The following is a 262,196-nucleotide window of genomic DNA, read 5'->3' as shown; positions in this document are numbered from 1 at the left end:
TTGGGCCCGGGGCGCGCGGGGCCCGCTAACTCCTCTTTTCTGCTTGTCGATCGAGGGAGGGGCTTAAATCTTGTGACTGCAGAAAATAAAACAGCCTGCTGTTGTGCATCTGCGTTTCTTTCACTTGCTGCGTCTGCAACTTTTCTTGCCTTTACCCTCCCTCGGGTTGCAGGGGCCCGAGGGATTCAGATGTTCAAGTAGTCAGGTAATTGAAGACAACTTAGGAAATATAAGAAACCAAAAATCAAGCGGGTCTGGACATTCAGGATTAACTGCTGTCAACATGTTGGAATATTTCCTTGGTGTTATCTTGAATTTATATATTAAACGTGTATCAATAATAAACAATGCATAATATTCACAAGTTTAGCATTAACTTTTTTACCTGAAAACTTTTTATTGAACATAGGAACTTTTCTCCTTTCTAAAAGTTCTTCAAAAATGTGATAGTGGGCGGATGCATAAAAATGCATTATAGGAGGCGGGGCAAGATGGCAGACTGGTGAGCTGTATGTTTTAGTTACTCCTCCAGGAAAGTAGGTAGAAAGCCAGGAACTGTGTGGACTGGACACCACAGAGCAATCTGACTTTGGGCATACTTCATACAACACTCATGAAAATGAGGAACTGCTGAGATCAGTGAAATCTGTAAGTTTTTGCGGCCAGGGGACCCGCGCCCCTCCCTGCCAGGCTCAGTCCCAGTGGGAGGAGGGGCTGTCAGCTCCGGGAAGGAGAAGGGAGAACTGCAGTGGCAGCCCTTATTGGAAACTCATTCTACTGATCCAAACTCCAACCATAGACAGACTGAGACCAGACACCAGAGAATCTGAGAGGCAGCCAGCCCAGCAGAGAGGAGACAGGCATAGAGAAAAAAAACAACACGAAAAACTCCAAAATAAAGCGGAGGATTTTTGGAGTTCTGGTGAACATAGAAAGGGGAAGGGCCCTGAGGCGCATATGCAAATCCCGAAGAAAAGCTGATCTCTCTGCCCTGTGGACCTTTCCTTAATGGCCCTGGTTGCTTTGTCTCTTAGCATTTCAATAACCCATTAGATCTCTGAGGAGGGCCCTTTTTTTTTTTTTTAAAATCCTTTTTCTTTTTCTAAAACAATTACTCTAAGAAGCCCAATACAGAAAGCGTCAAAGACTTGCAATTTGGGCAGGTCAAGTCAAGAGCAGAACTAGAAGAGCTCTGAGACAAAAAACGCAATAATCCAGTGGCTGAGAAAATTCACTAAACACCACAACTTCCAAGAAAAGGGGGGTGTCCGCTCACAGCCATCATCCTGGTGGACAGGAAACACTCCTGCCCACCGCCAGCCCCATAGCCCAGAACTGCCCCCAGACAACCCAGTGTGACGGAAGTGCTTCAAATAACAGGCACACACCACAAAACTGGCGTGGACATTAGCCTTCCCTGCAACCTCAGCTGATTGTCCCAGAGCTGGGAAGGTAGAGCAGTGGTGAATTAACAAAGCCCCATTCAGCCATCATTTCAGCAGACTGGGAGCCCTCCCTACACAGCCCAGCAGCCCAGAACTGCCATGGGGGGACGGCACTCACCTGTGACATAGCACAGTCCCTCCCTCAACAGAGGACCCCGGGGTGCACAACCTGGAAGAGGGGCCCACTTGCAAGTCTCAGGAGCCATACGCCAATACCAAAGACTTGTGGGTCAGTGGCAGAGATAAACTGTGGCAGGACTGAACTGAAGGATAGACTATTGGCAGCAGCTTTAAAACTCTAGGATCACCAGGGAGATTTGATTGTTAGAGCCACCCCCCCCCGACTGCCCAGAAACACGACCCATATACAGGGCAGGCAACACCAACTACACACGCAAGCTTGGTAACAACCAATTGGGCCCCACAAGACTCACTCCCCCACTCACCAAAAAGGCTAAGCAGGGGAGAACTGGCTTGTGGAGAACAGGTGGCTCGTGGACGCCACCTGCTGGTTAGTTAGAGAAAGTGTACTCCACGAAGCTGTAGATCTGATAATTAGAGATAAGGACTTCAATTGGTCTACAAATCCTAAAAGAACCCTATCAAGTTCAGCAAATGCCACGAGGCCAAAAACAACAGAAATTCTAAAGCATATGAAAAAACCAGACGATATGGATAACCCAAGCCCAAGCACCCAAATCAAAAGACCAGAAGAGACACAGCACCTAGAGCAGCTACTCAAAGAACTAAAGATGAACAATGAGACCATAGTACGGGAGACAAAGGAAATCAAGAAGACCCTAGAAGAGCATAAAGAAGACATTGCAAGACTAAATAAAAAAATGGATGATCTTATGGAAATTAAAGAAACTGTTGACCAAATTAAAAAGATTCTGGACACTCATAGTACAAGACTAGAGGAAGTTGAACAACGAATCAGTGACCTGGAAGATGACAGAATGGAAAATGAAAGCATAAAAGAAAGAATGGGGAAAAAAATTGAAAAATCGAAATGGACCTCAGGGATATGATAGATAATATGAAACGTCCAAATATAAGACTCATTGGTGTCCCAGAAGGGGAAGAAAAGGGTAAAGGTCTAGGAAGAGTATTCAAAGAAATTGTTGGGGAAAACTTCCCAAATCTTCTAAACAACATAAATACACAAATCATAAATGCTCAGCGAACCCCAAATAGAATAAATCCAAATAAACCCACTCCGAGACATATACTGATCACACTGTCAAACACAGAAGAGAAGGAGCAAGTTCTGAAAGCAGCAAGAGAAAAAGCAATTCACCACATACAAAGGAAACAGCATAAGACTAAGTAGTGACTACTCAGCAGCCACCATGGAGGCGAGAAGGCAGTGGCACGATATATTTAAAATTCTCAGTGAGAAAAATTTCCAGCCAAGAATACTTTATCCAGCAAAGCTCTCCTTCAAATTTGAGGGAGAGCTTAAATTTTTCACAGACAAAAAAATGCTGAGAGAATTTGCTAACAAGAGACCTGCCCTACTGGAGATACTAAAGGGAGCCCTACAGACAGAGAAACAAAGAAGGACAGAGAGACTTGGAGAAAGGCTCAGTACTAAAGAGATTCAGTATGGGTACAATAAAGGATATTAATAGACAGAGGGGAAAAATATGACAAACATAAACCAAAGGATAAGATGGCTGATTCAAGAAATGCCTTCACGGTTATAACGTTGAATGTAAATGGATTAAACTCCCCAATTAAAAGATATAGATTCGCAGAATGGATCAAAAAAAAAATGAACCATCAATATGTTGCATACAAGAGACTCATCTTAGACACAGGGACACAAAGAAACTGAAAGTGAAAGGATGGAAAAAAATATTTCATGCAAGCTACAGCCAAAAGAAAGCAGGTGTAGCAATATTAATCTCAGATAAAGTAGACTTCAAATGCAGGGATGTTTTGAGAGACAAAGAAGGCCACTACATACTAATAAAAGGGGCAATTCAGCAAGAAGAAATAACAATCGTAAATGTCTATGCACCCAACCAAGGTGCCACAAAATACATGAGAGAAACACTGGCAAAACTAAAGGAAGCAATTGATGTTTCCACAATAATTGTGGGAGACTTCAACACATCACTCTCTCCTATAGATAGATCAACCAGACAGAAGACCAATAAGGAAATTGAAAACCTAAACAATCTGATAAATGAATTAGATTTAACAGACATATACAGGACATTACATCCCAAATCACCAGGATACACATACTTTTCTAGTGCTCATGGAACTTTCTCCAGAATAGATCATATGCTGGGACATAAAACAAGCCTCAATAAATTTAAAAAGATTGAAATTATTCAAAGCACATTCTCTGACCACAATGGAATACAATTAGAAGTCAATAACCATCAGAGACTTAGAAAATTCACAAATACCTGGAGGTTAAACAACACACTCCTAAACAATCAGTGGGTTAAAGAAGAAATAGCAAGAGAAATTGCTAAATATATAGAGACGAATGAAAATGAGAACACAACATACCAAAACCTATGGGATGCAGCAAAAAGCAGTGCTAAGGGGGGAAATTTATAGCACTAAATGCATATATTAAAAAGGAAGAAAGAGCCAAAATCAAAGAACTAATGGATCAACTGAAGAAGCTAGAAAATGAACAGCAAACCAATCCTAAACCAAGTAGAAGAAAAGAAATAACAAGGATTAAAGCAGAAATAAATGACATAGAGAACAAAAAAAACAATAGAGAGGATAAATATCACCAAAGTTGGTTCTTTGAGAAGATCAACAAGATTGACAAGCCCCTAGCTAGACTGACAAAATCAAAAAGAGAGAAGACCCATATAAACAAAATAATGAAATGAAAAAGGTGACATAACTGCAGATCCTGAAGAAATTAAAAAAAAAATTATAGAGGATACTATGAACAACTGTATGGCAACAAACTGGATAATGTAGAGGAAATGGACAATTTCCTGGAAACATATGAACAACCTAGACTGACCAGAGAAGAAATAGAAGACCTCAACCAACCCATCACAAGCAAAGAGATCCAATCAGTCATCAAAAATCTTCCCACAAATAAATGCCCAGGGCCAGATGGCTTCACAGGGGAATTCTACCAAACTTTCCAGAAAGAACTGACACCAATCTTACTCAAACTCTTTCAAAACATTGAAGAAAATGGAACGCTACCTAACTCATTTTATGAAGCTAACATCAATCTAATACCAAAACCAGGCAAAGATGCTACAAAAAAGGAAAACTACAGGCCAATCTCCCTAATGAATATAGATGCAAAAATCCTCAACAAAATACTTGCAAATCGAATCCAAAGACACATTAAAAAAATCATACACCATGACCAAGTGGGGTTTATTCCAGGCATGCAAGGATGGTTCAACATAAGAAAATCAATCAATGTATTACAACACATTAACAAGTCAAAAGGGAAAAATCAATTGATCATCTCAATAGATGCTGAAAAAGCATTTGACAAAATCCAACATCCGTTTTTGATAAAACACTTCAAAAGGTAGGAATTGAAGGAAACTTCCTCAGCATGATAAAGAGCATATATGAAAAAACCCACAGCCAGCATAGGACTCAATGGTGAGAGACTGAAAGCCTTCCCTCTAAGATCAGGAACAAGACAAGGATGCCCGCTGTCACCACTGTTATTCAACATTGTGCTGGAAGTGCTAGCCAGGGCAATCCGGCAAGACAAAGAAATAAAAGGCATCCAAATTGGAAAAGAAGAAGTAAAACTGTCATTGTTTGCAGATGATATGATCTTATATCTAGAAAACCCTGAGAAATCGACGATACAGCTACTAGAGCTAATAAACAAATTTAGCAAAGTAGCGGGATACAAGGTTAATGCACATAAGTCAGTAATGTTTCTATATGCTAGAAATGAACAAACTGAAGAGACACTCAAGAAAAAGATACCATTTTCAATAGCAACTAAAAAAATCAAGTACCTAGGAATAAACTTAACCAAAGATGTAAAAGACCTATACAAAGAAAACTACATAACTCTACTAAAAGAAATAGAAGGGGACCTTAAAAGATGGAAAAATATTCCATGTTCATGGATAGGAAGACTAAATGTCATTAAGATGTCAATTCTACCCAAACTCATCTACAGATTCAATGCAATCCCAATCAAAATTCCAACAACCTACTTTGCAGACTTGGAAAAGCTAGTTATCAAATTTATTTGGAAAGGGAAGATGCCTCGAATTGCTAAAGACACTCTAAAAAAGAAAAACGAAGTGGGAGGACTTACACTCCCTGACTTTGAAGCTTATTATAAAGCCACAGTTGCCAAAACAGCATGGTACTGGCACAAAGATAGACATATAGATCAATGGAATTGAATTGAGAATTCGGAGATAGACCCTCAGATCTATGGCCGACTGATCTTTGATGAGGCCCCCAAAGTCACTGAACTGAGTCATAATGGTCTTTTCAACAAATTGGGCTGGGAGAGTTGGATATCCATATCCAAATGAATGAAAGAGGACCCCTACCTCACCCCCTACACAAAAATTAACTCAAAATGAACCAAAGATCTCAATATAAAAGAAAGTACCATAAAACTCCTAGAAGATAATGTAGGAAAACATCTTCAAGACCTTGTATTAGGCTGCCACTTCCTAGACTTTACACCCAAAGCACAAGCAACAAAAGAGAAAATAGATAAATGGGAACTCCTCAAGCTTAGAAGTTTCTGCACCTCAAAGGAATTTCTCAAAAAGGTAAAGAGGCAGCCAACTCAATGGGAAAAAATTTTTGGAAACCATGTATCTGACAAAAGACTGATATCTTGCATATATAAAGAAATCCTACAACTCAGTGACAATAGTACAGTCGGCCCAATTATAAAATGGGCAAAAGATATGAAAAGACAGTTCTCTGAAGAGGAAATACAAATGGCCAAGTAACACATGAAAAAATGTTCAGCTTCCCTAGCTATTAGAGAGATGCAAATTCAGACCACAATGAGATACCATCTAACACCGGTTAGAATGGCTGCCATTAACAAACAGGAAACTACAAATGCTGGAGGGGATGTGGAGAAATTGGAACTCTTATTCACTGTTGGTGGGACTGTATAATGGTTCAGCCACTCTGGAAGTCAGTCTGGCAGTTCCTTAGAAAACTAGATATAGAGTTACCATTCGATCCAGCGATTGCACTTCTCGGTATATACCCGGAAGATCGGAAAGCAGTGACACGAACAGATATCTGCACGCCAATGTTCATAGCAGCATTATTCACAATTGCCAAGAGATGGAAACAACCCAAATGTCTTTCAACAGATGAGTGGATAAATAAAATGTGGTATATACACACGATGGAATACTACGCGGCAGTAAGAAGGAACGATCTCGTGAAACATATGACAACATGGATGAACCTTGAAGACATAATGCTGAGCAAAATAAGCCAGGCACAAAAAGAGAAATATTATATGCTACCACTAATATGAACTTTCAAAAATGTAAAACAAATGGCTTATAATGTAGAATGTAGGGGAACTAGCAATAGAGAGCAATTAAGGAAGGGGGAAGAATAATCCAAGAAGAACAGATAAGCTATTTAACGTTCTGGGGATGCCCAGGAATGACTATGGTCTGTTAATTTCTGATGGATATAGTAGGAGCAAGTTCACAGAAATGTTGCTATATTAGGTAACTTTCTTGGGGTAAAGTAGGAACATGTTGGAAGTTAAGCAGTTATCTTAGGTTAGTTGTCTTTTTCTTACTCCCTTGTTATGGTCTCTTTGAAATGTTCTTTTATTGTATGTTTGTTTTCTTTTTAACTTTTTTTTCATACAGTTGATTTTAAAAAGAAGGGAAAGTTAAAAAAAAAAAAAAGAAAAAGAAAAACAGGGAAAAAAAAAAAAGATTTAGTGCCCCCTTGAGGAGCCTGTGGAGAATGCAGGGGTATTGGCCTACCCCACCTCCATGGTTGCTAACATGACCACAGACATAGGGGACTGGTGGTTTGATGGGTTGAGCCCTCTACTACAGGTTTTACCCTTGGGAAGACAGTTGCTGCAAAGGAGAGGCTAGGCCTCCCTGTGGTTGTGCCTAAGAGCCTCCTCCCGAATGCCTCTTTGTTGCTCAGATGTGGCCCTGTCTCTCTGGCTAAGCCAACTTGAAAGGTGAAATCACTGCCCTCCCCTCCCCCCTACGTGGGATCAGACACCCAGGGGAGTGAATCTCCCTGGCAACGTGGAATATGACTCCCGGGGAGGAATGTAGACCTGGCATCGTGGGACGGAGAACATCTTCTTGACCAAAAGGGGGATGTGAAAGGAAATGAAATAAGCTTCAGTGGCAGAGAGATTCCAAAAGGAGCCGAGAGGTCACTCTGGTGGGCACTCTTATGCACACTTTAGACAACCCTTTTTAGGTTCTAAAGAATTGGGGTAGCTGGTGGTGGATACCTGAAACTATCAAACTACAACCCAGAACCCATGAATCTCGAAGACAGTTGTATAAAAATGTAGCTTATGAGGGGTGACATTGGGATTGGGAAAGCCATAAGGACCACACTCCACTTTGTCTAGTTTATGGATGGATGAGTAGAAAAATAGGGGAAGGAAACAAACAGACAAAGGTACCCAGTGTTCTTTTTTACTTCAATTGCTCTTTTTCACTTTAATTATTATTCTTGTTATTTTTGTGTGTGTGCTAATGAAGGTGTCAGGGATTGATTTGGGTGATGAATGTACCACTATGTAATGGTACTGTAAACAATCGAAAGTACGATTTGTTTTGTATGACTGCGTGGTATGTGAATATATCTGAATAAAATGAAGATTAAAAAAAATGCATTATAATGTCAGTGCTGAACATTCAAATGTTTCCACTTTTTCCCCTATTACACATAATGATCCAATGGGATTCTTCTGTATAAGTGTTTGCACTGGTGGTTATTCCCTTAAGACAGATTCCAAAAAGTAAAATTACTGAATTAAATATTTACTTTTTTACATATTATTTAAGTTCTGGGGTCATTTTCCTTTTCCCTGCGTTAGAATCCCTATACTGGATCACATGTCTTTCTGTTTACTGTTTTACTCCTTCTTTCTATTTATTTGCTGTTTAAGTCAGCTTCACTGAGGTATGGTTTAGATACTATAAAATTCATCCTCTTTAGGTATACAGTTCTATAAAATTTTGGCCAATGCATGTGGTCATGTAACCACCACCACAGTTGAGATGTAGAACATTTCCATCACCCTAAAAGTTTCTGCATGCTTTGTAGTCAACCCCACCCCAGTCCCTGGCAACTACTGGTCTGATTTCTGTCCCTATAGTTTTGCCTTTTCCAGAATGTCATATAAATGGACTCCTACAGTATGTATCCTTTTGTGTCTGGTGTCTTTCACTCACCTTAATGAGTCTGAGATTCATCCACATCTGTTGTGTGTATCACTAGTTCAGTCCACTTTGTTGCTGAGTAGTCTCCACCTATTGGTGGACGTTTGTTTCCATACAAGTTTCCATGACTATGAATAGAGCAACCAAATGCAAAAACTGGCAGAGGATATTAGCAACTAATTAATAGAGCAAATACTGATGGCCAGTTTTACAAATAACAAAGTTAAATTAAAATGATATTTTTTCCCAACTTTCAGCTTGGCAAAGGTTTTAAAAATTGGTAATCTCAAACGTTTGGCAAGGCTGTAGTTGGAAACCAGGATGCAACACTTGGAGTGTTGGTGAAATCTTTCTGGATGTTAATTTAGTATTATCTACTAAAATTGAAGATGTGCATACCCTTTCACTGACTGACTTTTGAGAATCTGCTATAGAGAAACTCTTGTACTTGCAAAGAAGGCAGAATGAATAAGGATGCTAATTACAGCATTCTTTGTTATTCTGAACTTTAAAACTTGGAAACAAGGTAAATGTACATCAGCTGGGAGGAAGGTTCAATAAATCACTCACGGTACATCCATCCTGGTGGAAAGGTATGCAGTAATAAAAAGAAAAGGCAAAGTAGAAAACTGTGTACTAATTTAGAAAGAGATTAAAACAAGTGTGAAACTGCATATGGCACGTTCTTGTTTTTTCAGTGTGCTCCCACCATGTGAACATAAGGAAAGACCATAGTAAAGTACCTGGAATGAGCCGCCTTTGCTGTCAAGGATGGTTATCTCTGGAGAAGAGCATTACAACAGAATGAAACTCACTTTTTACATTGCCAGCCTCCATGTAGTTTAAGTATTTTCGTCAAGTATGCATTACTTTTGAAATAAATATTTTCACCTTGGAAAATAATAGTCTGATATGTTAGGTTAAGGAATAATCCTTTCTAATTTTATTCTTTTAAAACATTGGAAATGGATTTTAATTTGATGAAATGTTGTGTTCTACTGTAGAGGACGCCTGTTGGTTTTGTCACCCAGCATCTGTTCCCCTTCTCCTTATTTCCCCCTAGAAAACCACTCCTTCCCTTCCTCTCAGCAGTTATGATTCTGGTGGGCTTGACTTCACCCCTGATTCCAGGGGTAAGCATGAGGCTCAGGCCCGGCCAATCAGAGTGCCGCTTTTCCCTGGCCATGGTGATTCCATCCAAGTGACTTTCACTTTCTAGGGCTGCAGGGCAGCAGGCTGGCACTGGACTGAAGGGGAGCAGGAGCAGGATGGCAAATCTCAGAGAAACCAAGCCTGGATCCAGCTGTGCCTGAAGCCAGGAGCTGCCCCCAAACCTTTCGGTTCCACAGACCAATAAAGTCTCCCTCTGGCTTACGTCCTTGTGGATATTTTCCTTTGATAATTTATTTTCACTTGCAATAGAATAGTCTGCAAAATTATTGGAATCATGAGCCATAGGTTTATTTCTTGTTGAACCTACTAATATGGTCTGAGGACTTGGCCCCCTTTCCTTGAAGGGAGAAAGAGGCATTTCTTCTTGCTAAGGGATTGGCATCCTGCTGATAAACCATCAAGCCCTAATATGAAAGAAAGGGAGACAAATGAAACTTTTGTATTTGAGAACCAAAGAGGGAGGGGAAGGGCTGTATAGGGGTAGCTGGAGGAAAGGGCAAAGAAGAAGGTGCACTGGGACTCAAATAGAGCTCCCCAAACTGGCTCAGAATTGTGAGGTCGGGTCACTGGGGGCTGAACTTCAGTCTGTTGCTCCTTCCCATGCCCAGCAAAGCCCAGAGTCAGTCTTCCACCTTGGCCCCAGAGATGAAGTGCTAGAGCTGCTGGGCTCCTTTAAAACCTAAATCAGGAACTGTCAGTCCTCTGTTCAAACCCCTCCGTGGTCCCACCATCTCACTCAGAGTCAAAAGCCAAAGCCCTCACAGTGACCTGTGAAACCCGACAAGATCCAGGCACTTGGTCCCTGGCTCATCTGCCCACACGCTCTGATCCAGCCACACTGGCCTCCTCAAGCTTTCTGGAGCACACCGGGTCCACTCGCACCTCAGGGCCTTTGCACCAGCTTTTCCTGGTCTGGAACTCTTCCCCCAGGTTTCCACCTGGTTCACTCCATGACTTCCTCCAGGAAGTCACCCTCTCAAGGAGACTTTCCTGGCCATCCTATTTAAAGTTGCACCAACAGAGCTCGCCCCACCCCACCCCTCCCTGCGGCCGCCCGCTGGGTATTCTGATTAGCTGGGTATTCTCATTAGCTGGGCATTATGATTAGCTGGATATTATGATTAGCTGGGTATTCTGAGTAGCTGGGTATCCTGATTAGCTGGGTATTCTGATTAGGTCGGTATTGTGATTAGCTGGGTATCCTGATTAGCTGGGTATCCTGATTAGTTCAGTATGGTGATTAGCTCGGTATTGTGATTAGCTGGGTATCATGATTAGCTGGGTATCATGATTACCTGGGTATCCTGATTAGCTGGGTATCCTGATTAGCTGGGTATCATGATTACCTGGGTATCCTGATTAGCTGGGTATCCTGATTAGCTGGATATTATGATTAGCTGGGTATTCTGATTAGGTCGGTATTGTGATTAGCTGGGTATTATGATTACCTGGATATCCTGATTAGCTGGGTATCCTGATTAGCTGGGTATTCTGATTAGTTCGGTATGGTGATGAGCTCGGTATCCTGATTAGCTGGGTATTCTGATTAGCGCTTGGTGTCAGGACTCAGTCGCTGCGCGCGGTCGCCCCCTGCCGGCGGCGGAAAGAGAAGCAGCCAACAACCAGTGATAAGGTTGATTCACTACGCAGTTGTCAGTGGTGACATTGAAAATGAGCTCCTTACTTAGACAAGATTCTCTTATATGAGAAACTCCATTTCACACAGTCTAAATACGTTTGCAGGATGTCGTGGTGACATTAAAAATGAACTTCTTGCTTAGACAAGATTCTCTTATATGAGAAACTCCATTTCACACAGTCTAAATACTTTTTCTTCTTTGGACCAGCGTGGCAGGATTCAAGAGAGGGTGAAAAGGTGACAGCAAAAGTTATTAGATGAAACTGGACCCTCTAGGCCGCCAGTCATCTTTTCCAGGAAGTGAGATGTATGAAACTAGTGCAGCATCCTAACATTGTACGCCTTTACCAAGTTATTGACACCCAGGTCTTTTTCTAGAAGTGGGAGATGGAGGAGACGTTGGATTACATAATGAAACACGAGGAGGGTCTTAATGAAGACTAGACCAAGAAGTACTTTGCCCAGATAAGTCTTGCCATCTCTTATTGCCATAAACACCATGTAGTTCACAGAGACTTAAAACCAGAGAAGGTAGTCTTCTCTGAAATCCAAGGTCTTGTAAAGATGACAGACTTTGGTTTCAGCAACAAGTTTCAACCAGGGGAGAAGCTCCCGACAAGCATCTCTTGCATATTTTGCTCCAGAAATTCTTGTTTGGTGATGCAAATGGAGCACTTGCAGTAGGTAGGTAACTTTCTGTCCATTATTTGTCCACTTGAATTCTACCGGCTGGAGTTTAGTTGGTCAACCCAGTTGTTGTTTATTTAAAAATAATTCCTAAGAGAATTTCTATTAAAACTGTCTTAATTAACAAACTGGGTTTCATGACTACCACAAAATCCCTAAAGTTGGCAGTTAGTTTATTTCACTCTTTAGATGGAAAATGCCTAAAGTATATTTGCCACCACAAAAGGAAAAAGAGTAGTTTATATTTAAGGTATCCTCTGATCTGCATGTTGTAATTTGTTAAGGTCTGAGTACTTTTCATATCTGATTAGATTCTTCTGGTAGTGGCCCTAGCCATCTTCTTCCTGCGAATTCCCTTTCACAGTGCAGTCTGAAGAGTTTGGACATTGGAATAGTTTATTAACAGTGACCTTGAATAAAGTACTTAACTTGTCTCTCCTTCAGTTTTTTCATCCATAAAATAGAATTAAATCAGCTAAGGGTATAGGATTGTCATATTATCTTGTTTACTTTTCACAGTGATCTGTGTGGTTGTTATTACTAATCTCATTGTATAGAATAGGAAAACTGATGTACAGACTTCCTGCTACACGGCATTCCCAACCTACACTCTCTCCCTCCACTCTCGACACACTTTTGTGCTCTCACTCACTTGTCATGAATTAATATACTTGTGGTATACTGCTTTTCATATTTGTGCTGGCTTTGTCCCCTTGGGATTGTATCTGTCCTGAAAGTCGTGAATGAGTTTAGTTTTAATTTTTACGGAGTTGTTCATCTGAGGGTGTGGTCAGCCTTTTCATTTTCAGTTTATTCTTAGAAACATATTCCCCAATATTACATGCACTTGATGTCAGACTTCATGGACGAGGATCTTCCATTTGCATTCTGATCATTTGAAATGCAGATTATTGAAGATTAATGGCAAAGGTGCACTTAAGTGCTGATGTCAGACTGAATGCTCTGTACCCCACGGCACTGCTTTTCACTACTGATTAGTGTGTTCTAGAGAAAAAGGGTTAACCACTGGTTTTTGTCCACTACGGATAACCAGGCTTCAATGGCGTCTTTCATTAAAATAGGCGAGCCAGATATTATTTTTGATTAGTGGAGCAGCTTTAATCAGAAAATGAAGCGAGGTATTTACAGAAGAGGAAACACAGGTGCTTGACTGTGAAAAGGTGTCCCACCTCTTTGGTGATCAGGGAAAGGCAAATTAAAACTGCCAGATACCGTTTCATACTTTTCCCATTAGCAAAAACTAAAGTCAGACAAAACTATGTGTTGGCAAGATTATAGGACATCAGGAAGTCATACTCTTTAGGGGACATAAAGTTAAAGATGTAAACATCCTGTGATCCAGCAGTTCTACTCCTGGGTCTGTACCCTGAAGAAGCACCCACTCATGTACAACCACAGATTTTTAAAGAATATTTTGGATAGCATTGTTAATATTCCTCAGCAGGAGAATAAATTGTTTGGTATTCATATTATGGAATTCTCTGTGTTAGTGGGAATGAATGAACTTGAACTCTGAACTTCAGCATGGCCGAATTTCACAAATGTAATGTTTAAAGGGAAGAAACAAGTTCATTAAGAGTACATATAGTATTATATCATTTATGTAAACGTTTAAAACTGCGAACAACATTATATTTTGTCTAGGAAAACATGCATATATGAAAAATGCATGAGATCACAATAGGTGACCTCTGAGGGGCAGGCATATAACCAGAGCGTTTCAGCTGTACTGGTGATGTTTGTTAAGTTGGGGGGTGGGTGCACAGGTGTTCTTTGTAATCTTTTTAATCTTTTTGTATGCATTTAATACTGCATAATAAAACTTAAAAAGTCAAGGAAGAGGAAAAAAATTGCACCCAACAACCGTGCATCCCCCCAGTGCATTACTTATTTCCCCTGCGGTGCCCCCAGAGCCTGGAACAGTGCCTGCCTGCTACAGAGGAGCACAGATCCTCTTGTTCCTTAACTAATCCCTGACTCTCCACCGTAACACCCTTTAATAAGTGTGGGTGTGAGAGGCAGGTAGGTAGGTGCCTTGTGATGGGATATACAAGTGGGACACAAAGGAGTTCCCAGATTTTAAGAGGTTTGGGTGCAGTTGTAGCCACTGGAGCATTTTGAACAGAGCAGCAAGATGATCTGCCTCACATTTCTACAGGATCCCTCTGCCTCCCACATTGAGACAAGGTTGATGGGGACCATGGCAGAAGTGGGGAGACCAGCCATCCAGGCAAGAGAAAATGGCAGCTGGGACCAGAATTGGGGCGGTGGAGGTGGGGAGAAGTGAAGAGATTCAGAATGGATTTTGAACGTAGAGCCAATGGGATTTGTTGGTGGATTGGACATGGCCCTGGACCTCCCTAAAGCCCTCGGGAACCCTAGAATGAGTTGTCCTATCGCCCAAAAAGACAGTCCAGCTCCTCTGGAGTCCCATGGGGCTGTCCATCCAGTTCCATGCTAACCTACCAGACACTTGTCTTAAGGTACAAACCCACAGGTGGATTTCATTTTCCCAACATTTAATTAGAAAAGAAAAACATTACAAGAAGAAAGGGAAACTCTTTGGGGTTTGGGACCACAAGATGGGGCCAGATTCCTACTTGTCATTTCTACTTAGTTGTATAATTGTATGGCCTCAACGTCCCCAGTCTTCCTTTGTGGCATTCCTCCTGCCCATCCTGGGAGGGCTCTGAGCTTCCCCAAGTGCTTTCTCACTTTCCAAGGAAGGAATAGCTCCTGATCTCTGCCCCTCACAAGACTGCCCTACCCACAGTCTTGTCAGTCTCCGTTAATGGCAACTCCATCCTTCCAGTTGCTTTGATGACAAACCCTGCAGTCATTCTTGACTCCTCACTTCCAATCCTGGCCCATCAGCAAGTTCTATAGTCCTACCTAAACCATGCAGAATCCGAGCACATCTCATCACTTCTACCGCTACTACTACAGCAGTAGTAGTAACAGTCTCCTACTGGTCTCCCTAATTCGACTCTTAACCCTCTTATAGTCTATTCTCAAAACAGAAACTAGGGTGACGCGTCAGATCATGTCTCTGCCCTGTTCAGCACCCTCCCATGGCTCCCATCTCCCTCAGAACATAAGCCAAAAAGTCCTTAAAATTATAATCTGTGAACCCCCCATTACCTCTCTACTTCCTCTGCTACCCTCCCTCTTGCTTACTTTTTTCCAACCACACTAGCCTCTTGGCCGTGCCCTCAACATTCCAGGTTTTCTGCTGAAATGTGGCTTTTGCACAGTCTGTCCCCTGTCTCGAATACTCTCTCAAATATGTCTTTGTGGCTGACTCCCTCAACTTCCTCAACTCTGTTAAAATCTCATCTCACTTTAATAAGGCCACTGTCTGCCCCACCAGACCAACACACAACCAATTCCCTCAATGCTGCTTTTTTTCCCATTCCATTTACCACCTTCTAAAATTCAATATAATTTACAATTCATTTTTATTTTTTTATTTGCTGCCTCACCTATGTCTTAGCTTGGCAGCCTAGTAACTATTGTTATTTAACCAACCACCCCAAAAGTTAGTGGCTTAAAAATCGCAGCTGTCACTTATTTTGCTCATGCATCTCCAGTTTGGACAGGTATTGTGAGGAAGGCTCATGTCTGCCCCCTGTCGCATCAGCTGGGGTGATGTGCAGTGAAGAATTTAGTCTCACCCAAAGAGAGGTCTGACCCCCCACCCCAAACACACACACATACTCCTTGGAGGTAACCTCTAAACCCTTTGAATTGCCTGAGTGATGGGAGTGTCTTGGTGGGCCCTTTGGGCCACAGCTGATAGTTTACACTAGAGAGGTGATGCATAGTGAGCCCCTAGGCTATGTGATATCAGCCTATGTGATGTCTAGGAAGAGGGGCTGGACACTGAGTTCCACCATGTGGGCAATCAATGCATCAATCATGCCTATGTCATTAAGCCCCAATAAAACTATGGATACCGAGCTCGCCTGAGCTTCCTGGGTTGGCAATACTCTGCATTTTGTCACACGTTGATTCCAGGAGGGTGAGGCATCATGAGGACAATAGGGAACTTCATGTATGGAACCCTCCCAGACCCCACCCTACGCATCTCTTCTTTTGGATGAATTTCTTTATCCTCTCCATGCAATAAACCACAAACATGAGTCTATTAGGTTTCAGTGGGTTTTGTGAGTCTTACTAACAAACTATCAAACATGAGCTGGTTTTGAGAAGTTGCTGAACTTGCAGTTGGTGTCACAAGTGAGAGCAGTCTTGTGTGGACTCTTCCGTCTGACCCTGTAGTTGGACCCTACCTTTGCAATTGGGGGTCAGGACTGTGCCCTCACCTCGCAGTTCTGCTAACTCTGGATAGGTGGCTAAACTGAGGGCTGGAGGGATCTGCGTCCAAGGGGTCTTATTCACACAGCTGGCAATTTTGTGCTGGCTGCCAGCTGGGAACTCACCTGGGTCTGAGGGCAAGGTCCTTGGTTCCTTTCCATGTGACCTCTGCTTCTTCACAGCTTAAAAATGGCCAAGAGAGTGTGTATCCCAAGAGAGTGCCAAGTGGAAGATGTCTCACCTTGTATGACTCAGCCTCAGAAGTCACAGTGAGTTCTGTTGGACAAGGCCGTCACTACCCAGTCCTACCCAGGTGCAAGAAGAGGGGGCATATCCCTGCTATGTGGAACGTGACTGCCAGGGGTGTAACTCTCCCTGGCAATGTGGGACATGACTCCCGGGGATGAGCCTGGCCTTGGCATTGTGGGATTGAGAAAGCCTTCTTGACCAAAAGGGGGGAAAGAGATGAAACAATATAAAGTTTCAGTGGCTGAGAGATTTCAAACAGAGTTGAGAGGTCACTCTGGAGGGCACTCTTATGTGCTATATAGATATCCCTCTTTAGTTTTTAGTGTACTAGAATAGCTAGGAGGAAATACCTGAAACTGCTGAACTGCAACCCAGTAGCTTTGATTCTTGAAGATGATTGTATAGCTATGTAGATACACGGTGTGACTGTGTGATTGTGAAAACCTTGTGGCTCACACTCCCTTTATCCAGTGTATGGACAGATGAGTGGAAAAACGGGGACAAAACTAAATGAATAATAGGGAGGGATGGAGGTTTGGGGTGTTTTAAGTGTTCTTTTTTACTTTTATTTTTATTTCTTTTGGAATAAGGAAAATGTTCAAAAATTGATTGTGGTGATGAAAGCACAACTATATCACGGTACTGTGAACAATTGATTGTACCCTGTGAATGACTGTATGGTATGTGAATACATCTCAATACAATTGAATTAAAAAAAGAAAAGGGGCATAGACTCCACCTCATGATGGGGCAGTGGTAAGATTCTGGACTAGCAAGTGGGCTAGGAAATACTGTTGTGGCCACTTTTTGAAAATACAAGATGGTACAATCGGGTCCCCCAAGGACAGACACCACAGTCAGTCTAGTGGGGGAAGCAAGACAGGGAAGGGGTAGAAACAAGCCACAGCGCACTCTCGGGCACAGCCCTGCAGAAGGAGGAAAGATTCCGCCGTATCCATGGGCAACCATGGACTGCAAGTTTCTACTTAGGGTTTGTCCCAGCTTGAGGTAAAGGAGCTGGGATTTCATAATTCTGCAGCCGTTGGTCATTGACTAAGGGAGGGCAGGGAAAGTACATTCCAGGCACTTGCAGCTCTCTGCTCTTGCACACAGAGGCTCCAGTAGCCTGAGGGGCATCCCTCTGAAAAAAGAGTCTGTTGGAGGCACAAGTACACTGAAGCTGGAAAGGGACATGCAAAACAGTAAAAGGGATCCTACAGGATTTGGGCCAAACACCAACACCTCCTTGAGGAAAGCGATCTTTGTTCCGCTTGCTAATGTTTGTTGAATTGAATTAAGTTGAATTATCAAAGGAAATAACCATTCCTCTATTACTTCTGTCTTTTGTGCTTTGTTTCTGAAGGTCTTCCCCATCCAGATGATAAAAAGTTTTCCTGTGGTTTCTTTTAATACTTTTCATAATTGTGTTTCTTACATTAATGTGTTAATGTCCCTGGAGCTAATTTGTTGAGGTATAATTTACAGGTAGTAAAATGCATAAATATTAACTTTACAGATTGATAAATTTTTACATATGTTTATGCCCATGTAACCACTACCACCCAGATTAAGATACAGAACACTACCCCTCATTCCAGAAAGTTCTGTCATGTCCCTTTCCAGTGGATAATAATCACTCCAACAAAGGTAACCACTATTCTGACTTCTGTTACCATAGAATATGTAAATGAATTTAAAGTCCCAAATTCAAGAGCAACAAGTTGAAATAATTTAGACATTTAAGACAAACATAAAGCATTAGGTTTTGTTCTTTTATATAAAGGCAAACAAAGGCTAAAACTAATAAAATTAAAGGTTTTCACCACGAAACAAACACAACAACAACAGCGAATGGAAGCAAAATGGACACGACAAAGCAGAGGGAACAACATTTATTGTTCCGCCTTTCCCATTTAGAGCCACCTGGAATAGAAGTTTGTGGAGGGGAGGAGGGAGGGTTTAAGGTTCATTTTTGCCCATGTGGATAGCCAATGAGCGGCACCCTTTATTGAAAAGGCCACCATGATCCCAAGGCTCTCCAGTGCGACCTGTGTCAAGAATTAAGGGCCCGTATACGTGAGGGTCTGCATCCGGGCTCTGCTTTCTATTCCATTGGGGTCACTAGTCCAGCTTGTACCAATCCCACTCACTCTCAGTTACAGAAAATAAAAACAACATTTGTAAAACAAATGGAACTATCAAAATAAGGAAATGATAAAATAAATACAATTTAATGATCAAGGGAAATCAAATGGCAGCAGGAAGCTCAAAACTTAGGAAGGTGTCTGGTAAGATAAAGGAACCAGAGAGAAGAGGTCTGGGGTTAAAGGACTCTATGGTTTCATGGTCCCTGATTCTCAGTTCAGCCCTGGGGGTAAACTTGATGTTCTTTAGGTGGGTGGCTTGGTGTGGGTAGTGTGTGTCAGAAAAAGAGAGTTCATAGTCAGCCTAATACGTCTTCATGGGTAAGGAATTTAATGTGGCTTCTCCCTTCTCTCGGCCCCAGAGAGCCTATCCTTTCTGTGCCTTTGGCCCGTTGCCCCAAACCCGAGCTCACACCACTTTGCTTTGTGGCCTAGAGATGTCACTGACCCAGCCTCCAGGCAGCGGGGACCTCACCTCAGCCTTGGAGAAAAAGCGAGGGGAGGCGGCAGCAGAAGAAATCCTCGCTGGGGAGAGATAGGCCTAGGGCTTTTGTTTTTTAATGGAAGCCACAAGGAAGTTCCTATTGTATGTGGTGTCAGGGAGAGCAGTTGATTTTACTGCCCGTTACAGAGGCTGGTGTCTGATGAAAAAAGGAGTAGATCAAAATGTGGCTTGGTTGAGCAAAAGCAGTGCTAATTACAACCACCTGCTCAATGGTGCGCGACAAGATAACTCGCATGTAGGTCATTCCACAGGAGTCAGGTGAAGTTTGTTGTGCACTGTGTTTGACAAGAGCAGTGAACCCTGTTTTCATATACTCAGCTTTCAGAACATGTTCCTTATGTATATCTGATGTCATAGCTTAAAACAAATGAAGGGAATGTAAGTCATTCCTCTTTATAAAACTTTTATTAACGCCAAAAATGCAAACAGTGAATACAAAATGGATTTTTAAAATCAGGGTGATTGTGGGAGCAGAGACGATATACACCGCGCCTGGGAGGTCTTTAAGAGGAGAAAGGCAGGCCTAAGAGGAGCATTTGGTTTCGAGTTGGATGTCAAAGGCCATGATTCAACCGGTCTGTGTGCTGCAGTAAGTGGCTTGTCCAGTGGCTCCCACCCACCGGGTCACCGTGTCTTCACAGCTAAGCCGTGTGCTGGACTTTGGGGCTCCTCCTTCCCCAAGGACAGCTGATCTCCCGGCGCTCTCTGCCTTACGGCCTTCGGGTCTTCCCAGCTTGACACCTTCACTCCCTCCTCCCGCACTGCACAACCCCTGACCTGGAGGAATTTCCTAGCAAAATGAAACGAAGTGAAAGAAAGTGAAAGAAAAATGAACTGCAGAAAACAAGATGCGATTCATTTACTGCATGGCCCTGGATTTCGAATTCCAAATTTTTAAGGAAGGTGTACACCTTACAGTGTAAAGACATACGATTTGTGCTTGACTTGAAATGGTATCTGAAGTCATTTCTATAGAAACGTCAGGCTCTTGGTCAGAGAGAGCCCTCTATTACATACCGATAGCTTCTGGAAGACGAGATTTGACTTGTGGTGCTGTTCTCTGGAACACAGGCTGCTCTAAGTTCAAAAGCTACGTGCCCGTTATTTCTCTGAATTGTTGCACTTTTGCATAGCCATCTGTTAGCAGTTTTATCAAAGCAGGACATAATTACATACACCCTGGATGTAATTAATCCTTATCTCTCATCACTGTCACTTTCTATACCTTTAAATTGGAGTGCCCGTATTAATTAGTTACTTCTAAACAGGTCACACTACTCAAGTGTGTGTTGCTTCATGCACTAAATACGTTCTGGAAAGGGGTGTGTCAATCAAATGACATTTCACTACTGATGTTATTTCAGCTGTATTTTCTTTTCTGGGCTAGCTCCATCCCAGTGTGGTTCTTGATACTTGGGTATACAATTTTTCTGCACCAGCCTCTGTCAGGTAATTAATGATCTATAAATAAGCGCCCCACACATGGGGGAGTTAAGATTTATGGGAACTTGCAGTCTAGAGCCCTGGATTCTTGTGACCCTTTGTGTCCTGACCTGCAGCTGAGCACGGGGCAGGGAGCCCTTTGGGGTCTCTGTCCGGGATCACCAGGACTCGAAACTCATTTCATGCACTTGGCAAGCTTTCTGCTCTCTGCCTAAGGAAAACAATGGTGTCACCAGAACCTGCTACTTTGAAAATCAAAGTTCCTTCTTTTCTGGCCTGATGTACCAAGACTTTGGCATTTCGTTCCCTTTGCAGCAGTTTGAAACCCTGAAGCCTTGCAGCACAGCCTCCGAGTGCACCAACTGCCCTGACCGTCGAGGGCCTGCCTGCCTACTCCATCCGTCCTCGCGTGTAAGACCCAGAAGGGAACGGCAGGCTGGGATCTGCTTAACTCCAAGCTGTTCAGACCTGTCTTCTTCTGGTTGCCGGTGCTCAAAACGACCTGGATAAAACCCCGTGCCCAAGTGAAACTGTGAAGGAAGGAGCAACGTGCTGCCGTCATTGAGGGCTCTCCCTCTTGGAACCCGGAGAGATCGCTGAAGCAGAAGTGAAAATGGCCCCATTCACCAGATAGTTTACGATTCTGATCTAAGCACAGGAGAGAGTTCAGAATTTTAGCTGTTGCAGTAAAACGATGACATTCTGTGGGGAGCAAGACCGGCTCCACTTTCATCTCCAAATGTCCCATTTGAGAGATGTTTTTAACCAAACTCTAGGGAAAAAGTTCCCCCAAATCTTGGTTTTGTTGTTTCTCCCCTGTCTGAATGAATGTGGAGTTTTCTACATCCTAGTTCGTGGCTCTGGAATCCTTAATCCCTCCTCCCTTCTTCTGACTGCTGAGACAACTCCAAGCATCCTGTGTCTGGGCACGGACAGTGGGGCTGGAGAAGGAGACGGCGGCCACGGGCTCAGGCTGGGGAGTTGGGTACCCACAAACCACTGTCCGAGAGGAAGCTTTGTATGAGCAGCACTCTTTCCTAAGGGTTCTTGACCAGACCACTGAAATCACACATTCTCTTCTGGTTTTGACCTGCATTGACCATTGGTATGCTTCTAACACAAACACTCAAACTAAGCCCCCAACTTCCCCATCGCACATATGCCCCAAGCCCATATCTCTCATACTTTTGATTGCCTCTCATCAGTCCACATCTGCTTTGTGCTCTGGAGAGCTTGAGTCTTCTGTTCATCCACTTGGACATAGTCTACTCTTTGCTCTTCTGAAAGAAAAAGTTTCTGCAGAAGGAGAACAAAAAGGTTCTCATTACATTAATAAGAAAATTCAGGAAAATGTCTGCCCTTCTGTGGCAGGTTATGTTACTTGGTTAAACATTTGCTGCCCCTTCCTATTGGGTCCGTCCACGTGGAAGAACTCTACTTTGTGCATTTGCATATAAATATCTATCACTCTACTCCCTTCCACTTTGCGAGAGCCATTTGACTGGCTTTGTCCAGTACAATGTGAGTGGAAGTGACATGTGCCAACCCTAAGGGGACAAAAGGCATCATGCAGTTTTGCAGTCCTTCTCTTCCCTCTGCTACAAGACCAGTGTGCCTTGGATGGGAGCCGCTACTTCTTCGTGGGTCCCGCACTGAAGATGAGCTGTAGCAGAAGCCGCCCCGGCCTGCAGTGTAACACGAACAAAAACTGAAAGCGCCTTAGTTGTTGTAAGCCTCTGTGATTGGGTTGTTTGTTTTGACTCATAGCACAACTGACTACTGCACCTTTTGTACTTGCTCATCCCACCCTTCTGACCAGGTTTTCTGGAGTTGCAGTTCAGGTTTTTAGAATGAAATTGAGGCTGAAGGAGAAGTAGGAGTTAATTCAGCAAAAGGGGAGGAAAGTGTTCTAGATGTAGATTTTTTTTTTTTAATGGAACCATGCTGTACATTCCCTTCTGTGATTTGTTTTCACCAAACGATGCATTGTTAGGCACAATTTTTATTATGACCACCCCTGGCTCAAAACTACTTTGTTGCTGCCCAGTGCTTACCATCTGTCCATTCAGTGGCTTACACTGTGCGGTGGATGATACTAGATAACAGTTACACTCGCTGACGCTGACGTGTATTAACTCATTTAATCCTCACAGCAACGCTCCGGGGTAGGTTTATCATTTCTTATCCTCAGGGAGATGAGAACACTGCCCAGAGGAGGAGAAGCCACCCAGCCCGGCATTCGAGGCCCTTGCTCCAAACGTGCAGCCCCTTTCACCGTCCCCTTGGCTGTAACCAAACTAGGCTGAGCTAGGTGGCTCCCTAAACAGGCTCTTCCTCTGCCCAGGGTGCCCTTTACCCCACCTGAACTGGGCCTAAGAAAATTTCCCATGAGTGTTTTGGTTCGAATCTTGAAGAAAAGGATACACCATACATTCATACACAGACACACAAAGAAAATACCCTAGAAAGGAATACGGCAGAATTTCATTCCCTCTGGGTGGCTGGATTATGGCTGATTTAAATAGTCTTCCTGATTTGTGTCTGTAACTTAACGACTTTCTAAAGTAAACACGTATGACTTTAATAAGCAGAAAAGTCTAAACAGAAGTAGTATCACCCGGGAATTCTCAGACACAAAGTCATACCTTCTGTACGGGGGCTGGTGATGCTGAATTATTAAAGTCCAGGGCTAAATAATCCAGGCTGATTCTCTTTGTCCAAGTGAAAGCAGCGCTGCTCAGGGAGCTGGCTTGTCTGTGCTCCTGCTAGAGACCAACATCACAGGACTCAGGTTAGGGACGGCCTGGGCTGCACGAGGGAAGGGGCGCTCAGGGCTGCCTCCACTTACACAGCTGCCACCAGACCACAGTGGAGGGGCTGGTGCCAGCCGAGGGGTCAGACTGCACATCTGAGCGAGAGCTAGAATTTACAGTACGATACAGCCGATTCAGCCCTCGCTGCAAAATTAGATCATTAGTCACCACGGAAACAGTTTGCCAAAATTTCCTCGGAAGAGCACTATTCGATTTTTGGGTCAGATAGGCCCAATGATATGTTCGAGATGAAATCCTGAAAATGTCAACTACTCATATTGAAATTCTAGTAAAGGCTTCCCAAATGCATTTAGAGAGTAATGACATATGTGCAACACACCCCCGTGTACACACCACCCAGCTTAAGGAATGAAGCCCCTGTTTCTCCTCTATTTTATGACAATGTCAGTATCCTCAGATAATACATTGTTTAGTTTTGCCTGCTTTCGAACTTTAAACAATCATATTTTATGTATTTTGGTGACTTAAATTTTTGCTCAGTATTATGGGTCTAGCATTCACCCATGTTGATGCAATAGCTTTTTTCATTGCTTGATTATTACTCCTTGTGTGATTTATTTAACCATTCTCCTTTCAATGGACACTTGAGTTGTTTATAGTTTGTGGGCTGTTATACACAGTGCTATTCTGAACATACCTGCACCTGTGTAAGATTTTCTAGGCTGTTTACCTGGGGATAGAATTGCTGGCTTATAGGATGTGTGCAACCAACAACTTTACTAAATAATGCCTGTCTGTTTTCCAAAGAGGTTGTACTGATCTACACACATACGAGAAGTATACAAGAGCTCTTATTGCCCCAGACCTCCACTTGGTATTGTCAGACTTTTTAATGTTTTGCACACTTGATAGGTGTAAAATGATATCTCGTTGTGGCTTTATGTTCCATTTCCCTGATTATTAAGTAGCATCTCTTCATTTATTAAAGGGTCATTTACTTTTTCTCTTCTATGAAATACCTGCTCATTATTTTGCCAACTTTTATATCAGATCATTTGTATCTTTTATTTATCCCTAGCAGTTCTTCATAAATGTTTGACAGCAATCTTTTCTTTGTTATGTGCATTGCAAATAGCCCATCCCAGTCTGTGGCTTGTCTTTTCATTCCCGTAACTGTATTTTTTCTCAAAGAAGAGAAGTTCTTACGTTTAATGTATTCTAATATGCCAATCTTTTCCTGTGTGGTTTGCACTGTGTGCTTTGCCTAAGGACTTCACTGTTCTGCGATTATAATTTGTTTTCCTATATTTTCTCATAAAAAGTATAAAGGTTTGCCTCTCACATTTAAGTAAGAATCTAGCTTGCACTGATTGTAATATGTGGTGGTGACACGGGGGTGTTATTCCTTTCTTTTGCCCATATGGATAACCGTTCTTTCCCCTGTAATTGCAATCTCTATTCCTACAGCGAGTTTCCGTACGTGTTTGGGTCGGTTCCGGGGCCTTCCCTTCTATTCTATATTGGTCTCTGCTTGTACCGTTACTACTCTGCATGGATTACTGCAATTGTGAGTGAACCCTGACCTCTGCTAGGACAAACACCCTCCACTTTCTTCTCCCAGTGGGTCTTGGGAATTGTTGACCACTGTTCTTGCGTATCCGTTTTGGAATCAGCTGAGTTCCACAAAACCTTCTTTTGGGTATTTGGTAAGAATTGACACCTGTAATATCTGTGTCTCCCTCTACAGGAACCTGAGGAACATAATCTATCTTTCCGTTTATTTAGGTCTTAATTTTTTTCAACAAAGTTTTAAAATTTTTCTTCAGAAGGTTCTTACTGATCATTTGTTAGATTTATCTCCAGATTAAATCTAGAGTTTGCTTGCTATTGTAAATGATACGTTTTGTTTAAACTACCATTTTCTGTTGGTTTCCACTGACTTTTGTATATTGATTTTATGTCCATTAAAGTTGCTAAAATCTCTTCTGAGTTCTGATGATTTGTAGGTAAATTGTTTGCAGTCTTCTGTGAAGACAAACACTTCATCTATGAATATCACGGTTGATTTTCTTTCTTCCTTTCAATTCTTATACCTTTTACTTCTTTGATTTGTCTTCTGTCACTAGCTGGGAGCTCAGGTACAATATTGAGTAGGAGGAGTGTAAGATGGAATCTTTTTTTTATAACTGATTTTAAAGGAAGTAATTGTAATGTTTCACCACTGAGTAAGGTGACTATGATAGGTTTCATGTAGATTCTTTTTTTATGAGGGTAAGGAAAATTCCTTCAATTCCTTGTTTGCTAATAGGTTTTTTTTTATGAACAGATGTTGAATTTTGTCAAATACTTTTCCTGCATCTATTGGGATAATTATATCATTTTTCTCCTTTAATCTGTTAATGTGGTTGATGGCATTAATAAATTTCCTTGCTTTATGGCTGTAATATCTCATCTCTCTGAAAATATTAATAATACATATTTAAAAAGTTTTGTCCTCCCTACACAGGTTTTATCTCCTCTAAGTCTGTTTGCTTTGGTCTCTATCTTTGATGTTAGAGCTTTCCTAAAATGTCTGATAATCTTGTCTGTCTGCTCATATTTGAGAGTGAAAGAGCAAAAAGATGATCCAACGCTTTGAGTACATGGGTGGCACTTAGCAATGTGGGCTTTACCTGCAGTAAAGGGTTTGTGGGGCGGTTCTCCCATCCGTTATGCATATTCACTTTATCCCTTGGTTTTTAGTATCGTGTTCTTGGTAACTGTGTCTGGTAGACCCCAGTCCAGAGAGAACTTGATTACTCTCTCTAGAGATTACACTTCAAGTTTTCTGTGGGAGTGGGGCGTGGGAGGTCACAATAGTGCAGCTTCATGGAATGGGAGAAGGGATACTGGAATTTATATGCCTCTTTAAACAGGCCACTCATTACTCCTTATTTTACTTCCCCTTCACACCTGCTTTCAGAATTACCTGCACTGGGAAGTTCCCGAACCCTTTGGTTATTTCAAAGCATAAATTAAGTTGCTTCTTGCCTCCCCACCCCGATTATTTAGGATTTAGCTTCCTTCCTGCTAAGTCATTTACAACTCATCCATCTGCAATCCCATTTCCAATATGTTATTGCTACTTTTCTTCCGCAATTCTTCTCATGCTTGTGGGTTTATGCCTTTTAAAAAAATGCCTTTACTGGTATTTTAGAGGTTGTTTCTAAAAGGTAGTCAGTCTGCTTGTGGTCAATCTGACATCTTTATCAAGATGTTCATTAACAGATTTTCTAATGCTAAACCAGTCTTGCATGCCTGGAATAAATTCAACTTCTTCATGATATGTTATTTATTTAATATATTGCTGGATTCATTTTGCTAAAATCTTCTTTAGGATTTTTTTTTTTTTTTTGGTAACAGCTATATTGGGTTATGAGTCACATACCATACAACTTACCCATTTAAATTGTATAATTCAGTGAATGCACATTTGTGCAATCATCACCACAATTTTAGAACATTTTCATCACCCTAAAAAGAAAGCTTGCACCCCTTAGCCAAAACTCCTCAATCCTTCCATCCCCCCTTCTGCCCTCTGCCCAGCCTGAGGCAGCCACCGCCAATCTACTGTCTCTATAGATTTGCCTATTCTGGATATTTCATTTAAATGGAACCACACAGCCTGTGGTCCTTTGTGGCTGGCTTCTTTCACCTAGCATAATGTGTTCAAGGTTCAATCATGTTGTTGCATCAGTACTGCGTTCCTTTTGATGCCAGAATAATATTCCATTGTATCCTATACCACATTCAGTTGATCCATCAGTTGGCGAACATTTGGGTTGTTTCCACTTTTTGGCTATTATGAAAAACACTGCTGTGAATATTCATGTAGAAGTATTTGGGTGGATATATTCTTCTTTAGGTATTTTTAGGCAGAATTCTTAAGGGAGAGTTACCTATAGTTTTTTATACTATCACTATTTGTTTTGGTATCAACTTATGCTAGCCTCATAAAATCAGCTGGGGAAGAGTCACTCTTTCGCCATTCCCTGGAGGTATTTATATCAGGTTGTGATCATCTGTTCCTGTCTAAAATTTTCTAGGCTAGTGATTTTTTGTAGTAACATTTTCCCTACTGATTCAATTTCTTTAATGGTTATATAACCATTCGTGTTTTCTATTTCTTCTTGTCTGTTTTTGATAACATTTTTCTGAGAATTTATCCATTTTCACCAAAGTTTTCTAATTCATTGGTATGACGTTGTTTATCCTCTCTAGTTTTATTATTTTGTTAACTTCTGTTCTTGCCTTTATTTGTTTTATTTTCTTAGGGTTTATTTTTTTCAACTTATTATGAACATTTCAAACAAACAGACAAATTGAAGAAAATATACAGTGAACACCTATATACCCACCCCATCTATATTCATTCACTAACATTTTGCTATACTTGCCTTATCACATATCTACCCATCTCTCTATATGTCCTTTAATCCATCTTATTTTTTATGTACTTTAAATTGTTTGTACACACCCACCTAAATATTTCAGCCTGCATACCCTTAACTGGAGTTCACTATTTATTTACATTTTATGTAAAATTTACTTACAATTAAATGTACAAATCATATGTGTACCCTCACTAAGTTTTGACAAGTGCATAAAACTACATAACCCACACCCTTATCGAGATTTAAACATTTACATTACTGTACAGAATTCTCTTGAGAATGGCTCCTATTTTCCTGGTTCTTTGTATGTTAAGAAATTTTGGATTTTATTCTAGATATTGTAAATGTTATGCTCTAGAGACTGCATTCTCTCATGTTCTTTTGAAGAATGCTGCTTTTGTTTAGTTTTAGTAGGCAATTAACTTGGTTTACTCAAGCTACAAATTCTGTCTCTTAGATAAGCAGCTCAAATTTCAGCTAAATTTTTCATTCTTAGCTGGATTCTGTCCTGTACATGCATTGTTCAGAGGTCAGAGATTTGGGCAGAACTTATACACAAAATTTGTTTGTTCCCCTTCTCTGGCTCATCTTTGTAGAATTCTCCACTCAGTTTCCAGCAACTGGGATTGCCCAAACTCTCTCTTCTGGTTCTTCAGGCCAGATTTTCTATCAGATTTAGCCACCCCATGCTATGATCTGCCCTCAGGTTGAAAACTGAAAGGAAAAAAGAAAAACACACACACAAAGGATAACTCATCCTGAACCATTCCTTTCTTCCAACTATCAACTGCTTTTGTTCATTCTCCAGTGCCTTAAGGCCTCTTTATTATTTTCTGTGTGTCTATTTTGTCCAGAGTTTATAGCTGTTATCTATGGGAGGGTCATATCCAGTAGGAGGTTCCTCAGCAATGTAGGAAGCAGAATTCCTTAGCTATTCTCTTGGGGTTTATTTTTTGTTCTTTTTATAACATAAGTCGGTGGCTTAGATCATTCATTTTAAGCTTTTCTTGTTTTCTAATATAAGCATATAATTTTCTCTGAGTACCACTTTACCTGAAGCCTCCATGTATCAATAAGAACTATTTTTTGTTATTATGCACTTCTAAGTATTTTCTAATTTCCAGAATTTATTTTTTGACTGATAAGTTAATTAGAATTTCCCAACATACAGGAGGTTGGGAGGTTGTCGTTTTGTTATTCATTTCTAATTTAATTATACTATTGTTAGATAATGTTATCTATACGATACCAACAATTTAAAACTTAACGCTTAATTTATGACCCAAGGTCTATTATGTCTAATACTAACAAAGCTAATATACCAACTTTCTTTTATGACTATTTTCCTGATATATTTTTTCTATCCATTTACCTTCAACTTTCTGTGCCCTTATGTTTTAGGCATGTCTTCTGTAAAAAGCATAGAGGCAGAATTTTTTAAAAAGAAATCATTCTACAAATCTTTGTCTTTTAACTGGAGAGGTTAGTCTTCTGACTAATAATTATTACTGATATATATGGGTAGTTTTAAAAATGTCTGTGCATCCTATTTGTCCTGCCTTTTCTGCTTCTTTTTTTCTTTTTCTTGTATTGATTAAACTTTTTTCTGATCACATTTATCCCTCTACTAGCTTATTAGTTATATATTTCAGTCCTGTTCTTTTAACGGTTACCCTACAAATCAGGGGTCAGCAAACTTTTCCTGTACAGGGCCAGTCAGATAGCAAATACTGCATGCTTTGTAGATCATAAGGTCTCTGTTGCAAAAGCAGCCACGGACAATATGTAAACAAATGGGTAATGCTGTGTTCCAATAAAATTTTATTCATAAAAATAGGTGGCAGGCTAGCTTTGCCCCGTGGGCCATGGTTTGCTGACCCCAGATACAAATTATAATACACATATTTAATTTAACAGTGTCTAAAGTTAATATGCCCCTCTATACAATACAAGTATCTTAAATACTTTAATTCTGATCACCTCCTCCTCACATAAAAGCAATTGTTCAGTATTTTAATTCTGTCTTGTTTTCTTTGCACCACATATTGAATGTTATTTTTGTTATTCCGTGCTATCAATGTTTGTTTAGATTCACCCACATTTACCATTTTAGTTGCTGATCGTTCTTCTTACATCATGCTTAAAGTACATCCTTTATAAATTCCTATTACAGCTCCACACAGTTCTATAAGTTTAAAACTCTCCAGGGTTTTTTGGTCTCAAAATATTATTTCATTATTGTTCCTGAAATACAGGTTTGCTAGGTATGCAATTTAAAAAAAAAAAAAAATTGTTCTTTTCTTCCAGTACTTTGGAAATACTATTCCACTCTATTCTTGCTTCCATTGTTGCTTTTCAGAATTTGGTTGTCAGTCTAACCGGCCATTTCTCTTCTGGTTACTTTTAAGAACTTTTCTTTGTCTTTGCTGTTCTTTTGGGTTTCTACAGTGGTTCTAAGTAACAATTTCTTTTATTTAACCTGCTTGCTTTTCATTGGATTTTCTGAGGATTGGTGTCTTTCATGAATTCTGGAAGACTCTGTTACAACCCTTTACATATTGATTCTCTCCTATTTTTTCTATCATCTGCTTCTGCAACTCTGACTAAACATGTTCGACTTTTTCATCCTGTCTTCTGTGTCTCAACTTTTCTTTCATATATGCTCCATGTTTTTCTTTCCTTCTTTTGATTTATTAGTAACGTCTTCTTATCTATCTGCCAGCTAGCTAAATCTTTCTTTGTATTTAATCTCTTTAACTCCTCCATTGGGTTTCTAATTTCATTCATATTTTTATGTCTAGAAGTTCTAATTGATTCTTTCCTAAGTCTACCTGATCACCTTAATAGTATCTTGTTACTGAGTCCAACTTTCAATTTTTCATTTTATTTCTTTAAATCTATCAAACATACTTATTTTGTATAAAAATCCAATATTTTCAATATCTGCCTACTTCCAAAATACCTTTAGAAGAAAACACAGGAGAAAATCCTTATGATCTGGGGTTAGGCAAAGAGTTCTTAGACATGATAATAATCCACGAAAGAAAAGAAATTAGTTAAATGGCCTTCATCGAAATTAAAAATGTGTGTCCCTCAAAAGACAGCAGCAAATGAAACTACAAGCTACAGACACAGAGAAAATATTTGCAGATGACAAATCTATCAGAGGACTTGTATGCAGAATATAGAAAGGACTCTCAAAACTCAACAGTAAGAAAACAAACAACCCAATCAAAACTTGGGCAAAAGCCTTGAATAGATACTCCACCAAAGAGGGTATATGGATGGATGGCAAGCAAGCACATGAAAATATATTTAACATCATTCACCATTAGGGAAATACAAATTAAAACCACAAAGAGATGTTACTACACCCCTATTAAAATGTTTAAAATTTAATAAACTGACAATCCCAAGCCTGCTGGTGAGAATGTGGAACAACAAGAACTCTCATACATTACGGGAAGTAATGCAGCAAAACGGTGCAGCCACTGTGGAGAACGGTTTGGCAGTTACTTGCGAAGTAAAACTGCAGTTACCATAGGTACCTCCCGGCAACACCGCATCTGCGTAATTACCCTAGAGCAGGGTTGCTCAACGGCAGAACTATTGACATGTGGGTACAGACAATTATTTGTGGTGGAGGGTTGTCCTGAGAATGACAGAACGTTTAGCAACAGTCTTGACCTCTACCCACTAGATGCCCATAGCACCAGCACCACTAAAGGCCCATAGCTCCACCACTACTAGATGCCCATAACACCACCACTAGAGGCCCATAGCACCACCACTAGATGCCCATAGCACCACCATTAGAGGCCCATAGCACCACCACTAGATGCCCATAGCACCACCATTAGAGGCCCATAGCACCACCACCACTAGAGGCCCATAGCACCACTACTAGATGCCCATAGTTCCACCACTAGATGCTCATAGCACCACCACTAGATGCCTATAGCACCACCACTAGAGGCTCATAGCACCACCACCACTAGAGGCCCATAGCACCATCATTAGAGGCTCATAGCACCACCACCACTAGATGCTCATAGCACCAGCACTAGATGCTCATAGCACCACCACTAGGTGCCCATAGCACCACCACTAGATGCCCATATCTCCACCACTAGATGCCCATAGCACCACCACTAGAGGCCCATAGCACCACCACCACTAGAGGCCCATAGCACTATCACTAGAGGCTCAGCACCACCACCACTAGATGCCCATAGCACCACCACTAGAGGCTCATAGCACCATCACTAGAGGCTCATAGCTCCACCACCACTAGAGGCCCATAGCACCATCACTAGAGGCTCATAGCACCATCACTAGAGGCTCATAGCTCCACCACCACTAGAGGCCCATAGCACCACCACTAGATGCCCATAGCACCACCACTAGAGGCTCATAGCACCACCACCACTAGAGGGTCATAGCACCACCACTAGAGGGTCATAGCTCCACCACCACTAGAGGCCCACAGCTCCAACACCACTAGATGCCCATAGCTCCACCACCACTAGAGGCCCATAGCACCACAACTAGAGGCCCATAGCACCACCACTAGAGGGTCATAGCACCACCACCACTAGAGGCCCATAGCACCACCACTAGAGGGTCATAGCTCCACCACCACTAGAGGCCCATAGCACCACCACTAGAGGGTCATAGCTCCACCACCACTAGAGGCCCACAGCTCCAACACCACTAGATGCCCATAGCTCCACCACCACTAGAGGCCCATAGCACCACAACTAGAGGCTCATAGCACCACCACCACTAGAGGCCCATAGCACCGTCACTAGAGGCCCATAGCACCACCACTAGAGGGTCATAGCACCACCACCACTAGAGGCCCATAGCACCACCACTAGAGGGTCATAGCACCACCACCACTAGAGGCCCATAGCACCACCACTAGAGGGTCATAGCACCACCACCACTAGAGGCCCATAGCACCACCAAATATCCCTTGGGAGGCAAAACCAACCCTCGTTGGGAACTACTGCCCTAGGAAAATTAAAACATACGTCCATGTTAAAAAAATCTTGTGAGAGTTCTGTTCATAATTTCCAAACCCTTGAAACAAATATCCTTCAGTGGATGGGTGAATAAACAAATAGGGTACATCCATACCCTTGAATACTGCTTAGTAATAAAACAGAGCGAATTACATGTAAGAATTTGGATGAATCACAAAGATACTATGTTGAGTAGAAGAAGCATCTCAAAGTCATTTACCTTATGATTCCATTTATACAACATTGTTGAAAAGACAAAACTATAGTGCTGAAGAATAGATGACAGGTTGCCTGGAGTTAGGGTAGGGTGAGGTGGTGATGATAGTGCCAGCACAAGGGAGGATTCAGGGCTGATGGGAATGTTTTGTTTTCTGATTTTGGTTACATAAATCTACACATATGTTAAAACTCATAGGTCTGTATACCAAGAGAAAACCAATTTTACTGTATTTTTAAAAAAGTATTATAATACCAGAAAAAAAGTTTAATGTGAGATTTAAGAGAGTCTAGAATTCTACTAGTTCACAGGGAAGAATCACATAAATTAACGTGATGTTCATTTGTTTAAATTTACTCTAACGTCACAAATATTTTAAGTAATTAAAGAAGGGTATATAACTTTAATTTTAGAAAACTTGTATTGCAGTCCTTGGCTTAAATTTTTTTTCAGTTCATATCAGAACTTGTCTTCAAAGAGAAAAAAATTAACACATATGATCATGTGCAAAATCTAAAGCATATTTTTCAATCTACTGTATAGGGCTTGGGTGGAGCAAGTGAAATAAGGTAATTCAAAATCATTTGAAAAGATCATATTGTCAAAGTTAAAAAATGAATGAAATGAGAGTGCTTTTAAACAGATTTATATGTTGGCTCGCTCACAGGTACCTTCCTTCAGCCAGCACTCTGGGTTCTTGATCTACTTTATCATGTTTCCTAGTGATTAACAGAGATGGTCACTGGCCAATGATTACAAATTTAGGCAAGCAATCAATCCTTAACCATGTCGTTGTCGACAAAATACTCGTCATCCTCACAACCTCAAAGATCAGAAATGAAATGCTGGTTCTGGAAGGACTCTGCACTCAGCTCCGTTAGCCTTTAGATTCACTCCCCTTTTCTGTTCTCTGGAGACAGAGCACAGCTGTTCAGCAGCCTTTATAAAAGTGTTTTCTTCTAGAAGTTTCCCAGGGGCCATTACTAAGTGTGAGAAACTTTGGGAAGGCCACAGCAGATTTGTATATGAGTCACTTCCCATCTGCATATGGTTAAACACACTTACAGAACAATTTTTAGCGATTAAAAAGGCAAAATGAAGCAATGAATGATTGCTTTACTGGAGATTACTCTTTTGGGATTTTCAATTGCCTACTATCCACTGTATAAGAGGGCGGAATTCTCTTCTCAATGGTATATAGTCACAGTGCCTTGAATGTTGTCCTGAGATCTCTTCAAAATTTCATCATTCAAGGGCAAGCTCTCTCTAGAGTTCCCTGCAGTTCTAAATGGGCACAGTTCTAGCTAAAGTGCCTGATAATTGCCAAAGGTGCTATAAAATCCCCTCTCCCTCCTCACAATCCCATGCTCTCAATATAATCCTAGGTGAAGAGGACGGAAAGGACAACAAAGGGCAGAAAGGAGAAACTACGGTTCTTGAACTGTAAATGGCTAATGAAAGGATAGAGGTGTCGGGTCTCTGTCCACTCAGGTGTACAGAAAGAGCCTGTGCCAGGAGTGCCCAGGGGCTGACACACCCACACAGTCACAGCCTGGGGCACTGAGGTCTCTCCCCGCCCCTATCCCCTTCCTTCAGGAGGGTTCAGTAAAATGGGGATCTGGTGGAAGGGAGGCATCCAACGTGTGAGTTCTGACAGCCTAGACTCAGGACATCCAGGCAACTGCAGACCTATTGGGGTCAAACAGGACATCACGGCCCTGGTGAAAAGAACTACCTCCACTTCCGTTTTCCCATCACACATGCTTCTGCTCTAGGTTCTCTTGAAACACTCTGGCCTCAAAATGGTGCAAGTTACTGAATGCTGCAGGGAAGGAAACTAGCTTCAAATCAGTTTGTTCCCAGACTAGAAAACCTTGTGGCCTGGTTTTACAATCAAGTGACTGTTTTAAGATTGCACAGGGTCTTCTGAAGGCTACGTTTCCTTCAAAATGAAGTCATAAGGGTATATGTTGGTATGAAGAATAGAATAAGTGTACAAAATAGAGGATTACCATTTGGAAGTAGCTTTCTTCCTCTTCTCTGGAAACAGGATTGGCAAAAAGTCTTGCAGAATTAATACCATTTCTTTCTGGAGAGAGAAAGCTGGTTCGATTGCTATGAGCAAAAACATAGATGAGGTTACAGCAATGTCTTACAGCTGCTCTGAAAGCCAGCCAGGAACTGACGTGGCCCCCATGGGGTTTCAGCCCTCCTCTCTCAGACACAACTTCCTTCTGGCTAAAGCAATTCCTGAAGCAACAGAGCCTGCCCAGAAGCATCTCTCCCATTCTGGGGCAAATGGCTGTCACCCCAAAAGGCTGTTCTTGCCCAGGAAATCTGACTTGGGACCTTAAAAGAGCCCGCCTCTGTTGGTACTGGAATTGTAGCATGTAAGTAAGTTCAGGAACTACGATACGGCTATCTTTGGCCATGAGGATTGTGGAACAGAGTTCTGCAGGGGTGGGGGAGAGAGGGAGAGGGAGAGGGGAGAGGGAGAGGGGAAGGGGGGAGGGAGAGGGAGGGGGAGAGGGGGAGGGGAGGGGGAGGGGGGAGAGGGGGTGGACAGAGAAGGATGGATGAAGAGACAGAGAGAAGGATGGATGAAGGGAGATGCAGATGTGTGAGAGAGAGAGGTGGGAGAAGAGGGGGAAGGAGGATTCCTTGGGCTCCCAACAGTCCTCTAGTTCCTTGTTCCAATATCCTAGGATATCCAGTTACATTTCTTCCTTTTGTGATCTATACAATACCTCTGGCTCTTGCTAATAAATCCCAGCCATCCTTTGACTTACACTAGATCAAGTGGGCTCTGACTACACGTAATCAAAGAAGCCTGACTAAGACTGGGCTGTCTGTGCTGATGAGGCCCCTGTGAAGAAGCAAAGACTTACCAAGGCACAGTGAGGGTCCTGGTTAGAGATGCATGCTCCCTGATGGTGGAAAGGTTCCTCAGGTCCAGTGGAGGTGGCCGTGCTACAAGATAACACATCACATCCAGTATTGTAAGTTCTTCGGAGCGCAAGGCCAGAAAATCTAAAACTCTAGAATGATGACATTCCGTTTCCCTAGCACACCAAATCCAAATTTACTAACGAGCAGCACTGATTATGAGTGTGAATTGCCCCATCCTCCTCTTCCCTTCCTCACTGTGAGCAGAGATGAAACTACCTAACAGACACGCTACCGGCTGGACGTAAAACTGAGGAAATAAGATTCATTCAACACACCCTTACTGAGGACTCTGTGTGTCAGATACTGTTGTCAGTGAACAAAACAAACGGAAGTCCCCACCCTTGTGGAACCCTAATGCCTCTCGCACACTTTGAAATTTTACCTTTCTTATCCCAGGCAGAGGTATTCACCCAGGTTCTGTCTTCCCTACTTCCAGCCCATTCTCCACCTGCTGTCCCTTCTGCCTCAAGCATTCTTCCCCATCTCTGTGCCCAGTTATCACCTTCAGATCTCAGCTCAAAGTCCTCAGCTTACGGAGGCCTTCTTTGACCTCCAGACAAGGTCAGGCCCACACCAGGGGCTCTCCTGGGTTCCTGAACTTCACGGCGCTGCTCCCAGTCTGGGATGACACCTTAGTCGGTGCTTACTGGATTCAGGTTTAGACTGTCTGCTCCATGAGGGCAGGGATTTTCTGGTTTGTTCACTGTAGTTGGTTGCCTCAGCAGCTAGCACACAGTAGATGCTCTGAGCCTTATTCTGCCTCAGTGGCCCTCCTTGCTGAGTTGATCATGTGTGCGTTCCTCTGTCACTGCCTTTACTAGTTGCATCGCTCTCCTCCACCAGAGTATGTGGGTTCAGACTGGCTCATTCCTCCCATATTACTGGAGTCTAGTACAGTGACTGGTCTAGAGTAGGTTTCCTGACCCAAACTATATTTATTGAGCATGGACAACAGCTCAGACATTACTAGAAGAGGACATCCCAGTGACAAAACAGGACAAACTGTATTTAAATCCAAAGGATTAAAGTTGTTTTATTTCACTAATCAGACTCAGTTCAATTCATCTTGACTAAGAAAATGCATTACAATGGCTTACAAAGACCTTTTTGTGTGTTCTTCACAAATGTGAGTAGACAGATGTGTACTGACTGCACTAAGATACACATAATAAGTATGTGGGGATCCACTCAGGTATCCTGAGGAACCGGTGGGTGAATAAATGGCTAAAACAGCTTGGAAAAACCTGACATGGGATGGGTATTTTAGGACTAAGGCCACAGCCAGCACAATGGCACCCACCCATGAGGGAGGAGAGTGATCTGCACGTAGGTGAGAGGGGATCATCCGAGGAGTGAGAGTTTCTCTGCGGGCTGCAGAGGGAGAGAGGTGGAGGATCCATCTGGGGCATCCCAGTGTCCCCATCACCAGGGAACAGGGCGAATGGGGTGAACCCGGGCTCAACCCCACCTCCCTTCACTCTGAGACCAAGCAACCTTCCAGCTGCCAATTGGTTTCCTAATTGGTTTCTCCCCGGGGTGAGATCTCTCCTGGAGATGTGATTCCCCGGCATGCAGCTCACCCACCAGGCCCCTCCTGGCTTGACCATCTACCCCTTCCTGCCAGACCCCAAGGTCCCTCCCTGCAGCCACCCTTGCCTGAACCTGTACCGACTGTTCCCACCAGATGTATCACCAACACTGCGTCCATCCAACCCCACGTCTTCTCTCCTCCTATCCTCAGGTCCTATAGAGCTGTGCTGTCCAGTATGGTAGCCACATGTGGCTATTGACACATAAAAGTAAGTTAATTAAAATTAAATGAAATTTAAAATTCAGTTCCTCAGACTCACGAGCCGCATTTCAAGTGCCCAACAGCCACATTCCCTTCACTGCTGAAAGTTCTGTTGGGCAGTGGCTGCTATAGAAAATTAACTGAGCAAAGCAATACTAGCCTCCTTAAAGTTACAGGCCACTGTGAAATTGTTTCTGTCCAGAATGAATGGTTATTTCCTCTAATCCTCATAAGACAGTGTCTATTTATTTACTATTTATTTGTTACTGACTCCGGTAATCCTTCTTCTGGTGGTTTTTGCATATCCTTATCCCCCTCAGACTGAAGAACCCTCCTTGCTCCCTCATCTTTGCATCCCACCCAGGGCCTACCAGAGTGCTACATGCACAGCACATGTGGTTTGACTCAAATTGAAGGGGCTGTGATTAGAATGGACCAGGCATGAGTAGAGAGGGGGCTTAGTTGTCAGCTTTGGGCACAGGCAATTAAGTGCCAGAGACCACAGCCATTGCACCAAATGTTTTCTTGCAGTCGCGCAGCCCAAGTGGGCAGATGGGGATGGGCAACAATGAAGTCGGCAAGAATGAAGTCGGCAAGTTGCTTTGACCTGCATTGCCCCTTTACTTCTTCTCATATTTCCCTGTCTATCCACACCGCTGAGCAGACCAGGGAAGCTGACTTGGCATAAAGCAGAAGCCGCAAGGAGCTCTGTGCACATAGGAGTCAGGCTGCTCCTTGTTAAAGTCCTCTCCCATCCCCAGATACCTCTGCTGACAGGCACACAGAGCAGTGAGTGCTCAGTTGCATGTGACCAGGTCAGCACATTCAGGAGTAGCATCAAAAGCCACTCTTGGCTGCCTTATGGGCCACATTCAACTGCTTCCAGAACAAGGAGATACCAGGGGGATTCATTCGGATCCGTTATCACTGATTCCTGGTCCTTTATTGGGAAGCAGCCAAAGATTGGCCCTCCAGAATGAACTTGGCTTTGCAGGCCATATTGCAGAGCCACAGTGCCTCTAAGTACCCAGGCCCTGGCACCAAAGACCCTGCCTCCTGACTCCTTCATCATGACGATCTGAGGCAGCAAGGTTCCCCCTAGTCCTTCCGATTCCACCCTACCCACTTTTCTCTCACCCTTATACTTTCCAGTCCTCTGGGCTTGTTTCTCTAGCACTTCCTTCCCAGGGAAAGTCACAGAAGAGACCTTTTCTGTGTGGCTGCCAGGACTTCTCTCTAAATAGAAGGCCTGGTCAAGTGGCTTACATTTCCTCTGAGGTTTAAGATCTCTGTTCACTGGAGGAGGCTCCAAGTCTGCAGGTAGTTCAGACAGTGGACTCGAGATGCTCCCTGAGCTCATTGGGATGTAATCATCAGTGTTGCAGTGGGGCCCAATGCCAGAGGCGGTGGCATGGGGGCCCATGGGCACGTAGCTGTCTTCGGCACTGGCTGAAGTTGTGGGGCACACTGGAGAGAACCTGCATGGCTACAAGAAAACAGGTACATGTTGGGAACCACAGACCAGTCAATGGATACTGCTACCAGTGGGCAGACAAGGCTGCACATACGATTTCAACTTCAAGTTATCCAAGAATAACTCTCAACTTCTGTAGGAAAGGCATACAAGTGAGCTTTAGCTCTGACTCTGAACTTACTGAGTACACATAGCTGATGACTCTCCTTGATCTGATGCTGAAAAAAGAGGGTTATAAATTTATGCAATGCTTTAAATATGATGCGATGCTTGAAGTAGCTACCCCAAGTTGGGCAAGTGTCTGAACCGTTAGAATTGACAGGACCATTATAGAACACCACGTGCAGTGATTCCTGGCTCACTTTGCCAGGGCTGCTATAACAAATACCACAGAATGGTTGGATTAAACAACAGGCATTTATTGTCTCATGGTTTCAGAGGCCAGAAGTCCAAAATCAAGGTATCATCAGGATAATGCTTTCTCTGAAGTTTGTATTAACCTGGTGCTGACTTGCTGGCAATTCATAAATCAGTCTCTACCTCTACCACATGCTATTTGTTTCCTTCTGTGTCTCCCTTCTGACTGTCCAAATTTCCTCTGCTTATAAAGACTCCAGTCATACTGGATTAAGGTCTACCCTGATTCAGTTTGGCCCCACCTTAACTAATAACATCTTCAAAGATCCTGTTTACAAATGGGTTCACATCCATGGGACCAGGGATTAGGACTTGAACACATCTTTGTGGGGGACATGATTCAATCCATAACAGTCCCTAAACATCTTCTAAAGAAGTTTGAATCTTAATGGGAGACTGAAAGAGTCCTCAGAGATTCAAAGTGCTAAGTCTCAAAAGACTTCAAGGGAACATGTATAGGTCAGGCTATTTTTTGGTAAAATTAAGAATTAAAGGAACCCGAGCACCAAACTTACCAAATTTAAACTAAGCCGCTTGTCTCGGTGTCTTAAGGATTGACCTTCTACATCAGCTGCAAGAAACAAGCCGGGGTGGTGAGAAATTCAGGACAACATTAATCAAAAAGTAGGGCCCAAGTCCCTGTGCAGCTCAAGGCCTTGTGCTCAGCTCTGGTGAGGCAAAGAAGCAGAACACACAGTTTCTACATGCAAAGCTTGCTGTTGAGTGTAGTTGGGTGGTCAGAACACATTCCCCAACAGTTGGAAAATCAGACCAGATTTTGAAGAAGCTTCTATCAGATGGCTTCAGTCCTCTCTATAAAGCAGGAGGACATATCAACAAAGTCTTGTTACATTTATTAAATGAATCTTCTGAAATTAGAGATGGTGGAGGCAGAGCTAGAAGTTTGAGGAGAGGGGAGAAGTTTGAAATAGCCCTGGTGATGAGTTGGAAGATGGGGTGAGCAGGAAAACAGTCACGTTACCGGCAGCACTGAGGGCCCAGTTGAGATCTGTGATGATGAATTGGTGACTGATTTTCTGCAGCAATCGGAGACTATTTGGGTGCAGGCATGGACAGAGAGGACAGCTGGATTAATCCAGGACTGGAAACTTATCAGATGGTTGTTACAAATAAACAGAGTGACAAAAAGTGTTAGAATAACTGCTTAATTTAAAGTGAAGATGTCCAAAAAAGCAACAAGATATATGGGTCAGGACTCAGAGGACATACAGTTTGGGGAACCAGAAGCTTAGGGATGGCAGCAAAAACCACAAGAGTAGATTAGATTACCTAGGTTGAGAGACGTTTAAGTCCAAAACCCTACCGAACACCAAGATTCAAAGAGCAGGAAGATGAGCCAGCGAAGGATCTTGAGAAAGAGCAACCCGAGAGCACTGAGGAAAGTTGGGAGGGCATGGTGCCATGAAAGCCTAATGAAGGGGAGAATGGCCAACAGTGTTGAGTGCTGCTGAGAAGTTTGGCAAGTTCTCTCAGCACATGGGGCCAGAGCAAAGCATCCCCCAAGAACCTGGAAATGTGAAAAGTAAGATTGCCTTAGAAATAAGCTGAAGCATCAACATCATCTTAAAATGGGAGAATAACTTCAAGTTCAGAAAGATGTGATGGAGACTGATAGAATTAGGAGTATGTATTATATATGCATATATATGTATTTTATATGTATACATGTATATTTTATAGATGTACCTATGGTACTGGTTAAAAGCTGCGCTGGAGTCACACTATCTAGTTTTAAATCTCTACTCCAATACTTATTAGCTGTGTAACACTGCACAACTTGCTCATTCCATCTGTGCCTCAGTTTCCTTGTCTGTAAAATTAGACCAATAATATGTCCTATTTCATAGGATTCCTGGCAAGGTTAAATGTGTTAATGCATGTGAAGCACTTAGAACAGAAAGTAGTAAATCCTAGCAATTATCATGGATGTTTTTACTAAAGAACATATGACTTGCATATGTAAACACAGGCCCCTAAGTCCCTCTCCATTACCAGAGCCCTAATGAAATCACCAAAGAATATAAATATAGATAAAACCCTGAATCAAAGAGATAAGTGGTATTCACATGCAGGTAGTTGAAAGAATTTCTGATAGAGTACAACAGGATCATATTAAAGGAAGGCACCAAAAATGGATTCACACCCCAATCCTGCAAAACAGACACCTGATAAATGAGAGTTTCTGCCAAAATCTCATTCTGCTGGATTTTCTCCTACCTCACTGGTCACTTATTTTCAATATCTTTCGCTGGTTCTTCCTCTTCTCCACAATCCAGACTCAGTCCTTGGTCTTTTTTTCTTTTCTATATTTACTCTCTTGGTGATCTCATCTAGCCCCTGAATTAACCGTTTATAGGCTGAAAACTCCCAAATTCATAGCTCCAGCCCAGGCCTCTCACCTGTCCTTCAGACTTGTATTTTCAACAACTTACTTGACATTTCTACTAGAATATGTAACAGACGTCTCAATCTCAATAACTTTCTGACCTGCCCTGTACCTGTTTGTATATATTATGTCCCCCAGAAAAAGCCACGTTCTTTGATGCAATCTTGTGGGGGCAGACATATTAGTGGGGATTAAGTTGGAACATTTGGATTAGGTTGTTTCCATGGAAATGTGCCCCACCCAACTTTGGATGATAACTCTGCTTGGATAGTTTCCATGGAGGTGTGGCCCTGCCCATTCAGCATGGGCTTTGATTAGTTTACTGGGGCACTATATAAGCTCAGACAGAAGGAGTGAGCTTGCTACAGCCAAGAGGGACACTTTGAAGAAAGCACAAAAGAGCTGCAGATGAGAGACATTTTGAAGACAGCCATTGAAAGCAGACTCTTGCTCTGAAGAAGCTGAGAGAGGAGAAATATCCCAAGTGCAACTAAGAGTGACATTTTTGAGGAACTGCAGCCTAGAGAGGAACGTTCTGGGAGAAAACCATTTTGATACCAGAACTTTGGAGCAGATGCCAGTCATGTGTCTTCCCAGCTGACAGAGTTTTCCGGACACCATTGGCTGTCCTCCAGTGAAGGTACCCGATTGTTGATGTGTTACCTTGGACACTTTGTGGCCTTGGGACTGTAACTGTATGACCAAATAAACCCTCTTTATAAAAGCCAATCCATTTCTGGTGTTTTGCATTCTGGCAGCATTAGCAGACTAGAACATGCCCCCATCTTCCAACTTGTTCCACTTGTTTCTTCCCCCATCTCAGCCCCCAAACCACAAAGTCATCCTTGACTCCATCTTTTCCTTACATGCCACATCCAATCTGATACCATCAAGATATATCAAGAAAACAACTATTTTCACAATTTCCAAAGCTACTACTCTGGTCTCAGGCACAATTAGCTTGCTGAATTATTCTACTAGTCATCTAACTGGTCCCCCTGTTTCCACCTTCTGCCTCCATTCAGTCTATTCTCAACCACAGTCAAAGTGAGCCTATGAAGAGGTAAGGTCATAATTTCTCTCCCCTGCTCAGTACCCTTCAATGGCTCCATCTCACACAGAGTCAAAGCCCAAGCCTTGACGGGGGTCTACAAAGATCCATATGACCTGCCGTTGCCTTGCCTCTCTGATCTCATCTCCTACTACTTACTCTCTCCTGTCCTATCATGTTGGCCTCAATTTGCTGTTCTTAGAATACACCAAGCATCTCTCACTTAAAGGCCTTTGCTCTAGTTTTATCCTCTGCCTAGAATACTCTTACTCCAGATAGCAACATGGCTTGCTCTCTCACTTCCTTAATTATTTCCTCAAATCTCCCTTCTCCATGAAAACTACCCTAACAACCCTTTTTAATATTGTAAGTCTGCACTCTGCTAGCTCTCCTGGTCTCCTTTACCTAACTTTTCCTTTTCCAAAGTACCTATCACCTTCTAACATACCATATACTTATTTATTATATTTATTGTCTGTCTCCTACACAAACTATAACGCAAGGTCTAGAAATGAAAGCATGTTTCCTATTTTTATTTATTTAACTGATTTAGGAACATACCCTCACAAGGTCCAAATTTCAAAAGCAACAAAAGGGCATATAGTGAAGAGTCTTCCCCTGATGTCATTCACACATCCATCCACTCTCATCTTGGGAGGCAAAAAATGTTACCAGTTGCTTATGCATCTTTTAAAAAAGTTAATTATATGAATGTATATTCATTATATTTATTCCTTCTTAAAACAAATGGTAGCACATTGTACTCACTTTTCTACAACCTGCTTTCCTCACTTAACAATATCTGGGAGATCAGTCCAGAGAAACACAAAAAAGAGTTTCTTCATTCTTTTATTGACCAGTATTTTATTAAATTCTACAAATGTACCATAATTTATTGAATTATTCCACTAATATTATACATCATGTTTAGTTCCAATCTTTTGCTATTGAAATAAAGGACATAAATGGATCAAAAAATAAATTAAAAACAGGAAGAAATTAATCATGAGCACTCAGAGAATAAATTGAAGAAAAAGACAAAACCATCTCAGAAATGAAGTCTAAATTTCAAGATTCCCTGAGAAGAATAGATCCAACTGAAAATTTAACAAGTGGCAATGAAGAAAGGCCAGAAAAAAAGTAAGAGAATAAAACAGATGTAAAGAAATACAAAGAATCACAGAAAAAGTGGATGAAATAGAAGGCAGGCAAAGAAGATCCAATATACATATAATTAGATTCCTTTATTCCACTAAGGAAAAAAAATGACATAGTATTAATATTCAAAACTGAAATCAAGAAAAGGTCCACAAATAAAGTAACATCTGAATCTACATATTGAAAGGGCCCATAAAGTACCTGGAAAAACTGACCCAGATTGATTAATTCTACCCAGAAGGCTAAATTCTACTAAAACATCTATATCAATAAATGTGACAGAATGAAAATAGATAAATTAGATATCCAATTAAAAGCTAGAAAAAGTAAATCACAAAAGGGAATAATAACAAAGACATCAGACTTCAATTAGAGACATGAATGAAATGGACCTGTTAGTACTAAGGTAAATCAGAATACAGAGTAAAGGATATTTTCTGTATTTTAAACTTCAACTCCTGTGTGAGACCAATGGAGGAGATGTTAATTTTGTCCAAAATTTAAATATTCTGTAGCACACTATCTAACTTAACCTGTCTGGTCAGTTTATTTAAAGAACCTAATTACATGGAGGCTAGAATAGGGAGTGAGAGCTTGTTATTCTGTATAGCTAATGTAATACTATCATACATTCCAGAGCATTTTGGGCAGAAAATAGAAAAGTATTTGCAAATTCCCTTGAGGGAATGGAGAAAAAATGAGGAACTATTAAACTTCCCCACCTGGGAAATTCCTGATAATCTCTCAAGCAGTAGGGAGCCCCAATCCAAGCCCTCAATCTTGAGGCTTGCCCTTATGGCCCCCAGAGAACCTCTTTTGTTGCTCAGATGTGGCCTCTCTCTAAGCCAAACTCTGCAAATAAATGTACTACCCTCCCCCTTAAATGGTACATGACTTCCAGCAGTGTAAGTCTCCCTGGCAATGAGGGACATGACTCCCAGGGATGAGCCTGGACCTGGCATCATGGGATTGACAATGCCTTTTGACCAAAAGGGGGAAAATAAATGAAACGAAATAAAGTTTCAGTGGCTAAGAGATTTCAAATAGAGTCAAGAGGTCTTTCTGGAGGTTAGTCTTATGCAAGCTTCAGCCAGATTTTGCAAATTGCCACAGTATTCCAAGCCCCAACCAACACTATTCCTGAAAACCCTAAAGAATACCCAGGGCTCTATCTAAGATGATATAAATGTTTTACTTATTAAGTTTATTTTTTCAGAAACTTAAAACCTTCAGATTGTTCCTAGCCAGATAAACCCTGAAACCCAGAGGTAACAGTCTCTCCAAGAACATAAACCAGTTTCATTCTTGTACCCCATAATGTTGACACCCTTTTTCAGCACAAAGATGTTAGAATGGTCATTGCCCACATATCCCTGAAAATTGTGAGAAAGATCAAATGAGCAGGAGGAATTTTAACTGAGAAGTTATGATTTAACAAATGATTATGACTACTGACTCATTATACAGATATTTCTTTTTAGTTTCTAGTGTATTAGAACAGCCAGAAGGAAATACCTGAAATTGTTGAACTGTAACCCAGCCGCCTTGATCTTTGATAATGATTGTATAACTATATAGCTTTTATCTTGTGACCATGTGATTGTAAAAACCTTGCCTCTACCCCCTTTATACAGTGTATGATTGGATGAGTAATATAATAAAGACATGCATGGAAAAAAAGGGAATGACAAAAATGAAAGCAGAAATAGACTGCAGAAAAACAGCAGATTTAAGTTTTACTAAATAAAATTGTGGTTCTCTGAAAATACTGTCAACCCACTACCTAACCTATTCAAGAAAATGGGAAAAGGGAAGCACAAAATCCAAGAAATAAATTACAAGGAGGAATTAGCCATTGAAACAGAGGAAATATTTTTATAAAGAAAGATAACTTTGCACACCTCTGTGAAAATAAATTTAAAACCTAAATGAAATGGATACTTTCCTAGGAAAATATACTATACCAAAACTGACCCAAGTAGCTGTGATAGCTGTAGAAATTATACAGAAGAGGGAGGAGCTCCTGGCATTTTAGAAGTTGAAGAGCAGCAGAGAGCAGCCAGTCCTGCTGAGTTTTACAGTGTGATTAAGAGTCCTGCCAACAGAGTTCTGGTACACCAAGATGATGGAGTAAAACTCTCCAGGGTTCCACTCACCCCCAGAATCTTTAAACAACTAGTAAAAACTGGCAGAGCCATTCTCCTCAAGAATCCAGAAAACAGTCAAAGGATAGTGGTGCATGGAGAAGTGATAAGCCAAGAAAACACAACTTAAAACTTGTAGGAGATGCTTGTAGCACCCTTGCTGACCTGTCCCCACAGCCTTCCCTGGTGACATGTGAAGATGGCCTACACTCCCATTGTAGGTCTCTGGCCCTGTTCCAGAGGGAGCAGCGTGACTCCTATGCACATACTAGGGTGCCTGTATCTCACTGCTAACCGATCAGGTGGAAGCCTGAAAGAGTGAACCAGGACAGCAGTATCTGGCTTGCCCTCCAGTACTTGCCGTACAGGCAGAAGCAGCTTGCAGACAGTGAAAGCAGTGTAAGAAACAATTAAACCAAGCAGCAGGGGGTGGGGGAGGTGGTGGAATATATTTCATAGGATTCCTGTAAATAGGAGAATTCCTAAGGCCACGAGCACAAGCCCAGGACAAGAGAAAGGCTCAGAAAAGACAGAGAAGACCCTGCACTTTTGGCTCATGCTGATCATCTTGATAGGAAGGCTAAATTCTGAAGGAGAGTACCAGCCAATGCAGAGACAATTTACAAAAATTGTGGAAGGTGTTTTTTGCATTGGTTTGCTTGCTTTTGTTAGTTCCTGGCACTCAGGGAAATCTCTGTCACATCACTAGTTGGGATGCAGGCTTACAGAACAGACAGCTCAGGAACTAAATCCCAGAGTTAACACATCAAAATATTAAAATGTATATTGTAAAATTAAAATGTATAATGTACAACCAAAGATTACAAGATAAACAAAGAAACAGGAAATGATGGCCCATCCAAAGGAAAAATAGAAACTTCAGAAACCATCAATGAAGAAGAGCAGATTTGAACATACCAAACAAAGACTTTAAAAGAAAAAGGTCTTCAATATGCTCAAAGAGATAAAGGAAAACATGGAAAAACAACTAAAGGACATCAGGAAAATGATTAACAAACAATATGAGAATCTCAACAAAGAGAGAGAAATTTTAAAATGGAACCATAAAATAATACTGGAGACATAGACCATAATAACCGAAATAAAAAATTCCCTGGAAGGTTTCAACAGCAGATTAGAGCTGGCAGAAGAAAGAATCAGTGAACTTGAAGATAAGATGATTGACATGATTCATGCTGAGGAGTAGAAAGAAAAAAGAATGAAAGCAAGTGAACAGAGCCTAAAAGACCTGTGGGACACCATCAAGTGTATCAATATATGCATTATGGGAGTCCCAGAAGGAGAAGAAAAAGACAAAGGGGCAGAAGGGATATTCAAGGAAATAATGGCAGAAAACATCCCAAATTTAACAAAAGACATGAATATACAATTCAAGAAGTCCAACAAACCGAAAACTGAATAAACTCAAAGAGAACCATGCCAGACTCATTATAGTTAATCTGCCAAACACTGAAGACAAGGAAAGAGTTCTGAAAGCTGCCAGAGAAAAGAAATGTGTTATGTACAAGGGAGCCCCAATAAGATTAAGTGCTGATTTCTCATCAGAAGCTGTGGGGGCAAGAAGGCAGTGTGTTGAAATACTTAAAGTGCTGAAAGAAAACAACTGCCAGCCAAGCATTTCATATCCAGCAGCAATGTCTTGCAAAAATGAGGGAAATATTAAGATATGCCCAGATAAACAAAAGCTGAAGGAGTCTGTCACCACTAGACCTGCCCTATAAGCAATGCTAAAGGGAGTTCTTCATACTGAAAGGAAAGGCTACCAGACAGTGGATCAAAGAGACAAAAAGACATAAAGATCCCTGGGAAAGGTAACCATATGGGTAATAATAAATGCCAGTACTATTGTATTGTATTTTTGGCTGAGAGCTGGAGTGGGTATACTAATATCAGTTAAAATAGACTTATAAGTCAAAAACTTATAAGAGGGACAAAGTAGGTCATCATATACTGATGATAAAGGGGCCAATTCAACAAGAAGACATAACAATTATAAATATATATGCACCTAACAGCAGAGCCCCAAAATATATGAAACAAATATTGACAGACTTGAAAGGTGATAGATGGCTCTACTTCAATACACAACTTTCAATAATGGGAAGAACATCTAGACAGAAGATCAACAAGGAAATAGAAGACTTGAATGATACTATAAACCAGCTAGACCTAACAGATATATGTAAAACACTTCATCCAAGAGCAGAAGAATATATATTCTTCTCTAGTGCACATGGGTCATTCTTCAGGAGAGACCGTATGTTAGGTCATAAAACAGGTTTCAATAAATTTGAAAATATTGAAATTGTATAATGTATCTTTTAAAAACACAATGGAATGAAGCTTGAAAGCAATAACAGAGAGAGAACTAGAAAATTCACAGTACGTTGAAAATAAACAACACACTCTTAACCAATGGATCAAAGAAGAAATCACAAGGGAAATTAGGACATATCTTGAGGTGAATGAAAACAAAAACAAAACATACCAAAACTAATGGGCTGTAGCACAGGCAGTGCTGAGAGGGAAATTTATGACTCTGAATGCTTGTATTTAAAAAGAAGATCTCAAAACAGAGACCTGACCTCAAAACTGGAAGATCTAGAAAAGGAAGAGCAAACTAAACCCAAAATGAGGAGAAGGGAGGAAATAAAGATTAGAGTAGAGACAAATGATATAGAGAATTGATGACACTTTGATTTGGACTTCTCCCCAGACTCAAACCATGAGTGAATAAACTCTCACTGTTTAACCTAACCCATTTCATGGTATTTTCTTGAGCAGCTTAGGAAACTAAAACAGATTTTAGTACCGAGAAAGTTGGATGCTACTACTGCAAATACCAAAAATGTTGGAGTGACTTTTTAAATGGATAAGGAGAAGATTCTGGAAGAATTGTGAGGCGCACAATAGAAAAAGCCTAGACTGCTTTGAAGAGACTGTTTGTGGAAATATGGACTCTAAAGATACTTCTGACGAGGCCTTGAACAGAAATGATCAATGTGTTGTTGCAAACTGGAAGAAAGGAGATCCTTGTTTTAAAGTGGCAGAGAACTTGGTGAAATTGAGTTCTGATGTTGGATGGAAGGCAGAACTTGAAAGCAATGATCTTGAATATTTAGCTGAGATTTCTGAGCTAAGTGTGGGAAATGCAGCCTGGTTTCTCCTTGCAACTTATAGTAAAATAAGAAAGGGATAAGCTGAGAACTGAAATCCTGGGCACAAAACCAGATATTGTTGGTTTGAAAAATTCTGAGCCTATCCAGACAGTGTGCTCTGAGACCCCATTTCAGGGGCAGTCAGGATTGCAAACGCAGTTATACAGTAAGGATCTGTGGAAAGTCCTTCTGTCTGATGGATTGGACCCCTGTGAACAACTTGCAAAACTGACAAGTTTTCTGCAAGACTTGTATGAGCAGAACCACTGTGAGCCCGGACTGAAAGGAACAGAGAAGGGACAAATTGAAGGAAGAATGGCTTCAAGGGCAGAATATGGAAACTGAAGTTTGGACTGAAGATACCTCCTTGGGCCAAGAAAGTGGGCCCACTCATGTGGATAGAAAGGTTGAGTCTGTCCTGGCACTTGGAGACAGCAAGCCTTCCATCCCATTGTTCAGGAAGAGTGCTGCCACCTTGGTGCTCAGAGATGTTGGGCCCTGTGCCCCAGCATTCACAGAGAGCCTGGCTACCACCCCAGTGTTCAGAGAGGGTGGAGCCTATGCTCTGGAGATTGGGAAGAGTCTATCCACCACCCCAATGCTTGGAAAGGGTGGAGCCTTCACCCCAGTGTTTGGGGAGAGCATGGCTGCTGCGCAAGCACCTGGAAGGAGTAGGTGTTTCTTCATAAAGCCTGGAGGACAAAACATCTTTCCATAGATGACTCTCAGACCTTGAACGCTAATGGAATTTGCCCTTCTGGGTTTCAGAATTGTTTGGGACCCATGACCTCTGTTTTCCTTCCAATTTCCTCTTGTAGGAGTGGGAATGTTTATCCTATGCCTGTCCCTCCATTGTGTTCTCTAGGTTTCACAAGTCTACAGACTGAGTTTAACTGTGCCCCAGGACAGACCACACCCATAACCAATTATGATGAGACTTTGTACTTAGCATTGTTATTGAAATGACTTAAGGATTTGGGGATGTTATGATGGAGTGAATGTATTTTGCATATGGAAAGAACAAGTCTTTTGGGAGCCCAGAGGGTGGAGTGTGGTGGTTTGAAGCTGTATGTACCCCAGAAAAACAAGTAAACAAGTTCTTAAATCTATTCCATTCCTGTGGGTGTGAACCCATTATAAGTAGGACCTTTTGATGAGGTTAACTCAGTTAAGGTGTGTCCCAGCCCAATCAAGATGGGTCTTAATTCTATTACTGGAGTCCTTTATAAGCAGAATGAAATTCAGACATAGGGAGAGAAAACCACAGGAAGCAAGGAGCTGAACATCCATGGAACCCAGAAGAGAAGAGAGAAACTAGGAGACACTGCCATATGCCTTGCCATGTGACAAACTAAGGAACAAAGAGTGCTGACACCCAGCCCCAAAATGCCACAGTCTTTGGGAAGAAAACATTGCCTTGATGATGCCTTGATTTGCACTTTTTCCCAGCTTCAAACCATGAGTGAATAAATTCCCATTGCTTAACCCAAGCCACCTCGTGGTATTTGCATGAGCAGCCTAGGAAACTACGTATAGTATGAACAACTATATGCCAACAAATTAGATAGCCTAAATAAAATGAAAAAATACTAGAAGCATACCAACTGCCTACACTGACTCCAAAAGAAATAGAACTCAATAGAACATTAACAAGAGATTGAATCAGTAATCAAAAACCTCCCAACAAAGAAAAACCCAAGAGCTGATGACTTCAATGGTGAATTTTACCAAACATTTCAAGAAGAATTAATACAATCCTGCTCAAACTCTTCTGAAAGTTGAAGAGGTAGGAACATTTTCCAAAGGCCAACATCACCCTAATACCAAATCCAGATACAGATACCACAAGAAAAGAAAATTATAGACCACTATCCTTCATGAATATGGGTGCAAAACACCTCAACAAAATACTAGCAAACTGAATCCAAAGGCACATTTAAAGAATTATGCCCTATGATCAATTAATATAATACACCATGTTAACAAAACTATGGGAAAAAACACATGATCATCTCAGTTGACAAAGAAAATGCATTTGACAAAATCCAGCATCCTTTATTGATAAAAACACTTAGAAAAGTAGGAATAGAAGGAAACTTCCTCAACATGATAAAGAGCATATAAGAAAAAGCAACAGCTAATATCATACTCAATGGTAAAGCATTCCCTCTAAGATCAGGAACAAGAAAAGGATGCCCACTGTCACCACTGTTATTCAACATTGTTCCAAAAGTTCTAGCCAGAGCAATTCAGCAAGAAAAAGAAATAAAAGTCATACAAATTGGAAAGGAAGAAGTAAAACCTTCCCTATTTGCAGATGACATGATCCTATATATAGAAAATCCGGAGAAATCTACAATAAACCTATTAGAACTAATAAACACATTCAGCAAAGTGGCAGGGAATAAGATCAACAAGCATAAATCAGTAGAGTTTCTATACATTGGTAATGAACATTCTCAAGAGGAAATCAAGAGAAAGCTCCATTTACAATTGGCAATGAAAAGAATCAAATATCTAGGAATAAATCGAACCAAGGTGTAAAGGACTTTTACATGGAAAACTATAAACCATTGCTAAAAGAACTCAAAGAAGACCTAAAAAATGGAAGGCCATTTCATGTTCATGGATTAGAAAACTAAATATTATTAGGAAATTAATTCTATCCAAAGGAATTTACAGATTCAAGGTAATCCCAATCAAAATTCCAACATCCTTCTTTGCAGAAATGGAAAAGTCAATCATCAAATTTATATGGATGCATAAGGAGCCCATAGTAACCAACTTGAAAAAGAAGAACAAAGTTGGAGGATTTACACTTCCTGGCTTTCGAGCTTATTACCAAGTACAGTGGTCAAAACAACATCGCCCTTGCACAAGGACAGACATATAGACCAATGGAATCGAATTGAGATCCCATAAATAAACACTCACATCTATAGCCAAGTGATTTTTGACAAGGCTGCTAAGTCCACTCGTTCAGGAAAGAATCAAGGAATACCAACATCACAGTTAGCCTGAGATCTTGATACTGGTTATGGCAAGCTGCAGACCAGTAGATCAGTCAGAAATCTAACAGGGAGAGTCCAGGAATGAGACAGCCAAAGTGTGCCTTGAGAAACTCTGACATATCCCTGGGTTCTGGAAGACTGTGTGCCTGCACAAGACACGCTAACTTAGAAGCAGTCAAAGAGGGCCCTGGTTATCAAGTTGTGACTGGTAGAACATGAAGTATACCCTCATAGAAAATAAGAGCTGGGAAAGACTTGTAAACAGCCTGAACTTTGAATGCATTTCCCATCTTACACACAAATGCACTGGCAAAGGGAGGAAGCCTTAGTGAATCAAAGTTTAAGCAAAAACTCTGACCAACCACTGGCTGACCACTAAGGTATGCTGACCCAGAGGTGATCCCTAGGAAGCGAAGCATAAAAATAAAAATGAAGATTATGAAATACAAAAATTGAGCAGAGAGTTCAACAGCTGCACACTGCAGGTGGAGATAAGACTCTTCAGAATTACTTCAGGCAAGTCACTAAACAAACAAACAGCAGAATACCAGTCCTCAGGGGGGATCAGAATTAGGAGTTGCTACAATATATTATCTAAAATGTCCAGTTTGCAACAAAAAACATGACACATGCAAAGAAACAGAAAAGTATGATCCAGAAAAAAATACAGGCAATAAAACCTCTCTCTGAAAAAGGTCTAGATATTGGAATAAGCAAACAAAGACTTCAAAACTTCTATCATAAACATGTTTAAAGAACCAGACGGAACCATGTTTAAAGAATTACAAAAAAGTATAATGATTCATCAATAAAGATACAGAAATTGTAAAAAAAGAAGAAGAAGAAGAAAGAAAGGAAAAAAAGAAGCAGCAGCAGCAAATGAAAAGTTTGGATTTGAAAAGTACCATAATGAAATTTAAAATTCACTAGAGGGGATCAATAGAGCTGGTAAGTGAACTCCAAGGTAGATCAATAGAAATTATCCAATTTGAAAACAGAACAAAAAAGAAAAAAGGACAGAGCCTCAAAGACCTGTCACCATCAAGTGTACCAACACACATATAATGAGAGTACCACAAGAAGAGGAGAGAGAGAAAGGGGCAGAAAAAGATAATGGAAGAAATAATGGCTAAAAACTTCCCAAATTTGGTGAAAAATACTTCTCTATACTTCCAAGAATCTCAACAAACTCCAAGTAGGATCAACACAAACATAAATATCTAGACATATTATATTCAAATTGTTGAAAGCCAGAGGCAAAGAGAAAATATTGAAAGCAGTATGAAACAATTTATCATGTACAAGAGAATCACAATAAGAATGACAGCTAACTTCTCATCAGAAACATTGGAAGGCCAGAAGCAAGTGGTATAATTTATTCAAAATGCTTAAAGGAAAAAAAACTGTCAACAAAGAATTCTATATCCATCAAAATTACCCTTCAAAATGTAAGTAATTCTAAAGTTTATTTTGGTGATGAATGCACAATTCTCAATAAAACTGCTATAAAAATGTTTATTTTAGAATGTCTTTATTTCACTTACGAAGACCAAGAGAATCTGTTGCTACCAGACCTTCCTTACAAGAAATGCTAAAGTCCTCAGGCTGAAAGGAAATGATGCCAGATGGTAACTCAAATCCTCACACACACAAGAATAAAGGGCACTGATAGAAGGAATATATTGGTAAAGATAAAATACAGTTAGAAATATATTTCCCCATTGAAATCACTATTTTTATGTGCTCTACTCCAAATCAAGCTAGTCCTCTTCAGCAATAGCCCTTCTGGTCTTCATGCCCTGGTAGAACTGGCATGGGGTATGGGAGCACTCTTGATAAAATTCAATGGACTGCTACTGTTCCTACCCGATGTGCCATAGTTCTTCTTGAGCAAATGTTTCTACAATCATGTACTTTCAGTAAATTTCCAGACTCCTGAAATGGTTACTTTTGACAATTTTTTCCAGTTTTACCATTGATTTTTGGGGAATGCTATTGCTGAACTCCTCAATGACCCATTCCAGTACTCCCACTTCTCTCTGTTTGCTATTTTACTTAGGATATTTGTACTAATAATCATAAATGATATTGGTCTGTAATTTTCTGATTTATTGTGCCTTTATCAGGTTTAGTTACCAGTGCTATACTTGCTTCATAAAAATAATTAGAAGTATTTCTTGATTTTCTATGTTCAGGAACAACTTATGTGGCACTTGGATGGTCTGGCCTTTGAAGCCATCTGGTCCTGGTACTTTTGGTGGGTAGATCCTTCGCAACTTTTTCTGTGTTTTTTTTTTTTCCTGTGGAAATCGATATATGTAAGATTTATATTCCTACTTGGGTCAATTTTTTTATTAGAGAAGTTGTAGGTTGTAGAGTAGTAGAGAAAAATCATGCAGAATCATACAGAGTTCCCATATACCCCCTCTCACACACACAGTTTTCCCTATTATTAACACTTTGCTTTAGTGTGGCTCTTTTGTTACAATTGATGAAACCATGTTATTATAATTATATTATTAATTGTAGTGTATAGTTTACATTAGGGCTCACTATTTGCATTGTACATTTCTGTGATTTAATTTTTTTAATTTTGGTAACATATATACAACCTAAAATTTCCCCTTTTAGCCACTATGAAATATACAGCACTGAGTTATATATATCTACACTCCAACACATATTCTAGTTTCTGAATCTATGAATATGCATATTCTAATTATTTCATGTAAGTGAGATCATACCATATTTGTCCTTTTCTGTCTGGTTTATTGCACTCAAAATGACATGTTCAAGGTTCATCCATGTTGTAGCATGCATTAGAACTCCATTCCTTTTTAAGGCTGAGTAATATTATATTCTATGCATATATCACATTTTGTTTATACATTCTTCTGTTGATGGACACTTGGGTTGTTTCCATCTTTTGGCAATTGTGCTATGAACATCAGTATGCAAATCTCTGTTTGAGTCCCTGCTTTCATTCTTTGGGGTATATATATAGAAGTGGTATTTCTGGGTCACATAATAATTCAATACTTAACTTTCTGAGGAGCTACCAAACTCTCTTCCACAGTGGCTACAACATTTTACATTCCCACCAATGATGATGAGTGTTCCTATTTCTCCACATCCTCTCCAACAATTGTTATTTTCCATTTTCTAAATAATAGCCATTCTACTGGGTGTGCAATTGTGGGTGTGCAATTGTATCTTATCATGGTTTTGATTTGCATTTCCCTAATGGCTAATGATGTTGAGCGCCTATTCATGTGGCTTTTGGCCATTTGTATATTTTGGAGAAATGTCGATTCAAGTATTTTGCCTACTTTTTAATTGGGTTGTTACTTAGTCAGAATGAGAAATTTATACAACTTGACAATGGGTTTGCATTCCTTAAACTTCCATAAGTCTTTAAAAACATGGTCTTGTAGGTGGCAGTGTGTGGAAAGAGGGGGAGAGAGAGAATAACATAGGAGAGAAAACTAAGATGCTCAGGATTGCTGGCTCATGGGAGAAAGCTGAGGGTACCAAAAAGCCTGCACCAGTCAGCCTCTGAAGGCCAGAGAGAGCCAGGTGGGAGGAAAAGGGTGACTAAAGATGGGGCTGTAAGCAAAACTGGAAGGCAATCCATGTGGAAAATTGGCTTCACAAAAAAAAATGGCATAAAGTTTCTCTAGGAGGGCATGGGGCTGGGTTAACATCACCTTGACGGGGGCAGCTTGGTAAAAAGCCAGTTAGAATCCAGAAAGAACTTGCCAGGTTGGATGATAAATAGAAGGAGCCATGAACTATAGTCTCAGGGCTGACTACGCATGTGAGAGGGAAAGAAGGCAATGGGGCCAAGCTGAGGCCAAAGACACCTTCTTCTGGACCCAGAGTAACGCCAAACCAACAGTAGGAGTTCAGTCTTGGGGTGGGGAGCCCATCCCATGGGCAGGGGCCTGGTAAGGAACCAGGGGTATGACTTCTGTTAGTATCACAGAGAACCAAGTATCTCTCCTGGTGCCAAACTCAAGGAGGGACAGGAAGACCCCAAGAGCAAGAGAGCTGGATAAAGTCCTTGTGTGGAAGCAAGGAGCGAAGAGGAGCCAAGCCAGGCAGTCCTTGCCCAGGCTTCTCTCTTTACCTGAATGTTAGCGTCCAACACTTACCTTTCCAGGTTCTCATGTTATCTAAACCAGAGAGAGAGATTCTTCTTGGAACCATGGTGCATTCTGGGTTCTTGGTGCTGCCGGGCCCACTCCACAGGAGCTGCTGCTGCTCTTGGCGTCGTTCAGAGAGATGGCTTGGCTTAGGGGGACGGGGAGGTGGAGTGCTGGACATAACGTTTAGTTCCTTTACCACACACGACAAGGAACCTTGGTTTTTATCTACCTGAATGGTGGAATTTAAGTAAGTTTCCAGCAATGGTGAAGGTGACAGGTGGTCCCTGGATGGCCCATTGATTTCTCTACTCCTAATCAGGGTGGCCTGAGACCTTGTGGAAGGTGCCTCCTGTGATCCATCCCCAAGGCGTGAGGGGTATACCAAGTTACTGGAGGGGAGTGATGGCAGGCAGTCAACAAAAACGTCATCAGATGAAGTCTGTTCCAATGAGCGGTCTGAGTTTGACCAGCTATCACATCTGGTGGGGAGGCTGAGAGAAGAAAAGTATGTACATTTTACTGAAATTTAGCAAATCCCTGGCAGCCGCCATTGGCATCACAGTGATTCTACTGATTCTACTAACATGAACCACCCTTTTCAGAAGTCTGAAGAAGAAAGCCATCCGCCCACCACAAAACTGATGCTGCCCTCATCCCTATTCCTCCAATGCCACCTTTTGGTCTACTTGTTCAGCAACAACCCTCATTTACGCCAACCCCTCTGGTGCAGAAGAAAGTGGTTTGTTGATTTCTTTTTATCCTCTAAGCATCAGATATATATGAAAATGCAGGGTTAGAAATGAAAGCCACAATGCTACAATGCATGACTCATGTTGTTTAGTATAATGCATGCTTCATTGCTCATAACTGCTGATAGGAATCTGTCTCTCTGTGGCAGGAAGAGAGGTGAGAGCAGACCCACCCACTGGAAGATGCGACAGCTAAACAGACTGATTTGGTCAGGCAGGCTCACTGAGCACACTCCAGCAGCAGAGGGCAGAAGAAGAGTCAGTGAGGGCTCTGGGAAGAAAGGCGAGTGTGCTGTGAGGCCCGGCTCAGAGGGAACCCTGGGCATAAGCATACCTGGCATGATGCAGTCTTCCAGTCTCACAGTTGGACAAAACCAGATAATCAGGAAGGAAGAGAAGCTCTGACTCACTTCTGGTTTCCTCTGTGGCTAAGGTATTAGCACTTGGGTCATCTCTGGGCAAGGAGGACCCGGCAGCTTGGGCTGTGGGAAAGGAGCTGGCGGGGGAAGGCTGGAGGGAGGAGGGCGTGCAAGAGAGGCTCTCCACAGAGTCTGCTGGAGAAAGAAGGTCCCAGGTTCACATGTTAAGAATGACTATAACACTCACTCACAAGTTCTCAAACAGCATCTAAGAAGCCAAAGAGAAGATGCAAATCACAGCTGGTATTTGTACTGATAGAGAAGACTGTTTCCCCAAGCTATAAACAATGTCTGGGAAAGAAGGCCAATGTTCCAAGAGTGAAGTGTTGAATCAATTAAAATAAAAAAGAAATGCATTCTTGGCCTAAAAATCTGCAGTTAGATAATCTACATACAGCTCCTCAGCAGCAGCCCCACATTATTGTCTATTCAGTCAACAAATACATAGGTATATATGTATATTATATATGTGAGTATACATATACATACAAACATATATAAGACAAACATATTTATATATTGTATGTATATTCTTACATATGCATATTTGTATGCATACATATGTATATAGAGATAAATCTGGCTATATATGTCTATACAGAATACCTACTGTTGCAGCTACTGTGTACCCAGAACTGTTCTAATGCTGACAAATAACATAAATAAATAATACTGTTATTGATTGTTTTATGTGAAAATGGTCCTCAAGATGAATCTGAATCAGGTACCAGTGAAAACTGCAGATCAGAAACTCTCAATGAAAAGCCCACTTTCATTGCCCCCTTGAACCGAGCTGGCAGGAGTTCAGGATTCCTGGTGAGAGCCCTGGAGCTGCCCAGTTCAAGTCCAGTCTGTACTCCCTAACCACCGTACCTTGGGCAAGTTACCAACCTTCTCCAAGTTTCCTTCTCTATAAAATGGAGATGATGATAGTATATATGTCATAGAATCAGTATGGGGAGAAGATGAGTTAATACATGTAATGCATTTCACATTTAACAATGTTAAATGTATTAGGTTAGGATAATGCTTATGTTACACTAATATATTTAACAGAGCTCTTGGCACAATGTGCTAACTACCTTATGGTTGCTGGAGACAGAACCAAACACTGTGTGTGGAAAGCCACAGCAAGCCCTTTGGGGGTGGTTCTGGATGGAGAGAACTGTGCCCTCACGTCCATCTAAAAACTAAGCCGGGCTGCAGGGTTCAATGGAGGGGGTCAAATAGAGGTCTCCTGGCTCCCTCCAACTTCACACTAGGGTATGCATTTTCTGCCTGACTTCTTACTCATTTCTTCTCCTCTGGGTTTGTTGAGAAACATATCATGTATATATGTGTTGGGACAACTCCTGCATGAGGAAATAAACAGTGGATATACAAATATATATCTAGTGGGAATAAGGTAGTAGGAATAGGGTGGAGCAAGCCAGTGGAGAAGTTGCTCAAGGAGTCCCTACTTCAGCTGTATAATGTCAGACAATCCAGTTTCATTTCCTTTCATTTGCTCTCAAAAATCAGGAATGGTACTGAGTAGCCTCACTTAACCTTCCCTGGTTCACGAAAAGAAAAGGGCTGTCCTCAGGAAGCGCACTCTGGGAGATGCAACTTTAACTCTCTATTGCCATCTAGTGTTATAATGCAGGTATTGCAATGGCAGATAACGACAAGAATACATTCACCATTGCAATGTTGAAGCTACTGTAGAGTACGGGATTTAGGGGAAGGCTTTGTCTATTAAACTAAGGGTGAAAGAAACCGGATTCAAATCCCATGGTTTGAGGGTCAGGGCAATGGTATACTGATGTAGGGGCTCGATAACAAAATCTAGGAAAGGAACTGAATTGCATCCCTCTTATACAGCATAGGAAGGTGTGTGTGTGTGTGTGTGTGTGTTTGAGAGAGAGAGTACACATTCACAGAATTACGTATATACTTTGAATTTGAGCAAGCATCAGAACTCGTGAGCCATCATCCGAACATCCTTTTGCCTGTTGTTTCCCAGACAAGCAATCTCACACTCCCCAGCTGGACCTCTCCCATCATGGCTCAGAGCAACTTACACTTAATTTCTCTTGCATTCACCCCAAGAAAATATGAGATAAGAGGAATTCTTTCTAGTCTATGACAAATAGCTAAGTTCTGTCTTTCTACCACCTAGTTCTGGATAATCCAGTAGGCACCAGAGAAGCTGGAACTCTACAAATTTTTGAAAGATTTTGATATTATATATTTTTAAAAAAGCATCAGAGTTGTCATCATGGGCATCATCAGGTTCCTGTATGACATCCACATCCATGTTTTAATTTCACTGTGAACAAAGTCACAGAGAGGTGGCCTGTAATGTGCAGTTTGTGGGTAGATCCTGCCTTCCCACATTTAGACCTGAATCTTACAACCAGGTGAAAGAGTACAATTTCCAAGCATAATGAAATACTATACTTTGGTGGAAAATGAGGGGATGATTCTGATGTAAATGAACCTTCCAGAAAACCCTCAAGCAGGCAGTTTTCCTGCAACAGCTACTCAGTGTGAGTGCAGCACACGAAGCCCTGACTCCACCCTCACCTGTGCCATCCTCCGAATGCCCAAGGTTGCAGATCTGACTGATGCTGTGCACCCAGACCTGCATTTCTTCCTCAGTCTTGGCCACCAGATAGAACGTACGAGCAGTGGTCTTGACAATGAACACGAAATTATTCTGAAATTCCTTCCGAATGAAGCCCGGGCCTGTGTGCTTCCACACTGCACACTCACTGAGGTCTATCACGCGAATGGGCTTGCTGGAGTGCTTGCTCCTGTAGTACTCCAAGACGTCGGGGTTGCCACTCATGCGGCCCCGCCGAAGGACAAACCAGCGCTTGCGCCAGGCCTGCAAAGAGGTTAATCAACAAGGCATTACTGAACCAATTGCCAAGAACCTCCTTCATAACAAGCAGAGTAGAAGCAAATCGGCCATTCTCATAATGAAATGCAGAGCCCACCCAGCTTTGCATTTATTCAATGACTTTAAGGATGGGTCAGTATGGGGAAATCTAGTGATATGATTCACACCTGCAGGTCAAAGGACCAAAATTATATAATCATCCCAATCATGCAGAAAAGGCATGTAATAAAAATTTAGTGTATGCTTATGATAAAACAAATCCTAGAAATGAAGAATGAAAACTTTCTTACCATCATCAATCTCAATCCAAGAGCCACTATTATACATTAAAATCAGATGCAAATAACAAGTTGCCAGCATCATCTAAGATAATTAAGTAGAGTGGCTGGTTATACTTTCTAAGTGACAGACGATTTTCTAAGTGCTTTACCATAACTCATTTACTCTCCAAAGCTATCCTATGGGATAGGTAACTCATCGTCTCCAATTTACATATGATAAAATAGAGGTTCAGAGAGGTTAAGCAATGTGCCCAAGGTCACACAGCCAAGCAGCTGTGGGACTGCATTTACACCCAGGTGGGAGTAGAAAGATCAGTAATGAATGTGAAGTTAAAAAGTAGAGAGGGTAAGTGTAATTAACTCCTCAGTGATGTCTGTGTAAAAGGGGAGGAGAGCTCTGGGCCAAGAGAGTCTTTGTTGTCATTTAGGATTTTTTTTATTAGAATAGTTGTAGGTTTACAGAAAAATCATGCAGAAAGTACAAAGTTCCCATATACCACCCCCCCCAAACACACATACACACACACACACACACACACACGCAGTTTTTCTCAAGGAACTTTTTTTAAAGATAGGAGACACCTGTGCATGCACACTCTTACGTCACAGTGTTTCTCAACTGGTGATGGTATTATTCCCCTAGGAGACATCTAAAAATATATGTGTTTTGCTTGTCATAAAGGCTGGGGGCGGGGGTAGAAGGCAGGAATTGTCTGGCCTAAAGCTATCAATGCCCCTGTTGAGAAATACTTCATGCAGTAAGAATTCTGGAAAGAGCCAAGCCTTGAGTAAGATGTCCAGGAAAAGCTTAGTGGAATAAGCTTAGCTTAGAAAAGAGAATCAGATTCCCTGAAATATGGTAGGCTTCTTTGTGTGCCCACTGAGAACTCATGAGTAGGACCTAGGGTCCCTCCAGTCAACACCCACCCTTTGATCTAGAAAATTTTGCTGCAAACAGTACCATCCTGGCTCAGTAAAAAAGGAGGGATGCAGCTACCAATAGATAAATGGTTACACTACCTCCTTGGGTATGAGATCTAGGGAAAGAAATACTTGCAATTGAACATAGCCCAGCCATTCTGTAAACTACCCTGCCACCCTCCCAGAGCCAGGAAGGAGGAGGTAGGGACCCTCATCACATTCCCTATCTTCTTATGTTTAGGCACCCTTTGCTCATTGCATGGTATCTGGCCAGCCTGAGTGGATAGCATATCCTTACTTTCTGCTGTGGGGAACTGTAGCACTAGTCCCAATTGGAAATCGAGCACAGAGAAATGCGACAGGCTGACAGCAGGGCTTTCTTCCATTGGAGATGTTGGGTGCTGCAGTCGGCAATTGCAAATGGAGAGATTTATAACTCTTGTGGTTTTGTCTCCTGTGCAGTGGCATGTGTGACAGCAGGAAGTGCTGGGTTCTGGCAGTAGGCATGGTGACCACTGGGACAGGAAGTCTTTTGTATCTTTAGCTTCATTTATGCCTAACACTTTTGTAAGCTCACCAGCTTTGACCAAGAGGCCAGGGAAAGAGGAAAAGCAACCGTTTGGAGTGTTATCAGCTCCCTGCCCATGGGATATAAGAGATCAAGCTGTCAAGAATCTGAAGAAGCACTAAAGAGTGGAAGGCCAATCATCACAAATGACCCACAATTACACTTTCATAAGAAATAAGCTCTTCAAGGCTGTGGTAGGTGAGATCTGATTTGGTTCTGCCCTTACAGACAGTATACAACTCTGAGAAGAGGTTTGACCACTCAGGAGAGGGATAAGACAGCATGATTAAATCAGTGGTTTTAAGACAGGAGACACAATAGCCTGCTCATATGCTCATGTGAGTGATCCAAGAAAGAGAGAAAACTCAATGATTCAATAAATTTCTGTTGCAAAAACAGTATTGGATAGGGTAAATTCACTAAGAATGAGGGGAGGAAGAGGGGAGGAGGGCCCAGCAAGCAATGTGTGCTTGCTAAGGAAAGCTTTCTTGGGGAGCACAGGGTACCCCAAACTTTCCAAAGGCCACTTTGGTGGAGAAATATGAAGAGGAACATTATTGCACTTCCCAAAAATGAATCGAAAAAAGGAAGTCAAACTGAGCACAGAAACAAGCTTCACACTAACAAATATTAGTTTTATGGGAACAGAACATTTCTTAACCTTTAAAAACAATGCTGGGGAAAAAAGTAACACTGCAAATTAATACAGTGTCATGTATCCTGCTAGAGGATGAACACAGAGAAGGCAGTTAGAGTTGGTCCCTAAAAGAGCCTACTGCCTAGCTGGGTGGAGTCAATGAGATACATGAAAATGGGTAGATTTCAACCCAGGGAGATAAGTGCTTTAGTAGAGGAGTCAACCGGGAGCAGTGCAAGTGCAAGGGGGAGAAAGACACAGACAAATTTGGGGCTCGTTTATTCATTCATTCATTCATTTGACAAATATCTGTTAATAGCCTACTAATATGTAGGACACTGTGCAGAAATTGGGGAAAACGAGGTGAGCCAGCCACAGACCCTGCTGCTCATAGTCTAGCTAGTTGGGGGAAGCAGGCAGATACATAAACAGACAATTGCAGTCAGTGTGGTAAGTGTTCTGACAAAGGAAAACCAAAATGCTGTGGGAACACAAAAGAGAGACATCTCTCTCAGATCAGTGGGTCTGGGGAGGCTTCCAGGAGGAAGTTATAGCTAAGCTAAGACTGCAGAAGGGCAGAGGAAGCAGCATATGCAAAGGCATCAAGACAGAAAATGTATAAAACTTCATGTAAGTGTAGCTAGTTCAGCAGGGCTGGAAGGCAGATAGGAGAGCACAAAGGAAAAAGAATAGTCATGCCACAATATTAATAGAATATAGCATAGTCTTGATGCTAAATCGTGGAAAATCAGCAGCATGCCCTACTTCAGGTTTTCAAATCTACCTAAGAGTTGTGATTATGCAAAAGCAGAAATAGCATGTTCTTTGAGCCTTCTGCTAAGCAGGTGAAACCAGAGACCAAGTATGATCCTGTCTTAAAAGGCTTACAGGTACTGTAAAGTGGTGGACATATGGCAAAGTGCTGAAAATAGAAGGTCTGTCAGCACCCAAGTGAGGCTCTTTACAATAAAAAGTTCTGCAAGGAAGCCATCAAATATGACCAAGGTCATGTCAATAGGACTCAGGAACCAACTTGAAGAGGCTCCCCACTGGCCAAAGCTGAAACAGTTTGAGCTTTAATAAATATAAAAACCACAGTGTTGAAATCCATCAAATATGTTTAAAGCCTTTAGTTCATCTTGATATTACAAAAGAAAAAAAGAAAAAGAAACAGTAAAAGGAAAAGAATGAAGAGTGAAGCAACTGGTCAAGATGGCAATGTAAGACATTCCTGGGAAAGTTTCTCTAAATAAAAGGGCAAGTTCCTTTGAAAAACAAAATAAGATTTGGAGAAAAACGGAACCACCATAAGATAAGGCAGACCCAGGACTGGACGCTGTAGTAAAAGGTGGTCCTGAGTGTGGCAGAGCAACTGAGCATATCATAGCCATTGAGAGAAAATTTGCATAAAAACAAAGAAAGCAGCCCAGGACTCCTAGAAAAGGAACAGAGTAAAGGAAATCCTCTTCTTGAGTGTAAACAGTTGCACATAATAATAGTGTAATCTTAAAAGTCACTGCACATGTCCATGTCAAGAAACAGGTGCAGAAACACCTGAGAAAATCCGCACCATTAGACACAGGCTGCTCTAAAGGTTCAGGATAAGCTGGATCAAGCACTGAAGAAGAACCTTAACACACAGCCAATCTACAATGAAACCCTAGGCAAGAGGGAGAAACTACTTCTAGAGTAACACATCAAAATAACTAAATACCCAGACATCAACAAAAGATCACAAGGCATACCAAAAAGCAAAGCAAAACAAAACAAGCAAGAAAGCAAGCAAACAAACAAAAAAAAACGAGGAAGAATATGGTTCATCTAAGAGAACAAATTAAAACTTCAGAAGAAACACAGATATTGTAACAACTAATCAAGATGTTCAAACAAATCTCCTAAATCATTCAAGGAGTTAAAGGAAAATATGGATAGAAATAAACTAAATATGGATATAGAGCTAATGGATATTAAGAACACAATGTGCAAACCAAAAGAATTAGAAAGTGTAAAAAGGAACATAACAGAACTAATGGAGATGAAAAACACAATAATGGAGATTTAAAATGCAGTAAAGGCATACAACAGCAGATCTGAGTGGGCAGAAGAATCAGTGAACTAGAAGACAGGACAATCAAAATCATGCAGTTGGAAAAGCAGCTAGAGAAGAAATTTTAAAAAAATTAGCAGAGCCTAAGGGACCTGTGGGACAACATGAAGTATGCCAATATATACATTTATAGGAGTCCCAGAGGGAGAAAAGAAGGAAAGGGGGGCAAACAGAATAGCTGAGGAAATAATGGCCAAAAATTTCCCAATTCTTACGAAAGACATAAACACATATATATAAATTCAAGAAGCACAACATACTCCAAACAGGACAAATCCTAATAGACAAAACACATACTAATAAAAATGTCAAATTCCAAAGATAAAGAAAGAATCCAGAAAGTAGCAAGAGAAAAGCAATTCAGAAAATCCTGGCAAATCCACAACAAAGCTCCCAGAGCTAATAAACAAATTCAGCAAAGTGGCAGGGTATGAGATCAACATGCAAAAATCAGTAGTGATTCCATATACTAGTAAAGAACAATCTGAAGAGAAAATCAAGAAAAACTTCCATTTAAAATAGCACTGGAAGACAAAATATTGTTAAGATGTCAATTCTACCCAAAGTGATTTACGGATTCAACACAATCCCAACCAAAATTCCAACAGCCTTCTTTCAAGAAATGGAAAAACCAACCATCATATATGGAAGGGTACGGGGCCCCAAATAGCCAAAGCCATCTTGAAAAAGAGAAACAAAATTGGAGGACTCACATTTCCTGACTTTAAAACTTATTACAGAGCCACAGTAATCAAAACAGCATGGCAACTGCACAAGGATGGACATATGGACCAATGGAATTGAATTGAGAGCTCAGAAATAAAGTCTCACTCCTTTGACCAACTGATATTTGACAAAGATGACAAGTCCACTCAGTGGGGAAAGAATAGTCTCATCAACAAATGGTGCTGAAAGAACTGGATAGCCATGTGCAAAAGAATGAAGGTGTACCACTACCTCATACTGTATACAACAATTAACTCAAAATGGATCAAACAGTAAATATAAGAGCTAAAATTATAAAACTCCTAGAAGAAAACATAGGGAAACATCTTCAGGACCTGTGTTAGGCAATGGTTTCATAGACTTTACACCACAAATATGAACAACAAAAGAAAAATTAGATAAATCAGACTTCATTAAAATTAAAAACTTTTGTGCATCAAAGGATTTTATCAAGAAAGTAAAAAGTCAACCTACAGAATGGGATAAAATAATTGAAAACTATATATCTGATATGGGTTTAATATCTAGAATATGTAAAGAATTTCTACAACTCAACAACAAAAAGGCACACAACCCAACTACAAAATGAGAAAAAGACTTGAATAGACATTTCTCCAAAGAAGATATACAAGTGGCTAATAAGCACATGAAAAAAATGCTCAAAGTCATTAGCCAAGAGGGAGATGCAAATCAAAACCACAATCTGATACCATCCCACACCCACTAGAATGGCTACTATTTAAAAAATGAAAAATAAGATGTGTTGTAGAGGATATGGAGAAATAGGAACACATTTCTCCACTTTATTGGTGGAAATGTAAAATGGTGCGGCCACTGTGGAAAACGTTATAGTGAATCCTCAAAAAGCTAAGCATAGAAATACTACATGACCTGGCAATCCCACTTGTAGGTATATGCCCAAAAGAATTAAAAGCAGGGATGTGAACAGATATTTACACAGCAATGTTCATAGCAGTATTATTCACAATTGCCAAAAGATGGAAGCAATTCAAGTATCCATCAATAGATGGAAGTATAAATAAAATGTGGTGTCTACATACAATAGAATATTATTTGGCCATAAAGAGGAATGAAGTTCTGATGCATGCTACAACAAGAATGATACAAGAACGAACCTTGAAAACATCATGTTGAATGAAATAAGCCAGACACAAAAGGACAAATATGGTATGCTCTCACTGATATGAAATAAGCGGACTATGCAAATTCATAAAATCAGAAACTATAATACAGGTTACCAGGAGCCAGATGGGGACAGAAAATGGGAATTAATATTTAATTGATAAGGAGTCTCTGTTTGATGTGATGGAAAAGTTCCAGCAATCTGTAATGGGGATGGAGGCACATCTTTGTGTATGCAATTAATACCACTGAATTGTATACTCGAAAAGGGACAAAAAGGGAAATGTTAGGTCATATATAAGTAATCACACACAGACACACAAAAACACATAGAACTGTACAACCCTAATGTAAACAGTGAGCTAATGGTGATAGCATAATTATAATAATATTGTTTCACAAACTGTAACAAAGGAACCACACTAATGCAAAGTGTTAATAATAGGGAAAACTGTGTGTGTGATGGGGGGGGTATATGGTAACTGCACTTTCTGCATGATGTTTCTGTAAACCTACAACTGTTCTAATAAAACAGGGGAAAGTTTACAAAAATACTAAAACTAAAAAAAAAAAAAAAAGAATGAGGCAGCCACTTCATTATCATGAAAACTGGTAAAAAAAAAAAAGGGGGGGAAAGAATCAAGGATTATCTTGCCACTCCTATATGAGCAGCCCCACTGGGTAACCAAATAGTAGACAAAGTGTCTCTTTATAAATATATTACAACTAATGAAGGAAAAACAAGTGATAGAATTAGAATGTCACTGTTTGGCTGGCCCAGATAAATTAATAGGTATAGGCATTAAGCATCAACAGCTAACTCAGGAAAAGCAACAACTAGACTTTCTGTGCCTTCTATAACCTGGCTACAGGAGCTGACCCAGAATCTGATCTGCATGTTGAACTGCACTGTGAGGCAAAGCCCAGACTGTGGGAAACTCTGCAGGTCAAAGGCCCAGGTTCTCCAACAGATAAATTGTAAGGAAAAGAAAGGGATAGAAGGGGAATACATGGATTAAATGAGACCCAAAAGACATATCCATTTTTTAAAATGTGCAATACTAAATTATAGTGCCTAGGGATGCTCATTTGAGAGATAAAAACAAAAAATGCAAGGAAGAGATGCTATACAAGTGAGGTAGTTACATATGGGGAGGAGGTGGTTGTGATTGAGAAGGATTTCTGGGGTGGGTGACAAAAGTTCTAGTTTTCAACTGGTTGGTGGTTACAAGGGGCTCATTGTATAACAATTCGTTAAGCCCTACATTTGGTTTTTGTGTCAGTAGGTAAGTTATGGTTTCTAGTTGTTTGATCAAGCCAGCATTGGCCTGATTGTCACCGTGAGGGTATTTCATAGATAGATTTCAATCAGTAGTTAGTTGATTGCATCTATGGCTGATTACACCTGCAATCAACAAAGGAGACTGTCTTCAGCAATGAGAGACGTCTCCTCTTGCAGTCAGTTGGAGGCCTTGAAGGGAGAACTGAGGATTTCAGCAAGAGAAAGAAGAATCTCTATCTCTACTCCAGCCAGCCAGCTTCTCCTGGGGAAATTCGACATCACCTTTGTCAAGTTTCCAACTTGTGGCCTGCCCTACGGAATTGGAATTTGGACTTGCCTATCCCCACAGTCGTGAGCTAATTCCTATAATAAATGTCTTCATGTTTACATATTTTATACACACACACACATACTGTCAGTTCTGTTTCTCTGGAGAACACTGTAGTTTGCTATACATGTGGTTTGCTACATTTTTGTGATAAAACAGTTGCTATATTTTACAATAAAAAAGACAAGAAACAATTCCTCTGGACAAAGAATATTTGTGGATTTATTTCAATGAATATTTACTGAATATCTACTATACGCCAAGCGCTGTGATAAGCATATAAGGAAAAAGGGTGCTAAATTCATCAGGATATTGCTAAGCTCACAGGTTGAGGAAAGAAGGCAGACACCAGCGGTACCAGAAGGTACGAAATCTGAGGATGGGGTGTCAGGGTGTAAATAAGAGATGAGTCAAAGGGTCTGGAACTAAGAACTTCAGAAATCCGTTAGGTGGTAGAAAGCGCAAAGGTCTGAGGTGAACAGTTGAGGACCTGAGTGCTGGGGCCTCTTCTGTTTGGGGAACTGTTTATTTTTATAAGGCAGGTCATGAGCCAAGATGGAAAAAGGTGAGGTCAACAGTTCAGGATAGACTGTGAAGATGAGTGTGTCCTCAGCCAAGAGGAACTAGAAAACAGAATCACTGGTGAAATCAGTCTATGCAAACAAGTATCTACAACTGTAACTCAGAGAAATGGAGTACATAAAAAGTGCTGAAAGTCAGGAGACATGCATTTGAACTCTGACTCTATTTTTGAATCAGTATAACCTTGAACAGTTAACTCAACTTCTGCCAACCTCAGTCTTGTCATCGATAAATGCGATAATAAACCTGTCCTGCCTCCCTTATGGTGTAATTGCAGTGAACCAATAAGAAAGGGACAGCAAAACATTATCAATTTGAAAGTAACATAAAATGACAATGTGACTGTTGGTTCCCAGGGCACATGACACGTACTTCTCCTGGGGAAATTGTCTCTCCCCTTCTGGAGCTCACGCCCCCCACTATACAATGATGGGGTAGGACCAGTGGGCTCTGAGGGCTTTTCCAGCTCTGACAATCAAAAGATCAGTTTCCCATCAGCCTTTCCTGCCACAGCCACAAAGCTGACTCATTACCACCCCATCATCAGCTCCTGTAACCTTGTGGAAAAGTGTTTGTGTTCATTTCTAGAATCTGAGGGAGGCTAAAACTGAACTCCTCCAGGCAGGTGTGTGTGGGTCACAGGCCTGCTAGATTTTTGGGAATTATTAGAGGAATAATTGAATTCCATTCTTCTTAGAGTAAAAGCTATGTGTTTTTCTCCTCTTAGACAATCCAATTTGCTGATTTCACAGTTTAAAACCCCGTCCTTTGGATTGTGTGGTGGGTGAATATATCTCAATAAAATTGCATTTGAAAGAAAACCAATACGATAAATTAAAAAATGGTATATACAGTGAAACTGACTGCAAAAGGGCACAATGGAACTTTCTGGGGAGATGGAAATGTTCAATATCATGACTAGGGGTGGCTGTTACTTAAGAGTATACATTTGTCAAGTCATCCATATGTATACTTAAAAATTTTACATCAATAAAGTTAATATTTGAAAAAAAAGTTATATAAACAGCCCATTCAATAAAATTCTATTAATTCTTTCAGAAAAAAAAAACCCCATCCTAGTTTGTTTCTTAATAGAGAATGACCCATCAGGTTAAACAAAGGTGCAAGCACCTGTAAGGCTGAGGTGGAGCCTGTGCAATGGCAGGCCTGGGAAACTGCTGCCACTTTAGTGGTAGAGGAAAAGGACACAGGATCTGGGGAAAGGGGACAGAGACTTGAATCCAAACTTCCCCAGCCTTTATTGTGCATTTGAATCACCTGGGTGAACTTGTGCTTCCGGCCACATCATTGTACCTGGAAATGAACTTGCTCTCCACCCATAAAACCAACTAGAAAACTGGACCAAATATATGAAACAACTGGTTTCAGACACTGGGTGACAATGCAGGGCTGTGGTCTCTACCAAAGGGGAACCAAAAAGGTGAGCCTGACAACTGTCCTGGCTTTCTGCTTGTAGGTGCTTTCTGACTGGTAAGCCATAAACTGAATAACTATCAGAGCTCACGTAGGGCTGGGAGGTGTTTGAGTTCTGCCCAGCCAGAGTGGTGAGGCCTGGAACATTCAATAGAGACTCCAGAAAGGCCACACTTTAGGAGTAGGACTAGGGCCAAACTAGCTCTAGAGTATAGGCTACTCCAGACTTGTGTTAAGAAAGCTAAAAAGGAAGCCTTGAAATGATCAAGCTGATCTGAAAGTTACTGACTTGCCTGGCAAAACAAAGTTCAGCACTCGTTAAAGGAGACAACCAAATCCAGACTCTCAACAATATAAATAATTACAATGTACAGCATCCAAAAAATTACTAAAAATGCAAAGTGAAAGGGATTTCAAGAGGTAAGAAGAAACTGGACTGTGATCAGTAATAAACTGAAGGGGCACAGTATACACAAAATCTACCTGAAATGAAGAACTTGGCACAGTTTGATCTTTCCCATGAACTTCAGACTCATACGCTTATAAGCAACAATCTAACTAACATTTCCACTTATATATCTAAGAGGTCCCTCAAACTTAACGTGCCCCAAACTAAACTCCTGATTTCTTCCTATCACCCCCAAACCTGCTCCTCATCCCTGAGCCTTCTGATATCTTGGTAAATGATACCTCCATCCATCTATTTTCTAAATCCAAAAACCTTGGAGTGATCCTCGATTCCACTCTCTATACCCAAACTATTAGCTAGTTCCTTCTTCTCAGAATACTCTTTCACGAGATCTTTGCATGGCTTTCATTCAGATCTTGGCTTCCTGTAACTGAGACCTCAACGTAATTGTCATCTCATCAGAGACACCTTCCCTGATCATCCAAATAAAAATGGCCGGTCACACAGTTATTCCATATCACCATATCACCCTATTTTAATTCTCTACAAACCACTTGTCATTAGCTGGTATTTTTCTTATTTGAGGTTTATTGTTTGTTTGCACTCACACCCTCACCCACACCCCACTAAGAATACAAGCTCCTGAGCAGCAGAGGCCTTTTGTGTCCTGTTCTCTGCTGTATACTCCGGGCCTCCAATAGCGCCTGGTTCAGAATAGTTGCTCAGTAACTACTTGTCAAATGGATGAATTCCACACATGATTTCAAGGTGTCACAGACCCAGGTTAAAAACTCTACTCTTGAGAAACACACCTGGCTTTGTGGGTTTATAATGGACCTAGTCATCAGGATTTACTCATCACATATTCATGTGCTAGAACTTAGGCAGTCAGGTAAGGCTTGGTCCCAGACTCTTAACTCAAAACCAGCAAATGCTCCATCCAGACACTGCAACAGGCAGATAAAAGCCATGTTGTTCAGGATTAGATTGGGTTATGAGAGTGATCATCTCATGACTTTCCAGGGCATTTGAATAAATGAACGTTTATCAGTTGATAAGATGAGCTATCGAGGCTGAAGTTTACAATGGACAAGGCTTAGAAGTTTGAGCACTTAATTCCTGCACTCAATTCTACTTACACAGTAAAACAAACCTGACTGGGTTATAGCAAGTTTCACTTCTTTGGCTCCAGAATTCACTCCAATAAAGTTGCAGTGGTCCGTCTGGATTGTATCCATTGTGCAGACACTGAAATGAACTGAGAAACATCTTGAAAGTCTCTGAGGCTGTAAAGAGACACCTCTAATTTAAACTGCTTTTCTGGCAAGAGTGATTACTGTCCCTTTGTTTCAGCGGAATTGGCCCCCTTCCCCCTCTTCAGTGGTGAAATCCCAGAGCTATGAAATCATTTCCTTAGCATGTGCACAGGATGGGTCAGTAACCTGCCTTCAGAGCCATGCTTTCCAACTCAAGCTGAGGGAGCAAAAGTTGCAGTTATCTACATTTGGAGCTTTTAGGTTTTGATCCTTCAGTATTGCTGCCATTTCAGCAATGGCAGTTTTCAACTTAACCTGCCAAAGGGAACTGTGTGGGCCTCTTCCCCTCAAGACCCATGGCTGTGCTCCATATTGTCCTTGCCAAGAGTGCCTAGAGCTCTAGGATTTGCTTCTCAGATTCTGATTGCTTACAGGTGTCGGCCTCCTTCTGTGCTGCAATTTCAGTGGCCTTATTGGTCAGACTCCAGGAATTGCCACAGATTAGAGGGTAGCAAGGAGAAAAAATATTGCTAAGGACCTACACTCACCAAGGCTGGACTAACTGAAAAGCTTTCAAGATGAATGTTAGTTGGCCTGATATAGGATTTCCCACTATTACATATGAAGAGTCATGCAAAGTTGGGAGTAGAACTACTTCAGGGAATATCTGAAGTTACAGACAGAAGAAAGGATCCCTAGAAACCAAGCCACAGCCAATGAACATCAACTGGTCTCCACTTCTACCTAGGACCTTAGCCTAAGCTGACCTAGACTGTATGCTCTGCAACAGCAGGGACGTTATCTGTCTTGGTCCCTAAAGTAGCCCCAACATCTTGAACAGTTTGGGCATGCAGTACATACTCAATGCATTGTGTTCACTGACTCACTGTGCCTCTAACACTGCCTGGAAGCTCATCCAATCCCCCAAATGGAGCAACTTTAACCAGAGGTGCACGTGGATTCCTGCAGTCAGATAATCCTGCCTGCCTCTCTGTGCCATTTGCCTTCCAGATCCACTCCCTGCTCTGCGTCCTGGGAGGCTTCCAGTTGAGTTTAGCCAATGGGAGCACCAGCAGGGAAGGAGGAAAGAGAGACTAGAATATTATTCACCCATATCCTTCCCTTGAGGTCACTCAGAGATGGTGGCAACCCTTGAATAAAAGCCACAGCTCCTGCTGGAAGGCCCTCTCCAGGCAGCTCCCCTCTCTGTTTCCAGGTTCCAGTAACCACTCCCTCCACTTATTTACCCCCAAGTACAGGGCTGCCTCCACTTGCGGTTTTGAGCCTGGAGTACTGCACCATCTCTTTGTAAACAGCCTCTCCGTGGTTTCCCATTGTGGTCTCCCTCCCACACCCTTGTAAACAGCCTCTTTATTAAACATTCTTCAAATTACCAAATTACCATCTGCTTTCTACCGGGCCCTTTATCACTAACTCCTATCATCTCTAGCTTTAGCTGTCGAGGATGTGGAGAAACTGTATTCATTCATCCATTGCTGGTGGGAATGTAAAATGGTACAGCCACTCTGGAAAACAGTTTGGCCATTTCTTTAAAAACTGAAAATGCTACTACCAGATGACCCAGCAATTGCACTCCTGAACATATATCCCAGAGAAATGAAAACCTATGTTCACACAAAACCTGTACACAATGTTTATGGTAGCTTTATTTCTAATAGCCAAAACTTGTAAACAAGCCGGATGTCCATCACTGGGTAAATGGATTAACAAACTATAGTACTTCTCTACCACGGAATACTACTCAGAAATGGAAAGGATCAAGCTACTGATCAACAATCTGAGTGAATCTCCAGAGAATTATGCTGAGTGAAAAAGGGCAATCCCAAAAGGTCACATCCTATATGTTTCCATTTACAAAACATTCTTGAAATGATAAAATTATAGAGATGGAGGACATATTAGTAGTTGCCAGGTGTTAAGGACAGTGTGGGGATAGGAGAGGCTCTAAAAGGGCAACATGGGGAGACTAGTAGTGATGAAAATGTTCTGGATCTTGACTGTAGTGCTGGTTACACAAATCTACACATGTGATAAAATTACACAGAGCTTTACACACACACAGGAGTGCATGGACAACTGGTGAAATCTAAAGAAGCCATTGAATGGTACCAGTGTCAGTTTTCTGGTTGTGATACTGAACTACAGTTATTAAAGATGTGGACCCTGCACTGCACCTCCTTGTACTTTTGTTGCCAAAAAATAATTATTTCAAAGTAATGCATTTTTAAAAGATATTCTGCCCAAAACAGGTTGAGAGTACAGAAAAAGAAATCTGAAAAAGTGGGACAAATAAAAAGCACAAAATAAGATGCTTGATGTAAATTCAAATGTATCAATATTGCATTACATGTAAACAGACTCAGTGTGCCAGTGAAAAGACATTTATTGAATGCCTACTGTGGGCAAATGGTTTGATATTACTTGAGCATAAATTGTAGGAAGACCAATTAGAGATATGAACAAAATGGACTTGGTTGGGACTAAAGTAAATCAGACCAATGGGTAAAGGATGCTATTGACTCTGTTTAAAAACCTCAAGTTCTGTGTGAGACCAAATGAAGAGATATTTATTTGGTGCAGGATATATATCTTCTATAGCACCCTAAATAATTTAACTTGTACGGTCAGTTTATTCAAACACCATAATTACACAGAACCTTGAATAGGGAGAGAGACCTGGTTGGTTTGTACAGCTTAGTGTGAAACCCCAAGATATCCCAGAGTAATTTGCACAGAGAATAAAAATGTATTTGCAAAGCCCCCTTGAGGGACTTGGGGAAAATGTGGCAATATTAAACTTCCCCACCTGGGTTATTACTGATATTCTTGCAAGCACTGGGGACTCCCAATTTAATAAGTCAAGCCCTTGATCTTGCAGTCTGCCCTTATGAAACTTATTCCTGCAACGGAGAGGCTACGCCTACTTATAATTGTGCCTAAGAGTCACCCCCAGAGAACCTCTTTTGTTGCTCAGATGTGGCCTCTCTCTCTAAGCCAACTCTGCAGGTAAACTCACTGCCCTCCCCCCTACATGGGACATGACTCCCAGGGGTGTAAATCTCCCTGGCAATGTTGGACATGACTCCCAAGGATGAGCCTGGACCCAGCATCATGGGATTGAGAAAGCCTTCTTGACCAAAAGGGGGAAAAGAAATGAAACAAAATAAAGTTTCAGTGGCTGAGAGATCTCAAATAGAGTTGAGAGGTCATTCTGGAGGTAACTCTTATGCATTATGTAGATTCCCTTTTTAGGTTTTCGTGTATTGGAATAGCTAGAAGGAAATACCAGAAACAGTTGAACTGCAACCCAGTTGCCTTGACTCTTGAATATGATTGTATAACAATGTAGCTTACAAGGGGTGACAATGTGATTGTGAAAGCCTTGTAGATCGCACTCCCTTTATCCAGTGTATGGATGGATGAGTAGAAAACTGGGGACAAAAACTAAATGAAAAATAGGGTGGGAGGGTGGGATGATTTGGGTGTTCTATTTTACTTTTATTTTTTATTGTTATTCTTATCTTTTGGAGTAATGAAAATGTTCAAAAGTTGATTGTGGTGATGAATGCACAGCTATGCGATGATACTGTGACCAACTGATTGTACACTTTGGATGACTGTATGGCGTGTGCATATAGCTCAATAAAATTGCATTAAAAAATAAAAAACAATTGTAGGAAGAGAGTAACAGAGGAAGACACTAGAGAAGTAGAAGATATACTGGGAATGGAAGTGACAGTATATATAGCATGTGGGGCACGAGGGAGAAGGAGAGAGACCAGCTGAGGATGACTAGACAGATGTTGTGTAATAGGTTAAGTGTCAGGGTCCCCTGTGTGATACAAGGGTGAACGAGCTTTTTACTGATGGCATTTCTTTCTCTTACAATTTTATCAACTTATATTCATAATCTCATAAAGTGGTCAAGGCAGCTATTATCTTAATTTTCCAGAAAAAGAAACTGGTACTCAGAGAGATAATGTATCTTGTTCATTGCCTCACAGTGACTCTGAACCCAAGTCTCATGACTCCCTGTACACTGTTCAAGAACATTGTTTAAACGAGTTGAAGTTGAAGAAGGGAGAAAACAGAACCACAGTAGGAAGAATAGGTAAGTGCCCATTCAAGCTGGCTCCTCCTGCCACACTCTGTGGTTTTACTGGAAGGTACTTCGGATGGCAATAGAGCAACAGAGTGCATTTTCCTGAAAGTCATATGTTAGAGCACTTTTAGCAAAACTGTGCTATCACGTGGAATGGTCAACGCTGTTTCCCCTGACTTAGCTCTGTATTCAAAGTGGAATATTTCTGTTCCTTCATGTGCAAACATTTTTTCTCTTGAGTCCAGAAAACAGAGAAGAAAAATAGGAAAGAGGAATAAGACTTGTTCTTGTCTGATTTATTACTGGCTTTTCATTTCCTTTTGCATCCTTCCTCACCCCTGTTCCTCTATGAACATGTTTCCCCCAGTGTATTTGTCTTATTGCCGTATTGCTGTTCATGTATATTTAGTAAATGCTAGTTAGTGCTTAGAAAACTAAATAACTCTATCCATTTGTAAGGCCCCCAGAAATCTTGGCTTTGGTCCCAGAACATAAGATGAAAGAAAGCATTTGATAACTACTTGGAGATTTTCAGTAATGTCCCAAGAAGTTACTCCTCAAAGCCTAGTCCTCATTCTCTTCCCAATGGTTTCATCTTGAGAACGCCCAGGAAGTGTGGGGTGTATTTACATGCCACAAAAGGTGAACCCAATTGAAGATGCAGAATTCTTATTAATTTTCTGTTTTCTGCTGAGCTTTACTTGGGAGGGTCTTTCTCTCTGCCGTGCACTTCCTCAGCAAGGGGGACTGCAAAGGCCATGGGACCCAAGGGCGGGGGGGCAGGAATTTCCAGGAGCAGGTTATACTGCACCTCTCTCTCCTGGCTCAGTGCCACCAGCCCTGGAGTTGCTGGTGACCCTTCAGCCTGATGGCCTGTAACCTTCTGCTCCCTGCCAAATAGAACTGGGACTTGTCCCAGGCTTGGAATAACTTCCTGTGATTGTCCTGGAGATGGCCTGGCTAACAGGATCTGCTTCCATGACTTGTCAACAGAGGCAGAAAAATCCTGTATCTCTGCAATGTGATGGACCTTGGAAGGAGGAATCCTGAGGGGAAATGTTCATCAGAGATAAGTCTGCTAAGATGGTGGTATTCAAGCACAGCCACACCATATGAGGCGGAGATGACCTTCCTCGTGTATTGTCAACCTACCTGCCTCTGGCTGTACTGGCTAGTTTCTCATCATTTTCTGTATGGCAGAATCTTAGAAGTCATTAAGAGCAGCTAATCAAATTTACAGGTGTTATGAACCTGGGAGTGTCACTAATACATTAGGTACCAGGATCAGGATGCAAAATGGTGGACTGGAACAATGGGCTAAAACAGACTCAGGAATAAACAGTTATTTTAAACTCTGCTAAGTTCTTGGATAGATTAAGAGTCTGAGGTGCAATGGAAACACAAAGGAGGTAATCAAATCTGAATGAAGGTTTAAGGAAGGTGTAATACAGAGAAAGTGACAACTGAGCTGAGTTCACCAGACATGCCTTTTCATGAAGGCTCTAATACTTTCCCCGAGGGACATTATCCACTGCTCAAGCTGAGTGCATTAAGCAGTGAGAAGATATAAGATCTAGAGTAACAGAAAGATCTGCAGTAACACAGATCCTTCAACATCTGCAACAGCTAACACTTAGGTACCAGGAACTGTTCTAAGTGCTTTGCACAGACTAAATTAACTCATTTAATGCTCACATCTGAAGAAACTGAGGCGCAGAGAGGTTAAATAACAAAGTCATTGCCAGCTAATATGTGACAGAGGTAGGCTTTGAACTCAGGTAATCTACTTCTGGATCCTGGTTCTCAACCCACATACTAGAGTGCTGTCAAAAGGCTGCCACCCACTAAGTAGAATGATGTACGTCAAAGAGCTTTGAATGCCAGATGAGCGAGGCAGTTGGTGAGAAGCTAAAAAGGAACCTAATTCTCCAGGAAGAAACCAATGAGTGTGGGCAGACTGTGATTGTGGGACAGTGTACATTTAGGGTAGGGACTTAGGATAAAAGTTGAGAAGATGATAAAAAATATATATAGCACAATTTTATAGCAAGATGAGCTCGTAAGCTAGCACATGATCCTCCCATTCTTTTTTCTAAAAGACAAAAACTTGGAAAGTATTCAGAAAACCTTGTCACTAGTATTATCAGAAATCTAGTATGTGAGGTTTAATACTGATGAAAATCTTTCTAAAATGTCCCAACTGACTAGAACAGTGCCGGGTGCCTAGAGGGGACTCAGTAAATCTTTGTGGAGTGAATGAAGGAATCATTATCTCATACCATACAATCAAAATAAATTCTGCCCAGATTAAAAGATTCACATTTAAATACCAAAACTATGACAGTAATGAAAAATTAGCTGGGAAGGCTTTCTAACATGACACTATGGTCTGAAACTATAAAGCGAATCGGTGCCATATATGACTTCCTAAAAAGCAGAAATGTCTATGCTTGGAAGACCCTGAGTGCTCTGTGTGAGCTTGGGGTGTAGGAGGGTGGGAGGGAGGAAAGGGGAGGCAAGTCATTAATCCTGAGAGCAGTTACAGCATGGATGGGAGCAGCACCCAGGGGTGGAGGGAAATCAAGCAGTCAGCTAGGGCTCCAAATGGAGTTTTACTGGGTGGTTCATCGTCTCTAAATACTCCTCTGACTGGAAGGAGTTGCCAAAACCATGTCACAGCCTCTGGCTAGCACATAATTGTGAGCCAATAGACATTACTCTGCCCAGAAGACCACAGAGCACCAGTGTGTGTTTAGGCTCCTGTCTCAGCATGGGAGAAGCTAAGGTCGACAGGGCTTATCCCCAGGTACCTGGGGAGGAAAAGAATGTTCTGAATTCCAGCTTGGTTTTATTAGTTGCTTTGCTCAGAGCACATCTGCTAGAAGGAAGAGCCATTTATTGTTTGTTTATAGTTCAAGGACTTCTGAGCGTGTAGAACGGGAGAATCATCCCATGCCACAACCCTCTACTCTCCAAGGATTTTTCAGTGGAACCCTCCAGAACCCTTTCTCAGATTTTGTCAAAACTGTGCCCTACCCAAGGGGAGATGGGATGTTTATTTGATCTAGGGTTTTTCCATGAGTTGGTTGGATTTTCCTTCCCCTGTTTTGGACTCTTTTGGTTCATTTTGATGGGGTTCATGGAGGGGAGTTATGTCAACATAGATTCAACCTGTCATCCTTCCCAGAAACTTCTGTCATTCTTTATAAGCTCTGGCAATTGCCAAATAGGCCAAAACAAAAGAGTGTCTTGTTTAAATTTGTATTTGTCTGATGTCTAATGAAGGTGGATATTATTTATGTATCATGTCCTTCTATGACTTTCTGTTCATTAACTTTGCCCATTTTTGACAGTTGTTGCTGATCTCTTTCTGATTGACAAGGATTACTCTAGGATGAAAGGATATGGATTCTCTGCCTGCCACAGATGATGCAAAAACTTTCACATTTTGTCATTTGCCTTACAAGTTTATACTGTTTTTGATGTACCTAATGCCTAAAACAGTGCTTGGCACGTAGGAGATGCTCATTAAACGTATATTGAAGGATTGCATACCTGAATGAATGAACAAGAGTGTTTTATTGCCATGTGGCAAAATTTATCAGTCTTTTCCTTTATAGTTTCCCCTCCCCATTATTGTATTTAGAAAGGTTTGCCTCCCCTCAACATCAGAATAAGATTCAACTACATTCCTTTGTAGAAGTTTATTTCATTTTTACATGTAAATACAACACATCTAGAATGAGTCTTCTCATAACTATGTTAAGTGAGATTGAGCTATAGTTGTCTTTTTTGTATTGTGAGCTCTTTACCTGGCTTTGGTATCAGGCTTGCACTAGCATCATCAAATGAATTGAATACTTTTGCATCTTTATTTACACTAAACAGTCTATAAAGTATAAGAGTTATCTGTTCTTTAAAGTTCAAAAGAGCTCAAATATAAAAACTTTGTGAGGCAGGCAACAGTCTTAGAAGTAGTTACCTAATACTAATTTTCATTCTTTTCATATTTACTTGATAATACTGATCAGGATGACATTTTAGGGGCTAAGATTGAAAAGTGTATTTCTTTTGGAGCAAGGCAATGTTAGAATTCTCATTTGGTGTGAAAATTTGGGTGGGGTTAAATTACTATTTAAGCCTTAGTTTAATTTCTAATTACACAGTTCTCATGGCCAAAGACCCCAAACCACCGATTTCTTGTCAGCACTGAAAGCCACAATGTAACAGACTTACTTCTTGTGAAATAGGAACCAAGTCCTGCCAGAATTGGAAGCCTCTAACAGGAAGTCATGACTTGGTGGTAATGAACTGAAATAACTACAGAAAAGGAGCTATATGAGGGGACAGAAAAGCAAAAGCAGCCATCCACACCCAGGGGGGCGAGCTGTTCTTTGGCTGTTACTGCCTTTTACCAAGCAATACTTGGTGTAAGGCAAGGTGAAATTCTTATCTGCGAAGAAAGCAAAATAAGCTGAGCTACTCTGATATAAAGTCAAACAAATCAGCATGATATACTATGAAACATATTGTAACAGAGAGAAGTACAGGGATGGAGAGGGGGGATCTGCAGGTTTATACCCCGGACACCTTGCAGGTCAGTGGGACAGAATTGTGAGGCTCTACGTGGCAGGTAAGAGAGTGCATTTTCAGGCACTGGGCACTCCACGGGGCCCGCAGAGAGGGAAGGAAACTGACTTTGATCTCACCTACTCCGGGTCCTGGTGAGAGGACCCTGAGCAAGGCAGATGTGGCCCTTGTGCTCACAGGCTCCCAGGCCAGGGAGGGAGGAGGCAGACAAGTCACCAGGGTGGGATGCTCCTCAAGGGAAGGAAACCCGGCTTTGATCCCTGTTTCCCACTCTAACAACTGCCCTCAACTAAGGATTCCCAGCATGCTTTGGGGCTGGGTTAGACAGGGCATCTGGGGAAATCCCCCACAAGTTTGGAGATTTTCACAAAAGAATTTTCAATTATATTCATATAACAGTTATGCATAGATTTTTAAAAATCTTGAAAAATATTCTTTATAATCTCCAAATGGGGAAGAAACTATAAAGGAAGTGATTTACCGATTTACTTACCAAAAATAAAAAAAAAGTCTACATGGTGAAAGACCTGGGAACAAAGTTGAGATGATCAACACGTAGGGAGCTATATTTCCTACACATTTAGGAAACAAAATATATAAAGAGCTTCTATGAAACACTAAGATAAACATAAACAACCTAATAGGACAAAGTGGGCAAAGGACATGAATAAGAATTTCACAGAAAAAAGAGAAATGGCCCCAAAGCATATATCCAGAACATGCTAATTGTAAAAATATGATATCTTTGCCTATCAGATCAACAAAAAATTTTCAAAGATGTGCACAATAATGTATATGCACAGATATTGTCATTATTTATAATGTCTAAAAATCATAAAGCATTAAGTATCCATCAAAAGGTTGACTAAATTACAGTATGAATAAGCAAACCACATACACACCCGCCTCCATCCCAGTCTACTCTCATACCTTGTAAATCTCGGCGCTGTCACTTGTTATGATTCTTTGAGTTCCATTTCCTTTATCTTACTTACAAATCTGAATGAAATTGAGTAAGGTTTATAATTACAAAAACCAGCCACTTTTCAAAACAAAAACAACAAAAATGAGCAGAGGTTGCTTACAAGACATCTTTCTATAATGTAGCCTCCAGGGAAGTTTGGATCTCCCTAAGCCTGTTTCTTCCACAGGCTTCCAAATCTCAGGGTATGGCAACTCCAGCTCCAGGTGCTCAGGCCCAAACACCCTAGAATCATTCTCGACTCCTTTCTTTCTCTTTACCTTCAGAATATATCTCCCTCCCTTGCACCCTCCCCAGCAGGAGCTGTCTCATTTCTTGCTTCCTACTTGGTCTCCCTATTCTCAACATGGCTGCCAGAGTGATCCTGTTAAAATTCAGGTCAAATCATATCACTTCTGCACTCAGAACCTTCCAGTGTCTTCCTCCCTCACTCAGAGGAAAAGCCAAAGGCCCTACATGAGTCCCCTCCACCCTCCCTTCACCTCTCTGTCCTCATCTACTACATCCCTCACTCCCTTGGCTCTAACCAAGCTGGCAGCCACACTGCTTCTGGAACATTCCTGGTGTTATCTTACCTCAGGGGTTCTGCATTTGCTATCCCTTCCCTCCCCTCCTCCTAACCACCCTCCCCCCGTTAAGGGGTGGAGTACGCAAATTTCCAGACATTTTTAGCTCTCTAATATTCAAGCAAAGAGGTCTCCAGTGGGCCAAGGCAAATCCCGCTAAGAGGAGCTGGCAGGTGAAAGCTGTTGGAAATCAAGCCCACCTAAGGGGAGGGGGAGTGGAGCACATCGTCCGTTATCTCTGTCCTCACCACTAGGAGTAAAACACTGATTACAACAACCCTATGGAGGTAGGACATCAGTCAACCTTGACAAGAGCAGTTTTGATGGAGTGGTGATTAGGAGAGAAGGAGAAATAGAATATCACCATTTTGTAAACCTTAATGCATTAATGGACTTAGGCACTGAACATCGGTGGCTACCAAAATCACAAAAAGAGACACAACCAGATATTATGTCCCTCCAGAAGTACAAGAATACCACCTATGAAGTAGTCTTGTCCAAACTCAAACTTGAATCTGAGCAGGAAATTTAAAGGGCAGGAGAACGTTAAATGACACCAGGGCATTTTGCAATTGGCAAAATCCAAAGTGAAAAAGACTCTACAGAACAAATGACCTCACTTTTTATGACTCCATTGACATAGCAACTCCAAGAGTCACCACACTCAGGGAAGTCCAAAGCTATGGCTTCCCACCAGGTATTTACAGTTTTCCCAGTCCAGAGGCCATTCAATTTACCAGATGGACTCAGATGTAGGTGAGTTCATAGACACGATGGCGGGAGCAGCCATCTTCCTATTTAAGAAGATCGAGATGCTATAGTTGGAGTTTTCTGTGGTATATATTTTGGGGCTGAAAGTATCTTAGAAGTTATATATCAGACAAACCCTTGACCAAGGGCAGAGGCAAGGGTGACAAACCCACTTCTCAGTGACTTCCCAAAGCACTTGGCCCACAGATAAACCAGTTCACTGCCTCATTTCTCCCATCTCACTCCAGGTTTTGAACAAACTGAGTTCTTATACTCTGAGGCCTTTAAGGGAAGTTTTCCTGTTAAGGCTTCTACCCACTGCTCTCTCTCCTCAACCTCACAAATACCTGTGAGCAAAGCACATACTTCAGGACCCTTAAGATACAGCCACTGATTGGGAAAGTTCTTTACTTTCATATTTTCTCATCACATGGCCATATGTCTTTCTCTATCAGGCCTGGTACTCTGGATCACTCAGTTTCTTTCTGATTACCTAACACTGCAAATGCATAAAATACTTCCCTCTTTTATGCTTTAGCTCTGTTTTCCTTTCAACTACCATCTCATCTCTCTTCTCTTTCACTGCCACACTTCTATTTTCCTCTCTACCCACTTCTTCCTAAGCCCCTAATAATGGGAATCAGCTTCACCAGTGAAGAAACAGATGTTTTGCACCCATCAGGCAACAGGTTCTTGTCAGTGCTCTGTTAGAACCCTGGCTTCATTGATTCCTTTCTCTCCCTCTCTAACTGTGGGCATCTCCCCAAGTTCTGTCCTAGGTTCTTTGTGACTCATCACACTCTCCTGGGATGGTCTCATCCACTCCCATGATTCCAACCACTCTGGCCAGGTCCCTCCACTGAGTTCTGGACAAATTTACCCAAATGATTGCTGCAGGTCCCACAGTTACTTCAAACTCAGCAGGACCCAACATTAACATATCAGCCTGACTGCTATGTATTAGTCTCACTGACTTGCCCCGAAAGTAGGTCTGGTGCTCCCTCTCACAGTGCCTGTATGACATAATCAGGGTCTAGAAAGATCTTGACAGACTGGCATGAAAGACCAATTGCAAAAACAATAAAATGCACCAGTGATAAATGTAAGGTCCTGTTCCTGGGTGAAAATAAAACAGTATAATACAAAACACCAACAGCACAAGAACAGAATGGAGAAAAGATAGCTTAGCAAAAGCACAGAGGAAAACTAAGTTTACTTGACAGGAAGCTCAGTGTGAGTCAACAGTGTGGCTGCCAGAACAAAGCTAATGGAATCTCCAGCTGCATTCTCAGAAGCACAGTGTCCAGATTAGGAGCGATAGTCCTGCTCTGATCTGCCCTGGACAGTCTAAATCCGGGAGATTTTACTCAGTTCTGGTACCAGGTTCAGAGGAGACATATCAGGATGGTGAGGGAACTCAAAACCATGTCCTATCCCAAGGAATGACTGGATCATTGGCAACATTTGGCCTGGATATTTGGAGGGCTTTCAAACTGAAAAAGAATAGATGTGTTCTGTGTATTCTAAATAGGTAAAAACCGGGACCGGTTTCTAAAAGTCAGAGCTGTCGCACAATTCTTTGGGAAGAACGTTACGTAACCAGCTTCCTGTCACTGAAAGTGTCCAGATAAGGAATGACTGGTCAAAAACATGGCCAGGATTGAATTAGAGCACCGTTAATACCCCCTTCAAATCACTAAGTTGCTGTAATTCATCCTAGGTCAGCTCCCCCTTCTCAGTGTCCTCGCTCCTGTCAAACTCAAAATCTTCACTAGTCCCACCCTCTCACATACCCTGTAACTAAGCAATCAACAAGTCCCACTGATTACGTCTTTAAAATCATTTTTGGATTTCTCCTTTCTGCTGTATTCCCATTAATACTTTGAATTAAGTCCCCTCGCCCAGGAAAGAGAGCAGAAAATAGGACACCTTCAAATCCCATCCCCATCAACCTGACTTCCAGACCCTAAGTGGCCATAGATATCTGTAGTAAACACTGTCATTTGTTTGAGCCACCCAAGGTCTTTTTCTACACTGAGGGAATTTCCCACCTTATAATCTTTCTGGGAGAGGCAGAGACCAACTCCAATCATAGAAGCAAGAAATGACAGATACTTTTTCCCCCAGTCTCCCTTACAGCCAGGGTACAGGTTCTGATGGTCTTTCCTGACAGTGTAGCCTCAAGATTGCTTCTGCAGACCTCCAAACAGTTCTTTAGCCACCTGATAAAATAATCATCTTGCTACCTGAAATGATGTGCCTACTGAAGAAAAGGTGTTTTGCTGTTGGGTGGAGGGGCTAGTGCTCACTACCACAGACTAACAACAAAGTGCATGAGGCATTCAAGGACTCTGAGGCTGGCATTTGCTTCTAAATGTGGAGAGCTTAAAGAATCATTGTCATCAAAGGTCTCGAGAATTGGAATGGACTCAGACTCCTCCAGAATGAAGGTTTAGGTCACCCCACCAGTGAAGAACCCTGACCAGCTGAGGTATTGGCTGGGCAAAAGGGGAACATGAATCAAGGACAGTTTAGTAATCTTCTTTTCCTCTCTTCTTTCTTATGCCTGTCTTATCTAAGATGTGTTGGTGGTAGTGAACTTTACATTTTAATTCATAGTTTATAGACTATTACATAGGATCATGACAATACTAGAGATCAGTGGCCATCATGCAGAGTTCCTTGTGGCAGCCACTCCCTTTGACAGAAGAGGGAAGGAACAAGGTAGACAGTAGTGGCAGCAGATTTCTCACCAGAACAAGTTCTGAGTTGTGGTTTGGGGTGTTTCTTCCTGGCTGTTTAACCTCAAAACTGGTCCTCCAGCCCTCTAAACACTTCTGTGACCCACCCTACCCAATATCATTTTGATAAACCCCTTTTCTCCCTAAATTGGTTAGGGTCTGCTTCAATTGCTTGTAAATTAAGACCCTGACTGGTATAACATCTACATGGAGGGTGCAGTCAACACAAGTTTCTCCATTTCTAAAATACACTAAAGTGTAAGGAAGGAATGAATAAATATAAAGGAAGAAATTAGAGACTTAGAGAATTTTCAAAGTAGAATTAATGATTAAATCAAAAGCTAGTTCACTGCCAAAAAAAATCAGTAAAACAGAAACACCACCAGCTAACCTAATCAAGGGGGAAAAGGGACACCAAGCACAAATTCACAATAACAAAAAAGAAATTATCTATGGAAAGTGTGGAAATTTCTTTTTTTTAATTATAAGAACCACTTCATAAAAATATATGTAAATGAATCTAATAACCAGGATGAAACAGATACTTTACCAGGAAAGTATAATTTACAAAAACTAAAGAGATCAATTTACATGGAAGAAATAGAGAAAGTTGACAAACATCTAAACATACAAAAAAGCACCAGATGCACACAGTTTTATGGGGGAATTCTGTCAGCACTGTTAATTGTAACTCAACTTAAATGATTCTAGAATATGATAAATTTCAAAGTTTTTTTATATGAACCAACTATAACATGTTTGCCAATCTGCTGAAGATTGTATAAAAAAATATAAACCAATCTCACTTATGAATATTGATTCAAAAATTCAATATAAAATATTAGCATGCATAATCCAACAACACAATGAAAATAATATGCCCTGGCAAAGTGGGTATTACAGAAATGTAAATATGGTTCAATATTAATCTTTTAATAGAATTCATTAATTTAATAGATTCTGTGAAAAAAATCATATGAACATCTCTAGAGATGCTGAAATGCCTCCTGTGCCAGCTTGGATGTATTATGTCCCCCAAAATGTCATGTTCTTTGATGCAGTCTTGTGGGGGCAGACGTATTAGTGTTGATTAGGTTGGAATTATTTGATTGCGTGTTTCCATGGAGATGTGACTCAATCAACTGTGAACAAAACCTTTGATTGGATAGTTTCCATAGAGGTGTTACCTCACCCATTCAGGGTGGGTCTGAATTAAATCACTGGAGTCCTATAAAAGAGCTTGCAAACAGAGGGACCTCGGAGCAGCTGTGAGTGACATTTTGGGGAGCAACTGAGAGAGGCATTTTGGAGACAGCCATTCAAAGCAGACTTATGGTAGCCCAGAGTTTGCTCCAGAGAAGCTAAGAGAGGACAAAACACCCCAAGAGAAACATTTTGAAGAATGCACAGGAGCTGAGAGAGGAGCTGGAACACTACCCGGGATCAGCAGACACCAGCCACGTGCCTTCCCAGCTAACAGAGGTTTCCCAGACGCCAACGGCCTTTCTCCAGCGAAGGTATACTTGGGTATACTTGTGTTGATGCCTCCATTTGGACACTTCATGGCCTTAAGACTGTAACTGTGAAACCAAATAAACCCCCTTTATAAAAGCTGATCCATTTCTAGTATTTTGCATATTGGCAGCATTAGCAAACCAGAATACCTCCTTATAAAATTCAAAAACGATTTTTTATTAAGAAAACCACTTAGTAATATAGGAATAAATGGAATACTTCACTACCATGAAAAAATATATTATCTCAGCCCAAAGCTAATATCTTTTTAATATGAAAATAATGAAGGCATGCCTGTAAAAGTCAAGATATAACAAGATATAACAATACTACTGTTTAACAGTGGGGTGTTAGCCAACATATTTGGGCAAGATAAAAAAATAGATATATAAGAAATGAAAAAAAAATAGGAAAACTATTCCTCTTTCAGATAACATCATTGTATACCTACGAAATCCAAAAGAATTAACTGAAAAAGTACTACAAATAGTAAGAGACTTCAAAGGCAACAGGATATAATTTTAATCTGTAGAAATTGTATTGGACCCAATATTTGTGTCTCCCCAGATGAATTTGGCCCCGCTTCCCCCCCAGGCCCCTCAGCTGCATGCTCAGTGGAGAATTATAATGGAGTTAAGACTCTGTGGGGCAAACTTTACCCAATGAGAAAGAGGAGCCAAAGGGAACTGGAAGATAAATTTTCTCTCCCTTACTTGCTGCAAAAGGCCATTTCAAGGTGCAGTGATTCTACAGAGCCTATCCAAATATAACCTGCATGATCAAAAACTGGCTGTGTTTGCTTGTGAAGTTGTGGCCAACTCAGTAACACACCAATCTGTATTTTCCCCCTTTCCTTTTTCCATGACTCTTACTGCCCTGGGATTATAACCACAATAAAACATTGGCAAATAAGCCTTGCCTAAAGTTCTGTTTTCTAAGGAACCCAGGAGAATGCAGAAATCAGTAGTTTATATACACATACCACAACCAGTTAGAAGATATAATGGAGAGAAGGAACTATTTATAATAATAATAAAACTGAAAAAAAATTTAACAAGAAATGTGTAAAACCAACCTGAAGTAAACTTGGAAATACTTCTGTAAGACATATCTTGATCTTGGATAGAGAGACTCAAGATCAGAAATATGTCAATTCTCCCTAAGTTAATTTAGAAATTTAACATCCCCCCCATACACACATACACTAATAAGAGGTTTTCTTTTGAAACTAAGCAAGCTAATATTAAGCTTTATGTGGAAAATGAACAAACAAAAACAGAAAGGAAAACTGTAAAAAAAAAAAAACAATAAAAGGGGACTAGTCATGGCACTACTAAAATAAACTATAAAGCCTCTGTAATTAAAATTGTATGACACTGGCACATTAATACACAGTCAGATAAATGGAACAGAACAGAAAGCTCAAAAATAGAATCAGAAATAAATATGGAATTTTGTATATGAGTGCAGCATCTCAAATCAGTGGAGTAAAGATGAACTTTTTAATAAATTGTGGTGGGAAAACTATATAGCCATTTGGAAAAAGATAAAATTGGATCTATTCCTTACATCTGCACCAGGATAAACTCCAAATGGATCAGGGGTTTAAATGTAAAAAATAAAACCAACATGTTGGAAGCAATACAGTTATTTTAGGTTAAAACAATAAAATCATACAAGCTAGAAGAAAGCAGAGATGAATTCCTTTATAATCATAGCTTGAGAATGGCCTTCTTAAAATGACTTAAAATCCAGAAGTTGTAAAAGAAAATACTGGCAAATTTTACTACATAATTTTTTTCACACACACAAAAACAGCATAAGCAAAGTCAAAATACAAATGACAAACTGGGAAAAATTATACACAACACTTCTCACAAAGTGCTAATCACCTCCCAGAAATTGAGACTTAAAAGACCAAGAATGAAGGAAGAACACACAGAAAAATAAATAAACATGACCCTTAAACATAGAAAGAAATACTCAACCTCTCTCCTAATAAAAGAATTGCAAAGTAAATGTACATGGAGTTAAAAGAAAATAAAGAGACATGAAACCTAAATGAACTACATGATTCTAGATGGATTCCCTTTGCTATAAAAAACATCTTGGCATCTACCACAAAACTTGAATGGAGTCTGAGGATTCAATAGCACTGATATATCAGTGTGAATTTCCTGATTTAGATGATTATGCTGTGGTTATGAAGGAATTTGAGGGTGATGGGGCATCATGTCAGCAACATAAAAGTAGTTCAGGAGAAATAAAAACAAAGTCTATAAGATGTACTTACAACTTTTCCTTAAGAGATTGTTTTGAAACAAACTAAATAAAGGAAAGGACAAAATGAAAAAGAAAAGAAAACAAACTATATGGAAAAAGCATTTCCCACTGATCAGATGGCAAAAAATCCCCAAGTTTGAACACACTGTTGGCAAGGCTGGGGGTTAACGTGGCTTGTGAGAATGCAAAATGGGGCATTTAATAATATCTATGAAATTTATAGATTCCCAGAAATTTGTAGATTCCCAAAAAGAAAAGAAAAGAAAAGAAACTTGGGGTTTACATGGCTAGTGAGAATGAAAAATGGGGCATTTAGTAATATCTATGAAATTTGTAGATTCCCAGAAATTTGTAGATTCACCAGCAATCCCAGCTCTGGTAATCTACCCTACAGATACACCTGCACAAATACAAAATGCTATACATATGTATAATGTTATCTGTTGTGGCATTGGTTGGCATAGTAAGAGTGGAAACAACCCAGGTGTTCAAAATAGAGAACTGGTTGAATAAACTGTGGTATAGCCACAAAACCGAATAATACTCAGCTATAAAATAGGATGAAGATCCCTAGTCACTCACATGGAAAGAATTATGACAGTTTTTAATGAACAGACAGAAGGTACAAAACAGTGTATAGAGTAAGCTACCTTTTCTGTGACAAAGGGAAGAATAAGATGATATATACATATTTCCTTGTATTTATATAAAGAAATACCGGAAGGATGAAGAGACGGTCAAATAAAAATGGTTACTTGAAGGGTAAGGATGAATGGGATGGATGAAGACGTAGATGGGGAGTAAGATTTCTCAATGTACATTTTAAATATATTTTATTTTCAAAACATATACATGTATTATCAATTCAATAACAATTTTTTAAAAACCTGAGACAAAGCTATGAGCTGACAAGCAGATCAACTGAACAAAATTGCCCCAAAACAGACCCAAGGAAGGATTTAAGAGTTAATGAAGGATTTAGTGAGTTAATTTAAGATCATTTTGTAGAAAGAGAAATACATATGGCTTTTAAATATATGGAGAGATGCTCAACATCACACAGAAATTCAGTTAAAACAACAAGGTACCATTTACCTCCTATCAACTTTGCAAAGATCAGACATTTGTGGGGGTGCAAGGGGAGTGAAAACTGGTACAGGCACTTTAGAGGGCAATTTGCATCTCCTAGCATTTGACATTTGCATACACTTTGACTCAGCAATTCCAATTCTAGGAAATTTTTCTTACAAACAGAAAGACCAATGTACAAGGATATTCACTGCAGTATTGTTTATAGTTTCAAAAGACTAGAAACAATAAATGGCCAATCATGGTATCGCCATGCAATGAAATATTACAAAGCTGTTAAAAATAATGAGAAAGATCTTTATGTGCTGATATGGAACAGTCCTCGAAGTATATTACGTTAAGAAAGGAGGTTAAAAAATGGTGAGTACACTATGGTACCATTTGTGCAAAAAAAATAGAGAGGTATATATGCTTCCATCAAAGAAAATCAAGAAACCAGTGACAGTGCTTGCAGCTGGTGAGAGGAAATAAATAGCTGGGAGAAAGGGGAAGAAGGAAAACTTTCAATGAATACACTTTTTAATACGGCTTGATTTCGAAGCATGTGCATATATATATTCCTCTAAAATATACTATGTCAGTGCAGCTGCTGTGGAAGTTTGGCAGTTCCTCAAAAAGTTAAATAAACAAAGAACCCAGCAATTCCACTCCTACATATATACCCTCCAAAAATGCAAACAGGTACTCAAACAAATACTTGTACACGAATGTTCACAGCAGCATTATCCATAACAGTCAAAAGGTGAAAATCTCTATGTCTATCAACTGGTAAATGGATAAACCACGTCAGCCATAAAAATGAAGTACTGACACATGGTACGATGTGGATGACCATCAAAAACAAAGCCAGATACAAAGGGTCATGTATTGTACGACTCCATTGATATGAAATGTCCAGAACAGGCAAATCCATAGAGATAGAAAGCAGATTAGTGGTTGCCAGGGGCTGGGAGGAGGACGCAGTAGGGAGTGACTGCCAACGGGTTCTGGGTTTCCTTTCGGGGTGATGAAGAAGTTCTGGAACTACATAGTGGTGATGGTTGCACAACTCTGTGAATGTATTAAAAACCACCAACTTGTAACATTAAATGGGTGGACTGTATGGCATGTGAATTACAGCTCAATAAAGCTGTTTTTAAAAAGCATCCAGTAAATAAAGTCTAAGAAAGTAATGCACCACCTCTGGCAACATAAAAGCAAAACACGTATAGAGGAAGGACTACTCAACAAATGGTGTTGGGTCAGTTGAATAACTATTTGGAAAATAAAGTTATAAAGTACCAGCTGAACTAGAGAAATAAAAGTAAAAAAGTGAAACCAGCTGAGGTCATGGGTGACTGTGTAAATCTGAAACTTCCAATATTTCCTTTTCTCCTTTTGCTGAAAATTGCAAAGAACGTCCCTCCTACCCTAAAAATGAGAAAAAGCTGGATGAAACACAGAATCTTAATTGTTCTCAAGCCCATTAGAGAACTGAGGTCACAAGCACCCAGGTAACCTGAATTCCAAAGAGGGCCGCACCCCTCCCCGGGTAGAGGAGGAAGCGGAGGCAGCTGCAGTGTCAGGCACAGCAGAACTCGCACTCAGGGCAGGCTCTTTCCCACGGGCTCCACCAGAGGCCCCTGAGAAATAGCAAGGGCCAGGGCAGGAGACCAGATAATTCTTTGCTGTGAGGGACTATTCTGTGCATTGCTGGAGATGCCTATAGGATCACCTCCCCAGTGGTGACAAACACAACTGTCTGCAGACATTTCCAACTGCCCCCTGAGGGTAGGGTTGACTACTAAAAAGATTATGTTTTTTATTTTAAGTCTGAAATTCAAACGTAACTGGGTGGCCTGTATTTTTATTTTTTTAATTTATTTATTGCTAAATCTGGCAACACTATCTGGGGGAAAGCCCCCTATCCCACTGATCTAGACCCTCAAGTACAAACATGAGCAGATGACCAAGAATCATCAGACATTTGAAAGAAACAACCAAATTCAAAACGCTTGTCCTCCAATATGCCAAATATATACCTCCTGCCTCAGGGCCTTTTCACTTGCATTTCTAAATAACCCATAGGTCACAGAAGAAATCACAAGGGAAATTAGGGAATATCTTGAACTGAATAAAAATGAACACACAATATATCAGAATTTATGGAACGCCACTAAAGCAGTTCCGAGGGGAAAATTTACAGCACTAAACACCTGTAAAGAAAGGTCTCAAATCAATGACCTTAGCTTCCATCTTAAATGTATTTAAGAAAGAGCACTGGCTGCTGTGTGATCAATACTAAGTGAAAAAAGTCATACATAAACGACCATATGGTCTATGATTCCATTTTTAGGAATTCCGTTTTATAAGAAATTTCCGGAAAAGGCAGATCTATAGAGACAGAAAGCAGATCAGTTGTTGCCTAGGGCTAAGGATGGGAGTGGGTATTGACTGCAAATGGGCTGAGGGAACTATTTCAGGTGATAAAAATGATAGAAATGATCTACAACTATGGTACAGCTACACAAATTTACTAAAAGTCATTTAACTGTATGCTTACAGAGGGTAATTCTATAAACTATATACATATATAAAACACCTCAATAAAGCTGTTTTCAAAACCTATGAAACTCTTTGTTGCTCAGATGTGGCCTAAGTCAACACTTCAGGTGAACTCACTGCCCTCCCCCCTACGTGGGACCCAACTCCCAGGGGTGTAAATCCCCCTGGCAACGCAGGACATGACTCCCGGGGATGAGCCTGGACCCAGCATCGTGGGATTGAGAACATCTTCTTGACCAAAAGGAGGAAGCGAAATGAAACAAAATAGTTTCAGTGACTGAGATATCTCAAATGGAGTCGAGAGGTCATTCTGGAGATTATTCTTATGCATTACATAGATATCCCTTTTTAGGTTTTAGTTTATTGGAATAGCTAGAAGGAAATACCTGAAACTTTGGAAATGCAACCCAGTAGCATTGATTCTTGAAGATGATTATATAACTATGCAGCTTACACGATGTGACTATGTGATCGTGGCTCACACTCCCTTTATCCAGTGTATGGACAGATGGGTAGAAAAATGGGGACAAAAAGTAAATTAATAATAGGGTGGGATGGGGGGAATGAAATGTTTTGAGAATTCTTTTTTACTTTTATTTTTTTGGAGTAAGAAAATGTTCAAAAGTTGATTCTGGTGATGAATGAATGCACAACTGTTATGATGATATTGTGAATAATTGATTGTCCACTGTGGATGATTGTAGGATATGTGAATATATTTCAATAAAACTGAATTTAAAAAAAAAACAAAACCTATGGAATATGAATGGGAATGGGTTCTGAGGATGTTAGGACAAGGAAAACAGATCAAGCTAAATCTAACAATATGGGCACACTTGCCAGAGATTCTACATTTAATGTGCTGGCTCAAGTACTGAGAGTGCTCTAACAGTTTGTTTAACTGGTTGACTGAGAAATGGATTGTGGCTGCATTCAATGAGGTTAAGATGCTGGAACTTCCTTGTCATTATGTAAAGGGAGAAATACAAAGACACAGGGAGATAGAAATGATATAGTGAATTTACTGAGTGTGATATTTTCACTCACCCATCTCTACTATCTCCTAAAAGAGGAACTAAGGAAGTCAGATGATCAGTGAGGTTTTGACCTAATTCTATCTTAGAGTGGACCCAGTACATCTGTGGTCATTCTCCCAGTTCCTGAATGTATAATTGGAACAGACATCCCTGACAACTGTTCAAATCCCCACATCAGCCTTCTGACACATGGAGTGATGGCTTTGATGGTAGGAAGGTCAAAAGTCACCAAAAACTACCAGAATAGAATTTCAAATGCAATATTGCATCTCTGTGGAAAATGCAGAGATTAGCCATCACCAAAGACTTGAAAGACGTAGGGGTGGTTATTCCTATCACATCCCCCATTTAACATGTGTTTGGCCTGTGCAGAAGGTGGATGAATCTTGGAGAATGAATTTTCATAAACTTAATCCAGTGGCAGCTATATGGTCTTTTCACTGGATCAAATCAACACAGCCCTAGCACCTGGTATGCAGCTATTGATCTGGCAAATGCTTTCATCTCTATGTCAACTTGCAAGTGACAAGGACAATTTATCTTGCCTCAGAGCAACAAAAAGTGAAGTTTCTATGGAGCATGCTGGGCTATCCCCTCCAAAGTAGAAGAGAAATTGCATCTATTGCTAGTAGACAAGGACATTAAAACAGTTATTATAAATATATTCAGCATGTTCTAAAAGGTAGAAGAAAGTACAAGCACATTAAGCAGAGATGTGAATGATACATAAAAAGAAACAAACTGAAGTTCCAGAGATGAAAACTATAAGCCCTGAGATGAAAAATACACTGGATGAAATTATCAACAGATTAGACACCGCAGAAGAAAAGATAAGTGAACTTGAAAGATGGAGCAATAGACCATCCAAAATGATACTAAAAAAAAAAAATACAGAAAAAAAAGAACCCGACATCTGTGACCTATGGAACAACTGCAAGTAACTTATTATAGGTGTAATTGGAATTTCCAAAGAAAAGGAAAAAGATGGGAGGGGGGAGAGAAAACTATTTAAAGATATAACTCCAACCAAGAAATGACTATAGACCCACAGATCCAAGAAGTTCAACAAACCTCAAGTACAAGAAACGTGAAGAAAATGACCCAAGGCACATCATAATCAAATTACCTAAAACCAATAATAACAGCAGCTAGAGAAAAAAGATACATTATGCACAAAGGAACAAAGGAGCAATGGTCCAAGCACCTCAACTCAAAGTAAAGATTGTCAGAAAGGATAAAAAAGCAATACCAAGTCTAGCTACCTAAAAGAAACCCACTTTAAAGGTATAGACAAAAATAAGTTAAAAGTAAAATAACGAAAACATACACACCATGCTAGCACTAATTTTTAAAAAAAATTTGAAGTGACTATATTAATATCAGACAATGTAAAATTTCAGAGCAAAGACTATTAAGAGATCATGTCATAATAATAAAAGAATTAATTTACCGAGCAAATAAAAAAAAAAAACCTTAAATGAGCTGAGGCTGCAGGACAACCTACTAATCTGAAATCTGGGGAGAGACAGGTGCCTGCAGGGAACTTGCTTAACTAGGTCAGAGGCCACCAAACATGGATAAGATAAATTCAGCTAGTTGATGAATTCATGGAGGCTGAATGTGGTCTACTGAGAAAATGTAAGGATACCACTGGGTCCATAGATATGGGGAGGTTTGCACCCTCTTGCAGGTTTTTTTGTCTGCAGATCCCATGAAGTGGTCACAGGCGAACAAGCATCACATAAAACCAACAGCAAAATACTATGGGTAGAGCTACAAGAAATGGACTCTCTCTGAAGAGCAATACAAGATGAAGACCTAAAGCAGACCTTGAAACATATTTCTGGCAACCAGCCCCTACCCTAAACACAAATATTGCTAGAGGAATCTGGAGCCAGAAAACAATAGAATGACATCTTTAAGGTGCTGAAAGGGGGAAAAAATGTCAATCTAGACTCCTATGCCCAGTGAAAATATTTTTCAAAACTGAGGGAGAAATAGGCATTCTCAGACAAACAAAAAACAGAATTCATTGTCAGCAGACCTAAACTGCATGAATATTAAAGGAAATTCTTCAGACAGAAGGAATATGATACCAAACAGCACAAAGAAATAAAGAATGTTAGAAATGGAATAAATAAAGGAAAAATAAATTTGATATTTTTTCTTTTTTCCTTATTTTTAATTGGTCTAAAAGATAACTAATTGTCTAAAGCAAAATTAGTAGCAACACGTGTTTATAGAATATGTAAAAATATATGCCAACAATAGCATAAAGAATTTAAGGACGGAAATGGGAATATACTGTTGTAAGGTCCTTACATTACTTATTAAGTGGCATATTACTTAAATGAAGACTCTAATTAATTAAAACATACATTGTACACTCTAGGGCAACTAATACAAATTTTAAACTTATGAACAATAAATCAATAATGGAGATAAAATGGAATAATAAAAAAGCTCATTTAACCTGAGAGAAGGTAGAAACAGAGGACATAAGAAACAAAGAACTGACAGAAGAGAAAACAGCTAGTGAAATGGTAGATATTAATCCAAACCTTTCAATAATCACATTTTATGTTAATGAACTAAACACACCAATTAAAACAAAGAGGGCAAGATTGCATTAAAAAGCAAGACCCAACTATATGCTGTCTATAAGAAACCCATGTTACATATAATGATACACGTAGGTTAGAAGTAAAAGAATGGTGACTGTATGGTATGTGAATATATCTCAATAAAATTGAATTATTTAAAAAGAAAGAATAAAGGCTTCTGGGTTGCAGTTCAAAAAAAAAAAAAAAAAAAGAAGTAAAAGAATGGAAAAAGGTATACCATGCAAGCACATATCAAAAGAAAGCTGGGTAAGCCAGCTTGGAGGGTGAAGTCACTGCCCTCCCCCCTACGTGGGATCTGACACCCAGGGGAGTGAATCTCCCTGGCAACGTGGAATATGACTCCCGGGGAGGAATGTAGACCCGGCATCGTGGGACGGAGAACATCTTCTTGACCAAAAGGGGGATGTGAAAGGACATGAAATAAGCTTCAGTGGCAGAGAGATTCCAAAAGGAGCTGAGAGATCACTCTGGTGGGCACTCTTACGCACAATTTAGACAACCCTTTTTAGGTTCTAATGAATTGGAGTAGCTAGCAGTAAATACCTGAAACTACCAAACTACAACCCAGAACCCATGAATCTTGAAGACGATTGTATAAAAATGTTGCTTATGAGAGGTGACAATGGGATTGGGAAAACCATAAGGACCACACTCCACTTTGTCTAGTTCATGGATGGATGAGTAGAAAAATGGGGGAAGGAAACAAACAAACAAACAGACAAAGGCACCCAGTGTTCTTTTTTACTTTAATTGCTGTTTTTCACTTTAATTATTATTCTTGTTATTTTTGTGTGTGTGGTAATGAAGGTGTCAGGGATTGATTTTGGTGATGAATGTACAACTATGTAATGGTGCTGTGAACAATCGAATGTACGATTTGTTTTGTATGACTGCGTGGTATGTGAATATATCTCAATAAAATGAATATTAAAAAAAAGAAAGCTGGGGTAGCTGGTAGCTGTATTTACATAAGAAAAAGTAGATTTCAAAACAAGCAATAGTAACAGCAATAAAGAGAAACATTAAATAATGAAAGAGGATTACATTCTTCAAGAAAACAAAATAATCTTCAATGAGTACAACTAACAACAGAGCATCAAAACACATGAAGCAAGCAAACAAACAAACAAACAAAAAAATAGAACTGAAAGAAGAAATGGACAAATTCATTACAGATGGAAACTTCCATACTCCTTGCTCAGTATTTGGTAGTAAAAATAAGCAGAAGATCAGTAAGGATAGAGAACCGTTTCAACAACACTTTCAACCAACCTGACCTAATTAACATTTGTAGAACACTTCACCCAACAGGAGAAGAATACACATTTTTTTTTTCAAGTGCACATGTAATATTCACCAAGAGAAACTATATTCTGGGCCACAGAATAAACTTAAATTTTATAGAATGGAAATCATGAAGAGTATTTTCTTTGATAATAATGGAATTTAACTAGAAATTAATAACAGAAATATATCTGGAAAATTCACCAATGTTTGGAAATTAAACAAAAAAATTCTAAACAACCCTTGGATCAAAGAGGACTTCTCAGAAGAAATTAATATTGTGAAATGAATGAAAATGAAAATACAACATATCAAATTTTATGGGATGTACCTAAAGCAGTATTTAAAGGAAAGTGTATTGCATTAAATGCATATATTGGAAAATAAGAAAGGTCTCAAATCAGTGATTTAAGCTTCTACCTTAAGAAATCAAAATCTTCAGGATCTAAGGCCAGGCAAAGAGTTCTCAGACTTGACACCAAAAGTGCGAACCATAGAGAAAAAAAGTGCTAAATTGACTTATCAAAATTAAAAACTTTTGCTCTGGGAAAAGAATGAAAAGACAAACTACAGAGAGGCAGGAAATGTTTGCAATTTATATATCCAACAAATAACTTGTATCCAGAGATAACAGTATCTGGCTGTTAGCATTGTTTTGAAGATTAAATGAGATGATACATGTAATGTCCTTAACATAGTGCTGGCACATACAAGCATTCAATAAATGTGAATTATTATAATTTTTATTATCATTGTTATAAAATTTTGTAGGATTGGAAAAATAGAAGGAAGCTAAATGCTCATTAGTGGGGAAATTGTTAAATTATGTTTCAACTATTGCAAGGAATATTAGGCAACGGTTAAAACGAACGAAGTAGAGCTATATGAACAAACCTGGAAAGATGCCCAGAATTGCTTTGAAAAAAAGCAAAGTGCAGGAAAATTTGCATAGTGTGATCCTGTTTGTGCAAAAAGAAAGCATATATTTTCTAGCAAATTTTCTAGAATGATACTCATCAAACTTCTAACAGTTGTTGTCCCTGGGGAGGGGTGTGGCATAGGGAGGAGTGCTCAGAGAAGGGAGGAGTGGGAGCAACCTAAAAGGTCTTTCACTTTTGATTCTATTTATTTCTATATTATTTGACTATTTTACAATAAGAATATGTTCCTATATTACCTGTGAAACAAAAAATACCAAAAAAAAAAAAAAATCATCAACTCTCTTTTCAAAGAGCAATGATAAATAACTTTCTGATTGCCTTGGCTCATGAAGTCAACCGGATGAAGCACAAATTTACCTTGGATTTGCCTAAAAACAGACTGAGCTTCCGTTTCTAATTCAAAGTATTAACAGAAAGCAGTTCCTTGGCCTGGCAGTCCAAAGAACTTAGTTATTGCCCTAGTCGTGTCACTAGGTAGCTTTCTGTTACTATGTTATACATGCTACACAATGAACTTCTTAAGGGCAGGTATCGAGTTTTTTGTTTGTTTTTTTCTCCGTAACCCAGGCCGGTAACACAGGGCCTAGTTCAGTCAGTGCCCAATTAACGGGAGGAAGGAATAACTACTGACCCGTGCTGAATTAAAGGCAGCTGTTAATAATAGCGCTGGTCATGCCCTGTTACACTGGCACATGATCGCCATCTACTGGCAACAAGGGATTCCTGCGGAACTTACAGAGAAGAGCAAATAGACTGATCATCTTCTCTTTGAGGTGTGTTCCAGGATGCACCTCAACAATAGCAACAAAAATTGACTATCTAAAAGACTATGACCCTCATTAGAAAAAAGTTCTCAATCATAGCCTAAAAGGTCAAGGTTGATATCTTGGAGTGTCTGTAAAATGACATTTAGGTATTCTTGTGTCTGAAGTCTCATCTCTTACTCTGCTCTAGTTGACCCCCTGTCATTCAGCTTGTCATTAAGTTGAGTGTGCCAAGCCTCCTCCATCGTCACCCTGCCATCCCATGCATCTGTTAAGTTTGTGAAGTCCACACTTGCCACACCCCCACTGCACTCAAAATGAACAAACCACATGTGATAAGTATACACACCCAAAGTTGATGAAATACTAATAAACTTCCTAAGCCTCTCTGATCAGAGCAAGATGCCAAACAAGCCTGGGAAAAAATCTTCCATAAATTTTGCCCTTCATCATCTTTCTGAATCGTTTCCTGAAAAATGAATGCCAATATGAAAATATCTAATGAAGCTTTGAGATGTCTCACATGCAAAAGGGCAACAAGGAAACTCATCTCCAGGTTGCTTTGCAAGTAACACTTTCTTGACAAAAACTCTTAGATGCCTACTGAGGCATGGGAAGCAGACTTTTCTCTCTTGCCTCCTTCAAATATCAGTGAGTCCTCAAAGGAGCTTCACTGTTAGGAAACCAGCTGGGTCATTCAGAGGCTGGGATATATTGTACTCAGGGTTTACGGAGTTGTGGACTCACAAAGAATAATGCAGCGACACACCAGTGATGAATCAGAGCAATTTCTGTGTTTATAGACCACCAATATCTACATGGTAAGTAGAAAATTAAAGTATTCCTCTAAAACATTGTTTAGCAGACAACTAAAAACCTTCCAAAGACCCCTAAAGGAGAATGTCTAGCTTGGGGTCCAGAGGGAAAAAGCCCTGAGGTACCATTTGTTCAGGAAAAGCTTGTGTAGCACATTTTGGAAATATCCACACATAGTTAAAGTTTTCTTATAATCCCATCTCTGCAGCTTCCTGACGATATGTGCCTCATAAATGTAGGAGCAAAAACACTGGTAAAATTTGGCAGAAACAGCAACAGCAGTTTGAGAGCTTGCTGTGGACCCCCAGGCTGCACCACTTTGGACTGCTGCAGCCATGGGCGGATCTGTTCCTAGCACCATGCTCTAGAGTCGAAGAGAAGTTAGGAGTTAGGACAAAAAAAGGGGGGGGGGGGGGCAGAAATCCTAATATCTATTTATATACCATTCCCAGGAGACTGAAGTGGTTTTTTCCTAACGGCTGAAGAACACCCAGAGGCAATCGGGTCTTTAAGGGAAGTGTTTCGAAAACCTTATTCTGAGGCCGATGGAGATAATGACCGGTTTGAGCGGTGGGTAGGACACTGAAAAAACGGCAACCGAACTGGTAGGAAGATGTGCTCTTCCAGGGATCCCTTATTTGGTACCAGCCAAAGTCAAGGGTTCCTCCTGTTATTGGAAAACACGTAGGTTCAGCGTAAAGAGAGAGCTGACCAGAGACACGATGATAAATGAGCTCCAGTCTGCAGATGGCCTCAGCTAGGACGGTCCGATGACAGCGCCCCTCCCGGGCCCCGCTGGGCGGCGGGACCTGGGGCCGCTCCTTCGCTGAGTTCCCCCCCTGGCTCTTCCAGCCCCAAGTTCCCCGGCCCTCGCCCCCCGCCCAGCCGCGCCGCGGCCCCGGCCGGACGTGCCATTTCGCTTTCGGGCTGCAGCGCTCGCCCCGCCGAGGTCCCCGTCGGGTGGCGTCGCCCGCAGCCCGCCAGCGCCGGGCCGGCTCCCCCGAAGCCGGGCCGCGGGGGGCCGGGGGCGCCCCTACTCACGTAGCGCTGCAGCTTCCTCTCGGGGGGCGACTTGACCAGCCAGCCGGTGCACACGGCGTCGCCCGCGCTCATCGTGGCCGCCGCCGCCGCTTCCTCCAGCTGGGCCGGCCCGCCCGCGGCAGAAGGAAGTCGGCCCCGGCTCCCGGGCAGGGCGGGCCCAGCGCCGCCCGCCCCCCAGCGCCGCCCCGAGCGCTGCCCGCGAGACCCCCCGCGGACGCCGCCGCCCGGGCCTCGGCCACCTGCCGCCCGGCACTGAGGCCGCCGCGGGAGCCCCGCCGCGGCCGGCCCGGCGGGGAGGCGGCCCGGGGCGCTTCCCCCAGCGCCGTGCCCCCGGGACCCGGCCAGTCACCTCCCCAGGTCCTGCACGGGACCCGGGGATCGTCCGGATGCCGCGGCCAAATGGTGGGTGGTAAGGACTCAGTGAGATGCCCAACGTGCGACTGTCACCTGGCCCCCAAATCCCCATCCCTCATGGGCCACGACCCAACTGGTGGACCCTGGCTCTCAGGATCCAGACAACCGGAACGCGCCACCTGTACCTTCCATACCTGCTTGAATCTGGTCTCAAATATTCCACTATCTCCCCCTCCCCTCAAATAAATACTCCCCCGTCCGTCAACCTCCATCTCCTGCTAACCTCTAATCTACTTTCTATCTCTGCAAATTTGCTATTTCTAGTCATCTCTTATAAGTGATATCATCTAATATTTGTCCTTATGTGCCTTACTTATTTCACTGTTTTAAGGTTCTTCCATGTTGTAGCATGTTTACAATGCTCCATAAACATTCCATTTTTAATGGATAACCCAATTTATCATCAGAAGCCAAGGTTACATGGTTCCTTGGTATCCCATGGTCAGACATTCAGACTTTACCATTGCTTGGTAGCAATCCAGAGCTGTTTATCAAAAGGAAAAATACTTCTTTTGTGGAAGAGGGCTTGGTTTTTTTCAAAAATTTAAGGTTCTGCTGTATGTTTCTTCTATTGGGACTTCCCAGATGCTTCGTATAGCCTCTCATTGTGTAAAGACTCCATACATGTTGGAATTCCATGCTTATAAGTGTCAAGTGGCAGACCTATTTGCACTGCAGCCTGGACCTGCTGCCTTTTTTTGCCCTGGTTCTGCGGAAAATATGCAGCCCTACAGATAAATGTGTTGGTGTGGTACAATTAAATGTAGTATATGTTGCCTCCAAAATCCAAAGATCTCCACCAAATGTTGTATCTCTTTCTGTGTAGTAGGTGGTATGAGACACAGAAATTTGTCTTTCATTTGATTCAGGCTCTTGAGTTTTCATGGGATTTATCACTCATCCACTGGCATACATGCATCTTAATAAAGCAGCTAAGGTACTTGCTACCTTTTGATCACCAGATCCAATAAGCTTAATGTCATCATTGCAATGGACCAGCATGATATTCAGCATGACTGTCACAATGATTTTCGTGCACCTTAGATTATGACAGAAAGCTAGAGAGTAGACATAGCCCTGAAGTAAGGCATTAAATTCATACTTCTGTCCTTTCCAGATGAAAGCAAACTACTTCTGATGGTCTCTGCAGATTGGAATAGAAAAAAAAAAAACATTTGCTAAATTAATAGCTACATACCACGTGCACTTGCTCTATGACTTGCTATTGACTTGCTCTATGAAAATAACATCATCTGTAATAGCAGGTTCAATTCAAGTTACAACCTGGTTAGTTTTACAATTGCCCACTATCTATCTCCAGGTTCACCAGATAAGTTAAAGAAGGATGAGATATGCATTCTTCAGTGTATACTGCTCTCCCTGACAGATGATACTAAATTGTTTCTGCATGGTTACACCTCCGAAGTTTGTAGGGAAAGATCACCTCTTTAATGTAGTTTTGACTTTCCTTTCATGTAGCCCCAACCTAGTATCTTTGTCTGCAAGCATGGGGATTGGAGAGAATCTGAATTAGCAAGTGGTTTTTAGCACCTGGATTCCCTTTGTGCCTTCCCCATTTGTGCTGGCTTCAATCTGTTATGTACCCCATAAAAGACTATGTTCTTCTAATCCACTCTTGTGGGTGCAGGCCTATTGTGGATGGGACCTTTTGATTAGATTGTTTCCATGGAGATGTGACCCTGCCCATTCAAGGTAGGTCTTAATTAGTTTACCGGAGTCCTTAAGAGAGCTCAGGGAGAGAGAGAGCTCCTGACACAGACCCAGACGCTTGGAGAAGCTGAGGGAGACATTTTGGAGAGAAGCTAAGATATGTAATCAAGAATTTGCCCCCGGGAGAAGCCAAGAGAGAGGCTAAGTCAGAAGTCCAGAGATGCTTAGACACAGAAGCCCAGAGACCTTTTGGAGAAAGCCATGGAAACCAGAAGCTAAACCCAGAAGAGGCCCAGCAGACTCTGGCCATGTGCCTTCCCATGTGACAGAGGAACCCCAGATGCCATCAGCCTTTCCCCAGAGAAGATGTCATCCTGTTGATGCCTTAACACAGACATTTTCATGACCTTAGAACTGTAAATTTGTGAACTAATAAACCCCCATTGTAAAAGCCAACCCATTTCTGGTATTTTATATTCGGGCAGCTGTAGCAAACCAAAATACCATTTATTATTTATTTAAAATAGATTTAGTTTAGCAGTTCCTTGAGTACTGTAAATCTTATAACTAGGAGGATTTGTGGAAATAAATGTCCACTGTTAAGGAAGAGTTTCTATTTCAATTATGTCATGATGGCAAAGTGGCTATGCAACACCAACTCATGACAAAAACTTGGAAAACTGCCAACACAGGAGGGAACTTCTTTAACTTGATAAAGAACATCCTTACCAGAAAACCCTATAGCTAACATCACGCTTAATGATGTTCCCTAAGATTGGGAACAAGCCAAAGGATGTCCACTCTCATCATTTTTATTCAATATTGCCAGTGCAATAATGCAATAATGCAAGAAGACGAAACAAACGGTAAACCTATTTGGAAGGAAGAAGTAAAACTGTCTCAATTTAGAGATGACGTAATTGTCTTTGTAGAAAATCCCAAGGAATCTACAAAAAAAAACTCCCATAACCAATAAGTGAGTTGTTCTAGTTTGCTAATGCTGCCGGCATGCAAAACACCAGAAATGGATTGGCTTTTATAAAAGGGAGTTTATTTGGTTACAAAATTACAGTCTTAAGGCCATAAAGTGTCCATCAACAAAGGGTACCTACACTGGAGAATGGCCAATGGTGTCTGCAAAACCTCTGTTAGCTGGGAAGGCACGTGGCTGGTGTCTGCTCCAAAGTTCTGGTTTCAGAATGGCTTTCTCCCAGGACGTTCCTCTCTAGGCTGCAGTTCCTCAAAAAATGTCACTCTTAGTTGCACTTGGGATATTTGTCCTCGCTCAGCTTCTATGGAGCAAGAGTCTGCTTTCAACCGCCATCTTCAAAATGTCTCTGTAAGCTGAAGCTCCTCTCTCAGCTCCTGTGCTTTCTTCAGTGTCCCTCTTGGCTGTAGCACCTCTTCAAAACGTCACTCACAGCTGCACTGAGTTCCTTCTGTTTGTCAGCTCATTTATATGGCTCCACTGATCAAGGCCCACCCTGAATGGGTGGGGCCATGCCTCCATGGAAATATCTCATCAGAGTTATCACCCACATTTGGGTGGGGCACATTTCCATGCAAACAACCTAATCCAAACGTTCCAACTTAATCCCCACTAATATGTCTGCGCCACAAGACTGCATCAAAGAATATGGCTTTTTCTGGGGGACATAATACATTCAAACCAGCATATGAGTTCAGCAAGGTTGCAAGATACAAGATCAACCTATAGGTCTCACTACCCAATTTCGAGATTTATTATTATATAGCTACAGTAATATGGTACTAGTGGAGGGATAGACACATAGATAAATGGATCAGAACAGAAAACCCAGAAAGAGCCCCACACTAATATGGTCAACTGACTTTTGACAGAGGTAAAGCAATTCAACAGATGGTACTGGAGCAATTGGATATCCATGGGCAAAAATGTGAACTTCAACCTTAACCTCAGACCTTCCTTATAGAAAAAATTAGCTCAAAATGGATCCTGGTAAGTAGAAAAACGGGGACAAAAAACTAAATGAAAAATAGGGTGGGGTGATTTGGGTGTTCTCTTTTACTTTTTTTTATTCTTATTTTCACTTTTTCTGGTACAAGAAAAATGTTTAAAAAATAGATTGGGGTGATGAATGCACAACTATATGGTGGTACTGTGAACAACTGATTATACACTTTGGATGACTGTAGGGTATGCGAATATATCTCAATAAAATTGAATTAAAAAAACACATAAAGCTCAACAATAAAAAGAGAAGCAATCTAATTTTTTAAAGAAAATGAGCAAGGAACTTGAACAGACATTTTTCCAAAGAAGATATCCAAATGACCAACAGTACATGAAAAAAATGCTCAACATCATTAGTCATTAGGGAAATGCAAATCAAAACCATGAGATACCACTTCACATCCAATAGGATGGCTATAATAGTAATAATAATAATAATAAAATGGATCCTGGATTTAAATGTAAAGTCATAAAATTTTTTGAAGATAAAACTGGAGAAAATCAGGTACCTTCACCGGAGGATGGCCAATGGCATCTGGAAAACCTCTGTTAGCTGGGAAGGCACATGGCTGGCATCTGCTCCAGAGTTCTGGTTTCAAAATGGCTTTCTCCCAGGACGTCCCTCTCTTAGCTCCTGTGCGTTCTTCAAAGTGTCCCTCTTGGCTGTAGCAAGCTCACTCCTTCTGTCTGAGCCTATATAGTGCTCTAGTAAACTAATCAAGGCCCATGCTGAATGGGTGGAGCCATGCCTCCATGGAAACTATCCAATTAGAGTCATCACCTACAGTTGGGTGGGATGCATCTCCATGGAACACACTTAATCAAACAATTCCAACCTAATCAACACTAATACATTTGCCCCCACAAGACTGCATCAAAGGACATGGCGTTTTGGGGGACATAATACATCCAAACCGTCACAGAGGCCTAACCTTAATGTTCACTTACTGTGCCAGTTTGAATGTATTATGTCCCCCAAACGCCATTATCTTTGATGTAATCTTGTATGGGCAGGCGTTATCAGGGTTGATCAGATTGTAACTCTTTGAGTGTTTCTTTGGAATGCGCCCCACCCAGCTGTGGGTGATGACTCTGGTTGGATGGTTTCCATGGAGGTGTTGCTCCACCCATCCAGGGTGGGTTTAAGTTGATCAGTGGAGCCATATAAATGAGCTGACATAACAGAAGGAACTGAGTGCAGCTGTGAGTGACGTTTTGAAGAGGAGCAAGCTTGCTAGAGAGGAATGTCCTGGGAGAAAGCCATTTTGAAACCAGAACTTTGGAGCAGACACCAGCCACGTGCCTTCCCAGCTAACAGAGGTTTTCCGGACGCCATCGGCCATCCTCCAGTGAAGGTACCCGATTACTGATGTGTTACCTTGGACACTTTATGGCCTTAAGACTGTAACTGTGTAGCCAAATAAACCCCCTTTTTATAAAAGCCAATCCATCTCTGGTGTTTTGCATTCTGCAGCATTAGCAAACTAGAACACTTACCCATACACCCAATTATTCTCATTCTCATATTCTCATTCTCTCCCTCCCCCTATATATATGGGGATAGTATCAGGGGCCCAGTTATGGGCACTTTGCATTTGAGGTACCTTTTATTTTATTTTTGTGTATATGTAGTTGTATTCATAAAGATAAGTATGCTAACCAAAAGCTATACAACAATGGGAAACATTAATGGCAAATTCAACTACAAGCGAAGATATTACTCTGAATTCATGTTTCATCAAGCGTCAAAAACCACCAACCTTTTAGTCCTTTTCTTGTACATTATTCTGTATCCACATTTTCTGCATCTGATTGGATCCCTGGATTGTATTTCATTTTCTGTGTGATGCTCTCCACAGATATAGATCATTGGCTGCTGCTTTGGGGATTGCACGTCCTTCTGGGTGTCCATTGTTAGTCCGCAGCACGGAGAAACCTGAGGTGCCTTTTAGATATCCAAGTGGAGATGTGGAACCAGAAGCCAAATAGACAAATTTGGAGATTAGGGAAGAGGTCTGGGCTGGAGATCTAGGTTTGGGAGTCATCGCCACACAGATGCCATTTAAAGACCTGGGCCTCAATAAGCCAACACACCAAGGTGAAGATAAAGGAAAGGGCCAGGGAATATGCCCTGGGGCACTCTGACATTAAAAGGTTTGGGAGATGAGGAGGAACCAGGGAAAGTGCTTGAGAAGGAGTAGCCAGTGAGGTAGAAGGGAAACCAGGAAAGTGCAATGTCCTGGAAGGCCAGGGAAGCAAGTGCCCAAGGAGACCAACGGATCTGTAAAATGTTGCTGGGAGCAGACATCCTCATCTGCAGGTGGCTGCTAGGGAAATCAAAGATTCCTGTTAAGTGGCCATCGCCCAGACCTCGCCTACCTCCACTTCCCTCTCTGGGAAAGTCAGGAACACACTCTCTAAGCACCCATCCTACCTATGGCCTTCTGCTACCCCCACCTCCTTTTCTATTGTGTGCCATTCCACAATCTGGGGGAGATAAGTCTAATGAAAAGGCCTGAACAGAATTAAAACTTGGAAGCTGGGAACCAGCAGCCCCCATATGCTTGTCAGAACAGGAATTCTCAGTGGCAAAGGCCTCCTCCCTGCAAGGTGGATGAAACCACACCCAAACAGTATAGACTGGTCTCTCTTCTCTGACATGAAGTGGGGCATGTGGGACAGCCATCTATCAACCCTGACCTGGAGCAGTTTTCGGCCACCCTGTGATGGGGACTTCTTCATTGGTCATGGGGACTCTTTGTGCTGTGTAAGTGACAAGGAGACTATTTTGCCCTTTCAGGACTCTTCATTCTGGGCAAGTAATGAAGGGATCATTTGCTGAAAGTTTCTTTGGGCCCTGAACCTGTGTTCCCACGACGCGCAGTTGTAGCAACTCGCTCCACAGTGGCAGCAGCAGAAACCAAGGCTGGGATGGACTGAGGAAGAAAAGGATTATCAGATAAGATCAACCCTTCTAGGAGGCAGATATGATCCTGACCAGGGCAAGAGCTGCATCACATCCCTGTACATGTGTGTCCAGGCCTCTGCCCCCTATACCTTCTGCTGAGGACCAAGTGCCTCTGGCAGTTCACCTGCTCTTCCCTCTGGTGTTTTGCACTATTATGTTGAAACTCATGACCTCTGAACCACAGGCCCCCTGTGATGGCAGCAACCTTAACTCATGGAGGCAGGGTGGGAGGGTGGAGCCACATTTCTGTACAAGGCTCTAACTAAGAGATCCTTCTGTAGCGTTGTGATCTTATATCATAACCTCTCCACCTCCCCACCCTAATTTCCAGACTCTCCAACAACTCCAAATGACACCCCCTCCTCAGACTTGTCCTCATACTGTGAACTGATAGCTTGGCTGGGGGCATAGGGGGAGGGAGATCACTCGCTGATGGTCAGGCAGGAGCCCTCTCCAGGCAACGTAGCCCCACTCTGGTAGAGAGGGAGAAGTTAATGTTGCAGGAAACAGAAGGGAGAATTGTTGGAGCATTGTCTTGAGTAGGCAAAAGGGTTTGGGAAATGGAGGGGCTAGCATGGGTTAAGGGAATGGGTGTTTTATTCATTCAGGACTAAGGTACTGGTACTGGCAGGTGGGTTGTTAGATATGGTAGCAAGAGCATGTGGAGGTTCTCTTATGATTGCTTTCATTCCTAATAAACAAGAAATAAGGTCATCATCAGTTGAGTGTTAGGTGTGTTGGAGGTTGGAGGAGCAAGTAAGAAATGTCTCATGGGAGAGTGCATTGCCCAGGCAAAGGCGCAAATTGGCAGGTAGCACAGTTGACGTGTGTGGGACAGTCAGCATGGCGCAACTTGTAATTTCAGCTACAGTCGGTTGCCTGGGTGCTGGCAGAATAGGCGGGGAGCTGAATTTACGCAGGCTGTGCTTTTGCATACAGTATCCTCGGGAGATGCACAACACCCCTCGCCGGGTCCACCGACTCGCCACCCGGGGGCTAGTTGGAATTGCTGCGTACTGTAAGGCGACGGCGCACCCTGAACTTCAAGAACTTGATACAAAAGAAAAAAGTGCCCACGGGCTCGCGTTCTCGTCCTATTGGGCAGCCGCGCCCTAGACGCGTAGCGATCAAAGCAGCAAAGGCATTACGTTCTCCCAGTGTAGTTCCTCATTTCGAAAGGGGGCTGTCTCCAACACCCACTTTAAAGTGCCGGCGTGAGGAAACAGGGAATATTTATCAAGCGTTTAGCACAGCGCCCAGTTGTGGGTGCTCCAGATCACCCCGGCGAAGGCGCGTAGGCCACGGCTGCCACAGGCGCGCGGCCTCTGGGACCAAGCTCAGTACGTGTCCCAGCCCGGGCCAGGGGCGGGGCAATGCCTGAGGCGCCCGCGCACACGCACCGCAGAGCTAGCCAATGGGATTGCCCAGGCGCCCGGCGTGCGCCTCGGGCCCCACCCCGCCCCTGGCGCTGTACGCACAGGGCGGCGCGGTCTGAGGAGAGCAAGGCGGTGAGGCTCGTGGATCGTTCCCTCGGCGGTAGACGCGCGGCGCCTACGTTGTGCAGAGAAACATGGCAGACACAGAAGGTAAGGGTCGCGGGCGGCCTGGCCGTGCTTTCCGCGGTCAGAGCCAACTGTGCGATCTTGGAGAGTTGGGGGAGCGGCGTGGGGAGGCACACTGGCAGGCCTCTTGCGGGCCTTGCCACTCGCCCAGCGCTTTTCTTCACCGGCAGAGAGAGGACAGGACCTGGAGGCCCTCGCGGTGACGTGGCCCTGCGGGGCCCTGGCCTCCCGCTGACGGTAAAAGCTTCTTAGCACCCGGGTCGCAATCCAAAGGCGGCGCTGGCGGTCCCCAGGAGGCCCCTGGGTGCTGGCGCCACGCGATGCGGGGAGGAGATGGTGGAGAAGAAGGGGCCGAGGTGCATGGAGAAACGCACCTGGAGAAAGCGCCCAGTTGTCAGAAAGTCTCCGAGGCTACAGGCCGGCGGGGATAGCGGAGTGGATGCTGCGGAAGTTGGGGCCGGCCAGGAGCTTCTGCGCCTTTTTTAAGCCCCGCCACGGCCACGTGGTAAACCGGAAGGGAAGCCAACACGTGCGACAGCCTCCACTTAGTTACCGATCCGTGCGGAGAATTGTTTGATTTTACAGACTTGGTCTTCAACAGTAGTTTTAAGACAGAAAATGTATGTTTACATGCCTTGAGGTCCGTCTTTATTTTCGGGGAAACTAAATCTCGTGTATGTTTCCGTAGTAATTTTGCCAAAGCAGCATAAGGAGGAGGAGGACCGGAAGTCATTCGCAGCAGCAGATGTAGCTGTGAGTAAGAATGTGTTTTACTTTGGTTTAATAAAAAAAGTCCTTAGCTAACAAACTAGAGAAACGAACTGTTTTAAAGGAATCTAAGAAATGAGCAGAACTGGTGCTCATTGCGTAGAAATACCAAAGTACTGAAAATGAAACCACCTCACCCTTTCCCTCAGCCAGCCTAACTTTCTCATATTCGAGCACAGTATACTAAATGGTATTGGCTATACCAAATTATCTCCCCAAAACTCTCCCTTCCCAGCCCCACCACAGACCTACCATCTTCTGTTCTCTCTAAATATTTGGAGCTTAGTTGCACTTCACTTCACCTTCTGAGCTCCTGCTTCATTTCTTCTATTTCTTTCCTTGGAGGCCCCAGTGAAGAGGCATAGAAGGCCTTGCTTTCTATTTAAAGGGTATAGACTTTTGTAGTAGTAATGGAATTGCAAGAAATCAGGTGACAAATCTAATAGGGTATGTTTCTGTCCTGTCAAAGGAAATTCAACACATCGAACATTTTTTTATCAAACCAGAATCCAAAGTGGCTCAGTTGGACACATCTCAGTGGCCCCTGTTGTTGAAGGTACGTGCTCAAGATGAGGCATCAGGTAAATGCCTGACTTTTACATTATTTCTAAATTTAAGCAGTTTTTCTTTCTGTCCATTAATCCATGGGCTTTGTTACACATGCAAAAACGATATAAGTATATTACCAAACAAACACTTTGCTACTTCCTATGGCTTTTATCTATATTATCTTCTCCATGTGGTCATTGCATCCTCTCAGCTCCTCTTTGTACAGTAGGTCTTCCCCAATGGGTTTCATTTCATGAAAGCAGATGTCAAATGATGTAGTCTAAGGCAGTGTTCCTCGAGGTATCTGAGATGAGGGACCAGATTGTTTTTTAAATTTTCAGTGCACCCAGTAATCTTGTAGAACACAATTAAAATATTGCGGCAATGTTAAACTGTCATAGTTTCTAAACACTTGGCTCTCACTTTCTGTACTTACTCCATCTTACAGACCTGCACCAGTTTGTGGCCCGCACTTGGAAAAGTACTGCTCTTGTGCTTATAAGAGCATAGGCTTTGAAGCCAGAACAATTTGGGTCAGGTTGTGTGACCTTGGACCAGTCATTCAATCCCTTTGGGGCGGTTTGCTTATAATATCTCAGGAAGATGTGCTGAGGGTTACAGGAGGTAATGCATGAAATGTGTTTAGCCACAGTGCCCAGCAAGTAATGTGTCCCGTAGAAATTATTGTCTTAATTAGTTTTAAATAGGGTAGTTCAGTCATGAATTGAATTGTATTTTTATAAGTTTAGTAAGTTGTTAAGTGGGCATCAGGTATCAGGTTAGAAGAAAAAGAGTAAGAAGTTACTGAAACACCCCTTGACAAAGAGTTTTAATAAACCATAATGATGCCAGTCTTTGTTCTGTACCCAAAGAGTCTTGACCACTTTCTATAGGAATATCTTAACTCGAGTGCTCAAATCTGTCTTGTTCTTACAAATATAGGTGGTTTTACCTGTATTTAAGAAGGCTTAACAGTCTGTCTTAGTAGATAATGAAAAAGGGCAAAATTACGAGTTTATGAACTTTAAGGGTTACTATATCACGGTTGCTTGTTAGTGCTGACTATAGAAATGTGAAGTTTATTTTGTATTGTATCATTGCTTTTTAGAATTTTGATAAGCTAAATGTAAGGACAACGCACTATACACCTCTTCCTTCTGGTTCAAATCCTCTGAAGAGGGAGATTGCAGACTATATCAGGTAAGAGTGTCTGGAGTAAGCACTGTTCAAATTCTTGTTCTTTTGAAAAAAATGCTTAATGTCAGTTCTTCAGGGAGGTAGTTGTACCTTTGAATGGCATTCCCCTTAATGTATAACTGTCCATAATGATTTCTTTTTTACTCTTCAGAATTTTTGTTTTGTTAGAAGACAACAGTAGGTGATGTGTATACGTATATGTATACAAAATATATTTATGTATTTATTTTTTTCATTCTAGGACAGGTTTCATTAACCTCGACAAACCCTCCAACCCCTCTTCCCATGAAGTGGTAGCCTGGATCCGACGAATACTTCGGGTTGAGAAGACAGGACACAGTGGTACTCTGGATCCCAAGGTGACTGGCTGTCTAATCGTGTGCATAGAACGAGCCACTCGCTTGGTAAAGTCACAGCAGAGTGCGGGTATGTGAAAGAGGAGGGAGAGGGTGGGTACTTTGAGATTGGAAGGCTTTCTTTATTTCCCTTTCTGCCTACATTTTGGCTTTTGGAAACCATCTCTTTATTAGGAAAAAAATATTCCTAAAGCAGAATATTCTGTTGGTTTCTTTGCCAGATTCTCATGGGCCTTTCTTGGATTCCAGGTATTAGACATGCACATTGAGCTGAGTAGACACATTCCTGGCATTAAGTCAGAACTCTCAAAGGTCTTCCTGAAAATAGCTCTTGCCTTATTACTCTGCCTCTTCCTCCATGCTACTGCTTCTGTCTAAAGTGGCTTTATTTAACCTTTTTTTGAAGTAAATGTACAGAAACATAAGGTCAAATTGCCTGCTTTTCTAGCTGTGCAAAATGGAACTGGTTTGTGAATATAAAAATACAGAAAACTTAGCGGCCACACCTGACTACTCTTCTGTCATTTTTCAGGCAAAGAGTATGTTGGAATTGTCCAGCTGCACAATGCTATTGAAGGGGGGACCCAGCTTTCTAGGGTAAGTGCACTGGTAGGGAGGGCCCCCTTTGGACGTCTGGGTCTTCTGAGCCTATAAACGTTGGGCCTCTTTTTCACATAACTTTCCTATGCCCTTTTTGGTGTGCTGCCCTAACACGCTGCAGGTGGCAGAGGCATTTTCTGGCCATGTCCTTTCTGAGGAGGGGGTTCAGGTCAGCACTGAATTATCCCTTTGTATTCGAAGAAAGAAGCAGAAATGGAGAGGCATTTTAGAACATAAATGATTGAAAGAAACCTCTTGTGTTTCAGTTGTGTCCTCAAACTCCCCAAATATCATCTTTGATCTTATTTGAAAGAGCATGTGATGAGATTCTTCATTTAGGTTTGTGCTTCTTCTCAGGCCCTAGAAACTCTGACGGGTGCCCTCTTCCAGCGACCCCCACTGATTGCTGCAGTAAAGAGGCAACTCCGAGTCCGGACCATCTATGAGAGCAAGATGATAGAGTATGATCCTGAAAGAAGATTAGGTATGTCATTAGGTTTGTGATGGACTGAATGGACATAAACCACAAGTGGGTAGGAATGCATTCGTGAGAATTCTATTCTGTTTTTTAAAGTAGATGCTATTAGCTTGTGTAGCTATATGGCCTGTGTCTATTGTCTCTAGATTTGATGGCTCAGGTGGAGGATAACTTTGGATGCCTCAATCAGTGATGTGTTTACTTTGGAAAACAATATGCTACTTTCTTTTGTGTGTGTTTTAGGAATCTTCTGGGTGAGTTGTGAGGCTGGCACCTACATTCGGACACTGTGTGTGCACCTTGGTTTGTTATTGGGAGTTGGAGGTCAGATGCAGGAACTTCGGAGGGTTCGTTCTGGAGTTATGAGTGAAAAGGTATGCTATTACGGGGCTAGAAGTTTTAGAGCTGGTTGTTAATATATCTTCCAGCCCCTTGGTAGAACTCGACTTGCTTAACATTCTGGATAAGGCAATTTCCAAAGTGTTGAGTGCAGTTCAGGGCAGCTTCCCTGTTCTGTTAATTAAACTTTGGGAGAGTGAAACGGGCTAGGGTAAGTAGTTGGATAGAAAAGTACTGTTCTATTCATTTATACCCCAGCCTACACAATGTCTGCTTAGATTTAATATATCAATGATTAAAGATGGCCAGAAGAGAGATGATTCTCTTAAGTGACTCAAGACTAATGAGCTTCGACAAGACAAGTTACAGTCACTCAATTTTTGACATTTCAGGTCCAGCTGGTTATGAGATAAGATGACGTTCAATTATTTTCATATATGGCTGCTTTTTAGGACCACATGGTGACTATGCATGATGTGCTAGATGCTCAGTGGCTATATGATAATCACAAGGACGAGAGTTATCTGCGGCAAGTTATTTACCCTTTGGAAAAGCTGCTGACATCTCATAAACGGCTGGTGATGAAAGACAGTGCAGTAAGTACTGGATTGCGAGTCTGTTTCAACAAAATGTGAGTCCAAAAAGTGAGATGTCCTTGTTCCAAAAATCTCATTCTACTTAAAGAGATAAAATTTGGAAGTTAAGTTTATTATAATTTCCCTTTGGATTTATTTTGTTTTCTTCTGGTTTCTTAAGTTGAATGCTAGATTCAGTTATTGATAATAGAAGCATTGGTGATTGAAGAATTATTAAATCAAAGCCAAATATACTAATTTAAGGTAAAAGTTCAGTGCTAGGCCTAACTCCATTTCAAAATTTAAGAGGTCTCCCAAAGTTGGTAACTTGGTTTGTGATCTTCTGTAACCTGGTGGTTCTACATGGGCGTAAGAAACCTTGATTTATTTAAATTCCCATTAGAAAAATAGTGTCAGTGAGGGAAAAAGTTGAGACTAGAGTGTTTCAGAGCTACAGCAACGAAGTGTATCCTGCAAGAATTTCAGTAAACAGTTTTGTTCTGCCTAAGTCACTCATAGTGTAACACTATAAAACCTAAACTTCACTGGGCTTAATCTAGCCTTTTATGTTAGCATATTTATTAAATAGCCTTAAAATGGAGAGCAGTCCCGACTATAAGTAAATGCAATTAATTACTTCAGTTTAGATTTCCTCTTTGGTTCAGGGGTGATTTAGGGATGAGTTTTTTTTTAATTTCTAGTTGTATTATGGATCAGATTTGATCATGATAAGATTTTCTTTGTGGCCAAGTGCATCATCAATTTTTGGTAAATACTGTGTTACCATAAAAACATTCTCTAGTTGAAGGATATGTAAATTACTGTATATATTTGGAGCTGGTGGTTATTCATATTCAAATTTTAAATTATACACATTCGTTAATTTTTGTGTGCTACAGTCTGTAGTAAAAGACCAAAAGAAAAATTAGAGGTATACTAAAACATCCCACTCTAAAGATTTTGAAAAGAATCACATAGGGTGGTGAACAAAATAAAGCTGATACACCCTCGTTATCCTGGGTCAAAGAGTATACGCTTCTGAATATGTTTAAGGGGAATATGGTCAGCAGAAGAGCCTAGGATAGGCATAACTATTGAATGCATTAGGGGCCTTTGAACACAAGTTTCCTTAGTGTCAAACAGGTATAGCTAACTGAAAGGTGGCATGAACTTCTACCCTGACTTAAAAACTACATGCCAAAACTTTTTGTATGCTTGGTTCAACAGGCCTTGTTAGTCTTGGCTTGTAATTATTGTTGCAGCTTGCTGTTACCCAGATCTCCCAGTAAATTGACTAGGTCTCTTAGTTCTCTTGTGTTTTTTCTTTTTCCTTGATGATGGGGAAGAGCAAGGACCAATGAAGGAAAGCTAAGGCTGGGTTTTTTGTTCAAAGTAAAAACACCTTTAAGCCCCACGGACAGCATGCATAGTCTTAAAACATTGCATAATTTATTGAAGAGAAATGTTAATGAAGAAATCGTCCTAATTTAGCAACTAAAGTATCTCCAAAATATGAGAAGTACCTGATTTTAAAGTCAGGTCCTGTTTCATTTTTTTGAACTGATGTATGTAAAGTGCTTAGAGTAGTAGTGCCTGGGCACATAGTAGGTGTTTGCTATTATTCTGAATCCCTTCCTAGTGTTCCTTTCACTGAGCTACTGAGCTATGGATACCAGTAGCCCTATTTCACAAGTGGAGGAGAAGGAAGCCCTCAGACCCTCTTGCCCTGTTGTCTTCATTTGTTCTCACATGGGGGTGGGGTGAGGTGGGATGGGATGGAGGGCATTGACATCAGAATCCCCTGTAAGGCTTGTTAAAACAAATGGCTGGGTCCTGCTCTCCTGAATTTCTAATTCAGTGGATCTGCGGTCGGGCCCAAGAGTTTGAATCTTAACACGTAACCAGGGCGTGCTGATGCTACTGGTTTCTGGGGACCCAAGTTTGAGAACCAGTGGTCAATATGTGGCAGGCCCTGAGAGGTCCTTATTAGGTTAGTGTTTGAATAAATTGGTGACAGAACTAGGAGTGCCAGTTCTCATCTCTGCAGGTGAATGCCATCTGCTATGGAGCAAAGATTATGCTTCCAGGTGTTCTTCGATATGAAGATGGCATTGAAGTCAATCAGGAGATCGTGGTCATCACCACTAAAGGGGAAGCCATCTGTATGGGTAAGAGAGGGGTGACAGTTCTTGAATTGGGCTCTGTTCACACCATCACAGCCAGACTTACTGGGAACAGGTTACCCAAGTCCCAATTTGTCAAGTTGACCTAATTACGGTGTTGTCTGGAGTCAGTGCATGGTCACTATGAAAGGAAATGTCAGGTACAAGTGGGAAAGTGAGGTTGCAGTTCACATGTCACTAGGCTCCTGGTCAGGGAGGACCTTGTACCTAGGTGGCTGCTGGTGGAGGTCGTTTCTCATGGCTCATTTCTCTGGTGAGCAAAGGCAGGTAAGGTGAAGAGTGATAGCTGGTTGTAGATGTGAATTGAAATGAAGAGCTTATAATCCATTCATTCCTTGTCTGCTTGCGACACTTAACTTTGTTAAAATCTGGTTTCTTACCAGCTACCATTGAATTGTCCCTGAAAACCTCACATCTTTTGTGGACCTGAAGGGGATGTGCCTGCCATTCCTTGTACTTGTCCTGAGTCACAATCCTGATGTGTATTTCTTTAAGGTGCTTTGGTTTGATGTTCTTTTCCCCTCTGGCTGTAGTCAGTGGGAACGGAACCAGCCCCTGGCTATCTTGCTAGCTCATAGACCTGAGAGAATAGATCCTGTTAATATGCTTTATTTCTGGTGCAAATTATGCCCATTAAAGGAAAAAATGGTTCTGATTTATTCATTAAGATGTCTCCTGACGACTAGGAAGCATTGATTTTTATTAGCATGGTTGGTACCGGTATTTTTGTTTAGCTTGATAAGTTTAACATTTCTTCCCACAAATGAGGATTTTCTCCAAGCATGTGGTTTTGCTGCACATATACATACAGAGTTAAGGAAACCCCAATTAGGGCAGCAGAGCTCAGAGTTTTAAATGGGTTTTAAAACAGATGTTGGGTCTTTCCACTTCAGATCATTCTTTTATCTCTTTCCAATGCCTGCAGCTATTGCATTAATGACCACAGCAGTAATCTCTACCTGTGACCATGGTATAGTGGCTAAGATCAAGAGAGTGATCATGGAGAGAGACACGTACCCACGGAAGTGGGGTTTAGGTCCAAAGGTAAGTGGAATTGGCTAGTGTGCTCTGCTGTATTTTGGTTTGCATTGTCGAATACTTAACTGGAGCAGCTCTCGCTGTAGCCACAGCACCATTTGTTGCACTGCGCTTTGGGGAGTCAATGGTGAGTGGAAACAGGTGCCCTCTGGGACCCTGGAGATTTCACTCTAATGGGGGAAGTAGATGGCTATTACTCAGATAATCCCACAATGGAATGTTGAGTTTCAGCCAAAGTAAGAGCTAGCCAGGAGTGCAGAGAGGTGCACAGTGCCCTGAGAACCAACGTAGAGGGCTTTGACCTAGTTGGGGGAGATGTCTGAGGTACTGGTCTTTTATTGAGCCATGTCAGTGTGGAGGGTGGGTGAGATGTTGATGAGGTGAAGAGGGGAGGGAGTTCTTGGCACTTGGAACAGCATGTGCAGAGGCCCTGTGGACAAAGAGCTGGTTGGCAGGAGAGCAGCACAGTGACACTGCAGAAAGTAGTAAGTGAATTTTCTTTGGAGAATGTAATAGTGTAAGGTTAACTATTGGTGACTTTAATAGAAAATGCCAGGACTAAAAGTTTGGACATCTTAAGCCTTTGTTCTGATTCTCACTAATATAATCTGTGACCTTAGACGAGTTAATGTTTGCTCGCGTTGGAAGTAGTGGATCAGTTCTGAATGTTCTCCAGAGGATTTTGAGGCCCAGCTGAGAACACGCATGGAAGGAACATTGTGCACTTTCGTGTGAATGAGGTCTTTTGAAGGCATGTGCAAACATCAGTGCTTGTTTGCTTCCTGTGTTGACATTGTTCTTTCCATCAAGGCAAGTCAGAAGAAGATGATGATCAAGCAGGGCCTTCTGGATAAGCACGGCAAGCCCACGGACAGCACACCTACTGCTTGGGTGCAGGAGTATGTTGACTACAGGTGAGGAGACAGTAGATTGTGGGGTGGGGGGGGGAGATTTTGTTTGGGGAAAACTGGGTAAATGCAAGACCATAGCACTTGCAGTTGGGCATTGAACAAATGGAAGCAGCCTGTTTTTCTTGCTCAGCTCCTGTGAAACTGGTGGACTATGTGATTGACCCTGTAGGGTAGCAACAGCAGGGCCCCTCTCATTGGCCCGGGTCAGTTAGGGGTTCAAGCCTACATAGCAGGCAGTTACCCTTTCTAGTCTGGCTCATGGGACTCTAGAGGGATTCAGTCTGCAACATTAAGTGGTGAGTTTTTCTGTCCAGCGTCAGTATTTTGATGGTGGCTTTAGACTTACCAGATATCACCCACTAATTGAGGATCAGCATTGCCTTCATGGAAAGCCAGTCAGTGAATCTGACTTACTGTTACTTCTCCTTCAGTGCTTCTGCAAAGAAAGAAGGGCTTGCTGAAGCAGTAAAAGCCCCACAGGTAGTCGCTGAAGCAGTGAAAGCACCAAAGGTGAGTGGCATGCTGTGAGCAATTGAGAATGTCCTTCAGGAGATAATTCGGAGGTGCACCCATGATTGCCTGATCCTGGTGACCCTGCGGTCCAGCAGTATATCCTGGCTCAGTACAGCTGGGCTTCTTAGCTTGTCCAGGCCATGGCACACTCAGAAATGATAGCATGTCATACCAGGGGCCACTTAGACCCTGCCTGACCATGTGCCGTGGCGACAGGATTAGAATCTGGGAGTTGTAGTGCTTTCCAAAGGTGCACCAGGTCTGGGATGTGGTCGGTATCTGGGCTTTTGCAATTCAGTTCCCTGGTTTGTCTGCTGAGAAGACGGGGTGGACTCTAACCCAGCTCAGCTGAGGCAAGAGAATTGAGGTACATAACAACAATGGAACAGAATGGGTGGCATAAATGTCCCCCACTCGGAGTCAGGTAGTACCACAGGTATGTTTTAAGGTCCTGCAGGTCACTGAAAAAGTCGTAGCATGTTGTAATTCACGTAGGGACCATGTAAAACTCATCAGGAAGCAAAATCTCCAAAGGATGGCAAACGTCTCTAAATAGCAGCAGCCTACATTTAAGGAGTCAAAATGTGATGACAACTTGGCTTCCCAGGGTTGGGAACCGCTAGCAGTGGAGCACAGAACATGTCTGCACTCAGAAACCTTGAGTGTGGACGGTTATAGTAAGTGGCCCAAAACAAGCTCTTGGGGCAGGAAGTGGTGAGTTTTAGGTTAGCGTTTGAGTCCTTTTAATTTCTCCCGGCCTGTCAAATGTGACATCCTGGTCTGCCTGCCTACCCTCATTGAAGATTGAAGCTGCAGCACTTTTAGAGGTTATGTAGTTTAACTCCCCTCGCCCTCATTTCCCTCACAAGTAAAGTAAAACCATGATAGAACGAGCTTGCTCAGGGTGAGGACCAGAGCCTGGTGCTGCTGTTCTGGGGCTCCTGTGGTGCCTCACGGCTTCTTGGGGCTTACTGAATAACAAGCCTTTCTGGCCCTTGACTGTCACAGTGATCAGGAAACTTCCTGTTAGATTCACTTGGGATCTTCCTTGGTGACTTCCCCACCTTTTGACTTAAGCGTCTAAGATCTAAATACTGATAAGTTGTCTTCATTTTAGCGGAAGCGAGAGAGTGACAGTGAGAACGATGAGCTCTCTCCAGCTGTCCCACAAGTGAGCAAGAAGGAAAAGAAGAAGAATAAAAAGGAGAAAAAGGCCAAAGCTGCTGTAGAGAGTGGGGGCGAGCCGGGAGATGTGGTGTGTATATTGTCTTCCACATTTGGGGTACTTGAGGCTTGCTTGGTCCTAGGATGGGGAAAGAATTATCCAGAAGGTAAGTGCTTTGTTACTCTTAGGAGACGCTCGTGTGTGGGCATGAAGCAGGGTACCCTGCCCCTTTGGCTGGGGGCTTGTGTTCTTGTGTTCCTGGATACCTTTCCCCTCCACCACCCCCACCCCCATAGGATGAACACAGACACCCGACAGTGCATCCTAACTGCTGAGGGGTAGAACTCTGTAGAGGAGAAATGCTCTTTACAGATTCCAAAAAAAAAAAAAAAAAGAATGCACATAGAAAATAGGCTTGCTTTTACTTGACTGATTCCAGTTTGTGAGACTCAAAATTATTTTGTTAATGGATGGCGTGAGCTTTCTCTCTTTCTCCCTAGAGTAATGATACCACCAAAAAGAAGAAGAAGAAGAAAACAAAAGTGGTGGAAGTGGTTTCTGAGTAGTGAAAACTGCTTTAAGCACTTTTTTCCAGCTGGGAGGAGAAATTAAAGCCTTATTGAGAAACCATCGATCCTTTTGTCACTGAGAGAAGGGAACATCGGCCCAATTCAGCTGCCACCTGAGCTGTTGCTGTTCCCTGGTGTGGTCATCCTGTCTTGTCCTGTTTTAAGGATGTGGGTGATGAAGGAGGCAGATTTGGCTGCACACACTGCACTGATTGCTGGGAAGCCTCATATGCAGCCCCAATACTGCCCAGTAACCACAGCTGTTTTCTAGTCACCATTTTAACATCATGGTCCTCTCCTAGTTTGCTCCCCCCCCAACCCGTTTTTTAAAGTTTTATTATAATTAAGCTGGCTCAATGAAATGATCTAAGTCCTCAATAAGTGAAAGAAAAGTATAACTGAAAAAGGTTCACTGGGGTAATATTCCTTAATGTCATATGATGGCAGTGGACTTTTCTAGCTAGTAGTCCTTTGTGTGCTTAAAATTGTGCACACAGCATTATTCACCTGAATCTACCTGGCTACTTGGATTTTGCAACAGAAGTAAAAGCATTCTGATACTCCTCTTGTTTAAATCCTCATTTACTTTTAAAGGATGAACTAGCTGTCTTTAAGAAGAATGCTGTAATTTTTACTTATTAAAGTTTACTTATTAAGCTTTGTAAGTATTCCTCTTCGGTTTTCTAATTGTTGGCAATCTCAAACTGGCAGAGCAAAAATTATAAATTCCAAGACTTTTTGACTAAAAAAGTAGGGCTGTTTATGTGTATTTGAGATCTGATGCTTTTCCTTGATGTTTGGTTGGTTTCACATTCTGATTCTGATCTTAATGGCTTTTAATTTGGGGCTCATCGTCACCTGACATGGGGTCAAATGCTGTGGAATCTTAAGGCACTGACTAAATGAAAGGGAAATCATTGTAAATTCAGTGACCTCTCCAAAAATAATTGAGAGACAAGAAAGGTATGTGTGTGGTGTGGCAAAGGAAGGGCTGTCTGACCTCATAAGGTGTGTGCATGTGTCAGGGTTTGCTTGAACAAAGCATTGAGAAGCATGTGACAGCCAGATCTTCAGGTACCTGTAGGCAAGTTTGGACTTGAACTTTGTGACTGGAGACCACTGAGGATTTCAATTCTAGGTAGTAGTGCCAAGTTTGAATGACAGGAAGGAAGGTTCAGGAATCTAAGCCTTGGTGACAAGGGGAGGAAGATCTGGGATTGCTTCCAGTTTGGTTAACAGTTGAAGATGGTGCCAAAAACTTGGAAAAAAAGTAGTTTGTGGGGGGAGACTTCATGGCTCTGAGCTTTAGTTCACCTGCCAGAGGCTGGGTTTTCTGACCCACTGATCACGCTATTCAGTTTCTTCAACTCTTAAATGCTTCCAGATTGTAAGGCTCCGTCTAGGATATAGGCATGTTACAAAACTAACGTGCAATCTCCCCATGAAACAAATTGGACTGCCCTTTTAGAACCCTTTGCTCCTAATGAATGGATTTATGTCCCTCCCAACAGACACACCCACAAGGAGGTTGCTTTATTCTGATTTCAGGATTCTGTTGTGGCCTGGGGGAGATTTAATCCAGGCGAGAGACCTTGGGTTGATGCTGTTCACACAGCAGCAAAAGCTTAAATGGAAGTATTTTCAGAGGCTTGTGTCTCAGGAGGAAGCCCAGAGAGAGAAGATCATTAGCATTTTAACAGCAACATTTTTTATTGCTTTTGAGGGTTTCCCAATAACAGGCATCATCCTATTGTGCAGCTGTTGCACTTTGCCATTTTAGAAAGTTGCTGTTAAAAATGCTTTCTCCAAAGTAAAAAGACAAATGAAATGCCCAGTGTAATTGAAGGTGAAGGAGCACAAGCTTTAGATGGACAGGGTTCATCACTTTTCCCCACTTTGCATAATCTTTGACCCCCAATTTTCCAAGAGATCCTTTTGAAATCCAGACCAATCCCACCTATCAAGAAAACCAAACCCCATTCCTTCAGGAGCCTGAAGAAGATTAAGGTAGTTGCCAAGCTGGAAGCCGACATACACTAGTGGGAGCAACCCTGTTTGCCTTGCAACAAAGGAAACAAGTCCCAAAGGCAGGAGAGCAGTGTGACCATGTACAGATCACAGATGTACAAGGGTTTACCCCACTCTGCATACTTAGTAAACGCAGGAGACAGGCACCCACTGTGGGGAACTGCACGCCTGGTCAAAGGCTTCTTGCAGTTTCTTGAGGGTTTCATCAACGCCATTATTGACAAGTGAGAGGCCAAAGTAGTGTGCATACTGGCTGCAGATGGCCTCTTGAGTCCTTCTGCAGCTGCTGTAGGGCTTCCCTCTGCCAAGAAAACGCACCACAGATCAAACAGGGCTCCCTGGCCGCCCTGGTGAACGGAAAAACTGCCTGGTTTAGTGCTTGAAAGAATTTTTAAAGCCACAACCATCCCTGATGTTTTATGTCCTGTCACGTGCCTTCTCTGAATCCTCACAAGCACTTATGTGGGTGGGTGGGTGAGGGGGCAGGTGCTATTGGTCCTGTTCCACGTGGAGAAACAGGATCTGAGGACATGCGGTGGGGAGTGGAACTGGCACTGGAACGCACTGTGTGGGATGCCTACAGCTCACTACATTCGGTGTCCCATGTGCCCAGGAGTTGCGTGCCAAGGCATAGCACCTTCAGACTAGAGCAGACAGTGACAGGTTTTAAAAGGGCACCATTTGCTGTCACCACTGCTCAGCTCTGTAGCATCTGCTTAAGACTCACGTTGAGAATATTCACAGAGTAGGCAGAGGAGCAGCAACAGAGAACGGTGTGTGCCTGGAGGTGGCACAACCCGAAATGCATTATCAAAGCCATGTCAGTGAAACCTAGTGCTGTACTCCTCCAAAGATCCAGAATGACGCCCACCACAGACCTGGACTCTTTCCGTCCGTTTTCCTCTGCGAACACTGCCCCTCAGCTGCCTCTGCCTGCCCCAGCTGAGCCCTCCTCACTCCACTCTCAGGGTTTGCTTAATTGTCATCTGTGCCACTGGACACTGAGCACCTCCAGAATGACTGATTTATTTTGTCCTATCATCTAGCATGAGCACTGGCCCAGCTAGTGTGTTCATAAATGTCTGCCAAACGAACAAACCATATGTGCCCTTTGGCTTCTTGACGTTGGAGCTGAGTCCCGGCAGCACTCTGGGCAGGCCTGGGGAGAGAGACATCCCCGCAGTCCCGCCCTCCCCCAATCCCCTCCTTCCCACCTGAGTGCCCTGATCAGTAGGTGCAACGAACACAATGAAAAGTGAAGGTTCTGCTGTCCGAACAACCTTCAGTGTCTGGAAAAAGGAAGGGGGAGGAAGGAAGAAAAGGAAGGAGAAAAAATATGTAGTTAACTATCATCATAGGTTCCTTCTAATTAGGTGCTTTAGACTTTACAAATCCCAACACTATTCTCCATCGTTCCCAGGGCCACTGTTCTTTTTCCAGGCTGACTCCACTAAAAGTATATTAAACAACCCTGAGCTACCAGTTTAATTTCCTAGAGGTAAAGCCCAATGTAGAAAATTCCTATCATCATTTTCCCTATATGAAGTTACATCTCTTGAACCACATACCCCAAGAATACTGATGCTCAGAAATGACAGCTGAAACTATTTTTAGAAACTAGATCTATAAGCTATGGTCAGGATTTCTTGGAAATATACTTGAAGTTCCTTATCATGACTTGAAAGCTCATATTGTTCAAAATTGGAATGTTCTTGAAAGTCACAGGATTTTAAATTACTTGTATAATTGTCCTATAATAAAATAAACTCTAGATACTGTAGCTTGAGAGAAACACAATAGTCCAATCCTTCCCCTTCCCATAGTCCTTTCTCTTCTTCCTTACATCTTCCATTGAACATCTCCTTGTCTTCTGCATCATCAACTTGTCTGTCTCAACGGGCTCCTTCCTCTCAATCTATAACACCATATGGGTTTCTTCCCATCTGTGGATGTACGCCAGAAAATCAAACATGTACTTAAAGCTAATCCATTCCTGTGAGTGTAAACCTATTGTAAGTAGTTTTTCATAAGGTATCTTCAATTAAGGTGTGTCCCAGCCCAATCAGGATGGCTCTTAATCCTGTTACTGGAGTCCTTTATAAGCGGAATGAAGAGAGAGAGAGAGAAAACCACAGGAAGCAAGAAGCTGAACATCAATGGAACCCAGAAGAGAAGGCAGAGACTAGCATAAACCTTGCCATGTGACAGGAGTCTAAGATCGCAGGCAGCTGGTCTTCAGGCAAAAAGTATCGCCTTGATGATGCCTTGAATTGGACATTTCCATGGCCTCAAAACTGTAAGCTAACAGATTCCCACAGTTAAAACCAACCCATTTCTGGTATATTGCTTTTGGCAGCCTATCAAACTAAACACCATCTTATAAAACAACAAGCCTCCTTTGACTTGACATTATCTTCAACTATCACCCTCTTTCTCTTATTAAAAGTTCTTGAATGGGGAGCCTGGACTGCTTTTTTTTTTTTTCTCTAAACAAACCAGGCAGACAGTGAAAGAACATGGGAAACTTATTACAATATACGGTAAAATTAAAGAAGCAATATGCATCCATTTTAATAATGCATCACTTGCATAATAATTTTTAAGCAAGATAAAAACAGGTTTACTACAGCTTCTGTTATGTAGGCAAACAGCATAGAAGAGAACAGTAAGCATACAACACTAGTTATTTTGTTAGTTGGAGTGATTATAAGTAAAACATTTTTATCTTTCCAAATTTTGTTCTGTTTTTATAATCACACATTTAAAATAAAATAACAAAAAAAGGACCAATATAGCATCTCAGAGCTACTTACATGGGGTGGGGTACACAAACTTCTCTGGATTCTGGTTGAGCAGGGCATTCTTAATGTGGCTGCGGCCCACCCCACTGGCCCCTATGTAGGGAAAGAAGAAAGGATTTGAGAAAAGAGAAACCAGGTTGCTATGATTTCGATGAAGGCTCCCATCTCCAAAGAGAAAGGTGGGAATGGGAGTAGGAATGTGATGGAATATGGATCTTCATCTCTTAGATCCTGAAGTCACCAACAGGTGAAGGTGAGTTACTGTGGCATCTGAGCTGGGATCAGGACCGGAGGCAGGTGTGCCAAGCCTGGGGCAGGCATTCCTTCAGGCCCTCCCCAGTTCAGGGCTGCCAAGTAGCTTCCCACTGTTCTTTTTTTCCATCAGGGGGAGAGGTTCTTTCCAAGAGCTACGGGTCAGGCCTCAGAATGTAACTATCATTTCTGCAGAGCCAGCTAACACATGAGTTTTTGTTTATTTTTAAGGATACTAGCTTTTCTGAGCTCTCCAAAATTAATGGAACTGAATTTAAGCTAGGGTTTTAACTGGAAATCACACCTGAACCCTAATACAGATCTTCTACCAATTAATGTTTTAACTCTCAGAATTCTTTTCAGGGACCCTCACAGCACTTGCAGAGCACTCTGAGACATATGCTAAAAAAGGCACATCACTCCTCCTTCCAGCCAGGCTGACAGAACAAAGATCAAAAACCAGTTTAGGACTTTCCACTGCTGAACCTAACTGACAGGAATTAGTTGCTGTAAGGTTTACTTTCACTTGTCAGGTAGGCCCAGATGGGATTCTCATAAGGATCCAGAAAATTCTTCATACTTGCTCTGTATGGAAAGTCCAAGCGATTCACTTCTTTTCTTCCTCACTGGTTTTATTTATTTTTTATGGGGGATAGAGTACATAATGCAGGCAGGAGATAAATGAACGTGGGTGGCAATGGGAAGATACCTATCAGCACCAGGGTCTTCCTCTTGAACGCAGGGAGCTGAACAACTTCCTCATAGGAGACAACATCCAATTGGTCAAAAACTAGGCATAAAGAAAAGCAAACAATGTTCATTTCCAGTTTTGAAAGACACACAGATGGTGTTGCTCCCTGTCTCTATGAGATATACCCAGGTTCCTTTAAAGCCCCTTTCATCTGTCAGCCAAAACTCCAGTTCTTCCAACTAACCCTGAAAGGAGAAACTATCACAAAAGAGGGATTCATTGGGCCCCAATCTCTGAACCCCAAACCCAAGAGCTGCTGGAGCTCAAGAGAAGGCATTGTTTACCTCCAAGTATATCCCATCAGTACTTTCCTTACCAAGACAAACGAAACCCTTACAATTCTGGTTCTGTCAAACACTCAAATACAAATCTCCAGAAACATCTGTGGCCTAGCTGAACAAACAATGCTGTGCACATTATACTTCACCATGCAGGAGGTTTAATTATCATGCTCAAACTGCTCAGAAATGATGGTCAACAAGCACATCATAAATATGACAAGGCATGGTACACATTATCAACAATTTTTAATGAAGAAAATTGTACTTGGCAAAAGTAGAAAAGTACTATGCAGTTTGGTTTCCCCATATGTAAAACATGCCATCCATGGATTTTTATCCCGGCAATCAAATTTTCAATTCCAAGAATTCTTTCTTGTTCTCTGACTGATTGCTACTTTTATATGGCAGCCTATTCTTTGTTTTACAGATACAATAGTCTTCCCTAATCCCTTACTGTCTTTGTTTTAAGCCACTTTTAATTTTAATGCATACTAGCAGCTTTTAGGAATTACCAACACTATCACACTAATTGTAAATATCAATTTTAAGACACATTCTGGTTTCAAGAATGTTAAAAAGTGGAGAAAATGGAACTTAGCATAAAGGAAATGTGTCATTTAGAAATGTTTAAAAAGTTAGTCTATTTCCCACATTTGCCGAGGTCCTGCCTCAGCAAACATGTCAGGGTCCTAAAGTGGGGGTCGGCGTCGGCGCTGCAAGAAAAACATCAGACACAAGCGTATCTGGGACAAAGCTCAAGGCTCTGACAATTTTAATGAAAAAGTGATTTTCTTTTATAGCTCAAAGTTACATAAGCTCTGCACCTGGATCACGCGGGTGAGAGCTGGCAAGCACAGCATATAAATCACAAAACCACTGTTACTCAATTCCAGGGGACATTGGGGTCCGAACAGGGCGGGGGGACCGAGCAGTGTGTGTTTTCATCCCTATGTTAAGACAATTTTATTCCGGTGCAGACCTTCCAAGTTCCTCATAATATTCTTCCTTGTTCTCAGTAATGATCTCTGTTTTGGCTATTTTAATTATTTAGAAGGGCTTGTTTTTGTACCTAAAGTAAATTAGCTGTGGGCTCATACGAGGAACTACTCTCGTACCATAAGCCCGTGGGGTGGGTGCCCAAAGAATTTCTTGTATGCTCTGGCTGCCCGAGGCCAGCCATTAGGCACTAGTGGAGCGTGTTGACCCTGATTCAGTTCTAACCTCGGCAAACAACGGGGCCTGTCAAGGAACCAGGTGATGAATTACGTGGTTTACATTGCTTCTGCTTTGGCCTTCTAATTGCTTTCTCAGTGAAATATTTTTGGATGTCAAAGGGGGAACTTGTGTAAAGGAGGATGTCTGGAAAGGGGCAAGGGGGCTTCAGGCAGCTAAACGGGGTGGCTGCTTTCTCATAGGTGGAGGAGGGGGTTCATCGAAAGGTAAAATCATCGGAAGGTGCCCAACACTTTGTCATATCTTTGATTATTATCCAGAGTATATCCCAAATAATAACATTAGCAAAGAAAAAGAGAAAGCAGACGCACAAAGATTAAAAGAATCAGCATTGCAATAGTCCATCGGTGGTAGCCTTTGCCAGGATCCGTCGAGGGGCCACGCCCGCCGCCGTGCGGCACATCCACAGAAATGTTTTCTGTTGAACCTGAGGCCTTGCCATCAGGTTTAGGATGTGGTGATTTGGCTCCCGACACACGTTAACTCTGTTTCTTCTGGCATCAACTACTCAAATGGTGCTATCCTCACATGTATGATGACTTCTATTGTCTATGATTCTAAATGAGTCTAGATAGGCCAACGGCTGGAGGCACGTATGCAATGTTACTGTGTCCCCAAACAGGACATGCTGACGTAGGACGCAGGCTGTGGTGTGTGGACAGGATTTTGTGGTTACCCATATCATATTTTCCTGCGGAGTATGTGGGAAGCTTATCTTCTAGGTATTGGCACTCTGTGCCAATTAAGGCATTGAAAATTACCGGAGACATCACCCTCTTTCTTCCCACTACAAATCTCTCATTATGTTAAGAGAGCAGTTCTATACCAGAGGGCAGTCACCACAGCCACCTTTTTTGAGAAGTGGGACTGGCAGAGCTGTTTTGCAATATTTTAATTACCTTGCAGAGTGTTTCATGGCCATTCACAGCCCCTGCTATCCCTGATCTTGGAGTCTTTATTGTTTCATTTTGCCAGAATTTTGGAAAGGACATGAGGGAACCATGTGAACATATTTAGCCATCTTGAACCTGAACCCCAACTCTCCTAGTATTTGTGTTGACAGCTTACGAAAAGGAGGAGGATGTATAACAACTGTAGATTTCACTCCGTATCAATAAAACTGAAAATGTTTTGCTCAGTACTAAAATCAACTAATTCTGTATTTATAAGTTGAGTCTTGATTTCTTTGTTTTCTCAACACTCTCCACCTGAACTGTTGACCCCATGCTGGACTCCCCACCCTTCCTGTCTTGAGCACCATTCCTGAGAGAAGGGCTAAAGCACTGAACAAGGCCTGAGCACAGAGATGGGGATGGAAGACTGTTCATTTGTTTACCTGAGGGGCGAGGAGGACCAGCAGCAGTGAGAAAAGGTATGGGCAATGCTAGCTTTTCTTTGTATCTAGTGGCATGGTTTCACTGACTGCAGTGAGTGTGTGAAACAGTGTATCTATTGAAGATAAAGTTAATAAAAGAAAAAACGATAATCAGGAAACAGGCAACCTAGGCTGCAGAAAAGAGACGATGGCAAAACACAGCAGTGTCAACAGTACAAAATGTTGCAGTAAATGAACCAATGAGGGACTGCATTGACAGGTTTACCAGTTTCTATGGTTCAGGTAAACCTGAAACACGGATTTTCAGGTACAGGCGATCCTCCCCAAACTCTCAACTCCTACTGTTACATATGGGTTTTCCCCTCAAATGCAAAAAAGTATAAATGAAACACTTTCTGCATGTTTTATATTCCACTTAATGTTGCACCCAAGGGCTACTGCCATTTTCCCTGTTATGACTGGAGAGAGAAGGTGCTCAGAAAGCTTACTGGAGCTGTGCTTTGCCAGATACTTGTCTTTGTATTTCTTCTTCTCTGCAAAGGGACTACAGCTCGGGGCTTCACTCGGAGCAGACTGAGCCACACTCGCCATTCGCCTACGAGGAAAACATGACAGTGAACAGAGGATCCTGAGAGGTGGCAGTGGGGTTAGTAGCTCTTGCCAGTAAAAGCCCCAAGGTCATTTGTCTGTCCTGTGACAGGGCTCTACAGCCCCTTTCCTTTCTACACTAACTCTCTATGACCTGTCTCCTTCCCCTTCTACATGCCTAAGTCTCTTGCCTCCCACCACCTGTATGGCAGAATTCAGTCTCCCACAAGGGTTTCCATAGTCATATCCCAAAGCAAAAAGTCAAATGAGACTTTTCTCTGCTAGTGACTATAATGAAAACAGAAAAGGGTCCACCATTAGCTCTTCCCACTGCCCACTCCTACCTATTCCCTCTCCTAGGCACCCCCAATAGCTTCTCTTTGTGGCACTCCCTGTAGATGATGGTGAGGGACACATATGTGACACTTTGTCTTGTCTACTGGGTCAACTATCAGCATGCAAACATAGAGACCAATCTCTCCAGTCTTAAAAACAAAACCAAGAAAAGGGGTGGCTGAGCCTACTTATAATTGTGCCTAAGAGTCACCCACAGAGAACCTCTTTCGTTGCTCAGATTTGGCCTCTCTAACCCAACTCTGCAGGTAAACTCACTGCACTCCCCCTACATGAGACATGACTCCCAGGGGTATAAATCTCCCTGGCAATGTTGGACATGACTCCCAGGGATGAGCCTGGACCCAGCATCATGGGATTGAGAAAGACTTCTTGACCAAAAGGGGGAAGAGAAATGAAACAAAATAAAGGTTCAGTGGCTGAGAGATTTCAAATGGAGTCGAGGGGTCATTCTGGAGGTTATTCTTCTGTACTATATAGATATCCCTTTTCAGGTTTTAGAGTATTAGAGTAGCTAGAAGGAAATACTTGAAACTGTTAAACTGCAATCCAGTAGCCTTGATTCTTGAAGGTGATTGTATAACTATGTAGCTTACAGTGTGACCATGTGATTGTGAAAACCTAGTGGCTCCCACTCCCTTTATCCAGTTTATGGACAGATTAGTAGAAAATTGGGGACAAAAACTAAATGAAAAATAGGGTGGGATGGGAGGATGGAATGTTTTAGGTGTTCTTTTTTACTTTTATTTTTATTATTTTTTTTTGGAGGAAGAAAAATATTCAAAAGTTGATTCTGGTGATAAATGTACAACTATATGAAGGTACTGTAAATAGTTGATTGTACACTGTGGATGACTGTAGGGTATGTGAATATATCTCAATAATACTGTATAAAATGTTGGAAGTAAAGTAGTTACTACAGGTTAAAAAAATCTGTATTAAAAAAAAAAGCCAAGAGACCACTTCTTGCCACGACTTTGTCTGTGGCTAAGACATCATTTTTCCCCTTTCCTTTAGAGAAGACAGCTTTGAATGAGTTGTTGATACTGTCTGGACTTTCTTTTCCCTGGACCCAAGGGAACTCCATGTTGCTAAACCCATTGGTCACTGCCCCAACCTCCTCATACAATTCCTCAGCAGCTCTTGAAACAGCTGGGCTTTCACTGCTCCCAACACCCCTGCATTCCCAGGACTCCCAGAGGCCTAGCTCTCCAGGTGCCCCTCTTTTCACACTGAGACTGCAACTCAGCTCCTCTGCTGACTCTTTCTCTTCCTCTCCATCTTTGGCTCTTTTCTCTTCTTTACCTATCATCACTTCCCTGTGTGCGGTTGTTTAGACCTATGGCTCTCACTGCTGTCCCAGTGCAGGTGACGCCCAGATCTGGGGTTCTCCCTGGCTGCCAGACTGATCTCTCTACCTGCCCAAGCAGCTGTCCAATGGGCATGTGAAGCCTAAAGTGCCCCCATCTGAACTCTTGGTTCTCCGTCCAAACTTGCTTTGCTGTATTCCAGCTCCTCAGCCAAAAACCTTAGTGTCCTCTTGAGGCCTGCCCTCAACCTCTTTCTCTGCCTCTATGTGTGTGTGTGTGTGTGTGTGTGTGTGTGTGTGTGTGTGTGTGTGTTTGTCTGTCTGTCTGTCTGTCTGTCTCTGCCACCCTCTCAGCCCCCCTCTCCCTCTATGTGTGTCTGTATCCCCCTCCCTCCATCAGCAGCCCCCCTCTCTCTGCTATCTATGTGTCTGTGTGTCTCTGTCTTTCTCTCTCAGCCTCTCTCTCTCTCTCTTTGTGCTTTATCTGCTACAGTTAGCCCAACTGTCTGCTCCAGCACCCAGCACTATCTCTGCTAGAGAGCAGGTGTTCAATAATATTTGTTGAACAAATGAATGAATGAATTACCAATACATATGGACTGTGGAGGCAATAAAGGTGAATAAACAAGGTTCCTGTCCAAAGGAGCTTAAATGGCCAAAGAGGCAAGGCACTTATGATGGTTTGGAGGCTTTATGGACCTCAGAAAAGATCATGTTCTTAAAGCTAATCTGTCCATGTGGGTGCAGACCTATTGTGGGTGGGTTGTTTCAATTGAGGTGTGACCCAGCCCATTCAAGGTGGGTCTTGATCCTTTACTGGAGTCCTTTATGAGAGATGAAATTCAGAGAAACATACAGATGCTCAGAAAGAAGGCCACAGATGGAGCAGCCAGAGGCTAAAGCAATGAAACCTAGGAAACAAGGACCAGAAGATGTCACCATGTGCCTGGCCATGAGACAGAGGAGCTGAGGATCGCTGGTAGGTGGTCTTTGGGGCAAAGGTATCATCTTGTTGATGGCTTAATTTGGACATTTTCACGACCTCAGAACTGCAAACTTGCAAACTCCCCATTGTAAAAACCAACCCATTTCTGGTATACTGCATTTCATCATCAGCTGTAGCAAACTAAAACAGCACTTACACATGAAAAAGGGGATTCTAGTGCTGCAGACAGAAGGTGTCATTTGGTTGTGTACAAACAAGTGCCATGGAGACAAGATATAATGTACCAAACCTCGGAGGGAAGGACGTATAGGATAGAATGACCAGGGAAGCTACTTGGAAAGTACTGAAGGCTCTGGGTCTGTGGTCAGGAGGGTTTAGACAAGTATCGAGGAACCGAGGGCTGAAGAGTGTGAGCCAATAAGCAAACTGGGAAATGTGTGCTCTGTATTCTCAGAACCCACAGACTGACCAGAAAAGAGAGCTCCCACCAAGAAAGGCACAGAAGGGGCCCGGCCAGAATGGTCAGACTGTGCTGAGTGTAGGACGTGGTGGGGGTTTCATTTCCTCCTGGGAACATTTCCACCACCAGGTAGATAGAAGCCCACAGCTGGAACTCTCCAGAGAGGCAAGGAGGAGGAAGGTGGATGAGCACTGGTTTCCCTCAGTCTGCATCTCAGCAGATTCAAACACAACTGGCAAATAATTCACTTTCTCTGGTTTTTGAACTTTTATGACCTTACCTCACTATAAGAAATATATTTTGCACTGTAACCCTGCATTGCACCCATACAACTAAAAAAAAAAGGTTTCATAAAACAGTACCTTCATTACTATGTGGAATATATTCTAATATTTCTTTTCTGTACCACTTTTTTTTAAATTTTATTTTGAAATAAATTCAAACTTACAGGAACAGTTGCAAAAACAATACTAACCCCATACACAGAACTCCAGCATACCCTGACTCCCTCCCCCGATACCCCGATCCACCAAATTTAACATGCTGTCACACCATTTCTTTCTTTTCCTCCCTCCTTCCCTCCCTCCCTATCTATCAGCCATCATCTATTGTTCTGTCTTCTGAACATCCATATCACTTTTTAAAGGAAACATTTCTTGCCCACCCCTAAACTGATTGCATGACTCAATGGATTATGGCCCACACCTTGAAAACCATTGTGCTAGTGGGAACTCTTATTCTCTGTGGATCTTCCTCAGTTATCTAATGTTTTGTGTCCTCTTGCTCCCAATCCTGCAACGTTCTCCATGAGGTATTACCTCTGCAAATTGCCTAGAAGCCACAACTAATATACTTCAGGCTTTCACCAATATCATCCAGGATCTGCACTGTATTTCCTTTATTGGAATAATTTTAAAAGTTTATTTCTAAATGGCACTTCATGGGTTCAATGCCATATTTATAACTTCCCTTCCACTATATCATCACCAGAGATGAGATCAACCAGGATTTTGGCTTAAAACCAAAAGGCTATGTTTTAAAATTGATTGTGGCAATGAATGCACAACTATATGATGATACTGTAAGCCACTGGTTGTATACTTTGGATGGATTATAGGGTGTGTGAATATATCTCAATAAAATTACATTAAAAAAACTAAAAGGCTAGTATATGAAAGGAAAAAAAACCCTAAAACCCCCAAACCCTGAGGCTTTACTCTTCAGACTGGAGTTATTTTGCAGGGAGAGTGGTCAACATTAGATGTGGAATTGCTTAGAACTGTTCTTTGTGAAGGACTTTTCTACCACTACTAGAGTCAAGTAGTGTACCTGGCTGTGGGAACCCTGGGCCCCCAAGTGTCTTGAAGACTGCACTCAGCAGTTCGCTCAACCTAGGACAGTTATTGTTGACCTATTCCCCTCATGAAATCAGTCCTCTGTGCTAAATGTACTCTATAACTACCTCTTCCCTGAGACTCCCTGAGATACTGCTAGCTACAAGATAATCTATAATCTTCCCCTCCTCCCTGCTGATTACAATCAATCCCTCCCTACATTGCAAGCCCCCCCTCATGCTGCTCTCCACCTTAGCTCTCACACCCATTGGAATGTTGAGCCCTTATAACCAGCTTATTCAGCACCCCACCCCCACCTCTGCAAAGTGCGGAGCATCTTCACATTGAGCTCTGAACCCGCTGCCATTCAGAGCAGCTCCTGAATCCATTCAGAGAAGCTCCTGAATTCAGTGCAATGTGACTCGACTTCCCACCCTGTCAGGAAGCCCCATGATAAAAGCTCATGTCTCAGAATGTGTCTGGCACTTTCTTTAGTCCTTTGGCTACAAAAGCCCTCTTGGGCCGTGACACTAGGACTAAATGAGCAATCTGACTAGGGAATGGGAATTATTTCTTCTATATGCCTGGCAATTTGCATAAAACACAAATACTTAAAATACTACTGTTTTCTGCAGGACTTGGAACAAACCTTCCAGGATGCAGCATGGAGTGGTAGAAGGGCATTAACCTACCTTTCCATTATACCAGGGAAGGCAGGAGTCCACCTGGTCAAGAAGGAGAAACTACACACAAGATGGTAGAATTTTGAAGCTTAACATTCATGGCAGGCACATATCCCTTCCATTTGCAAATTTTGCCCATGCAAAAGCAGCTCACCATTCCTGCAGCTCAGGAGAAGGAATCAGCCCTGCTGACTCCTTGGAGGAGCCGTCTACCCATCCTTGCCACCAGTTGCTGTCATCCTTGTTGATGATCTGGATAATGTCCCCAGTAACAAACTTCAGTCCTGCCTCTTTGCAAGGGATCGGATTGTCCTTTCTGGGACCATAGTCAAACTGTGCTCTCATGAACATCTGAAAAAGAAGGCAAAGGAGAACTGTGGGCAACAGCTTTGCGAGAAACACCAACATCAGAGCATGCAAGGTGGCAGTCCCGCTGTAAACAGAGAGGGTCAGGATCAAAAGAAAAATATTTCCTCTGAGTTTCTCAGAGGCTCATTCTCAGAATTAGTTGCAAACTTGAAATACTCAGTCCCGTTAGTCACAGGCGTGAGGATGGGGACCACGTCCGTCTTTATCACTCGGCACAGAGTAGGTACTCAATATTTTTTAGTTAATAAATGGATAAAGAAATAGATGTGACTGGCCAAGCCGCTTCCAAAGAAGAGCATTTCAAACCACTTTATTTTTCTAGGATCCTGGAAAGAAGAATCTACAAAAGAGGGAATAGAGAAAGCCAGAGTGGTTGAGCACATCCAGCAGAACGTACAAGCAAACACAAGGAAGAAATATGGGAAAAGAAGAAAGAATTTACCTCTCCATACTCTTACAAGTAGGAAAACACTGTTTCCTCAAATGAGCTACCTTTAAACCCTCTGAAAGCCCCACCCTCTAGAAAGATGGAGATCTTTATAAAGCTCTCTTTCCCTCCACTAACAATTCTAAACTATCTACCTTCCCTGGGTCAAATGGCTGCTGGAGCCTACAGGTGCCTGGGGGAAACTGAGGTCTTGGATTTTATGATGTTATAGCAAAAAGAATTGTTGCTGGGATTTTTACAGTGGGGCTAGGCAAATACTTAGGGACCAATATCTAACAGCTCTGTGATGTGGATTCTCCATAGATAGACAGATCCAGGACATCAAAATCTATGAATAATTTCAGTTGCAGAAGGAAAAACTAAAACATATGGAAAATAAACAAATTAATAAAATAATGGAGAAATAATCCCTGAGCTAAAGGAAAATGTGCATCTGCAGATGAAATGCAGTAGTAAAATCTAAGTGGGTAATAACAGACTTTCTGAAAATGGGTAACATACCTGTTAAATAAGGACTCATGAAATAGAAGGTCTATATTTCTAGGGAAATCTAATGTCTAGAACTAAAAGCACTATAACATCTTTGAAAAATCAAGGAGTTGTGGCTAGCAAAGGAATGAAGACAGAAAGGAAACACATTCTAAAGGTATCATCTGGGGGGTATAAAGTTAGAAGAGAGGGAAAATGACATTTTCTAAATAAATAAGAAAGTATTCTAAATAAAGAATACTGGAGGAGCAGACAGTGAATTCTAATAGGGCAAAAAAACATCATGTTTTCAAACAACAGTGAAGGCATATGTGTCTGAAAGCTGAAATAACCATTAATGAAATGCAAAAACATATTGCTCACAAATTTACGAAAGAAAAAATGTAATTAATAACTTGATCAAACCAGCACATCTAGGGAAAGGACAAATAGGAAACAACAATTGAAATAAATAATAAGTATGAAATAACATTTAAGAAATTAAGTCAAATTTATCAATCATTACACTAAGTGCGGATTATCTCAATTGTCTTTGTAAAACACAGAGACTGTAAAATCTGGTAAAAAATCTAGGTATCATTTGTTTGCAAGAAAGAAAATGAAAAATAAAAATAAGTAGAAAATAAAAGACTGTGCATATTCATCCATTCATTCAACAAATAACTTATGAAATGGTCACTACGGGCCCTGTTCCAATCACTGGGGATGCCGCAAAAGACAAAGTCCCTGCTCTCACTGAACTTGCATTCCAGTGGTAGACACAAGCAATAAACAAATAAGTATATAATATATTAGGTAATGGTTAAGTGCTAGAAGAAAAATAGAGGAAGGTAAAGAGACAGAGTGCAAGGGAAGGCCTCATTGACAGGATGACACTTTCACAGAATCCTGAATGAAGAGAGTAAGCAAACCATGCAGGTACTGGAGGAGAGAATATTCTAAGCAGTGGGTACAACAAGTGCAAAGCACACAAGGCCAAAATGTTCTTGGCATTTTTGAAGAACATCTGCAAGGTGAGCAGATTAAGTCCAGGACCAGGAAAAGGGTTAGGCATTGGCACAACCTGAGAGGGAGTGCCTTTTAAATTTTGTGTGCTGGGTGCCTCTCTTTAGCCCTGACCCTGATTAGGTGCAATGAGCAAGGGAAAAGAATGAGCTGGGAATCCATGGCAGATTTTGAGAAGAGATATGACATGACCTGACTTGTATTTTAACAAAATCACTGTGTCTTTTCTGAGGAGAATAGAATGTAGGGAGTACAGTGACAGAAGCAAAAAGATTTATTAGGAAGCTATTACAGTAATACAGGTAAGAGATGTCAGCTTGGACAAGGATAGTAGCAAAGGAGGGGGTGAAAAGTTGTTGGATTCTGGATATGCTTTGAGTGGAATAGTCAAAAGGGTTTCCTGTGACAGTAGATGTGGGGTGTTGGAGACAGAAAGGACTCAAGGATGGTGTGAACAACTAGAAAAACGGAGCCATCATTTACTGAAATGGAGGACAGTGGAGCAGAAGAAATTCTGGAAGAGGTTCACTTTAGATATGCAAAGCTTCAGATGTCCAGTAGACACTCAAGTGAGGTGGTATTTGCTACACACATCCGGAGTTGAGACAGGTCCACGCTAGAAAAATAAATTTGGAGATGTCAAGATATGTATATTATTTAAGGCAACTGGGATTGTAGGGGGTCACTTGAAATATGAGTATAGAAAAGAGAAAAGCTCTGTGTCAGAACTCTAACATTTAGATTTGAGGAAGATCAGGAGGAACCAGAAAAGGAGGCTGATAGAGAGGTAACAGGAAAACTAAGAGACTGTTGTCCCAAAGTTTAAGTAAAGAAATTATTTCAGAGACAAAAAGACAAATACTGCATGATCTTGCGCCTACAAATACCCAGAACAAGGCAGTTTCAGAGAGAGAGAGACAGTAGAGGGCAGGTTACCAGGAAAAAGGGGGGTTACTGCTGAATGTTTGCAGAGTTTCTGTTTGAGGCGATGAAAAAGTTAGTGATGGTAGCAAAATACTGTGAATGTAATTAATATCATTGAATTGTACACTTGAAAGTGGTTACAATGGTAAATTTTGAGTTGTATATATGTTACTATAATAAAAAGATTTAAAAAAAGTTATAAGAGCATATTATGAAGTTTCACACCAATACATTTGTGACAAATTCCTTGAAAAACTCAATTTACCAAAACTAACACAAGAAATTGAAAATATAAACACTCATATCACATATCTATTAAAGAACTTCAATCAGTTATTACAAACCCTCCTTCAAACTCACACACATGTGCATGCATACACACACAGGCCCTAACGGCTACACTGGTAAATTTTTACACATATTTGGAAAAATAAGGCTAACCTCATACAATAATCCCACACAAACACAGATTATAGTAAAAGAGATAGCACTTCCCAACTCATTTTATGAATCTAGCATAACTATGATAGCAAAAGCTGACAAAAATATCACAATATCTCTCAACAGAGATGCAAAAATCCTAAATAAAACATTAGAAAATCAAATACAGCAATGTACCAAAAGGTTAAGAAATCAAAACTAAATGGGATCTATCCAACAACACAAGGTTTGATATCTGAAGATCAATTAATTCATCAAATTAATAAGAAATGGAGAAAATCATATGATCCTATCAATAGATGCAGAAAAAGCATCTCATAAAATTCAAAACCCTTCCATGATAAAAATTCTTAGTGAACATGGAAAGAAGGGAGCTTTTTTAATCTGATGGAGAATATCTACAAAAAGCCTAGAGCCAACACCATACTTCATAGTGAAATATTAAAAGCGTTCCCTTTAAGATTGAGACAACATAGGACAATATCTTCTTGACCTTGTGGTAACGTCAATTTTTTTTTCAAAAAAGACATAAAATTTGCTAATTACAAAGGAAAAAGAAGTGGTAGACTGGATTTCATGAAAATTACAAGTTTATAATCATTAAAAATACCACTAAGAAAATAAAATGGCAAGTCAGAGTAAAAGAACATATTTAGGATATATATGACAAAGGACTTTTATCTAGAATACATAAGGAACTCCTGCAAATCAGTAAGAAATAAAAGAAATAAAAGAAAACAAAAAACTCAGACAATTCTAAGTACTGGTGAGGATAGAGAATAACTGGAACTCTCATGCAGTGCAGCTGGGAATGTAAAATGGTACAACTACTTTGAAAAACAACCCAGCAGTCCCCACCCCACCCCAGGTAAATGTCCAACAAAAGTGCATAGATTGTAGCACCAAAAGACATGTACAAGAAGGTTCAGAGCAGCACTATTCCTAAGGGCAAAAGAGCTGGAAACACAAATTCCATCAACAGCAGAATGGATGAATATATCACGGCATGGATGACTCCCCCAAACATAATTCTGAGTGAAAGAAATGCAACACAAAAGAATTCATACTGTATGATTCAATTTGCATACATTTCAAAAAACGGGCAAAACTAATAATCTCTGGTATTAGAAGTCAGGAGAGTGGTGAAACTAGAACATTACCAGCTTGTTACAAGGTTGTGTTCACCCTTATCACCTATATCTAGTTTCACTTATGACTTGTGCCCTTTGTTGCACAGATGCTCACAGAAGCAAAAATCTCAAAAAGTTTACTTTAAAAGAAAAATTATACCACCATACCACAAGTAAGCTGTGATACAAACTTTGGAGTTGTTTTTTTAAAGACACCTTCTCCTTCCACATTTGTTGGCCAAGGTCCTGTCCAATCTATTTCTGATTGCACCAGACAATGAGCTGGCTGTGGAAACGGAATGTATCCATGTGCTCAAAAGACCTGCCTGTAGTGCAGGAAGATGATTTTGCTGGTTGGGAATTACTTTCAATGAAATCGTTCCTTTGGTTTCTTTCCATGAAAAAAAGGAAAATAAAATTGTAAAGAAAACTGATCTCAAATGACTTTGAGTTTCACCACCTTTACTCCACATTTTGAAATTTTGTTGGACAATTCCTCCTTCATTACAAGCTTCATTTGTTCCCATAAATCAGTGTAACAATATAAAGGTCATGAAGAAAAAGCTAATAACTTTCTGTAATCCCCACATCTGACCCCAAAAGGTCCCCAGAATTAGCTAAGATGAAGCCTAGCACACACACATCCTCACCTTTCTCCATGCCAATAAAATACTTACGTGTACACACACACACACACGCATAATATATGTATTTTTTTTCGTTTTTAACAAAAATGGGATTAGACTATATACATTACCATATACCTTTATTTAGCATTACTTCATGGACATCATTCCAGGTCAACACATAAGGATTATTATTTTTAAAAGCTACATAACATCCACACCATGATTCTATCAGTTTTTCCAACTACCTTTCCCCCATTCATGGGGATGTAGATTGTTGGCAATTTTTCTCACTACCATCTGTTCTGCAGTAGATATCCTTACACATATATCCTCAGAGACTTGTGCTTGGATTTTTATGTAATAGAATCCCATAGTGGAAATGCAAAATCAAAGAGTATGAATATTTTGAGTTTTAATAACTATTGAAAGATCACTTTTCCAAAAGATTATAGCAATTGCACTCCTATCAATGATGCATCAGATCATCCCTTTTCTCCAATTTCTTGCCAGAATTACATAGTAATATTCCTTTTAAATTTCTGGCAATCTGATGGGTGGAAAGTATTTCATGTTTGTTTTATTTTGTAATTTTGTTACCATGATTAAGGTTGGGCATTTTTCAAATGTTTACAGACCATATGCTTTTTCTTCTTATAAGGTATGTGTATTTTTCTATTTTGGTTGTTTGTCTTATAATAAATTTGGAAGCTATTTAAATATTAGGCTTATTAAACCTTTATCTGTTATATGCATGCAAATATTTTTCCAAGTTTATGGTATCTGCCATGTAGCACAAATTAATTTTTACATAGTTGAATGTGGTTACATAACATCAAAATGAAGCACAAATTTTGCACTGCATACATTTGAAATGGTTGTTACGCAGGCTCAGAATAAAAAAATATGTGTATCATGTCTTACTAAGAAGCAACCAATAGGCCAGCAGGGTATGCTGTAAGGAAAAAAATCAAGCTTCTCGTGTTGTTAGTCTGTTAGTCATGAAACACACAGCTCTCATTCTTATGGGAGGGAAAAGACCTCAAATAACCTCTTACACAAGCGATAAGCATATAAAAGGACTCTGTCAGTTAGGGTCTCAGCAGGAAAAGGTGGCCCATTCAAAAGAATAAGTGAAGACAGATTAATGAAGGGATTATTTACAAAGGTGAAGGGCTGATGGTGAAGTGATTACCACCCCATGGGTCTGTGGGTGTGTGGATTTACACTTTGGTTGCATTGGAATCCTAATAATGCAAATGGTCAGTCCATCTTTTAAGACTTCATCTACTGGTTCCCCCTATAGCTCTTTCTTTTCCTAATCCTTTATTTGTTGAAGGAACCAGGTTGTCTATCCCACCGAGTTTCTTATGGTCTGGATTCTGCCAGTCACATCTCCATGCTGCAGTTTAACATGATTCTTTGTCCTCTCTTAGTTCCTGCAAATTACTACTCGAATCTGAAAAAAAAAGCTTGATCAGATTCACATTCAATAATTTGGCAAGACAATTTCACAGGTGATGATGTCTTCTTCCATCAAGAGGCATATAACATCTGGTTGTCTCTATGTTGCTGCTCAATGCCAGACCATTAATTCACTACGATTTGCAAAATGGTGATATTCTAATGCTACATCACTTCTTCATTTACCAACTGTAAAATTTATGCAGAGAAATCCTCCCCCTAATTTACTATCTGGTAATCCAGTGATACCGTTCATATAGGAAAGGTGGGATAAATGCTTCACTCTTTTTATTTACCAGTTTAAGAAGCAATGAATTGGTTCCATCACATCCTCCAGTTAGCATATATAAAAATACGTAAATACATATATATTATAGATATATATTAAAAAGTATATCATCATACTACATGTAACCCACTTCAGAGTTATCTTTTAAAAACTCCTCCTCCTTCTGCATTCATTTGCCAAGGTACTATCCAACCTATTTCTGATTATTGTTTCTGACTGTCCATTTCTTTTCTTCTGCTTGCTTTGTTACTTTGTTCTTCTTCTAGTTGCTTTAAGTTGGAAGCTGAGGTCGTTGATTTCAGAGCTTTCTTCTTCTAGCTTAGTGCTGTAAATAAATTTCCCCCTCAGGGCTATTTTAGTGGCATTCCACAAATTCTCATATGTTGTGTTTTCATTTTTATTCAGTTCAAGATATTTTCTGATTTCCCTTGTGATTTCTTCTGTGACCTATAAATTATTTACGTATGTTGCTTAATTTCCAGATATTTGGTATTTTCCAGATACCTTTCTCGTTTTGATTTCTAATTTAATTTCATCATGGTCAGATAACATAATTTGTATGATTCAAATCCTTTTAAATTTATTAAGACTTGTATATGGCCTAGTGTATGATCTATCCTGTGGGGTGGGGTGTTCTATACATGTCAATTAGGTCAAGTTGCTTAATGGTGTTGTTCAAACATTCGAAAAGAGTGGTACTGGACATTTAGGATTGGTATGTCTTCTTCCTAAACTGATCCCTTTATCATTAAGAAATGAAATTTTTATCTCAGGTAATATTTCTTGCACCTAAATATACTTTGATATTAAGACAGCTACACCAGCTTTCTTCTGATTAATACTAGTATAGTCTATCTTTTTCTATTATTTTTAACCCATTTGTGTCTTTATATTTAAAGTGTGTTTCTAACAGGCAGAGTACAGTCTTGCTTTTTAAACACAATTTGACAATCTTTGCCCTTTAATTGGTGTGTTTCATTTTGGATAGTTTCTGTTGTTCTGTTCTCAAATTCACTAATCTCTTCTTCTGTCATATCTAATTGGCCACTAATTCCATCAAGTATATTTTTTATCTCAGACATATGTTTTCATCTTTAGAATTTGTCCTTTTTAAACTACTTCTGTGAATCTACTTAACATTTTTAACAGTTATTAAGGTATAATTTAAATACCCTAAAGCACACCAATTTGAATGAAAATTCAAGGAGTTTTTGTAAGTTAACAAAGTTGTTCAACTGTCACCACCACCTAATTTTAGAATATTTCTATAACCCCCAAAAGATCTTTAATGGCCATTCCACAGTCCTAGAAAACCACTAATCTGTTTTCTGTTTCTACAGATCTGCTGGTTTTGGATACTTCCTATTAATGTAATCACACAATATATATGGCCTTTTGTGTCTGGTTTCTTTCACTTAGCATAATGTTTTCAAGGTTCATCCATGGAGTAGCAAGTATCAATACTTCATTCCTTTTTATGGCTGAATAATACTGTATGGATATACTGTATTTTGTTTCTTCATTCACCAGGTTGGTGGACATTTGGGTTGTTTCCATTTTTTGGCTGCTGTGAAAATCTGCATGTCAGTTTTTATGTGGATATATTATTTCATTTACCTTCAGTGGATACCAGGAGTGGAATTGCTGGTTTGCATGGTAAACTTATGTTTCAGTTTTTGAAAAAGTATTAAACTGTTTTCCAAATTTGCTGCATCATTTTAAATTCCCACCAGCAACACATGAGGATTCAATTTTTTCACATCCTCATCAACAATATCTGTCTTTTTGATTATAGCCATTCTGCTGGGTGTCAAGTGGTATCTTATTCTGGTTTTGACTTGGATTTCCCTGTGACTAATGCTTTTGGGTAGAAGAGGCATTCAAATTCCTATAAACAGGAGAAATTCCTAAGGTCAATGGCAAGCACAAGCTCAGGACAAGACACAGGTTCAGAAAAGACAGAGAAGACCTTGAAGACATGAATATGTACATTCAAGAAGTCCAACAAACATCAAACAGGATAAACTCAAATAGAACAATACCTAGACACATAGCAGTCAAACTACTGAATGCCAAGAATAAGGAAAGAGTTCTGAAAGCTGTCAGAGAAAAGCAATATATTATGTACAAGGGAGCCCCAATAATTTTAAGTGCTTATTTCTCATCAGACACCACAAGGCAAAAATGCAGTGGGATGAAATATTTCAAGTGCTGAAAGAAAACAATTAACAACCAAGAATTTTATATCTGGTGAGACTGTCTTTCAAAAATGAGGGTGAAGTTAAGACATTCCCAGGTAAAAGCTGAGGGGGTTCATCACAACTAGACCTGCCCTACAAGTAATGCTAAAGGGAATTGTTCACACTGAAAGAAAAGACACTAGACAGTGGATAACATCCGAATTAAAAAATAAATACCTCCAATAAAGGTTCTAAAATGTAAATACATTAGAAGTAATGATAGATCTACGGTCTTGGGCATACAATGTATAAAAATACAATTTGTAACAAATACAAAAAAGGTGGAGGGGGCACAGAGCAGTAAGAACAGTTTGTGTATGCTACTGAAGTTAAGTTGGTATCTAATCAAATGATATTGTTATAGATTTGACATCTTAATAACATTTAGATTAAGTAAATGTTTAGTTAGATTTAGTAAATTGTATAGCTATCTGAAGGCTGTGTCTTTCAGTATTAAAAAATATATAACTTGGACCATTAATTTAAAGCAGATACAGTCTAGTTTTCAGAGACCAAGAAATTAAAATACAATTATATTTACTGTTTACTTGTCAATGTTACATGCTCCTGGAATTTGAGTTCTGATTTTCATTTAATAATTTTAACCAGCTCTTGTGCAGTCACTGGTTACCACTCTGACAGAGAATTAGAAAGCATATGGATTTTTTAATGGTGATTTAAACTACCTCGTGATTTCTGTGTATATGTGTATATATATACACACCCACACACAAATTTAGACTATATGTTCATATTTACTGTCTGGATGGTTTTCTAGGGTGAGTAATAAGTATCTGATTTTGAAATCAGGTTTTGAGCCCCACTAATGAAATGGAAAGGTCCTGGTGAGAGTGACGCAACATGAAGAGTTCACCCCATATCCTTTTCTCCCTCTTCTGATCACAGCTAAGTACTGAGCAACTGCTGCGTATGAGACCTTCTATCCTGGCACTGGGCAGGACTTGTAAATAATATTTATTGAACACCTACATGCAGTTCTTACTTGGTCCTTGCAGCAGTTCTGTCGCAGTCCTATTTATTGCCTATGGTGAGAGATTGGCTCAGGAGGTCCCCTGAGGGGTTCCATAACTCTCCCAGGGACCCACCACTCAACAGCCGAGCAAAGATCTGGGACCCCCACTCTCCACCCCTGGGGAAGGGCCTGGGATGGGCAGCTGTAATGGCTGTTGGAAGCTGGCAGGCAACATTCTCCCCACTTTACCGAAGAAAACGAGGGCCCTGCTTGCTTGTTGTCATGGTTAATAAGCTTACGTCGGCATTTGAACCTTGGCCTTGGGGTCTGTGCTTTTCTCCCACCGTGCTGCACTGACTGGGATGGCTCTGAACTTGAGCCCAAGTGTAAATAAATTGTTGGTGGTCCCTCCTAACTTTGTGTATAGAAAGCTGAATCCTTTTTGTCACACTCAGGTCAAGAGAAGAATGTGGAAAAAGGCCCTAGTGGAAAGAAGAGTCGTGACTTTGCTGAATAGTCAGAAGTCAAGCCTGTAGCCATTTTAGTCAAGAATGTTTGCTGTGGCTAACAGCCTACTTTTTGGTCTCGTTATTAAATTAATACCTGAGAACTAAAAAAAAAAATGTTTAGTTACTTAACAACATCATTTGATTAGATAAGATGTCAATTCTTCCCAAAATGATTTACAGATTCAACACAGTCCCAATCAAAATTCCAAGAGCTACTTTGCAGAAATGGAAAAGCCAATTATCAAATTTACTTGCAAAGGTAAGGGTCTTTGAATAGCCAAAACCATCTTGAAAAAGAAGAATGAAGCTGGAAGACTCAAACTTCCTGACTTTACAGCTTATTACAAATGTACAGTGGTCAAAACAGCATGGTACTGGCACAAGCATAACTACATGGACCAATGAAATTGAATTGAGAGTTCATAAATAGACCCTCATATAATCAATTGATATTTGACATGGCTGCCAAGTCCATGCAACAGAGAAAGATTGGTGTTTTCAACAAATAGTGCTGGGAGAACTGAATATCCATGTACAAAAGAATGAAGGAAGACCCCTATCTCACACGCTATACAAAAATTAACTCAAAATGTATCAAAGGCCTAAATATAAGAGACAGGATTACAAAACTCCTGAAAGAAAATGTAGGAAAGCATCTTCAGGATCTTGTGTTAGGCAATGGTTTCTTAGACTTTACACCCAAAGCACAAACAACAAAAGAAAAAATAAATAAATGGGACCTCTTCAAAATTAAAAACTTTTGGCGGTGACGGGCGGCTTGGGGCTTTCCCACGCTGCCTGCTGGGACGGTTCCTCACCCATTCCTGCACCTACTTACGCCACTGCCACTCCTGGGGACTGAGATGCACTCTCCCAGGCCCCTTTTGCGCTGGACAGACTGGCCAAGCTCTGGTGTCCTCTGGTTGGTCCGGGAGGGTCCGTGCACTGCCCATACTGAGACCCCGCTGCAAGCAAGTGGCGTCCTGAGCCTCCTGCCCTACTTCTACTGTGGCCATGTGGTGCAGGGCTTCCATCGAGGCTGCAAGCAGCTGGGCATCCCCACTGCTAACTTCCCTGAAAAGTAGTGGATGATCTTCCAGCTGACATATCCACTGGCATTTGTTATGGTTGGGCCACTGTTGGAAGTGGAGATGTCCATAAGATGACGGTGAGCACAGGATGGAACCCATACCACAAGAATACGAAAAAGTCTATGGAAATTCACATTATGCATACCTTCAAAGAGGACTTCTATGGAGAAACGCTCAATGTGGCTATCATTGGCCACTTGGATCCTTGGGAGTCACTTATTTCAGCAATTCAAGGTGATACTGAGGAAGCTAAGAAATGATTAGAAATACCAGAACATTTGAAACAATTTCTTTCAGGTTCCTAAAAGCAAAATAATGAATGGCCACTGCTGAAAAATCATCTTATTTATTCATTCACTGTTTTCCAGTGTTTCACTGCTTATAACTACACAGTCTCATGTTGGCTATATTTTAAAATTCAATCATTTTCCTATAGCTGTATATTAGTTTAAACAGTACAATGTAATTACTATATTTATGCTTCAACTGTTAAACCCATCATGCCACAGTACTAAAAAGATTTCATTTAAAAATCAAGTTTCTTTTTTATGTTAACTGTTGATTAAAAGCTCTTTCAAAGCTTTCTAAAATGTACCAGTTAGAAAGGTCTTAAGTTTCTTATGATGGACATAAGTATATAAGTGTAGGTGAAGGGCATATCACTAGTTTGAGATGAGATGTGATTCTCATGGTAAAATACCAGCATATATGTATGTAATTGTATGTAGCACATGGTGCTAAACAGAGCAGGCTTGTAGAAGTAAATGCATTATACAGGTTTGGTAGTCTATTATAAATCTAAAAGGAAAAATCCAGACTTGTATTTTTGTTAATTGTGCACTGATTTTTTTTTCACATTAATATATTTTATTACACACATGAAGACTTGGGGAACTTCATTTCAGTCATTTCCTTCATGAGGTGAAATCATTGTACTCTGTTCCATTTTTACATAGACCTGCCTTAATCTAAATGGTCTTGACTTCCTCCTTCCACTATTTTTTTTAGCTTGCATTTTAAGACAAAGACAAGTGAGTGTTTTTCAAATCTGTGGTTCTCATTTTTGTGTTGGATAACATTTTCTCTTTTTTAAGAGGAGATATTCTTATTCTTCAACATTTTTCTTGATTGGTTCCTTTTTCCTTTCAACGATTGTCAGTGTCAAGTTTTTTGGTTTTTTTTTGTTGTTGTTGTTGTTTTTCCATTTAGATTAGCTTACAATTGTACACTTACAATAGATTGAATCTATGTTTACCATTCCATCCTTTCACTATATGAACAGTGATGGCCATACATATCTGCATTGCACTTTTAGGGAAAAAACTTCTTTAGATTTCAAGATTTAATTGAACATATAGCAGTTCATTTGTATAGGCCAGTTTGTTAAAGAACACAAAATCCATGGGATTCCCCTCCCCTGAAAACATTTCAGAGCTAATTCAACTAGGAAAGAGCTTCAAAGTTATTTATTTTTCATGTAATTATGTGCCTGAAAAAATCTAAACTCTGTAGCTGTGCATGTTCAATGGCAGTCTAAAGAGTGCCTATAGGTTGCGGGAAAGGCACAAGTAATAAAATTCTAGTTAAATAATCTTCACCTCATACATTTTCCTTCCTGTTAACTATGTGGTTTTTAGGTTTTTGGGCCTTTTTGTTTATGTAGGCAGAAATTTGAAATTGAAATTTGGGAAATTAAGGTTACAGATTGCTTTGGTCCCCTGAAATAGTGCATTGCATCACTGTTCACTTTAGCACTGGATTTGCTGAAAAGGGGGGGCAGTATATATAATGTAATTTTAAAGAGAAAAGCAACTCATTATAAATCAGTTTTCCCTAATCTGTATAAATGAATTAGAATAAGTATACAGAAAAACATCTAAAGGTCACATTCAATTTGGGGGAAACATGGATAAATTCAGTTGGTTATATTTTACTTTATGGTACATGACTTTGTGGCAAATGGTAGTTTGTGGCATTTTTCATTTATTTATTTAAAATATTTAGAAAATGTAATTTAATGTTAGAAATAAAATACTTGAACAAAAAAATTAAAACCTTTTGTGCATCAAAGGACTTAATCAGGAAAATGAAAAGACAACCAACTCAATGGAAGAAAATATTTCAACTCCACATATCTGCTAAGGGTATAACTATACAGAATATATAAACTCAACAGAATATATATAACTGTAATATAAAAAATATAAAACAAGAATATATAAAACTCAACCATAAAAAAACAAACAATGGACATTTTTGCGCATTATACAGATAACACTTTTTAGGTTTTAATGTATGGGAATAGCTAGAAGTAAATACCTGAAACTATCAAACTACCACCCACCCACCTCCAAAAAAAAGACAAACAACCCAACTTAAAAATGGGCAAAAGACATGAATAGACATTTCTCCAAAAAGTATATACAAATGGCTAAAAAGCACATGAAAAGATGCTCAACATCATTGGCTATTAGGGAGATGCAAATCACAACCACAGTGAAATACCATTTCCACCCTCTAAAAGTGTTGGAGAGGATGTGGAGAAATGGGGACACTCATTCACTGCTGGTGGGCATGTAAAATGGTGCAGCTGCTGTGGAAGACAGTTTGGTTGTTCCTCAGAAAGCTATGTATAGAATTACCGTATGAGTTGGCAATCCCACTTCTAGGTATATGCCCAAAAGATTTGAAAGCAGGGACTTGAACAGGTATTTGCACATGAATGTCATAGCAGCTTTATTCACAATTGCCAAGAGATGGAAACAACCCAAGTGTCCATCAACAGAGGAAAGGATAAATAAAATGTGGTATATACATACAATGGAATATTATTCATCATTGAAAACGACTGAATTTCTGGTTCTTGAGATATCATGTTGAGTTCAATAAGCTAGACACAAAAGGACAAATACTGCATGATCTAAGTGATATGAAACAATTATAAAAAACAAACTCATGGAGTTAGAATCTAGAATATAGGTGACCAGGGGCTGAGTTAGGGGTATGGATTGGGAAGATAATGCTTAATTTATACAGAATATCTATTTGGGTTGATTATAAAGTTTTGAAAACGGATGGAGGCGATGGTAGCACAACATTGTAATTGTAATTAACAGTACTGAATTATATATGTGAATGTGGTTAAAAGGGGAAATTGTAATTCAGAAATTTAGTTAAATTTTAGAATAAAAATAAAAGATAAAACATTGGACTGTACAACACAGTGAGCCCTATTGTAAACTATGGACTATAGTTAATAGTACAATTAAAATGGTGTTTCATCGAAATAAGGTTTCACTGGCTGAGGGATTCCAAATGGAGTCAAGAGGTCACTCTGGTGGACATTCCTACACACTATATAGATATCCCTTTTTAGGTTTTAATGTATTGGAATAGCTAGAAGTAAATACCTGAAACTATCAAACTCCAACCCAGTAGTCTTGACTCTTGAAGATGATTGTATAGCAATGTAGCTTACAAGGGATGACAATGTGATTGTGAAAACCTTGTGGATCACACTCCCTCTATCCAGTGTATGGATGTATGAGTAGAAAAATGGGGACAAAAACTAAATGAAAAATAGCGTGGGATGGGGGGATGATTTGGTTGTTCTTTCTTTTTATTTTTTATTCTTATTCTTTATTCTGATTCTGATTCTTTCTGGTATAAGGAAAATGTTCAAAAATAGACTGGGGTGATGAATGCACAACTATGTGATGATATGTGAACAGCTGATTGTACACCATGGATGACTATATGGTATGTGACTATATCTCAATAAAACTGAATTTAAAAAAGACATGGAAGGAAATTTCTCCTAATATCACTGTAATATCTTCCTTAGAATTGCTAGAACGCTTATACCATTCAAATTCACAAGGTACTTCAAGAAATAAGAAATATACAACCTGTACTAGAAAATAATTTTAAATTCTGGAGCTTCAAGAAAACATTAAAAAATATTCCTTTACTTTTTGTTATAAAATAATTTTCAATGGAGAGGGCCCCCTTTATTTTAATCTCTCTTCAGGGGAGATGAGGGATATGGTTGGGCTGAGGAGATAAGTGTTCTTCTGTTTTATTAAAAAATAAACAAACATGACTCATTGCCCTAAATGGTTTAGAAAGTGCCAGAATGGGATATTAGCCTGTTTGATTTTTTTAAAATTCAATTTTATTGAGCTATATTTACATACCATGCAGTCATACAATGCGTACATTCAGTTGCTCGCAGTACCATCATATAGTTGCATATTCATCACCAAGATTAATTTTTTAACATTTTCATTGCCACACACACAGAAATGATCAGAATAAAAATTATAGTGAAAAAGAACAATTAAAGTAAAAAAGAACACTGGGTTTCTTTTTTTCCCCCATTTTTCTACTCATCCATCCATACACTGGACAAAGGGGAGTGTGGTCCCTACGGCTCTCCCAATCACATTGTCACCCCTAATGAGCTGCATTTTTATACAATCGTCTTCAAGATTCAAGGGTTCTGCGTTGTAGTTTGATAGTTTCAGGTATTTACTGCTAGCTATTCCAAGTCATTAGAACCTAAAAAGGGTTATCTATATTGTGTGTAAGAGTGCCCACCAGAGTGACCTCTTGGCTCCTTTTGGAATCTCTCAGCCACTGAAACTTACTTCATTTCATTTTACAAGCCTGTTTGATTTTGAATGAATGGGATACAGTTTAGTGAGAACAGTAGACTTTGGAGTCAAACTCTGGTTCAAATCATGATTCTACTACTTATTACCTGAGTGTATCTGGGAAAAGTATTTAAATTCTCTCAGTTTCAATTTGCTTATCTACAAAACAGGGATAATAATTATTAAAGGACAGAATAAACGAGAAAATGAATGTGAAAGCATCTACTACAATGTCTCGCTCAGGAACAAAAGCACACACGCACAAAAGAGTAATTTTGGGGGTATCTTCTATCAGCCTAATATTATTTGAGGGTCTGGGAAAGTAAAGGTGAAGAGAACAGATGATATTCCTTGAAAACTTGTGCAATAAATGTTTGTGCAAGGCATTATTGTTAATAAATCTAGTAACAACCGTTCGATTAGCACAAAAATCAGGTATAATAAAAATACCAATAAAAAGGTATAAAAATGACTAGGGATTTTCAAGCCTACCCAACTTCATTAAAACTTTCCATTTCCCCCAGTTATATTTTTATCATAAGCATAGTTATCTTTAACTCTGTGTTTGGTGATGTTACTTTAAATAAATATTTCAAATGTTACCAAAAAAAATGTTGTTTCGTAAATTATAAGAAATGTACCACACCAATGCAAGGTTTTAATAATAGGGTGGTACATGGGAAAAAATACACCTAATGTAAACTATGGACTATAGTTAATAGTACAATTATAATAGTCTTTCCTCAATTGTAAAAAAAGTACCACCCTAATGCAAAGTGTTAATACTGGGGGGGAGGGGGTATATGGTTACACAGTATTTTTTACATGATTCTTCTGTAAGCCTACAACTTCTTTAATTGAGGAAATTAAATATAAATAAATAAATAAAATAAAATGTTAAAAACCTATATATGAATGATGTTCATAGCAGTTTTATTAATAATGGCCAAAAAAACTGGAAACAACCCAGATGTTATTCAACAGGTATATGGTTAAACAAAGTGTTACACATTTGTACATGGAATATTACTCAGCAATAAAAAGGAAAGGACTACTGATACACTCGGTAACTTGGATGCATCTCCAAGGAATTATGCTGATTTAAAAAAATACTAACTGCAAAGTACGATTCCACTTACATAACATTCTTGAAATGAAAAAATTAGGGGTGGAGAAGATATCAGTGGTTGCCAGGGATTAGGAATAGGGGGGTGGCGTGGAGGTAGATGTGGCTATAAAGGGGAAGCACCAGGAAGGTCTTTGTGGTGATGCAATAGATCCTCATCTTGATTTTGTTGGTGGTTGCACAAATTTACACATATGATAAAATAACAGAACTATACATACAAATTGTACGGGTGTCAATCTCCGGGTTTTGACATTTTTCTATTTTGCTACTTTACTATTATTGAACAAAATGGCTGGCAAGTAGCACTTGCTTGCAACCAAACAACTGTAACTAAAAGAGAGCTTGGTACCAGAGCATGGATACAGACAACACACCTTTGAGAAATACGCAGTATACGGGATTGCTGTTTAGGCAGTGAGATTCCCATTCCCATTCTGGGGTACACAGTGACCAATCAGTTCTTGAAAGCATCACTCTTGGTGGCCTGGGACCATGTGGTTGAACCTCTACAAAACTAGGTAGCTACTGCCACAGATTCATTTAAAGAGGATGAGATCAAGTGTATCTTGAAGTACATCCAAGAAAACAGCAGGAAAACCAGCACAAAGTTGGTAGCAAGAATTCTTTTTCTCAAATTAACACTCTGTACCATTTGTGTATTTTTGCCACAGACATGTATTATTGATTGAATTTATAGAATGAGGAATCCGAGGACCACTGATTGGATGATTGCTGTAAAAGAATAATGAGCTCAAATCTTAAATTTCTGGCCTGAAAGCATGAACTAAAACAGGACTTTCCTTGATCAAGCCTTAAGAATCACTTACTATTAATCATTGTGGAGCTGAGAAAGCTGGAAAACAAACAGAGAAATCAAAAATTCTAGGGTTTATTTGCAACTATCATTTATGTGTCTTAGTAAATATAGTCATATACAAGTGGCCATAAAGTCTGCAAATACAGACCATATTATTTTATCATGTGTCATAATGTACCATCAATAGACCTTTATTACGATTCACTTATGTTTCCAGACTTGGCGGCTACCAGTGTAATGTTCTAAAGAATAAAAGATTAAAAAGCCATAGTCCACAGAATACAAAATGAACTTTGAAAAAGGGTAGAAATCTATATGCATATCATCATGTGTTCACAGTATAACTAGAATAGCAAGATAAACTGGCACCCTTGCATCATGTTCTTCTTATTCAGCTTTATTACAAAGTTTGCAACTAAAATTGGCCTTCTCATCCAAACAACTGGATTACCAGCTACAGCCAGTGAATAAAGGAAAGAACAAACATTTGTTCAGCCTACTGTTAGGCTCTTTGCCAATTGCTTCCACATGGAGACTTATGAGAAGGTCCAGTCTAAGAAGGCTAGCAAACACCAAAGACAGCAGACTCTGGGAGTTGCCAGACAACACCTGCCAGCCTCCCATAGCTCCCTGGGGCCAGTACATGCAACACCCACTCTTCCAAGAGCAATATCCTATTCCACGATGGGGGAAAAATAGAAGTGAAACCGTGAGAAATGCAAGAATGCTCCAAGGTATCAGAAAGATTATAGCCCTAGCTAGTCAACACTGTTTAAGTACAAACAAAAAGAACTGGTAAACAGAGTTGGGGAGAGAGGAAGACCTAACAGCCAGGATTCTTTGGCTAGTACTATCTTAAAACCATACATGAACTAGCACTTCCTTCTAAGGTCCTATATCCATTTGAGAAAACATACATCAATCCAAAGGCCAAGGCCCTAAAGATCCTTTCTAATGCACTCATTTACCCAATGCACTATGTACTCACCCAAAGGCTTCTACTGAAGAAAAACAGGAAACCCAAGTAGCACTACCACATACAGAAAGAAACACAGGATTGCAGATCAAAATAACTGCACTGAGTCTCCACACTGCCATTATGCAAGCGTCTGGACTTTGGGTCGGTAACTCCATTCATCAAATTCTCATGTCCATTTTGTGATAAATATTTGGAGGTTCAAAAAGGTGCAGAAACTTTTCCACGACTAAAGGACTAGCAAGTCTCAGACTTCATGAGCTAAATTAAGAATATCAACCTCAGAGTTTGTGAGGGTTCCAGAGAGAATTTAGACACAGCACCTCCCTAAACACACTGTGCAGCTGTGTGTTAGGGGAGACAGATGAGTATCTAGGGATGCAGAGATATTAATCTGAATGTATTCCATCGAAGAACATAGAAGTGATGCCTGTTGAGGGGCAATCAGGCAGGAGGGAAATCTCTGCTACAGGGCAGCTCTCTGCTCCCAATTCCCCTGCCCACCATGGCCAGGACATAATCCCTGGCCCTTTCCTTACCCTCTGCCCACTTCCTTGGCTTTATCTTACCTCAGATCCTAGTGGGTAGATACAGATAATAAATGATACCCATTGGTTAAACAGAAGATTCAATGATGACAAATGCTATGGAGAAAAATAAAGCAGAAATGGGGCAAGGGGGGCTTGCCATTTTAAATACGGTGTCCAGAAAAGGTCACACAGAGAAGGTGACTTTTGAGCAAAAACCTATGTATGTATTTTGTCATGTATATTTCCTTATATGAAAGAAAAAAGAAAAGGAAAGGAAACAGAAAACTCCATGTTAAGAAATTTGTATTCTGGTTCCCTAATTCTGGGGCTTTTCTTCGTCTTCTCCAGCTGGGTTGTCACTTCCCCTCCTCCTGGCCAATTTACTCTTCCCTTTCTACATTCCACACCCACTTACCCAGACTTCTGGTTTAGTAACACTGAAAGGGTAGAGCAATTCACTGCTTAGGAAAAAAAATCTCTGTGTCAATGAAAGGTCATCTGTTTTCAGGTCTTAGATTTAATGCAGTGGTTTTCAGTGGGGGCCAGACATTTCATCCCCTGTTTGGCAATGTCTGAGACATTTCTAATTATCATAACTGGGGACAGGGTGTACTACTTTTCACAACAAAAAATTAACCAACCCAACCATCAATAGTGCCAAGGTTGAGAAACCCCAATTTAAGGGAATTGATCTCACCCTGAAATATCTGTTCCTGATATTCTAGTTCAGCTTCCCGTCTAGGAAGAAGAAATGAGTTAGAAAAGGTTAACTAATCTCTAACTTAAAATACTGAATAGAAAATACATGATAAAACTAATCTACTTTTCCCCATGTGGCCACAATAAAACCATTTTTTACCTGCAAGGCACACTCAATCCTTCTAGTTTCAAAACAAAGCCATAAAGTTCCTGGAAATGAAGGTCAGGGAAGGAGCCAGACTAGCTGAGACCATAACATGTATAGGAAAAGTGGGGAAAGGATTACGTTATTTGAAAATTACACTTAGTTTTCCTCATTTCTGTGGAAAGAAAAATCTTGAACCGAAAAACCCCCTCCTTAAATGAAGCAATCAAATCCAAGTCTGGAGCAAAAGTTCTTCCTTAGACAAAATCATAAATAATCAAGACCAGATACAGTGACAAAGCACTACATACTCTGGCGAGACTCGACATCTTGCTAACTCAGTGACTTTGCTGAGGCTGTTCCCTCTGCCTGGAGGCCTATTTGGCCAATTACATTCTAGATGCTGCCAAATTCAGTCTCAGACAGAGCTGGTCCCCCTCCTCACTACTTCACAGCACCTTGCGCCTGCCTCTAGCATACCACCCCAACACCCTGCTGTATTTGTTTACGTGTATATTTCCTCCCTTGTTTACTTCTTAGCTCCAGCACCAGGCATGGAGCCTGCCCACAGCAAGCAATTCACAAAACTTATCAGAATGAATGATCACCCATGTGGAACAAGTAAGACAGGTTTTCTTAGCGGAAACTTACCCGGAGCCTTAGATCATTTTTTGGTGTGGAACACGTTCACATTAAATTTCAGGGATTCTCAATCTATTGCTCGAGGTCATGGGAAAAGTGCTGCTTCAAATAGGACTGAAGAGAAAATCGGAATTTTATGTGCATTAATGGATACTATTGTAGAGAATCAGGTCAGAGAGAACCTATAAAATTGGTTTCCCCAAAAGGAACGAGATGTACTTGAAGATGGGAGACAGGCAGCAGTCAAATCTATTGCAAAATTATCTTTTGACAATACTTTTCAATTTAAATCCTACCACTTTTGGAGAAAGTGAACCCTTCAAATGAAGCTTTGAGCAAAATGATTTTATGAATTCATTAAAGCCAACAACTTCCTAACAAGTTTTCCTGCTTCTAATTTTGCCACTATAGGAAAATGCTCTGACAGCTACTGGATGGGCACAGAGAGCTTCATAAGCTTGCCCAAGGCCACACAGCAAGTGAGAGGTGGAGTCTAGTGTGGGAGCAAAGACTGGTAAGAACCCCAAAGGGAAGGTGAACCCAAAGAAATAAGAATCAACAAGTTCGTGGGGTCAAGTTACCCCTCAACAGGTAGAGATTCTCCCTCTGATGTTCATCCAGTCAGATCCAGATGCTATTTCATTCGGGAATTTAACAAGTTTTCTCATTCATGTTATTCAAATCCTTTGATAACCCCAAAACAAATCAGCTAACTGGACTATATCCAACCTTATAGGCCACAGCCTGATTAAAACTGCTGTTTACTCAGAGGGTGTACCCACAACATAATATCGGTAGTGATGGAGCCTCTTTTCAAAAAGGCACAAAATTTCCAGGCATGCCCATAAGGGAGCAAACAGGTTTACAAGAAATCTAGTCTTTGAGTTACAGATGGGGTCAAGGTTGTGCTGAGTTAAAGGACCCAGACAGAAAAGACTACAAACACTTGGATTCCATTTACAAGACAATCTTGAAAAGGGAAAATTACAGTGACAGAAAACAGAGCTATGGTTCCAGGAGGGATGCGGGTGGGGGGCTGACTGTAAAGGGTCACATAGGAACTTTCTAGACTGATGAAAATATTCTACATCATGATTGTGGTGGTTGTTACATGACTCTATGTATTTGACAAATCTCACTGAAGTGTACAGTTACAAGCTGCGAATTCTACTGTATGCAAATTATACCTCAATAAAGCTGCCAAAAATAAATTCAGTAAAAAGATTTTTTAAAAATTAAAGCTCAACGAAATGAACTCTGATTATAGAGAAGAAAAAAAAATCAAACATCCAAACTTCCATGGAACCAGTTTGTTTTAAACTTTGCTTCCCATCCAGTGCAGATCCCATCAAGCAACTGCCAATTTTGTTTTTTCATCTAACAGAGAAAACAGTGTCTTCCCTGCTTGTTCATTTAGTCACTCATTTGAGCCCAGACTGAAATGACGGACGGTATGAACACTGCACTCTGGTCAGTATATACAGGTGAGGCATTTGGTGAAGGAGAAAAAACACTGAGCTTTGACTGCAGGCACAAAAATCTAACCTCAGTTCCAATGCATATAAATTGTTTCTTTGAGCTAATTTCACCCTTCCTGAAGAGTCTATGCTCTACTGTTTGCTTTTCCTCATGGATCGCCCAGTTTCCTCACCTGTAAATCGCTAATGTCTATCTCTTTGGTCCTTTAAGTCAGTAAGCATTTCTGAGGCACTACTGCGGTAGGCACCCAAAATAAAGAACTGAGTATGAAACCCCGGAGGACCTTGCAGTCAGGGAAATGGATTCGGGGACGGAAATGACGCTGAGACTTCTGAAGCTGGGTCATCAAATACAGCTTCTGCCCGGTTCTCTTTCTCTCTCTCTCTCTGGATATTTCTCTTGCTACCTGATCCCCATGCTGTGAGGAAGGCTGGGCCACATGGAGAGGCCACTGGCAGGTCTTCTGGCTTCCAGCTGCAGCCCACAGCCAGCGTTAGCCTCCAGATGAGTGAGCCAGCGTCTAACTGCAACCCCCTGAGAGACCGCGAGTGACAACCACCTCCCTGGGTCTGATCCACATCCAAAACTTGGAGAGAGAAAAAGAAAACGACTGTTGTGCTGAGAAGCCACTAAGTTTGAGGGAGATTTGCTGTGACCACTGGATAACCGCAACACCTCGCCTCAGCACATATTTGAGGACAGAGATTACCAGCTATTTACCATCACCGTGAGAGTCTGGAAGGCCGAACCGCCTCCAAAATCTTTGGCGTCACTGTGCCACCTGCGAATACCTACAAGCCACCCCATCTATCTCGTGCCACAAGGGGACCTGCCTCAATGCAGAGGGACAGCGAGTGAGGGCTCTAAACCCTCAAGTCGGCTTTTACAGCCACCCTTGCTGACCTAAACACAAGCACTTCCCAACCGGGGAGTCCTCCTCTCAGATATGCTTCTTAAAGTCCTTTTGTTAACTCGGTCTCCATCCACCAAGCTTCCCTTGACCTTAACAGCCGCTCTCTCCGGCCCGCGGCCTCTCCTCATTCCGCCTGGAAGGGCTGCTCCGGGCTAGCTGCGCGCGAGGACCACCACGCCCCGCACCCGGTGCCCGGCCCGAGCGGGTTCGCGCGCTCGCCACCCGACCCCACTCCCGCTAACCACGCCGCGGCCGCTGCGGACTCTGTCCGGGGAACCGGGCCCCTGGGCACAGGGCCCAGGCCGGAGAGATCGCGCGGCGGGCGGCGTGGCCTGAAGAGACGGCGAGGGCCCCGCACCCGGCGCGCAGAGGGCCGCCCCGCAGGCCCGGCGCCCGCTCACCTCGGGCCGGCTGCGCTTCTGCAGCAAGTGCTCCAGGTAGAGGTCGGAGAGCGCCGTGCGCATGCTGCCCCCGCCATCGCCCTTGCTCGCCTTCAGCGTCATGTCGCAGGAGCCGGGACGCCGGGATGCTGGGACGCGGGAGCGCGGGAGCGAGGGGGCTGCGGGCCGGCGGAGGCGGCAGGGACCCGGCGCGGGTGGGAAGCCGCGGCCCAGGGGAAGGGGAGGCGGCGTTCCAGTCAAGGACACTGTGGGCTCCCGCGGGCCCCAGCGGGATGCGCGGGTCAAAGTCCAGAGGGGCTCATAGGAATAAAGAAAAGGGGTGCATTCCGAGAACAGAGCCCCCCACCCTCCAGCCGGTTACACGCGCCGCCTACACCCATGGGGACCCAGAGGTGCATGGGTGACTGGGCCGAATTTGTGAGAGTGGCAGGGAGGCATCCAGCGGCTGCCCTTCCCTTTCCCCGACTTGGGCCGAGAGTCCGCGGGCCCGGAGCTTCTGGCTGATATAACCAGCTACAGTGGTTCCTATCCCCGGGAAAACACGGGAAATCCGAATCCCCCGGCTTAGTGGGGACCTGACTCCCAGGGGTGTAAATATTCCTGGCAACGCGGGACATGACTCCAGGGGATGAGACTGGACCCGGCATTGTGGGATTGAGAAAGCCTTCTGGACCAAAAGGGGGAAGAGAAATCAAACAAAATAGAGTTTCAGTGGCTGACAGATTCCAAATGGAGCCGAGAGGTCATTCTGGAGGTGACTCATGCAATTGTATAATCCCACGTAGTGCAGAGTGCAGAGAATTTATTTACAGAGTTTGACAGAGAGACAGACTGGGGTGGGGGGAAAGAGGGTGGGGGACACATCTGAGCAACAAAAGAGGTTCTCTAGGGGTGACTCTTAGGCATAGTTATATGTAGGCTTAGCTTTGCCATTACAGAAATAAGTTTCATAAAGGCAAGCCTCAAGATCGAATGCTTGGCTTATTAAATTGGGAGTCCCTAATGCTTGAGAGAATATCAGGAATTCCCCAGGTGGGGAAGTTTAATAGTTCCACATTTTTTCAGTCTGTCAGGGGGACTTTGCAAATACTTTTTTATTTTCTGCCCAAAGTACTCTGGGATGTATCAGGGTATTACATCAACCTGTACAGAATAACATGATCTCATTCCCTAGTCTAGGTTCCATGTAATTATGTTATTTAAATAATCTGACCATGCAGGTAAAATTAGATAGTATGCTACAGAGAATATAAATTTTCTACCAGATAAACATCTCATAAATAACAGTTAAAACTCATGAATAGATGTGACTGCTGTAAGAGCTTACAATCTAGGAACCTTTACAGTCTAGGAATCTTTACGGTATGCCTTATTGAACATTCTGTACTCCTGCATCATTGATTGCCCAATCTCTGCCCACATTCTAGCCCCTGATAACCTAGACTCTCAAATTCCATTCTCAGCATTTGCTCATTATAGTTAGTTTATATTAGTGAGGCCTTACAATATTTGTCATTTCATTTCTGGCTTATTTCACTTAACATCATGTTCTCAAGTTTCATTTACCTAGGTGTGTGTCTCACAACCTCATTTCCTCTTGCAACTGCTAGATATTCCATTCTATGTATACACCACAGTTTGCCCTTCTGTTCACCCGCCAATGTACCCTTAATCCATCTCCATCCATTGCAAGAAAATTAGCATTAATTTTGATTTTTAAAAATAAATATTGCATTATAATATGATTTATTTAAAAATGACTATGACAGGAACAAGCAATAAAATAAAATAAAAAATAAAATGACTATGAGACATGAGCTGCCCATCATGATCTGGGTATTATCAGATCCACCCGGTCATGAGATTGGACAAATGCAGCAAACATCCATTGTGTGAAGGAAGTGGTACATCACCAGGTTCAAGAAGGCCCAGAAGGCATGGGCAAATTACTGGAACATGTTACCTACTCCCGTTGCATTTATGCTTTTCCCTTATTTCCGCCTCAAAGGGGAGTTCCTTATGATTTATTGATGGAAGAGGGAAGCATTCAGACCTGGGTCACAAGTGTGTCAGCAAAATAATGTTAGTTGAAATATGCTAGCTGAAAATATCCCAGATCAGGAATGGCCCTGAAGGTTAGTGGTGAAAGGAATTCTCCCAATGGACACATCTGTGAACAGTACGCTTGGTTGTCCTCTTTGTATAGGGGAGGGGGCATGAGGGGTGGATGTGCACAGACTCATGTGCAGTGGGGAATGGCTTGGCTGTTTGGTCAGGACCTGGAATGAATACCACTGAAATATCAGACATGAGGAGGTCTAGAGAAGTGGTATGGTATGGGAGCTATGTATCCCAACATGCTAATCCTTTTCTCTCATGCCAGTGCCCACCAGAACACACCCACTGTAGGGGAAGTTCTCAACAACCAGATGGACAGGAAAATCCATCTCATGGCTATCACCCAGGCTCTGTCCTCAGCTACTCCAGTGCTTTTGCCATGGACCCATACACAGAGCGGTCAGGCCTAAAGGATGGAGGCTACATGTGGCCCAATGACATGAGCTTCCTCTCACCAAGACTGGCCTAGCCATTGCCACTGCTAAATGCTCAGCCTTCCAGCGAGAGAGACCAATGCTGAGCCCCTGATACAGTACCATCCCTTGAGGAGACCAGCCTGGCAAAAGACTTGAATAGACATTTCTCCAAAGAAGATATACAAAAGGGCAGTAAACATATGAAAAGGTGCTCAGCATCACTAGCCGGTAGGGAAATGTCAATCAAAACCACAATGAGATACCATTTCACACCTACTAAGATGGCTATTATTTAAAAAATCCAGAAAATAACAGTGTGGAGAAGATGCAAAGAAATTGGAATTCTAATGCATTGTTGGTGGGAATATAAAATGGTACAGCCACTGTAGAAAACAATATGGCAGTTTCTCAAAAAGTTAAATATAATATACAATTACCATTTGACCTAGCAATCCCACTTCTAGGTATATACCTAAAGAGAGTGAAAACAGAGTCACAAACAGATACTTGCACTCCAGTGTTTATAGCAGCATTATTCACAATAGCTGAAAGCTGGAAAAAAAAAACCCAAGTGTCATCAACAAATGAATGGATAAACAAAATGTGCTACATACACACAATGAAATATTATGCATTTATAAGAAAAAATGAAGTTATGAGGTATGCAACAAGGAAGAACCTTGAAACCATTATGCTTGGTGAAATAAGCAAGGTACATACAGACAGCAAATTCACAGAGAAGGAAAGCAGATTAGAGGTTACTTGAGGACAGGGTGTGGGGGAAAGGATAAGGGGGAGTGTTTGTTTGTAAAGATAAACATATTTTTTTTTAGAAAAAGCTCCTAAGCTGGAGGGATACTGATAAGTGTGGGAAGGTGGGGGAGGCAAGAGCATGGTTAAAAAAAGAGAGACCAAACAGCTACTTGGCGGCAGGTCAGTTACATAGGACCCTTCCATCTAGTGTTCGTCTTTACCGGAATCAATATATATGTTGCTAGCACTACTGTTCAAGGGCTTACAGAGCACCTGCTTTATTGATATGGGCATTACACATAACATTGCCTTGGACAAAGGAACCTATTTTATGGCAAAGGAAGTGAGACATTTGATTCATAATCAAGGGATTCACTGGTCTTACCCCATATCCCATCACCCAGAAGCAGCTGGCATAATAGAATAGTGGAATGGCCTATTGAAGGCTTAAGAATTACTATTTATTGAATACAGACACTGTGCATTTTACACACTTTCTTTCATTAGTCTATGACAATCCTATGTAACAGGTACTTAAAAATTGAGATAACAATAAATATAAAATTCACCCCTTTACAGTATACAGTTCAGTGGTTTTTGGTATGTTCACAGAATTGTGGAATCATCTACATGTCAGTTGTCCTCAAATTGGCCTATAGATTCAAGGCAATTCCAATAAAAATATCAATAGGTATGTTTTATGAAACTTGACAATCTAAATCTAAAAAAAAAGATAAGGAGTTATAAAGAGCAAGAATAGCCAAAGCATTCTAAAAAAAGAACAAGGTGTGTGTAGGGGGGATGACTTTCAGATAGCAATATAAAAAGCTATGATAATTATAAAGCTATAGACACAGAAATAGACAGACCAATGGAAGAGAAGAGACTAGAAAAAGATTAATACATATTTAGACACTTGATAATATGACAGAGGTAACATTATAGATCAGTAGGGAAAGGACAGACTTCCACTAAATGGTACTGGGCATATTGGGTATCTATATCATCAAAGTGGTAAACAAGACTAATGAAAGTAGAACTTCTGCAGTTGGAAGAATTCAAGAGAGTGATTCCCTGAACAGAACTTAGGTAAGGTTTTTATTGGGGCAAAGCTCAATACTGGGAAACATACTGGGAGAGCAAGGTTACTCACTCAGAGGGTGGGTTGGGTGGTGGTCATATTGCTGGTCTTTTTTCCAACATTCTCATGCTTTTTAATGGTTTGTCAGCTCCCATCCAGGGTAATCATTGCTCAGAATATTGTTTTGATCCTTGGAATTTATTGCTTCTAGGAATTTATTGCAACCATCTGCTTTTCTCAATTCTTGAAACTGCCTTTAGGCACAGAAGTTCAGTTCAAAGTTCATGAATGAAGAAAAGTAGCTTTACACAATATGAGAAAATGAAATTGGACTCAACCTCACACCATACAAAATACCAATTCCAACCAGCTTAAGGACTTAAATGTGAAAGGCAAAACTATAACACTTTATAAGACAATATAGGAGAATTCCTTCATTATTTCAGGATAAAAGATTTCTTAAACAGACACCCAAAACACTAAAATGAAAGAAAATGATTGACAAATTAAAGAACATTAAAATAAGTACTTCCATTCTTCAAAATACATTATATCAAGAGTGAAAATACAATCCTCAAATTGGAAGAAGGTATTTTCCATACATTATAAGCTACAGAATATTAGCAGACAGAATATGTGAAGAACTCCTACTGATCAACAAGGAATAACTGAAACTACTAATTAGAGAAAATGGGCACAATCAATTGACAGGGATTTCATAGAAGAGAAAGCTAAAGAATCCATAAACACATGAAAAAGTCTTCAATCTTATCAGTTATCAGGAAAATGAAAATTAAGGAAACAATAAAATACAATTTCTCATCCACCAGACTGGCAAAAAATAAAAATAAAAAAAGACTAATGATATTAAGTGTTATCAAGGATGGGTGGATAATGCACTCCTGCTGGTGGGAGAGCAAGTTGATGCAATCACTTTGGAAAGTGGGACATGCACATACCCTTGGATCCAGCAATTCAACCACTGGGTATAATCTTTAGAGAAACTCTTGGACATGTGCACTAAGAGACATGTTCAAGAATATTTAAGGATGCTTTATTCAGAATAGAAAAAAAAATACAGATGTCCTTCTGCAGTTGACAATCTAAGTGAGTAGAGTCCATTCATGCAATACAACATTATACAGAATGGATGAAAATGGGTAAACTATGGTTACAAGCATCAACATAGATGACTCTCAAATCATAATTTGTGTAAAAGAAGAAAGACACAAATGAACGCGTACATTACTACTTAATTTTCATTCAGTTTAAAAACAAGTGTTAGAAGAAAGAATAGGGGCTCTTTTGGGGGCCTGAGGAGGAGCTAGTGATTCAGAGAGTCAAGAAGAGAACAGGTTTGTTCACTTTGTGGTAATTCTTTGAACTGTATACTTATGATCTGTGCTTTTTTCTGTATGTATCTTATACTTTGGGAAAAGGTTAAAATATTCTGGGGTACCAAGCAGAGGAACACTTTGAGAATAGAAAAAAAAAAAACAGGCAAAATTAAATAATGTGTTGTTTAGGAACATAAACTTAATTGACAAAAAAATAGATAAAGAAAAATAAGGAAATTAATAACACAATATTTAAGACAGTATAGCTACCTCTGGGATTGGAGGAGGGAGAACTGTGAGACTGGAGTGTAAAAATTGTGCAGCCATTATGTGGAACAATATCAAAAGCCTTCAAATGGTCATACCCTGTAACTGAACAATTCCACATTCAGTAATGTATCTTAAGGAACAACTTGGACTTTTTGACTTCCCTTGCCAGTTCCCACCTGCTGGTTAGTGGGGAAAAAATTAAATGTCTACTCTGATTCAATGCTTAGTGTAAACTGATTCAAAGCTTAGTTAAACAGTCACTTCAGGCAGTATTCTCTTTGATAAACATGATAGTCTCCTCCTGATATCTCAGTGTATGAGACAAAGAGGGTGCAGCTTACTCACCTCATGCTATGGAGGGGGAGAATTGGCCCCCTCACCTCAGCTTGCAAGTGCACGTTGGCACCCACTGGCATCCACAGGGCTGTGTTTTGTCAACCTGACCATGTCCTTTGTTGGGGATTGAGCAATACCTTGTGCCAGCAGCCCTGGAAACTAAGCCTCTAATGCAGCAGCCCAAGGTCTTTTGGTTTGAGCAATGCTCTCAGTAGTTCCCACTGGATTCAGTGCCTTAAATGTTTGTTAGGATCCAGGTCCTGGCTAGTCTTTATTCTGGGTTTACCTTGCATTGCTGGACAGGATCTTACCTTAGCATCCGTTAGACACACAAACCGAGTGTAGCTTGGAAAAGCTAAACTCAGGGCCTCCCTTTGCTTGTCCATACTTTCACCACTCATTTGTGGCTGTGGCCCACAATAAAGTGACTTCCTCCCAAAGTTGTGACGGAAACTTAAGAACACCCTGCCCCTTCTCCTGTTGTCCTCTTTGCTACTTTCTATTAAACCCTCTGCACTCAGGCCCAAGTCCTGATGGCTTTCCCTCTCTCACTGACCCACCCTTCTTTGTATAATGGCCCCCTACATCCTGACTCCCTTCTATAGAACCCTAACTGAGTCTTCATGGTGATCAGGGGCATCTTCTCTACACCTCTGGAAAACACTGTAATAAACTTAAAATGCTCAATAATGATATAAAGACAATAGCCTGGATTGCAAGGTTATCATCTTGCTGTACAATTGTATTTTGAATGCTGGAACTAGAATACCACTTCAGTCTGTCTTTTTGTATTTCCTCTGAAGTAAATCCTTAACCTCTGCAGTTGTCCCCATCTCAATAAATGACAGCTCCATCCTTTCACTTGCTCAGGGCAGAAACTTTGGAGGCATCCCTGAAGCATCACTCTTTCCCACATGCCTCATCCAACCCATCATCAAATCCTATTGGCTCTCCCTGTAGAGTATGTCTAAAATCTAGCACTTGCTGCAACTCCGCTGCCCCCTACCTTGATTCAAACCAAATTCTCTCTCACCTAGATTCTTATGAAGCTTCCTGACCAGTCTCCTTGCTTCTGTCCACCCAACTCCTATATTCTCAACATAGCAGCCGAAATGACCCTCTGAGTGAGCATGTTTAACAAATACTTCAGATGCTTCTAATGCAGCTGGCCACAGTTTGAGTAACAACAACTTAAAGGATGTAAGATTTGAGCCCTGGCTTCGTTAGTTGGTTACTAAGTGTACTAGTCACAATAACACTCAGCTGCTGTAACAAACTTTCCTGAAATCTTAGCTTAACAAAATAAAAGTTTATTCCTCACTCCTGTCTCTATCATCTTGGAGCCCTTCACTTTAAGCTATGCATATATGAGGGAGACAGCACGAACAATTGGGCAGCACATTTTATGGCCAGGCCTGGAAGTGGCATATATCACTTTTGCCCATGTTTCATTGGCTCAAACTCTGTGACATGGTCCCAACCTAACTCAGCAGTGAAGGTTGGTAAATGTAGTCTTCCTCTGTGCTTGGGAAGAAGGAAAAATATTGGTGAGCATCTAGGCAGTATCTGACACAGTCTGGCTTTCTGATCACCTAATATCTGTTTCACTCTTCCTTCTGTACATGGAACACAGTCATCCTGTAGTGAATATGAAAATAGGCCACCCAGATTTCCCCTAGCTCCTGAGAGTGCAGTCAGTTGGCAGACAGCCTCTAGCTGTTAGCTCTTTCAGAGTTAGCCGCAGATGCATAGGTGTTGATTCTTAATAAAAATCCTGCACACCAAACTCTTGTCTCAGAGTCTGCTTCCAGAACATTTGACCTGTGACACACCCCTTCTCCATATCCAAAATCCCATTCATCACTGTGTCCAGTTTAAAGTTCCGAGTATCTGGGTATTGTTCAGTCCTCTCAAGTCAGGGTGTGGCTGTTCATGGTTAAGTGACCTATGAACTAAAGCCAGTTATTTGCTCCTTCTCTCCACAACCCACATACAATGATGGGGCAAGAAGAAGATAAGGGGAAGAATGGGGGATACACAGCAGTCACTGCTCTGTAGTAACCCAAAAAGCCTGTGTCCTTCTCATTGAAGGTTGGGGGTCCAAATACTGCTTTAAGTCTCAAACAACTGATGATTCCTTTAGTTCTGGCTCGTGGTTTCTTTGGCAATACATTTCTCTCAAAAGCTTAGCTTACTTCTGATCTAGCTGCCTCAAATCAATTCTATGTGCCAGTAACCAGACTCAAGGTTCTTTCACAGACACAGTTCTTGATCCTGATTAATTTGAGGTTATTAGGGGCCATAGGAGGGAATGCTGCTCCCTTAATCTGATCTTTGCCCTCAGATACTTTATGAGATTGTGAAGTATGAATAGTCCATTACCAAGCAAAGCTGTTCATAATCCCATTGTACACCAGGGATTTAGAAGCTGTTTGGCTTTTTTGAAACCTGCAGGGCCCCACATTTCTACTCTCTATCTATTCCCTTTCATTTCTTCTTGTAAACTGGGCAGCTATTCCCTGACTCTTTTAAAACCTTGGTTGATCACAAGTAAAGTATATGACACTTTCATAGGTCCCCCCACTCAGACTCTGTTGTCTTCTATCATAGCACTGATGCACCACATTGTACATATTTGTCTTCTTTTTCTCTGTCTCTTTGGTAACCAGGACAGAGCCAGGCAAATAGTCCTCTTTTGGTAAACATTGATTGAGTTAGGCTTTTCTAGCTATACTTAACTATTTTTGTTTTCCTCAGGAATCTCTTTGGACTCATATGAATTATATAGAAAATTATTTTGGTAAATTTTTAGGCAACTGAGACACAGTTAATTATACATTTTCCATGTGTAGTTTCTGAGCTGGGGGAAAATGTAAATTCGCTGTTCATGAAGCTAATAAAAGAAAGGATTAGTTGAAAACACTTTATTAAATGTCACCCATCAGGTGTTGGTAATGGACAGGGAAGTTTGGAGAAAAAAAGAGGAAGTAGAGAAGTTTGCATGACTCTTCAGAGTTTTGTTCCCAGAATCACCTTCATTAAAATTTCCCCTTAATTGACTGTTTCTGTCCCTCCCTCATATTCCTTTTCTCCTCCCCTCTCCTCATCCCACAGGAGCTTACGAAGGCAGCAGAGGATCCCCATTAGTGCCGAGGTGACAAGGAACGCAAAAGTGGCTGCTGGAAGTATGGAGGTCTTGATGACATCCCACAAGTAATCTCTGAGGTTGCCCATCCAGGACCTCTGGTTGTCTGCAGGGAGAGCAAAGACATTCATTGAAGAGAGGTCAAGTACCTTGGCCAACCATTGCATGGTGAGTAAATGACGGGGCTGCGATTTGGGCCCTAAATCAAGTTCAAATGTTGCTCCAGATATCATATTCTTTGACTTGCCTCAGAGCCCATATTCTTAATTATTTTGCTGTGCTGCCTCTAAGATGTTCAAGGGGTATACCCTCAGATGGCTATCAGTTTTGCCTCCTCATAAATCAAATAGGAACAATAATCTGACCCAGTTATTTTGAGGTTGCTTGGAGGTCTTAGTGAGTAAATGTGGGTACTTCATGAAAGAAGAACATGAATTGATAATAGGAAAATATTTACTAAAGTATAACTGTCTATACTTTATCTTGGGAGTTCTGCAAGAGGCTGAGGACACTGAATGCCCTAGGAAGAGAAAGGAGAAGGGCACTAGGGCAGCAGTCCCAGAAGAATTGCAAAACTTTAGAACATCTAGGAAGGGGCCAGAGCACTTCGGAGAAAGAACTGTGGGGGGAGTCTGTTGATTGAGGTAATTCTCAAGATTAAGGGTCTTTTTTTTAGGAATGGGCAGAGGGGAGAGGGTACTGTGGTTTGGTCCCAAGGAAAGAGGTAGAGAAAAACAAAAGTGCCTGCAGCGTAGAGCAGAGAGGGTTCACCACTCACCAGCAAGACACTTCCCAGAGCTGGAGCTCCAAATGTGTGTGTGTGTGTGTGTGTATGTGTGTGTGTGTGTGTGTGTGTGTGTGTTGGAAGCAAGGCTCCTCCCTTAAGGTTTACAATAAATTTCACCTTTATCATCAAGTCTTCCCTAACCCCTCCCTGTGAACAACTTTATCCCATTGTTTGTCCTCCAGAAGAATTTGTTGTAATACATGAAAGGTTGGCATCTATGTATTTATCTGGCTATCTGTGAGTTCCTTGATAATATGAGCTGTTCAACTCCTAATCTATGTAATTTAGCAAATGACTTACTATATAGTAGATGGACTAGCGCTTGTTGAAATAAATTGATCCAAACTAGAATAGTTTGCTTTCTTGTGAACATTATTTTTAAACATGAAATCAGGTTTTCCTGAAACATGAATTTTATGTCTTATGAAGAAAGGGATATTCATCCTAACAGCAAACACACCCTTTATGCATGGTTTCAGTTCTGCTTTGTCTTCCATTACAAAGTCGGATATAGGACGAGAGGAAACTACAGTCTATAATAGGCAGCAAGTCACAGAACACAGCAGAAATTCAATGCCCAGCAGCTTCCGGAGCTCCATGGATGTTCCAGATGACCACTAGGCTGTGGCTGAGTAGCTGGCACACCTAACTTAGTCAAGGGGAGATTTCTTTGTCCTTGGCTCTCCACTCTTTCTAAAGCAGCTTTGTCTGAAAAGATAGAAAAAGGGGGATTTAGTTCTTATTGCCAAAAGCATCTTACCTGCTTTGAACACAGGAATAATTGAAAAAAGATGGTCAGTTTTCAAAGCCTCCAAAAAAATAAGTATTATCCTCTGTCAGATCAGATATCTGACATCTGAACTTGATCCCCCCTCAAACTTCCCCAACTCAATTAGTGGTAACTCAGTTGTTCAAGTTCCAAACTATGACTCTTTCAACAATTTAACCATCAAAAAAGTCCGATAAGTTTATTTATAAAATGTTTTAAGAATCCTGCCATGTCTCACCATCTCTACTGCTACCCCCTGATCATCTATGTCTTGGATTATGCAATAGCCTCATTCACTGGTGTCCCTGCTTCCACTCTTGCCTCCCTTTAGCCTACTCTCCACAAAGCAGCCCAACATGTTGTTAAATTGTAAGTCAGATTATCTCACAACTTTTCCTGAAATCCTTTAATGCCATCCCATCTCACATATAGAAGACCTAAAGTCCCTACCATGGCCATACAAGTATATAGCTCCTTTAGTTACTTTTCTGACTTCATATCCTGCTGTTCTCCTCTTGATCACCTCAAATTTTAGCAGATGTTGTTCATTGCCTAACTCAATAGTCCTCAGTCCTTTTTTCCTTACTACATGTGTAGTAGGTTGAATTACTTACCCCAGAAAAATATGTTCTTAATCTTAATCCATTCTTATGGGTGTGAACCCAGTGTAAGTAGGACCATTTGAAGATGTTATTTTTAGTTAAGGTAAGACTAACAGATTCAGGATGGGTCTTCATCCAATTACCGGAGGCCTGATAGAGAAGGCCACAGGGCACAAGCCACTAGGGAACATTGTCATTTGCATGACAATGTGACAGAAAAGCCTAGGGCCCAAGGATCTCCTACAGCCAGCCCCAGAACACCACAGACTTCAGGGAAAAAGCATCACCCTGCTGACACCTCAATTTGGTTTTCTCCTAGCCTCAAAATCATGAGCCAATAAATTCCCATTGTTTAAGCCAAACCATTTTGTGGGTTTTATGATCGCAGCCAAGAAACTAAGACAACATCTAAGCAGAGAAGCTGGAAAAGCTGAACACTTCCTTTCCTAGCCACCCTTGCTGCTAGCCATAGCTATGTGACATAGTTCTGGATGATGAAATATGACAGAAATCTGATGGGTAACTTCTAGAAAGACTTTTTGATGTCTTGATAAAAGATATGGTGATACCATTTTCCCTTTACGCTGCCTTGAACATTGTTTATGATTTGTTACCTGAAGTTGGAGAAGCCCCCTTGTGACCATGAGGCAACATAAATGACGAAAAAGCTGAGAAAATTACATACATTTTGGCTCTTAAAATTTCAAGACATTAAACCAACACCCGTATCTGCCCACATCTGGATGGCTTGGTATGAGAAAAATAAAATCCTATTTGAGCTATGATAACTTAGGCTTTTTATTACTTAAGGCATGTATAACTGATACACTCATCACTATTTGATAGGACTTAAAGAGTCCTGTCACTTACCTGAAAATTGACTTAGCACCAAGGGATCCAAGGGAGCCAGTGGGTTAGGACTTAGTCTTCAGAGTGGAGCAGTCTTCAGAAGAAGCTAGCCAGAGCTGTCTTTGAAGTTCCAAATAGAATTCTACCACTCCGTATGATATCATCTACTGCATTTGACCCTCCCCCAGTCTCTCTATTTGACAGCTAAGTATATAGACATCTCTTTCTGTCTATGCATAAACATCTATGTTATTGCTACTGCAGTATGTTGAATTATGTACCCCAGCAAATATGTGTTCTTATCTTGACATGAACCCTTTGAAAATAGGACCTTTTGAAGATGTTATTTTTAGTTAAGGTGTGGCCCAACTGAATGAGAGTGGGTCTTAATCTGATTACTGGGCATCTTATAAAGAGAACTGGGAAGTCACAGAAGCTAGAAAGAAGAGGACTTTGCCATGCAACAGGAGACAGAGATTGTAGCAAAGGAACCCCAAGGATTATAGCAAGCCAGCACCAGAATTCTGTTCTTTGGGGACAAATATGGTCTTGCCTAATCCCTTGATTTTGGACTTCTAGCCTCAAAAATTGAGAGTGAATAAATGCTGATTATTTATGTTAACCCATTGTGTAGTATTTGTCACCGTAGTCCAGCAAACTAAGGCAATTTTTGGTACCAGAAGTGGGGTGCTGTTATTACAATACCTAAAAACATTGAAACAGCTTTAGAATTCAGCAATGCGTAGAGGCTACAAGAATTATGAGGCACTTGATTAGAAAAAGCATAGATTGCTTTGAAGAGACTGTTAGCAGAAATATGGAAGGTAAAAGTGCTTCTGGTGAGGCCTTCAAAGGAAATGATGAATGTGTTATTTGAAATTGAAGGAAAGGCAATCCTTGTTATAAAGTGACAAAGAACTTGGCCAAATTGTGTCCTGATGTTGGACGGAAAGCAGAAGTTGTAAGTAATTGCTTTAGTTTGCTAAACTGTTCAAAGCAGATACCATAAAATAGGGTGGCCTTTAAAAATGGGAATTTATTAGCTTACAAATGTATACTTTTGAGGCCATGAAAATGTCCAAAACACATCACCAAGGCAATACTTTCTTCCTGAAGACCAACTGCCAGTGCCAGGCTGGCAAGGCACATGTTGGCATCTGCTGGTTTCCCCCTTCTCTTCCAGGTTTCGTTGCTTTAAGTTTCTTTCTTCCATGGCTTTTTCTCTTTGCCTGAATTTCATTCTCTTGTAAAGGACTCCAGTAATAGGATTAAGACCCATCCTGAATGAGGTAGGACACACCTTAACTGAAGTAGCCCCATCAAAAGATCCTACTTACAATGGGTCTATGCCCACAGGAATGGATTAACTTTAAGAACATACACTTTTCTGGGTGCATACAGCCTCAAACTGCCACAGTGATGAAACTGGATATTTACCTTAGGAGATTCCCAAGCTAAGTTTGGAAGGTGTCACCTGGTTTCTCCTTGCTGCTTATCGTGAAATGAGAGAGGAAAGAGATAAACAGAGGACAGAACTCTTACGCACCAAAGAACCAATAATTGATGATTTGGAAAATTCTGAGCCTATCCAGATAGTGTGCTTTAGGTTAGGGTTAGTGTGCTCTGAGTGCACTCTGAGACTTTAGCCAGAAGTGGCTCAACAGGGCCTTCTCTGAACCTGGAAGGTGATTTCCCAAAGAATAGGACTCCAAGTGAGGGTTTAACTGAACAACGTTTTGCTAAGAAGAATAGACATATGTCTCATGGATCCAGTCAGCCATCTCAGAGGAAGTCAGGATTGGAAATGTATTTTTCTAGGAAGAATCTGTGGAAAATCCTTTTGTCTGATGGCATGGCAAAGCCAACAAGGTTTTTGAGAATTCTGTATGAAGAGAAGCACTACAAACCTGGACTGAAAGGGAAAGAGAAGGGACAAACTGAAGGAATAATGACTTCAAGGGCAGAACCATGGAAGAAGTCTGGACCAAACAGATCTCCTCAGGCTAAGAGAGAGGAGTTCCCACCCATGTGTTTGGATAGGGCATGATTTCTGCCCTCAAGCTTGGAGTGGGGACTTCCACCCCAATGTTTGAGGAGACTTTGGCTCCACTCCAATGCTTGAAGAAGCTGGGTCCTAAGCCCCGGCATCTGGGGAGAGCAAGGCCACTGCCCCAGTGTTTGGAAAGGGTGGTGCTGCTACTCCTGCAGACCCACAGGACAAATGATTGATCTATAGATGACTCTCAAACCTTGAGATCTAATGGAGTTTGCTCTGCTGGGTTTCAGACTTGGTTGAGACTTGTAACAACCGTTTTCCTTCTAATTTCTCCCTTCTGGAATGAGAATGTCTGTCCTGTGCCTGTCCCAACATTGTATTTTGGAAGGAGATAAATTTTTTCATAGGTTTCACAGGTCCAAATTTAGAAAGGAATTTTACTCCAAGGTTGACCATACCCATAACTGATTTTGATGAGAGCCTTATAGTTAGAGTTGTTACTGAAATGAGTTAAGGCTTTTCGGATATTGGGATGGGTGAATGTATTTTGCATATGGGAAGAACGTGCCTTTTTTGGCATGCAGAGGGTGGACTATGGTAGGCTGAATTATATACCCTAACAAGCATGTTTTTAACTTTAATCCATGTCCTTGTGGGCATGAACCCATTGTAAACAGGAAACTTTGAAGATGTTATTCTTTGTTACGTTGTGGCCCAACTAAATGAAGGTGGGTCTTCTTTTTTTTTTTTTTTTTTTTTTTTTTTTTTGAAGTGCTTCCTTATCATTAAGATAGTCCAAGTGTTTATATTGCAAAACTGATGTCGTTTGATCTTTAGGGGACAGGACCACCAACCAATACATGCAGAGATTTTGTGTGTGTGGACAGAAGGTACTTTTGACATTCCGTTTTGCCATACAGAGACAGAATGAACAAATGACCTTTTTTTTTTTGCAAGAGGTAAGTAAAAGATTCAATTTGATTCTTCTAGAGGGTGGAAAAAGGAGTTGAAAGTAGGTCTTCGTTTTGCAGTAATCATCTGTATGAATTCTTCATAGTTGACTTGTCCATCCCCATCAATACCTGCTTCTCTGATCAGTTCTTCTACTTCATCTGTTAGTTTTTCTCCAAAGTTTGTCACGATGTGACATAGCTCTGCTGCACTGATGTAGCTATTGCCATCCTTGCCAAAGACTTGGAATGTCTCACAGATTTCTTCTTCATTGTCTGTGTCTTCCATTTTTCTAGCCATCATGGTCAAAAATTTTGGGAAGTCAGTGATGCCATTACCATCAGCATCCATTTCATTGATCACATCCTGTAATTCAGCTCCTGCTGGGTTCCCACACAGTGACCTTAAGACAGTTCCAAGTCCCTTTGTTGTGATGGTGCCATCACCATCTTTATTGAACAGGGAGAAAGCTTCCTTGAATTCAGCAATCTGTTCTTTTTTTTTTTTTGCAGTATATAAAATATTTATTGGGCAGTGAAATTATGAAAAACTGCTGAGCATCCTTTGTAATCATGAAAATGTAAAATAAAGCCACACTAATATAACGTCAACCCACAAGATTGGCAAAACTTAAAAAACCTGAGCAAACTGTTCTTTGGTCAGTTATCAGCCATGTTGTGAGCGAAGGAAGGAAGAGCAGAAGGAGTGAGGGTGGCTGCTAAGGTGCGGTGTGAGCTGTGTGCTGTGCCACTACCCTGCCACTGAGGGTGAGTCTTAATCTGATTACTGCTTGCCTTTTAAAGAGAACCAGCAAATCACAGAAGCTAGAAAAGAGAGGATATCATCACGTGACATGAGGCAGAGATGCAAGTCAAGGAACCCCAATGATTGTGAAAAGCCAGCACCACAACATTAGTCTTTAGGGAAGAAGTATGGTTTTGCCAATGTCTTGATTTTGGACTTCTGGCCTCAAAAACTGTGAGCTAATAAATGCTTGTTTAAGCCAACCTATTGTGTGGTTTTTGTCACAGCAGCCTGGCAAACTAAGGCAGATACCTAAACCCATCCTCATATTAGCTGTGCCCTCTTAGGATTGAAGAATTCTAAGATATTTTATTTGCCACACAGATTCTACTACACCATGATAATAGTGTGCATATGGACTTTAACAAATGATAAAGGTGGCATTTCATATCAGTGTGGGAAATGATGTTGGGATGATTGTCTATTTATTTGGATACATTAAAGTGAGAGCCCTTCATCACACTACACACAAAAATAAATTCCGAATTGATCAAGGACTAAGCAAAAATGAAACTGTATACACATTCAAGTAAAGTATGGGAGGATATTTTAATAATCTTGGTATATAAAGAGCCATTCTAAGCATGTCATAAAATCCAATAGTTACACATCCAAGTTGGAAAGGAAGAAGAAAATCTTTCCCTGTTTGTAGATGATATGATCATATATCGGAAAATCCTGAAAAATCCACAACAAATCTCCTAGAGCTAATAAGTGAATTCAGCAAAGTGTCAGGATGCAAGGTCAATGCCCCCAAATCAGCAGTGTTTCTCTACACAGGCAATGACCAACCAGAAGAAGAAATCAAGAAAAAAATTCCATTCATGATAGCAACTAAAATAATCAAATATCTAGGAATAAATCTAATCAAGGATATAAAGGACTTGTACACAGAAAATGACAAAACATTGCTAAAAGAAATCAAAGAAGACCTAAATAAATGGAAGGATATCCCATGTTCAGGGATTGGAAGACAAAATACCATTAAGATGTCAATGCTACCCAAAGCAATTTGTAGATTCAATGCAATCCCATTCAAAATCCCAACAACTTTCTTTACAGAAATGGAAAAGCCAATTATCAAATTTATATGAAAGGTTAAGGGGCCCTAAATAGACAAAGCTATCATGAAAAAGAAGAATGAATTTGGAGGGCTCACACGTCCCAATCTTTAAACTATTACAAAGCCACAGTAATCAAAACAGCATGGTTCTGTAACAAGGACAGACATATAGAACAATGGAATCTAATTGAGAGTTCAAAAGTCAACCCTCACAATTATGGTCAACTGCTTTTAGACAGGGGACCAAAGACCACTCAATTGGGAAAGAATAGTCTCTTCAACCAACAGTGCTGGGAGAACTGGGTCTCCATTTTTTTTTAAAAGAAAGATGATTCCTACCTCACACCTTATACAGAAATCAACTCAAAATGGACCAAAGACCTAAACTTAAGAGCCAGAAGTATCAAACTCCAAGAAGAAAATGTAGGGAAGCAAATTCGGGTCCTTATGTTCAGCAATTGTTTCTTAGACTTTACACCCACAGCAAAACCAACAAACAAAAAAGTAGATAAATGGGACCTCATCAGAATTAAAACTGTTCTGCCTCAAAGGACTTTATCATGAAAGTAAAATGGCCACCTACACAATGGAAGAAAATATGTGGAAACCACATATCTGATAAAGATTTAATATCCAGAATATACAAAGAAATCATTCAACTTAAAAACAAAAAGGCAAACAACCCGATTTAAAAAGGTATAAAAGATTTGAATGGCCAGAAAACACATGGAAAGATGTTCAACATCATCAGCCTTCAGGAAATGCAAATCAAAACCAAAATGAAATACAATTTCACACTCAATAGAATGGCTGCTATTTAAAAATGGAAAACTGCAAGGGTTGGAGACGATGCAGATAAATAGGAACACTCATTCATTGCTGGTGGGAATGTAAAATGATGCAGCCATTATGGAAGACAGTTTGGCTGTTCCTCAGAAAGCCAAGTAAAGAACTACCAATGGCATTCCCACTACTAGATATACACCCCAAAGAATTAGAAGCAGAGACTCAAACAGTTATTTGCACACTGATGTTCATAGCAGAATTACTCACAATTTTCAAAAGGTGGAAGCAATTCAAGTATCCATCAACCAATGATTGGATGAATACAATGTAGTATGTCCATACAATGGCTATTATTCAGCTGTAAAAGGGAATGAAGTCCTGATACATGTGATGACATGAATGAACCTTGAAGACATCATGCTGAATGAAATAAGCCAGACACAAAAGGAAAAATATTGTATGATCTCACTGATATGAAAACAACTGGAATAAGCAAACTCATAAAGCCAGAATCTAGAATATAGGTGTGCCAGTTTGAAACTGTTACAGACCCCAGAAGAGCCATGATCTTTTAATATAATCTTGTTGGGTGGAATCTTTTAATTGAGTGTTTCCATGGAGATGTGACTCACTCAACTGTGGGTGAGACCTTTGATTAAATTATTTCCATGGATGTGTGGACTCTGCCCATTCAGGGTGGGTCCTGATTAGTTCACTGGAGGATTTAAGAGGGCTCAAGAGCCAACACATATAATGATGACTGGAGATGCTTGGAGATGCAGACAGAAGGATGTTTGAAGATAAAGCCCAGAGTTTGCCCCAGAGAAGCTAAGAGAGGATCCCCAGATACTTAGAGAGAAACTCCCTGGGAGAAAGAAGCAAGGATGCACAGGAGCTGAGAGAGAGAAGCTAAGAGAGACAGAAGCCCAGATATATTTAGGAGAAAGCCATGTAGAAACCAGAACCCAGGAGCAAAGAACCAGCAGATGCCAGCCACATGCCTTCTCAGCTGACAAAGGTGTTCTGGACACCATCAGCCTTTCTTCAGTGAATGTATCCTCTAGTTGATGCCTTAGTTTGGACACTTTTATGACCTTAGAACTGTAAACTTGTAACCTAATAAATCCCCTGTATAAAAGCCAATCCATTTCTAGTATTTTGCATAACGGCAGCTTTAGCAAACTGGAACAACAGGTTACCAGGGGATGAGGTGGGGATAGGGAAAGGGAAGTGAAGGCTTAAAATGTACAGGGTTCCTATTTGTAATGATGGAAATATTTTGGCAATGGTTAGTGGTGATGGTAGCACAGCATTGTGAATGTAATTTACAGCACCTAAATACATATCTGAATATGATTAAAAGGAGAAGTATTAGATTGTATATATGGAAACAGAATAAAAATTTTAAAAAATTTTCCAGAACTAAACTACTGAAACAGGGAACTCTAAGTTAAACCATGGACTTTAATTAATAGTACAGATATAAAAATGTGCTATCATTAGTTGTAACAAATGTCACTGCAATGTAAGTTATTGTTGGTGGGGTGGTGTATGGGAATCCTTGTATATTATGCATGATTGTTCTGTAAACCTGCAACTTTTCTAATATAGAAAATATTTAAAAAACAAAATCCAATAAGCACAGATGAAACACTGATTAATTTCTTACATAAAAATATGAAGATTTCATAAAGAAAAACACTGAAAAAAGGTAAAACCCTAATGACAAATTAGGTAATAAAATTTGCAGCATATAACACAGACAATAGGTTAATTTCCTTAAAACGCAAATAATTCTTTCAAATTAATAAAAAAGTGATTACCCCAATAGAGGCAAAAACTATGCATTATGGTGTCTATCAGAAAAGCAGAACTGATAGGAGATAAACAAGAAGAGATTAATGTTAGAAATTTCACCTTATGCAGTTAAGAAAGTTGCTTAAACAATTTATGGGATTCTATTGCTTTTGTGTCTTATACTGGGGATTAGTCAGGAGCTGAAGAACCTGCAAGCTTGATTGCTGCCCCATGCCAACAAGGTATGTTCAACTTTAGTAGATAATGCCAGATTATTTTCCAAAGTAATAATATGAATGGCACATGAGTGTTCCACTTGATCCACATCCGTTTGTCAGTTATACACTTCAAATATTTTCTCCCACTGTACTATGGATGAACAGAAGATCAGAATCTATACGTAGTCAATTTTATCATTTTCCTTCCTGGTTAGCATTTTTTAAATGCAATTTTATTGAGATATATTCACATATCATACAATCATCCAAAGTATACAATCAATTATTCACAGTATAATCATATAGTTGTGCATTCATCACTACAATCAATTTTTGAATATTTTCATTACTCCAAAAAATAAGAATAAAAAGAAAAAGAAAAGTAAAAAAGAACACCCAAAATATCTCATACCCCCCATTATTCATTTACTTTCTATCCCCATTTTTCTACTCATCTGTCCATACACTGGATAAAGGGAGTGTGAGCCATAATGTTTTCACAGTCACACAGCCACACTGTGTAAGCTGCATAGTTATACAATCACCTTCAAGAATCAAGGCTACTGGGTTGCAGTTCAACAGTTTCAGGTATTTCCTTCTAGCTATACCAATAAACTAAAACCAAAAAGGGATGTCTATATAGCGCATAAGAATGCCCTCCAGAATGACCTCTCAAGTCCATTTGAAGTCTCTCAGTCACTGACACTTTATTTTGTTTCATTTCTCTTCCCACTTTCGGTCAAGAAGGCCTTCTCAATCCCACAATGGCAGGTCCTCATCCCTGGGCTCATCCCTGTGAGTCATGTCCCACATTACCAGGGAGATTTACTCCCCTGGGAGTCATGTCCCATGTAGTGGGGAGAGCAGTGAGTTCACCTGCTGAGTTGGCTTACAGAGAGGGGCCACATCTGAGCAACAAAAGAGGTTCCTTGGGAGTGACTGTCAGGCACAATTATAAGTAGGCTTAGCCTCTCCTTTGCAGTAACAAGCTGCATAAGGGCAAGCCCCAAGATCAAGGGCTTGGCCTACTCAATTTGTAGTTCCCAACGCTTTCAAGAATATCAGCAATTCCCCAGGTGGGGAAGTTTAATATTTCCACATTTTTCCCCAGTCCCTCAAGGCGGCTTTGCAAACGCTTTTGATTCTCTGCCCAAATTACTCTGGAATATATCAGGGTTTCACACCAAGCTGTACAAACCAAGCAGATCTCACCCCCTATTCAAGTTTCCATGTAATTTTGGTGTCTGAGTAAACTGACCATACAAGTGAAATTACATAGTATGCTACAGAAAATACAGATTTTGCACCAAATAAACATCTCTTCCTTTGGTCTCACACAGAAGTTGAAGTGTGTAAACACAGTCAATATCATCCCTTACCCTTTAGTCTGATTTGCCTTAGTCCTAACCAGATCAGCTCCATTCATATCTCTAATTGAAGACTGAACTCTTTTTCACCTTTTTAAAACAGTTGCTGTTTGTGGTAATGCTGACATTCATAGTTGCTGAATTCTAGTTCTGAGTCTCAGGTGTCACAGAGATACCCAGAGTTCCAGGGACTGACCAGGTTTTACAAAAACAGCTCAGCATCTCAGAATTTAGAAATAACTATTAAAACTCATGAATGGATGTGACTTCCGTAAGAGCTTACAATCTAGTAACCTTTACATAAGCCTGCCTAATAATCTATGTTCCCAGATTCAATTCTCAGAGTTTGTACATTATAGTTAGTCCATATTAGTGAGGCATTACAATATGTGTCTTTTCAATTCTGGCTTATTTTACTCGACATACTGTCCTCAAGGCCCATTCACCTGGTTAGTGGTTTTGAGGTGCTGTTTAAGAAACCAGTGTTTGCCTCCAGGATTGTCATGCCCTAGAAGTTTATTGTTTGCTGTTCACAGAGTTTTGATTCATCTGGAATTGATGTTTTTCTGTATAATGTGAGGAAGGGGTCAGATTTCACTTTTTCATATGCGTTTCTGACTGATCCAGTACCACTGCCCTGGAGAGCCACGTCATCATAAGTCAAGAGATCATATATACGTGGCTCAATTCTAGACTCTAGTATGTTCCACTGGTCTATTTGTTTATTCTTGTGGCAATACCACATTGTCTTAATTACTGTGGCTTTATAATAAATCTTGCTGTCAAGTGTGAAGAATGCTTTGGGTATTCTTGGCTTTTTACATTTCCACATGTTTTAGAACCAGCTTCTTAACTCTACAAGAAGACCTGTTGGGATTTAGATTGGAATTCTGCTGAATCCATAGATCAGTTTGGGGAGGATTCACATCTTCATAATATTAAATCTTCCTTATCTTTAATATTGTTTATCTCTCCACTTATTTAGATCTTATAAGATGTCTCTTGATAAACATTTATAGATTTCTGATTAGAGTTCTTGATATCTTTCATGAGATTTATTTCTAGGTATTTGATATTTTTGAACCTATTGTAAATGTTACATTAAAATTTTTATGTTCTAATTTTGTTTCTGATGCATAACCATATAATTTTCGAACTGACTTTCTATTCAGTAAACTTGCTAAACTGATTTATTCATATTAATATCTTATCTGTATATTCTTTTGGCTTTTCAACACACTCGAATATTTTAGCTTTTGGGTGAATTTCATGTTACCTTTTCCTTGTTTAACAGGAGTGAACATCTCCAGCATTATAAGCAATACCTCTGGGATTCACATAGATTGGACCAGTTAGATCATATGCTAACCCCTGAATCAATTACTTTAGCTAGAAGAATAGAATGAACTGATTAAATCAAGCCAATCAAGGCCTTGCCCTGGAGCTTAGGGTGAGGACAGCTTTCCCTGATACACACAGACTGTCCAGGGAAGGATGGATAAATTGCATGAAAATACAGGTGCTATGGGAGCAAATGGGAGTGGATGCCGAGTAAGCAACCAACAATGCTCACCACTACACAACGACAAAGGAAAATGGAAAAAATGATGTAGTCATCTCTATAGTTGTTAAAAGGCATACAATAAAATTGAACATAAATTCCTGATCAAAAAACAACCCAATAAAATAGGAATAATGGGCACTTCCTTAAAGTTATATACCTCAAACATTAAGCCAGCTTCATCCTTAATGGTAAAATTCTGGAAGCATTATCAGTCAAATCAGGAAAAAATGATGATGTCTACCATTTAACATTGTTCTGGATGTACTATCCAATGAAATTAGACAAGACAAAGAAATGAATCAAATAATTGGAAATTAAATTCTTAAAAACCTAGAAAACTAAAGGAACCAATTGAAAAACTATTACAAAACAATATAATAATTTAGCAAAATAATTATTGACAAAAGTAATAAAAATCAATAACTCTCTAATACATAACAGGAAATACAATGTGAGAAACAAAATAGTACATCTAAAAGTTAAAACATTCAGGAAAAAAAAGGAAGTATGCAGGGCCTATATGAATAAAACTAGAACTTTACTCTGGAACATAGAAGACTCAAAAACAATGGACTCAAAGCAAATGGCCAAAAATTGGGCTCCCCAAATTTATCCTCTGGCCCCCAATGATTCACATCTATCCCATATGGAAAATATTCACCCACTCATAAGGTTCCCAAAAGTCTCATCCCATTACAGCATTAGCTCAGACTGCAGGATCTCATTACCTAAATTAGGTCCAGGTTAGGATGAGATGCCTCAGTTGTAGTTCCTTAAGTACAGCTCCTGGGGTACAGTTCTACTTCATCTGTAGGCCTGTGAAACTAAAAAGATGAGTTATCTCCTCCCCCAAACATCTAATACATAAGGGTGGAAAAGATATAGGGTAACTGCTATAGACAATTCTGTTCAAAACAGGGAAATGGAAGGCAAAGGAGTCACTGCTCTATAGCAATTCTGAAATCCAGTCAAGCACATGTTGGAAGTTTCTTGAATAGGTCTCAAGGCATGGGATTAATTCTCCATGGCTCAGTTACTTGCCATGTGTGTCTGCACAGGGTAGCTCACAGCATGGCAGCTCACTTCCCCTAGAGTGAATGTTCCATGTGTGTGTGAGAAAGAGTGGCTAAGAACAATATCATAATATCTGAAGGAATCTCTAATATTCTATTAGTTGGAAGTGAGTCACTAGGTCCAGCCCACACTCACAGGGAATAAATGGTAGGAAAGCATGAATGACAGGAGATGGGGGTCACTGGAAGCATCTTAGAGGCTACCTACCACACCAGTTTTTAATAGAACAACTCCATATTGTAAAGATTTCAATACTCCATATATTAATCAATGAATTTAATAAAATTCCAATGAAAATACTAATACGGGTGTTTGGAACTTGCTAATTGAAATATTTTATGTTGAGTTTCCCAGAAACTGATTCTGAAATGGGATATCTGTGCATGTAATGTATTGGTGGAGTACATTCAGAAGAAACCTGTAAGAGAAGGTGGATTGGGGTGGGGTGGGGAGGAGCTACACAAAACTATGGTTTCAGATGAAATGTAGCTTCATCCTGATTTCCTGGTGCACTGGAGCTGAATTTGCACCTAAGATCCTGCCCTGCTTTGAGGAAAGGGATCCTGGCATTGTACCCTTGCCCCAGTCAGCCTTTGGTCATGATCTGCCAAAGTTGGGGAGTAGGCTGAGTAGCCTTCAGCACCTCTTAGGCAGACTAGATAGCCCAAGGATAGTCCTTTGGAAAAGACAGTGTGAGCCATTGGCAAAGCAGTTGGGAGACAGGCGCAAATATTAAACTTATAATAGGGATCCCAGGAGATCTGGGCAGGGCAATTACACCATCTGCTACAGTCTTGTATCACTCAAATCCTCTTATTTCTCAAATTAGGTTCACTATATTCTGCCACAGCTTCTTCAGGACCTTGGTTGGTCACAAACTTGGGGAAAATTTACAAAAGGAGGATTGGTGGGATGAGCTATAGCTCCAATTGCTACCTTTAGTCCTAAAAGCTGTCCTTGAATGACAAGCATATTCTTCCCTGCCCCATTTGTAGCAGCAACCCCACGATGTCATGAACATCAGGGTCAATTACCCTTATGACCCTAGCAGTATGGTAACGCCTTTCTGTCAGATGAAAAAGAGAAGAGTGCTAATGGGCCACAAGATTGAATAAATAATCTCTCTCTTGATCCTTCTGTTTTCACCAAGATATACTCTACCCTCAACCATGCCTGAATTCTCCCAGTTCATAGACCCTCTGTCCTACCCTCTGGATAGAACATACCTCCAAGCTTCTCCTAGAATTGGTGTGAGGAGCTGAGGAGAGGAATGGAGGGTTAAACTGTTTCTCAAATTGTCTAGACAGTTTCTTGAATGATCTTCCTTAGTTTAGCACCCCACCTTCACCTCCATCTCCAGAATTACCTGAAGCCACCAATTTCTGTAATGTAAATCCAGTTGCTTCTTGGCTTTCCCAACTGGCAGCCTAGGATTTTCTGTGGTTTTCTAAGTCAGTTACCACTTACATATCTTCTTTCTACCTTCCAAAATTTTGTTGCTATTGTCACTTTTTAAGGTTTTCTGCAACCCTAGTGTATTAGTCAGGGTTCTCTAGGTAAACAGAACCAACAGGAGATATCTGTAAATATGAGATTTTATAAAAGTGTCTCAAAACTGTGGGGATGCACGAGTCCAAATTCCTTGGGGCAGGCAGTGAGCTAGCAACTCTGATGAAGGTTTTCGATGAACTCCCCAGGAGAGGCTGGCTGGCTGAAGAAGTGAAGGTTCTCTCTTCTCCAATTGATTGGAATAAAACCAGCTGATTGCATTCTCTCATTTGGAAGACACACCCTTCCACAATGTCCTTGCAATAATGGTTAGGCCAGTGCTTGCTTGACCAGACAACCGAGCAGCATTAACTGGCCAAGCTGACACATGCACCTAACCACCACAGGAAGTTTTTTTTTTTTAATTGTTATTTTATTGGCATTTCAGAAGGGAGTGATTAAGGCTTTCATTCAATTTCCTATCTTTAATTGAAAGCCCTCAGGCAATTTCAAAACACTGATATAAGGCAGGATTCAAGGGAAAAGGTGAGAAAAGCTCCCCAGAGGAAGTGACATTTAAGTGATGTTTAAGCTGTGACCTAAAGGATGAATAGGAGTTAGCTAAATTATTGAAGGGATAGGGAGAGAGGAGAGCTGGAAAGAGTGTTACAAAAGACTGGAGGCAAGAGAGAACATGGCAAATCAGGGCAATTACAATTAGCCCCACCTCAAGGTGAAAGTTGGAGGAACGATGAGTGATGATGCTGGATGTAAGTTGAATGATATTTAGGAGGTAAAAAAGGATAGCAGTTCTTGAATTGTTGAAAAGATGCAGTGAAGGAGAGTGAAGTGTAAAGTATAACTCTTGAGTTCTGGTTTGGTAAGCTGGTTGGATAGTCATATCAAATACTGACTGGGGAAACTGGCAGTTGAGAGGGAAAGAGGACAATTAATATATGTGGAACATGAGAGGAAAGATGTACAGTAGACAGTGGATATTTAGATCTTGAGTACAGAAAAAATGTTGGAATAAAAATAGAGGTGTGCATAAACTTTGGCTGGAGAAATTTCGGGGTCACATTAAGAAAGTATTTTCTTTATACCTCTCTAAATGTTTCTTTACTGTCTTATTGCATTGAGGATTGCAATTGAGACTTACGAAGCTTAGAAAGTATTCCATGCATTGCAAATGATAGAAACTCAGCTAAAACTAGTTTAGGCACAGAAAGGAATCGGTTCACAAAACATGGTCCAAAGAACAGGTGACCACCACCAATATCACTCGAATTCTTTCTTCTTTGTAGATGATCTATTCTTCTGACAGGATATTTTGCATATTTTATCTTTCTTTGCTTGTAGAAACAGAAAATTATAAGACAAAAGTCTCAGCTTTGATTAACAATATGGATGAAATCATGCCTGCACATTTCAATGACACTTCAAGAGAAACTTTGAGAAAAAGAAGTTGTTGACACATGTTTCTGTGTTAGTCATCACCCTTTGTTTAGACAGCTAAGGAAGGTTAGAAAATATTTACAGCCAGTTAGTAAACATTAAACAAATCTATACTTAGTCTGTGTCTTATAAAATAAAACATGGATTTCTATATGGTCTGTTTACTAAAAAAGGTACAGAGCTTTTCTGCAATGTTGATTTGTTTTAATATGCATTCTCCAAAGAGTTTTGAATTCTATTCCTGAGATTATGTTTAAAAAACTGTTTATGTTAGAAAATTACATTTCCTTACTTAAAGTTACAAGCTACATTTGTCATAGAAATTTGAATTTCCTTACCAACCACGTGATAATTATCTTGGGATGACCTCAATGATCTTATAATGAACTCAATCAGCTTTAGAAAAAAGTTAGCAATAGTTTGTTTTTCCCTGTGACTAGGTTTATGCCAGTAAACAATGTACAGTCTCATTCTCCTACATTATTCCTAGAATTTAACATTGGTACCAGGTTATGGTTTGCTTTGGTCTTTCTTTAATTCTGCCTTTAACTAAATGACCTTTTTGATCTGAAAACTCAAATTTGTTTTTATTATTACTATTTTTTCATCTCAAATAAATTTTCTCCTACTGTTTCATTTGACCAAATTCACTCTGAACTTTCATTCAGGAACTTTCTATGTACACAAACTCTTCTTCTGGATTGAGGCTCTATCTATCTATCTATCTATCTATCTATCTATCTATCTATCTATTTATTTATTTTCATTGCGATTGTTCAGATACCATACAATTATCCAAAGATCCAAAGTGTACAATCACTTGCCCCTGGGTACCGTCATACAGCTGTTCATCCATCACACTTAATTTTTGTTCAATTTTTAGAAACTTTTCATTACTCCAGACAAGAAATAAAGTGAAAGATGAAAAAAGAAAAAAAGAAAAGGAAACTCTAATCCTCCCCTATCCCTAACCATCCCCTCTCAATTGTTGACTCGTAGTATTGATATAGTACATTTGTTACTATTTATGAAACAATGTTGAAATACTACTAACTGTAGTATATAGTTTGTAACAGGTATATAGTTCTTCCCTATATGCCCCTCAATTATTAACTTCTAATTGTATTGTCATACATTTGTTCTGGTTCATGGAAGTGATTTCTAGTATTTGTACAGTTAATCATGGACATTGCCCACCATAGGATTCAGTTTTATACATTCCCATCTTTTGACCTCCAACTTTCCTTCTGGTGACATATATGACTCTGAGCTTCCCCTTTCCACCTCATTCACACACCATTCGGCGCTGTTAGTTATTCTCACATCTTGCTACCAACACCCCTGTTCATTTCCGAACATTTAAGTTCATCCTAATTGAACATTCTGCTCATACTAAGCAACCACTCCCCATTCTTAAGCCTCATCCTATATCTTGGTACCTTATATTTCATGTCTATGAGTTTACATATTATAATTAGTTCCTATCAGTGAGACCCTGCAATAATTGTCCTAATGTGTCTGGCTTATTTCACTCAGTATATTGCCCTCGAGGTTTTGTCATCAACCCATTTTTTTTTAATATGGTTTTGTTCACTAACCATACATTCCATCCCAAGTAAATAATCAATGGTTCTCTGCATGGTCATACATTTATGTGTTCACCACCTTCACCACTATCTATATAAGAGCATCTACATTTCTTCCACAAGGCAGGAGGGAGAGTCAAAGAAGGTAGAGAGGCAAAAGAAAAGGGAAAAAAAATGGCAGCTAGGAAGCAGCAAAAGGAAAAATAACCTTAAATCAAAGTAGAATAAAGACTCAGACAATACCACCAATGTCAAGTGTCTAACATGCCTCCCCTATCCCCTCCTCTTATCTGCATTCACCTTGGTATATCACCTTTGTTACATTAAAGGAAGCATAATACAATGATTCTATTAGTTACAGTCTCTAGTTTATGCTGATTGCATCCCCCCCCCCCAATGCCTCCCCACTTTTAACACCTTGCAAGGTTGACATTTGCTTGTTCTCCCTCGTAAAAGAACATGTTTGTACATTTTATCACAATTGTTGAATACTCTAGATTTCACCAAGTTACACAGTCCCAGTCGTTATCTTTCCTCCTTTCTTGTGGTGTCTCACATGCTCCCCACCTTCCTCTCTCAACCGTATTCATAGTTACCTTTGTTCAGTGTACTTACATTGTTGTGCTACCGTCTCCCAAAATTGTGTTCCAAACCATGCACTCCTGTGTTCTATCACCCTGTAGTGCTCCCTTTAGTATTTCCTGTAGGACAGGTGTCTTGTTCACAAAGTCTCTCATTGTCTGTTTGTCAGAAAATATTTTGAGCTCTCCATCAAATTTGAAGGACAGCTTTGCTGGATACAGGATTCTTGGTTGGCGGCTTTTCTCTTTCAGTATCTTAAATATATCACACCACTTCCTTCTTGCCTCCATGGTTTCTGCTGAGAGATCCGCACATAGTCTTATTAAGCTTCCTTTGTATGTAATGGATAGCTTTTCTCTTGCTGCTTTCAGGATTCTCTCTTTGTCTTTGACATTTGACAATCTGATTATTAAGTGTCTTGGCATAGGCCTATTCATATCTCTTCTGCTTGGAGTACGCTGCGCTTCTTGGATCTGTAATTTTGTCTTTCATAAGAGATGGGAAATTTTCATTAATTATTTCCTCTATTATTGCTTCTGCCCCCTTTCCCTTCTCTTCGTCTTCTGGGACACCAATGATACGTACATTATTGTACTTTGTTTCATCTTTGAGTTCCCGGAGACATTGCTCATATTTTTTCATTCTTTTCTCCATCTGCTCCTTTGCATGTAGGCTTTCAGGTATTTTGTTCTCCAGTTCCTGAGTGTTTTCTTCTGCCTCTTGAGATCTGCTGTTGTATGTTTCCATTGTGTCTTTCATCTCTTGGGTTGTGCCTTTCATTTCCATAGATTCTACTAGTTGTTTTTTTGAACATTTGATTTCTGCCGTATACATGCCCAGTGCTTCCTTTACAGCCTCTATCTCTTTTGCAATATCTTCTCTAAACTTTTTGAATTGATTTAGCATTAGTTGTTTAAATTCCTGTATCTCAGTTGAAATGTACATTTGTTCCTTTGACTGGGCCATAACTTTGTTTTTCTTAGTGTAGGTTGTAATTTTCTGTTGTCTAGGCATGGTTTCCTTGGTTATCCAACTCAGGTTTTCCCAGACCAGAACAGGCTCAGGTCCCAGAGGGAAGAAGTATTCAGTATCTGGTTTCCCTGTGGGTGTGTCTTAGAAAATTGCTCCACCCTTTGATGCCTCAGGTCACTGTGCTTTTCTGCCCAGCAGGTGATGCCTGTTAGCCCATAATTCTTGACTGGTGTGAGGAGGTATGGCCGTGTTCCCCCAGGCTCTGGGGTCTGGTTCTGAATGGAGAGGGCTCCACCCCTTTCCTCCTAGAGAAGACAGACCCCTCAGGTGAAGGTCATTAGCATTTCAATGGTCTCCCTCTCTGCTTGTGCTGTCTCCACCCTTCTCTGAGTCACAGCCCTGGAAACTGGAAATGACTGGGGCTTTCTCCACTGAGCCAAAAAAGAAACAGATAGTCCCCTTCAGACCCAGTCCAAGGCAACCCTCCGGCTCTCCCAGGTCAGTCGTCACCCAAAGCCTCTGTCTGTTTTTTGGGGATGCGTACCTGTAGTGAGCAGTTCACACTCGCTACTTAAAACCCCAGTTGGAGCTCAGCTGAGCTGTATTCGCTTGCTGGGAGAGAGCTTCTCTCTGGCACCAAGAGGCTTTGCAGCTCGGGCTATGGGGGAGGGGGTCTCACGACTTGGTTCCTCAGGTTTTACTTACAGATTTTATGCTGTGTTCTCGGGCATTCCTCCCAATTCAGGTTGGTATATGATGAGTGGATGGTCTCGTTTGTCCCCCCGCAGTTATTCTGGATTATTTACGAGTTGTTTCTGGTTTTTTGTAGTTGTTCCAGGGGGACTACTTAGCTTCCACTCCTCTCTATGCAGCCATCTTGCCCTCCTTGATAAGGCTCTATTTTTTATTTCTTTTATTTTATTTCACCTCTCATAAATTAAGTCACTTTTTACTCTGAATTAAATTCTGATTCTGAGTCACTAATTTAGGTTTCTAAAGTATCCATCCTGCTATTCTGTGCTTCTATTTTTTAAAAATCATTGTTAACATTTTTATTTCCAGTGTAAAAACACAATGTTCAAACAAAGTCATTTGTATGTGTCAAGGTTTTACTTCACTCATTGAGAAGACCATCGAGAAGACAGAAGAGCTGGAAAAGAATGCCAAAACAAGATTAAGTTAGACATAAGGGTGGTTAACTTTTTACAGGAAATAAAATCTTATCCCTTTGGGGTTAACTTCTCTACTGGGCTATAAAATATAACAACTTGCTGTTTTTTGCAAGTTAACCTCAAACTTTACAGAACCTTATAACTAAACCATTTGCAGTTGCATCAGTTGTGGATTGTCAGTAAACTATACTATGACAAGTAAATTACAGTTCCCTAAGAATCAGATAAGGGTCAGCAGACTTCTTAGAAAATGTGCTAGCATGGGAAAAAAAGTGCTCATTATCCTGCCTCTTCTGAGATTGGGATAAATTTTTTTATACTAGGAACTCTTGTTTTCAAATCACTCACGATTGCAAACCTTGGATGCTTTCTCCATCTGCTCTATTGATTAAATGGATTATTCTTGCCTCTAGTCCCTGTTATCATCCAGGAGATGTTTGGATAGTTATAGTGGAGGGTGGGCCGGCAGATGTAAGGAGCAGTAAATCCTTCACAAACTCATGCGGGGTTCCCTTTTGTGTAGTGGAAGTGGGAGACTGGAGTGTTTTCTCTGTGCTTTCACCAGCTTAATTTTCTTCTATGACTCCTTGATGTTTCAGCTATGTAGGTGGGACTTTTTTTGTGTCCTTTTAGCAGGAAATTAGAAGAAGGGAGAAAAATGACTGCATTTTTATAATTATAAACTTGTATCTCCTATTCCAAAATAACCATGGATTTTCCTCATTTTCCCCCAAAGATATTAAAAATCTGTCATTTAGAAGTCTATTATGATCATTATCTTTCTTGGCTACCAAAAATTTCAAAAGGACATTGTCATTTTATTTCAGGGTTTCCAATACTTCTGTTACCCTAACCTATGTTAGTTTTTATTGGTCAGAATTAAGGCTAAATGGCTTTCTACTTCCTTCTGAGATTAAGTTACAGTTCATTAAGGCATTCACCCATTTTAAAATCTGATTAAATCAATGGAAACTTTTTGTCAGAAAACTGCATAAAGTTATCCATACATAATATTGTACATAATTTCAGAGGACTCAGAACCCCTCTTTTGAAACTAAGTTTAAGAAAACTAATTCTGGAGGCAAGAATGTGCTCCTACCAACATCTCAAGGTGACAAAACAAGGTAATTATATCTATCTATAAGGTGGCAAAAATAGACTTTAAGGTAGCAATAGTTCTTATACTATCTCCATTTTGCAGAGTGACAAAACGACTTGCCTTTTGGAAAAACCCCAAGACATGTGGTTAAAGTCTTTCCACTGGAAAAATTCAGCTCAATTTATTTTGCACCATGTACAAAAAACTGAATACAGAAAACTTAAGAAACAGGTTATTTTTTGTTTGTTGTGTTTTGCTAAAAGGATTTAATTGCATTTAATTTTCTATCCCTTCAGTACTTGACTTGGATAATAAAGTGAGAGTTTTATTTTAAGTGTATGAAGCCTAATCTGAGTATCTTCTGCCAATTTTCACTGACATGCTTGTCCACAGTGGAGGAAGTGGTGGCTCTGTGAGAGACCTGACTTGTCAGAGGAAGAATGCTTTCCAAACAGAGCATCTCCTCATTTTGTTTTGCCAAACTACATGATAAGGAAGGATCAGTCTGAGAACAGTGGCAGCAAATGGGCAAGAGTTAAATTGGATGCAAACCCCCCAGAAAAGGCAGGATGAATGGCAATTAATCTGGGAGGCATCAGGGCAGTGTCTGCTATGATTATATAAATACATAGAAAAAATGATGGGACCATGGGGTAGGAAGTAATCCGGAGGCCGGGTACAGAGGTAGAAGGCAAGTCAGGGAGAGATGCTGGGCAATAGTGTGGGAGGGAGGGGAGAAGGGACCAGCAAGGGCTGCGGAGGATGTCTCAGTAGAGCTGTTGTGCCTCACAGCCCAGAACCTCCATCCTCAGGGCAATCTGGTTAACCCAGCTCTGGGGGTGAATTCTAAGGTATCGAGTCAGTAGTGGTGGGTCTAGGGAGTTCACCACAGGTGTGACGGAGTCTTGATTTCCCTGAAAAACCTGAAAGAGGAAAGATAGCATTTATCAGTTGTCTGATAGGAAAAAATTATGTTTATATCCTGCCCTAGGCTCCTTAAATCCATTAACCTCCTACTCTGTCAGTCACACACAACGTGGCCCCACACCCTCTTTGGCATCCATCACAATGCTCGCCAGAAAGTGCTGACTCCTTTCTCTAGTTGGGAAATCCATGCTGCTAGTACTCCAGGATTGACCCCAACTCCCACACATCTGGGTCTGGGAAAGATGGTGTGACATCTAGGATTAAAATAGCACCTTGCCTGCCTGATGTGGAAGCCTTTATTGCAGTTATGTCTTACATTTGGAATGTTATTAGTCATATAAGATAGTTCCACACATACAGGTAGCAACAAAGAAAAGTAGGCAATCCAGGGTAGCCTGGGGACTTCAGCAGAAGGGGATGCCAAGGGGAGAAAGAAGAGGGAAGAGAGTCTAAGACTCGAGGCAGCTTGCCACTCAGGGTTCGGAAGTAAGTTCACCTATTGAGAAAATGAAAGTCTGAAAATTTTAAAAATGTAATTCAGGGCAACTCTGAAGCCTTGCACTGTTTTGTGGATTCCAAATGAAAAGAATAAGCAGGAATCTTGGAAAAACAAGAACAGCATGAACGGGACAGTTATACTGATGATATACAGAAGATCTCAATGTAATTCGAGTGAAAAGAGATAATCCACCACAATAATGGGCAAGAAGTGGTTAAACTGCAACAAAAGGGCTCCTGCTTCCTGGGGCTATTAGACTCAGTTTCACTCCAGATTCCAAGTGGAAGGGCACTTTTCCTGGTAAATGGGATATGAAATAACACTGATCTTACACAGAGAGTTCAGCCACCAGAATACAAGAAGCTTGGGCCGTCTTTCGTACTTGTGCTACTTTTTCTCTAGGTTCCCAACCTGGCTGCTTACTGGAATCACTGGCAGAGCTTTTTAAAAATACTGGTGCATGGGCTCTACCCCAAAGATTCTGATTTAATTCATCTGAGATGGGGCCCATGCATTCTTCCAGTTGCTTGTGTGAAAAATTTTGGAGTCATCCTTGACTTCTCTTTCTCTCACACCCCAGTACAATCCATCAGCAAATCTGGTCACTTCTATCTTCAAAGACTATCCAAAATCTGACCTCTTCTCACCCCCCTCCAATGATACCACCTTGGTTCAAGCCATCACCACGTCTCACACTTTCTTTTATTCATCTTCTTTTTATCCCTTGGGTCTCAGTTTAAATGTCACCTCTTTAGAGAGCTCTTCTCCATCACCTCTGTTTATTCTCAACTTCAACTTGCCGTTTCCTTTGTAACTTCTAATATCTTCTTGTTTATCTGTTTACATGTTTATTGGCCATTCTGTCTTCCTATCAAATGTCAATAATTCCATGAGGGCAAAGACCTTGGTCAGTGCTGTATCCTGAGCTCACAGAATATATAACATAATATACATATATGGCAAATTATCTCCTAAACATTTTTGAAGTAACTTTTGGGTGTTTCATACAACTTTTTGAAAAACAAAGAAGATGTGCAAGGTCTGAACACAGGGCAGGGAACAGCTCATTAAGGTCCCTGTTTTGAGATTCCTCAACAAATGTTTATGATAGATTTGAAGGCTTTTACATCTTTTGTTAGACTTATTCCTTGTTGCTATTTCCCCCAATATTTCTCTGGAAAAACACCTGGAGAAAAGTTGAAAGACCAATACAGTGAATACCCTTCCTTAAATCCTTTACCTAGATTCACCAATTGTTAACATTTTGAGATATTTACTTTCTCCCCCCCCCCCACAACATGCATACACACACATACACACATGCACACACACTTTTTTTTGAATCATTTGAAGTTATAAACATCATGGCATTTTACCTGAGAATAAGGTGGTTTCTCTAGATAAAATACCATAATTATACTCAACCAATTTAATATTGCTACAACATTAACTAATATTTATAATTTTCCAGTTATCATAATGATATCATTTAAATATTTTTCTCTAATCCAGAATCTAATAAAAGATAACACATTATATTTATTTGTCATATCTCTTTAAGTATTCTTTAAGCTAAAACAGACACCCTAGTCTCTGGTCAGTTTTGTCTTTCATGACATTGACATTTTTTAAAAGTCCAGGGCAGTTGTGCTGTAGAATGTCCCACATTCTAAATTTGTGTGGCTGTTTTCTTATTATTAGATTTTGGTTAAACACTTTAAGTCAGAATACTGTGTGGGTCATGTGTTCTCCTCATGGCATCAGATCAGGGGACACTTGATGCCTGTTTGTCTTATTATTAATGATGCCAGATTGGTCACTTGATTAAGGAGGTGTCCACCTAATATCTCTATTATAAAGTTAACCATTTCCCTTTTCTAACGATCTATGGAGTGATACTTTGAGACTATGTAAATATCCTGTCCCCAAGAATCTTTCACCAAATGATTTTAGCATCCATTAGAAGTTCCTTACAAGTATCCAATATTATATTGATGGTTGCAAAATGGTTTTCCAATTTTGTCATTTCTTCTATATTTGTTAGTTGGAATTCTCACATAGAAAAAAATCTATGTCACCCTTTAGTTTTTTTTACTATGATTATGGATCCCTGGATTCTTTTTTTAGTTCTTTGCATTACAACCCATCACCATCGTTATTCATTTTGATGCTCAAATTGTCTCAAATTTGCCCTTAAAACAGCTTTAAATCAGTTCCTATGTTCTTTTTTTAATTTTATATTGTGGTGACATAAATACAACATAAAATTTCCCATTTTAATCACTGTCAACTATGCAATACAATGGTATTAATTACATTTACAATGTTATGCTACCATCACCACATCCATTACCAAAACATTTTCAACACCCCAAAAGAAACTCTGTACCTATTAAGCAATAACTACCCATTTCTAGTTCCCCACTAGGCCCTGGTAACCTGTAATCTACTTTCTGTCTCTATGAATTGGCATATTCTAGGTATTTCATATATGTTGAATCACACAATACTTGTCATTATGCCTGGCTTATTTCACTACATATGATGTCTTCAGGGTTCATCTATGTTGTAGTATGTATCAGGACTTCATTCCTTCTTACTGCTGAATAATATTCCATTATATATATATATATATATATATATATATATATATATACACACACACACAAACACACACACACACACCATATTTTGTTTATCAGTTCATCTGTTGATGGACGCTTGGACTGTCTCCATCTTTTGGCTATTGTGAATAATGCTGCTATGAATATTGGTGTAAAAATATCTGTTCAAGTCCCTGCTTTCAGTTCTTTTGGGTATATACCTAGGAGAGGAATTGATGGGTCATATGGTAGTTCATTCTTAGCTTTCTGAGGATGTGCCAAACTGTTTTCAACAGCTGCTGCACTATTTTAATTCCCAGCAACAATGTACAGAGATTGTTATTTCTCTGCATCCTTGCCAACACTTGTTTTTCTGTTTTATTAATAATAGTCATCCATAGGTGTGAAGTGGTATCTCATTATGGCTTTGATTTGTATTTCTCTAATGTCTAATGATGTTGCATATCTTTTCATGTGCTTATTGGCCATTTGTATACCTGCTTTGGAGAAATGTCTACTTAAATTCTTTGCCTGCTTTTAAATTGGGCTCTTTGTCCTTTTATTCTTAAGTTGTAGCCATTTTAAAATATATTTTGGATATTAGACACTTATCAGATGGATGGTTACCAAATATTTTCTCCCACTCTGTAGGTTTTCTTTTCACTTTCTTGGCAGTGTCCTTTGATGCACAAAATTTTTACTTTTGATGAAGTCCAATTTATCTATTTCTGTATCTATATCAGGGTTCTCCTTGGAAACAGAATCAATGAGAGATGTCTCTGATTATCAAATTGTAAAAGTGACTCACGCAACTGCGGGAGCGCACAAGTCCGAATTCTGCAGAGCCGTCAACAAGCTGTCAACTCCAAGGGAGATGTCCGAGGAACTCCTCGGGAAACAAACTGACAACTTTGACGAACTCCTCAGGAAACAAACCGGCAACCTCGACTAGCTCCCCAGTATATGCTTCACTGAGAAGCCAAAGAAGTGAAGGTTCTCTAACCGTCCATCTTATAAGCCTCCAACTGATCACCAGGACCAAATCCAGCCAATTGCGTTCTCTCATTGTTGAAGTCACGCCCCTTGATGAGTCATCAGTCAGCCGCAGTCAATTGACTGATGATCCAACAAACCAGCCCGTTGGTTTATTAACCAGCCTCAAATATCCTCACAGCAATCGTCAGGCCAGTGCCCGCTTGACCAGACAGCTAGGCCACCTAGCCAAGTTGACACATGAACCCAACCATCACAGTCCACCCCTTGTCAACTTGGCAGTTGTACACATCACCTAAAACCATACCTTCAATATGAACGTTACAGCTTATGCCTTATGATAAGGGGATAAGACAGAGAAGAAAGCAAAAATATTTTCTTTACAGACAAATACAAACATAATCATAACAAAACGAGGAGGAAATATTCATGTCATCATAGTCCTCGTTTCTGTAACTGGTCACATGGCCGTAGTTCATATTTATCACTACCTTCTTCCACTACCCATCCCATGTTCCCTTTACCCTCAGCAAGCACTTCAGCTGGCCGTGGTTCTTTGCCTGGTGGGGTGACCCAAACCTTCATTCCTGAAGTTTCTTGGCCATTGGTAGTCCTGCCTGGATTGGGTTGTTGCAGTTTTCCATTGACTTGAATCACGGGGCATGGTAGTACTAAGAGACGCCCCAGGGGATCTCCTGTATGCCAGGAAAACTCTTCTTTACTTCCATTGTGTAGTTGCAGTGCTATTTCCCCTTGACAGTCAGGATCAATCACCCCAGCCAGTACAGTAATCCCCTTCCTTGCCTGTTGATTCAGAGGCATAAGAAGCCCAAAGTGGCCAGGTGGCAGTCTTAACTTCCAGTTCAATGGGATTATTGTTGTGTTTCCTGGTGAAAGCACTCTTCCTTTTGGAACAAAGACTTGTAGACCAGCAGAGCTTAAGGTTGCGGGGACAGGAAGCAAAAATTTCCCTAGTGGATCACTAGGAGTGATAGTGAGTGGTGCCACTCCTGGTTCCACCCCTTGATTCCTGGACCCATGAATCCTGGCTATGGGAGAGACAGCACCATAGAGTGGATGCTGATTCAGAGCATACACAGCCTCCTGGAGAACACTGCCCCAGCCCTGCAAGGTATTGCCACCTAGTTGGCGCCGTAATTGAGTCTTCAGCAGGCCATTCCACCGTTCTATCAACCCAGCTGCTTCTGGATGATGGGGAACATGGTAAGACCAGAGAATTCCATGAGCATGTGCCCATCCCCTCACTTCATTTGCTGTGAAGTGGGTTCCTTGGTCCGAAGCAATGCTGTGTGGAATACCATGACAGTGGATGAGGCATTCTGTAAGTCCATGTATCGTAGTTTTGGCAGAAGCATGTCGTGCAGGGAAGGCAAACCCATATCCGGAGTATGTGTCTATTCCAGTAAGAATAAATCGCTGCCCTTTCCATGATGGAAGTGGTCCGATGTAATCAACCTGCCACCAGGTAGCAGGCTGATCACCCCGAGGAATGGTGCCATATCGGGGACTGAGTGTGGGTCTCTGCTGCTGGCAAACTGGACACTCAGCAGTGGCTGTGGCCAGGTCAGCCTTGGTGAGTGGAAGTCCATGTTGCTGAGCCCATGCATAACCTCCATCCCTACCGCCATGACCACTTTGTTCATGAGCCCATTGGGCAATGACAGGAGTTGCTGGGGAAAGAGGCTGATTGGTATCCACCAAACGGGTCATTTTATCTACTTGGTTATTAAAACCTTCTTCTGCCGAAGTCACCCTCTGGTGAGCATTCACACGGGACACAAATATTGTCATTCTTTTTTGCCCACTCAGAAAGGTCTAGCCACATATCTCTTCCCCAGACTTCTTAGTCACCAATTTTCCAATCATGTTCCTTCCAAGTCCCTGACCATCTAGCCAAACCATTAGCAACAGCCCATGAATCAGTAAACAAATGCACTTCTGGCCAGTTCTCCTTCCAAGCAAAGTGAACAACCAGGTGCACTGCTCAAAGTTGTGCCTAATGAGAGGATTTTCCCTCACCACTGTCCTTCAGGGACATCTCAGAAAGGGCTGCAGTGCTACAGCTGTCCACTTTTGGGTGGTGCCTTCATATTGTGCAGAACCAACTGTAAACCAGGCTCGAGTTTTCTCTTCCTCAGTCAACTGATTATGAGGAACTCCCCAAGATGCCACAGCTGTGGGCTGGATCTGTCACAGAGCCTCATCTTGTTCTGGTTCCCACTCAAAGCTAGAAGCTTTTCTGGTCACTCTGTAAATGGGCCAGAGTACTACACCCAAATGAGGAGTATGTTGTCTCCAAAATCCAAAGAGGCCAATTAAGCATTGTGCCTCTTTTTTTGGTCATAAGAGGGACCAGATGTAACAGCTTATCCTTCACCTTAGAAAGGATGTCTTGACATGCCCCACACTACTGGACACTTAGAAATTTTACTGAGGTGGAAGGCCCTTGTATTTTTTGTTCAATTTATCTCCCATCCTCTGCCTCTCAAATACCTTACCAATAAATCTATAGTAGTTGCTACTTCTTGCTCACTAGGTCCAAATAACATGATATCATCTATATAATGGACCAGTGTGCTGTCTTTGGGAGGGAGAAATGATCAAGGTCCCTGTGGACAATATTATGACATAGGGCTGGGGAGTTGATATACCCCTGAGGTAGGACAGTAAAGTATACTGCTGGCCTTGCCAGCTGAAAGCAAGCTGTTTCATGTGGTCCTTACTAAAAGCCATTGAGAAAAAAAGCATTTTCCAGATCAATAGTTGCATCCCAGGTACCAGGGAATGTGTTGATTTGCTCAAGCAATGATACCACATCTGGAACAGCAGCTACAATTGGAGTCACCACTTAGCTAATCTTACAATAATCCACTGTCATCCTCCAAGACCTGTCTGTTTTCTGCACAGGCCAAATAGGAGAGTTGAATGGGGATGTGGTGGGAATCACCACCCCTGCATCCTTCAAGTCCTTAAGAGTGGCATTAATCTCTGCAATCCCTCCAGGAATCCGGTATTGCTTCTGGTTCACTATTTTGCTAGGCAGGGGCAGTTCTAGTGGCTTCCACTTGGCCTTTCCCACCATAATAGCCCTCACTCCAGGAGTCAGGGAAGCAATGTGAGGATTCTGCCAGTTGCTGAGTATGTCTATTCCAATTATGCATTCTGACACTGGGGAAATAACCACAGAATGGGTCTGGGGACCCACCGGACCCACTGTGAGATGGACCTGAGCTAAAACTCCATCAATCACCTGACCTCCATAAACCCCAACTCTGACTGGTGGACCAGAGTGATGTTTGTGTCTCCGAGAATTAATGTCACTTCTGAACCAGTGTCTAATAATCCATGAACTATCTGATCATTTTTTTCCCCAATGCACAGTCACCCTGGTAAAAGGCTGTAGGTCCCCCTGGGGAAGGCTGGGAGGAAGATTAACAGTATAAATTCTTAGCAGTGTAACAGGGTCCTTCCCCAAGGGTTCCCGGCCTTCCCTTCATTCAAGGGGCTCTGGATCTGTAAACTGTCTCAATCTGGGAATTGATTAAGGGGCTGTGACTCTCTGTTTTTGTAATTCAAGGGGGACTTTTTGTTCACGTGACCTAGAATTCTTCTGCCTATATAGTTCAAACAAGAATTTAGTCGATTGCCCATCTATTTTTGCTACTTGGTACTCCATGATCCACTAGCCAATGCCGTAAGTCTGCGAGTCATATTATTTTGATTGCTGCTTTGAGCCTGTTTTCCATTATGGTAGCTGTGCTGGTTTGAATGTATTGTGTCCCCCAAATGCCATTGTCTTTGTTATCTTGTGGGGCAGAAGTTTTGGTGCTGGTTGGATTTGCTTGGAATGTGCCCCCACCCAGCTGTGCATAATGATTCTGATGGGATGTTCCCATGGAGGCGTGGCCCCGCCCATTCAGGGTGGGCCTTGATTGGTGGAGCTATACAAATGAGCTGACTTGCGGGGGTGGGGAGAGGAAACAGAGTGCAGCTGGGGGTGATGTTTTGAAGAGGAGCAAGCTTGCTAGAGAGGAACTTCCTGGGAGAAAGACGTTTTGAGACCGCAGCTTTGGAGCAGACGCCACATGCCTTCCCAGCTAACAGAGGTTTTCTGGACGCCATTGGCCATCCTGCAGTGAAGGTACCCGATTACTGATGTGTTACCTTGGACACTTTATGGCCTTAAGACTGTAACTATGTGGCCAAATAAACCCCCTTTTTATAAAAGCCAATCCATCTCTGGTGTTTTGCATTCCGCAGCATTAGCAAACTAGGACAGTAGCCATATCCACCTTGTCTGTGGAGATTAACCTCAGCCACTTGGCTTCTACCGACTCGGGACCTGATTATCCCCATTGTGTTTAAGGATTCCAGCTCAGTGACAGCAGTTCCTACAGTAATATCTGACCTACAGAGAAGGGCGACTACAGAGCTCTTCAGGGATGATGGAGCTAGTCTCACAAATTTATTCCTTACAGTCCTGGTAAAAGGTGTGTCCTCTGGACATTCCAGGGCTGTGTGAGCAGGTCTTCCATGATAAATCCACTCTAACATTCCAATCTCTCTAAGCCTTTGAATCCCCTCCTCTACATTATCCCAGGGCAGTTCTGGCATTTCAACCTCCAGTAATGCTGACCACCTTTTGATCCATGCTTCAGCCAACCACCCAAACCGTTTAACACCCTTTCTAACCCCTCGAGCTACAACACTGAATGCAGAATCTCTGCTTAGTGGGCCCATATCAGTAAATTCAGCCTGATCCAACTCTATATTCCTTCCACCATTATCCCATACCCTTAATATCCATTCCCACACATATTCCCTGGTTTCTGTCTGTATAAATTGGAAAACTCATAGAGTTCTTTTGGAGTATAGCATACTTCCTCATGGGTCACACTTTGTACTTCACCCCTTGGGGCCCGTTGGGACTTTAGTCTAGTTATAGGTCCTGAAGCAAAGACTGGTGGTGTGGGTGGGTCATGAAAAGAATTAGAAGTATCCCTCAAGCCTTTTACCTCAGGACATTCTGTTGCAGTTTCATATGGTTGAAACAGCATTAATCTCTCCAGACAGAGGAGTGAGGGCTGCTTCCTCAGGGAATTAGCAGGGATTATTTCCTCAGGATTAGCAGGCACTGAAGGGTTAATCTCTTTAGGTGGACATTGGATGGCAGACTTCTCAGGGCAGACTGAATGTTGGGAAGCTGTTTCCTCAAAGCAGGCTGGAGGCTGGGAAGCTGTCTCCTCAGGGCAGACTGGAGGTGTGAGGGCTGTTTCCTCAGGACAGACCACTACGGGTGTATCTAACAAAGACTCAGCAGAATCCAGGGTCCGAGTGTCCTCACTGCCATTATTATCAATCCATATGTCCCCATCCCAAGTTTTCAAGATCTCCTTCTTTTCCAATCATTGCCTTCACTTTAAGGTAGACACCCTGCAAGTTTGAAATTTTAGTTTATGTTGTAAATCTGCTTTGCACAATGAGACTCTGGGTCCAGTTTTCAGAGATCTCAAGTCTGTGGTCACAGGAAATAAGATTTTCTTTCAGAACACACATAGAAAACTTTACATCTGTCATATGGCATTTAAGTTTCAAATTTGAAGCCTTCAGCTCATCCCTCCTATGACTTTATCCAGCATATCCAAGACAGCCAGACAAATCATTATTACCTTTTAACTCCAGAAACTCTGTGAAGGTGTCAAAAACACTGTCACCCGGAGGCTTGCCTCATACAAGAATATGATTAGGAGAATCAAACAGTGATATTTTGGGTATCTCCACTACCAACTCATGCCATGGCCTTTTCAGTGCCATCTTTGTTATTGGAAATAGAATCGTTAGTGCCTTTGAATCTAATCAGAGTAGAAAACCAATTATGAAAGCCCATTTTAAGATTCTGTTTCTCAAGAACCACTCCTGGTACCAAGTTGTATTAGTGGTCTCTAGGGAAACAGAATCAATGAGAGGTATCTATAGATGTGAGTATTTATAAAAGTGTCTCATGCAACTGTGGGGACGCATGGATCCAAATTCTGTAGGGCAGGATGCATGAGTCCAAATTCCATAGGGCAGGATGCATGAATCCAAAGTCTGTAGGGCCAGCAGTGAGCTGGCAACTCTGATGAAGGTCTTCAATGAAGTCCTCAGGAAACACTTCACTGGTCAGCCAAAGAAGAAGTGAACGTCCTCCTCTCTTTCTCCCTTAAAAAGTCTTCAACTGATTGGATTAAATCCAACTGATTGAAATCTCTTATTGCATAAGACATGCCCTTCATTGATGTGATCAGCCACAGATGCAGCCAATTGAGTGATGATTTAATAAATCAGCCTTCTGGTTTATTAACCAACCACAAATGTCCTTGCAGTAATGCTTAGGCCAATGCTTGCTTGACCAGATACCTGAACACCATCACCTCATCAAATTGACACATGAACCTAACCATCACAGTGATGAAGTCCAATTTGTTTATTTTTTCTTTTGTTGCTTTTTTCTTTTGGTGTCATATCTAAGAAGGTATTATCTAACCCAAGGTCACAAGATATACTCCTTTGTTTTCCTCTAACAGTTTTTATAGCTTTATCTCTTGCATTGCTGTTTTTTGGTCCATTTGACTTAATGTTTGTGTTTGGTGTAAGGAAGGGGTCCAAATTAATTTTTTCTGCTGAATAAACTATTCTTTCCCCCATTGAATGATCTTGGCACCCTTGTCAAAAGTCAATTGACCCCAGATGTGTGGGTTTATTTCCATATTCTCAAATCTATTCCAATTCTCCTAGATGCCTTATGTCAGTACCACACTTCTTGATTACTGTAGCTTTGTGGTAAGTTTTGAAATCTGGACTTGTGAATATTCCAACTTTGTTCTTCTTCAAGATTGTTTTGGGTATTGTACGGCCCTTGCATTTCCATATGAATTTTATGATTGCCTTATGAATTTCTTCCAAAAAAGGCAGTTGAGATTTTGGTAGGGATTGTATGTAATATATAGATAAATTTTGGGAAGGATCTTAACAATAATTGTCTCTTCCAATTCATGAAAATAATATGTCCCTTTTTTTTACATCTTCTTTTAATTTATCTCAGCAATGATCAGTTTTTAGTGTAACCATCTTTTACTTCATTTGTTTAAATTCATTCCAAGGTATCTTCTTTTTTATGTTATTGTGAATGAAATTGGTTTCTTAATTTTTATTTTCAGATTGCTAGTGTATAGAAATACAACTTATTTTTTTATGTTGATCTTGTACCCTGAAAGTTTGCTGAACTTGTCTGTTAGTTCTCATAGGCTTTTTTGTGTGGATTGCTTAGAATTTTCTATAGAAGTTCATGTCATTTGCAAATAAAGACAGTATTATTTCCTTCCTTTCCAATTCAAATGCTTCTAATTCCTTTTCTTTGAACTTATTGCACTCTAACTTCCAGTACAGTATTGAATAGTGGTGTCATGAGTGGACCATTCTTAACTTGTTCCCAGTCTGAGGGTGAAAGCCATTCACTCTTTTCACCACTATGTATGTTTGCTTAGCTATGAACTTTTCTTTAGATACCCTTCATTAGGTTGAGGAAGGTGCTTCCTATTGCTAGTGGTTGAGAATGTTTTTATCATGAAAGGGTTAGTGGATTTTGTCAAATTTCCCTTTTCTGCATCTGTTACATGATCATGTGCTTTTTGTCCTTTATTTAGTTAACACAGTGTATTGTACTTATTTTCAGGTGTAAACTAATCTTGCATCCTGGGATAAATCCCATTTGATCATGGTTGTATAATCCTTTTGAAATTTGATAATTTGGCTTGTTAATATTTGTTAAGAATTTTTGCATCTATATTATGAGGAATGCTGAACTGTAGTTTTCTTTTAAATTTATTGAGACTTGTTTTATGGCCTAATATATGGTCTGTATTGGAGAATGTTCTATGTGCCCTTGAAAAGAACATGCATTCTACTGTAGTTGGCTGGTGTGCCAGTTTGAATATATTATGTCCCCCAGAAAGAACCATGTTCTTTGATGCAGTCTTGTGGGGGGCAGACATATTGGTGGGATTAAGTTGGAACGTTTGGATTAGGTTGTTTCTGTGTGAAGTGCGCCCCACCCAACTGTGGGTGATAACTCTGATTGGATAGTTTCCATGGAGGTGTGGCTCCATCCATTCATCATGGGCCTTGATTAGTTTACTGGAGCACTATATAAGCTCAGACAGGAGTGAGCTTACTACAGCCAAGAGGGACACTTTGAAGAATGCACAGGAGCTGAGAGAGGAGCTGCAGTTTACAGAGACATTTTGGAGATGGCCTTTGAAACAGACTTTTGCTCTGGAGAAGCTAAGAGAGGATAAATACCCCAAGAGCAACTGAGAGTGACATTTTGAAGAGGAACTGCAGCCTAGAGAGGAACCTCCTTGGAGAAAGCCACTTTGAAACCAGAACTTGGAGCAGACACCAGCCACATGGCTTCCCAGCTAACAGAGTTTTCCAGACACCATTGGCCATCTTCCAGTGAAGGTACCCAATTGTTGATGCATTACCTTGGACACTTTATGGCCTAAAGACTGTAACTGTGTAACCAAATAAACCCCCTTTATAAAAGCTAATCCATTTCTGGTATTTTGCATCCTGGCAGCTTTAGCAAACCAGAACAGACTTTGGTACCAGGAGTGGGGTGCTAGTGCTGTTGAGTTTGCAAATACCAAACATGTTGGAGCAGCTTTTAAATGGATATGGGAAGATTCTGGAAGAATTGTGAGAAGCTTGATAGAAAAGGCCTAGACTGCTATGAAGAGACTGTATGTGGAAATATGGACTCTAAAAATACTTCTGATGAGGCCTTAAGCAGAAATGATGAATGTGATGTTGCAAACTGGAAGAAAGGTGATCCTTGTTTTAAAATGGCAGAGAATTTGGCAAAATTGAATGCTGGTGTTGGATGGAAGACAGAATTTGAAAGTGACAAGCTGGGATACTTGGCTGATGAGATTTTGAAACTAGAAGTTGGAGATACATCATGCCTTCTCCTTGCAGCTTACAGTAAAATGCAAGTGGAAAGAGATAAACTTAGAAGTGAACTCTTGGGTTCAAAGATACCAGAAACTGATGGTTTGGAAAATGCTGGGCTCCAAGGGGGTAGAACCCCAGAAGCTACAGCCTCACATGAGAATTTAACCAAACATGGAACCTGACCACCATTTCAGTACAAGCCAAAATTGGAGATGGAGTTATCCAGAAAGGATTTGTGGAAAGTCCTATTGTCTGATGGCTTTGACCCCTGTGTGCTTCATGCAAAGCCAACAGAATTTTTGCAAGATCTTTATAGACAGAGCCGTTGCCAGTCTAGACTGGAGGAGACAGACAAGGAACAAATTGAAGGAAAAATTTCTTTAAAGACAGAGCCATGGAGGTTGAGGTCTGGAGTCAAGAGGTCTCAGGGTGGGAGAGTGGAGTAGCCCACACACATGGAAAGCTGAGTTTGCCCTGGAGGTCGAGGGTGGACCTTCTGCCTCAATGTTCCTGAAAGGTGTTGCCACCTCAGGCCTCAAAAAGGGTGGAGCGCATTCCCAGGGGACTAGGGAGAGCCTGGCTGCCACCCCACTGTTCTGAAGGGATTGAGCATGTGCCCCAAAGATGGAAGAGAATCCAGATGCTTCCCCAATGTTTGAGGAGGATGGGGCCGAGAAGATGGTTTCTCCAACGTGTGGATATGTTGGAGCACTCAACCCAGCATTTGGAGAGAAAAGGGCTGCCACAAAGGCCCTTAGGAAGGATTAGACTCCTGCTCTCTCAAGCCCCAAGATAGAACATCATTCTGTAAATGACTCTCAGACTTTGAAATCTAATGGAGTTTGTCCTGCAGGTTTTAGGAACTGTTTTGATCCTGTTAACCCTGTTTTCCTTTCAGTTGCTCCTTATGTCAGTGGGAATGTTTACCCTATGACTGTCCCTCCTTTGTATATTGGAAGCAGATAACTTGTTCTAAATTTCACAGGTACAGAGCCAGAGGAGAATTTTGCTTTTGGACAGACCATGCATGTAACTGATTTTGATGGGATCTTGTACTTATTGTTACTGAAAGGATTTAAGTTTTGTGATATTGTGGTGGGATGAATGTATATTGTATATGGAAAGATCATGTCATTTTGGGGTCCAGGGGGTGGAATGTGCTAGTTTGGATGTATTATGTCCCCCTAAATGCCATTATCTTTGATGCAGTCTTGTGTGGGCAGGAAACATATCAGTGTTGATTGGGTTGGAGACTTTTGAATGGATGTTTCTGTGGAGATGTGAACACTCAATTGTGGGCAATATCTTTCACTGGATAATTTCCATGGAGTGTGGCCCTGCCCATTCAGTATGGGCCTTGATTAGTTTACTGGAGCACTATATAAGCTCAGACAGAACGATTCAGCTTGCTACAGCCAAGAGGGACACTTTGAAGAATGCACTGGAACTGAGAGAGGAGCTTCAGCTTACAGAGACATTTTGGAGATGGCCGTTGAAAGCAGTCTTTTGCTCCAGAGAAGCTAAGAGAGGAAAAATGCCCCAAGAGCTACTAACAGTGACATTTTTGAGGAACTTCAGCCTAGAGAGGAACATCCTGGGAGAAAGTCATTTTGAAACCAGAACTCTGGAGCAGATGCCAGCCACATGCCTTCTCAGCTAACAGAGGTTTTCTGGATGCCATTGGCCTTCCTTCAGTGAAGGCACCTCATTGTTGATGTGTTACCTTGGACATTTTATGGCCTTAAGACTGTATCTTTGCAACCAAATCAACCCCCTTTTTTAAAAGCCAATCTATTTCTGGTATTTTGCATCCAGCAGCATCAGCAAACCAGAACAATGCCCTTTGGCGACAAGACTGAATTATGAAGTATTTTAGAAATTCTTACCTTCTCTTCAACTTACCAACAGTGTGTCTCCAATTTCTCCATAAAGTAAAGGTCCCAGGATTCCTGATTCATTTGAATAGGTTCATGAATCTTAAAGGTTTCATCTTTATATGCCATAAAACGAACTTTTTGTACTTCCTACCAATCGGCTGAGTGCCATTGTTCAAATATTGACTTTTATAACTTCTGTATGAGAGGCAAAATGATGAGGGGTTGGAATGAAAAATTCTAAATAAAGGACAGGTAGCTGAAAACCACCTCTAAAACAGCTGGTATGATTTAATCAAGAAAGGAGCAAGTGAAAAATAAATGCATTCCTCATGTTTAGCTATATTTATTTCCATACATGTTAATGCCCCTGTCATAGGATTCCATATCTGTACCAAACCCTAAATATGGCTTAAGGATTTGTTGTTTTGAATAACCAGAAAAAACCCTCTGAGTAAAAAGGTGCTTACCTGTCAGTTGGTGTGAGAACTGCAGGAGCATAGTCCCAGTCCTCCTCTTCAGCAGCAATATAATGGACCCAAGTTTTAGGATGCTTCTTTGCCACTGAGCTAAGTAGGATAAAGGAAGGAGAATTGTCATCATCAAATCTGAGCATGTCCATGTCAGAATCATAAAGGTCATCATCATAATCTCTCTCTTCATTATTTTTCATCCATACTTGTGGTTCCTCTGGGCAGCTATCTACCTTGACATAAGCTTCCATGCCATCTGGAGTCAGACAAAACAAATCAAACAATGTCAGATTTCTACAAAGCTTTCTTGTCTTAACTTCTATGACTTCATTCTCTCCATCAGGAATTCAAGGTCCTCTGTCTAAAGTGCTCACAAAACCTCTCTTCCTCTACGATGCCTCATTTCCACCTCATTTATCCCTTATCCACCTCCCCTCACTCTAACACAGACATCTAACTAAACATTCACAAGTACTGCTAATACTCAAACCTTCTCATACTTATGGTAAAATCTTTACTCTGGAAACTAGAAACTAGGGTATCTCTGTTGAGGACTGATATATAATACCACTTGATACAATTCATTATGTTCCTGTTCACTGCCTAGTGAATTCCATTAAAAGTAGAGCTGGATATTTATTTACAAACCCAATTTTTAAGATCCAAAGATATTACCATATTGATGTAAAGAGATATGACAAAACAGCAGGAACTGGCCAAGGTCCATCAAGAGTGTCTGAGCAGTAAGGAAAGTTATTGGTGAGATCTCCAAGGAGGCCTGGCAATGGTTCCTCACAAGAAATGTGTGGCCTTCAAGGAAAATTGAGTGTACTTCTGGGGTGGTGCCCATTCCAATCACATGCCAATAGACTGATTTCCTGTGGCATCCAATCAGACCGTATATTAGAAATAAGAGTTATGGCTAAGAAGTAGATAATTTGAAATGGAAAACACTTGCTTGGACAGGATGGACAAGTCGACCTTACAAATTTTGGAAACAAACTTTCCAAGGACATTGGGGCACTGTCAAACCAAGGTCACCAATGACTGTCATGCTGCTAGATAAAATGGATATTTTTCAGCATCCATCTGCACCTATTGACCATTTAATCCTTTTTGAAACTCCTCCATTGCCTCTGCACCAACACCTCTTTGGGTTTTGTTCCTCTATTTCTCAGACCGCTCCTTCTTCTGTCTCCTTGCTGACCCCTCCTTCTCTGCCCATCCATTAAATGATGAGCATATCAGGTCTCAACCTTAGGCCTATTTCTTTTCAATCAATATTTTCTCCATGCAAAATCTCACCCATTCTCATGGTGTTAATGATCATCCCTAGCCTGATAACACATCTATTTCAGACTTCTCCCTGAACTCCAGATTCATATAACCAACCACCTCTCAACATCTCCACCTGGAAAGCTCATAAATCCCATATGCCCAAACCAAATTTGTGATCTTCATCACCTCATCCTTTTCCAGAGTTCCTTACTCAGTGAATTGCACCATCTTGCATTCAATTATGTGAATGTGAGTTATCCTCATTATCACATTCTCACTTCCCATATCCAATCCAAAACTAATCATGACACCATAATTAATAACAGCTAAAATTTACTGAGCATGTTTTTTGTGTCAAACACTGTCCAAATTACTTATAAGTTTCAACTTATTCACTCCTCACTATAACCCTATGAATGTAAAAACTATTATTATCCCTCTCTCATAGGAGAGGAAACTGATGCCCAGAGAGGATAATTAACTTACTCAGTATTTGAACTCAAGCAGCTGTAAATTTAGGTCCCACGCTAACTACTAGGCAACAGCTGTCTCTTACTTTGGCTCCTTAAGCTTTCAAATATATTTATTTTCTACCATCATTTCTACCACCACCTCCTAATCCAAGCTACCGTTATCTCTTGTCTGAACCACAGCTTCTTTACAGGTCTCCTCACATCTGGTCATACTCCCTTCCAAGTCCTAAACCTCCCAATTTCCTCTTTCTTGGTTTACTTGATACTTTAACCATAGTAAATATTCAAAGCCTTCTAAGGCCTTCTATTTCTGAAAATGTCTTTATTCTTCCCCCAAGGCTGATTCAGAGTTTGGCTATGAATTACTGGTTGAAAGTAATTTTTCCCTCAGAACTTTTAGGGTATTGCTCCATTATAGTGTTAGTGTAATTATCATTCTTTTGTACATGATCTGCTTCTCCCAGGGGAAACAAAGTATCTTTGCTTTATTTTTTGTGCTCTGAAATTTCACAATGATAATTTTTTGTGGAAGCCTTTTAAAAGAGTCTACTGAGCACTTTCAGTACTAAAACCCATATCTATTTCTTCACATTTTTCTTTTATCATTTTTGATTCTTTTTATTATTTTCTTTTAGCATAGATGTTTTAAAATAAATTCTAATCTCTTTTCTTTTTTTCTTTCTAGATTTTCTCCATTCTATCTGCTTACCTTCTATTGAGTTTTTATTTTGACAATCGTATTTCTGATTTCTATGAGTGCGCCTTCTTCTAGTTGTTTCTTTTCATAGAATCCTGTTATTGGTTTATGGATGCAGTATCACCTTGAATATTTATGAAAATATTATTCATAGTTTTTGACAAGTTCTTTCTGTTCTAAGTATTATTTCTCTTCTGAGCTTATTTTTCTTTGTTTATATTTGCATATCTCTTTCATATTTCATGCTTTCCTTAAATTTCTGGTCATCCTTGCTTGACCACTCAGAGTTAAGCAAAAGAAAAGAGAAATATGATTGTGAGTTCTATGTATATGGGCAGGCATTATTTTCAGGTGATTGGAAGACCTCCAGAGGCCAATTCAGTGGGTTTTTCTCTGGGGTACTGAGTTGTCTGAGGTGTTTCAAAGAACAGAGTTCTGGCAGTAAATTCAGAAAATTCTAAGGGTTCTTGAGCAAGCCTGTACCTACCTGGCAGAGACCTATTTACATAGCCATTCACTGTGTGCATTTTAGGCCAGGGCCTAGAAGATGAGAATCCAGAGGCTGTGTCAAGGAGCCATTCTTTTCTGAATGCCAACTTTTCCCTGGTGAGAAAGGAAGCACAGATAGAGCCAGGTAAGTTCTATCTCACCATTGACTCTCTCTCTCTACTTCCATCCCTCTTACATGCTAAGAAATTTTTCAGTAAAGTAGGCACAGATGACATATCCTTCAAAATCAGTAAGAGGAAGAGAAGACAATTACCAAAAGGTAGACATTTCTTGCTCAAACTTATTATCCCTCCTTAAATTTGTCCATGATAGCAGTGGGAAGAGATAACAATAACTCCTAATTAGGAGAAGGAAGAATATTGGTTAGTTTGAGCCATGAGGGTTTCATTTTATTTATTAGCTGTTTTATTTAAAAGGAAGCAGATGAAAATTATCCTGGGAGAAGGGCTGTTGTTCAGTCCCTTTCTTAATTGCTTCATTCCAGCTTGTAGTAATGAAACCTAGAAACTGAAAGTTTCCCAACCTCCTCTCTGAAATTAATAAGAACTGAAACACTGGAAATTATTATTGGACAGCTTCTCCTTAAAGTTAACCCTTTGTGTAAAGGACTGGCAGCTAATGCTGATAACTTCTGAAGCACCCAAGACTCATTTGTTCATTCCTTCATACCCATATTTACTGAGCAATACTGAGCACTGGAAACTGATAACACAGAGAAGACAGAGCCTCTCCCTTCAAGGAACTTAAAGTCTAACCTGAATAAACAGGTCAGTTGACAATTATAATAAAGAGTTAAAAGTGATGCAATAAAGATGTAAACAGAAGGAAAATTATATGAAGTCAAAGAAGACAATATTAATTAAGTAGAAAATGATAATATAATGTGATAAGGAGTAAGCATAAGGTCTCTGGAAATATATAAAGCAGGCATCTAACCCAGACTGGATGTCATCATGAGGGAGGGAATGGCTGAAATGAGTCATCCTTAAAGGATAAGAAGTTTACCTGTTGTAAAGGAGGAGAAAGTCTTTTGAGGCAGAGAGAAAAGCATAAGCGAGGGTCTGGATGAAAAAAAAAAGCATGACATATTTGGGTGCTGCAAATTGTTCAGTGTTCCTGGAACCTGGAAGATGAGGCAGGGAAAGGAGCACAAGGATTGGATTATGCATCATTTTGTTAAGAAATTTGCATTTTACCTTTAGGATAAGTTATTGAAGGGTTTTAAAGACTGGAATGGCATGATCAGATTCACATTTCAGTATTTTCCCTCTGGTTGCTATAGTAATAATGGAATGACGAAACGAGAAAAGACACAAGACTAGTTGGGAGAGAGATGTTGGGGGCCTCAATTAAGAAGAAGGTAGTGTATGTGGATGAGAGGTAGAGAAGTAGACCATGATGTTGTTGTTGACAATATGATATTAGGAGGAGGAGGGAGAGGCAGAAGTACTAACTCTTTTGTTCTAAGTTTTTGCATGAAATCACTCTTTTAATCCTCACAACAATCTATGAAAAAAGTAGTATTATTATCTCAATTTTATATGAGGAAACAGAGAGGTTAATTAGCTTGCCAAAGATTGCAACACTTAGTAAGAGATGAAGATCAGAGAAGCTATTTAGAAAGCAGAGACCAAAAGCTTTTTTGATGGATTTAATGACAGGGATAAGGCCAAACTGTTATCTTCTTACCTCATAGATGCCTACGGAACTAAGGTTGCATTTTTCTTTTTTGTTATTCCTTTTCATCCCCATCTCCTTCATTCCTGAATAGTATTGTAGTTTGTGATCTTTCTATAATCAGTTTCCCTGGACAGTAGCAGTCCACATTCTCGAGTACCATATTAAGTTAATGTATTTGATTTCTTCCAAGGACCCAAATTCATATTGCAGCTCACTAACCTTCATCAAATACTGCAAAAAGTACTACAAATTCATGCACAGTCTTCATCTTTTCTTTGGCCAGACTCCCTGGAAAAGAAGTAAGAGAATTTATGTTCTATTCAAAATTCCATCATAGGAAATTGCCACTGGGAGGAGACATTTCTTTGGTGTCTCCTCACAGGTGCTTCTAAAACCATCTGAGGTAAAAACAGTTTTTTTGTTTCAAATTTGTTGTAGAGCTCTACTTTTGTAAGTAGAATTCACAGTAAAAATGAATTCCAAGAAAAATAAATTAAAAAGACATACAACTTAATGGTTGATTCTTGAAGACATTATGTTGAGTGAAATAGGTCAGACACAAAGGGACAAATATTGTATAATTCCACTTACATGAAAAACTAGAATATGCAAATACATAGACAGAAAGTAGAGTACAGGTTACCAGGGGCTAGGGGGAGAGGAACTGGAAGTTAAGCCTTAAAATGTTTGAGGTGATGGGAAAGTTGGTAATGGATGGTGGTGATGGGTAGTGTGAGTAATCCCACTGAATGGTAAACTTGGGAGTGGTTGAGATGGGAAAGTTTATGTTGTATACATGTACTGACAATTTAAAAAAGGAGCAACTAAATTAAATGTAATGTATGATCCCAGATTGAATCTAATAATGGAGAATAGGCCCAAAAGAACACTATCAAGACATGTGGGGGAAAAATGGAATATCGACTGTAAGTTTTATATTAATATCAAGTTTCTTGAACTTGATATCTGAACTTAAGGTGGTTACATAAATGAATATCCTTGTTTTTAGGAAATGTACATGGAATTATTAAGTATTCAAGGAGCATGATGTACACAACCTACTCTCAAATGTTTAGAGAATAGATAGAAAGATAGACAACAGATAGAAGATAGATAGATGATAGAATGATAGATAGATGATAGATAGATAGATGATAGAAGTATACAGCAAACATGGCAAAATGTTGTAAGTTGGTGGTGCTGGGTATCTGGGTGGGAGATATGTTGGAGTTCTTTGTATAGGTTTTGTATTATTTTTGCAGCTATCTGCAAGTTTGAAATTATTTCAAAATGAAAAGTTAAAAAAAGACATGCAAAATGGAAGTCCATAAAATCACATTTCTTTACACTTTTCCACAGTGGGTGCACCATTTTATATCCCCACCATCAAGGGTCCCAATTTCTCTACATCCTCATCAACATTTATTTTCCATTTTTAAAATTATATCCAACCTAGTGGGATGAAGTAGGCCTCCATGTCATTTGATTTGCATTTCCCTAATGACTAATGATGTTGAACATTTTTTCATGGGCTTGTTTTGGCCATTTGCCTATCTTGCAGAAATGTCTACTAAAGTCTTTGCCCATTTTTAATTAGGTTATTTGTCTCTTTTTGAGTTGTATGAATTCTTTATATATTCTGAATACTAGACCCTTCTCAGATATATGATGGGCAATTATTTTATCCCATTCTATGGGACTATCTTTTGATACTGTCCTTTGGTGCACAAAAATGTTAATTTTGATGAACTCCAATTTATCTCTTTTTTCTTTTGTTGCTTGTGCTTTTAGGGTCATATCTAAGAAACCATTGCCAAGTCCAAGGTCATGAAGATTTACCCCTGTCTTTTCTTCTAAGAGTTCTATAATTTTAGCTCCTATATTTAAGGCTTTGATCCATTTTGAGTTAATAAATTATTCCATGGAGATGTGACCCCACCCACTCAAGGTGGGTCTTAATTAGTTTACTGGCATCCTCTATGAGAGTATAAAAGGCAGAGACATTTTGGGAGGCGGGGGCAAGATGGCAGACTGGTGAGCTGTATGTTTTAGTTACTCCTCCAGGAAAGTAGGTAAAAAGCCAGGAACTGCGTGGACTGGACACCACAGAGCAATCTGTCTTTGGGCATACTTCATACAACACTCATGAAAACATGGAACTGCTGAGATCAGCGAAATCTGTAAGTTTTTGCGGCCAGGGGACCCGCGCCCCTCCCTGCCAGGCTCAGTCCCGGGGGAGGAGGGGCTGTCAGCTCCGGGAAGGAGAAGGGAGAATTGCAGTGGCTGCTCTTAACGGAAACTCATTCTACTGATTCAAACTCCAACCACAGATAGACTGAGACCAGACACCAGAGACTCTGAGAGCAGCCAGCCCAGCAGAGAGGAGACAGGCATAGAAAAAAAACACGAAAAACTCCAAAATAAAAGCAGAGGATTTTGGAGTTCTGGTGAACACAGAAAGGGGAAGGGCGGAGATCAGGCCTTGAGGCGCATATATGCAAATCCCGAAGCAAAGCTGATCTCTCTGCCCTGTGCACCTTTCCTTAATGGCCCTGGTTGCTTTGTCTATTAGCATTTCAATAACCCATTAGATCTCTGAGGAGGGCCGTTTTTTTTTTTTTTTAAATCCTTTTTGCTTTTTCTAAAACAATTACTCTAAGAAGCTCAATACAGAAAGCTTCAAAGAATTGAAATTTGGGCACGTCAAGTCAAGAGCAGAACTAAGAGAGCTCTGACAAAAGGCAATAATCCAGTGGCTGAGAAAATTCACTAAACAACACAACTTCCCAAGAAAAGGGGGGGTGTCCGCTCACAGCCACCATCCTGGTGGACAGGAAACACTCCTGCCCATCGCCAGCCCCATAGCCCAGAGCTGCCCCAGACAACCCAGTGTGACGGAAGTGCTTCAAATAACAGGCACACACCACAAAACTGGGCGTGGACATTAGCCTTCCCTGCAACCTCAGCTGAATGTCCCAGAGCTGGGAAGGGGGAGCAGTGTGAATTAACAGAGCCCCATTCAGCCATCATTTGAGCAGACTGGGAGCCTCCCAACACAGCCCAGCAGCGCAGAACTGCCCTGGGGGACGGCACTCACCTGTGACATAGCACAGTCATCCCTCAACAGAGGACCCGGGGTGCACAGCCTGGAAGAGGGGCCCACTTGCAAGTCTCAGGAGCCATACGCCAATACCAAAGACTTGTGGGTCAGTGGCAGAGACAAACTGTGGCAGGACTGAACTGAAGGATTAGACTATTGCAGCAGCTTTAAAACTCTAGGATCATCAGGGAGATTTGATTGTTAGGGCCACCCCCCCTCCCCGACTGCCCAGAAACACGCCCACATACAGGGCAGGCAACACCAACTACACACGCAAGCTTGGTACACCAATTGGGCCCGAAAGACTCACTCCCCACTCACCAAAAAGGCTAAGCAGGGGAGATCTGGCTTGTGGAGAACAGGTGGCTCGTGGACGCCACCTGCTGGTTAGTTAGAGAAAGTGTACTCCACGAAGCTGTAGATCTGATAAATTAGAGATAAGGACTTCAACTGGTCTACAAACCCTAAAAGAACCCTATCAAGTTCAGCAAATGCCACGAGGCCAAAAAACAACAGAAAATTATAAAGCATGTGAAAAAACCAGACGATATGGATAACCCAAGCCGAAGCACCCAAATCAAAAGACCAGAAGAGACACACCACCTAGAGCAGCTACTCAAAGAACTAAAGATGAACAATGAGACCCTAGTACAGGATATGAAGGAAATCAAGAAGACCCTAGAAGAGCATAAAGAAGACATTGCAAGACTAAATAAAAAAATGGATGATCCTATGGAAATTAAAGAAACTGTTGACCAAATTAAAAAGATTCTGGACACTCATAGTACAAGACTAGAGGAAGTTGAACAACGAATCAGTGACCTGGAAGATGACAGAATGGAAAATGAAAGCATAAAAGAAAGAATGGGGAAAAAAATTGAAAAACTCGAAATGGACCTCAGGGATATGATAGATAATATGAAACGTCCGAATATAAGACTCATTGGTGTCCCAGAAGGGGAAGAAAAGGGTAAAGGTCTAGGAAGAGTATTCAAAGAAATTGTTGGGGAAAACTTCCCAAATCTTCTAAACAACATAAATACACAAATCATAAATGCTCAGCGAATTCCAAATAGAATAAATCCAAAAAAACCCACTCCGAGACATATACTGATCACACTGTCAAACATAGAAGAGAAGGAGCAAGTTCTGAAAGCAGCAAGAGAAAAGCAATTCACCACATACAAAGGAAACAGCATAAGACTAAGTAGTGACTACTCAGCAGCCACCATGGAGGCAAGAAGGCAGTGGCACGATATATTTAAAATTCTGAGTGAGAGGAATTTCCAGCCAAGAATACTTTATCCAGCAAAGCTCTCCTTCAAATTTGAGGGAGAGCTTAAATTTTTCACAGACAAAGAAATGCTGAGAGAATTTGCTAACAAGAGACCTGCCCTACTGGAGATACTAAAGGGAGCCCTACAGACAGAGAAACAAAGACAGGACAGAGAGACCTGGAGAAAGGTTCAGTACTAAAGAGATTCGGTATGGGTACAATAAAGGATATTAATAGGAGAGGGAAAAATATGGCAAACATAATCCAAAGGATAAGATGGCCGATTCAAGAAATGCCTTCACGGTTTTAACGTTGAATGTAAATGGATTAAACTCCCCAATTAAAAGATATAGATTCGCAGAATGGATCAAAAAAAATGAACCATCAATATGTTGCATACAAGAGACTCATCTTAGACACAGGGACACAAAGAAACTGAAAGTGAAAGGATGGAAAAAAATATTTCATGCAAGCTACAGCCAAAAGAAAGCAGGTGTAGCAATATTAATCTCAGATAAAATAGACTTCAAATGCAGGGATGTTTTGAGAGACAAAGAAGGCCACTACATACTAATAAAAGGGGCAATTCAGCAAGAAGAAATAACAATCGTAAATGTCTATGCACCCAATCAAGGTGCCACAAAATACATGAGAGAAACATTGGCAAAACTAAAGGAAGCAATTGATGTTTCCACAATAATGTGGGAGACTTCAACACATCACTCTCTCCTATAGATAGATCAACCAGACAGAAGACCAATAAGGAAATTGAAAACCTAAACAATCTGATAAATGAATTAGATTTAACAGACATCTACAGGACATTACATCCCAAATCACCAGGATACACATACTTTTCTAGTGCTCACGGAACTTTCTCCAGAATAGATCATATGCTGGGACATAAAACAAGCCTCAATAAATTTAAAAAGATTGAAATCATTCAAAGCACATTCTCTGACCACAATGGAATACAATTAGAAGTCAATAACCATCAGAGACTTAGAAAATTCACAAATACCTGGAGGTTAAACAACACACTCCTAAACAATCAGTGGGTTAAAGAAGAAATAGCAAGAGAAATTGCTAAATATATAGAGACGAATGAAAATGAGAACACAACATACCAAAACCTATGGGATGCAGCAAAAGCAGTGCTAAGGGGGAAATTTATAGCACTAAACGCATATATTACAAAGGAAGAAAGAGCCAAAATCAAAGAACTAATGGATCAACTGAAGAAGCTAGAAAATGAACAGCAAACCAATCCTAAACCAAGTAGAAGAAAAGAATAACAAGGATTAAAGCAGAAATAAATGACATAGAGAACAAAAAAACAATAGAAAGGATAAATATCACCAAAAGTTGGTTCTTTGAGAAGATCAACAAGATTGACAAGCCCCTAGCTAGACTGACAAAATCAAAAAGAGAGAAGACCCATATAAACAAAATAATGAATGAAAAAGGTAACATAACTGCAGATCCTGAAGAAATTAAATAAAATTATAAGAGGATATTATGAACAACTGTATGGCAAAAAACTGGACAATGTAGAAGAAATGGACAATTTCCTGGAAACATATGAACAACCTAGACTGAGCAGAGAAGAAATAGAAGACCTCAACCAACCCATCACAAGCAAGAGATCCAATCAGTCATCAAAAATCTTCCCACAAATAAATGCCCAGGGCAGATGGCTTCACAGGGGAATTCTACCAAACTTTCCAGAAAGACCTGACACCAATCTTACTCAAACTCTTTCAAAACATTGAAAAAAATGGAACACTACCTAACTCATTTTATGAAGCTAACATCAATCTAATACCAAAACCAGGCAAAGATGCTACAAAAAAGGAAAACTACCGGCCAATCTCCCTAATGAATATAGATGCAAAAATCCTCAACAAAATACTTGCAAATCGAATCCAAAGACACATTAAAAAAATCATACACCATGACCAAGTGGGGTTCATTCCAGGCATGCAAGGATGGTTCAACATAAGAAAAACAATCAATGTATTACAACACATTAAAAACTCGAAAGGGAAAAATCAATTGATCATCTCAATAGATGCTGAAAAAGCATTTGACAAAATCCAACATCCCTTTTTGAAAAAACACTTCAAAGGTAGGAATTGAAGGAAACTTCCTCAACATGATAAAGAGCATATATGAAAAACCCACAGCCAGCATAGTACTCAATGGTGAGAGACTGAAAGCCTTCCCTCTAAGATCAGGAACAAGACAAGGATGCCCGCTGTCACCACTGTTATTCAACATTGTGCTGGAAGTGCTAGCCAGGGCAATCCGGCAAGACAAAGAAATAAAAGGCATCCAAATTGGAAAAGAAGAAAGTAAAACTGTCATTGTTTGCAGATGATATGATCTTATATCTAGAAAACCCTGAGAAATCGACGATACACCTACTAGAGCTAATAAACAAATTTAGCAAAGTAGCAGGATACAAGATTAATGCACATAAGTCAGTAATGTTTCTATATGCTAGAAATGAACAAACCGAAGAGACACTCAAGAAAAAGATACCATTTTCTCTTTGCTTGTGATGTGTTCGTTGAGGTCTTCTATTTCTTCTCTGGTCAGTCTAGGTTGTTCATATGTTTCCAAGAAATTGTCCATTTCCTCTACATTATCCAGTTTGTTGCCATACAGTGTTCATAGTATCCTCTTATAATTTTTTAATTTCTTCAGGATCTGCAGTTATGTCACCTTTTTCATTCATTATTTTGTTTATATGGGTCTTCTCTCTTTTTGATTTTGTCAGTCTAGCTAGGGGCTTGTCAATCTTGTTGATCTTCTCAAAGAACCAACTTTTGGTGATATTTATCCTCTCTATTGTTTTTTGTTCTCTATGTCATTTATTTCTGCTTTAATCCTTGTTATTTCTTTTCTTCTACTTGGTTTAGGATTGGTTTGCTGTTCATTTTCTAGCTTCTTCAGTTGTTCCATTAGTTCTTTGATTTTGGCTCTTTCTTCCTTTTTAATATATGTGTTTAGTGCTGTAAATTTCCCCCTTAGAACTGCTTTTGCTGCATCCCATAAGTTTTGGTATGCTGTGTTCTCATTTTCATTCGTCTCTATATATTTAGCAATTTCTCTTGCTATTTCTTCTTTAACCCTCTGATTGTTTAGGAGTGCGTTGTTAACATCCAGATATTTGTGAATTTTCTAAGTGTCTGATGGTTATTGACTTCTAATTGTATTCCATTGTGGTCAGAGAATGTGCTTGAATAATTTCAATCTTTTTAAATTATTGAGGCTTGTTTATGTCCCAGCATATGATCTATTCTGGAGAAAGTTCCGTGAGCACTAGAAAAGTATGTGTATCCTGGTGATTTGGGATGTAATGTCCTGTAGATGTCTGTTAAATCTAATTCATTATCAGATTGTTTAGGTTTTCAATTTCCTTATTGGTCTTCTGTCTGGTTGATCTCTATAGGAGAGAGTGATGTGTTGAAGTCTCCCACAATTGTTGTGGAAACATCAATTGCTTCCTTTAGTTTTGCCAGTGTTCCTCTCATGTGTTTGTGGCACCTTGATTGGGTGCATAGACATTTATGATTGTTATTTCTTCTTGTTGAATTGCCCCTTTTTTTATTATGTAGTGGCCTTTTGTCTCTCAAAACATCCCTGCATTTAAAGACTATTTTATCTGAGATTAATATTGCTACACCTGCTTTCTTTGGCTGTAGCTTGCATGAAATTTTTTTTTCCATCCTTTCACTTTCAGTTTCTTTGTGTTCCTGTGTCTAAGATGAGTTCTTGTATGCAACATATTGATGGTTCATTTTTTTTTATCCATTCTGTGAATCTGTATCTTTTAATTGGGGAGTTTAATCCATTTACATTCAACGTTATAACCGTGAAGGCATTTCTTGAAACAGCCATCTTATCCTTTGGTTTATGTTTGTCACAATTTTCCCCTCTCTGTATTAATATCCTTTATTGTACCCATACCGAATCTCTTTAGTAGTGAACGTTTCTCCAAGTCTCTCTGTCCTTTCTTTGTTTCTCTCTCTGTAGGGCTCCCTTTAATGTCTCCAGTAGGGCAGGTCTCTTGTTAGCAAATTCTCTCAGCATTTGTTTGTCTGTGAAAAATTTAAGCTCTCCCTCAAATTTGAAGGAGAGCTTTGCTGGATAAAGTATTCTTGGCTGGAAATTTTTCTCACTCAGAATTTTAAATATATCGTGCCACTGCCTTCTCGCCTCCATGGTGGCTGCTGAGTAGTCGCTACTTAGTCTTATGCTGTTTCATTTGTATGTGTTGAATTGCTTTTATATTGATGATTTAAGAACTTGCTCCTTCTCTTCTGTGTTGACAGTGTGATCAGAATATGTCTCGGAGTGGGTTATTTGGATTTTTCTATTTGGAGTTCGCTGAGCATTTATGATTTGTGTATTTATGTTGTTTAGAAGATTATGTGTGTTTAGAAGATTTAGAAGATTTTGAATACTCTTCCTAGACCTGTACCCTTTTCTTTCCCCTCTGGAACACCAATGAGTCTTATATTTGGACGTTTTATATATCTATCATATCCCTGAGGTCTGTTTGAATTTTTTCAATTTTTTCCCCATTGTTTCTTTTATGACTTCATTTTCCATTCTGTCATTTTCCAGGTCATTGATGCGTTGTTCAACTTCCTCTAGTCTTGTTCTATGAGTGTCCAGAATCTTTTTAATTTGGTCAACAGTTTCTTTAATTTCCATAATATCATCTATTTTTTATTTAGTCTTGTAAATCTTCTTTATGCTCTTCTAGGGTCTTCTTGATATCCTTTGTATCTCGTACTATGGTGTAATTGTTCGTCTTTAGTTCTTTGGGTAGCTGCTCTAGGTGCTGTGTCTCTTCTGAACTTTGATTTGGGTGCTTGGACTTGGGTTATCCATATGGTCTGTTTTTTTTCATATGCTTTATAGTTTCTTGTTGTTTTTGGCCTCTTGGCATTTGCTGAACTTGATAGAGTTCTTTTAGGATTTGTAGACCAATTGAAGTCCTTATCTCTAATTTATCAGATTACAGCTTCGTGGAGTACACTTTCTCTAACTAACCAGCAGGTGGCATCCACGAGCCACCTGTTGTCCACAAGCCAGTTCTCCCCTGCTTAGCCTTTGTGGTGAGTGGGGGAGTGAGTCTTGTGGGGTCCAATTGGTGTACGAAGCTTGCGTGTGTAGTTGGTGTTGCCCTCCCTGTATATGGGGCATGTTTCTGGGCAGTCAGGGAGGGGGGTGGCTCTAACAATCAAATCTCCCTGGTGATCCTAGAGTTTTAAAGCTGCTGCAATAATCTAATCCTTCAGCTCAGTCCTGCCACAGTTTGTCTCTGCCACTGACCCACAAGTCCTTGTTACTGGTGTATGGCCCCTGACACTTGCGAGTGGGTCCCTCTTCCAGGCTGTGCACCCCTGGTCCTCTGTAGAGGGATGACTCTGCTATGTCACAGGTGAGTGACATGCCCCCAGGGCAGTTCTGGGCTGCAGGGCTGTGTAGGGAGGCTCCCAGTCTTCTGAAATGATGGCTGAATGGGGCTTTGTTAATTAACACTGCTCCACCTTCCCAACTCTGGGACAACCAGCTGAGGGTGCAGGGAAGGCTAATGTCCATGCCCAGTTTTGTGGTGTGTGCCTGTTATTTGAAGCACTTCCATCACACTGGGTTGTCTGGGGCAACTCTGGGCTATGGGGCTGGCGATGGGCAGGAGTGTTTCCTGTCCACCAGCATGATGGCTGTGAGCGGACACCCCCCTTTTCTTGGGAAGTTGTGGTGTTTAGTGAATTTTCTCAGCCACTGGATTATTGCCTTTTGTCTCAGAGCTCTCTTAGTTCTGCTCTTGACTTGACTTGCCCAATTGCAAGTCTTTGAAGCTTCTGTATTGGGCTTCTTAGAGTAATTGTTTTAGAAAAAGAAAAAAGGATTAAAAAAAAAAGAAAAATAAAAGGGCCCCTCCTCAGAGATCTAATGGGTTATTGAAATGCTAATAGACAAAGCAACAGGGGCCATTAAGGAAAGGTCCACAGGGCAGACAGAAGATCAGCTTTTCTTCGGGATTTGCATATGAGCCTCAGGGCCTGAGCTCTGCCTTCCCCTTCTATGTTCACCAGAACTCCAAAAATCCTCCGCTTTTATTTTGGAGTTCTTGTTGTTTTTTTCTATGCCTGTCTCTCTTGCTGGGCTGGCTGCTCTCAGATTCTCTGGTGTCTGGTCTCAGTCTATCTGTGGTTGGAGTATGGATCCGTAGAATGAGTTTCTGATAAGGGCTGCCACCTGCAGTTCTCCCTTCTCCTTCCCGGAGCTGACAGCCCCTCCTCCCATGGGACTGAGCCTGGCAGGGAGGGGCATGGGCTTCCTGGCCATGAGAATTTAGTTTTCACTGATCTCAGCTGTTCCACACATTTGTGAGTGTTGTATGAAGTATGCTTAATCTCAAATTCCTCTGCAGTGTATGGTCCATGCAGTTCCTGGCTTTCTACCAACTGCCCTGGAGAGAGTAACTACAACCTAGACCTCACCACTCCACTATCTTGCCCCACCTCCCAACTCCTGATATTTTGAATGGTCCGTCCCTAGTCTCCCATGTCCCAGAACTGATGCTTTGGATAATTCCTACTTGTTCTCAAGGTTCTTTTCATGGGGGAGTGAGCTCTGTCCATTCTTATCCACCATCTTCCTGGAAGTGCCTGTGCCTTTTGATTGGGGAGTTTAATCCATTAATATTCAATGTTATTACTGTAGAGCCAGTACTTACTTTGTCCATTTTGTCCTTTGAATTTTATATGTCATATCTTTTTATTGGTCTCTGTTTTACTTTATTGCACTCTCCCTTTTGGTATAGTTGATCTTTTGTGATGTATCTGATCCCTTTCTAATTTCTGTTTCTGTATATTTTTGAAATACTTTCTTTGCAGTTACCCTTGGGTTTGTATTACACAACCTACTTCTATTAGCTACTAATTTGAAAAGATAACAATTTAGCTTCAATAGCATACACATTCTCTGCTGTTTCCCCTCTTTCTTTCTTTATTTATTTTTTGTCCCACATTATCTCTGTATTTTGTGTGTCCATTATCAGGAAATATGCTTTTTCTTGTTCAATTGTACTCTGATTCCTGCAGAAATTAAAGAGTAGTATTGTTATTGATGATATAGTACTATTGTGTTTTGTATTTACCCTTTTAGTTACCTTTACAGAAGATCTTGATTTCATCACACTACTCCAAACCACTCTCTCCTCCTTTTCCTTTCAATCAGCAGAATTCCCTTCAGTAATTCTTGTAGGGTGGATCTTTTATTGATGCTCTATCAGTTTCTGTTCATATGTGAGTATTTTCAACTCTCCCTCATTTTTAGAAGACAGTTTTGCTGCATAAAGAGTTTTGGGTTGGCGGTTTTTCTCCTTCAGTATCTTAAATATATCATACCACTGCCGTCTTGCTTCCATGTTTCCTACTGAGAAATTGGCACTTAGTCTTATTGAGGATCCCTTGTATGTAATGGATTGCTTTTCTCTTGTGCTTTCAGAATTCTCTTTATGTTTGACATTTGACATTTTGAATCGTATGTGTCCAAGAATGGATCTGTTAGGATTTATTCTGTTTGGAGTACATTGCCCTTGGACATGTATATTTATGTCTTTCATGAGAGTTGGGAAATTTAAGCCATTATTTCCTCAAATATTCTTCTGCCCCTTTTCCCTTTCTTCTCCATCTGAGACACCCATGATGTGTTTGTGCACTTCGTGCTGTCACTCAGATCCCTGAGATACTGCTCCATTTTTTCTATTCTTTTCTCTATCTGTTCTTCTGACTATAATTTTGATTGTCCTGTCTTCTAATTCATTGATTTTTTTCTTTGTCTAAACAAATCTGTTGTATGCCTCTAGTGTATTTTCTTTTTATTGTGGAATATAACATATTTACATAAAAGTGATAACTTTCCAAGGGCAATTTAACAAGTAATTAGAGAGCAAATTTCAAAGAATGCTATGGATACTGTTCCACAGTTTCAGTTATTTCCTTGTTGTTAAATATAACATATATTAAAAGGGTGATAACTTACAATTACCATTAACAAGTAGCTATATAGCAAAAAGAATGTTATGGGTTACAGTTCTCCATTATTGTGCCTTTCATCCCCATACTTTCTGTTATGCTTCTTTTCATTTTCAGATTCTTCTTTATGCTCACACATTGTCTTCTTAATACCTTTAGCTCCATGTCCATATTCTCCTTAATCTCCTTCGATTGATTTAGGAGATTTGTTTGAACTTCTTTGATTAATTGTTCCAAATTCTGTGTCTCCTCTGAAGTTTAGTTTGTTCACTTCACTGAGCCATACTTTCCTGTTTCTTAGAATGGCTTGTAATTTTTGCTGATGTCTAGGCATCTGATTATTTTGATGAGTTTATTCTGAAGGTCAGTTTCTTCCTCTTGTCTAGGATTATTTTTGACTGGCTTTGTATTAAGGCTCTTTTATTAATGTTTGTCCAACTTATTCTGGACCTTTAGAGTAGCCTATGTTTAACTGTTCAGATTTTCTCAGCTCTTCTTCATCTGATTCTTGCCCAGTATATGCAGCACAATTTTTTTAAATTTTATTTTGAAATAAATTCAAACTTACAGGAACAGTTGCAAAAACAATACAAAAACCATGCAAAGAACTCCAGCATACCCCAAGTCCCCTCCCCCAATACCCTGATCCATCTATTTTAACATCTTGTCACACCACTATTTCTTTTTCCCTCCCTCCCTCCCTATCATCCATCATCTATTGCTCTGTCTTCTGTACATATGAGAGCTAGCTGCACACATCCTTGAATATACACTATAATTCACGTATGTATATCCCATGAACAAGAACATTCTTTCATGTAATTCCATTAAGCACAGCTAAGAAGTTCAAGAAATTCAACATTGATACAAAGCTTACATGCTATATTTACTTTTTTTCTTATGTCCTAACTGTGTCCCTTTGAGCCTCCTCTCCTCCATCCTCAAATCCCATCCAGGATAATTCTTGGCATTTAATTGTCATTATCTATTTAGACTATTTTTTTTCAATTGTGAAAACATATATGCAGCCTAAATCTTCCATTCCACCCCCTCCCTAGCATTCCATTAGTGGGATTAATCACATTTAGAATGTTGCAATGCTATCACCTTTCCACCATCCATTACTAGAAATTTCTTTCACCCCAAACAGAAACCCTAACTCATTTCTTAACTCCCCATTGCCCCTTCTCCCACTTCTTGTAACCCATACTCTACTTTCATTTCTATGGTCATATTCTCTGATACTTCTTTGTGTTTACCATGGGGCTTAAATTTAACCTCTTAAATCCATAACAATCTTGTTTTCTTTGATACCAACTTAACTTCAAAAGGACACATAAACTATGTTCCTATTCCTTCATTCCCCCACCTTTATGTGCTTCTTGTCAAAAATTGCATATTTTACATTGAGTCTAAAACCACTGATTTATCATTACAGTTAGTATTTTAGATCCTGTAGGAAGTAAATAGTGGAGTTACAAATCAAAAATACAGTAGTATTGGTATTTATATTTACCATGTGATCTTTACTGGAAATCTTTATTTCTTCATGTGGTTTCAGTCAATTGTTTAGTGTCCCTTCATTTCAGCCTGCTCATTCCCTTTAGCATTTCTTATAGGACTGATCTACTGGTGGTGAAGTCCCTCAGTTTTGATTATCCAGGAATGTTTTCACTCCCCCTCATTTTTACTCCAGGTGTTTGTGAATTTTCTAAGTCTCTGATGGTTATTGACTTTAATTGTATTCCATTGTGTCAGAGAATGTGTTTTGAATAAATTCAATTTTTTTTAATTTATTGAGGCTTGTTTTATATCCCAGCATATGGTCTATTCTGGAGAAAGATCGTGATCACTAGAGAAGAATGTGTCCTGGTGATTTGGGATGTAATGTTCTATATATGTCTGTTAAATTTCTCTATATCTCCTCTCCTTTCTTTGTTTCTCTGTCGGTAGGGCTCCTTTTATTATCTGAAGTAGGCAGTCTTTTATTAGCAAAATCTCTCAGCATTTGTTTGTCTGTGAAAAATTTAAGCTCTCCCTCAAATTTGAAGGAGAGTTTTGCTGGTAAAGTATTCTTGGCTGGAAATTTTTCTCTCAGAATTTTAAATATGTCATACCACTGCCTTCTTGCCTCCATGGTGGCTGCTGAGTAGTCACTACTTAGTTTATGTTGTTTCCTTTGTATGTGGTGAATTGCTTTTCTCTTGCTGCTTTCAGAACTTTCTCCTTCTCTTCAGTATTTGACAGTCTTATCAGAATATGTCTTGGAGTGGGTTTACTTTGATTTATTCTATTTGGAGTTCACTGGGCATTTATGCTTTGTGTATTTATATTGTGTAGAAGATTTGAGAATTTTTCCCCAACAATGTCTTTGAATACTCTTTCTAGACCTTTACCCTTCTCTTCCCCTTTGGGACACCAATGAGTCTTAAATTTGGACTTTTATTTTATCTATCATATCCCTGAGATCCATTTTGATTTTTTCAATTTTTCCCATTCTTTCTTTAGTTCTTTCTTTTTCCATTCTGTGGTCCTTGAGGTCATTGAGTCATTGTTCAACTTCCTCTAATCTCGTATTATGAGTATCCAGAGTCTTTTTAATTTGGCCAACAGTTTCTTTTATTTCCGTAAGAGCTTCTTTTTTTTATTTACTCTTGCAATTTCTTCTTTATGCTCCTCAGGGTCTTCTCAATGTCCTTTATATCCTGTGCCTTGCTCTCATTGTTTGTCTTTAGTTCTTTGATTAATTGCTCCAAGTACTGTGTCTCTTCTGATCTTTTGATTTGGTGTTTGGGTTTGGGTTCTCCACATTGTCTGGTTTTATCATATGCTTTAAGATTTTCTGTTTTTTGGCCTCCTGGCTTTGCTTTACTTCATAGGGTTCTTTCAGGATATAAAAAATATCACCTCTAACTTGTCAGATCTGTAGCTTGGTGGCATACATTAACTAACCAGCAGATGGCGTCCGTGAGTCACCTACTACCCTCAAGTCAGTTCTCCCCAACTTTGTCTTTGTGGTGTGTGGGGATCTGATTCTTGTGGGGTTCAATTGGTGCACTAAGTTTGGGTGTGTTGTTGGTGCTGTCTGCCCTGAATGTGGGGTGTTTGCCTGGGTGGTTAGGGAGGCAGGGCAGCTTTAATAATCAAACTCCCAGGTGTTCCCAGAGATTTAAGGCTGTTGCAAGAGTCAAGCTTTCATTTCTGTCTTGCCACAGATTGTCTCTACTGACCCACAAGTCCTTTGTATTGGTATAGGGGCTCTGGGATTTCTGAGCAGGTCCCCTTCTCAGCTGTGCTCTTCCAGGACCTCTGCTGAGGGAAGCTGTGCCATGTCACAAGTGCACACCAGCCCTCCAGGGAAGCCCTGGGCCACCAGGCCATGCAGGAGCATTCCCAGCCTGCTGTAAAGATGGTTGAATGGGGTGTTAATTTCCCCCTTTTTGCACACCTCTGCCTCCCCAGCTCTGGGACAATTAGCTGTGAGTGCACTAAAGGCCACTGTCCATGGCCAATATGTGGCATGTGCAAAGTGCTGCGGGAAATACTCCCCATCACACTGGGACCCTTGGCACAGCTCTGGGCTCTGGCCCGGGCAGGAGCGTCCCCAGCCCTCCAGGGAGATGGCTGCAAGAGGTGCAGTTTCTTTCTCCTTTTGGCTCTCCTCTCTGCTCCCCTGGCCCTGAGCAATCAGCATCAGGCTATCCTCCATGCCAGACACCGAGACATTGGTACAGCCCACTCTTGCCATGCTTCACTGTGTGGTTCTTGCCGCCATATCCACAGCTGAGTTTTTTTTTTTAAAGAACTAGTCCGTCTCCAAATGCCAACCACAGTTTCCCCACACCGCAGCGTGACCTCTGGACTTTCAGCCGGCTCACTCACTCATTTCAGAATGCAGACTCCCGTTTCACCAAATGCATGTTCCCTGTGGTTTTAGCAGACCTTGTCGGCTGGTGCATGCTGAACTGGTGTTCTGGGTCACTTTCTGGTTTTTATTTAGTATTTTTCATGGAGGTGTTTTTTACCCTGTCTCGCTAGCTGCCATCTTAGGTTCTCGCAGCACAATTTTTAAGAATGTGCTTTTTTGTGCAAATGTTTCACCTTCACAAGAAAATTTCCTTTCCTCTGTTCCTTTCTGGGAATCTTGCTCTTCTGCTTGTTTTGGTGCAGAATTTTCTCCCCAGCTCTTATGATTTGTTTAAATTCTCTCCCTCACTCAGTGCCCCCTTTTCCTTACACTTTTCAGTTCCAAGACCAGTCCTATCTTACAACACTCAGTTCTCCCCAACACACACACTTTTTTTTTTACTGTGAGCTTTTTGTCTCTTGCTTCTTCCCTGTTAGGGTTTCTCATCCTAGGGACCCAGATGGATCAATCCAGAAAGATGGATCAATCCAGGAAGGTTGCTTTGCCTTAAGGTAATCCAGTGAACAGAGACTGGAATGAGTGAGTGCACTTCTTACCAATAGTTCTGCAACAGTCCTCAGCAGCTTGTGTCCACCCTGGGTCTCCATGGATTTGTATCTCTGTGCCTGGATGTGCTTGATTTCTAACTCATTGCTTTGAGTGGCTCCTATAGAGTGTATCTGTGCTGCGAGGAACTGGGGCCATGCTGCCCCTGCATGACCAAGCTGCATGACCAAGTGAGGGGGAAGGGTCTGGACTGACGGATCTGGGAAGAAAATCTCCTACCTGATTATTTTTCTTTTTCTTTGATTCAGCATTTGTGTAGTCTTTCTCCAGTCTCTATCATCCTCCAGAGTTCTAAGCAAGTGGAATTTGTCCTTTTATTGGTTAATTCTGAGGGGAGATTTTTCCAGGGAATGTCTTACATTGCCATATTGATGATATTCCTCATCTCAAAGTGATTTTTGTGTATGATTTTCTCTTAGCATTTTTAACAACTTTATTGAGATATAATTTACATGCCATAAAATTCTACCATTTAAAGTACAGTTTGCTGAGTTTTAGTAAACTTAGAGAGTTATGCAACCATCATCAAAATCCAGTGTTAGAATACTTCCATCACCCAAGATGTTTGCTCATGCCCCTCTGAACTTCAAGCCCCATTCCCACTCTCAGTCCCAGGCAACCACCCATTTGCTTTCTATCTCTATACTTTTGAAAGCATGTTGTCATATACCCCAAGCCAACTCTAGAAAATTGTATCACTGTTCATAACTTATTCCCCCTCCCCCAAAGTGGGAAGAATACACTTCCCCACCCCATTGATATTGGCCTTGACCATATAACTTTCTTTGATCAATAGAATATAAAATCACATGATGTAAGCCAAGAGAGCTTGTTCACATGCAGTGTCTTTCAAAGGGGCCCAAAGAGAGTGAAAGGGTCCAAAGAAATTTCAAGTTTGGTTTTGATCTATAAATGGAAACCCAGTGGTAGAGAAATAGTTTTAACTTTTTCTGGGCAAGTGTGTTCCCAGGTCACCAACCTAGGCTGTGTATAGTCCATAAGCTGGGGCTCATAGCAGGAAGTGTCAACCCAAAGGTGCTTAGCAGGGACCTGGCAAAGGGAAAATAATTAGGGCCACTCATACAGAGGAAGCACCAGAGAGTGGGGTGGAGGAGTCCCTGAAGCACAATAGTGGACTGGTATTAGAGAAGTTGAGCAGTTGGCCCAAAAGATTGACACAAGCAAAAATCCTTGATGGGGAGACTTAGGAGGTATATCTCAACTTTTCTTGGATACACAGGTATTTGGGGTGCCTGAGAAGGCTGGTTTCCTAGGGATCTGAGCTAGGCCTGGGGCAAGGCTGATTCACTAGCTGTAGGAGTTGAAGAGAAGGTTATCTAGGAGACTGTTCAGGAAAGACAATACAGCAAAGGTTGGGCAGAGTATGATGCAAATACAAGGCCAAGGGCAGGTATCAGGAGACACAAGAGGGTTAGGGCTAGGGGTGGAAAGTAGAAACCAAAGCGATTCCTACAGCCTCTGGACCTAGTCACAATGTCACAAGGTATTTGTATAAACTACCCAAGTTTTGGTTACTGAAGGCATATAGCTGACTGAGATAGCAGGCAATTTTAAAACATTTTTTGATCATTTAGATTATTCTCTAATACTGTGATTTTAAAGCATGGTCAGAGATGATTTGACACTCCTCCCACTGAAAACTTGATTCTGTGCTCCTCATCTTGAATCTGATTGGGCTTGTGACTGCTTTGACCACTATAGTATGGTGGAAGTGAGGATTCATGACTTCTGAGGCTAGATCATAATAGGCAATGCTATTTCTGTCTTGTTTTCAGGAACATTCACTCTTGGAGTCCTGAGTCCTGTATGAATTCCTGGTCCACAGAAATATTTCAAACAAGAAAGGTGCATCAATAGTATAGCAAACAAACATATACCCACTGCCTGGCTTTGCCAAATCTTAGCATTTTGCCATCTTAACTACATTTATTTTATGAAGTAAAACATTATAGATGCAATTGAAGCTCCTTCTGTATTTCTCCATGATCCTCTTCCTCCTTATCCAAAAAGTTTCCATTATCCAGAATTTTCTATTTTGAATTTTAATTTTTGAAAAACTTTTATTTTTAATTTTTTCAAAATCACAGGAGTTTAAAGAATAACACAAAACACATACAGAGAACTCCAGCATACTCTTCACACCCAGGTATTCGGATCCAACAGCTTTTAACATATTGCCATATTTGTACACTATGCAGAATTTGATACCTCATATCTGAGTATCCATACATAAAATACACTATTTCCCTGCAGCTCTTTGGGTATTCCTTGTGTGTCCTTGGTTTGAGTGCATGGACTGCATGTTTCCATGCACCACAGGGTACCATGCCAGATGTAGTGCCACCAAAGGTCTGGACGGTGTCTTCTTCTAAGGGCCACAAAGATGCTGTGAGGTGGCAATATGACACAGGCAAGAAACTTGGGCTTGGATTTGGCCTGTCAGGACTTACAACTTGCAGTATAGGTGCAGCTCCCCACCTGGGGTGGATTTTAGCATCACTACGGATAGTACAAGATATTTCTGCCCCTGATGTTGTACAATATGAGATACACAGTATAACCTTTGATATATTCTAGCCAAAACATTGTTTAACTTGACTCTAATTGGGCCTTATGTCTAACTTCCAATTTATAGGATATATAAGGGATAGAAGAACAAGCCAAACACCCCACAAGAAGCAATCAAATAAATAATGTGGGATATTCTATAGGACCACAGGCACAGTTGTTCAGCAATCAGTGTCTTTAAAAAGGGACTATTCCCAACCAAAAGAGACTTATGGGCCTGAACAACTAGATACCATATGTGGTCCTAGATTGGAGTGTAGTTTTTTTTAAAGTACCTATAAAGGACACAGTCAAGGCAATGGAAAATTTTGAATATTGTATTGGTATTAGGTGACATTAAGGAATTATTGTTAATTTTGTTAGATGTGCTAATATTATTTTTAAATTCAATTTGATTGAGATATATTCACATACAATACAATTCATCCAAAGTGTACAATCAGTTGTTCACAGTACCATCATATAGTTGTGCATTCATCACCCCATCTATTTTTTGAACATTTCCTTCTACCAGAAAAAGTGAAAATAAGAATAAGAAAAATAAAAGTAAAAAAGAATACCAAAATTATCCCCCACCCTATCCCTCATTTAGTTTTTTGTCCCCATTTTTCTACTCATCCACCCATACACTGGATAAAAGGCGTGCAATTCACAAGGTTTTCCCAATCACACTACGTTGCAATACAGTCATCTTCAAGAATAAAGGCTACTAGGTTGGAGTTTGATAATTTCAGGTATTTACTTATAGCATTCCAATGCACTAAAACCTAAAAAGGGGTTATCTATACAGTGCATAAGAGTGCCCACCAGAGTGACCCCTCAAACTCTGTTTGGAACCTGTCAGCCACTGACGCTTTATTTCGTTTCATTTAGCATCACCCTTTTTGTCCAGAAGATGTTCTCAATCCCACAATGTTGGGTCCAGATTCATCCCCAGGAGTCACATCCAGCATTGCCAGAGAGATTTAAAACCCCGGGAGTCAGGTCCCATGTAGGTGGGAGGGGTAGTGAGTTCACCTGCCGAGGTGGCTTAGACAGAGAGAGAGGGTCACATCTGAGCAACCAAAGAGGCACTCAGGAGAAACTCTTAGGCACAATTATATACAAGTCTAACCTCTCCTTTGCAGTAATGAGCTTCATAAGGGCAAGTCCCATGGATAGAGGGCTTGGCACATCAAACTGCCACTCCTCAATGTCTTTGAGAACATCAGCAACAATCTAGTGTGAGGAAAGTCCAACACTTCTGCATTTCCCCCAGCTCCTCAGGGGAGCCCTGCATATATATTTTTATTCTCTGTCCAAATTACTTTGGGATGTATCACTATTTCACACTAACCTACGCAAACCTACCAGATCTCACTTCCTATTGAAAGCTCCATGTAATTATGGTATTTGAACCACCTGTATGAGTTAAATTGTTTAGGAAATAAAGATCTTGCACTAACTAAATGTCTCTTGCCTTGGTCTCACATGGAATTTGAAGTTTTAAAATGCAAGTCTCTATTGTCCTTTACCCTTTGGCCCAATTTGCCCTAGTCCTAACCAATCTGCTTCATTCATACCTCTAGTTGAAAGTCTGGACTCTTTTTTCAGCTTTTTTAAACAGTTGCTATATGTGCTAATACTGACATTCATAGCTGCCAAGTTCTAGCTCTGAGTTTCAAGTGTCACACAGACACCCAAAGGTCCAAAGACCAATCAGGTTATACACAAAGAGGTCAGCATCTCAGCATCTGGAAATATGTGCTAATGTTATTTGTTTATGTAGGAAAAATTTTTTTAGAGATTAATCTTTTGTTGACAATAAACTTGATATGTTTCCTTGAGTGGACAATGGGTATAGAAAGGACAATTTTATCCCTTCTTGCATTAGGAGCTGAATATGATGATCAGACCAGTCAAAAGGAGAAAGAAGATGATAAAGTCACTCCTGGTGAGAGCCATACCTAAGTCTGGCAGGTTCTGAAAGAAAATGGCCCAATGACCTCTGACCCACCGTGTCTCACCTACTCATATCTTTCTCATGTGGACCTGGTGAAAGACCTGAATTCAGGCCTCATTGGAACCTTGTTGGTATGTAGAGAAGGTAAGTTTAAGAATGGGTAGGATTGGGAGAGGATTGTGGGAAGATGGGGGAATAGGAAGTTCCAGGAATCATTTCTCCACCAGAACAACTATTAAACTGACAGAAACTGTCTGAATCACTATTTTGAAATTCTGGAGTCTAGTAGATCACTGTACAGCATCCAGAGAAAATGGAAAGAAGAAATGGTAAATCATTGTAAATATCAGTGAATTTCACTCTCTGTGCAGTGGCTTCTGTTGCTCATCCCCTAGCCTCTCAGTAGGCAGCAGTGGAGTCCTCAAGCCCAGCTCCTGATGCAGCTTGCTGGGGCCAGGGTGGGATATAAAGACCTAGTTCTCCAAGATCTGTGTATGTGTATGTGTGTGTGTGTGTGTGGGGGGGGGGTGGTTCAATCACTAATCACTGCTTTTTACTGGCTACTTCATGTCACTGGGGAACCAGCTCTGAGGGCAGCCATTGTTCCAATTCACCTAATATATGAATTCAGCATAGTGGCAGGATACAAGAACAACACCCACAAATCAGTAGTGTTTCTATACACAGAAAATGAACAATCAGAAGAAGAAATCAAGAAAAAAAATTCCATTCACAATAGCAACTAAAAGAATCAGATACCTAGGAATAAGTCTAACCAAGGGTGTAAAGGACTTGTACATAGACTACTACAAAACATTGCTAAAAGAAATTAAAGAAGACCTAAATAAATGGAAGGACATTCCGTGTTCATGGATTGGAAGACTAAATAGCATTAAGATGTCAATACTACCCAAACCAATTTATATAGATTCAATGTAATCCCAATCAAAATTCTAACAATATTCTTTGTGGAAATGGAAAAGCCACTGGAATGCAAGATACCATCAATAATTGGGTTTTGTAAAGGGGATTTATTAGGTTACAAATCTATAGTTCTAAGTCCATAAAAGTGCCCAGACTAAGGCATCAACAAAAGGATACCTTCACTGAGGAAAGTCTGATGGCATCTGGAACACCTCTGTCAGCTGGGAAAGCATGTGGCTGGTGCCTGCTGGTTCTTTGCTCCCAGGTTGCATTACTTTCAGCTTCTGATTTCAGTGGCTTTCTATTTAAGCATCTGTGGATTCTCATTTAGCTTCTCCAGAGCAAATTCTGGGCTTCATCTCTTAGCTTAGCAACTCCAAACTTCTAAGGTTGTATTGGCGGTCTCCAAAATATCTTTGGGCATTTTCTCTCTAAGTATCCCTGAGCTCTCTTCAAAATGTCTCTGCCTTTTTTTTTTTTTTTTTTTTTGATAACGTATGAATGCACCTCTTTTTTTTTTTTTTTTTTACAAAACAAATTGTACTTTCGATTGTTTACAGTACCATTACATAGTTGTACATTCATCACCTAAATCAATCCCTGACACCTTCATTAGCACACACACAAAAATAACAAGAATAATAATTAGAGTGAAAAAGAGCAATTGAAGTAAAAAAGAACACTGGGTACCTTTGTCTGTTTGTTTCCTTCCCCTAGTTTTCTACTCATCCATCCATAAACTAGACAAAGTGGAGTTTGGTCCTTATGGCTTTCCCAATCCCATTGTCACCCCTCATAAGCTACATTTTTATACAATTGTCTTCGAGATTCATGGGTTCTGGGTTGTAGTTTGATAGTTCCAGGTATCCACCACCAGCTACCCCAATTCTTTAGAACCTAAAAAGGGTTGTCTAAAGTGTGCGTAAGAGTGCCCACCAGAGTGATCTCCCGGCTCGTTTTGGAATCTCTCTGCCACTGAAGCTTATTTCATTTCCTTTCACATCCCCCTTTTGGTCAAGAAGATGTTCTCCGTCCCACGATGCCGGGTCTACATTCCTCCCCGGGAGTCATATTCCACGTTGCCAGGGAGATTCACTCCCTGGGTGTCTGATCCCACGTAGGGGGGAGGGCAGTGATTTCACCTTTCAAGTAGGCTTAGCCAGAGAGAGAGGGCCACATCTGAGCAACAAAGAGGCATTCAGGAGGAGACTCTTAGGCACAAATACAGGGAGGCCTAGCCTCTCCTTTGCAGCAACCGTCTTCCCAAGGGTAAAACTTATGGTAGAGGGCTCAACCCATCAAACCACCAGTCCCCTATGTCTGTGGTCATGTTAGCAACCATGGAGGTGGGGTAGGCGAATACCCCTGCATTCTCCACAGGCTCCTCAAGGGGGCACTACATCTTTTTTTTTTTTTTTCCTTGTTTGTCTTTTTGATTTTTTTTTTTTTAACTTTCCCTTCTTTTTTAAATCAACTGTATGAAAAAAAAAGTTAAAAAGAAAACAAACATACAATAAAGAACATTTCAAAGAGACCATAACAAGGGAGTAAGAAAAAGACAACTAACCTAAGATAACTGCTTAACTTCCAACATGTTCCTACTTTACCCCAAGAAAGTTACATAATATAGCAACATTTCAGTGAACTTGTTCCTACTACATCCATCAGAAATTAACAGACCATAGTCATTTCTGGGCATCCCCAGAACGTTAAATAGCTTATCTGTTCTTCTTGGATTATTGTTCCCCCTTCCTTAATTGCTCTCTACTGCTAGTTCCCCTACATTCTACATTATAAACCATTTGTTTTACATTTTTCACAGTTCACATTAGTGGTAGCATATAATATTTCTCTTTTTGTGCCTGGCTTATTTCGCTCAGCATTATGTCTTCAAGGTTCATCCATGTTGTCATATGTTTCACCAGATCGTTCCTTCTTACTGCCGCATAGTATTCCATCGTGTGTATATACCACATTTTATTTATCCACTCATCTGTTGAAGGACATTTGGGTTGTTTCCATCTCTTGGCAATTGTGAATAATGCTGCTATGAACATTGGCGTGCAGATATCTGTTCGTGTCACTGCTTTCCGATCTTCCGGGTATATACCGAGGAGTGCAATCGCTGGATCGAATGGTAGCTCTATATCTAGTTTTCTAAGGAACTGCCAGACTGACTTCCAGAGTGGCTGAACCATTATACAGTCCCACCAACAATGAATAAGAGTTCCAATTTCTCCACATCCCCTCCAGCATTTGTAGTTTCCTGTTTGTTTAATGGCAGCCATTCTAACCGGTGTTAGATGGTATCTCATTGTGGTCTTAATTTGCATCTCTCTAATAGCTAGTGAAGCTGAACATTTTTTCATGTGTTTCTTGGCCATTTGTATTTCCTCTTCAGAGAACTGTCTTTTCATATCTTTTGCCCATTTTATAATTGGGCTGTCTGTACTATTGTCATTGAGTTGTAGGATTTCTTTGTATATGCAAGATATCAGTCTTTTGTCAGATACATGGTTTCCAAAAATTTTTTCCCATTGAGTTGGCTGCCTCTTTACCTTTTTGAGAAATTCCTTTGAGGTGCAGAAACTTCTAAGCTTGAGGAGTTCCCATTTATCTATTTTCTCTTTTGTTGCTTGTGCTTTGGGTGTAAAGTCTAGGAAGTGGCCTCCTAATACAAGGTCTTGAAGATGTTTTCCTACATTATCTTCTAGGAGTTTTATGGTACTTTCTTTTATATTGAGATCTTTGGTCCATTTTGAGTTAATTTTTGTGTAGGGGGTGAGGTAGGGGTCCTCTTTCATTCTTTTGGATATGGATATCCAACTCTCCCAGCCCCATTTGTTGAAAAGACCATTATGGCTCAGTTCGGTGACTTTGGGGGCCTTATCAAAGATCAGTCGGCCATAGATCTGAGGGTCTATCTCTGAATTCTCAATTCGATTCCATTGATCTATATGTCTATCTTTGTGCCAGTACCATGCTGTTTTGGCAACTGTGGCTTTATAATAAGCTTCAAAGTCAGGGAGTGTAAGTCCTCCCACTTCGTTTTTCTTTTTTAGAGTGTCTTTAGCAATTCGAGGCATCTTCCCTTTCCAAATAAATTTGATAACTAGCTTTTCCAAGTCTGCAAAGTAGGTTGTTGGAATTTTGATTGGGATTGCATTGAATCTGTAGATGAGTTTGGGTAGAATTGACATCTTAATGACATTTAGCCTTCCTATCCATGAACATGGAATATTTTTCCATCTTTTAAGGTCCCCTTCTATTTCTTTTAGTAGAGTTATGTAGTTTTCTTTGTATAGGTCTTTTACATATTTGGTTAAGTTGATTCCTAGGTACTTGATTTTTTTAGTTGCTATTGAAAATGGTATCTTTTTCTTGAGTGTCTCTTCAGTTTGTTCATTTCTAGCATATAGAAACATTACTGACTTATGTGCATTAATCTTGTATCCCGCTACTTTGCTAAATTTGTTTATTAGCTCTAGTAGCTGTATCGTTGATTTCTCAGGGTTTTCTAGATATAAGATCATATCATCTGCAAACAATGACAGTTTTACTTCTTCTTTTCCAATTTGGATGCCTTTTATTTCTTTGTCTTGCCGGATTGCCCTGGCTAGCACTTCCAGCACAATGTTGAATAACAGTGGTGACAGCGGGCATCCTTGTCTTGTTCCTGATCTTAGAGGGAAGGCTTTCAGTCTCTCACCATTGAGTACTATGCTGGCTGTGGGTTTTTCATATATGCTCTTTATCATGTTGAGGAAGTTTCCTTCAATTCCTACCTTTTGAAGTGTTTTATCAAAAAGGGATGTTGGATTTTGTCAAATGCTTTTTCAGCATCTATTGAGATGATCAATTGATTTTTCCCTTTCGAGTTTTTAATGTTTTGTAATACATTGATTGTTTTTCTTATGTTGAACCATCCTTGCATGCCTGGAATGAACCCCACTTGGTCATGGTGTATGATTTTTTTAATGTGTCTTTGGATTCGATTTGCAAGTATTTTGTTGAGGATTTTTGCATCTATATTCATTAGGGAGATTGGCCGGTAGTTTTCCTTTTTTGTAGCATCTTTGCCTGGTTTTGGTATTAGATTGATGTTAGCTTCATAAAATGAGTTAGGTAGTGTTCCATTTTTTTCAATGTTTTGAAAGAGTTTGAGTAAGATTGGTGTCAGGTTCTTTCTGGAAAGTTTGGTAGAATTCCCCTGTGAAGCCATCTGGCCCTGGGCATTTATTTGTGGGAAGATTTTTGATGACTGATTGGATCTCTTTGCTTGTGATGGGTTGGTTGAGGTCTTCTATTTCTTCTCTGGTCAGTCTAGGTTGTTCATATGTTTCCAGGAAATTGTCCATTTCTTCTACATTATCCAGTTTGTTGCCATACAGTTGTTCATAATATCCTCTTATAATTTTTTTAATTTCTTCAGGATCTGCAGTTATGTCACCTTTTTCATTCATTATTTTGTTTATATGGGTCTTCTCTCTTTTTGATTTTGTCAGTCTAGCTAGGGGCTTGTCAATCTTGTTGATCTTCTCAAAGAACCAACTTTTGGTGATATTTATCCTTTCTATTGTTTTTTTGTTCTCTATGTCATTTATTTCTGCTTTAATCCTTGTTATTTCTTTTCTTCTACTTGGTTTAGGATTGGTTTGCTGTTCATTTTCTAGCTTCTTCAGTTGATCCATTAGTTCTTTGATTTTGGCTCTTTCTTCCTTTGTAATATATGCGTTTAGTGCTATAAATTTCCCCCTTAGCACTGCTTTTGCTGCATCCCATAGGTTTTGGTATGTTGTGTTCTCATTTTCATTCGTCTCTATATATTTAGCAATTTCTCTTGCTATTTCTTCTTTAACCCACTGATTGTTTAGGAGTGTGTTGTTTAACCTCCAGGTATTTGTGAATTTTCTAAGTCTCTGATGGTTATTGACTTCTAATTGTATTCCATTGTGGTCAGAGAATGTGCTTTGAATAATTTCAATCTTTTTAAATTTATTGAGGCTTGTTTTATGTCCCAGCATATGATCTATTCTGGAGAAAGTTCCGTGAGCACTAGAAAAGTATGTGTATCCTGGTGATTTGGGATGTAATGTCCTGTAGATGTCTGTTAAATCTAATTCATTTATCAGATTGTTTAGGTTTTCAATTTCCTTATTGGTCTTCTGTCTGGTTGATCTATCTATAGGAGAGAGTGATGTGTTGAAGTCTCCCACAATTATTGTGGAAACATCAATTGCTTCCTTTAGTTTTGCCAAGAAATATTTCCCTTTGTAGTTCTTAGCTACTACAACATTCCACTGCATCACTGTTGATATCATCTATGATGTTATGAGGGTGGTGCCCATCCACATTGCAGCCCAAAGACTGAGCAGTCCCCAGAATCTCTTTAATGGTTCCAGAGAGTTCTCTAAATATCAGCAGTGCACCTGTCTGGCAATGTTGACAATCTCATCAAAAGTGATATTTCTACTGTGCTTAATGTTTCTCTGCTTCCTGTCTCTGGGTGGTTCCTCAAGGGCTTTGACAATCAGGGTAGAGGCAGAAGGTACCACCTCAATCTGGGCCTGTCGGTCCTGAATGGTCAGTTTTACCTTAATTCTTAGACCTTTCCAGTTACTAGTTGCCTTGGCAATGCCATCACCAACCTTTTTTGGAGACAGACTGAGAGGGCTGATTTTGGGGCTAGGGCAGACATGGCACCAACCTCAGGTACACAACTTTGAGCTCCTTAAGGTCCAACTTGGGCGGCATGGCAGAGGTGGCTGGTGTTGGATGAACCTGGATGAGGGGCAACTGAAGAAAGTTGCACCCTGGCTTCCTCTGAACCGAAATCTCTGTCGCTTAGTTTTATGTTTTCTGTCTTTTCTATAGTGTCAAGACAACTGCTATGTATACATTAGGTGCTTAATAGAAATGATTACTATAACATGTTCATAAATTTTTTTGCATAATCCCTATATTGGCAAAGAGTACTTGAAAACTATTAAGCATCTAATAAAAAGTGCAAAGTGCTTTTTGTTATTTTTCCCTGTTGGAGACATTATATAGGAGCTCTGAAACTTGTACACCTTGGTATTGTTTATGATGTAAATCATGGGTTGGGACTGGTGGATTGATACAAGGAGACAAGAATTCCTTTTTAAACAACTGTGAAGATGCAGCAATGAATGCTTCAAGCCCTAGAAATATTAAATCACATTTGTTCATGTACCAAAATGTGGTAAATATGCAATCTGTTACCTAAGAGGTTATGATCAAGCTAGTTCCATATTTTTCAGATAATTAGTGATAGTGTCTGTGGATGTAACTGAACAGCTGTAACAATGGCTTTGGTTCACTGTGATTGGTGGTACAGAGTAGAGGAACAAGTAGAAATATACAAGTGCTTTGTAAGCCCAGGGATGAAAAGGATGTGGGAAGATACAGTCAGCTTCTGATTATCTATACATAGTTAATTCACACCCCATGATGTATTTTAAATTTCATCACTGGCTAGCTTTTCCTTATAACCCAGTCTCTCACCTTTTCCCTCTCTCAATTGTGTGAGCTTTAGAAACTTCTACTTAGTTGGATATCTAGATTGAACAAAATATAACCAGAAAGGTAAGTTGTTGGAGAAAATACACGGAATGAAAAATGTAGTAGATGCCACATCTTCCATCAGAGATTATGGATATTGCTATTAACTATACTTTCATGCAGTGACCAATTTTAAAGGAAATAGTGTTATTTTCATTTTTAGAAAACACCTCATAAATGGTAGTTCATATGCTTCAAATTGGTCTTTGAAACATAATGGTCAATGGCAAAAAGGGTTAAATTTCCAATTAGATGATAGTGCAGTTTACTGTACAAACAAAATCATCCATTATGGGCAGAACTTTGAGAGAAGTAAAACAGAGTTTGTCTTATATTTGCTAACACTTTTTGTGAATTTATCTTGTCTTTACAACTGCATGTTAAAAACTGAGCCTATAGTTCACTTAGTTTTTGCATTCCCCATAAGTTGTGCAGAATGGTACACACATGCTAGGTGCTTGATAAATGTTGTTTGCATGGATGAATAACCTGATTATTCTATGTTTTCTTGATGCATATAAGTGTATGTTCCATTCAAGACAGATGGTTGTCTTTTCTCTTTTTAATGAAATCAGGAGACCTGGGCTTCCATAGCCCACTCAATTTGTCATTGCCAATATAAGGGCATTCTTCCAATACCATACTTTAGTTGGCCCCTTTTCTCTCATTCCATATTCCATGGATATAAAATTTATTTAGCATTCTCAAAAAAGTCCTAAATATATATAATGAATCACTTTAAATTTTGTTCTTCATGCTGAAAAATCCCTAGACTTTCAAGCTTTTTCTTCTGGGGCTTCTTTTCTGTCTCACTTATTATGTTTGTACTTCATCATAAAACAGAAAATCTTAGGTCTCTAGGAAACATCCTCCAATTTCTCATTATTGTTTCCAAACTTTGGCAACTAATACTGCACTCATTGCTATCATAAGGCAGCAATCTTATTTTTAAATAGCATTAAATATTTATTTTTATTTTCTCTTCATAACTGTCTTGAAAATTTTTAGTAGCCTGTGATTATGTTGAGTGTATGAATGGATCTTGAATTTGACTTGCGAACATCACAAGATTCATGGAAGTATCTGGCCGACCTTTTACCCTATAGGAATCCAAATTCAACAGTATATTTTTTCCTTTATTCCAATTTCAGTAAAAGAAAGGATTTCTTTACCGTTTCTGCTAGTTCCATAAAGGCAGGGACTATGGCTGTCATCCCTATCTTCCAGAACAGTGCTAGAAACATAATAGATGATCAATGAATATTTTTAGAAGGAATGACTTTAAATGTAAGTAAAGTAATCAATTAGGCACACTGATCTTATAGCTGTTCCTCAAGCCTGCTAAGTAATTTTTCACTTCAGGGCCTTTGAACTTGCTGGTTCCTCTGTTCTGAATGCTCTAGATATTTAAGTTACTTTTTCCATCATTTTATTTAGGTCTATGTTGAAATGTTACTTCTTTGGAGAAATTTTTCTTCTGCCATCTACCTCATCCCAATCATTCTTATCCCACTTCACTTTTTCTTCAAGCATATTAACTATGACATTTTTAAAATTTGTTTTGTGTTTGATTTTTGTCTCTTTTCTCCCCCTGATCTACTGCCACAATAGAATGTGGGTTCCATTACGTCTGGGACTGTATCAGTTCAGGGTCTCACCAGAAAACAGAAATCTTTGCAGATGTTTCAAATAAAGAGACTTTAAAGGACTACTTATAGAGGTATGTCTGGGAGAAAGCATCACATCGCCGAGGTCTTGATTTTGGATTTCTCCTGGCTGCAAAATGGTGAGCCAATAAATTCTCATTGTATAAGCCAACCTATTGCATAGTATTTGATTTAACAGCCAGGAAACTAAAACAGTTTTTGGTACTAGGAAATGTGGTGCTGCTATTACAAAAACCTAAAATGCAGAAATGGCCTTGGAATTGGGTTATGGGAAGGGACTGGAAGAATTGTGAGGGCTCAAAAATGATTGAGAGCTGTAGGGAAAGTTGGTATCATATTAGACAATACATGAATTGTCATGAAGAGAATGTTGGTAGAAATATGGATGTTAAAGTTACTTCCAGCAATGTCTTAGAGGGAAATGATGGAAGTGTTATTGGAAACTGTAGGAAAGGCAATCCTTGTTTTAAAGTAGCAGAGAACTTGGCAAAATTGAGTTCTGATGTTGAATGGAAGGCAGACATTGGAAGTGATCAAGTTGGATATTTAGCTAAGTAGGTTTCCAAGCTGAGTGTAGAAGGTTAAACCTTGTTTCTCATTGCAGATTATAGTGAAATGAGAGAGGAAAGGGACAAGCTGAGAAATTAACTCTTCAACACAAAGAAACCAGAAATTGATCGTTTGGAAAATTCTGTACCTATCCAGATACTGTGGTCTGAGACTAGGGCCAGAAGCAGCTCTGTTAGGGATCTCCCAGAGCCTTCCAGAAAGCAAGTCCTAAAGAATAGGATTCCATGTGAGGGTTTAACTGAACATGGATCCAGTCAACCATTTCAGTGGAAGTTGGGATTTGAAATGCAGTTATGCAGGAAGGATCTGTGGAAGGTTCTATTGCCTGATGGTTTGGAACCCTATGAACTGCATGTAAGCCAAGGTTTTTGCAAAATTTGTATGAGCAGAATCAGTGCCAGACTGGACTGAAAGGAATAGGGAAGGGACGAAATGAAGGAAGAGTGGCTTCAAGGGCAGAACCATGGAAGCCAAGGTCTGGACCCAAAAGATCTCCTTGGGCCAAGAGAGCAGGCCCACCCATGTGTAGAAAGGGCAAGTCCACCCCTGCGTTTTGAGGGAGAAGGCCATTGACCCTGGCACTTAGAAGGAATGGGCCTTGAGCCTAAGTTGTCAAGGAGATTGCTTCCCAATGGTTGGAGGGGTGGCACCTGTGTTCTAGGATTCATGGAGAGACTGGCCACCACATCAGTGCTTGGAGAGGGTGAGAGCTACACCCCAGTGTTCAGGGAGAGCATGGCCACTGCACAAGTGCAAATGCCTAGACGAAGAGGGGCTGCCATTCCATCAGGCCTGGAGGACAAAACATGGATGCAGACATGACTCTCAGACCTTGAAATCTAATGGAGTTTACCCTGATGGGTTTGGAATTGTTTGGGACCCTTGAACCTTATTTTCATTCCAATTTCTCCTTTCTGTAATGGGAATGTTTATCCTTTGCCTATCCCTTCATTGTATATTCAAAGAAGATAACTTGTATTCTAGGTGTTACAGGTCCACAGACAGAGGGGAATTGTGCCCCAGGAAAGACCATACCCATACCTGATTTTGATGAGTCTTTGTACTTAGCATTGTTACTGAAATGACTTAAGGCTTTGGGGATGTTTTGATGAAATGAATGTATTTTGCATGTGGAAAGAACATGTCTTTTGGGGTCTAAAAGGTGGACTTGATGGCTTTGATCCATGTTCCCCAGAAAAGCATGTTGTTAAACTTAATCCATTCTTGTGGTGTGAACCCATTGCAAATAAAACCTTTTGATGAGATTTCTTCAGTTAATGTGTTGGCTCAACTGAATCAGGATGGGTATTATTCCTATTTCTATATTATAAAATGAAGACCAGAGGGGAAGAGAGAGAGGGAGAGAGAGGGAGAGAGAGAAAGAGAGAGAGAGAGAGAGAGAGAGAGAGAGAGAGAGAGAGAGAGAGAGAGAGAGAGAGAGAGAGAGAGAGAGAGAGAGAGAGCCATAGCTAATTGCCAGAAGCTAGAAGTCAACAGAACTCAGAAGAGGAAGGATAAGTCAGGAGAAGCTGCCATGTGCATTGTTACATGACAGAAAAGCAGCCATGGACAAAGGATCACTAGCAGCCAGCGCCAGCATGCCACAGTCTTTTAGGAGAAAGCTTTGCCTTGATATTACCTTGATTTTGGACTTTTCCTAGCCTCAAAACTGTGAGCCAATAAATTCTCATTGTTTAAGCCAACCCTTTGCATGGTATTTGATTCAGCAGCCAGGAAACTAACATAGGTGTGGACAGGGTTAAGGAAATAAACGGGATGTATTTAAACAAGGATTGGAAGGGAAAGAGGAAAAAGAATGATACCAAAGCCCAGTGAGAGCTGGAACTGGGAAAGAGAGATCACCTGGCAGGAGCTGTAGTTTTGGAGGGAGTTAGCTACTGACAGAGAGAGGCATAGTACTAGAAGTAAGGAGGAGCAGGAGAAGAGATGTGCAATGCCAGTCTCCTGCTAATCCTCCTATTGGTCAAACTCAAGCAGAAGCCAGCTGGCAAGGGAGCCAGGACAGAGGAGAGTAGAGTATATTGTTTGGTTCATCACTATATTTTTCATGCCCAGAACTGTGCCTAGCACACTTTTGGTACTCATAAATATTTGTTTAATAAAATAATGGGTGTTATTTGAGGGTAGGGGGAGTGAGGGAACCATGAGATTGATCCATGTTATTATCATATAGGGTCTTGGATCTTATTTTTTTGGGGGGGGAGGTAATTTTCCAAGGCTTATGTTTGGAGAAATTCACAGCTAGCTAACTTGGAAAGAGGAACATTCAGGGACTTTTGTTTTTCATTGCAGTCTAGTAGCCACTTACGTTGTAATTTATGGGTTAGATCTTAATATTCAAAGATCATGGGAGAAGTCTTCCAGGAAGAAATTTGGGTAACTAAATAGTTGTATTTCTTGAGGTAAAAATGGCAGGAGATGATAACTATTGAGTTGCTTTATTATTATACAAGGTAAGTGAAAAGGATTTAAGAACATCACTTATTAATTAGCTCTAACTCTTACCTTGATTCATGGGGATGCATGAGGATGAACAGCACAGGTAGGGGGCATAGAGATATCTATTAGCACAACTCTAAGTCAGCTGTGTGCTTCTAATTCTTTCACTCTCTGTTTTATTACAAAGACCACTTTGGCACCAATGTGGAAGATGGATTAAAGGGGAGAGTCATTCACTGAAATAGGGAAATCAGGAGAAGGATAAAGTGTTAGGGGGAAGATGATGACTTTAGATTGGATGTATTGTCTGAGGTACCTATGGAATACTCAAGTGGCAATGTCTTGCTGGCGGTTGGAATATATGAATCTGAATCTCAGGGAAGAAGAATGAAAATTATTAGCACAAAGGTGGTAGAGAGAGAGGGAGGGTGATATTACCTAGGAGGAACTTGCAGCATGGGAAGAAAGAAAGTCCCCTTAACCCCCACCTGGGGCAACCAGAAAACAGTGGGCTGCATACCTGAATACTCTCACTGAGTGTGCATGTTTGAGATGAAGGCTGCAGAGCATGGATCTATTTATTTTGCAGGCTTTTAAGTCAGAAGGACAGATGGTAGGAGGAAAGGGAAAAAGGAAGAGTGGTGCCACTGTGTAATTCAGGAGGCAGGTGAAGGTGAGATGAAAGGATCATTTTTGGAGTATGTTAACAATAAAAATGTAGTTGAAAATATAGAGTACACTTTGAAGTGTATGTATATATATGTGTATCTGTGCGCACATGTGTGGGTATGTGTGTGTGTGTCTGTGTGTGTGTGTGTGATTATACCTTGTATGGAGAGGTTAACTTACCCTGTTGGTAGAGATAATTACTCCCCATCTCTACTCATCTCTGTTTCTGAACAATTTAGTCCCAGCAGGGAATAGTTTATTCTCACCACAAGATAGAACTGCTGTTATTCAAATAGATCTGGCTGCCCTGGACAGGCATTCAAAAATGAAATGACTCTGTATCATTACTACTTTGACTCCCTTTTGTGATTTTGGAGCTGCAGTTGCCTTTGCAAGCTATCTCTTTTCCTTGCTGCTAGCATCACATACTATCATATTGAAAGTTAACTCACGAAAAGGAGGGAAAAAAAGTATAGTCTTTATTTTGAAAGAAGTCAGTTATCAACTGAACATTTACTCTTAAATGGCTTACTAGTGTTCAGACTGCAAAAGGACAGTCCACTCTGAAATGTACTATGCAGTCTAACAGTTAAAGATGTCACCATTGCATGCAGAGGACACAGAGAACTTTAACCTGCTGACTGCCTGGGGACACCCAGGGAAAATACAGTGTCTTGAAAGAAATTAATTGTGCATCATACACACCCTAAGGAAAACACCTCTAGCAGACAGAAAATAGCACCAAATTAGTTTTTAATACATCTCTGGGGTTGGTCATTTACAACATGTTTTGGGCCATAGAGATATCAGAGCAATAGTTTATCCTCTTTGCCAGACTTCTATTAAGGGAAACTAAATTCCATAAGAAATTCTCTCGTTGTCACTCTTGTTGAAGTCCTTCCTATTGTAATAACTTTCCAACCAGTCTACTTTCCTCCTACATCATCTGTGGTAGACTGAGTTATGTACCCCTGAATAAACATATTCTTCTTAATGTTAATCTGCACTCCTGTGAGTGTGAGCCCATTGTGTATAGGAACCTCTGGAAGATACTATTTTTAGTTAAGGTGTGGCCCAACTGAATGAAGGTGGGTCTTAATCAGAATTACTGGAGGCCTTATAAAGAGATCTCAGAAGTCACAGAAGCCAGAAAGGAAGGGACACTGCCATGTGACAGAGGAATGCCTTCTCCACAATACTACTAACCACTGCAGTAAGCAGGTCTTGCCTATGCCTTGATTTTGAACTTCCAGCCTCTAAAATTGAAAGCTAATAAATTCCTGTTGTTTAAGCCAACATATTGTGTGGTCTTTGACATAATGGCCTGGCAAACTATGACATCATCCATACTGCAATCTATCCTTCATGCCACTGCTGGATTGATCATTATATATTTTTCCCCATAACTTCATCTATTTCCATTATTGTAAAATAGAATATACATACAGAAAGGTGTTAGCTTTCTATGTACAGCTCAACAAGCCATTATATAGGTCATTAAAAAAATTGTTATGGTTACAGTTCCACAGTTTCAGTTCTTTCCTTATTATGAAATATAGGGTATAGACAGAAAGGTGAAGACTTTCAAAGCACAATTCAATGAGTAGCTATAGAGCAAGTTTCAAAGAATGCTATAGGTTACTGTTTCACCATGTCATTTTCCTCCTTCCAGCTATTCCAACACCCCAGCATCAAAAATATATATATATATATTTTTATAAAGTTTCAGTATTCATAGACCTTTGTTAAATCTTGTCTTGTTTGCTGCTACTCCTTCCTCTCACTTAATCTCTTTCTCCATCTTCAGGGGTGTCTAGATAGTGAGCACCCTAACTTGTTCATTTTGAAAGGGGGTGTTGATAGTTTGGGGAAGGGGTGTTATAAAGTTTTGATAGTCATTAGTCCACATATGACATCTCTGTTTTTGCTTTGGTGAATAAGAACCCACAGCAGATTACATGCTCCACCATTAATAATTTTTTAGGAACTTCTTTACATATTCTTGTGTGCTAGTTATTTCTGGTGTCGTTTAACTATTCTCCTATTACTTTCCACCTTCATCTCAGTCTCTTTACATATTTTATCCTATTTTATCGAATGCATTTTTGTTGGTTGCCTCAAATTCTTTTTGAAATGTGGAGGGATGTAAGTCAACAGATGCATAAATACATAGAGTAAAGCCATTCTCCTTCTCAGAGTTTCCCATTGCCTCCCTTCTGTGCATGAAATAAACCCTGAACTTCTCAACCTTGCTGTAGTTCTCCATGATATAGCCCTCATGTATGACCTATTCTCACAGTTTTAGTGTCTACTACTTAATCACATACACTCTATGTTCCATCAGACTGGATCACTTGCCTTTCTCCAAACTTGCCTTGTGCTTTCCTGCCTCCATGCCTTTTGCATACTCTTACCTCCACCTGGATTATTTCCCCTTTGGTCTCTGCTTCTTGAAATCCTCTATCAAATTCCCTAGCTCCACTGCTCCCTTTTCCTGAATCTGTCCTTGATTTGGCCACTATTTGTGATCTGTTCCCATCTAGAACATTTGCTTTATTGCCTTTATTATCTTCTACCTGTATTGCAATTATTTGTACATTTAGCTTATGCCACAACCCCCTCCATGCCCTAACAAAATTATAAGCTTCTTGAGGGCAGGTGCCATGCCCCATTCTTCATTGTGTCTACCCTACAGTGTGTAGCTCAGTCTGGTGCATACAGTAGGTGCTCAACAAATGTTTGCCAAACTAATTTATATGAATAAAAATAATAAATGCAACTCTATTTCTGTTTGGGTGAGAGACCTCATGTTCTAACATCTGGATTTATGTGTAGAAGCACAACCCTTCCCCACTACTGGAAAACCCAACAGAAAGGTTAGTTCTTATTGCCACAGGGTCCCTAGCATAAGCTTTTTTATGAAGGATATCTGGCTTTTTAAAATTTTAAAACAAATGTTAGTCCCTGGGGATTGAATAATTTGGGGGAAAGAATTTGGTAAAAATTGAAAACATAGTTCAACATTCACAGAAGAAAATAAGGACACTCTAATATGACAATGCTAACCTTCAGGTAGAAAATAAAGAATACAACTTGTTTGTTGTCCTAAGGTACAGCTATTGGAATGGTTGAATGTCCTTTTGAGTTGCCCAGAGTAGCTGGGAAATCACTAGACACCCTGAGCCAGTTTGAAGAATTTGGTAATATGCCCTTAGAGATGTCAAACAGGATACAGATGCCAAAAATAGATTTGATGAGTGAGTGCAGCAGAATTCCTAATATGTAAAAGTCAGGAAGCAGGAATTTGTTGGGCTGAAAACCATAACAGGAAAGCAAAAGACAATGATAATGCTTGATTCTTAAATTGGATGCTGTTAAATAAACATTGGATGCCAAAGGTTTAAAACAAAGCTTATTTTCCATCTCCTTTTATTTTTATATACCATGTTGTCTTTTAAATTATCACTTCTAAGAACTATATTTTGAAAATACATGCTGTTGACTAGATTCATCATATACTTCATATTTACCTAACTGCTAAACAAGAAGAAGAAGGAGAAGGAGAAGAAGGAGGAGGAGAAGGAGGAGAAGGAGAAGGAGAAGGAGGGAAGAATGTTTATCAATTGAGGAGCAAAGGGAAAAGGGACAAAGAAGACTTCAAAGTAATTATTTGGAAGATTTTTGTTTAGGCTTGAAAAAAATAGCATTAAGCATGCTGCTACTGACATATGGTTCACTCTGTGATCCTCAAAACCAAACAGTGTGAATAATCCAAAGCTTGCCAGAATTCAAGACTTTTTTTTATTAAAGTCATTCTTTTCTTTCCTTCAGCATTGTGTAGTTGCTTTGGTGTACAACAATGAAAACACATTTCCTGCCTATCTTTTCTTTTTTCCTTTTCCTTTTCCTTTTTTTGATTCAAGAGTAAGCTTTAGAGTTCCACTAAAATTTCTTCATCAAATAAAGTGGGACAGCAGTACTTAGGGCTATTTTAAAGTTTTTATTCATGACTAGGTCACAGAAGAAGGCTAGCTTTGAAGTCTGAAAAAAAATAGTTTCTTTTTTTTATGTTTAGAAGATACCACATGCATCTTTTACATTGTTTGGTAAAGATGCTTAATTTTAGATCTTTTTATGCCCTCTATTATTAATGTTTCAAGGAGTAAAATACATGAAATAAAATCTTGCTTTTTATGCCTGTGATTGGACACTATTGTATTCAAAAGAATAACTTTGCAAAACATTTGTTTTTTGCTTTATATCTTCGTAAGTTATCTACATATGGAACACTAAATAAGAAGAGATGATTTGCTTTGTTGCATGTAAATATTCAGGTGATATTTTAATTGCTGTGGGTTTATATTTCACTTTTCTTTCTTATACTTTTTCCTGCAACAGCCATCTAGGTAGTCCCCAGCCTGTCTTTCAAGAAACTCCTGTCACCCGCTACATCACAACCAGATACATTTTCCAAATGCACCAAGCATACAATAACCCTCTCCCTCAAAAACCTTCAGTGTCTCCTCATTGGCTGATGAATCAAGGTGAACCACTTTAGTCTGGTACTCAAGGCCTTCTGTGATTTGGCTCCAATTCATCTTTCCAGCTTTACCTGTCACTTATGACTCCCTTGTGTGCACCTGTACTTCATCCAAACACATGTACTTCACAGAAACACACAAAGACACTTTCCTATTTGCCCTTTCCACTGCCACTGCTTTTGTTCTTATAATGCTCTCTATCTGGACCATCAAATCCCTTGTTCCTACCTATGTATATATATATTTTTTGTTTCATTGTACTTTTAATTTTTTTCCTTTATTAGTGAAGTTGTGTGTTTACAGAACAATCATGCATAAAATACAGGATTTGCACAAACTACCCCACTACCAACAATTTGCATTGGTGTGGAATATTTGTTACAATTGATGATAACATATTTTAATAATTGTACTATTAGTTAAAATCCATGATTTAAGTGTTTGTGTATTGTACTTCCATGGATTTTTTTTTTAATTTTTGTTCTGTTACCATATGCACAATCCAGCATTTCCTCTCTTAATCACATTCAGATATATATTTCAGTGCTGTTAATTACTTTCACAGTGTTGTGCTATGATCACCATCAACCATTACCAAAACATTTTCATCACTTAGAATAGGAAACCTTTACATTTTAAGTCTCAACATACCATTCCCTATCCCCATCCTGTCCCCTGGTATCCTGTATTCTAGATTATGATTCTATGAATTTTCTTATTCTAATTGTTTCAAATCAATGAGATCATACAATACTTCTCCTTTTGTGTCTGGCTTATTTCACTCAACATGATGTCTTCAAGGATGATCCATGTTGCCACATGTATCAGGACTACATTCCTTTTTACTGCTGAATAATATTCCATGGTATGTGTTTGGATGTATTATGTCCCCCAAAATGCCATTATCTTTGATGCAGTCTTGTGTGTGCAGGAAACATATTGGTGTTAATTGGGTTGGAGAATTTTGATTGGATGTTTCCATGCAGATGTGATCACTCAACTGTGGGTGAGATCTTTCACTGGATAATTTCCATGGAGGTGTGGCCCTGCCCATTCAGCATGGGCCTTGACTAGTTTACTGGAGCACTATATAAGCTCAGACAGAAGAAGCTAGCTTGCTACAGCCAAGAGGGACACTTTGAAGAATGCACAGAAGCTGAGAGAGAAACTGCAGCTTAGAGAGGAACATCCTGGGAGAAAGCCATTTTGAAACCAGAACTTTGGAGCAGATGCCAGCCGTGTGCCTTCCCAGCTAACAGAGGTTTTCTGGACACCATTGGCCATCATCCAGTTAAGGTACAGGATTGCTGATGTGTTACCTTGGACACTTTATGGCCTTAAGACTGTAACTGTGTAACCAAATAAACCCCCTTTATAAAAGCCCATCCATTTCTGGTGTTTTGCATTCCAGCAGCATTAGCAAACTAGAACAGTATGTATATATCATATTTTACTGATCCATTCATCAATTCATGGGAACTTGGGTTGCTTCCATCTTTTGACAATTGTGAATAACACTGCTATGAACATTGGTGAGCAAATATCTGTTATTAAAATCTCTGCTTTCAATTCTTTTAGGTACCTAGCAGTGGGATTTCCAGGTCACATAATAGTTCTATACTTAGCTTCCTGAGGAATTGCCAAACAATCTTCCACAGTGACTCTGCCATTTTACATTGCCATGAACAATGAATGAGCATTCCTATTTCTCCACATCCACTCCAACAATTGTTATCGTCCATTTTTTTTATAGTAGCCATTCTAATGGGTGTGAAATGAGGGTTTTATTTGCATTTCTCTGATGGCTAATGAGGCTGAGCATCTGTTCATGTGTTTCTGGCCATTTATATAACTTCTTTGGAGAGATGTCTGTTCAAGTCTTGCCCATGTTTTTAAAAGCCATTTTATTGAGATATATTCACATACCGAACAATCCACCTAAAGTTATAATCAATGGCTTTTAGAATAATCACATAGTTGTGCATTCATCACCACAATCAATTTTAGAACATTTTCATTATGCAAAAAAAAAAACACTCCATACCCCATAGCAGTCACCTCTCAAGCCCTCTATCCTTCCCCAGCCCTACTTAACTGCTAATCAAATTCTGTCTCTATAAATTTATTTATATTTGCATTTTATATAAATGGAATCATACAATATATACTATTCTGTGTCTGGTTTCTTTCACTTAGCATAATGTTTTTGTAAATTATTGTATTTTTTTTAATTAGAGAACATGGAAGTTTACAGGAAAGTCATATAAAAATACAATATTCCCATATACCCTCCTATTGTTTACACTTAACATTAGTGTGATTCCCTTTTTACAGCTGATGAAAGAATATTAAAATATTATTGTTAACTATAGTCCATAGCCTACATTAAGTATATTTTCCCCATATTATTAACACCTTGTAATGGTGTTGCATATTTGTTATAATTGATGAATGAACATTCTTATATTTGTACTATTAACCACAGTCTGTTGTCCACAACAGGATTCACTGTATTATACAGTCACATGTTTTGTCTTCTAACTATACTTATAGTAACATACATGACCCAAATCTTCCTCTTTCAACAACATTCACAAACTTATTTCACTCACAATAATGTGCTACTATCACCACTATCCATTTCCAAACATTTACAATCAACCTAAATAGAAATTCTGCACAAATTAAGTGTCTCTACCCATTCTCTATCCCCATTCTATCTCCTGGGCCCTATATTCTAGATCTTAACTATATGAGTTTGCTTATTATCATTAGTTCATTATCAGTGAGATCATACAGTGTGTGTCCTTTTGTGACCGGCTTATTTCACTCAACATAATATCCTCAAGGTTCATCCATGTTGTCTTATGCATCAGGACTTCATTCCTTCTTACAACTGAATAACATTCTGTCATATGTTCACACCACATTTTGTTTATCCATTCATTGGTTGATGGACACTTGGGTTGCTTCTATCTTTTGGCAAATGTGAATAATGCCACTATAAATGTCAATATGCAAATGTCTGTTCAAGTACCTGCTTTCATTTCTTCTGGGAATATATTTGTAGCAGGATTTCTGAATTATTTTGCAATTCCATACTGTTCCCTAAGGAGTTGACAAACTGACTTCCACAGCGGATGCACCATTTTACATTCTACCAGTGGTGAATGAGAGTTCCTGTTTTTCTACATCCTCTTCAACACTTGTGGTTTTCTGTTCTTTTTTCTTTAATTAGTGGCCATTCTAGCAGGTGTGAAATGATATCTCATTGTGGTTTTGATTTGCATTTTCCTAATAGCTAGTGATGCTGAGCATCTTTTCAACTACTTTTTAGCCATTTGTGTTTTCTCTTTGGAAAAATGTCTATTAATGTATTTTGTTCATTTTTAAATTGGGCTGTTCATCTTTTTATTGTTGAACTGTAGGATTTCTTTATATATTCTGGATATCAAACCCTTATCAGATATGTGGTGTCCAAATATTTTCTCCCATTGAGTTGGCTGCCTTTTCACCTTTTTGACAAAGTCCTTTGAAGCACAGAAGTATTCAGTTTTCAGAAGTTTGCTTTTATTTATTTTTTCTTTCATTGTTTGTGCTTTGGGTATAAAGTCTAAGAAAGCATTCCCTCCACAATATCGTGAAGACACTTCCTTACATTTTCTTATAGGAGTTTTATGGTTCTCATTCTTTTAATTAGGACTTTGATACATTTTGAGTTAATTTTTGTATAAGGTGTGAGATAGGGGTCCTCTTTCATTCTTTTGCATATGTACATCCACTTCTCCCAACATCATTTGTTGAAGAGACTTCTGTTCCAGTTGAGTAGACTTGGCATCCTTGTTAACTATCAAATAGCCATAGATGTGAGGGTTTATATCTGAATTCTCAATTTGATTCCATTGGTCAATACCTATCTTTATGCCAGTACCATGCTGTTTTGGCCAGTGTAGCTTTGTAATATGCTTTAATTTCAGGAAGTGCAAGTCCTCCAACCTTGTTCTTCTTTTTCAAGATGTTTTTGGCTATTTCAGGCCCCTAATCCTTTCAAATAAATTTGGTAATTGGCTTTTTCATTTCTGCAAAGTAGGTTGTTGCAATTTTGATTGGGATTGCACTGAATCTGTAAATCATTTTGGGTAGAATTGATATCTTAATTATATTTAGTCTTCCAGTCCATGAACATGGAATGCCCTTCCATTTATTTGGGTCTTTTATTTCTTTTAGTAATGTTTTGAAGTTTTCTGCATACAAGTCCTTTCCTTCATTGGTTAAATTTATTCCTAGATATTTGATTATTTTAGTTGCTATTGTAAATGATGTTTTTTTCTTGATTTCTTCTTCTGATAGTTCATTGCTTGTGTGTAGAAACACTACTGATTTTCAGGTGTTGATCTTGTACCCTGCCATTTTGATGTATATAATTATTAGCTCTAGGAACTTTGTTGTGGATTTTTCAGGATGTTCTGTATATAGGATCACATCATCTGCAAATAGGGAAAATTTTAATTATTCCTTTCTAAATTGCATGTCTTTTATTTCTTTTTCTTACCTAACTGCTCTGGCAAGAACTTCTAGTTACAATGTTGAATAACAGTGTTGATGATGGGCATCCTTGTCTTGTTCCAGATCTTAGAGGGAAAGATTTCAGTCTTTCACCATTGAGTGCAATATTAGCTGTGGGTTTTTTGTTCATGCCCTTTATCATGTTGAGAATGTTTCCTTCTATTCCTAGAGCTCTAAGTGTTTTTATCAAGAAAGCATGCTGGATTTTGTCAAATGACATTTCTGCATCAATTGGGATGATCATGTGGTTTATTTCCTTCATTCTGTTAGTGTGGTGTATTACATTAATTGATTTTCTTATGTTGAACCAACCTTGCATGTCAGAGATAAATCCCACTTCATTATGGTGCATAATTCTTTTAGTATGCTGTTGAATATAGTTTGCTAGTATTTTGTTGAGGATTTTTGCATATATATTCATAAGGGATATTGGTCTGCAGCTTTTTTTTCCTTGTGGTATCATCTGGTTTTGATATGAGAGTGATGTTGACCTTGTAGAATGAGTTAGGGAGTGTTCCCTCCCTTCAATTTTTTTGGAAGAGTTTGAGCAGGGCTGGTATTAATTCTTCTTGGAATGTTTGGTAGAATTCCCCTGTGAAGAAATCTGGCCTGGGCTTTTCTTTGTTGGGAGGTTTTTGATTGCTGACTCAATCTCTTTACCAGTTATTGGTTTGTTGAGACCTTCTATTCTTGAGTCAGTGTGGGTCATAAATGTTTCTAAGAATTTTTCATTTCATCTAGTTTATCTAATTTATTGTTATACAGTCATTCATAGTATCCTTTACAGCTCTTTTTATTTCAGCAGGGTTGGTAGTAATGTCCCCCTCTTGGTTTTTGTTATTTGTATCCTCTTTTTTTTTCTGTCAGTCTAGCTAATGATTTGTCAGTTTTTATTGATCTTTTCAAAGAACCAACTTTTGGTTTTGTTGATGCTCTTTATTTTTTTGTTCTCTATTTCATTTATCTCCACTCTAATCCTTGTTATCTTTTTCCTTCTGTTCACACTGGGTGTAGTTTGCTCTTCTTTTCCTAGTTCTTCCAATTTTGAGGTTAGGTCTCAGATTTGAAGTCTTTCTTCTTTTTCAATGTACGCATTTAGAGCTATAAATTTCCCTCTCAGCACTGCCTTTGCTGAATCCCATAAGTTTTAACATGTTTTATTTTCATTTTCATTCTCCTCAAGATACTTCCTAATTTCATTTCTGATTTCCTCTTTAACCCATTGTTTGTTTAAGAAGATATTGTTTAATTTCCACATATTTCTGAGTTTTCTCTTTCTCCCTCTGTTATTGATTTCTAGTTTCATTCCATTGTGGTCTGAGAATATACATTGTATGATCTCAATATTTTTTAATTTGTCAAGACTTGTTTTATAACCCAAATATGGTCTTTATGTTCATTCTGTTTGTTGTTTCCTGAGCTTCTTTGATGTGCAAAATTATGTCTTTTGCTAAGTTTGGGAAGTTCTCTGTCATTATTTTTTTGTCAATTCCATTTGTCCCCTTCTCTCTTTCTTCTGGGACTCCCATAATGTATATATTGGTGCACTTACTGGTATCTTGGGCTATTTTCACTTTAATATTTCTTTTTTCTTTCTGCTCCTCAGCCTGACTCCTTTCAAGTTTCTTGTCTTCACTTTCACTGATTCTTTCTTCTGCCAGCTCCAATCTGCTCTTGAAACTCTCCTGGGCATTTTTCATTTTCTTTATTGTGGTCTTCAACTCCGGTCATTCTGTTTAGTTCATTTTTAAAATTTCTATCTCTACTTAGACTCTCATTGCTCATTCACTGTTTTCTTGATATCCTTTAGTTTTTTTTCTGTACTTTCCTTCATCTCCTTTAGCATTTTTAAGATCAGTTTTTAAAAATGCTTTGTTTGTTATTTCTACTTCTCATCTTCATTTTGAATTCTGAATTTTTATCCTCTTCCTTTGGATGGGCCATTATTTCCTGTTTCTTTGTCTTGGGTTTTGTTGTTTAGCACTGTACATTTTAATATTTTAAAATGATAACTCTGAGATTTATTCCATGAGATGTCTGTTTCTTGGTTTTGTAAACAGCTGGGGATGGGACAGAGATTTTCTTGAGCTTCAGCCCTCTTATCAGGAAGGTCTGCCCAAGGCAAATGCAGTGTGCAGGTTTTTCACTGTCTTTCTGGGCCTCTGTCTTGTCCTGGGCTTTTGCTTTTAGTTGCTGTGGAGTTCTCCTGTTTACAGGAGTTTGGTTTTCCCTTCTGTCTCCCACAAGGCAGGGCTCCCTCTCCTGGGTGTTTGATGCCAGCAGGCCTTTGTACCAGTCAGTCTGCCTCTATAGATTTTTATACTCCTTTCATTGTCTCAAGCTGCTATTGCCTGTGGGGCAAATTCTGGTAGGAAATCACCCTGGAGAGGATTTTCCCAAGTTATTCTTTCCCAGACATAACAGGGGCAGGGACCCACAAAGGGGGCGCAGACCAGCTCCACTGTACCCTGATGAGAGGATCAGGAAAGATGCCAAAAACATCTCGAATGGTTCCCCATATCTGAGCTTCCCTGGCCTGCTCAGAAAATGCAGATCTCCATCTAACTCTCCCCTACAGCCCTGAGGAAGCACTTTGTCTTTAAATCTCCATTGTGTCTATCCCTGTCTGGGGAGGGGAAGGGTTAAAACAATAGTTGCTGCTGTCTTTGATTGGTTGAAACTATAGCTGACCTCAGATTTGGGACCCCAGTGATCCCAATGAAAAGCTGTGATCAGTGATCAGCTCTGCACACACCTGTTCTTAGGGAAGAGGATTTTTACATTCCTGTCACCAGCAGCTAGTCATAGACTGGACCCGATGGCAGCCTGTTGCAAGAGTTGGTGATAGGCACCAGTAGCTGCTGCACCGAGGAGCAATTCACTGTTCTTTACCATAGTTTTTCAGCCTCTTCCTCCAGCTCTTCCTTGGATGCTGTGATGTTCTTCTAGCCTCTGGAGTTTCAAATTAGTTGTTTCAGATAGTAACTGCCTGTTTAACAGTTGTTTTGGTGCAATGGCTGAGTCCTGGATCGCCCCCTATTTCCCAGAAGTCCTCTACCTATATTTTGAGGTAGAATTCTATGCATGGTCTGAGGCCTAGTTAAAATGATCCATGTTTCACCATCTTACTTCTCTCATTTATTATAGTTATTTATATCTTATTTCTCCTCACTAAATTACTAGCTCTTTAGTTGTAGAAACCTACCTTCTGTTCCCATGGCATTGTATCAGGCTGCCTTGTACATGTTGATTGCCTTGCTAATGATCCTTTGCTGAGTGATAGAATGACCCCTAATGTCTACCACTGGATAATGGAAGGTAACACTGCACCTTTCTATCTTAACTACACTGAAATATGCACACTGTTCTGGTAAAGGGATATAGTGTCCTAGTCACCTTTTTTCCCCCATAAACTAGGAGAATCTGGTGATTTATAGATGATAGTCCTGTACATCATCAGAGATGCAATGTTTATCCTTTATGAAATATTATAAGGATTGCTAATGGAGAACAATAGTTTGGAGCAAAGAGTTAAGCCTCTGAATCAATGTTTAATCAGGAGAAGGCTTGTTTTAAAGGTTCCTATATTGTAAGCTCTCACATCGGTCACATCTATTCATGAGTTGTAATGGTTATTTCTAAATTCTGGCAGACTGAGCTCTTTGTGTATAACCTGGACATTCCCTGGAACTTCAGGTATCTGTGTGACACCTGAGACTCAGAGCTAGAGTTCTGCAGCTATGAAAGTCAGAATTACCCATACAGCAACTGTTAAAGAAGATGAAAGGAGATCAGATTTCAATTAGAGATATGAATGAAGCTGATTTGATTAGGACTAAGGAAAATCAGACTAAAGGGTCAAGGATGATATTGACTGTGTTTTAAAACTTCAATTTCTGTGTAATACCAAAAGAAGAGATGTTTATTTGGTGCAAAATTTATATTTTTTGTAGCACACCATAGAGTTTAACTTGTATGGTCAGTTTATTCAAACATCATGGTGGTCAGTATATTCAAACACCGTAATTACAATAGGAAGTGAGATCTTGTTGGTTTGTACAGGTTAGTGTGATTCCCTGATCCATCCAAGAGTAATTTG

General features: G+C 40.4%; 7 protein-coding genes, 2 non-coding genes and 1 pseudogene across 14 annotated transcripts; 3 read left to right on the top strand and 7 right to left on the bottom strand.

The window, feature by feature from the left end:
• Positions 1-18,733: 18,733 nt before the first annotated feature.
• Positions 18,734-102,724, bottom strand: GAB3 (GRB2 associated binding protein 3). 6 transcript variants are annotated; one of them, XM_037821327.1, is made up of 11 exons: positions 102,627-102,724; positions 60,944-61,247; positions 58,291-58,510; positions 57,214-57,698; positions 40,625-40,680; positions 39,485-39,704; positions 36,366-36,447; positions 35,490-35,592; positions 23,672-23,791; positions 22,212-22,322; positions 18,734-20,373 (listed from the first exon to the last, which is right to left on the bottom strand). In XM_037821327.1, the coding sequence occupies exons 1-11, from the start codon at positions 102,696-102,698 to the stop codon at positions 20,152-20,154; spliced, it is 1,995 nt and encodes a 664-aa protein (XP_037677255.1). In that variant the 5' UTR covers positions 102,699-102,724; the 3' UTR covers positions 18,734-20,151. The 6 variants fall into 6 exon arrangements, with proteins under 6 accessions (XP_037677255.1, XP_037677251.1, XP_037677254.1 ...); XM_037821323.1 differs by lacking the exon at positions 102,627-102,724 and adding an exon at positions 72,820-73,437; XM_037821326.1 differs by lacking the exon at positions 102,627-102,724 and adding an exon at positions 72,820-73,437 and having other exon boundaries at positions 23,672-23,788.
• Positions 102,725-108,442: 5,718 nt separating this feature from the next.
• Positions 108,443-108,616, bottom strand: LOC119523774 (DNA-directed RNA polymerases I, II, and III subunit RPABC4-like). The gene has a single exon (XM_037822594.1). It carries the CDS (start codon positions 108,614-108,616, stop codon positions 108,443-108,445), a length of 174 nt encoding a protein of 57 aa, XP_037678522.1.
• Positions 108,617-111,554: 2,938 nt separating this feature from the next.
• On the top strand, positions 111,555-122,600 carry LOC119522541 (H/ACA ribonucleoprotein complex subunit DKC1-like). The gene is made up of 15 exons (XM_037820954.1): positions 111,555-111,651; positions 111,923-111,987; positions 112,391-112,558; positions 113,660-113,751; positions 113,990-114,174; positions 114,637-114,701; positions 115,062-115,188; positions 115,426-115,556; positions 115,974-116,117; positions 118,144-118,264; positions 119,205-119,323; positions 120,128-120,231; positions 120,660-120,738; positions 121,859-121,996; positions 122,407-122,600. The coding sequence occupies exons 1-15, from the start codon at positions 111,555-111,557 to the stop codon at positions 122,470-122,472; spliced, it is 1,701 nt and encodes a 566-aa protein (XP_037676882.1). The 3' UTR covers positions 122,473-122,600.
• LOC119523888 lies at positions 115,656-115,788 on the top strand. The gene has a single exon (XR_005214692.1). It is a non-coding gene; the product is annotated as a small nucleolar RNA SNORA36 family (small nucleolar RNA).
• LOC119523893 lies at positions 120,456-120,583 on the top strand. Its single transcript, XR_005214697.1, has one exon. It is a non-coding gene; the product is annotated as a small nucleolar RNA SNORA56 (small nucleolar RNA).
• Positions 122,601-124,626: 2,026 nt separating the features above from the next.
• Positions 124,627-148,772, bottom strand: LOC119522540 (55 kDa erythrocyte membrane protein-like). The gene is given in 10 exon segments (XM_037820953.1): positions 124,627-124,770; positions 124,772-124,804; positions 125,718-125,792; positions 126,702-126,736; positions 127,317-127,397; positions 128,266-128,346; positions 131,646-131,752; positions 136,986-137,182; positions 141,964-142,028; positions 148,577-148,772. Coding segments are annotated over 10 exon segments (1,014 nt in total).
• Positions 148,773-159,545: 10,773 nt separating this feature from the next.
• On the bottom strand, positions 159,546-167,912 carry LOC119522539. The gene is made up of 2 exons (XM_037820952.1): positions 167,838-167,912; positions 159,546-161,512 (listed from the first exon to the last, which is right to left on the bottom strand). Exons 1-2 carry the CDS (start codon positions 167,910-167,912, stop codon positions 160,967-160,969), a joined length of 621 nt encoding a protein of 206 aa, XP_037676880.1. The 3' UTR covers positions 159,546-160,966.
• Positions 167,913-170,577: 2,665 nt separating this feature from the next.
• On the bottom strand, positions 170,578-173,802 carry SMIM9 (small integral membrane protein 9). The gene is given in 3 exon segments (XM_037820951.1): positions 170,578-170,777; positions 171,919-172,166; positions 173,700-173,802. Coding segments are annotated over 2 exon segments (339 nt in total). The 5' UTR covers positions 172,058-172,166; positions 173,700-173,802.
• A 1,047-nt stretch (positions 173,803-174,849) lies between these two features.
• Positions 174,850-210,287, bottom strand: LOC119522537 (calmodulin-A-like; the record flags this gene model as incomplete). The annotated part of the gene is made up of 4 exons (XM_037820950.1): positions 210,034-210,287; positions 209,718-209,761; positions 176,719-177,119; positions 174,850-174,861 (listed from the first exon to the last, which is right to left on the bottom strand). Coding segments are annotated over exons 1-4 (711 nt in total), but the record flags the coding sequence as incomplete, so codon positions are not given.
• Positions 210,288-242,322: 32,035 nt separating this feature from the next.
• Positions 242,323-248,397, bottom strand: LOC119522536 (annotated as a pseudogene).
• Positions 248,398-262,196: the final 13,799 nt, after the last annotated feature.

The sequence above is a fragment of the Choloepus didactylus genome, chromosome X (genome assembly GCF_015220235.1).
Source record: "Choloepus didactylus isolate mChoDid1 chromosome X, mChoDid1.pri, whole genome shotgun sequence".
Classification (NCBI taxonomy): Eukaryota; Metazoa; Chordata; class Mammalia; order Pilosa; family Megalonychidae; genus Choloepus; species Choloepus didactylus.
This window is presented reverse-complemented; position numbering and strand designations above follow the sequence as displayed.

Bases quoted from the DNA above. Each gene is read 5' to 3' on its own strand.
- LOC119522539 (XM_037820952.1), bottom strand. From the start codon at position 167,912: ATGGACAAGCAAAGGGAGGCCCTGAGTTTAGCTTTTCCAAGCTACACT. The intron at 161,513-167,837 runs GTAAGATCCTGT...TATTCCTATGAG, and splicing joins TGTGTCTAACGGATGCTAAG to CCCCTCTGGACTTTGACCCG.
- LOC119522541 (XM_037820954.1), top strand. From the start codon at position 111,555: ATGCGGGGAGGAGATGGTGGAGAAGAAGGGGCCGAGGTGCATGGAGAA. The intron at 112,559-113,659 runs GTACGTGCTCAA...ATTGCTTTTTAG, and splicing joins AGTGGCCCCTGTTGTTGAAG to AATTTTGATAAGCTAAATGT. The intron at 120,232-120,659 runs GTGAGGAGACAG...CTTCTCCTTCAG, and splicing joins CAGGAGTATGTTGACTACAG to TGCTTCTGCAAAGAAAGAAG.
- GAB3 (XM_037821323.1), bottom strand. From the start codon at position 72,918: ATGGATACAATCCAGACGGACCACTGCAACTTTATTGGAGTGAATTCT. The intron at 61,248-72,819 runs GTAAGTAGAATT...ACCTCTTTGCAG, and splicing joins AGTCAGGTTTGTTTTACTGT to GCCTGGCGCAAGCGCTGGTT. The intron at 23,792-35,489 runs GTAATCCTCTAT...GTTGGTCTCTAG, and splicing joins AAGAAAGCTACTTCCAAATG to CAGGAGCACAGACAAGCCAG.
- LOC119523774 (XM_037822594.1), bottom strand. From the start codon at position 108,616: ATGGACACCCAGAAGGACGTGCAATCCCCAAAGCAGCAGCCAATGATC.